Genomic DNA, 288,358 nt, shown 5'->3' on the forward strand with positions numbered 1-288,358 from the left:
AAGAAAATTGCCTAAAATGATAAGCTAATCAGTGAATGTCTCAGACTGCAGAAACCTGAAGTTGGTGAAGAAGACAAGGAGCAAACAACATGGATGGACAAGCCCCTACATGACATGTACCACTGCCAGATAGAGGAAGTGGTTGATATCAAGAAGACCTCCAAAGGCTGGAGAACGCTGGACTGACAGACAGCACAGTGCCACTAATCATGAAGGCACAGGAACAGACCCTAGGAAACATGGGCCATAGAGGTCAGGGTGTATCGCATCAGACAAGACCCAAGGTGTAGACACCCCTGAGACAGTCCAGCATATAACAGAAGGGTATACGATGCAAGAAAAGATTGAGAAGTACCAAGGGTTGAAAGAACAGCTGGAGGAAATGTGGAAGGTTAAGACTAATGTGATCCCTATGGTAATACCCACACACCCTCCTCCAACCACTGAACATTTGAACATCTGCACTACACTGTTAGTTTTTTTACTACTGTATTATCCCGCCTATAGTATATTCATATTTATATATTTTTATATATTTATCTTGCTCATAGTTCTTATATCATACAATACCTGTTAATACTGTACTATTCCATATATGTTGCTTACTGCTTATAGTTCTTATATCATACAATATCTGTTAATACTGTACTATTCCATATATATTTCTTACTGTACATATCTATTTATTAACATTCCACTTTAAATACGCACAATGCTCTGCACTTTTTTTTTTGCACTTCTGGTTAGATGCTAAACTGCATTTCGTTGTATTTGTACTTGTACTGTGCAATGACAATAAAGTTGAATCTAATCTAATCTAATAGGAGCACTGGGGATGGTGACCCCAAAACTGGGAGCGTGGCTCCATCAGATTCCAGGATCAACATCTGAAGCCTCAGTCCAGAAGAGCGAAGTCCTATTAGAAGATCATTAGTGACTTTTGTCAAGGCTGGCTCCATGCTGTGATTAGCTCCAAACCCCGACTGAAAGTCCTAATATATATTACTTACCTGGAGAAACTCAAACAGCTGATTGGCGCCAACCCTTTCAAGGATTTTAGACATGAAGGAAAGGTTGGATATCAGTCTGTAGTTGGCTACAACCTCCAGGTACAGGGTGGATTTTTTGAGAAGCGGTTCAATTACAGCTAGTTTAAAGGACTGTGGTACACATCCTGATGATAATGAGAGATTGATTGTGTTCAACAACGTACTATCAATTAGGGGCAGAATGTCTTTAAGTAATTTTGTAGGAATGGGATCTAAGATACAAGTTGATCAGTGAGAATAATTATTCTCAGCTGTTCCTGAGATTTCTGTTCTTGATGGCGTATTAGTGCCGACTGAGGGCAGCATGGGTTCGGAGACTTCCGGTTTGGCAATGTAGGAGAGAGACGTAGGTGAGGGGGCTCCCGATCAACTCTCTTACTAATTAATTAATCAAAGTTTTACACACACATATTAAGCGCCGTAGCGGCTTGGACCAACTTATACGTAAAGTACTGTACTTATATAGCTGCTGGGCCCTCGCGACGGCGAAATGGAAACGAGACGTGCGGTGGCCAGCGGACTAGCAACAATGGCGGCTACGGAAAAACCTGGTGACGGTAAACAGGGAGATCCTGTCTCCATGTCTGAACTGATTACAGAACTATCTAAGCAACGGGTCAACTTTAAGGAAGATGTGGCCACGTTAATTCAAGAGTCAATTCAGCCTCTGCAAGCTTCAGTGAATGGGCTACGTGACAAAGTTAGCTCTTTTCAGGGCTGACTCGTTGCGGCAGAAATCCTGACAGGTGAAAACTTTCAACGGATCTGTGACGCTGAAGCTACCGTCAAATCCCTCCAGGCCCAGAACGCAACCCTGCTGGATCGCCTTGAAAACCTGGAAAATAGATCTCGCAGAGCCAACCTTCGTATCCTGAATTTGCCTTAGGGAAGTGAAGATGGCCAGGATCCCACTATTTTTATTTCAAAGTTACTGAAAGAAGTCATGGGGGATAACGTGTTCCCGTCCCCCCCAGAGCTGGACCGTGTGCACCGCACAGCTGGACCTAAGCCTGCAGCGGGACGACCCCCACGGCCCATCATCCTCTGTTTCCATCGGCACCAGGAGAAGGATGCCTCTCTGAGATGGTCCAGGCAGCACGAAGTGAAGTATAAGGACATTACCCTGAGAATATACCCAGACCTCAGCACCGCTCTCGCTAAGAAAAGGTCGGCATTTAACAGCGTCAAACAGGCTCTGTATCAGAGAGGAGTGCCGTTCCGCCTGCTTTTTCCAGCCCGTCTCAGAGTTACTTTTGATGAAGAAAGTCACCTTTTTGAGACACCAAAAGAGGCCCAGGTGTTCTACGATCGCTGTTTGCGAAGTAAACATCTGCCTGCAGACTCGCTGCGACCGGAGGAGTAATGACTGTGACTGTGTTTATTTTGTGGCAACCGCGCACGCTGCGTTCAGGGATGGACTGCTGACTTTAATACGGAAGCGAAAAAGATAACAGAACAACGGTGTCTCCATCAACGTGGACTGCTTCTTTTTTTTTTCAGGCTTTGGGATTCAGTGGGTAAGCCAAAAAGATCAGTTTCAAGAATCCATATGTGAACTGTTTACTTTATTTCTCAATATCTACCCACACTATCATATTATTTGAATTACCTATCTTGTTTTATTTTCTAACCACCTTATCTAAGGCCCAGATGATGATAATTTTAGGTTAAAGGACCATATGTTTAGTTGCTCTGCTTTAATGTACTGCAGCCAGACAGCTGTATTGTTAAGTTAACTCCAACCTTAATCTTAATCTTATCACATTAATACGAGGTTGATTATGATGCTCCTATGGTTAAGATGTTGCCTTAAAAACAGCATATTTGCGTATATGCCACAGTTTGTAACCATTGTTACTGGTCTGGTTTATAGATTAATAGTGTAATTCCTGCACACTAAGTTGATTGGGAGCCCTCTCAAGTTAGTTAATGAGAGGATGGTCTATCGGGAGATCTACAAGTCAAAAAGGGAATTGCAGTTTGCTTCAGTTGGGGAAGCGAAGGCAAAGTTCAGTGCTGTCATTTCGGTTTATGTGATTGATTTGTGTTTTTTTTTTTATTTTATGATATTTGATCCTGTGGATAGGATGATATGCTTACAACTGAAGGATCATGACGGACTTATCAAGCAGTAATGTAGGAATGAGGGGTTCAGCAGTATGCTTTACTAGTTGGAATGTAAAGGGCATGAGAGGGCCGGTGAAACGTGCAAAAATCTTTGCCCACCTTAAAAAACTAAAAACAGAAATAGCATTTTTACAAGAAACACATTTGGTAACAGCAGACCATATGAAACTTAAAAAACCATGGGGAAGACAAATTTGCCAGTCACAATTCAATACCAAGGCAAGAGGAACAGCGATATTAATACACAAAAATGTACAGTTTACTCTTAAGGAGTCCATATTAGATCCACAGGGCAGATTTGTCATTGTGACTGGCTCCCTCTTTAATATGCAAGTTACACTTGCTTGTATATATGCTCCTAATTGGGATGATGCCAGCTTTGTGCCTAGGCTCATCTCTGTTTTACCTAACATGAACTCTCACCGTTTGATTTTTGGAGGGGACATAAACTGTGTTATGGATCCGACCTTGGACCAATCTAGTCACAAGTCAGTGTCTCCATCCAAGATGGCTCATGCCCTGTCTACATTTATGAATGAGGCAGGCTGTGTGGACCCTTGGCGCTTTTTTTCCCCACGTAATAAGGAGTTCTCATTCTTTTCGCATGTTCACCAATCATACTCGAGAATTGATTATTTCTTCATTGATAAAACATTGCTACCCTTTGTTAAGAAGAGTGAATATTCGGCCATTGTGGAGTCAGACCATGCACCAGTATTGCTGGATTTAGGCTTTCCCCTTAACCAAGCTCAACGCCCCAGTTGGAGATTGGACTCAACTTTATTAACTGATGAAAACTTTTATAAAAGAGTGTCCACCGCTATTGATAATTTCTTACTGACAAATAAATCTGACTCAATATCACCGTTTATCTTGTGGGAGACACTTAAAGTGGTAATTAGGGGCGAAATAATATCTTACACAGCAGCATGCAACAAAGCCAGGAAATTGGAGCGGCAACAACTCATAGACTCAATGCTTGATTTAGACCGTAGACACTCCACATCACCCTCCCCTGAACTGTATAAAGAAAGGCTGGCCTTACAAATGCAATATAACCTAATATCAACACAGGAAACGGAACAACATCTGCTCAGGTCTCGAGGTTTTATATACGAGCATGAGGAAAAGGCAGGCCGTCTTTTGGCCCACCAACTTAAATGTAGATCGGCAGCCCAGCTCATACCACAGATCCAGAAGTCTTCTGATGAGCTAACAGTTGACCCTGTTGAAATAAATAATATTTTTAAGACATTTTATTCAAACTTATACACATCTGAATTCCCAGAGGATGATTCGGACATGCAAAATTTCTTAGATAACTTAGATGCCCCTTCTATTAACCCCGATAGGAGAACAGATTTGGATAAGCCCATTACACTTAATGAAGTAATCAGCTCTATTTCAGCTATGCAAAGTGGCAAGGCCCCCGGACCAGACGGCTATCCAGTCGAATTTTACAAAAGATTTTCTCCCAAATTAGCCCCTCTGTTATTTGAAATGTTTAATTATTCGCTGGATCAGGGAGCCTTGCCACAGACCCTCACAGAAGCTAATATTACACTTTTGTTAAAACCTGGAAAAAATGCAGCTGTTTGTGGCTCCTATAGGCCCATATCGCTTCTAAATGGTGATGTTAAGATACTAGCCAAGCTTCTTGCTTTTAGGCTGGATACTGTTATGATGGACATAATTTCGCCAGATCAGACGGGCTTTATCAGGGGTCGCCACTCTTTTTCTAATATACGCAAGCTCCTCAGTGTTGTTCTCTCTCCCGCATCCCTGAAGATTCCTGAGGTGGTGGTCTCCCTGGATGCGGAAAAAGCATTTGATCGGGTTGAGTGGCCCTATTTATTTGCAGTGTTGGAAAAATTTGGATTCGGGCCCAAACTTATATCTTGGGTACGGCTGTTGTATGCATCACCTAAAGCAAGTGTAATCACTAACAAATTGTGTTCTAAGTCATTCTCTTTGTCCAGGGGTACCCGGCAAGGCTGTCCCCTTAGTCCACTTCTTTTCGCTTTAGCCATCGAACCTCTCTCCATTATGCTGAACACCTCACAACGCTTTAAGGGAATCTTCAGAAAACAGTTAGAACATAGAGTGTCCCTATATGCGGACGACCTATTGCTTTATATCTCAGACCCAGTGTCATCTGCCTCTGACATTGTGAATATGTTACACCGATTCGGCAGGTTTTCAGGATACAAATTGAACTTTTTAAAAAGTGAGTGTTTTCCAATCAATGACTTAGCCCTCCAAATTGCAGAAACAGATTTGCCCTTCCCTCTCTCTAGATCAGGATTTAAATATTTGGGAATTAATGTAACCCGTTCATTCTCTGGTTTGTATGACAAAAATTTTACTCCCCTGATCAATAAGCTTAAATGCGACCTTCAGAAATGGAGTGTTCTAAATCTAACCCTAGCAGGGAAAATAGCATGTATTAAAATGAACATACTGCCGAAGTTTTTATACCTCTTTCAGAGTATTCCAGTCTTCCTTCCGAAGTCTTTTTTCAGACTTGTTGATAAGCTGTTGTCTTCATTTCTATGGGGTAACAAACATCCCAGAATTCGTAAAGAATTCCTTCAAAGACATAAGTCAGAGGGGGGTATGGCTCTGCCTAATCTGATGTGTTATTACTGGGCAGCAAACCTACAAAAAATAGTTTATTGGATTCAAAGACCGGATGTGGATTGGTGCAAACCAGAAATTAATGCCTGTATATCATCATCACTCCCTGCTTTAGTTACCTCAAAGCTCCCCCTCTCTCCTAAACAGTACTCCTCATGTCCGATTGTAATCTCCTCCTTAAAAATTTGGTCACAATTTCGACAAAATTTCAATCTGACAGACTTCTCTCTTTATAGTCCCATCTGCAATAATCATGTCTTTCTCCCAGCCAAATTAGATCATGTCTTTGTCCAGTGGCAGAGGGCAGGCTTAAGTAAATTCAGTGATCTTTACATAGATGGTACGTTTGCCACATTTGATGCTCTCTCCACCAAGTTTAATTTACAGCGATCTAATCTTTTCCGCTATCTCCAGATTCGCCAGTTTGTTCGTACCGTCAGCCCATGTTTTCCTAATTTACCTCCAAAAAATGGAATAGATATCATTCTGCAAATTCCCACGCACCATAGAGGTCTCATCTCAAAAATCTATAATAGTATCACATCATTTAATAAAGTGACGGTAGATAAGATTAGAGCAGATTGGGTAGAAGAACTTGGAATAAATATCTCAGATGCAACCTGGGATGATGCCTTATATAGAGTAAACGGGTCAACATCATGCGCCCGCCTTGGCTTAATTCAGTGCAAGGTGCTCCATCGGATCCATTATAGTGGAGCCAGACTCTCAAGGATCTATTCCAATGTCAGTGAAACATGTGAACGTTGTCATGTAGCTAAGGCTGATCTGGCCCATATGTTCTGGTCCTGTAATAGACTGTATAATTTCTGGTCTACGATATTTCAAACTTTATCTGAAGCCTTTAGCAGGGATATCCAACCTAGTGCTGAAATGGCTATATTTGGAGTCCCAGGTGAGGGCTCATCAATGACAAATAAAATTAAAAACGTGCTTGCTTTTTCAACTCTCCTTGCCCGGAGAAGAATTCTGTTGGAGTGGAAATCAGCACACCCACCCAAATCCTCCTCCTGGATGAAAGACCTGATCTTATTCCTAAAGTTAGAAAAGATAAAGTTTTGCATTAGAGGGTCAACCCAAAAATTCTATGAAACATGCGCCCCTCTACTATCTTATTTTGAGAAACTTGATGTCCTCCCACAAGACTGAAAATTGAGCAGGCATAATTCCATATCCACTCTCTTCTCTTTTTTAATTTATTTATTTATTTTTTGTATTTTATTATTTATTTGTTTTCATATGTGTATTTTACTATTGTTTTTATTTATGTATCATTATTTTAATTGTTAATCTTGTATATTTTCATATCTGTAACCTTTTCCGTATATCATTTGAGATGTGCCTTTCTTTCACTGAGTTTATTTTCAATATTATAATATTTTATTTAATTCCTGTGTTGTTGGCAGCACGATGGGGATGGGTGGGGGGGAAGAAAATAAGAAAAATTATGTATGTTGAATATCTGATGAATGTTCATTGCTTCAAATAAAAACATGTGTAAAAAAAAAAAAAAACATGCGTTCAAACATGCGTTGTTTGAGCCCCACTTCCTCTCCAGTTTTCTTGACGCTTGTTTTAATCTGATTCAGTGGCGTTTCTACATTAGGGGCATGTGGGGCACTGCCCCACCAGATCCAGATGGCGCTGTTGTGCAGAAAGCCCTCAGTAAACACTGACCGGGGATGTGGAGAGGTTTCACTCACATGTCGGATGAATAATACGGTTTGATCTTCGGTTTGTTCTCCTGACAGAGAAGCTAAAGACGTCTGCGCTCCCGTTTCTGTGGTAAGTCAAGTTTAGCATTGTGTTAGTAGTGATGAACAGGTACCTGTACATGGGTTGTTAGTTTAGCTCCGCTAGCCTGCAGGCGATGCGTACGGAGTTATTGACCCGACATGAACCGACATTATCCGGTCCACCCAGCGGGGCAAAGCCTTAGAGTTGATAAGGTTGAGTGTAAGATATCTAATGGTATGTAAAGTTGTTTCACTCGCCAACCCATTTGACTTGACTACCTTACACAGATTATTATTCTGCAGTAACAGATTTACTGTGATCAACTGAAACATGAGTATTTAAAGTCACATCTGCAAATTTAAGAGCAGCTGTTTAAAGTAGCATTACGTCTTCTAAAGTTCTTTATTCAGAGTATTGATTTTGACGTTGATGTGTCTGTCTAACCTTTTTACTTTGTTACAATAATTTTACTTTAATGCTGTATTGTAGGCAACATCTTTGTGTCGCGCTAAAGCATGTGAAATGTATATGAAATAGGATTTCTGCTCCCTGCTGGCATTCAAAATGCACCCCATAGTATATCTTACTGGTCTATATAGGCCTACTGCTTATAATAATAAGCTACCTCTATTTTTGTGAAGGTGACATGACGTCATACAACATTGCCCCACCAGAAATTTCAGGCTAAAATCGCCACTGATCTGATTTAATCTGTTTTTAGGACTAGGTTAGAAAAAACTCAAGTGCAAGTGTTGTGTGAATGAGAGAGTGGAACTTGTAGCGCCCTAAATGTGGCCCTTAAATCTACAACAATAATCCCTATTATTAAACAAATGATTTGTTACTATTTTCACTTTTCAGATTTTGAACTTGACTTGAACTTGAGGATTGGTCACTGAATTAAACTTCTATGTATAGATATTGCAGTGTTAGAATCAGCAAGCCTCAAATAAAATGTTCTGTATTTTAAAGTCGCAGTGTGTAGAATGGTGGTGAAGTTGCGTGTGGCAGCTGAACACTCCTCACCTCATCCTCTCCTTCCAAACATGAAAGAGAACCTGTGGTAACCTTCATTTGTCATAAAAACTCAAAGGATGTTTAGTTTGTCCAGTCTGGGATACTACAAGAAACATGGCGGCCTCCATAGAGAGGATCCCCACTGATGAAAATTTAAGTATTTCAATATAAAGGGCCCATTCTAGTGAAAATAAAACCACAATTTTTATAATTTAGATGAAACAATCTCTAGGATTACTTTATATTAAATCCCTTTCACCTAAATCTTACACAATGGAGCTTTAAGACAAGAGTTATGTCAGTGTAACCCATATTAATATCTCCCATATTATAAAAGTAATAATATAGAAAAACTTGAAATATATAAATATTACGGTGGCCCTGAGAGCTCAACAAACAGCAACTTAAGAAAACACATGCAAGTTAAGAAAACACATGCAAGTTGACAAAACACAAGCAAAGTAAGAAAACATCTTCATCAAGTTCACAACACAACACAACCCATTACAGAAACGCGCAGCAAATAGACAAATGCGCTGCAGATAGACAAACGCGCTGCAAACGAACACACACACACTCGCCCGCTCCTGCTATTTCATGATGGCCTTATACGATGATGATTTATAAAATGAACATGACGTTCACTCACGTTCATCGTAAAGTTCACGTTAATAATATGAAAACTGATTCGTTAAGTTCAGCGTTCGCGAAAAATATGCACGTATCAGGCCATCATGAAATACCAGGAGCGGGCGAGTGTGTGTGTGTGTGTGTGTGTGTGCGTGTGTCCCGGCGCTCCGACCCCGCCCACTCACTCGGAGAGACCCATCTGATCACGGAAGATGGTCCGATCTAGAGACATGTCGTCTTCTCCTGTTAAACTGAATAAACAGCGCTAACAAGCAAGCCCCTGTTTGTGAGGCAATATATTGTCCAGAGTGTGCAGGGGTACGAAACCTTTACTATCAAAAGAGCGAGTGGGCGGGGTCGGAGCCCCGGGACCCGGGACCTATACAGTCTATGCCCGGGACCGGAGCGCTCGCTACACACACACACACACACACACACGCACACACGCACACACACAGACACACACACACACACACTCGCCCGCTCCTGGTATTTCATGATGGCCTGATACGGTGATGATTTAAAAAATTTACGTGACGTTCACTCACGTTCATCGTTACGTTCACGTTAATAATATGAAAACTGATTCGTTAAGTTCAGCATTCGCGAAACATATGAACACCACTGTACTGTACAGCCACTGCAGAGGGGCTGAAGAGCCGCATTCGGCTCCAGAGCCGCGGGTGGCCGACCCCTGTGTGGAACCGAATTTGTATGGTGTATTGGACGTTTTTGTGGCAGCAGTGTCCATCACTTTAAGCTGTCCTCTGGAAACACTTCCGTTGTCGTTTCTTCTCTATTTGCATCGCGTTTTGTCTATTTGCTGCGCGTTTCTGTAATGGGTTGTGTTGTGTCGTGAACTTGATGAAGATGTTTTCTTACTTTGCTTGTATTTTGTCAACTTGCATGTGTTTTCTTAACTTGCATGTGTTTTCTTAAGTTGCTGTTCGTTGAGCTTTCAGGGCCACCGTAAAATATGCATTAAAAAGGTATACTAAATAAATAAATATTCCACATTAATGTTGCTCTCATTTAATAATAATAATATAGATAAATGTGAAATAAATTAATAAAAATATGTATTGTAAATGTATAAATAGATAAATAGTCCATTACATTTATAAATAAGTGAAACTGGTTAAAATCCATACATGTAATTGACCTAAAGTCAGTTAAAACCCATGTTAACGATAATTTAATGGAGAAATATTCAAAAGTCTTCAGACTAAATAGTGACGCTCTCCCTTTAAGAGAATTGCCTCTGCGGAGGTGAGAGGAAGTGGAGGGAAGTAAAAGAACGTAAAAGGGAAAATAAGGGGGAGTACGCGAGAAAAGGTTAGAGAGGGAGAAGTTTTGCTGCTGAAATCAAGTGTTAAAAAGATATATGAGGACCTTAAAGCAGTACCCAAAGATTGTTTAAAAGTGCATAGCATAATACTGCGAAGAGGTACTGCGATCAGGCGAACCTGCGAGGGGACACCTGTGAGTGTGTTGGAGCGATACAGACAAGATGGCGAGCTAGACCGGCGGAGTCCGTTTTTAAGGGCTGATGCGATCATCCCTTCCACCTGGACCGGACTTCTGCCACTGCACGGATTGGACTTTGGGTACTCACTGCCAGAGTGGTAGGAGTATCGGCATTTTCTTTAACTTTTTTTAATTGAACTGAATAAGGACTTCAGGCGGAACTTTATTTTGAAAAGACAATTACAACAAAACCCTAGGAAGAGACTAAAGGGAAGAAGAGTGGGCTCCACTCATCTAAACACTCCTTTATTGTTTGAATTATGTGTATATATGTTTATTATGTTTATAATATATATTTATTTATTATGTTTTTTGTTTAAGTGTGTTTAGTAAAGTTCCGGCTTTACATTTAAAGTACCTGGTCTCTGGCTTCTTTTTTATGTTTTCACCCCACTCCTCAGAACCTAGAACTAGTCCAGTAGTGTGACTTTTTGGTGTATTAGAGGTAAATGCTACATAAGCCTAACATTACGACGGCAAAATGGATTAGAGGACACAAGTGCTGGTTTAAATAGCATGTTTATTCCAATCACCTAGACAATGCACTGTCATCTTCCCTGTTAAACGTGCTCTCAATACCAGTGTGAATTCTAGGTTCAACTGTCTGAAAACCAATACTTTGCTATTTTATAGGTTTTTCTTGCTGCATAAAATTCAGACAGCTCATCACAGTATCAGAAAACATTTATTATTCATCCAGGGACAACACAAGAGGCTACACATGCAGAGAGCATCCATTCACAGTTTAACCCATTGGATCTACATATCTAACCATGTGTGATTTGTACACTCTTTGATTTCACAGACCTTTGGGACAGACTCGAAATCAGACAAATCATTTAAAAATAATGCCATAGAATATTCATGTTTTTTTTTTGTCTTTATATCCAATATATTTAATATTTTATGTTACTTTTGGTGGGTAAGTGGTTTGGGGAATTCCGTTATCTTTATGTCATACGAAATGAATTATGGGCAATGTTAAGGCTTTTATCGAAAGAATAAAACTAGAATTTTGCACCCTCACAACACATAGTCTAAATTAATCTTTTAGTAGGCTAATGGTTATGAAAAGGTAATGTCATACAGGCTGGTTTCATCATGATTTATCGCATATAAAGGGTAGAAATACAGCCCTCTTGATATGTTTTCTTAAAAAAGGCTGGTAAGAAATGGCATTCTCAAATAATAGTTATGTATGTATACTGGGATTGAAAATTAGCTCTTGTACTTAACTTCAGCTGCGTGTTTCCTGTCATTTCTATTTGGGTGTAAGTTTTTTACATATAATTAGCCTTATAGCTAAAAACTGTCAATATAGTCATCCGCATTAATTTGTGTTAGTTAGGTTGCGGTTTTAGAAAGTACAATACATTTTAATAAAGATTATGGTATTTTTCTTAATGTCTTCAAATCCCAAGTACAGTCAAATGGATGAATGTGTCCTATTAGAAAGGACTTTGTGTCATTCAAAAGCCCACATATTAAACATCTGTGTCATAAAGCTCCATTGTTGTCATTAAGCCAAAATGTAGCTTAGGTAACATGTTTCCTAATAAGCAGGTTCACACACATGAGTTTCTTTTGACAAAATTTCACACTTTGTCCTACAGCTCAAAATAATTACTTTTAGCATCAAATGTAGTATTCAGCCAGTCTTTTGAGGTATCATATTGAATTCTGTTTATTGTTATCCTTTTAGCATTACATTGGATAATATCCTTTGTGAGAGGGTGTTCATTTTAAAGATAATTATCACTTTTTACTGAGCCTAGGTAAACATATGCACGTAGGACTGTGACCTTACTGTGTTTTGCAAGTAAAGATTCAATTACAAATTATTACAGTTTGGAAAATTGTATCTCTTCAAACGCCTCAGTACAACAGTATAGACCTATTATGTGCAAAGCTGTCAAGCGTGTCTGCTGTCAGAACTGCCACAGTCGTAGTTAACTAGTATTGAACTTTCATGAGATCGTCTTCCAAACATTATTTTGACATTCTGAGAGCAGTCAAAGTAGTGTAGCTCTATCTCATCATTGGGATTAAAGTGGGCCCAATAAACTATTCTGTGGTGCAGCTAATACAAATACAACCACTCAAGTGAAACTAAAAACTATATTTAAAATATTCAATCTATCTGGGTTACTTTAAAAATAGATAATTTCTTTTGAGAGCTTTTGAGTAAAACTATTTTTTAGAATATGTACAAAATTTTCACTGAGTATGATGCAGAGTGAGTGAATAAGGAAACCAGCCTGTTGTATCAACTTGGAGGGCAACAGCACTTAGATAGAAAAGATTGTCATCTAACTCTCACTATTAATCACATACTTTAAATAAAGTACATACTGTTAAACACTTATGCAAATTCAAAATAAATGCTCCTTTATGATAAAAACCCTATGATATACGCTATAGAAAAGTGACCATGCAACTGTTAATAAATCTAATGAAGCATGTACAATATTATGCAGGCTTGCAATACAAATACTGAAAATTCCATTGATGATTTATAATATATTTCTTTGAAAATTTCTAGCTTTGGCAAACGTTCTTATATAATAACTCTGGCATAATATTTTCACAAGGGCCAATCCTGGAAATATTTAGCGGGTGCTTATTTAACCACTGAGATACAGATTTATGATATGTGCTATAATGTAAACCACTGTAAATAACCACTTCTGTAATGCCTTAACTCAGAAACAGTCCACCTAAAGCATTTGCTTACTAGTCACCATTCTGTGTACAATGTACATTTGATAAACTGGGTGAGATTTGGTAGAAAATCTGCTGGTTACTTAATCGCACAAAAGGAAACTTCGTCACAGCACAAAACTGGGAAAAGGGCTGTTCTTCCAATGCATATGACAGATGGTGAAAGTAGAGCTAAACATAGCAAAAATCCCCTGCTAAAGATGTGAATAGGTTTTCATTTGATGCTGACCGATCATACTAAGGTATAACAATTTGACAGCAATATTGTATATTCTTGTTGAAAAATGCTACATGTAGTGCGTATAAAGGTAGGCTACGACAAAACAGGTTTCATTGTTACTATGTTGAGCACGTTACTTGACAGAGCATTCTGCTTCTTAATCCTCATCCAAAAACGGGGAGCTAGCAATCATCTGCTGAATTTGATCATCAGTATTCATTTTTTCAACTTTCTTGATTTGATGTGGCATACGGCTCTAAATTTGAGGATACGCATGAGCCTTGGCTGCTATTGCTTTGGAGAATAAGTCAGTAAGAGGAACAAACCATTGCTTTTTGCAAATTTAAAAACAACTAATTGTTTAATTGAGAACAAGGCCAGGCACCATAAAAACTAAATTTAACTAAAATTGATTGATTGTATATATATATATATATATATATATATATATATGCTTCAAGGTCATAACATTTAGCATCCCCTAGTTGTTAGTGCTGAAGTTTGAAGGTCAATCAAAGGATACTTTTAACCAAAATGCAGCCAGTTCTTCCCTCCTACTTTGTTGTACATTGGTTTTCAAATGTGCCTTTATTAAAAAGAGAATATATTTATTATACTAATATATTTAGTTCACAGCAGTCATCTTGAGTAATGTAAATTAGAGAATTGTGTGCCAACCCAGCCTTGGGAGAAGTCCAACTGCCATTCACCTAAGCATGTCTATGCAAAAAGACATTGTATTTTTACTTGTAGCCTGGACATCCTTGAACAAATTTGTAACTGATACTGTTAGCACAAGGCTGCAGATTTGATAGCAGTATGGATATCTGCTAATTGCAAGTGTTCCATTGAAAGCTACAAAGTATCAACATTAATACCTGTCAACCTGTCAAATTTAAAGGCAAGTATTGCATTGGGTTTTAGAAGTATACTAATTATCTTACAGTGTAAAGAATATTTCAGGGATTTGCTGTTTTGGTGCTATAGATATGAGGCTGGCATGGGCATCCACATCTAAGTACAGGATCTAAAGATAAGGTCAGGGTTTACGGTCTACAAGGTATAGTAAACGTGTATTTCAGTGCAAGTCACAGCATATTTGACTTCATAGCTACAGAAGGAATGCTAAGCACACTTTTGGTTCAAAACAGTATTGAGTGTGTGCTATCTGTACAGAAAAGAGACAAAATACAAAACATATCTTTGTCACACATTAATATCATAGTTCTGCAGTCTTTGTAAAATAAATCATTCTTTATCTACTCAAATCATGTATTATGCTGTATAGTAAAAAGTGTTTTCTGGTGTAGCACCGGGGAAGTAAACACTGGTTTTACAGCTATCATACAATTATTTTGCAGTAGTTTGCCACAGTGCAAATGTTACTGTGCAACTCACTTTTTGTCTTTTGTTAGTGATGATTTATATCCAAAACATACAGAACTCTTAAAAAAGGTTATCCTCTCCCCAATGCACTGGCACAGCATCGACACTACAATAGGTTTCCTTGGGAGTGACCACAAAAGTACACAGTGATTATTTCTACAACACCTAAAAGGTTGTGCTTTAGTGTAAACATGTACAAAATCTCATGCTGAATAAAACATTTTTTCTTTTGAAGTCATAATATTATGCACAATGGCAGGTCTACTGTTGTCACAGTTATGGGTTCTCTGAAAATCTGCTGTGTTGCATTATTCGCTACATATTCTTAGAAGTTTTGAGTCAGTTTATGCATTAGTCCTTGAAAACAGGAGTTATTGACGTTCCCTTGTAGAAAATATTCCGGGCATTATCAGGGCTGTTGGATCTTTCTGGAATCAGGATAATATTATTGCCTTTTCTCTGGAGCGTGGACTCTCGACTCGAGGTGACTGAGAGGGTATCTGATGCAGTCTCTCCGCCAGCTCCACCGCCACCACTTCCTCCAGATCCAGAACCACTACCATCCCCTGGAGTGACCCTGATCGTAGACACACCCTGGGGGTGGACCCTCTGCTCTGACTGGCCAGTGTTCTGGGTGTGAACAGTAACTATGGGTGGGGTGCTAACAGTGGCAGTGGTAGTAACAATGTGATTGGCACGCTTCCTGTCAATGGACCCTTCACACATCGAGTCAGAGCTCTCTGAGTCTCTACTTAGATCATTGAGATCATAGGACTGCTTCAAACTCCCACCTCCTCCTGCTGATCCCCCTCCTGTAGCATTACTCCCTGCACATCCACTAGGTCCAGTTCCATGGTCCAGGGACCGCCACCTCCATGATCCACTTCCATCTGTTGCTGGAGCTTGGATCACGGGTCTGTTGCTTTCAGGGTGGGCCTCTACTCTGACAATTGCTCCAGTACTACCTATAATACTGCCTGTGGTACTACAAAGTGAGCTTGGCCCTGTGGTGCTAGTAGGTGCTTGATCATTTAACACCCTGTAGCGACTAGAGCCCTGGCAACTTCCAGTGGTAGGGCAGCCCATGCTACTCTCATCTAAGCTCTTGGAATGGGTCTGTAGTAGGCCCTGCTGCTTGGACATAGCAATAACTTGCATGATTCGGGGCTGCATATTCTGTCCATTATCATTAGTCCTACAGGCTGTTGTCTTCTCTGCTGCCCTTTGCCAGTTAGCCTGAACTGTGCTATTTGCTGTTGACATTCCGTCATTTCCTCCAGCGCCCAGTGTTCTCAGGGAGGAGGTGTTGTAATTCTCATGAGCTTCCTCTGGTATGTGGACCAGCTGTGAAGACCCGGGTCTAGATTGCATGGCTATCCTGGCCCCTCCGGTAATCCCACTACAGTTACTAGGTAATGTGGTACTAGTACCACTGGCCAGTTTGGACAAGTATGCATGACTATCAAAGCCTCCATTCAGCCCCATAGCCAATGGCTCACAGCTGGATCGGAGTTCCATGCTGCCGTGGTGGTGTGGATGCAGGGGTGACTGACCAGATGATGAATCTACAGAGGAGGAGAAGGAGTCCGGCACCTGCAAGGAGCATTTGTAGTTGTTGTTCTTACTTTTCCATTGAGATAGAAGCTGCTTTGAGCGACTAGAGTCCATTGAGGCATGGTGGAGGGTGGATGCATGACGCCTGGCTGCTTCCTCATACGCTGCCATGGCCTGGGGGGTGTGCACTCGTGGAAGGGTGTGGCTAAAGGTTGCCATGCCATCTTTGTTGTGAGAGCTATGGGGGGAGATCACTTCCACATCGGCACTGGAACGCTTATGGTTGTCATCAGGCCGCTGTTGCTGAAGACCTCGGTGGAGGAGACCTTCTGAGTGGGAGGTGGGTATGCCTTGCTCTCCAACCATGCTGGCTTTCATTTGCAAGTGGTGGAGGACCGCCTCCTGGCTTATGTGAGGTAAAGAGCAGGGAGGACGGTGGAGCTGTGGGGGTGGGCTGTTGCTGGTCTCCTCACTAGGCTGAAAATTTCCAACTGCATACAACCCCTGGCGAAACAATAACACATCAATATCACATAACATTTGATCTCACACTATTTTTCCCTGTTACCAAATATAGAGCTTTGGAGATTAAGGTTATAGAGGAAATCAGGATGAAAGGAAGATCTTGATTGATTGAGTGGACTGGCCCCCTACCAAGTAAACAGCAATAGCTCCTCCAAGCAGGAAGCCCAGGTAGACGTCAATAGCGTGGTTCTTATACTGAATAATCCTGGTCAGACCACAGATGATGGCACAGATGATGAAGGAGAAGACCAACAGGGGCTTGAGCAGCTTGGATGAGTCTGTCAAAGTGCTGTTGAAGTACATCTGTGGACACATTACACATTTACTCATTGTCCTGCATGTACTTTCTGTTATAACAGTGTTTTATTCCTTCACATCAATCAGGCAGTGTTATTTGGCATTTAGGTGGAAACAAAACAAAGGTGGTGCTCTCGGTGTTGTCTGTTTATGTGGCTATTTAGTTTGAGTCACCATCTCAATGTCATTAACTTTTCATTTGGAATTATTTAATACATTAGTTGGTCGCTACCGAGGTCATTCCACAGGAACCCTTAAGTCCTTAGTGACAATAGGTATTATTCCATTGACTCATATGTTGATCCCTGTTATACTTTTACACAAATGTAGTATAAAGCCTCTAAAGACATTTTACAGATGAGTCAATGAACACAGTAAAGCGTAAGTAAAGTAGAGGAAAGAAACATGTGAAATAGTCAATTTCATCCCTCAGTTACAAATGTTCGTCTGTGCAGGGCTCAGTGTTTGAGGGGCACAAACCCTTACTCACCGACACATAAACAGCAGCAAAGGATGCAAGGGTAGCGTGCTGCGAAGGGAAGGACTTTCTGCAGGAGGTGAAACAGAAATAGACTCAGCCAATGTTCACATCTGCATGTGTGAGTCAACAGGAGAGGGAGAAAAACACCAGCATATTGAGATATCTCAAACACCAGCCTGTACACACACTTTGATGTTATGGGTTGGATGACTGAACCAAATTATAGATGCCACTTTGCATCCTCTCCAAGCCATTATTAAAATGTTAGAATCCCTCCAAGTAACTAATTTCACTACAACAATATTTTACATTGTAGTGATAGGTTTATCTGATGATACTTGCCAAGTACCAGGTGAACATATACACATATTCTCACACATTGCTGTGTAGCAGCAGGAGCTTGACTGTGTGCTGCATACTGAAAGTGAACATGCGGCCCAGTTTTCACTGAGCTCCATCCCTGTGACCTACTTCTGACAACTCCTTTTCACTCCTCCAACCACCCCTCTCCCTTACTCCTGACTTTGTATATGTGTGGATGTGTACATGCAGTGCGTTCGTGCAGTTGTATATATATATATGTGTGTGAGTGTTTGTTTGTTCTACAGTTGTGTGCTCCTTTAACCAATATTTACAGCATCTGTAGACAACTTTAAATTACATTCAAAATAAAATACAAAAAACATTTTAGGAAACAAATAGTATGAATATTGTGTATATAATTATGCATCTGTCATTATACATATATCACAATAAACAGATATTATTATTATTGGTTTTATTGTCTTAAAATAATAGTCAAATGATTGTAAGTATTACTACTGTTCTTATTGACCGTAAAGAGATACCTGCCAATATACACAGCTCAAAAAAATTAATAAGAGAATACTTCATCTTCACAGAATACACCAAGTCAGTAAAACTTCTGGGATATCAATCTGTCCATTTAGGAAGCACAAGGGCTGCTTTGGTGCAAATGAAAGTGACAGCAGGTGCAATGAAGAGGCAAAAGCAAGACAACCCACAAGATGAGTTTTAGTGTGGTGGACAGGTTGCACAGGTAATCAAGCTCCTCCAGGATTGCACATCCATACGTACAGATCGAGGGCCGGGGCTGCGGCCACATTGTGGATTGTGACTGTTTATTCTAATCAATGCTGTAAATACCCTTATTTTTCTGATGTTCCCCTTTACACTTGACATCTAATGCACTTCTGTACGTCCTGGCAGAGGAACCCCCCACACGTGGCTCTCTCTGAGGTTTCTACGTTATTTTTCCCCTGTTAAAGTTTTTTTTTCTTTTTTTTTCAGTACTCGTTAAGGGTTAAGGGCAGAAGATATAACACCTTGCTAAAGCCCTACGAGACTAATGGTAATTTATCAATATGAGCTATACAAATAACATTTGATTGATTGATTGAGTGATGTTCCCCTGACCTAAATCAAATTTAGCACCTATGGGACGTTATGTTTCGATTTATCCGACGTTGCCAAGTTCCGCCACTTTCTGCCCAGTAGCTTACTGATCCACACCATCCGCCGACTCATCAGAGGCATGCCCAGATGTTGTCTGGAGTGCATACAGACAGTGGGAGCCATACACAATACTGAGTCACATTATCAGTTGCCGTGATGGAATTCAACAAGTTGGATCAGAGTACAAGGTTTTCTCTTTGCATGCCTTGATAAAGCTCAGCTTAGCTCAGCTTGTAAACACTGTGTGAGGAAACCCTCTGAAATTTGCACTAGACAGACTATGATTGAATCAGAAGATGCCTACTTGATATGACTCTGGAAGCCTGATATTAAAATCAGAGATATATTGGAATATTTCTCTGTGAGTGAAGAGTGTGAAATCTGTCAACCATTAGCATGTTGGGAAGGTATGTTTAATGGTTTGTATGAAAAGGAGGGCAAATTATAGCATGCAAGAACCAGTTTAATTGAACACATGGGATGTGAGCTTAGTTTTTTAGATTAACTTAAAATATGTGAACCTATCCTATAAATATGAAATATAACATAATCTACACAATCTACTCAAGCCTATCATACAGTATATACATGCTATTTTTGATAAATGAGCACCATTCCTGTACCTATTTACCTGCTGTTGATGTTATTTATCCCTTTTGACCAACTATTTTCCAACTGTACCGCATCTTAATAACCTTAAAGGTTGGGCTAATTAAACTGATAAGGGATTATAGGAGAATGGCATTATGTAATAGACCAGACCTGTCGTTAACATTTACCTTGCTGATTCAATAATGAGTGAACACACGCTTTCCAGTTTTATCAATTAATCAGTCAATCCTTAAGATGTGCACCGAAAGGTACAATATCCTGATCAAACTAAAAGTTATACTTGTAGTTTAGAAATCTCAGCATCGAGACCACAATTTAAATCTTTTAAACATATTTTGAACATTTGGTTAATTGCTAGTCAGTGCAAATGTTACATTTGGGTTTCAGGAGGACCTCCAAACCAAACATTAATGTTTCATATTGTTTTGCCTTTGTTAAAGGGAGACAAGTAGTATTCAATGCTATTTCTGCTATTAAAATAGGCTAATAGTACCCCTGGTGCAAAATTGCTGCAGCAAAACAGCTTCTCCTGCTCTAGAAGTAAGACTTTAGATAAAGCTGGCACAGAGAGACCAGAATACTGTTTATGCCAGCAGCAGTAGGTTATATTTAGACTCCCATAGTCTGCAGACAAAACTACATGTGTCAAACCAAGCATCATATCCCTATCCCAAATCTACTCAGGCAGTCTCAGAGGAGTAATATCTTGGAAAAAGCTTGACCAATAACTGCTAAATCAGAGGGAATATTTGTTTCTCTATCAGTGAATCAATTTAAGATATTGCTCTATTCCTTTCTTTGACTGAACTTATTCTGCTCTGGCTCACTTGGATAAAAAAAAAATCTATTTGTGTAAGATGAAAACCCCCCCCAAAAAAACTAGCAGACATCAAAGCAAAATGAAGTACATGGGTACAACTTATTACTGATCGTATAATAGTAATTGTTTTATTCTATAAATTGGCTCAGTTACAAATTGAAGCTGTTTGATGTAGTGTGGTGAGTTAGGATACTTCCTTATACTATAAAGAAGTATAAAGTACTTCAAACTCGCTCCACCTCCAGTAGCTACAGCAGTAAAATGCTCTGCTTCAATAATAATCATCTAATGATGTCAGGTATAATATGATGAGCCAGAAGAATCAAATATCAATTTTTTACAATTATGTTTTTATACTGCTAATGAAATACGCCATATTAAGGGGACTGATATCTATGAGTGTGTGTAATTTGGTGCATCTTGATTGATTTAAGGAGATGTTGGTCCTGGGGGGAGGTATGCACTCAACTGACAGCCAATCAAGATTAAATTCAAAAGCTTTCTGAGTTTCAGTTATTCTAGATTCGGTCAATTCCCTTCATACATTACAGGCAATAAAAGAGTTTCAAATTAGCTATTGTAGCGATCTGTGAGCCGGTCGCTCTACCAAGACAATATGTTGCAAGGGCTCATGGGACTGTTATTTGTTTTGGTGATGTTTAGCTGTTTTGACTGATATTTGGTTGATGTTCAGACTTTGTTGATGTGGGTTTTGTGTATTTGTGTTTGTTGGTTGGTAGTGCTTTGTTCATTGAGTTCAATTGTAAAGCCCCCGGGACTATTGGATGTAAAGTTAAGTTTAAGAAGAAAGTTCTCTGTGAAATCTTCATCATTCTCACACGCGCTCGCCACAATATTTATTTGGGGAAAAGTAGAACCAGCTACAACTGGACCTGTGTCCTCATTACCCACCTCCGCATAGAGAGCTAATAGTGTTTCATAACATACTTAGGATTCAAGCACCATTTCCAAAGTGTGTGTATTTGTTTCAATTTAGTCTGAGGACCTCTGTATAACCCATGTTATCCATATCTGGCTGCTATCATAATCCCCCCTTTTTCACACAGAATTTTTGCACTTTGTCCTGACAATACATTGACAATAATATTGTCCTAGTCACATATTTCTGTGCTGTGGTCGAAAACAGAACCCAGTTCAAGCTCTCTCTCTGTGTTGTGCAGATGTGCATTTTACATTTAAAACCTCCGGAAACCACCAATCCATCTGCAAAGTGGTGAGTGTATAATAAGTGAATTTAGATTTTTGGGTGAACTATCACTTTAAAAACCGTGCAATTCTGAGTGGATTTATAATGTTGACAATGGACATGGAGACAATGATATCAGTGACAGATGCAGGTCTCAGTGAAAATGTATGTGTGTTTTCAGTTTGTTGTTTAACACAATTTCATCTAACGCAGCAAATCTCTGGCCCCATAGGGAGGCCATTCTCTTTCTCTTTTGGATTTAACCTGCTTAATGTCCATGTCTATTCCAAACCATATTCCAATTTATTAGTTACAGGATAGATGAATAATAACAACAAACACTTTTCTGTAGTAAAAATCAGTTTCAAATTGGTAGAGGAATTGAACAAACCCCTCTTGTGTTGTTTGAATACATTGTATTAAAACTGGTTTCTTTGATTTTTTCTCTATAAAATGTGTGTAATGCATCACAATGTATATCTACTTAAGTCAGTGGTTCTCAAAGTGTGGGGGGCGCAATGTCACAGACAAAAAAAAACAACACCTGTCACTGGTTAGTGAAAGCTCCCTCAGTGGTGAAATGCTAGGGGCTGGACTGACAAACGAATCAAATACTGTTTCGTTCCTGATCCACCAATCAAAAGAGGAGTGTTATCATTTGAAGGCGAGCTGCTCGTACGCTACCGAGTATAAAAGTAACTGCAGGCATGGTACTTTCTTGATTCTTGTCGTCCTGAGTCTGTTCCCTCGGGGTTGATGCACTTATTGTAAGTCGCTTTGGATAAAAGCGTCAGCTAAATGAAATGTAATGTAATGTAATGGTCAGCGCTCACCCTCACTGAGACGACACCCTGCAGAGATTGTGCGATTGATCTTGTTTCCTCTGTAATTCAGATATTCATTGCTTTATAAACAGTCTTTTTAAAGACTCACTCCTTCCTTAGTAATTTAAATTTTTTTATTTTATTTGCCTTTATTTAACCAGGTCGGTCCCGTTGAGATACAATGACCTCTTTTCCAAGGGAAGCCTGGCCAAGACAGCAGCATACAAAAAATGTCAACAGTCACAAGACACACAAAAATCACATAACACAGATCAAATAAGATAAGTTCCCTGTTCCCTTAAGATAAGGCAACAGGACTAAAGCTCCGGATTCCCACCAAAACAAGAACAAGTGCGGTATGAAGCCGCTCCAATTTCTCTCACACGAGTCTTCAAAGTTTCAAGGTTTATGAGCTCCTTTAACTTAAGAGTTTTTTGCAGTGCATTCCAAGCAGCAGGTGCAGCGAACTTAAAACAGTGCTTACCAAATTCAGTGTTTACTTTGGGCATAACTAATAAATAAAGCTCATTTGAACGTAAGCAGTAATTGCTCTGGGATTTAAAGATGTACTTACATAAGTAGTGGGGGAGCAGACCCAAGATAGCTTTATAAATAAAAATATGCCAATGTATAAGGCGGCGTGCTGCCAGAGATGGCCACTCAACTCGAGCATATAAGATGCAGCGGTGAGTGAGGGCTTTACAACCAGTGACAAACCTTAAGGCACCATGATATACAGTGTCTAGAGAGCGCAGACAGTTAGCTGGGGCATTCATATACAAGAGATCACTGTAATCAAGTACAGGGAGGAAAGTGGTAGCAATCAACTTTTTTCTGGTAAAAAAAGAAAAACGTGATTTGTGACGGAAGAAGAATCCCAGTTTCACTCTTAATATTTTTACCAGATTTTCTACATGTGGTTTAAAAGAAAGTCGATCATCAATTAAAATGCCGAGATACTTGTAACAGTTCACAAGTTCAATTTCATACCCTTGCAATGACAAAATGCTGGGTGGAGACACAGGCACTTTTCTGCCATTGGAAAATATCAACAGTTTGGTTTTGGCGGCATTCAAGACAAGTCTTAGTTCAATGAGCTGATTTTCCACAAGGTTAAAAGCAATTTAGTAATACCTTCCTGCACTTGCAGCAGGCCTTTTCGTAGCCTAATCTAAGGAGTAATTTGCTCCACATTCTGTTTTAGAAAGCTCATAGCCCCAAGAGCTAGACTTCTAGCTAGCTAACTTCTTCCAACTTCAGCTAGCCCTTTTCTCCTTAACACCTACCTTTACATCTTCAATCATCCACCAGGTTGCAACAAATAAAACACCAGCACCAGCCTCCCCCCCGCCCCTCCAGCTTTGGTGGGGGGGTTTGGGGGGGCCCAGCTTGCAAAAGTTTGAGAACCCCTGACTTAAGTGATAATGACAAGACCTTGATTTTGACTATTGATTTTGAATCATTTTAAAATAACATATCAAATATGTTAAATACAAGCTAAACCAAAGTGTTTTTCCTCCCTACCTGCCCTGGTTGATGGCTGTGGGGTCAGCCCCTGAGCAGATATCCTCCATGACATAGGGATTCTGTTCACAGCTGATGTTCAGTGTGGTGTAATTGGGTTTACACACAGTTAGGAAGTACGGTGTTGGGTAGCCTGTCATCAGCTGGAGGATGTCAGTGATGAGGGCCGTGGCACAAAGACCAAATGCATGGACACCTGAGGACAGGGGAGAATGTGATGTTAAAGCAGGGAATCCAGCCAAACATGCAAAGGCATAATAGTCGGTTGCTGCATGTGCTGTACAGGGACAATATATACAGACAGTCTAAAGCACAGCAGTTGCGATAACAGCCATTGAAATTCACACACAGACATTAGTTCTATCAACAGAACATGCTTTAATGGTGACCGTTAAAGACACATGCATGTAAACATATTGATAATTGTCTTCTGTGCTGAGAGATTTTACCATAAAATTAGTTAAAGCTGAATGTGAGTTTTGGAATTCAGGCAAGTGCTAGCCTAAGCATCCACCCGGCCCTCCATCTACTTCCTCATAAATTAATCAACTAATCCAAGAGTCAGGACGTTTCTCGCCTATGAGACACTGAGACTGTCAAGGTCCGTCTCTGAGACAGAGAAAGGCACGATCATTTATTAGTTGACAGTCACATGCTCCCACCCCTGACCTTGGCCTTCACTGATGAGTTATAAGGGTGACATTTACTCAAAAAATAATAAGACTATATCATTGCACTGTTTGTTTGAAGCATAGTTTACCCCAAAATGTTATTGTTCTTCTTTATTTTCTAATATTAGAAAAAAGCTACATACTCTAGTTTTTAGTAAATGAACACATTAGCTGCCAGGACATTAGCTGCTGTAAAAAGAGAAATCCGCGTACCAACAAATCGGACAGCTCTGCGTATGAAAGAGTTGAAGTTGCATCCAGCAGCGTTGATGTTGGCCTCTGTCGCTGCACCACTCTTCCTCCGAGACAGACAGCAGAACAGGATGGCCTCTCCAATCATAATCTGTTAAAACAACAACAACAACACATATGTCAAATGTGCTAACAGTGGGGGACAGTTCTGGGGCCACTGTTTCTTTTCCTCGTTTTTTAAATATGTTATAATATTTGTACTTTTATATTCAATGTAATGTTCTTTTATAACCTATGCTGAGATGTGTTAAGTCAGTCTGAATTTGTTCACATTGTTTCCGGACACAGATTTATGATGGAGAGGTGACTGGGTTATCAACTAATGGAAAAATGTAATTGTTTGATCTCCAGCTGCTCCAGTCGAAACGTGGGTAAGACACTGAACCAGCTTTGATAGGTGGATGTGTGCTTGAGATAGTGAAACCCTCTGCACAAGCGCTGTTTGAATATAGGTTATTTATACTTGTTTCATAAAGTGATCGATAAGATGATTAATACTAATGCTTAAGGCTGGACACACAAACCAATTAGTTCAAACTATTTAAAAAGAGATTGAAAGAGAGTTAATTCAGCTGGTTATCTTTTCAGTCAAACCTTAATTTAAATTACAATATTTTGTATCCTTGACCTGCGTCTGTCCCACAAGTTTTTTTTAATTCCCTCCCTCTTTACCCACGTTCATTTCTACTGACTGTCCATTAAACTGGACTGATGAGATATGTCAACTCTCAATGTATATCTGCACAGCAACTCTCTAGGATCACGGATCACTGAACACAGAAGGGGATTGAGAAAAACGGGCGGTATATAGTGTTGGATAAAGTAGCGCTCGACGACCTAGGGATCAAAGCGAGAGGAAATAGAAATTCAGTATCTGTAACAGACATTGGAAAGGATTAGAAATACTTAGGAGGGATTCTAAGGATCTGCCTAAGAGTCTGACACACAGACAATGCTGTTTTTTCTTTTACACCGTCTTTTGCACCTTATTAGCTTAAACAAGTTGATGGAGCTGCTGCGGCTCTATCAGCCACAGTCTCCATCTTTTCATTAAAACTATAACTGCTGCCAATCGCTGAATATCTTTCCCAGGATAACCCATTTTTTTTATGATTTCACCAGAGTGACATGAATTCAGTAAGAATAATTTTAACTCAAGTCAAACTAATTTTCCCACAAGCTTTGCAGGTGAGCATTAGCTCTTACACAGAGAGTCACTTAAAGCACTTGAACGCTTCTGCAGCTTGTATTCGGAGTCCTGACACGTAGATAGAAGATCCTCAAATCTACTTCTGCTCAAAAAGTTGCTGGCAGATGATGTGTTATATGCTGATATGAGGAGTATTAATCTATTGATTTGTAAGGGTAAAGCGAGAAAAAAGGGGGCTCAAAATCTTAATATACATTTTATTTAACTAGATTTTCTATTTGCAGCTCATATCTCAACATAGAAATAGTAATTGCTAAACAGCAATTATATATATATATATATATATTAGGGCTGTCAGTTAAACGCGTTATTAACGGCGTTAACGCAAACCCATTTTAACGACGTCAATTTTTTTCTCGCAAGATTAACGCAGAGCTGCCGACTCTCACACTTTCGCTATGTGACACGCGCTTTTGGTTGGTGGTTGACTAAGTCACAATAATTTTTAAAACATCATCGTATCAGGCCGTCATGAAGTACCAGGAGTGGGCGAGTCTGTGTGTCTGTGTGTGTGTGTGTGTGTGTGTGCTCTCAGATAGCACACCGGTCCGGGGGCTCCGCCCCCCGCCCCCGCTCACTCGCTCAGAAAGACACAGTGAGATCAGAGCTCGTTCACATGAAGCAGCCGCTCAGTGACTTACTGCTTCTTAACTATGGAAACAGTGAAAACACAGTTTCTCTGGTCTCAGCTGCTCAGAGATCAGCGCCTCAGCTTCTTGATCAGAGAAGAAGCTGCAGTTGGTTTCAACCGAGCTTCAGTATCTGTGTTCGCCTCCAGTCTGACCTGCTCTCGCTTTTTGTTTTAATATTTCACCAACTAAAATATATATTTTTAAGCTATTAGGCTGCAGCTATATGTTTTTATTTATTTCAAAATATTGTACTTCTTATTTCATACATTTGAGGACTCAAATAGCCCAACAAATGGGACATTCAAAGGTGGAAGAAAGTTGTATTCTCTGACGAGAAAAAATTTAACCTTGATGGTCCTGATGGCTTCCAACGTTACTGGCATGACAAGGAGATGCCACCTGAGATGTTTTCTACGTGGCACAGTGGAGGGGGCGCCATCATGATCTGGGGTGCTTTTTCCTTCAATGGAACAATGGAGCTCCAGGTTGTGCAGGGGCGTCCAACAGCAGCTGGCTATGTGGAGATGTTGCAGCAGGCATCCCTCATGACTGAGGGCCCTCGTCTGTGTGGTAACGACTGGGTTTTTCAGCAGGACAACTCTCCAATTCACAATGCCCGTCTGACCAAGACTTTTTTCCAGGAGAATAACATCACTCTTTTGGACCATCCTGCGTGTTCCCCTGATCTTAATCCAATTGAGAACATTTGGGGATGGATGGCAAGGGAAGTTTACAAAAATGGACTTCAGTTCCAGACAGTGGATGCCCTTCGTGAAGCCATCTTCACCACTTGGCGCAACATTCGCACTAGCCTTTTGGAAACACTTGCATCAAGCATGCCAAAACTAATTTTTGAAGTGATCAACAATAATGGTGGAGCTACTCATTACTGAGTCAGTTTTTGACACTTTAATTTCTGTTTTAGGAGGTTTTTTTTTTTTTTTAGCTGTGGTCTTAAACTTTTGATCAGCTGATGAACAGCATACTTCAGTTAAATTGTTGTCTTCAATAAATTGCCTGCTCACAATTTTGGGCTCTTGTTCCCGTTTCTTCTTTTTGCATTTTGAAACTCTACTTAGAACCTTCCTAAGATTCAACAGTGCAAAATGCAGATTCATGCAATTTTTTAACTGGTCTTAAGATTTTGATCAGGAGTGTATAATAGGAAAATATGATTATTTGCAATAAAAATGTAATTCAGCTGGTAAATTAAAGATCTGAGGAAAGTAGGATCTTCTCCTTTATTTCTAAGCTAGGATTGGTATTACTGACATTCTTTCAGTGTGTTGTGGCAGGAACAAACATCCTTATCCCAAGCCCTCCCCACAGGAGTGCCACAAGGATCTATACTAGCCCCCTTCTCTTTGTAATGTATGCCACTTCATTGGGAAACCTGGTTGCCGTGTAGCACAATACACTATCCTTCCCTTCCCATCTTTCATCTGATGGGTGTGTGCATCACGTCTCATGTTGTACTGAGCCGTAAAATGTTGACGACTTATTTTTGAATGTGTGTAAATGCAGCCTTATAAACTCTGGAGCGAAACACACAAACACTCAGTAAACTTCATGTACTGATCAGGTCTTAATAACTTGTGATGAGTGTTGGTGTTTATAAGTTAAAGTTAGTACAGGTCAGCACTGTTCTTCAACAAAGACCCGCTTCACCTTAACTGGCACTGCTCGTCCGTGTGAGTGAGTGGGGGCGGAGCCCCGAGCCTATGTTTGTGTTAACTTGCTCGTAGTCTGAAGAGTCTGGGAGCCAGGCTAAAACACACACACACACTTTCACTCGCTCCTGGTTTCACGTGGTGGCCTATACGCCGAAGATTTTTTTAAAGTGTCCTAAAACTCGACCTGCATTCATTCTCATGCCCATCATTTGTAAACTGATTTGTTCAGTTCATGTAAAACACTGGATATCATGGGGGAATTGTTTGTGGGTATTCTGCCTCAGCCTAAATGGTAAATGCCCTTTTCTAGACTTGATGACTCCACCATTCACTCATTCAAAATGACTTGTAGTCTGTTATTGTAATCATTATAAAAATATTTATGTTCATGTCAGGATAAATACTGACTGCTTTGTGGGCCAACTAACTGCTATATGAAATAAATTCCATGGTTACGAGACAAAACATATTTTTTGTATTTCTTGAAGCACAAAAGGCATTCAACTGAAACAATCTTTCAAACTTGGACAAATACAGCCAAGACAGTGGCTTAACTAGCAAGCCAACTAGATAATGAAAACGCTAACTCAGGGAGGCTCCATTGAGATACAAAAAAAGAAAAAAAGAAACACTAACGTTAACCACCTCTTGCTGGTCTACCTTCACGTTTATATACATGATACTGCCACGTCAAAGAACAAAGCACTGTGTTAAATCATATTAAAAGTTAGTGTAAGTTTGCTGTCACGTCATTAATCCTTACCGTGATGGCGGGTCCAGCAAAGGCCAAGCTGAGCAGCATCAGAAGGGGGATCACCTCATGGTTGGGGTCAATGTAGGGCAGACTCAGACTCCGGTCATGGCAGGTAAAGCCCGACTTCACTGGCTTGAACACATCCGTCCACTCCAGGAAGTAGAGACTGACCACAGATGATACCAGGATTGGCAGCTATCGATGGACATATACAGCAGAGTGAAAGCTATTAGAGGGCTCAGAGTCATAAACAGCTGAGGCAGAAGGAGCTTTAACCGATTGGCAATGAATAAATAAATAGATAAACAGGCAGTTAATGCTGCAATGTGCCTGGTTATGTGCCCATAACCCTATGGTTCAATGAACATGCTAATTTGATTTAATAATAAGGACGGAGGCATGGAAAATAGTTTTCATGACCTCAGGGGGGGAGGATGGTGCTGAGGGGGACGAACAATGGCATGTGGAATTAATTGTTTTTATGAACAAAAGTGCTCCCACTGATCTGAGCTCAGATCCGTGGATGAATCCTCCTCATCCCCCAAAAAAATAATGAGAAACAGCTAGTTGATTTTTGTTATAGCCAGCTTGAGGTATAAAAGTCATAAAACACATAACAGTTCAGTCCCAAATGTGAAATAAAGTTTGAGTAATAAAGCTGGTGTTGATCTCTCAGTTGAACAAATCAATCCATGCTCTTCAATTGCGTCTGTAATATAGCCAGTGATAGAGGGCTCAGCTGTCATGTAAATATCTGCTTTAGATAGCTACAGAGCTATTTGACCACTGACCTGAGGATATCCAGTCTTGTCTAGGGCAGTGAGATAACAGAGATGTGGAGTTCACCAGAGAGACACCACCATAATCTTTGCTCAGTTTTGTGGGGTTTTCCCTTGGACACATAGTGCAGTTTCCCCTAATGGGAAAGTAATCTCAGAGTTTTGGAATGCCACATCATATAGAATGTGACATTTTCTTCAAGGTAGCACCTGTTCATTAAACTGTTTCTTAGTTCAAAGAGTACACAAGATGTTTTTATAACGTTGTGCATGCTAGGCCCGCTATTTTATAATAGCACTTTACTGTATTGCTGTTCTGTACTGAGATGTTATACAACCAGCTACGTATAAAATGTGAAATATTTACCATTTAAATACAGTGCATGAACATGTTTCTATGCATATGTATAAGTAGCTCATTAAGGTCCTTTACGCTAAATCAGTCATCAGTTTGTGCAACTTGCCTGGAACATTGCTGGGAGAATCCTAACCATAGACAGAACATTTGATTGCAATATCCTGATCCTGATCTTCATTCATCCTGACCTATATATAAATTGCCACATGGGCAAGCACCTGACTTCCTCTCGAAGTCCACCTATCTTTTGCTTCTGGGTAGCGATGAAACAGTGTAAACATTTTATATAATGATAATCTGTATTATCGCTATATTGTAGAAATGTGCTGAAAATGAATAAGAGAAGGTCAATAACTCATCATGTGAAGTGCAGATGTTGACCCCAAATGCACACAATGTGGATGACAATGGATAGAAGCAGCTCTCCTGCTATTATATCCCACTGCCAGCCTTCCGCTCCTTTCACCACATTCACACAAATAATGCACGTTGCTTGTGTCTTGGAGAATTGCTAACTCTGGTTGATGCTGGACAGGATCAAATCAACACCGTAATAAAAGACGAAATGGTACAACTATGCATCTTGAATTTAACCACAGTTTAAAGTGAAGCTGCGTACCATTTCATCACTACTTCTGGGTACTCATTCATTTCAATCACAAAAACTTGAATGACAGTATTACCTCCAAGGCCCAACACTCCCCTTAAATTCAATCAAGTTTCACTAAATTGCACACGCTCATAGATGTCAGTCATCTAAGTGTTTTTCTTTTTTTACCAAGATGTCTGTTTTATTTATTGAGAAATAAATATTCAACAATGTCAAAAACCACCCAATCTAGCAATATTTAAAAAAAAAAAAAAAAAAAAAAATAATGATAATAATTAAATCTGCTCCTAAAGTTAATAGATACACCATCCTTCCACCAAGTTTCAATAATATTGAGTAATTCTGCTAACACACACACACAAAGACAAACACCAATGAAAACTTAACAGGGACTCAGCCTGTATCAAAGCATTCTTATATCATAGTCCCTTATCTTACATTGGAATAGATCTCAATCACAACTTTGTTAGTTTTTTTTTTCCTTTATTTATATGGTGATCATATTAAAAACCTTTTTTACTTTCATTGGGATTTTTGTAGTCAATGTCACAACTTAGTTTTGTCTTCCAATCAGTGATTTATGTAATGACACATAATAAAGCTTCAAACTCCTTATTCTCCAAGCCAATAGATATGGAGGAAAGAACCTATAGAGAAAAGCTTTTCCAGGCTCTGAAGCTTGATGCTTTTCTATGTTGTGAGAAGAATTGCGTACATTTAAAAAAAAAAAAATCATTCTTTACAATTTAATGATGTTGTATAAGGTGAAAGTATTTTGTGGCGAGCTGGAGAATTTCACTACAAATGGCGACTTGACATACTGGCAGCATTTATATCTGCATTTCTCTTAATGCATTATTAGACTTAAAACTGTATCTGCGCGAGAAAGGTCTAGACACTATTCACAAAACAATGTTTGTGCATATGTTTGCATGAGAGTGTGTATGACCCTAAACCATCAAATAATATTTAATCCTATTGTAAGCAGGGAGTTTTCTAAGTTTTTGATGTTGAAATGAAATTAATTCCAGAGAGTTTATCAAACTCACATGTTTTTTTGTATCGCAGAACCAAGAGAGTTTTATAACCTCCCATAAAACACCATATACAACATATAACAAGGAGAGAGATGGTCTGAAATGGCACAAATAATTTAAGTGGGACCTACAAGTCAAGACAGACTTGCTGAATGTCACCAGTTTATATACTGTTGTCCGACCAGGTGAGGTGAATCTCCCTGATGACCAACTCCTCCCGTCAGGCTTCTGCAGAGAGATGCCTGCTTTGAGAGGGTCGTCACACCTAAAATAGACTGAAAAGGTCTGCTGCAGTTCTGTTGTGTCAGAATTTTTCCTGAATGTTTTCCGACAACCCCCTGGCTCCGTGGTGCCCAATGGAAGATTGGCACAGAGGAAGTGAGGTGCATCTGAAGGCAGATATCTGATGCGTAATTGAAGGCAGATAAGTAGCCTGCAGTTAGACGTGTCAGTGGGAGTTGAATGTGGCCTGGAGCTTCATAAGTTTTATCATGCAGCTTAATACCCTGACTCACTGGAACACAGTGGCAAGCGCGATGCTCGCTCAGCTAAGTAGAGCAGTGTGATGGAGGAGGGCCCCAGTGGGAGCCAAACAAAGGGAGATCTCTTCAAGTCGAAACACTTCTGCTGGAAGCTGAGCTACTAACACACCATCGTGGATACACGCACACAACCACACAGAGAGTCTCTGTTTGGAGACTTCCTTCCCTTTATGTGTCTCCTATTTTTGCCAAAGGTACCTCACTAACACTAGTTTTCTTGTCCTTTCATCCTGTTTTTTTCTATCATTCCCTCCACTCTCCTCTTCCTTCCTTACAAAAATATGTAAATTTGAACCATTCAGTTTATTTAACATCCATGGATGAATGAAAGAATGAGAACTATAAACCTGCACACATTACTGTCAACCTCACCAACAACATATTCTCATTTTAAGTCAGAGACGACCTTTCTGAAATCTTACATTGTGTTTTTTTTTTGTTCCTTCAAAGATGCATTGTGGTTTATACTGAGTCATGACTCGATGCATATCTGCATGAAGCATCATGCAAAGAGGATCCATCCTTACTGGACCAGTTCCTGCAGCATCCAGTTGAGCTCCACACCACCTCCGCCTTCTCTCTCAGGTCCGTTTTCTTGGCTTACTGTCAGCATCTCTTACCTCTCGCCAAGCATCTCAGCTTGTAGAAATAAGATATGTAGGTCAGTGGTGTCAACATTTGCAGTGCTCATACTCTGCAGATGAAGCTGCTCTATGAGGAATACCGTACTCTACATAATTCAAAGAAGATTTATGTAGGGTATTTTATGTTAAAAGTTTATATTTATTTGTGCAGCATGATTTGCGCAGGCTAATAGAAACTTACTGCATTTGATATGTTTTAGTGTCTAATCTCATGTCTGTTTTACATTCCTTTCTTTTTCTTTTCAGTCATTTATTGCAGAGTTAAGTCAACAGTTTAATGGTAAAACTGCCAATGTAGAGAAAGTTATTAACAAATTCATCAAGACCTATGCACGTGTTGCTCACATCACAGTAAACATTTGACTGTGCATTGGACATCTGGGGTTACATACTACCGGAATGCTTGGATTTATGCTAAGTATATTTTTTAAATAACTTTCTCTCCTTGAATACTAATGTCTCTGCTATCTTAGGTTAGCCTAGATTGCTAGTTTATACTGTTTTGCCTTACCTTGAATTGTTTGTGATAGGATTTGTTTCACTCAAGTCTTTGAGAGTTAAAGAGAACCAGTTAGAATTAAAATGCTTGAATTTATTCCAATTCTGTGAAGGGCTAAGTTCTATTTTACTTTCTTCCGGTTAGGTAAATAGCCTCTTATATACTCATCTACCAGCTGCCACATCTTACCTATTGTCTTTTGAATTTCAGGCTGACAGCAACTATTCGGGTACAATTGACAATTGTTGTTCTTTATCGTCCACCAGGTTCTTTGGGAGATTTTTGGAAAGAATTAGACGTCCTCCTATCAAACTTCCCAGAAAATGGTCCTTCAATTATCCTTCTGGGTGACTTCAACATACAGAGGAGAGGTATTTTGACTTATTACTTTTACTTTCTTCCTTTGCCCTTTCACTCAGTCCTTCCCCTCCTACTCACAAAGCTCTTAACCACCTTGACCATATTTTCACCAGAAACTGCTCTACCTCTAACCTGACTGTAACCCCACTTCATGTCTCTGACCATGTCTGTATCTCTTATTCTCTACCACTTTCATAATCTGACAACCCTATCACATCAACAGACTCTTTACCTGTCCATCGCAACATTTGCTCCCTCTCTTCCTCATCTCTGGCCTCCTGTTTTATCAGCACAAGTCCTCACATGCTCAGTGGTTGTGTGACTAGGCGGACGCCAACATAGCCACTATATGCGAGCATCAGAAATGAAATGGTGAAAATCTAAACACTCTGATGACCTGCTCACGTATCAATATCTTCTCTCCTCTATTTCTGCCTCTATTACTGCGGCCAAAAGCTCTTTTTACCAAACAAAAATTCAATCCTCATTTTCGAAACCCCAAAAACTCTTCTCTATCTTTTCCAACCACAGTGACCCCCCAGTCCCCCTTCTTCTTCAAATATTCTACCAAGCCGCCTTGTCAACTACTTTACATAAAAAAAATCTTCTTCCCTTTCTTTCCAAAGCACTCAATCTTGCTCTCTATAATCACAATCATATATCTGGTTTCAAGGCAGGCCACTCAACTGAGACTGCCCTCCTTGCTGTCTCTGAGCAGCTTCACACCTCTCTCTCCTCTGTCCACATCCTACTAGACCAATGGTCGCCAACCCGTCGATCGCGAACTACAGGTCGATCTCGCAGTCTTCACTGTGGATCTCCTAACTCTCATGAATCACTGTCTCGGTTGCCTGTTGTTCACACGGCAGCTTATCCACTACTGGCGACGAAGCTGCTGGTTTATCTACTGCATTGCCTTCAAAACAACTTGGTTCATGTACTAAACTAAACACCAGGACACTACAGTAGGAAGACGCGCATCTTCTGGTCTGTCGATAACAATCAAAGCCCCGTTAGAACAAATGAATGTATTCAGAAAGTGAAACTTTTAAGCTTTTAAACAGGTTGGGGAAGTGTTTGTGTCATAGACAGATAAACGTTGTGTTTCACAGAAGAATAAACAGAGAAAATAAACTTTCACAAAAGTTTATCTGTTGAAGTAATGTCACAACATGCATGTTAAAATGTTAAAACGAATTTCTGTATGTGTTTCAAAATAAAAGCACTCCAGCGCCTCTGTTAACGGAATCCATTATTTTGTTTAAAAAAAGAGGTTTCTTCACTGTAAAATATTTTTAAGAGCGGAAGACGCACAGCTTCATACTGTTTAGTAGTTGTATTTATTTGATTACAAGGGACTACTTTCATACAAGGAAATAGTCACATTTATGGCCATATTCAATGCGAAGCCTATGTAAAAAACATTGTGCAGCCGAAGCAGCTCCTCTGCAGAAAATATTGTTGAACTGAAGCTAAATATTGTGCACTGAACAGATGCAGTAAATATGAATTGATATTAATGTGAATATTGTGCATTGAATAGATAAAGTTGCACAACTGCTTCTTTGTGTATATGTATGCTTCTACATTCAGCCTTTAACAAAAATTGCAAAAACGAATCAATATGACCCTCCTAAGTGGGTTTATTGGAAGATATTAGTGTGGTAGGCTTACGTTTGGAGGCTTGTGAAGGTAGGTGTTCACTGTTCTAGACTTTTCTGCTGTATTTGACACAGTGAACCAGCAGATCCTTATTTCCACTCTTCAGGGTCTGGGTGTCTCAGGCTGAGCTCTCTCCCTGCTCTCATTCTACCTCAATGACTGCACTTTCCAGGTAACTTGGAGAGGATATGTGTCAGAACCTTGTCCTCTCACTACTGCGAGAAAGTGCTGCACAGAGTAAAACTGTATGAATGTGTGTTTGAATGGTTGAATGGCAAAACCTGTACTGTTAGGCTCTCTGAGTGGTCATTAAGACTAGAAAAGTGCTACTGAAATATAAACCCTTTACATATTTTCTTGTGTGTTTATCTATGTATATGTTTGTTTGTGTGTGGACCAGGTTGCAATGACCTAAATCTGTTTACACGCTCACATTATGGAGACTTGCCTTCATTAATCGTTACAAATTAGAGAAAAGACAAAGTCTGAAAATGATCAGTCATAGGTCATGGTTTATCCATGTGCTTCTTCAGTTTGAACTGGCTGCTGGGAGTCCCAAGTAATTAATTTGTCAGAAACCATCCCTGAACAGTATCCTGATAATCCTGGTAATCATCTCAGTTGTACAAATTGTCGATTTCTTTACCCTAGAATGGCCTCTTTATATTTAACTACTTTATCTATACATCAGGAGCAGGTCCTCTCCATGGAAGCTGCCGTGCTTTTTACAGTAGCCCAGACTGAACAAACTAACCCTTTGAGTTTTTATGAAAACGGAAGGATACCACAGGTTCTCTTTCATGTTTGGAAGGGGAGAGTGAGGGGAGGGGTATTCAGCTGCAACATGCAACTTCACTCAGAGATGTCACTAAATTCGCACTGCAGGGCATTATTCCACAAAAAAAATTGCCAGGTCTGAACTGCTAATCTGCCCTTTACAGTGCCTTAAAAAAATCTGTCCAAAAACAAAATGAGTGCAAAGGCTTGTTCTATTCAAGTTAAAGGAATATATTAATCTACATTAAGCTGTCCAACAGCTAAATAAAAAAACGGTCTCTGACTAAAAACTACCACACTTTAGATCAGGGGTATTAAATTAAATCGAAAAATTCTTTAAAGAAACAACATCATGTCGACATACGTTATGATTCAGTGATATTTATTTTGAGGTAGTCTAGTAGTTGTATCAATGTCTGTATGAAGTTAAAAACGGACAGAACTGTCAAATAAAATAAAGAAAGAACAATTCAATAGTAATTCAACAATGTTTATTATAAATGTTCATATTGAGCTGGAGGGCACTCTAAAAATAAACATAATCTATACATCTATAATCTACATCTATAATCTAAACAAATATTACCACTAAACAGCTTAAACACGGCCTTTCTCTTAGTGCCCCACTTTCTCTTGTTGCCCAGGATGAAATAGAAATGCTCCGCCAAAATCGAATAATAGGTCTGGGTCCATATAGAACGGCGTCTGGACCGCATCAGATCTATCAGTGACATATGCTTTAGATGTTGGGGCAGTTTTTTCTGCTTCAGCTTGCTCTCCCAGTGAAACTAACAGCAGGGTGGGTCCAGCCTCTCAGGTAACCTCACAATCCCTAACAATCCTACAAATTATATACCTGGGATTCCCAGCAGTCAGTTCAAACTGAAGAAGCCTCTTGGATAAGAGGTGAAATGTCTTCAAGAAACTCAACCGAGTCCAGTTCACGGGTTAGGGTTAGGAAAGTAGTAAGTAGCCATGCAAGTACTAACTATGGTTAAGGTTAGAGTAAGTCTAATGTCGCCTTAAGTCATGGAGACACAACTGTATATGTGACGGTTTGTGCACACAAGCCTATTGTCTGCTTCTATGTCAGTGCCAGTAACCCCTAAGCGTAATGTCATTATCATTACGAGTCCTCAATGACTCACAGACAAGACTCCAGTAAGAGTGTCCTGCACTCATGGATGCAGGGAGCAGTGAAAATTTACATAATTATTAGGAAACTGCTGAATCACATCTTATGAGGTTGAACAACAGTGGATAGTTATCTGTTTTTATGCTTCAATTCTTGCCTCTAACAACGTTGTACATAGAATGTTTTTTTTTTGTACTTTACTTAACGGAAATGAATTAACACTTAATTTGAAATGCATCATCGGACCCCTTATAAGAGAGTGTGAGATCCCCTAGCTATGTGCTGCTGAGCACTTTCATGCTCCTTCTTTGCCTGAACAAGGGAAGAAATGTTTACCATGTTTTTCATGCAATATCCGCCTGTATAGACACGGCATCCTCCAGCTCCCTATCTCTAGTCTTGTAGAGGAGTTTATAATCACCAGAACAAGGCTTGAGATGACCCTCCCAGATCCCGAGACACATCTAAAGGGGCTGTTGCACCATCACTCACAACAGGACGGAAATGGACACCGAAAGCAGCGACTCAAATGCCATACAAGCCAGTAGCCAGTCAGATTCACCTTTAGCCTCATCGTACCCTTTGGCCTGTATCATTGATTACAAGGCCAAAACACTTGATGACGCTATGGTGTACAACTAAAGTTACGTCTGAAGAAGAGGTCACAATTGACTACAATTGTATTAGATTTAGCTGCAACACTGTATACCCCTGCCTGCCTTATAAACTACCGTAACTTAGTGTTAGATAAGTATATCTGCTGAAGGCTCATAGAGCAAACAGTGCAATCAGTGTGGTGATATAGGAGCATAATAAAAATCACAGAACAAGATGTCTTCGTATTCCTATTGCTCTCTCTCTCTTTGAATAGCCTTGGCTCCTCTGGGGGAGCTCAGCTCAGAAGAGATGCTCCATTGCCCTACATCTGCTCACACTCAGTGCCAGCCTCATCTCTGTGCCTCATCCTCTTTATTCCACCTCCATTCCTTCTGTTTCTGTCACACGCTAACATTCTCTATCTGTGACACGTATTGTTCCGTTCTATCAGGCTCTTTTCATTTGTGCCGACTGGATCACGGACATTGTCCTACCTCTTTCCCCTTGGCCTGTGTGCCTAGGTTTATATAATATGGGTCTTTAAAGCTTGATATGATGCAGATATGTTGTCTTGAGCCTGTAATAAGAAGCATCACAAAACCTGGACTGCCTCTGAATCTGTATTCAACAGATAACATATTTCTTGATTGGTATCTTTGCCATTTGTAGACTTAGGGGCAGAGTATTAATATATTAAATTTCATTGTTTACAGAAACATAGTCACAAATAAATATCACATCCTTATATGTATGACAACAAACATATGTATCCCATTTAAGGAAGCCATCAAAATGCTCAATGTTAAGCCACAAAAAATGATATAACTGTTATGAATACAAAATAAACCATGGGCCACTATAAAGTACAGTTAGTTAAAGAGTGATAATAGGCATCGATCATGATCAAACAAACGACTGTGGCCAACAAAAGGACAACATTCCATCCCAATGAACATCAAGACTGGGACACTGTTTAAGCCTAACAAACATGAAATTATTAATTTATCACAAAAGACTAAATTAAAAATTCAAACTAATAGTTTTACTGAGCAATGCAAGAATACCGTAGACCCTCCCCCAAGTGACACTGAGACTGAAGTGGGAGCCATTAGATTCAGTCAGTCTGTAATTTACAACCAATGGTCATACTATCCCCTGGGCCTGAAGGTATCTCGGTTTTTCAGTCCTTGAAACCTAGGTAGTGGATATCTCCATGAAGGCTGATGTCCATTTTCAACATTGCTGACTTGCAATTTCATAATACTCACAACAGAAGTCACACAAAAAGATATTTGATTAAAACTTTAAAAAGTGTGTACGGATGTATAACATTTTGTCACTATGAACTGATTGTGTTTGTGAAGTTAATGAATTTTTCTGACATATTTGGGTTATGTGAACTCATAATCTGCTATTACTAAACAAATACATTTACATTTGTGTGTAAAATGATCTGCCTTAATCCATAACATATCCAATCCATTTTAATAAAATTTGTTTAGTTTACTTTTTATTATGTCAGTGTTTATTCTCAAATGTCAGAACCACGGCACAACTATGATCACCTTATACAACAGAGTATCGCACAAGATACAAATGTTGTGTATCAGAAAGGGATGTGAAACACCATCAACACAAGAGCTTGGTGGTGAAAAACCATATCTGCACAAACGCCATCGTCTTTATCCCTCATCTAGGCTGCTGGCCATGTCCCTCTCTAAACACTTCTACATGTGATTCAATCTTTTGTTTACCTCCAGATTTAGATAACAGTTGTTCAGCCCTCCTCATGCTTCCATTTGTTCCACTTTGAAGGAAAAGAAGCCTGGAGCTTCACAGTGGAGCCTTACTGCACATCAGTGTCCACAGTAAAGGGGAGCAGCCAGCCAGTTTGAGGGAACAGACAGATCATATCTGCAGCTGCTCGTCCTCAGACGTAAATCAGGCTTGTAACTGATTAGAAGTAAAGTATTTCAGCGTGTCCAGTCTCTTACATTAGTTACACTTAGGTGATTTATTGAAACCATAAACTGACAAATGCTTACTCTAAGCATCCCACTTATTCACACTAAATATTAAATTGTCCTCTTCCTATTGTGCTCTAAATGGGAGTGATGGGGAGGGGGAATCGACAGTTCCCCTTGTGTGAAAAATTACTTTTCTTGACTTGATCTGAAGCAAACATGAGAATACAGAAATTACTAAAGTTATATCAAGTTTTTGTTCAAGGTACAAACAATCGTTCTTTTTGTTCCCCAATTTTTGTTTCATATCTGTGATGGAGGACAGTGACAAAAAAAAGAAGATTGAACTGAAAACATCCCTATGTTTGAAGATTACTTACTTGATTAACTCAACTGAAGGCTCATTAACTTCCGGTAAAGTGCTGGTTATGTCCCTCCACCACTTAAAACCTGTTGAGGTATTTATATGGACACCCGATTATTGTTTTAAGAAAGATCTGACATTTAAAACTATATCTGTTAAAGCCTTGAAGAAACAAACTATGCCACCTGTTCAATATCCTGAATGCAATAACAACTGCATTAATTAAAAAAAATACTATCACAATTACCACAACTACCACCGCTACTACCACTGCTGCTAATAATTAAAAGTACAATAATACAAAAGTGGCTATATTCCTGTTTGCACACCAATAACCTTTACCTTTTATCTGAAGTGAATTCTAATGCTACTGGATGAATTTAAGTCCAATATTAATAAACCTTGAATATTGTGCAGCATATTGTCCTGTTGTTTATGATGCATATTGTCTAATCTGTTGACGATAATGATGATGATGCCGAATGAGGGCATCAGCTGTTAGACATTTAGACTTTTACTGTTGTGTCTCGCACAGTCCATGGGCAGAGTGAAATTTGGAAACATGGTGTTCATCACACCTGTGTGATCTGCAGTGAAGATTTTACAATCAATGTGTTTCATTAGATGAAACTGAATTTTCTTTGTTCCTGTTCAAATATGTGGCTTTCATGTAAGTTTGAATGATTTATTGAAAGGCTTTGATTTTTTTTTTTACATTGCATGTCATCTATTTCAGAGGTCTGTTATCCTCTGACACCATCTTCAGACCCAAGATTACAGCTTTTCATAATAAGAGCTCTGTAATTCTGCTCAATATAAAGCATTGAACCAACAAAACGAAGTATCTACATAGAGAAAAGTGCTGCACATAGATGCACTGTATGAACAAGTGTGAATGGGTGATTGAAAAAAACTGTACTGTAAAGCGCATTAAGCAGTCATCAAGTCAAGAAAAGCACTCTCTAAATTTACCAATACTTTCAAGGAAGTGCTTCTTTGAATGTTGTTACCATGACAGAGCTGATTAAATTGGCAGCGATTTTGACTGACGGTTTAACACAGTTGCCTGACCCCTGCTGTAGTTTATCAGTTGAAGTAGAAGAAGACATGCTCAACTGGGCGTCACAGATTAACTGTTAGCACAGCACTTCCCTGGGCCATTTACAATACACATGGCATCCCAAATTACACCTATAAATAGCTTACATTTTTTGGTGCCTGGATATTAAATGCTGTCAGGGAGCATTGAAAGGTAAATGCAATATCTCTAAAACAAAACACAACAAAACTGAGGGAATTCCCCGTCCAAGTCACAGCAGAGAGAAGAATCCACTGGAATGATGCAGTTCTTCCAACAGCATCCATCATACAATATAAGAGGCAAATCTATAATGTATGATGCCAGTTTGATTGGAGAGCCACAGGCCACTGGTGAATTAGAGCATGCATAAAGTGCACAGCAGGGGAAAGGAGTGACAGTCACCACAAGCTTCGTGCTATCTTTATTTAAATGCTTTAAATCATCAGTCAATTTGAATAATTTTTCAAAGGAATCTTTCTGCTGGATATTCCTTAAAACGAAATGGCAAAAAAGGAAACAGTGGAGTCCGGCTGAGTGACCTCATACTAAATAACCCTGTTACCACCAAGTCCTCTATTTCACGTCCATCATGGCTGCACTATCCTATCAGTACAAAATCATATTCATAGCTACTTGCTGAAAGGTCCTCATCATGTTTGCATTAGGTATTGTGCACACTGTTGCACAAACTGTTAATCTCTTGAGTCATTTCGTGTGTAAAACCATTTGATGATGATGCTGTCATTTGCAGCTTTTGTTGCACTGCACTCTAAATAAGATGCAAATGATCAAAATATATTTTTAAACTGGGATCTCAAAGAGTACAGAGAAAGCTTCTAGTCTGATCTTATCTTTCCTTTTTTCATAATATGAAATTAATTTGTGTCATTGTGTCATTTGTGGTTGTCTGTTGGAAGTTAATATAAAAAAATTGTGTTTGTGTATGTCATTGCTGTTATTGGTGTGTGTTTGTGCATGTGTAAGATTGTATCCCAATCCATTTCCTTCGCTGTGTCCATGTTCAAGACACAAATTTCTAAAATGAGTATGAATATATATTATCTATCTGTTACATAACAGGTTTTAACAAAGGCTTTTGGGGCAAATGAATACATAGGCCTACTATACAAAAGCAACATACAGGAAATAGGCCCTTTGAAAATTGCATTGGATTTCTTTACTGCAAATTCAGCCATATGAGAAGGTTACAGAATTATACAATTTCATGTACACTCAAGTTTGTATGAGAATAAAATCACATAAATACACGTTATGCAAATGTCTTTTACATAATGAGTGAAATGCGTTTTTATGTTGACCTTATTTTTTAAACAATTCTATATTAACGTTATCTCCATATGAAGAGCCACTTAATAGACATGGTTATCTATAGTAGCATAATGAAATATAGTGATAGTTACACACAACAGCACCTACATCCTCGCGATGCTGAATTGGTCTGCTGATAAATGAGGTTATGAATGAGAAGCATGAACCCACCTCCACGAAATAGAAACAGGGCAGCAGGCTGACACTGTCTTTGGTCAGGATCCCCTTCTCCCTGACAGACATGGTCAGGCCTCGCTCCAAATATCCAAACAGATACGAGATAAGACGAGGGGAGAAAGGCTGAGGTCTTCCAGGCTTCGTGCCGGGATCAGGAGCGCTCCATGCCGCCGTGTGGACGCGGATGCCGACACTGACGCTTGCCCTGTATCCAGTCCGCACTCCCGATACTCGGATCTACACAGCCCCAAAAGCTCTGCTTGGGAGAAAGACTGACCCGGTTCTGTGCACGTTCACCGACGAGCTGTCAGGTACAGACCGGAGCCACACTATGGAGCCCCACCGACGGAGGCAAGAGGAGGAGGAGGAGGAGGAGGAGAAGAGGGAGCGCAGGCGCACTGTGGAGTAGTTGATACTTGGATTGGACTGATGACAGTGACTGCAAGCAAACATGTCGGTGTCACACTGTTTTCTGTGTCTATGTCCTTTTGGCACGTGTTGGTGAATATGCAGGCAACATTTGATAATTTGCTTCCACATTCACAGGCCACGTGTCACGACCAGGTGGACTGACTTGAATATACTCTGACAGCAGCCTTTATTTATGGGATTGCAGAACACCACTGATTAGCACAGGGGCATTTTTGGGGCATTATATTCTCCTTATATTGAACATAACATCCAGACAGCCAAAAAGAAGCCAGTTTACTAAGACAGTTCTGCTCGTGGGTCCATGCATCAAGCAATATTAATCAAAATTGTTTAAAAATAGCAATTGACCAGTTTGATTTTCATGCCTGATACATTTGAACCACTCCTCCGATATGTCTAATGTTTTATTTCTATCCATGAAACCAAGTGGACAACCCCCAGCTGTGGAAATAATGTATATTATCCAGTTCATTTAACAAGCATATTGGATATTATAATTATATAATACAAATATATCATGTTCATGTATTATTTTACGGTTATTCTAATCACATAGACATACACATAGCCTATAACTCAATTTAGCCCATCAAACAACAACATTAATCATGAGCTCTGTAAATGTAAAGTGTTTTTCTGCGTGTAGTCTTTTGATGAGGATTGCAGGATGTGTCTAAAACCAATAAATTGACAGGTTAACATTGAGTAGTAGGGGAGAGCGGGGTAATGTGAGACATTTTTTACATTTGCTCCCCTCTAGGCGAGCTAAAATGATATATCAGTAAAATTCACATTTCCCATTAATTAAGGATATTTTCTAGCAATGGAAATTATCAGAATGTCTTCAGGACAAAGGACAGTGAAAATATGATTGTTTTTTTTTAAAGTGGTCTTGTGACAGACCAGAGAAATCAAGGGGGTACAGTGATCCACTTACTTTTTCCACTTTAAAACTAACACATGTTGTAATAGTTAAAATCCTGACAGCTAGATTGACAACCACACATTCCAAAACTAATATTTGACTAGTAACAGAATCATGGGGATTGGTCAATTAAGCATATTTATGATTGTTATGATTAATGTGATAATTTGCACACCCTAGCTTACCGGCACATTGTTTCTCTGTCCAATTGGAAGGGACAAGGATATTGCTTTTCTCTGCGTGTTCAAATGTCAGTTCACAGCACTTAACTGGAGCAAGGCCATGGAACTGGTCAGCTTGTGTTTCAAGTGTTTGGCAAGCTCCTCCTCCATCTCATCTGTGAATATTCTCTTTGCCTCAGCTACTGCACCCCAGGCTACTGATTTTACTTCCCCTTTCTCTTTTTTCTTTATGAATCTTTTGAGGGTTGTCAATATTTCTATCCCTTCCAGCTTTTCTTAAGGACTTCTTTCCTTGCATGACCTCAGCGGCTGCACTCTCCATCTCTGCGAGGGGTGTTTGGCCCCAGGTTCTCTTCCTGGTGTAGTTTCTTGGCATGATGGCTTTTCTACAATGTTTATGACATTAAAAATAAAACATTTGTAATATAATATTACACTAAAATATGTTTAAAACTAAACTTAACTTGTGTTTCATGTCTCACTTTACCCCACAGCATTTGTTTCACTTTACCCCACAGCCAACATTTTCGAAAAAACATCTGTCAGCAATTCAGGCTAATCTTCAGCTAGCATCGATCACATGGTTTAATATGTTGGAAGTTTATCAACATGTATGATATTGTTTTTCTCCCTGAATCAATTGAATTTGTTTTGATACAACAGTTGATTAAGTTCAAAGCAAGAAAATGTACTTTTACATGCAAAAAAACATTTTTGTGAAAAAACATACTTACCACATCACCAGCAGCAACTTCTCCTTCATGGCAGGGGGGGGGGGGGGGGTGGGAGGGCCACAAATGTGTTCCTTTGCCTAGATACAGAGGGTTACTCACATTACCCGATGTCCCACATTACCCCACTCTCCCCTAAGAAGCTGAAATGACAACAAAATCCACGAGATCAACATGCAAGTTCTACAAATCACACAGAGCAACATGGGGAAGCAATACATTGATGCAAAAAAATCTGACAAAACCACAATGAATGATACTGTTTGATTGCATTGATCATGCAGAGACTCAGAGAGCACATATTGAGTTTGTCAAGTTGAAATTTGATATTTCAATTTATCATATTAAATTGAAAGAACACATACTGCACCGCAAAGACATGAGATAGAATTGTAAAAATTATTAATGTATAGGAGCATATTTACCCAAGCCATACAAAGCAGACCCGGTAAAACAGTGTTGGCCAAAACATATACACTCACATGCCCATGTCAATATTTGGCAGATAAGAGATTTTTCAGTAGACATTGAGAATCATTGACCTTTGGCTTGATACATATGATGTGGTTTTATTGACGTGTCCTGCAATGTAGAATAGATCTGGGATAGTTATATTAACCCCAATTGATAATGCTGTTTATATTTTACACAAGGTCTCATGACTATGTAAAGTAAATAGCTGCATCTGTGTTCATAACACCATACAGCCGAGTGATAATTAATGTGTGTCACTGTCAACATTTCAGTGTGTGTTGCTGTGATGAAGGAAGCTGTCATCACAGAGGAACAGAGGTGTAACCGCTCAGCTCTGACACACTAGCTGCTTGCCAAGGTTTCTTCCCACTGCTCCATGATGGTAAGTGGACACCACGTGCACAGTAAGTCACAGTTTGTGTAATAGGACTCTTATTACTACTAGCAGAACAGATACAGAGTGAAGTCCAAAAACATGACGTTACATATCAAATTGTTTAGGTCAAAAACATGTGCCTGACATACAGCATATCAGAAAGGTATCCTGTGCTCTCTATTTGAAATGTTTAGTAAAATGCTTCAATGTAAAGATTTGCCTTGTTAAGAAAGAAGTAAACAATATATCTTATAAAATATAAAAGTATAGCAATACATGTCTATAGTAAAATATTTGTCAGACACAGATAAATAAAACAATTAGGACTGAGTTGCTTGGTAAGAAAACACACATACACACACACACACACACACACACACACACTCATTTGCTGGCATAAATACAAATGCATGACGCATCTCAACTTTTTTCCGCTGTAAAAAAAATGAAGCCTCTGCTATCTTTTGTTGATGACGTCACTTAGACTCAGAGTCTATGTGGTAGTGATCGTGGAGTAGAACCGTTAAAAGGACTGCCTGCACACGTGACCAATCTCAGGCTTGGCTGTCAATCGGGTGTCTCACCCCATTTCTAAATATGAAATTTAAACTAAATCGCAAAAATAAACACTTGAACATTCATTTATGTAGTAAGAACTAATAAGCCGATTTAAATACAGCAGAGGCCTCTGCTGTGTTGCTGCTGAAAGTGTGTTTGTGCTTGAGACTGGGTTGGTCAAGACTGGGAGAGTAACTATCTGGGTTATTGTCTGTATTGAGTCTGGAGTTGGTTATATGAAGGATCCCTGTCTATAGTCAGGGGGTTTCCTGGACTGGTGTTGAGACTGTGTGTGGCAAGCCATCTTTTGGAAAAATGTATTTTACTTTTTAGTTTGGCCCATGCCCCATCCACTAACATCGAGGGAATGGGTGTTGGGCCAGTGATGCAGCCAGCCACCAGTGCCTATAAAAATGTTTTTGTTTCACTTTGGAGAGTTGTCATGTTTAGGCTTTACAATCTTTGCTTTGCAGTTACCCTGCTAAAACTAAAACAGTCCAATACAACCGTCATGCAAGAAATCCATGGAGGTTATAATCATCTGTTTTGGTTGAAACTCCTGTAGAAAGATGCTATTTAAACCTCATAACAACTGTGTCAGTCGGGGTAGGCTACAAAACAGTTGTCTGTATAATACAATAATAGCAGCAATTATATAATTTGAAAATAATTTTTAATTTCTATGTTTTAACATAATGTCGCTCCTCTCTCAAGCTCACAACTTTGAACACCTACTGATTTGTTCAAAGTTGTGAGTTGTATTTCGTTTTGCACGTGTTAAGTTTGGATGAGTTACCTTATCTCCGACATTATTTGAATGCAGCACTCACCTCTGTCCAGCAGAGACCGACCCGAGCAGGCGCATGCGTGGTAGCAGCGCACGCAGCACCACGGTATCCTGTAGCCTCATTTAAATAACCAATATGCGGAAAAGTCTTGCGGGCTGAAGCTGGAGCTGCCGGATTATCGCGGGCGATTGCACACAGCGGACAGTGTGGCTGTCACTCGGGTGAACTTTGGCTGCTGATGCTGCTGTTTCACCCGCTGACACTCCAGAGAGGCGGCACTAACTCCTGGAGCTGTCCGAGGTAGGAGTCTCTCCCCCGGTGTCCTTCATCTGAGCTGCAGCCCGCTCATCTCCTCCGCCACCGGCAGGAAGTGCAGCAGTGTGTCCCTCACCGAAGTCACACAGATTCCAGTACCCACTATCTGTCGTCAGGTTAGTGATCATTATAGGAACAACTGAACAAACACAGCTTTTCTCTTCTGCCTGCTTGTCTTATTTTTAAACTGAACCTCAACGAGGGAAGAAACTATTTTTCTTCAACTGCAATAACGTGACACATTACATCTGTGGACACCTAAAGTCCAGTCATTGAACTTAGCACCGTCAGGAAGTTTGAATGCTGCATGTTGTAGCCGGACACAGGACTGTAGCCTACAGAGCAGAGGTGCTGAGTTTGCTTCAGTGAAAGCTGCTTCTATGCTTAGACTTGGATTTGGGTTAATATATCCATATTTAAAGAATAGCTCTGTGGGGCATGTGGGCATTAGAAGATATTTAACAAGCACAGAAATCTAATGGAAAGGTGCTTTAAGTTAGATCTAAAGTGTATAAGCCCGTATTAAAAAAAATCTGACTAATGCATGGGGAAAAATGAAAAGAAAATGCAAACAGCTAATGAAGAGAATTTAAGTTGTCATCTTTGTTCATGATCGCATGCTCACAATGACAAAGACGCCCCTCCATCTTGACTGTTTTCTTCAGCCTTGTGGCCCAGTGATGCCAAGTTCTAATGGATATCTAGGTCCACACACCTTTGTTAGTAACAAGGTGTAGGACGGTTTTATTGGTTGGTTCTCAGTCGGATTGAGCAGGTTCTATAACATGTTCCTTACAATACATGCAGTCTGGCTCTTTCTTTATTGTGTAGTTGTCAGAATCAGAATCAGAATCAGAGGTATTTTATTGCCAAGTAGGTTTACACCTACAAGGAATTTGCTCTGGTAATTGGTGCATACAATGAACATAGGACATAAAAACGCAATAACATAAAAACGCAATAAATACAACATACATAGGAAAGGCAATAAATAAAGAATAAATAAAACATCCTTGGGGTGAGTGGGCGTAATAGAAGTCCGAGTCAGGTGGGGGTCCCGGGCCTTGTTGATAAGGCCAACTGCAGACGGGAAAAAGCTGGTCTTGTGGCGGGCGGTTTTGGTCCTGATGGACCGCACCCTCCTGCCCGAGGGAAGAACCTTCAAAGAGTTTGTGACCCGGGTGGGAAGGATCAGCCACAATCTTACCTGCACGCCTCAGGGACCTAGAGGCAAACAGGTCCTGTAGAGATGGCAGATTGCAGCCGATCACCTTCTCAGCAGAACGGATGATCCGCTGCAGCCTCCTTTTGTTGTTTGCGGTGGCAGCAGCGAACCAGATGGTGATGGAGGAGGTAAGGATGGACTCGATGATGCAGGTGTAGAAGTGCACCATCATTGTCTTTGGCAGGTTGAATTTCTTCAGCTGCCGCAGGAAGTACATCCTCTGTTGTCCTCTTTTGGTGATGGAGCTGATATTCAGCTCCCATTTGAGGTCCTGGGAGATGATGGTGCCCAGGAAGCGGAAGGACTCCTCAGTGACGACTGGGGCGTCTCTCAGGGTGAAGGGGGTGGGTGGAGCCCCTTAGAAGATGTTGCAGGGACCTAACCTACATTATCTCAAGGCTCTTTACATAGTAAGGTCGAGACCTTAGAAAATTAAACAGAAACCCCCCATAATCTTCCTTTTTAAAAGGGGACTGGACTCGGTGTGAGCGGCCATCTGCCTCAATAGGTTGTGGCAAGCGGAGAAAAATGGGAAAGTGAGGAGAGGTTGGCGGAGAAGGGAAGGAAGAGAGAGATGGGACAGTGGGGTTGAATTATTCTTATTCTAACTATCATTATAATTGTTGTTGTTGATGATTAGTGTCAGATCTGGATCCTGCAGGACTGGAGTCAGATTAGAAGGGTTGGGTACGCCTGTTCAACAAAAATTGTTTTCCTGCATAGAGAATAACGAGGCATCGTGACAAAAAAGACCCAAATGAACACTGTAAACGAACATAGTGGAGCTGTGCATGGCTCCCTGGGTGTCTGCTTTGGTGGAGTTACGGCTGGGCCGCCCTCTGACAGACTGGGTATGTGCCCAGGCGCCAAGCATGGCTCCCTGGGTGTCTGCATATTGGCTCGCCATCGTTCTGACTGTGTGGAATGATCAGAAATGAGCTTGGCTTGATCCCGTTCAAGGGGTGAGTCACATTAATTTGCTCTCTTGCTCTTTATCTAACGTATACTCTCTCTTTCACTCTCCCTCATGTATACATACCCTCTCACCCGGATGCACTCACAGGTACCAAAATTGTGGACTGATTACAGACGTAATTCGGTCGATACCCTTAAAAGTACAGAGTTCGATAACCAACCCTTGAGATGAGACCACAAAGAAGACTATGGTTCAGGTTAAACATAGACTTTACATACAGTTCTTACACAATAAGTTATAAACAGGGAAGCAGCACAAGGCCTTTGTCCTCACTAATCACTATATAATCCACTACACCCATTTTGTAGTGCTGTCTGAATGTAATGAACTTTTTTGAGTCATTGTTCCCCCCTAATGATCTGGAAAAGTATTTTACAACCCACGCTCAATAACCGAGCAATATATACCATCATGCACTGCGCTCCTGACCAAGAGGAGAGAAGGCAGATTGAAAAGCTGACCTGTCGTACAAATATGACACAGTACAAACTGCAGCAAACAAGTATATTTCTACCTTTAAACATGGTCATTCGACATGTTTTAGACCTAAAAGTATTTATACTAATTGTAAAATAAACTTTTTTTTAAAAACTTTTGCCGATGATCGCACTATATAGTTCTCTACATAGAAGTCACCATGAAGTACGAGTGAGTGAGTGAGAGGGTGATTTCAGACACAGCAGGAGAAGCACTGGACTCCAAACACACACAAGACAATCTGGCAGGGAACGAACAGAAGGACGGACATTTTAAAAAGGTTTCTAGTTGGGAAAAGCAGGGACAGGAGTCTAATCCGGTGCAGGTGTTTGATGGCTGTAGTAACCAGGAAGAAAAAACTCAGAGAACAGGAAATGTTAGTAAACTTCCAAATAAAACAGGAAGTGGACTGGATGACACAGTGCACACGAGGATGGGGAGTGAGGCCTGTGACCCCACTAATATGTCAATGGTTTTGGTAGGTTAACATTCTATTTTCAGCTCACTTTAATGTTAAAGGGTACATATTATGAAAATTCCACCTTTGTAGTGCTCTACACATTCATTTGGGTATCTGGCATGTCTACCGTCCCAAAAACTCGAATGGGATTACGACCGAAATAAACGTCATAGTCACACCATGCCCATGTAGAGAGTCTCGCTACATGGCCTTGGACGAGCGAGCTAACGCAAGCCGGGCTCCACCGGCCTGGTTAGCTCGCTGCTGCTAGCTGTCAGACATTTAAGTGGCCGCATAAACAAGGGACCCCCGGGACACCTCTAAACGTTGACTCAACAGTGTGGAAGGATGCTGCTGCTGCGCCAGCTCAAGCTCCCACTGCTCCCACTGCTGGGGCTCTCGCAGCCAAGCTCACCGGGGATGAGGGGGGCGGGGCACTCAAAATAGGTCAATCTGAGGAGGGCTGTTTTAGACAGGGTAAAAAGGGTGCTGTTTTAAATGATCCTTGTGGTATTTTGACTAAAATATGTTAAAGACATTTCATTAAGACCCCAAGGAACCATATCAACTGTGGTAAAATGGGCATAGTATGTCCCCTTTAACTGATAAACAGTGTTTGCTGTGTCACTGATGTTAGTCTTGTGGGGTCATGTGAATTTTATTCATATTAAATGAACCTTGTCCTTCAAACTTTTAGTATCGTGGTAGCTATGGCTGAGGGGTAGAGCGGTCGTCCTCCAACCAGAAGTTCAGTAGTTTGATCCCAGTCTTCCCCATCTGCATGCCGATGCGTCCTTGGGCAAGATGCCCCTTATAGAAAAGCAAGTGCTGCTAATAGATGCACTGTATGAATGTGTGTGTGAGTGGCAAACTGTACTGTAAAGCGCCTTGAGTGGTCATCAAGACTAGAAAAGCAATTTATATATACAAACCATTTACAATTATTTTATTGTCTTGGTCATATTAAATCATATTAAGTCAAAACAATTTACTTTTAGTGTCATAATAATTATATTATCGACTTATTGTACAATATATTGGCATGACCATGATCATTTTTGACGACGTTTTTGTTGGTTCGCGTCACCGGCCACCTATCAGAGTTCATTCAATCAGTCAATAATCCAATCGCGTTTTGAAACACTATATTGAAGTGGCTGCAGACAAATGTGTTTAGGGATCTGAGAGGATCGTCTGTTTTACCTTTATAAAAGCGTGTTGTAACGTCAGTCTGAAATCGCCGCTCTGGAGCAGACGCCTCGTCTCTAAAGTCAAAGTCAGGAGGAAATCATCTGGTGGACTGTTTATTTCCTGTAGAGTTCTCCCGGAGGTAGCGGTCTAAGCTAAGTTAAAAGACAGTGCCATATGCCTGACTGACTGACCGACTTGACCGTCAATGTTTAAAGTATTTATAAAGAAGAAAATGTCTGAAAGAAATGAAGGGAGCAGCGATGACAATTGAAATGGAGGGCTAGTAATGGTAGAGTATGTGAGTAGGCATGTTGGATATCAAGCAGTCATGTTGTAATTATAGTCCACGGTCAGCCGCCACCAGGATCACAATCCACCACCACGATCCACAATCAGGATCCAGAGTGAGGATCCACCATCACGATCTGCAATACACCATTATGATCCACCATCAGCTGCCACCATGATCACAATCCACCACCACTATCCACGATCAGGTGCAACCACGATTACGATCCACTATCACAGCGGTTCCCAAACGTTTTAGGCCACGCACCCCTTCTACATCCCGACCGGTTTCACGCATTCCCAGTCCCCCACACCTTCAAAAAATGAAAAAGCAACAGAGCCTATTTATAGCTGCATTAAATACATCATCTTTAATCATGAACACATGATCAGTACACACATAACAAAATAATCAAGAGATCGCAACAGTGTCCTCTCACATTCGAATGAAACACTGCAACAAAGTTTCTATACATTTCAACAAAGTTACACAAGCTGTCACTTTTAAAGAGAAAAGAGGACGGCGAGGACACACGCAAGGGCTCAGATTTGCCCATCATGAGAGAACATGGGGAAAAATGCTTTTTCCGCCACATTAAAGAAAATTTCATCAAATTTAATTTACAATTAACCATACATAACAGCGGTTTCAGATATTAGAATACCATTAATCGGAATCAAATTACAATAAAGTTACACACGATCCACCACGTAAACGACAAAGAGTGGCACATGCATCGGCTCAGCAACAGATATGGATAAAAAAGATGATCCATTTGAGGATTTTCAAGAGCAGCGCAGGTAGCTCAGCCTTCAGCGAGAGAGAGAGAGGGAGAGGGAGGGGGAGGGAGCACCATTACATTTTTCCTCTCGCGCACCCCCTAGAGGCAGCTCGCGCACGCCCCAGACTTTGGGAATCCCTGCACTATCAATCAATCATTGATCAAATTTGATTTGTATAGCCCATATTCACAAATCCCAATTTGTCTCATAGGGCTTTAACATGGTGTGACATCCTCTGTCCTATCACAATCAATGTGGACTATGACGGCATCTGATCGTGATGGGAGATCCTGATAATGGTGGCTGATGACCCTGGACTATGATTACAACAAGACTGCTTGATATACAATATTTCTTCTCAGATACTCGACCATTACTGACAATAATCCATCAATTAATTTACATTCCATTATGCTACAAGTATTTATTCTAATCAATGCTGTAAATCCTTTTCTGATGTTCTCCTCTAAACGTGACATCTATTGCACTTCTGTCCGTCCTGGCAGAGGGATCCCTCACATGTGTTTCTCTCTGAGGTTTCTATGTTGTTTTTACCCTGTTAAAAAAAAAATTTGGTCGTTTTTCCTTACTCTTGTTGATGGTTAATGACAGAGGATGCCACACCTTGTTAAAGCCCCAAGAGACAAATTGTGATTTGTGAATATTGGCTATACAAATACAATTTGAGTGATTGATTGATTTCGCATTCCACCGTCATGATCTATGGTCCATGGTCGCAATCTATGAGCCACCATCACGATCCATGTTGTGGCCACAGCAGAAATCCTAGATCTGCAAACAATAAGGCACAATGAATCCAGGGAAAAAGCCAAGTGAGTAACATGTAACTTTGGTGCGCATCTGTGCACACCAAAGTTACATCAAAGTAACAACTCAGGTCTCGATCTCTGATTTGCGATCCACCATCATAATCCTCAATGTGGCCACAGCCGTGGATCTGCGGACGATAAGGCAAAGGGACTCCAAGGAAGAAGTCAAGTCAGTAACATGTATTGATGTGATATTAATTTCTTTGATGTGATAACGATTGAGAAGAGGAAGGAGAAGCTGGGAAGAGAAGCTCTGTGTTGTCATGTGTCCCACGACATTCTAAACATATAGCAGCATAACTAAGAGCAGGTCTAAGACAAGCCTGGACCAGCTCTAACTATAAGCTTTATCAAAAAGGAAGGTTTTAAGCCTACTCTTAAACGTACAGATGGTGTCTGCCTCCCAAACCAAAAGTTGGAGTTGAGTCCACAGGAGAGGAACCTTATAGCTGAAAACTCTGGCTACAGTGAATTCAAACTGATAAAAGAATGCTGTTTATTTTCTTGTTGACTCATAAAGACAGTTAGCTGGCCGGAGAGCTGCTTCTGGGGATAGTGAAACCAAATCAGAGATGAGATTGAATACAGATTGTACAAGTTAGTGCTTCAGTAGCATTTACACAATGCTGATATCTGTGTGAAAGTTGGTGGCTGGCAAAATGTAGTCCATATTAATAAGTTCTGACCACATCTAAAAGTACTATACATGGCACTTTAAAACATTGTTATTAACTTAATTCTCTTTGTAATTATATATGCATATATGTATGTTATGCATACATTTTGCATCATGTTATCTTATAAATGCTTTGTGTATTTTAAGGTTGCTTATTATTATACTGTTTGTTTGAGTGTTGTCCTTTCTGCACTGCGCACTGGGACAGTGCCAAGGCAAGTCCCAGTGAATACTCAACAACCAAGCAACACAGTTCATTCAACTTAACTCAACTCTATGAATGGGGTTGTACAAAGAAGCCAATTCAGATGTAGAAAAGGTGTGTGGGGGAAGTGTCTTTGAAACACACTGATGACTGCAGGCTGTTACATTGCATCTCATCATAATGCTAACAGAGAGGCCATAATTAACTCCAGGGACCATTTTTTTCTGAATTCATATCAGTAAAAATTAGCCCTGGAGTTCATTTTATTAAATTACAGTGACATTTTCTATGAACTACTTCTCACTGTGCTAAGAACAGCAGGTTTTTCAAACATCATGTTGTTGACCTGAAGTTATTATTGAGTGTTTTTGCTGCTGAATGCAGATTTCCTATGAGAAATGAAACCTTGCAGTATCAAGTATTTAAAAGGGTTTGTTGTAGTTCTATTAGCCCTCAGCAAAGCCACCGTGGGATACCACATAATAAATCCATGCAGAAGGGTTGAACTAGAATAACATTCATGCCACTTTCACTAATTTTGCAGTGGTGCTGTGTGTAATGAGGGCAGGCAGATTGCTTCTCAGCTGGATAAAGGTCACTAGAGTTCAAGCTGGGTGTGCATGCTGTGCTGCTCTGTAAATACTGTGTGTGTTTGTGTGTGTGTGTGTGTGTGTGTCTGTTAGTCCATTCAGGGTGGATTGTAGGACTTGTATTGAAAGGTTTATACAAAGGGCACACTTTGTCATTTGTTTGAAGGGCTTGTTTTCCATCCCACATTATTGATGTGATATGAATGAACTGTCCGCTGGGAGAAGGTCAATGGTTAACCCCCAGCTTGTTCAGTCTGCATAGAGAAGCAGCATAATAGCCCTGTTTGATTGTGGATGCGTGACTTGTAGTGAAAGAATAAGAGAAAGACAGACAGGCAGGCAGGCAGGCAGGCAGACAGATGATGATACTACAACACACTATGTAACTTTCATTAATTGAAAATGAAACGTAGGTCAAGCTGATATCACTGAATAATTCAAGAACAACTGTGTGGTACATGATGGCATAGAAGTCACAACACAACTTGGCTGTAGAGAGTCATTTGCACTCCAATCAATCTAAGCAACATTTGGAAACATTATTGGTCAGGAGACCTTCACATAAAGTTGTATGCAGGCTATGTAAGCTACCATACCAGCACTAGAAATATGCATCAAAATGAGCATGGCCTGATGTCCTCAACTCATGCCATGTCTTGACCAATACTTTGCTCCTTAATGTGCAGGCACATTAGATGTAGATCTTTTAAGGGATGCATGTGCTCCGGTATCTTATTTTGGTTGACTCATTGAGAAGTGACTGATTGAACGACAGGCTGAAATACAAGGGAATCATTCTACACTTTTTAACATGGGACAAAGTATCTAATTTCAAGGTTTCTCATATTTTAATGTTCATTGGATTCACGTTTCAACGATAACAATAGTGCTTTGTGATTTGCATCCAATTCAGTGTGATGAAAATTCATAGTTTTAGAATAATTGACACAAATACGTAATTTCCATCCTTCTCTGATCAAGCCAGAATAACACTTGTTGTACATCTACAGGTCTTATTAGAGATGTGCCAAGAACAGACGGACAGACAGACAGACAGACAGACAGACAGACAGACAGATACATAGATACATATATACTTAATTGATTCCAAAGGCAGTTTATAACAGAAAAAGCACTAACTTTTAAGTGACCTCACTAGTCAAAAGTGTCATCAAAGGTGATACATTAAAAATGTGCCCCGCAAATAAGGAAGACTAAGAGTCTACAACTTTGACCTATCTTAGGTACAGCAGTGCTTTAATTTAAATACTGATGTCTGCATATTACTATTCAACACAAAGTACAATGAATGCTGATGGGAATATGATGATATAAGTACAAAGCACATACAAGAGAGAAAGGACAAAAACTTAGTGAAACTCCAATTTTAGAAACACAATAAATACAGAATCATATTTGTTATGGAAGTTTTCTGGAGGCTGGTGAAAGGAGAACTAAGGCAGCAGCTGATGTCTAATGCAAAAGATTTTAATGTAGACTTGATGCATCAAGGAGACCAGACGGTTGAACAATATACAAACACTAACCGAGTAACATGAGCGATTGTCCCCCCCCCCCCCCAAGTCTGAAGATGTCTCCCAGAGCATCCACCTAATACTTGATTTTGAATAGGTTATGAATACTTTATTTATTCTGTTTATTCAGATTGCGTTCCTCGGGAAAATTACCCTCGGTAACGTACTGCTGGCTCTGTTGTCCATGTATAATTTTGATCTATTGTTATATAATTTTGAAGATAAAACCTTTTCTTAGTGTTGTAATTGTATAATTGCTGTTGCTAGTTTGTGTGGGGATAAATCTTCATATACATAATAAACACATTCTTATGGAACAAATAAACAACAGTGGTTCTATGGATTTACATGTAAAGATATACCAAAACATTAACTAAAAATGAACATATATAAATGGAAATTAACAGACTGTGTTCAATATTAAATCCAATTAATATTTTTATATTCATGACAGTTTGGATAATCAATTATATTTTGTAAATATATATATTAACTTTGTACAAAATTAGATCAGTGAAGGTCTATTTTCTGGTTTGTCTCAGCAGAGCAGACTGAACTGTTGTGGGTTGATTTAGTGAATCAAAGTGTAGTTTAGATTAATCTGTATCTCAGTACTGAGATCAGAAGCCCCCTATAGTAGTTAGTTATAGTAAAGCTAGTTTTATTTATATTTAGTAAACCTCATCCAGTTCTGTAATGTCAGTCCTGTGCCTAACTGGTTGTGATTTAGTGCATTAGACTGTGATATACTAATACATTTACTGTAGTTCGTACATTACGAAAATCTATTTGGAAAGAAAGTAATTGTTTTGCAATTGCATACAGCTGGCTACTGCTCAGTGTGTTCTATTCATGCCTAAAATTGATTTAGAATTGAAATGTTATTATTTGATAGCCAATATACTATACTTGGCTACATGGAACAATATCATGTCCAATTGTTATGTGAGATCACTGCCTCAGTTGCCTTGTTAATATAAATTGAAAAGTAATGTAACATTATCAAATATCAAATCATTAGAGCATTCCTTAAAAAACTGTCGTATTCTTCCAGATATTTTGTAGCCACTGGGTTCCTCTTTGCTCTGAGGGGCATTACTTTTTTTGAATTGTGTGTCACCATGTCGCCATGAAGTACTTTTCCCATCTATTTCTCATCGACCTACATCATCTTCGTCTTGTCCACATCACTTCATCGATTATAATCGTTTTCGACAAATTTCATTAAACAAAAAGAACATTAGCATGATGATACATTTCTTTAATCAGCAAGGGCACTAACATGCTCTCTGCATCAGCAGTGCTTCTGTTAATGTGTTTAATAATAATAGATTCATTCAAATACAAAATAGACAAAGTATAGTTTATTGATAATCAAAACATACGATACATATCAGACCAGCTGGTTTCATGGGTTAATATGAGGGATGAGCGAGTACACGATTATCTGTATCTGTTTAACCAACAAAATTATCCATATTCCGTATCCGTACCCGTTTTGAACCGGAAGGGGGGCGGAAGATGATATTTTAAGCCTGACATGGATATGGGTCAGAAGTTGCTGTATTTATTGTTTATTAGAACACTATTTACAGAACAGCCTTAGAATTGATCTGCAGATCAAATTTGACATTTTTTACATTTTTAACAGGAAGATAACTATTCAGAAGTTTTTTATAAACTTCAGTGAATCAATGAACACACCACATGCAGTATTAACAAGTATTAATTCAAATGCAGGTTTTCATACTCAACATTTTCATTTTTATAGATTTTCATTTTTGTTTTACTTTTTACAGAGAGACCATGTGCGTCTAGCCTGGGTTGGTACCCTCTGACTCGGCGTGTGGCTGGCATATCAAGGACTGATGTAGACACAGCTATCCAATGGGGATTTTCATTAATCACGAGTACGGATATTGACACATTTCACTCGGATGGTACTCGTGCTCCGTAAAAGTACATTATCCGTACTGAATACTCGTTTCATCTGAGTATTTGGCTCAATCCTAGTTAATATAATGTCCTGGATTTCTATTAGATCTAGAAAAATTGTTGTTATTGTTGTCAAATTAAATTCCGGTTAATTCAATACTGTCTCCTACAACTTGTGTTTTTCTCTCTGCAGTGGATGCTTATACGAAGAACAAGTCAAAATGCCTTCAAAGCAACTCAGTAGAAAAGAGAGAAGGATGCTCTATACCTCACTGGCTGGAGAGGTAAGTTCTCACTCCTACAGACAGAAAAGTTGGATTGATATCTCCATTCTTTTATGGTTCTAAATTCTCATATATGCTATGTTTTGCCGAACAGTTTACATTTACAGCATATACATTTCCTCCTACTCCAGTTAAAGAAGATATATTATGCACAAGGTCACAGCAACCTCACAAAGCACATTTTTTGCCTTGTGAAAGTGATATCTCTTGAACTCCTTGGGGGATCCTTTCACATTTGGAACAAACATTCACTTGAACCTGGATTTAATTTTGGGAGGGAAGGAAACTATGAACTATGGTTATGTTTTTCCATTATGTTTTTCTTGTATCTTTTTCAAATTTTGTTCAAATGTTCACTTATTTGAATTTGGTGCCGGGAGGTCAAAGGCTAAGGTCACAGTGACCTCACGTCACTTTTAAGGGTATATCAGGACTGGTATGTCAAAGGTCAGAGCTTTGTCAGTAGTTCTACACTATGTGTTGCCCCATAAGTGTCAGCTTGACTAGTGGCTAGTCTGGCATTCACACTATCAAACCGGGTAAAACGCTGTAAGAGTCAGAGTAGACTGGGCTTTATTTAGAGGGGGGGCTGAAATAGATAGGCACTAAAACCAGAATGGGCCCTTTATATTTAAATACTTTATATTAACATCAGAGCGGGTCCTAACTATGTATTTTACAGTAGTAAAACTGGACACACTAAACACTTTTCAAGTATTTATGACAACTGAAGGCTACAGGTTGTCTTTAATGTTTGGAAGGGGATTGTGAGTTGAGGGGCAATCAGCTGCAACATGCAAGTTCACCACTAGATGTCACTAAATTCTACACACTGAACCTTTAAGGGTGAACACAGTTTATTCATTTTACGTAAGTGGTCTCCAGTGCGCTGCTCTGTGCACTCTGTGCGCTCTACTTGCCTGACAGTAGTCATGATCACTGCAGCGATTTCACACACACACAAATCTACTTGCGCGTGCGTAACATCCTTAATGAAAAGTATGAATCACTTGATTCTGTAGAAGAAGGTTTTTATGAAACAATAATGATGCGCGAGCACAAATAACACTACTGGTTTTAATGTGAACAATGAAGTGGATCAATAATCTGGCTTCAATTCACCTCATCAAGTCTGCCTCGCCACCTTCCTGTCTCCAAGATGATTCATGTTTAAATTCTCCCATGAAGTTTGTTATTATATATCCAAATGTATACAAGATACATGTATTGGTCCCACACACATGCACAGACAATATTTTACATGCAAATGGGGGGAAATTTGTCCTCTAATTTTGACCCATCTGGTGAACACAGGAGGACACACAGAGCATTGGGCAGCCATGCACGGCGCCCGGGGTGCAGGTGTTGGGGGAGTAAGGTGCCTTGCTCAGGGGCACTTAGACAGTGGGGTAGGGAGAGTCCTCTTGGACTTCTGAACAGATCCAGGTGTTGTCCATCCAGGTATGTTTTTGTTGTCACTCCGTGGAGTCGAACCAGAGACTTTCTGCCCATAGTCCAATTTTTCTGCCACTAGTCCACCGCCTTTCCCCAATACAATATATTTTTTAAAATATTTTATTGAATTTTCGAGTATATAAAATGTTTACAGCAATGAAAAGAAAAAATTGTTATTCCTCATACAATTAAACGGTCACACACATACACACACACAGACACAAAATAAAGGGCATGATCAATAATTCCATGTTACCCGTAGAACATTTCCTTTTTCAGTCAGTGATATATGTTTTGTTTGCCTGAAAGGACATAAATGAGTCCCAAATACAAACAAATTATTCCTGTTTACAACAAACCAATCAGGGTCCACACAGTATGCCTACGTCATTACTATAATTATCTCCAAATGTTAGAGCTGAAGCCTCTCGCCCTGTTCGCACTGTATATATTGTAGCTACTAAATGTTCATGTGGTTGCATTGCTGTATAACTGATTAGGGCCGTTTACCAACTCTCCATTGACTGAATGCTAATAAATCTCAGAATATGTTGAAAAACAAGAATGATTTTTTTCTCTATATATTTTTTTTCTATACACATTTTTGACATTGGTTCATAGTGACGACGGTGGTAGGAGTAGTTCATTGTTGAAAAAAATATGTACTTTATCCCTCATTTGAATAACTAGTGCAGTGCACGTTCTAAACCTGCCTGTTCGCTTGGTCTGTGTTAATACTCTGGAGCTTCTTTCCAACAGTTCTACAATATACTGTCACTGTTATTGTATCAGTCATTCACATAATGTTTTTTGCCTAAATGACCTCGGATGTCCTCCTCTGGAGCTGCGTTCCTGCATGGATCACAGCGGACATTTATTCTAAAACATGGTGTAAATGCCACTGTTTCGAGTACAATTTGAATGTCGGGGCTTAAAGACACTTGGATCACACCACAGGAGCAGTATTGGAGGCATGTAGTGTCCCACACTACTTATATATGGTGTGTCTGACTCTGTAACATAGACTGTAGCCTATGCAAAACGGTTTGTAATGGAAAATCCAACCTTTGGTCTTTCTGCCTCATTTTCCTCTCTTCTTCTATGATAGATACATTTATAGGTAGAAAGTTGATGCAGCAGTAGGACTGATTATGAAGCCATTAGCATTGGGGCTAATTGTCATTCAGCTCATGTAATTTATAAACTGAATCAAGGCTTTAGTTTGAGTTATGTATGGCAGCAGTGAAGGTGGGGGTTAATAATTGTGTTGTCCATTGTCTGTCATTAATTATCTGAGACAGCTCTGGCCATGTCTTGCAAAAGAGCATTTAGAATGCAAATACAATTTTGGATGATTATCATTTTATTTCCCAAAACACTTTCATAAACAGTTTCTATGTCGTATTTTTATTTTGTTATTTAAAGGAATGCGGTTGAGGCGTGTTGTTCAGGGATTTGCCACTGGAGGGCACAGCCTGTACACTCAGAAAAGGCAGGGATAAAAGAGAGTATGTTTTTCCTTTTCTGTCACACATCTCTTCTGGTATAGACCTGCACTACTGTGACTACTGTGTAGTACTATGTTAAGTATATTTGGTTGACTGTGTGCACATTACTCTTCCTGCAGACTAAAAGCTTTCTGGTGATACTGCACACCAGCAGCACAATCATATAAGCACTGTCAGTAGCACTACACTACACCCAGCTATATGCACTTATCTATAAGTATGTAAAAAAAAAACAAGACGCTGCTGCCTTGCCTGCTTATGTAGTCTTACTGAAAGTTAGTTGTCCAGTTAGCTAGATTGCTCAAGACAAGGTTAGTTGTTTTTGTGTATTAAAAATGCTATCTACGCTACTGGACACTCAACTTAATGTCAATACACATTTCAGGAATGGAGCTAACAACTATTTGTTTTTAAAATATAAAGAACTTAATGTATGTTACTGTTCTTTAACTAAGTCAATTGAGAAGCAGCCATCTTCCTTTGTGTGCAGAGTTTAGAAATATTTTCTTTACAAATAAATGTTAATGGCAATGCACAACTTATATAAACACACAGTGTAGTACAAAATCAACATCTTTCTTGCACTTTCCCGGCAAAACTATGCATAATTTTTGCAGCTTTTTTGCACAAGATCTTTTTTCTGGTTACTTTGTGATTTAACCGTCTCTTTTTCCTCAAGAGACATCTGGCCTCTGATTTACTAACGTTGTTGTTGTTCAGATTTAATAGTTCAAATCAGTTGGATGAAATCTATGTGAAAACAGTTTGTTGAATATGAGATTGGCTGAATATGACAAAATATAACAAGGACTAAGGCTAAGACTTGGTCTAACTCTAAAAGTAGCAGACAAAAGTAAAAAAGAACATTGCCCGCAGTTGTGTTTTTTCCCAAATATCATGTTACTTTTGTTTTCTACTTTGTTGATTTGTTAACTAATACATGTGTTGCTCTTGGTACTTTTCCCATTTATTAACACTGAATTGCAAATAAAATTAACTCCATAAAGATGCTGGCATGTTTCTTTGTTTGTTGCCTAGCAAAATTGTTTGCATTATTAAAGTAACTAATCCGGTTGGATAGCAACCGACCGTATGGGATGATGTAACAAGAAAAGCAAAGAGTATGAGGCAATTACACTTTCCTTCGATAATACCATACCTGGCATTCTATTGGTTGAGATTATTTTAAAGGTGGGTGATTGGGGGTTGGTTCAAATCCAGATCAGGTCTACAGTGAAGGTCCTTAGGCTTCGGCATGTCACCAAAACTTGCCTCAATGGTACACAGTATGAGTAAGAGATATATATTTATATCAGACCAGATCAACAAGGTCCAAGTCAGATGTTGATGGACCAGGACATGTTGATACGATTGAGCTAGTGCTAGATGGACAAGAAATTAAAATATTGAATTGATGGAAAGCCATGATAAAAGGTTGGATGCGACATGGAACTATGGACGAGCAGAAGACCAACATCCACAATTACCGAGTACCTTGGACTACAAGGCTAACAGTGCAACACTGGAGACCAACTCTGTTGCACATATGCCTGAACCCCCTAAGCCAGTTCATTGCAAAGACTGAAAATAAATACAGATTCAGAAATGGAGTGACTATCAGCCACCTCTTATACATGCCATCAAGCTGTGAACGAGATTATGAGTCAAGACACAAAAACTCGAAACGAAGGACTGAAGGATCCAACCAACGCCCAGCTAACTGAGACTCTACAAGCGAGAGTGAATGATGAGGAGGAAGAGAACACATTGTGGAAGACCAAGTCCCTCTGTTGATGTATTATTGGCTAAATTAATGAATGGAACAGTTGTAGAAGGTCCAGAGTGGTCCCTGTGTATCCCTATAGGAGCATCAGGGGCTGTGACTTTAAGCTGATGGTGCCAACGGATTTCTGGTCCATCATCTGTCCAGAACTAGGATAAGGTATGACACTGTACAGAACCCTTAAACACCTTGACCTTTCTAAAGGACCCCAATGTCGGGGTTAGAGTGAGATTTATTTAATATTAGGGTGAATCTGAGAGCAGACAGTCTTGAGCAGGAACAGAGCAAGTTTGTCCTATAGAAGGGATCATTTTAGAAAGAGCTAAATCTGAAATGAAATGAAGAAATAATGCTCTCAAACTAAAGACAAGGCTCTTGAATAAAGATATAAAACAGTTTTTGCTGATGTCCTCATACAGACTGGAATATAAAGCAGGACTGCACACCCCTCCCTCCTCTCACTGCCAATTTCCAGCAGGACATATGTTGAATGTATACAGATTTACTTATTAACAAATGGTTTCGTTTTTTCCTGAGAGGACAATGATTCAATTAAATTGGATTAGAACGCTAATGCTTTGAGTAATCTGATAGAGGACGGAGCTTGTGCTAGCTTGCTGCCTCCTCGTTTCTAGGAAAAGAATAGAAGACAGCCAACAGATGTGTGTTGGCTCATCAGTTATAAAGTTAAGAGCTAAGCAACTTCACGGCAAAGAAAGAGTAGGATGTTTGAGTCTGTACTCATATGTTACATTCAGTGGTTTTACTATCCAAATACACTGCTTTGTCATTCAGACATAATAAGGCCATGTATGACAAAGAGCTTGAAAGGGAGTAGTTTCTGTAAGTCTAAAATGTCTTGACCAGAGGTTATCATAGATCAAAAATGTGAATCTGTGCAAAGGAAAACATGTGTGAATCTGACCATCATATTGGTTTTCTAAAACCGAGATTTGGGACTGGAGGGCTGTCAGATATGATTCAAATATACCTAGGGATAAATTAATCCAGTCATAAATGTGGTCAAATTGGACCTGAAAAGAAAGAGAAACCTAATCTACTCAAAGGTCTTTAATATTTTGACCATACCTAATTTCTCTTTCTTCAGATTTTTGACAATCAGGAAAACTCTGGATTACCTTCAATGATGACATCAACATGTGAAAAATCTAAAACTTCTAACAGTTATTCAATGATTATTAGGGCCCGAGCACTGACAGGCACTGAAAGACAGTGAGGCCCTATTGGAATTGTAAGGATTATTATTATTCAGGCAAATGAATTGGCTTTTTGAGGGCTTTAACATGCTCAAATTCTTACCAAAAAAGTCTTTAGGTGCAATAACAGGAAGCCTGCTATTTTGCATTTAGTTGCCATTTTGAACATTTTTACTTTGAGGTACTTGTACCAGGGCTTACATCAGACCAACTTCAAATTGAGATGAGTGTCATCACAACAAGATGGAGATACAAACTAACTCAAAGCTCATCATAAAGAAATACCATTGTATATTTGACTGTACAATTGTACATTGATCTACATTAATGTTTGTCTTCATTCAAGTTCTATACATGTTATTGTATTGTACTGCTTTTCTTTTTCTTTTAATTTATTTATTTTAAGATGTATGATTATAATGTATCTGGCCCTCTGCATGGCAACCGGAGGGTGGTTAGGATATAGTTAAAGTTGTGGAAAGCTGCAGAAATTTTCGTACTTTAAGCAGAAAATAAAATGTGTGCTCAAAATCGGCGCCAGAATAATGCCACGTTCACACCAGCTGATTTTGTTCTTATCAGCATGTGTATGAATCATTCTAAATCGACAGGTGCGTGTCCACTCTCTGTAATGGTGGGGGGGTTCTTGTCGAGGGCAACACCAAGTTAATTACAAACGCGTGTTTTGATTAGCAGCATATGCTTCCATTACAGCATGGTTAAACCTAACCTGTAGTCCCGGTTAACCTTAAAGTTACTCTCGAAATCACCAAGTCAACCCCAAAGTTACCTTGATTAGCCAGTAGCCTTGCTTCGTAATTCAGGCCCCAGGACTATGATCCAAAGCAGAGCTCAAAATCCACATCAACAATCACAAGCTTTAGCTCTTGGATTTGCTGTAACTGTCCCCTGAAATCATTGAAATGTTGTCCATTTTGTTTTTAATTTGATCTCAGGGCCACCTGAAACAATATAATAACCCAAAGTGATCTGCAAAGAAGAGTAGGTGAAAATCCCAACATCAGGAATATAATGATGCAGTCAGCTACGAAAGTAATCAAGTGAATATCAGCAGTGAGTGAATGGAAGCCTCTGCCATGGAAAGGGCATGATCTGGTTGAAGTCTGCCACTTGGCTCAAGGCCCAAACAGCTATGAGTGTGATCAAAAGTTTTGTAGATGGATGGATGGATGAGAATAATGGAATTATAAAAAAGAGAGCTGTGGTTGCCCTCAGCTTCTGAAGTGCTGCATTAAAAAGACGGCCTAATTTTGAATGGAATATTTAGAGAGATTACAAAGACACTCTATTAGTGTCTTTGTAATAAATTGATGTGATGAGCAGATCATCTTCAATAAGTGAGACACCTACTTTCCTTTGTCACCCGTTTGGATGCAAGTCATTAGCAACGTGTTAGATGGTTCTCCCACAAATCTGTCCCTCCTTGGCTTGGTCGAAGACAGAAGGCTGAGGTAATATCCAGGGCAGAGACGAGGCAGGCAGGTCGGCAACAGGTGATCAGTCCGGGGAAAGAATGCTGGAAAGTCAGGCATGACACAAGAACAATCTGGCACTGAAGCAGAGACAGGAGCAGGCTTAAATGCAGCCAGGGCTGACACAGGTGTGGAGAGTTGGCCTGATGAGGAGGTGTGGCTGACTGGCAGAGTGGAGCAGAGACAGGTGAGTGGAAAAATACTGGCAGACAGGAGATGAGCAGACTGTGACAGTTGTATTCTTAAATAAAAGCAGGTTTGCCCTTGGTTCTTAGAATTGACCAGAAATCAGTTGCATAGAATCTAATTCTGTTTAGAATTTTACATTGTGCTATTCTACTAAAAGAAGCACCGTTATAAAAAAAAGACAATGTTAATAAGCCATAGGAAAATCTGTTGCAGACATAGTCAAAAGGTCTCACCAAACCGACATTAATATGATAGTTATCTTATTCTTATTGTATCATGATATTTTTTACCCTGTTGATTGATTAGGGGGATCAAGAATTGCCATTAGGGATTGTCACCTGATGACAAGAGTTTTATTTGAAACATGTTTCAATTTCTTTTTTAACATATCCATAGTTATGAAAAATGTAGAATGGAAACAATACCTTACTTAAAATCCCCAACAGTGAACGATGCCATTATAAGGATTTTGTAAATGAGTGATGGTGAAATAAAATAATTTTAATCTAATTTGAACAGAATCAGCAAAACATTAATGGAGTGACTGATGAAAACATACATTAAAACGCTAACACTTGCCGTGTGCTGCTGCATTTGCATAGACCATCTGGTCCCATCTCTCCTCCCACTTGTGTTTGATGTGCTCTGTGCTTTTCCCAAAAATATCACACTAGCAGGTAGAACTATTTCAGGTCAGGAAAAACAGCTGCATATCATAGTATTATAGCATGTGATATAGGGCTGCAACTAACGACTTTTCTGATAGTCGATTAGTCATAGATTATTTAAACGATTAATCGACTAATCGGATTCTGAATGACAAATTCGCAATTGCTCTTATTAAGCCAACAACTTTTAAATTTAGCTTGAGGTTGTCGAGGCATGTGATGACTGAAAATATAGACAATAAAGATCGATACCTCATTAAAAAATATGTGTTTTAATAAACTTTGCTGCATATAAGGGTACTGTTGACACAAAAGCAAAGAAAAATCTAGTTTTGTCCATTTATAACCAAGAACAGGCCAAGTGCTGATACTAAAAATAAATTAAAAATCAAGTATCCATTTTTCCTGTTAACAAAGGGACAGGGAAAGTAACAGCAATAAAAACATCAAAAAACGAAAACTACAGTCTTCTTCGGACTGCATAACTGTGATTAAAAAATAAGTTTGTCAGGCAATAGGATAACATTACGCTTTTAAATTCGTTTGAACCATATTTTTGTAATGGATGCTAGAATCCTGCGCACAGACGTTTATATAGCAAGCTAGCTAACAGGCTATTTCACTGAGGCGAGTCCGCATCCTTTACGTTACGATGTCAAACCTCCTCCTAAAATGCACGTGTCCTGCTTCCATGGAGAGCAGGTCCGCCATACAGATATTGCACGTATTTTTTTCGGGCTATGTTGAGGGTGAAGTTCTCCCCGCGATGCTGTTGCAGCGGACGCCGCCATTGGTCCATGTTTTGTCACTATTGCACATGCGTGACTTTCAGAGATAGGAAGGAAGCGAGATGGCTCACTCCTCAGCTACTTCCATCAGCACCTCTGGTAAATCAACGCTTAGTTCAGCTGCATGGCACAAAAAGCATGCGCTATGACGTAATCAACAACTCGTCGACGACTATTTTTCTCATCGATTTTTGTCGACGACGTCAACTAATCGTTGCACCCCTAATGTGATAGTTGTTTTTATAAACACAGAGCTAAATCCTGTTGGCTTTACCTTCTATAAAATCCCTTCCTGAGAATTTTTGTTCGACACCTTTAATTATTGTAACTGACAGATATTGTAAAATTCAGCTTTCTCCTTAAAACTGTTGTAAAGCAAAATGTCAGTAACAAGGCATCAGAACTAGACTCTATATTTTATTTGGTGTGAGGAGGTAAACAGGCTTTATAAGCCTCAGAAGCATGAGGGCTGTTTTGGGATACGTCATTAATTGAAACACTTAACAACCCTAGAGAGTTTTGATCTACTTCGTAATGAGAGAGAGAGAGAGAGAGAGATGTGAGAGAATTTTGGACCATCTTCACACATTACATCTGTTCACCATGAGGAGAATAGAGCTCACACCACATATGTACTCCCTTCTCTCCAAGAAATTTCTAATGTCAGGTTATTACGGTGGCCCTGAGAGCTCAACGAACAGCAACTTAAGAAAACACATGCAAGTTGACAAAACACAAGCAAAGTAAGAAAACATCTTCATCAATTTCACAACACAACACAACACATTACAGAAACGCGCAGCAAATAGACAAACGCCCTGCAAATAGACAAACGCGCTGCAAATAGACAAACGCGCAGCAAATAGACAAACGCGCAGCAAGTAGAGGAGAAAACACAATGGAAGTGTTTCCAGAGGACAGCTAAACGTGATGGACACTGCTGCCACAAAACGTCCAATACACCACACAAATTCGGTTCCACACAGGGTTCGGCCACCCGCGGCTCTGGAGCTGAATGCGGATCTTCAGCCCCTCTGCAGTGGCTGTACAGTTCAGTGGTGTTCATATGTTTCGCAAACGCTGAACTTAACGATCAGTTTTCATATTATTAACGTGAACGTCACGTTAATTTTTTTAATCATCATCGTATCAGGCCATCATGAAATACCAGGAGCGGGCGAGTGTGTGTGTGTGTGTGTGTGTGTGTGTGTGTGTGTGTGTGTGTGTGTGTGTGTGTGTGTGTGTGTGTGTGTGTGTGTGTGTTTGTGTGTGTGTGTGTGTGTATGTGTGTGTGTGTGTGTGTGTTTGTGTGTGTGTGTGTGTGTGTGTGTGTGTGGCGAGCGCTCCGGTCCTGGGCATAGACTGTATATAGGTCCCGGGTCCCGGGGCTCCGACCCCGCCCACTCGCTCTTTTGATAGTAAAGGTTTCCTACCCCTGCACACTATGGACAAAATATTGCCTCACAAACAGGGGCTTGCTTGTTAGCGCTGTTTATTCAGTTTAACAGGAGAAGACGACATGTCTCTAGATCGGACCATCTTCCGTGATCAGATGGGTCTCTCCGAGTGAGTGGGCGGGGTCGGAGCGCCGGGACACACACACACACACACACACACACACACACTCGCCCACTCCTGGTATTTCATGATGGCCTGATACGGTGAGGATTTAAAAAATGTACGTGACGTCTACTTGCGTTCATCGTTACGTTCACGTTAATAATATGAAAACCGATTCATTAAGTTCAGCGTTCGCGAAACATATGCACAACACTGTACTGTACAGCCATTGCAGAGGGGCTGAAGAGCCGCGTTCGGCTCCAGAGCCGCGGGTGGCCGAACCCTGTGTGGAACCGAATTTGTATGGTGTATTGGACGTTTTTGTGGCAGCAGTGTCCATCACTTTTAGCTGTCCTCTGGAAACACATTGCCGTTGTGTTTTCTCCTCTACTTGCTGCGCGTTTGTCTATTTGCTGCGCGTTTGTCTATTTGCTGCGCGTTTGTCTATTTGCAGCGCGTTTGTCTATTTGCAGAGCGTTTGTCTATTTGCTGCGCGTTTCTGTAATGTGTTGTGTTGTGTTGTGAAATTGCTGAAGATGTTTTCTTACTTTGCTTGTGTTTTGTCAACTTGCATGTGTTTTCTTAAGTTGCTGTTCGTTTAGCTCTCAGGGCCACCGTAGGTTATAGATAAAGTGCCAAGCAGCAGTACATTGTAGTGGCTACGTTAAAGGACTTTCTTACCCAATTCAGATGCCCCAGACACAGAGGCACCAACTCCAACTCTTTTGCATATTTCACCAGTGGCAAGATGTAAGGACACAATGTGATTTAGGAATTCATACTTTAGGCTTAACTATCAAAATTACAGTTTTTCTCAGTTGTTAACACACAAAAAGCAAAAATTCGGCACAATTTGCACAACCTTCAATTCATGTACCAATCGCTCGACCCAATTTGGCACTACTTCACACTCCCTTATCTGCATTAGACTCTGACTTTCCTTGTTTACACTCTGATGTCAATTACACATCACCTTGTTGTCAAAACACTACACACAATGTTCAGTTGTTGCACACACTTCTCAAGTAAAATCTCAAAGCATCAACCTACAACACACAAATACTCAAATCTCTAAACATTCAGGTCTGTTGAGCAATTTCACCTCATTTACACAGCTGAACAGGAGACTGACATTGTAAATATGGTTCGTGAGAACAACTCTATCACACTCAGACAAATAAAAACTAGGATCCTGGCTGACCATGCTACATTTACAAAACGTCCAGACCGTCATTGGACTGTATTCTTCATAGGAATGCCATGTGGATGAAACAAGTGTTCAGGGTCCCATTCGAACGGAACACAGACAGCATCAAGGAGTTATGGTGAGAGTTTGTGCTTGTAAGTACCGTACATTCAGCACTGACACATGCATGTATTGTACCTGTAATCCAATATTGTTCCTTTTCTACAGTGTCTCACTGTAGCCCACTGTGTTGACCTCTCTGTGTCCATACTGTAACTTGCATTCTCATGCTGATCCAGGAGCATGACACAGCTCATGTGTTGTACCAGTACATCTTTATTGATGAGGTGGGATTCAACCTGGTGAAGAGGAGGTGACGGGGCAGAAACGTCATTGGCCAGCGGGCCATTGTTGAGGTCCCCGGCCAGCGTGGTGGGAACATCACAATGTGTGCTGCAATGAATCACCATGGGATGTTGCACCGTCATGCCCACCTAGGGGCCTATAACGCTGCCCGTCTCCTCGTCTTCCTGGATGGCCTGCATGACCTGCTGGTACCACCTGACCAGACAGATGACCCACAGTGGATCAATCACGTTGTCATCTGGGACAATGTGAGCTTTCAAGTGCGGGAGTGGTTCCAGGACCACCCACATTTTCCCATTCTATACCTTTCACCTTATTCTCCTTTCCTGAATCCCATTGAGGAATTATTTTCAGCTTGGAGGTGGAAGGTGTATGAACGGAACCCACAGGACCGGGTCCCACTGCTCCAGGCCATGGAGGAGTGTTGAGGCCTGTCACCATTGTGTGTGTGAGGTTCTTAGTTGTCTGTGTGCAGTTTTGAGAAAGCCGTTATTGTTTTGAAAAACGTGTGTTAACGATTGTGAAAAACTGTAATTTTTGTGAAGGGGGGGGGGGGGGGGGATTGAGTAGGCCGGTTTACAGTTCTGTACTGTTCTCTGTGTGTGCCGAAATAAACCTTTTTATGCTGCATATTTGTGTGCTGTTTTATGTTTGACTATGAAAAAAGTAGGCCTAAACTGAGACATTTTACAAAAGGAGAAATGGCTCATTCATTCATATGGTGTGTTCCATTTTGATGATTGTGTTTTTAATTTTGCACTTCAGTGTGCTGTAAATGCTTGGTAGTGTGCAAGCAAATGCTAAGTTGTGTGTTCCCAATGAATGGTATGTGTGTGTCATTTGAAAATATGGCTGTGTGTACCAAATGAAAACACGAGTTCCATTTTGTGAACAGGTAAGAGATTTGATGGCAAAGAGTCATCTTGCAAAGGGAGTGTCAGGTTTAGCATTTTGTGTGTGAGGTTTTCAGTTGTCTGTGTGCAGTTTTGAGAAAGCCGTTATTGTTTTGAAAAACGTGTGTTAACAATTGTGAAAAACTGTAAATGTGAACACCTACATGTAACATAGAGAGTGAAAGCAAATCTAGCAATTCATGGATGTGCGGTTGGAATGGGTGAAACAAGTAGAGGGAGATATATGGGGATGCTGTGGGAGACATCTTCAATGGCTCAAGCTACTCTTTTGGCGTTTGTATATTGTTCCACCTTCTGGTCTCCTTGATGGTAGAGGCCGAGGTGGAGGAAGAGGAAGAGGAAGACCTGAAGCAGGAGTAGAACGTGCTCAAAGAAGAAGAGGACCAAATTTATCAAATTAAATTCACGCCACACTAGTTGACCATGTCGTGAACCACTGATTGGCGCTGAGGGAGGCTGGACTAAGAGTTCAACCAAACCTTAGCAGATATACAGTGAAATCTGTAATTCTAACCTGTACTGGATACAGAATGTTCTGTTTGTCTGATATTTGCTGAGCTTATGGTTTTATGCACACTACTCTAGTAGCATGAAAACTGGGACATGTTTTGTTATGATTCTCCATGTTGACATGTTGACTGATTTGGGAATATGGAGAGATATAAATAAAATTTTCATCTGTCTGCAGCATTGGTCTTGTGTAGTGTTTGGTATATTTATTGTATATTTGCACTTTCTCTGTTTACTTCACTTACACTACTCTAATCACTGAGAAGTAGAATTGCTAAAAGTGTTTTAGGTTAGCAACAGCAGTGTGTAACTGGTTCAAACAGAATTAAGTCATATGAAACGTGTGTTTCATATGGTAACAAAATATGGTTTTGATAAATTACTGTATAGTTTTTACAAGAGTGTTTCATTTTGCAAAGGATCTGAGGTGTTCTGCTGATTGGGTGTATGTTTGTGCTAATTGTGTGTAGTGTTTTGAAACACCGGGCCCTGTTGCTTAAGCAAAAGAGAAAAACTGTAATAGGCTCATTTCATCATCAACTGTTATTCTTAGTCTATTGAAATAGTATAGTATTAAAATCAAATAATGTTTGGTACTGAAGCCGACCCGTTTTCTAATCTGCTCCTGTTTTAATTTGCCATTGACACTATTTGTTGTTTATGTTAATGCAACATCACATCCAATTCAATATGGAGATCCATCTTTACCTTCTGTCTTGATTAATTTAGCTCCAAGTAATAAAGCTCTCTCTATGGTTGCCTTTTAAATTGTCTGTATTTTGAATAGACCTTTTGTAGTCTTGATGACCGTTCAAAACGCTTAACATTTATTCACTTGTTCACACACATATCCATTCAGTGGGTCTATGTACAGCATTTTCTCTATTTTAATACGTCCAATATAAAAGTAACCAGTGTAATTTGCAACAAGTGATTGTGGATGATGTACTCAACTGTGGAAAAATAACCTTCACTTATTTTGGACAATTTCAAAATCACGATTATTCAAAGGATTATGTGCCCTTATTCTGAAGTCAATGCTTTATTCTTTAAATGACTGGAGCGTGCGCAATACAGTGAATCACTTCCGGTCTTATTCCTCCGTGAAACCGGAATATCGGTGCCCGGTTATTCGCACCCTTAATGATGGCAACCCTAACACTCTCTGACCGGCTGACCGGCACGGAGAAATGCGGGTCCGGTCTGAACAGCTAGGCGGCAGCGCGTTTGAGAATAGCGGTGCACATGGTGTGCTGCTGCTCGAACTTGTTCAACACTTTTTGTCGATCAGACCGGGGGGCCTCCCTGGTTTTCCACTCGCGCTGTTTTTTTCACCGCCGGTCACCAGACACACAACTCGCCTCCTTCACGTTACGGCTGCTTGAGAGTGAGTGCCAGTCAGCTGAGCCATGAATGCTTTGGGGGAAGGACTGAATGGCGTATCCGCGTCTCTTTCGAAAAAAATGCCAAATAATCGTTTCAACTCGATTATATTAGTTTGGAGATCGTTGGACCCCATAATCGAAATCACGATTAAAGTTCGATTAATCGAGCAGCCCTACTTAAACCTGCAATCACTGATTTAAGTTATGTTGAATTTGTCCTAAAACAGTTGCTCACTTCCACCTCATGCAGTTATAGAGAAACAATAGCATGGAGTTGTGTTGGAGTTTTCTACCACTAACAGATCTGCAATTGCTCTCTTAACTCTCAGAGGATGAAGACTTTACGTTTCATTTTTGTAATTTCTGGGTCTGACTTAATGTTAAACTCAGCCGTTTTCTGTTTGGGTGACAGGTTTGATTGGCACTATTGTTTGTGCACTAGTTATTATGTCTGGCAGCATGTTGATGAATGTGAGATATTTTTGGTGTGAGGTCCCTCTATTAAGAATCACACAGTCGGTCAATCATACTCAGTCCACCAGTATGGTCAAGACTGGATTATCTTTACAACTTAGATCCATTCTAGTTCAGATGTTGTAATGATGAACTATCTCAACATTTACCTGATGGACTAAGAAAAAAAATTGTTCACACATTTGTGTTTCCCAGAGGATAAATATGAATGAATTTAGTATTAATTCTGAGTAAATAAAGTTATATAGGTATTTAGTAGGTAAATTAATAGCAATCAAATAAAAACTGCTGAAATTAAGACATTGGCTTCAGCTGAAATTTCTTCAGAGGCCAAATTCCTTGCACAATTACATTTCCTAAGAGTTTTAAATGCAGACCACTGTAAAATCATGTACAGGATTAGCACACAAATAGTGTATATAGTACATTGTGTGTCCTCTTTAATGTGACCCAGTGTATGTGTAGAACACGGCGCTGCACTGGCTGCCCCAGCATTCAGTCTCCACTTCCACCCATGCCTGCCACAATTGTTTTCATTCATGAACAGGGGCCTGCAGGAACTGCCTTTACATCAGTGGGTCGCAAGAAAGACACTGCATGAATTTCTTATGAAGTGTGACATGCCAGATAAGCCTGGGCTGCTTGAAGCATGTTTCTTTGAAGTTTTCTCCTCTGCTGCTTTGCCTTTTTAATGCGAGCTGTTTATTCACACGCGATGATGAAATCAAATCTGGTGTGCTACACTTGACTCGAACCCTGTTAGCTAAGGTATTTTTGCACGCTTACTTCTGTGATATATTGACTATATCTAGGTCACAGTGCTGCCTTTGGCATAATGGTGTAATAAAACACAATGTAAGCATTTCTCATATTTCAACAACAACATACCTATTTATAGATTATCTGTTGGTCATAGAATAATGGTTAATTAATCGTAATTGGGGTAAAAGTTTGAACCACCTCAAAGGAATTATCTCCTTTTGTTCTCAGGCGAGCGCGAGGTAAAACCAGTAGGCCCTGATCCGAAGATCTAAGTGACCTACATAATATAAAGGGCTAGTTATCATCCAAGTCAGGTTGTGATACAATGGACTTGAGTTTGGAAAAATACAATTATTCAGTGTGTGGTTGGTTAAGGATGTAGAACTCTCTGTACCTACTGTTGTAGTAAGGGTAGTAATAACAATATTTACGTGTGTTGCGCTCACTTTGAACTCCAAATAAACTGTTGCCTTTTGTCTGACTGTTTCTTGCTCTGTCAGACTTTTTTTGAACAGTTTAGCGAACCAAGTGATTACAAGATTTTCTTAGAAAAAACTACAAATGTATGACAAAAACTATCTTTGAGTCATCTCTGAATCATTTTCTGTGCTCATTTTCTTCTTTGTAACCGTGTTAGTGTCAGGAGTGAGGAGGTGACATTTTAACTTGTTAAATCTCATTTACATTCAGGGAGAAGTGGCATGATATCAACACCCTAAAAACCTGATATATCAGCTTGTCCTGGCGGCTGTGATATCACACTGTTGTCACACAATATCAAGGTACCATGATAAAGTTTGTCATGGGTGATGCTGAAAAATAGCACATTGAGCACATTGTTAAGAAGAGTTTTAAAAAGAGTATCTTTTCATATACAAATGAAACTGCATTCACAGTTTATGTTCAACTGAAAATGACTGTAGTCAAAGTTTAAAACAAATCATTAGGGTTTTGTTGTATGACTGATCTGAATTGTACTTTGATCTCATTTTAACAACATATTGCGTTAAATCACAGATGTGATTATGCTTTCATGATCAAGTGTGTGTGTGTTTGTGTGTGTCAGGTTCTTGTCATGCTTTAGTGCAGCTGCGGTGCAGTGGGACACCTGTATTCACCAGGCAACATAGCTCATTAGTTGCTCCTCTGGGAGGAGATGGAAAAGTGTTCTGCTCCTGATGAGAGTGAGACAACTAAAATATGCCTGTCATCATTGGTTCTGATGTCATATTTACTCTGGCGGCCCACGTAGTGCTACTGTGTGTGAGGATTGGCAGCTGGTTACATTATATATTTTTTGTGTGTTAATTTTGAAAACTAATCCTTTTATAACCATATATATATATATATTTTGGGCATTTTGCAAAGTCTAGTTCACACTTCCTGACCTCCCTTGGTCGTATCTTTCCATGCACAAAGTTTTGGTTTTATCATTTGGTTCTGTGGTGTATTTTCTATCTGAGTTTTAAAGCTTCCAACAAATACAAGTTCTAGTTGTAGTTAGTGCTCAGAAGTTCCTGAAGTTTTGCCAATGAGATTCTAAGATGATCTGTCCTCTACTCTGCTTCCCTATAGTTGTCATGGAATGTTAGTTTCCCCCCTTTCATTCCTGCTTAGCAATGACAGTAATTTATTTCAGCTTTTAAACGTATTACTCAACCAGGAAGGTTAAAACGTCGGACTTGTGTTGCTCAAATGACGGAGTACAATCATTTTGATTACAAGTGCAAATAATAGACCAAGAATGGAGCAAGCATGCGAGCTGGTTATGGCAGCCATCTCAAGCTGCGCTGCTCCAATCATGTGATATGCCTCATTCTCCACATCCTCTACAAGACACATTGTCCCAAATTGGTAATCTATTTAAACAGCAAAACATTTCTATCTTTCAAAAACCCTCAATGAATATCGATACAAGAGGAGATGGGACCCAGCCCGGAGGAAGCCCGGGGCCCCCGTCTGGAGCTAGGCCCAGACGGAGGGCTCGATGGCGAGCGCCTGGTGGCCGGGTTTGCCACGGAGCCCGGTCGGGCACAGCCCGAACAAACTACGTGGCACCCCCCCTCTCTTCATCTCATGGGCCCACCACCTGTGGGAAGACCCGTTGGGGTCGGGTGCGCAGCCACATGGGTGGCAGCGAAGGTCAGGGGTCTCGACGGACCAGACCCGGGCGGCAGAAGCTGGCTCTGGGGACGTGGAACGTCACCTCGCTGTGGGGAAAGGAACCGGAGCTTGTGAGGGAGGTGGAGCGCTACCAGTTAGATCTGGTGGGGCTTACCTCCACGCACAGTCTCGGCTCTGGTACCGTACTCCTGGATAAGGGTTGGACTCTATTCTTCTCCGGAGTTGCCAAGGGCGTGAGGCGCCGGGCGGGTGTGGGGATACTCATAAATCCCCGGCTGAGCGCCGCGGTGTTGGAGTTTACCCCGGTAGACGAGAGGGTCGCCTCCCTCCGCCTAAGGGTTGTAGGGGGGAAAACTCTGACTGTTGTTTGTGCGTATGCACCAAACAGCAGCTCAGAGTACTCGGCCTTCTTGGAGACCCTGAATGGAGTCCTGCATGGAGCTCCAGTAGGGGACTCCGTAGTTCTGCTGGGTGACTTCAACGCCCACGTGGGCAACGATGGAGATACCTGGAGAGGCGTGGTGGGGAGGAACGGCCTCCCTGATCTGAACCCGAGCGGTCGTTTGTTATTGGACTTCTGTGCTAGTCATGGATTATCCATAACAAACACCATGTTCGAACATAAGGGTGCTCATAAGTGTACCTGGTACCAGAGTACCCTAGGCCGAAGATCAATGATCGATTTTGTGATCGTGTCATCTGATCTGAGGCCGCATGTTTTGGACACTCGGGTAAAGAGAGGGGCGGAACTGTCAACCGACCACCATCTGGTTGTGAGTTGGATCAGGGAATGGGGGAAATTTCCGGATAGACCTGGTAAGCCCAAACGAGTAGTGCGGGTGAACTGGGAACGTCTGGAGGAGGCCCCCGTCCTAGGTATCTTCAACTCACACCTCCGGCGGAGTTTTTCTGGCATTCCTGTGGAGGTTGGGGACATTGAGCCGGAGTGGGCGGTGTTCAAAGCCTCCATTGCTGAAGCTGCGGCGGCTAGCTGTGGCCTCAGGGTCTTAGGTTCCTCAAGGGGCGGTAACCCTCGGACACCGTGGTGGACACCGGTGGTCAGGGAAGCCGTCCGATTGAAGAAGGAGGCCTTCCGGGATATGATATCCTGGAGGACTCCTGACTCGGTTGCAGGGTACCGACAGGCCCGAAGGGCTGCAGCTGCTGCCGTGTCGGAGGCTAAGCAGCGGGTGTGGGAGAAGTTCGGAGAGGTCATGGAGAAGGACTTTCGGTCGGCACCAAAGTGTTTCTGGAAGACTATCCGGCACCTCAGGAGGGGGAAACGGGGAACCATCCAAGCTGTGTACAGTAAGGATGGGACTCTGTTGACCTCAACTGAGGAGGTCGTCGGACGTTGGAAGGAACACTTTGAGGAACTCCTGAATCCGAATAACACGCCCTCTATGTTGGAGGCAGAGCTCGAGGTTGATGGTGTTTCGTCGTCAATTTCCCTGGTGGAGGTCACTGAGGTAGTCAAACATCTCCGCAGTGGCAAAGCCCCAGGGATTGATGAGATCCAGCCAGAAATGCTAAAGGCTCTGGGTGTTGAGGGGCTGTCATGGTTGACACGCCTATTCAACATCGTGTGGGAGTCGGGTACAGTGCCAAAGGAGTGGCAAACCGGGGTGGTGGTTCCCCTGTTCAAAAAGGGGGACCAGAGAGTGTGTACCAATTATCGGGGTATCACACTTCTCAGCCTCCCTGGTAAAGTGTACTCCAAGGTGCTGGAAAGGAGGGTTCGGCCGATCGTCGAACCTCAGATTGAAGAGGAACAATGCGGTTTTCGCCCCGGACGTGGAACTACGGACCAGCTCTTCACTCTCGCAAGGATCCTGGAGGGGGCCTGGGAGTATGCCCATCCGGTCCACTTGTGTTTTGTGGATCTGGAGAAGGCGTATGACCGGGTCCCCCGGGAGAAACTGTGGGAGGTGCTGCGGGAGTATGGGGTAAGGGGGTCTCTCCTCAGGGCCATCCAATCCCTGTACTCCCAAAGCGAGAGCTGTGTTCGGGTCCTCGGCAGCCAGTCAGTTTCGTTCTCAGTGGGTGCTGGTCTCCGCCAGGGCTGCGCCTTGTCACCAATCCTGTTTGTGATATACATGGACAGGATATCGAGGCGTAGTCGTGGTGGGGAGGGGTTGCAGTTCGGTGGTCTGAGGATCTCGTCACTGCTTTTTGCGGATGATGTGGTCCTCATTGGATCATCGGCTTGTGACCTTCAGCACTCACTGGATCGGCTGGCGGCCGAGTGTGAAGCGGCTGGGATGAGGATCAGCACCGCTAAATCTGAGGCCATGACTCTTAGCAGGAAACCGATGGATTGCTTACTCCGGGTAGGAAATGAGTCCTTAGCCCAAGTGAAGGAGTTCAAGTACCTCGGGGTCTTGTTCGCGAGTGAGGGTACTATGGAGCGTGAGATTGGCCGGAGAATCGGAGCAGCGGGGGCGGTATTGCATTCGCTTTACCGCACCGTTGTAACGAAAAGAGAGCTGAGCCGCAAGGCAAAGCTCTCGATCTACCGGTCGATCTTCGTTCCTATCCTCACCTATGGTCATGAGGGCTGGGTGATGACCGAAAGGACGAGATCGCGGGTACAAGCGGCCGAGATGAGTTTTCTCAGAAGGGTGGCTGGCGTCTCCCTTAGAGATAGGGTGAGAAGCTCAGTCATCCGTGAGGGACTCGGATTAGAGCCGCTGCTCCTTTACTTAGAAAGGAGTCAGCTGAGGTGGTTCGGGCATCTGGTAAGGATGCCCACTGGGCGCCTCCCTTGGGAGGTGTTTCAGGCACGTCCAGTGGGGAGGAGACCTCGGGGAAGACCCAGGACTAGGTGGAGAGATTATATCTCAACACTGGCCTGGGAACGCCTCGGGATCCCCCCGTCAGAGCTGGTCAATGTGGCCCGGGAAAGGGAAGTCTGGGGCCCCCTGCTTGAGCTGCTCCCCCCGCGACCCGACCCCGGATAAGCGGATGACGATGAGATGAGAACATTTCTATCATTCCCTTTTTGCTTGCCCCCCGCTGCTGTTGCGTCAGTATTGCTGCCGGTAGATTCAGCCCCTCAACCGTCCCAGCATCCACCTAGGCTTCGTCAGGGGGATTATAAATATTCGCTCTTATTTCATAAAACAACCGAACACAGTCGGAATAAAGCCAATACAGTGTCACTAAGATCATTACTGTTTGATTTTCTCCACAGTCAAGTGCTCAGTCAGGTGGATTTACAAACAGACAATAGGTGCTAACAGACATGCTGGTTTTGTTTTGTTGAATAGAAATCTGAAAACCATTCTGACACAGTACATTTATTCTTATTGTGAGGTGAGATACATCCTTTATGCGTATATGAATGTGTGTGAAGGGGTGTGGAGGATTTCTTCTGCTTGATTGGGGTGTGTGTTTGTATGTGTTTGTGTGTGTGGGTGTGTGTGACCTATTCAGCACCTTAGCAGTAGATCAGAGATTGTGGGACTCCTCATAGGATGAGAAGGACCGTGACAGATGGACATACAGGTCTGGAGTGGGCTCCCACCTGTTTACATGAACTTTGCTCTGATTGGCTGTATCTGAAGCCTATTTTTAGCTTGATTTGTGTTTGGAATACATTTTTTCCACTTTTATTTTATAAAACCAACGTTTCAATCAGGATATAGTAATGTATAGAAATGATGACCCTCGTTTTTACATAATTTACTTGCAGGCTTACAGACAAATCTTATTTTCTTTCACATCTGGTATAGAATATAATTTAGACTCACCAATAACTTTATTACATTTAATATACCTGCTTATTAATGCAACTATCCTATAAGTAGGGAACATCATGTGCAATCATGCAGATACAGATAAACCCAGACCAGTTCTTATTCTTATTATATTGAGGAAAATGTGAATGCCGTGATATGATGGTTGGTGTCAAACAAGCTGGATTGAGAAATTCTGAAACTGAATTCTTTCACTTAGAAAAGTCTCTACAGTTTTAGATCAGAATGGAGCCACGGCATACAAAGACATCTTACATGTAGTGAGCAGCAGTTCTACAGATGGAGACACTTTGTTGATGAGAGGGGTGTGAGTGTGGTGAGACTGGTTCGACTTGACAGAAAACTGTGACTTAGATAACCAGTCTTTTGAACTCTGGTGAGCAGAAAATCATCTCAGAATGGAAAATACATCCAACCCTGGAGGCAGATGGGCTAGAACAGCAGGGTTCCGCTCCTGTCAGCCAAGAACAGTCATCTGAGGCTGCAACACTGGACAGATGAAGACTGAAAAATGAAGCCTGTCTGATAAATCTGGGTTTCTGCTGAGAGGATGGTAGGATCAGAATTTGAAGACGACAGCATAACCTGTCTTAGGTCAACAGTCCAGGATGGTAGTGTGTGTTATTCTTTGCAAACTTTGGCCCACTTCATATTAATATATCACCTTTTGATACCCTGTCTAAGTATTTTCTGAGCATGTTCATCCCTCATTGGCTCTATAAAGGTAATCTTAAACTGGTTTCATGAACATGACAGTGAGTTCACTGAACTTCAGTTACCTCCCAAGATTATGTGAATCCAGTAGAACTTATTTTAGATGTGGTAGAACAGGAGATTGGCAACTTGAATGTGCAACTTAAGAGTGCAGCTGACTAATCTGCAGAAAATATTTGGCTATCGTCTGACAATGAATTAGCCTCTTGGGGCAACGGACAATATTTTGGGGCCTCCGATGTAGACAGCAGAAATCTGGGCCAGGTCGTCTGTTGTTTGTAAACTGTTTACAGTCAGAATAGTTCCTTTATCCCACAAGTTTAAAGTTTCTCCACACAAAATATACTGTACTACTTTTTGTAGATATTTATGAGGCGGTGGACTAGTGGCAGAAACTTGGACTATGGGCAGAAAAGGTCTCTGGTTCGACTCCACGGAGAAACAACAAAAAGACGAACCTGGATTGATCTGTCCAAAAATCCAAGAGGATTGTCCCTACCCTGTCTATTGCCCCTGGGCAAGGCACCTTACTCCCCCAACATCTGCTCCCCGGGCGCCGTACATGGTTGCTCACTGCTCTGTGTGTCCTGCACCAGATGGGTCAAAAGCAGAGGTTAAATTTCCCTACCTGCATGAGTGTGCCTGTGCATGTCTGTGCATGTGTTTGGGACTAATAAATGCATCTTAACATAGCATTTTTGCCTAATCTCTAATTACAGCAATTTGTATATGAATGCAGATAAATTAAAAGACTGATCGCCAATGCATTTCATTCCATGAGTTCCAGCCCTTTTGCTCTCCACACAAACTGTTTACCTGCAGGCAACCAAATCCTACTCAAATGTGATTGGTCAAACTTGAAACGAGCCCGGAATGCCTCTGGCCCCCAAAATCTTGCCACTCGCCTACAGTTTCTATATATTCACATGAATAATCGTTTTTTAGGGATACACTTGGGAGAGAATTTCAAAGGAAATTTTCCAATATCTTGTGGAATTAAATCCAAGGAGAACTGAGGTTGTTCTGAGAGAACAAGGAGTAAACTATCAGAATTAATATGATGTTCTTAAGTACAGGGTTCCTGTGTACTGTGGGCTATGTGAAAACATAAATGTCAGCACTCTCCTACATCCAGGAAATCCTGCAGGTGTTCTGAGATTGCTGGGTTGAAACCACAAATTTAACCTGAATGTCTTGGAAAGCAATGAACTGTCCTGGAGCTGTGTTGAATGTGCAGGATGATTACCATCAGGCGGATGTGTGAAGTGTCACAGGTGTCACTGGCTGTAAATGTCTGTAGCCAACATTCCTCAAACTGCTGCAACTGAATAGAAAGCTCTGTTCAGCTGAATTTATTTGATTATATCAACTTTACCCATAGTGTTTAGTTCCTGATCAACTGCAGCTCCTCAGCCAGTATTAAAATACAATACTTACAATTTTCTTCCCGCTCCACACATCTCCTCCATGATAATAATGAGTTCCCACTTCCCATGCGTAATTCACTCTATGTGGTAGTTTAATGCATGCATTATTTTTTCTCGGGACACATTCAAATGTCTCTGTTCTGGAGGTTCTCAGCCCTAGTGGTGTTTGAAATTGTGTCAACACCTATTAAATGGACTACAATCAAATGTATTTCAGACTTAAATGTTCCCCTCAGGATGAATTATAGCCCCTGTGATGATCCCCTGACATTTCATCTGGCACCATCACCACGTTCAAATGTTAGTTTGGTTTATGCTTTAGAAACGAATCAATCCTTCCAGCCTTAGCTGTAATATGTATTTAGTACTAAGGAGCAAATACAAGCATCCAAATCCTGGTCTCAGACTACACAATAGTTTATCTATTGAAATGGTAACTGTGTTTTTCCTTGCTATGTCATGGCTATGAGCCATGACAGACTACATGCTCCTCACCCAATCATCTTTTGCATACTTTTACCATGAGCATGAAGTAAACCATAAAATAAGTGTATGTCACTGACTTCAGGGGACAAGACTGCAAACAAACATGATGTCCAAAGGGGGTTGCATGATATTGGCTTTTTGTTTTTTGATCATCAAAGCCTAAATTTTTTTTCCCTTTTTCACAATTCCACCTTGCGACACCAATAACATTCTGCTTTCACTTGGTCATTAAATTTCTGGACAAATGGGAATAAGTAAATTAGATTCAAATTGGATTCATTGTGAACAGAACGATTAGACTTTAAGGCTTAGATCCGAGCAGGAGGTAGAACTATGAATTTGGTCATTTCAAAAGAGTGTTCAGGCTCCCCATGGCCTAGATGAAGAATGAGGCATCAAGTTTGGAGGTCTCATAAAGGGCTTCTGGTTGGAGGGTTTGATGGGAGATTACCGGGCACCATGAGTAGATGTGGTAAAGTAGTGGAGGCGGTTAATGCAGTGTTCACCGTACTGAGATGAAAACTCAATGAGAAGAGAGAGAGACCATGTTAAATTTTGACGTCTTAATTTTGACGTGAGAGTGTCGGGTTGTGATTGGATGAAAACAGAATAACTGACTTAGGACACATGAACAAGCAGATAAGTCTTAGCTTCATTTAAACAATTTTCCTGTAGATCCTCTCAATTAAACAATCTGTCTATGTTTCCTCTTAAAGTCATGATGACCGGGATTTATAATTTATTAGACAGTTGTTAGTTTAATAACAGCAAATTCTTGATGTATGCATGATGTACTTAACCATGTTTGATGATACTATAATGTAGGGGAAAATGCATCATTACATCTCTCTGGCATCTTCGAGCATGAAGCTAGGAGTATATAGATTTGGCCTAGTTAGTCATAAAATGGGGAGTAATGATGGAATGACACGTTAATGGCAGCCATTAGTCAGTGCTGTCAGTGAGTACCCACCTGATGCCCGGCATCTCTGCATCCTCACCTCTGTCTGTCCGTGTCCATCTGTCCCTCTGTCTCCTCCACCTTCATTTATGGATTTTAACGTGCCAGTAGAGCAGAATAACGTGTTTCCGGTGGCAGAAAGAGAGTGCGTAGAGTATAAATTAAGATGAGGCTTCAATGATCCATTTAAGAAAATGGGGTCACTGCAGCAACACAAGACAAATATATAAATAAATAAATAAAATAAAAATAACTAGACCGAGTGGTGGGTAATGAACACAACACAACCATTCTAGCTTGGCAAGAAGGAACTGTGAAGTTCTTTGACAGAATTATTGAGTGGAAACAGCAGGTCTGCAACACTGCTGGTAAACAAGATAAGCACCTTTAAAAGCATGACAATAATAAACATTCATTTGAGTGTATGTTACAGTGGATGATGGGAGAAATGTCAATGAGATGGTTCCTTAGTTACTCTACAATCCTATCCTGGTGTGTATGTATAAAATGCAGCCCCTGAAATGAGTGCGGAATAAACCAACCCTGTGATTTGGTCTCCAGGTCTGGATGACTGTAGACATGGACTGAGCCATATACACACTGATAGAGTAGATTGTGTAGACCCAGTTTAACTAATGCACATGACCACATGCACTGATTAGTGTACAGAGAGGCTTCAGTCCAGTAGTAGTACTTGCATGTACTCTTATCTTTGTGTGCAAGTATGCAGTTTCATTTCGGTGCAGGAAGGAAAACTTACACATAAAGACAATTACTGGATGTAAACACATTTAAAAGTTAATGGAGAAAAAAAACTGACTTGTATTTATGGTTAGTGGGGTCCACCACATGCACTTATTAGTGCACATGGAGGCTTCAGTCCATGAGATGAAATTACAAGCAGTAACGGTGTAGTACTTGCATACATTCTCATCTGTGAATTCTTTGTGTGCAAGTATGCAGTTTAAATCCTGTGCAGGAATGAAAACGTACACATAAAGGCAATTACTGGATTACATTTAAAAGTAATGGTAACAAATTCTAACTACATTTATGGTTACAAGGGTTACATTGTATAATGTATTTTGTATATTGTGGTTGATCCTGTTTGCTCTTATAAACACTTCTTTCATCGTTGCTTAAAAGCAATAACATTCAACAATATACAGCGTGATCCTATACTCCAATTAGCTTTTTTTTACCTCAATCTCATCGGTTCATGCAGCTTCCGCTCATCTCATTCATTTTATTTTATCCAATGATTAAATGTGGGCTAAATTTAGAGTTGGGAGTATCTCTCTCTCATACACACACCAATCTACCCTCCCCCCCCCCTCTCTCTCATACACACACCCACACAGACCACTCATCCCCCCCCCCATACATCCACACACACCACTCACTCCCCCCACTCTCTCTCTCTCATACACACAAACACACCCCTCTCTTTCTCATGCACACACACATACACGCTCACTCCCCCCTCTCTCCCACTCCCCCTCCCTCCCTCTCTCTCTACCCTCCCTTCTCTCTCTGTCTTACACACGCACCCTCTCTCTCTTTTTCTCTCTCCCCTCCCTTCTCTCACTTACACTCACACACACACACACACACGCACATACACACACCCACAGTCCTGAGTCTCAGCAGCAGTGGAGCAGGGGGATCCAGAGCGAGCAAGCCTCCGCCGTGATCACAGAGCGGCTCCTCGCGTGCAGCCGAGCCGACATGAGGCGGTCAGCGGGAGTCGGTACCGGGGGGGAGGACGAGGAGGCTGGGTAGGAAGAAAAAAGGATTGGTTCTAATTAAATGTCTCTCGCTCTTCGTCTGCATCATGCTGTACTTCCAGCTGGTGATCATGGCCGGGACCGTCATGCTGGCTTACTACTTCGAGTACACCGACACCTTCAGCGTTCACGTGCAGGGCTTCTTCTGCTACGACACCACCTACACCAAACCGTACCTGGGACCGGAGGACAGCAGCGCCGTCCCGCCCGTGCTCCTCTACGCTGTGGTGGCCGGACTGCCCACGCTGCTGGTGAGTGAACTGGGACCAGTGGATCTGAAATGGCATGTGTAGATGAGCCGTGAGATCAGCCCGCTTTTACTTACATTCTATTATTACTGTAACTCTGACACGTTAGTTAATTCATCTGTTAGCCGATAGATGTCCAGTTGTGTGAATGATTGGTGAATGATTTAGGTCATTTATCAGCATCCCCTGCTGCTGCCTCTCCAACGGGAGCTCTGCTGATGTAGATGTAAGATGAAAATCACCTTGGGCTCCACAAGCTTGTGATGGGATTTTGTTTTGGTCTGTTTGATCTTATGATATTGTTTAGAACAATTCCTCACTCATTAAAAAGCAGATCAATAAATTGCACGACAGATAATCTGATAGTGAAGATATCCATATTTGGCGTTTAACACCCTACATTTTCCTATTGCTAAAAAAAACACAAAATGTCATTTGGGTCGGATTGATTTAACTGTTAATATTGAGGTGATGTTGGTCCATACTGGATAGGTTTTTCTACAGAGCACATTTCCCACACTGATTACTGCTGACCTATGCTTGGTCTTCGGTCTCCAGTGTAATAAGAATTTACAATGCCATGTGATAAAGACTGATGTCCCATAGCCCAGCTACCTTCCTGTTTATCTGTATTGATTTGATCTCTTCAAAATAGACCTAAGATGACTCATGAGCAGGTGACTTCATTTTAAAGGGGATATATTATGAAAATTCCACTTGTGTAGTGCTTCTACACGTTAATTTGGGTATCTGGCATGTCTATCGTCCCAAAAACTCTGGAAAATAACTACTCCCACGATTTGTTGTTGTTTCTCTATGTCAGAAACGATAAGCTAGAGTGTGTCGAATGGGATTACGACCGAAATAAACGTCATAGTCACACCATGCCCATGTAGGGAGCAGTGTTGGTCAAGTTACTTCTAAAAAGTAATTAGTTACAGTTACAAATTACTTCTCCCAAAAAGTAATTGAGTTAGTAACTCAGTTACCACATTGTTAGAGTAATTAGTTACTCAGCAAAGTAACTGTGGCGTTATTTTTCATGTTTTATAACGCTGTTACGTTCTGTAACATCTTTAACGTCAAAGATGTTTATATTAACTGATTGAAGAATAAAAACACTATATACAGTATTTTAGAACATTTGGTATTTATTTGAACTCAATAGATTGCAGCCTGCCATATGATGCATAGAATTAAAACATATAAAAATAAATATTGAAAATAAAATTCAAGTGCAAATGTAAACTTGGGTAAAAAGAAACAAAGGAAAATCTGGCCATTAAGTAGTGCCATTATCTGTACTTGTATACCATTGCACAATAAACATAACACTATCCAACTCTTAAATATTCAGTAGAGTAACAAAATTAAATATTGAAAATAAAATAATATTCACACACTTTGCATTCAAGTACAAAACCAAATACCCAAAAAAGTAAACTTGGGTAAAAAAGAAACAATCGAAAATTTGACCTTTAAGTAGTGCAATTCTCTGAACCTGTATACCATTGCACAATAAACAGAACACTATCCAACTCTTAAATATTCAGAACAGTAACAAAATGAAATGTTAAAAATAAATAATATTCAGCTATTCACACTTTGCAATCAAGTGCAAAACACGCAAATGTAAACTTGGGTAAAAAGTAACAAAGGAAGATCTGGCCATTAAGTATAGTGCAAATCTCTGTAAAAGAAACAATCGAAAATTTGACCTTTAAGTAGTGCAATTCTCTGAACCTGTATATTATTGCACAATAAACAGAGCACTATCCAACTCTCAATGTAGCTTAACATGTTGTTCATTCTCAGTGAAAATGATCAATGCATTAATCTATCTATACTGAAATACTCCTCTCATCTAACAATTAAACCAGTGGTTGTAACGTAGGAGGAGAAGCTTTTCAAATCTTTTGTCCGACAGCCTGTTCCTCTTCGGAGAGAAAACAAGTTTGCCCAGGCTGAACAGTCTCTCAACAGGTGCACTAGATGGAGTAGCAGCATTGTAACGTAGTGACATTTTCTTGATGAGAGAAAATCCACACAGAGAGTTTAAGTTTTGTTCTGAAGATCTAATATAGTCTGCCACCTGGTTTTCTGCTGAAGAGGTGTCCTCATCCTCCTCAAAAGCAAAGAAATCGCTCTCTTTGGCTGAATCTGTGTGATGTGAAGATGTGCTGCTGGTACCTGGCTGTGGTTCTTCATGGACAATTTTACGGCACTCTGCCAGCAAACTTGCCTTAGCCTTATCCTTTAACTCCTGTGACCGCAGCCAGCGAAGTTTGAATTTTGGAAGAGTTACGGCAGCAAGTATCGCCCCTTCATTTCCCAGGACATCAGCAAATCTGGTTTTGATAGCCTGAAATTATAAAAAATAATCACATTAAATGTATGGATCAACACAAATCAGTGTTATTATTATTATTATAATTAGTAGTATTTATTATTATGAGTACTACAGCAATGTTCACTTAATAAATAAAAAGTATTCAATTCATGGGTTCTTACTTTGACTATGGCGTCAGGAAGGTCCCTCAGTATTTGCAGGCCACTTTTAAGGGCTTCTGTCTTCAGCATTAATGTCTCCATCGTTGGTAGGAGTGTACCATGAAAACAGTTGTCTTCTCCCTGAAGTATATCTAAAGCAACTGTAAGGGGCTTCATCGCAGTACAGTACTCCTTTAAAAACTGGCGTTCCCTTTCTGTTATCGCTGTCAGTCCTAATTTGGAGGAGATGGTGTTAAGGTCTGCCATGGATATTCCACAGATTCGAGCCAGGGCATCATAGAAGGAATTCCATCGTGTTGTACAAGGTACAAGCAGCTTTTTTGACACCAACTCATCAACTGTTTCAGCAGCCAAAGATGATCGACTAGTCTTGTTCCATAGGGCAGTACATTTGGCAGTAGCACTTCTATAAACAGCCTTTGTTGCAGGTTGCGACAGCAGCCATTTGTCAACATCTGTGCATGAAATCAAGTTTAGTGTGTGTGATGCACATCTCTTGTGGGGGGGCAAAGTGATCACAACATCAGGATCATCAGCAGTTGCATGTAGAGCATCATTAATGTCTGTAAATGTCACCTCATCTTCATCTTCTTCAGAATCACTCTCAAGTGGCTGGTACCTCTTAAATGCTTTAACGAAATTAGAGCCATTATCAGTCACTGTTGCTGTGATTTTGTGTGTTATCCCATATGTTGAGTGTATATTGTCAAGCTCAACTGCAATGGCGTCATGAGTATGATGCCCCTTAAACCGTCTGCAGGCAAGAGCTGCTTTCTCTCTTTCCATGTTATTTGGATTGATCCAATGTGCTGTCACACCCATGTAACTTTTATTGTGGGCAGTCCAGATGTCTGCTGTAGTTGAAATGTACTCTAATTCATCCAATGACTTTTTGAGCTCAATATTCATTTTTTCGTATTCACTGTCGATGAATTTAGCAAAAGTGTTTCGGCATGGGGCAACCCCCTGTCCTCCTCCTCGTATTGGTATTTTTGCAAGGATAGCTCTGAATGACTTTGACTCCACAGTGGATAGGGGTAGCATGTTTCCAACAACATACCCTGCAATCAGTGTGTTCAGCTCGGCCTTGGTCACCTGTTGCTGATGCTGACCCGAAAAATCGAGGGTTGTTTGAGTGTCTCCGTTTCCTTCTCTGGAGCTCACGCTAGCTGCATTTGGGCTTGGGTTAGCAGCTGCAGCAGCAACAAGTGTCATGTTCGCATGGGTTGATGTAAGGTGCTTTATTAGATTTGAATTACTTGTTAGATTGAATGGCAGACGTGGATAAAGTTTTTTTCCCTGGGCATATCGTGCATGATACATAGACATTTTTGCCTTTAATTTCCAAGAGTGAGAAGTAGTGCCGGTACTTACAGTTATTGAACGCTACTTTTGAATTTCCCTGGCTCGTCGCCATTGTCGCTGTCTTGAGCTGTAGTCAGAGCGTGCAGTGAGACAGCGTGAGCAGGGCATCCGCGCGCCCACCCAGCCAATCATCATCGCGTTTGCAACGGTGTCGTCATCCCCACGCCCTGCTCTCTCCACGCAGCTGGGGTGTAATATGACACCGTGTAAAGGTCACCTGAGTGCACTTTATGTATCGGAAAAGGTATATATATTATTAGTCAGACACCTTAAAATTATAAGAATGAGGATATGGATCTGTGTATGTATTTGTTTATGATTTGTGTGATGATGGTCATATTGTTTTATGTAACCCAAAATGTGATAAATATGAGGAAGTGACGTCCCAGCAAGGGCTGTCTATCTGAAGGTGTGTGGTTTTTTTGGAGCTGCGGGCTGGCGGTGCGGCCAGAGGTTCGAGTGCCAGAAGATCTTATACGACTTGCATGGATTTTTTTCAGCGAACGGGATTATTGCCTGGGAGTCGCGTATCGGATTACTTCAAGGACTGAACATTTTCTGGGCACTGGAAGGGGGTGAGAAAGCGTGGACTTGGTTTGATTTGTTTGCGACACTCACCTTGCTCACCTGCAGGCATTTTTGTTTGGGACGTTTTGTTTGGGGATTATATTATGGACCTGGGGGGGAAATATTGATGTGTTGAATGTGTGTAAATAGCGTGTTTATGTTTACGGGGCCGCCATGGTTTGCGGGCTCGAGCACGGGGATATGTGGGATTGATGTGGGTTTTGTTTAAATACACTTATAATACGCAACCTTTTTGTGTCGAATTCGTTTATATTTATATTTATTTAATTAGGGGTTAGACCGATAACAAGGTCATCGGTCCAACCAGGGATCTTTCGTTTATAATAACTTGGTCGGGCAGCGCGCAAGGTACACAGCGGGTTGAGTCCGCCCGTGTCCTTAAAATTAAAAGCGTAGAGCATTTCCCCTGGGGTTTGAACAGGGTGATTTGTTACAACCGCACGCTTCATTCAACCAAATTGTAGTAACGCGCCACTTTACATTATCAATAACGATAACGGCGTTGTAACGATGACAAAAGTAATTAATTAGATTACTCCGTTACTGAAAAAGAACTCCGTTAGTAACGCCGTTATACTTAAACGACGTTACTCCCAACACTGGTAGGGAGTCTCGCTACATGGCCTTGGACGAGCTAACGCTAGCCGGGCTCGCTAGCCCGGCTTCCCTAGCTCCCTAGGGGCTACCCCCGGCTAGGGGAGCTCGCGAGCCGCTGGAGCCCGGCTAGCGTTAGCTCGTTACTGCTACCCGTCAGACATTTAAGTGGCCGCATTAACAAGGGACCCCGGGACACCTCTAAACGTTGACTCAACAGTGTGGAAGGATGCTGCTGCTGCGCCAGCTCCCACTGCGGGGTTGCGCTGGGGAGCTGGGGCTCTCGCAGCCAGGCTCACCGGGGGTGAGGGGGACGGGGCACTCAAAATTTGTAGAATGAGCTTTGAGTGCACAGCATCACCACCTGCTGCTGAACATATGATCATGATTGTGTCCACCTGATGAACTGATTCGTCAAATATTCACTTTCTTCCTGCTCAGTTTTTGGTCTCTAACAACTCCTGGAATTTTTTTTTCTCTTCTTAGCCTCTAAACATCCCACTATGTCTACCACACACTGTCTACCTCTAACACAGGGGTGTCCAAACTTTTTATCCCGAGGGCCACATACAGAAAAAAATACGAAGGTCTGGGCCACTCGCGGCGCCACGCCCCCCTGCCCTGGAGCGGACTGTTGACAGTGCGCCTCAATCGCATCGCTCAGGGCGGGGGGCATGGCGGCGTTCTGAGAGACAGGTCAGGGGTGAGTTGGGTGCCATTTAGTGTCTAAACTGAGAAGTACAAACCCAGAACAACAAGAATCAAGAAAGTACAGTTTCTTCAAAAATAGAGCAAAACTACAAAGTGCTTTAAGTAAGTGCCATTTAAGTGCTACTAAATTGTTAGTTTCAATACTAAAAAAAAAATGTTAATTGTTTTTTAAATTTTTTTGAGGCGGGCCAATTTACAATGGATGGCGGGCCGCAGATAGCCGTTTGGAAACCCCTGCTCTAACACATTGTGTGCTGTATGGTGCTGGCTGGGCATGTAAACAGCTGCTTGCTGCTGGAAGAAGAGAGTTTGGAGGAGATGCTAGAGGCTCAGCCTTATGAGTGACATATTTCACAGTCCAAATGCATTGATTACTGCAGCTGTAATACACTTTTCTCTCCTACATCTTTCTCTGAGCTTTGATATAATGTCCAAAATGGCAACATCACCTTTAGAATGATGTTGTGTCAGAGCTCAGTCAGAAACCTACCTGTTGATCCATAATCTGATTTGATCTCCAAAGAGTGGAGCAGTGACAGATGTATTTAATTGGATTATTCTGAGGAGTTATTAGTCTGCCAAGCTGTCATCTCTGATGATACACTAAAGGTATTGAATGCTAATGTGATTGTCTTTGTTAAGATTCCTGCTGATTTCTGCCTGATCTTTGCCTTCCATTATACATTGTACATGTCCCTATACAGATACAATTTAATTAAAAATAACGGTGTTAGTTGTACAGTAGACTGCACTGACTTCCTGTCCTCATCATATTAACTGCATAGCCTCTAAATTTATGATGCTTGAGCGATGTTGCCTTGCTCTTTCATTAGCTCTGCCAATTACAAGCTGATTGTGCAATGAACTTATAAAATGCAGCCGACAGGGGTGTCTGACTCTGCAGCTACTTGCCTGCCTGCCTCTGTATACACAAACACACACACACATACGCACACGCACACGCACAGAGCCGAATAAGTGACTACAGCCCAAGCATCCTGCAGCACACTCTCAGTCTCCGTCTTTTAGCAGCAATATTGCATCGAACCAGATTTAGAAAAGTAGGTTTGCTTCTGTCTCCTCTGCTGCCCCAGGATTGTTCTCTTGGATGGCAGAAGTATTTACACTAAATATTAAATTTTGATGTAATTAAGTTGAGATCAGACTGAGCAACATGCAATATAGTTGTGTGCAGCTTCAGTGTACCAGTGGCACACCTGTAGACTAAGTATAAATGATTGCAATCGGTACAGAGAGGACAGTTTCTTCACTCTTGTCTCCTTGCTGAAAATTTGAATTCATCAGCAAGACACAACAGAAGGCATCTTGTAAGAAAAAGTGTCCTGTTCTTAGAAAGCACTTTTTTCTTGACTGACTGGCTTGTCAGGTCAGGGAAAGGCCTTTTTCAAAAACTGAATGAGTGAAGTTCGAACAATATCGTATTGCCATTTACCAAACAAGGAGGGTCTGATGAAAAAACAGTATGGAGTGGCATTGTTGGAAGTGTAGGATTCTGTGGTTTTTTGGAGTTTGATCCATACAGCAGACAAAACAAATCATGTTTACTCTTTCTCCAATCAGTTTTTCAGTTTCTTGCAAACCTCAATATAGGGCCATACTACATAACTGGAAGTATAAGACTGGGGCTATTTGGTTTTGTCTTAAAGTTGAAAAATCCTATGAAAAGATTAAAGTATGTTTTGACAAACAACATAAACAGCCAATGAGAATAGCTGCGCGCCGAAACCAATCATGTGGCTGGAATAGAGTCACAGCCACATCAGGTTAGGATGACGCACACAGCACAGAGTGTAGGACCAGCAGCGGCACACATGCTAATGTTTGGGCTCCTGCAGAGAGGTGGACGGCACTGCATCGATGAAATGACTGAACACAATCATGTTTTCAGCTAAGTTCCTAGTCTCAGCAGGTTTTCACTGCTGAATAATTATAACACTGCTGCTCCAGGATCAAACGCTCATTAAAGGTCCGGTCGTCCTGTGTCAAAGTCTCTGTCAGAGTCTGTAACCTCCTCGATTCCCCTCTGACCTGCATTTTACACTTTAACAATAAACACCATCACTGATCACAAGTTATTAAGACACATACAGGACAGGATACATTATATACACCTTTTCACTGTAGTTGTTTGTATGAAATGTTATGAGTAAAGGGCACTGGCACAGGCTGTTTGTACGAGCAAGTAAAATCAGTTTTGTGCCTAAGAAATAACGTTTGTACATAACAAGAACATTGATATAAAAAGCGTTATTTTCTGTAATTTGATTTATATCTCAATTTATCGATAATAAAAATAATATCGTGAATTTTTTTTCCCCATATCGCCCAGCTAAACTTTCATGCATATCTCATGAGCTGCCATAGCCAGAAGCAGGGGCAGTGCAACAGATTAGGCAAAGTAAGCAATTTTCAGGGGCCCTGAGCTGAGAGGGGGCCCCTGTGAATGGCTAATTATGTTAGTCCACAGTAATGACAATTTTGTGTAAAGTTCATTGAAATATGTGATCAGTTATGTACAGGAGACTGCATCGATTCCATGTTTAGAAATCCCAAACAAGGCCTCATGCAACTAACTTTGGGCCAAAAGCTTCACAATTTTTGAGATTTGTATGATGATCCTGGTGATGAGGGTTTGCAATTTTTTCACTTTTTTCACTACTTTTTGAAAATAAAAGATTTATTTGAAGATTGGAATGGTTGGGTTTGGTACTATGGGTTTTCTTGGGTCTGGTTTGACAGATGTAGGGCCCCCCTGATCCCTTTTGCTTTGGGACCCCAAAGTCCCTTGTAACACTCCTGGCCAGGAGCAGGGAATTGCCATTAAAGCATGGATAGGTCAGTGCCTCTCTCAACATGAGAGGATTTAACAATCTAGTGTTGTTAATGGGAGAATTTGTCTCCCATGCTGAACATGCAGAGATATTGTGGAAAACAGGACATTTTAAGATGCTGTAACTGAATGTAATCCAGGATTGGCAATGTCCAATATGAATGGTTTTGTCTGTCCTTTTATATAGCTCTCCATCTACTGTTCAAGCACTGGCCGTTTTCAGCTTTTTCACTATAGTTGGACTTTGAAATGATGTTGATATCAACTTCATTCTGATTTGAGTGCCTTACTGCTGTGTTTTCAAAAGTGAAAGTGTGCGCCATCCATCAGACAAAACTGAGAATACAATTTGTCTCATAGGGCTTTAACAAGGTTTGACCTCCTCTGCCCTTAACCCTCTAGCCTGACGTTGTCATACTCACAATTCTAGTCAGAATGACTCTGATACCGCTCCATTGGGCTGTGATTATGGGGCGTGTTTCAACCGAACCAGGAAATAAAATTCCTCTTCGCTCAATTGGATAGACCTACAACCAATCAAAGCAACGTAGTATGTGACGTATGTAAAGCAACGCATAGTTGTTGTCAACAGAACTAAACTGCACGCACGCTGGAAAAAGTAGAAGAAGGAGATCAGTAAAAACGATTTTTGCCGGGGTTGTAAAAATAATTTAAGGATACACGGAGAGCTTACCAACACGATCAGCATTTTTGAGAGAAACAGTTAATGTAACAGCCCCCCCCCCCCCCCGAACATGACACAGAGTTTCTCTACTGATGGCACACGGCTCTTTATTGTTCACTTCATCGTAGCCGCAAATACACCGTAAAACTGGAATGACATTAAGTATACGATATTTTAATCCATAAAACCAAACACAAACGTTAAAATACAAATAAACAAATCACCACGAGACAAGTCTGATGCGTTAACGTGACAGCGACTCCCGTTCCGCGCTACTTGCAGCAAAGTAAATGGGACCAGCTTCCTTACCTCGTTACGCTGGCGAGGGGTGTTAAACTATAGTTTTTGAGAAATGCCGCACAGCCCGCGTCCGGTCGTTGTTCCTGCTCCTATCCTTGTGCCGGCGCTGTACGGCAGGTGTCTAATTGCATTGCTCCGCAAGCGAGGGATCTGGTGCGTCTATTAACAAGGTCCGCTCCTTAAACTGCAGGTATTTATGCGAGGGGAGTCGCTACGTGTAAAACAATAATAACACGGTTGGAACGCAACATTCCCGTGTCCCATCTTCTTCGCGACCATCGGGGCCAGCTGATAGATTAAACTTTTTCCGAATCCCGTAGGAAGGACGGCAAAAACATCTTTTCGATCTACCAATGCCTTGATCGCGTTTCTCTGTTCCTCTTTCAAAATGAATGCGCTGTCGATGTCTCCTAAAACAGACTCAATGGCAGCATCTACACATCTCAGCTCTCCAGCGGCAGGCATGTTTGTGGAAAACAAAGTCAACCCAAGCGTTCTTTGATGACGTAGTTGATTACGTTACCGTTGATCATCTGTCGATCATCGTATAAAGCCCGCCCTGACAATCTGATTGGTCCGGTCGATTTCGAGCCGGGCATAAATTCTCCCCAACGGAGCGACTCCAGACTGAACTTCCCGACCTCAAATGTTGTGGGCGGGGCTAAGTTCGTCTGGCAACCAGGCTATTAACCCTCTACAAGAGTAAGGAAAAACTACACACAAAAAAAACTTTTAGCAGGGTTAATAGAACAACATATTAGATCAAGCAGTCTTGTTGTAATCATAGTTCACCATCAGCTGCCACCTCGACCGTGGTCCACCACCACGATCGGATGCCAACACTATACAGGATCTGCCATTACTATTACAATCTGTGATTCTAGAGAAATGTGCTCTCTTTTCTTGGTTCGTGTCAGGACACGTACTTCAGCATTTTGAACAAGCTTCAGAGTCTTTAACGTCTTACTGCTTAAACCTGATAATAAGGAATTACAATATTCAAGTCTGGATTTAACAAAGGTGTGGACAAATTTTTCTTCGACAGGACATGTGTGACTTTTGATGTTACGTCACAATTGGTTCAAAGATGACTCCCAAATTCCTGCCTGTTTCATTATCAATGTAAGATGTTAATACATATCATTTTCAAGAACTTATTCTTAAAAATTGCTCGATTCATTTCCTTTAAGTCATAGTCATCAGCAGCTTCCAGGATAGACTGAATGATGTAGAAACAAACAAACAGATCCCCAACTATAGCAAAATAAATCTTGCATTTGAGTTGTGTAGAGGACCACAGGTTGTTAATTTTTCCAGCTCCATTATGTGAAGACAAAAAAGGCAAACAAGTGTGCAACAGTTCATTGGCTCCCACTTTTCAGTAGATTGTTTTCTTTTCAAGAATAAAAGTGTCATAAAGATGGATGTGCGTCTGTGTAGCACAGAATTTGACAGAGCCTCAGCCTGCAGCATGCAGCCAGTGAGAGGGAAAGACATCTGAAACACTTTGTTTTGGCAGCAAACTCTAACAAACCTGACAGAAGAACAGAAAACAAAGATGTTTCTTTCTTGAGGCTCGATGTCATTGTTTCTGTTTAATGATTTCGCCTTGATCTTTGTCTGTCTAAGTTACCCCATATTTAACAAGGCTCCAGCTTTACGTTACTTAGGAACAAGTAGAAGACAAAAATACTACTTACAAAAATATCAGAAAGCAATGTAAGTGTGGTAGGGGAGAGCGGGGTAATGTGGGAAATTTTTTACATTTGCTCCCCTCTAGGCGAGCTAAAATGATATATCAGTAAAATTTACACATTTCCCATTAATTCAGGATGTTTTCTAGCAATGGAAATGATCACAATGTCTTCAGGACAAAGGGCAGTGAAAATATGATGATATGAAGATATGATGTTTTTAAAAAAGTGGTCTTGTGTCCCACTTTACCCCGGCTACGGGGTAAATTGGTCCACTTACTTTTTCCACTTTAAAACTACCATAACAACACATATTGTAATAGTTAAAATCCCGACAGCTAGATTGACAACCACTAATATCGGACTAGTAACAGAATCATGGGGATTGGTCAATTAAGCACATTTATGATTATTATGATCTATGTGATCCCTTGCACACCCTAGCTTACCTGCACATTGTTTCTCTGTCCATTTGGCAGGGACAGGGATATTGTTTTTCTCTGCATTTTCAAATGCCAGTTCACGGCACTTAACTGGAGCAAGGCCATGGAACTGGTCAGCTAGTTGTTTCAAGTGTTTGGCAAGCTCCTCCATCTCATCTTTGAATATTCTCTTTGCCTCAGCTCCTGCACCCCAGGCTACTGATTTTACTTCCCCTTTCTCTTTTTTCTTTATGAATCTTTTGAGGGTTGTCTTATCAATATTTCTATCCCTTCCAGCTTTTCTTAAGGACTTCTTTCTTTGCTTGACCTCAGCGGCTGCACTCTCCATCTCTGCGAGGGGTGTTTGGCCCCAGGTTGTCTTCCTGGTGTATAGTTTCTTGGCATGATGGCTTTTCTGCAATGTTAACATATTTAATTTTAATCATTAAAATATGTTTAAGACTAAACTTAACTTGTGCTTCATGGTGAGGTAAAGTGAGACCGTGTCTCACTTTACCCTGCTGAGACCGTGTCTCACTTTACCCCACAGCATTTGTCCCACTTTGCCACCATTTAAAAAAAAAAAACATCTCTTAGCAATTCAGGCTAATCTTCAGCTAGCATCAATCACATGGTTTTATAAGTTGGAAGTTCACCAACATGTATGATATAAGTTTTTGTTACCTGATTCAATTTGTTTTGACACAACAGTTGATTAAGTTCCAAGCAAGAAAATTTACTTTTACATGCCCAAAAATGTTTGGGGTGAAAACTTTACACAGCACCAGCACCAACTTCTCCTTCATGGCAAGGGGGTAATGGGAGGGGCTTGAAAACATAATGGTCAAATGACCACAAATGTATACCGTTGCCTAGATACAGGGGTATCTCACATTACCCGATGTCCCACATTACCCCGCTCTCCCCTACAGACTTCACATTCATATGCATTTATTGAGAACTATGTGCTGGAATTAATGACAGTTTGTGAGATGAGTCAGTGACCCACTGTAACTGAATCCAACAGATCGTTAAAATCCTGACCTGAAAAGGTGAATCTGTGAGGAACCTTGGCCTTTCATTGCTGGTTTCCTCTTATCCTGGTGTGTATGCTGCTGATCATGGCATACTTTGTTTTTCTTTTGACATTCTGTTTGGTTATTCATAAAGTCTATTAAGTACATCTGTTGTACACCGCCTTGAGATATCTCATTCAAGGGGCCAAAATAGTTTTGCAAGGTCACAGTGACCTTGACTAATGTATAATCAGCTCATACGTTTCTTCCATGTGAAAGTCTGAAACAAATCTGATGGAATTTCATCTTCGTTTTACTGAGATAACTCTTTTATGAGAATTGGAAGGACAGCCCCTGAAACATAGCTTTCGCTGTTGCTGAGGCAGAAAAACCTCAGATTTTAGGTTTATTTCAAAATAAAAGAGGCCAACATAAAACAACCAAACATGAAAAAAAATCTTTAGTACAAGAGGCAGAGAACTCACTCACTTCTCCGCCCACAGATACTGCCGGAGACAAGAACTGAATTCAGATGAGAAACCGCAGTGCTGTCATTACAGGTTATGTTGTGACTAAGTGTTTAAGGTCAGTGAGGACCATGCAGAAAATCACCTTAGTGCTGTAAAAATAGACAGTTATTGTGAGACACTGTAAACCAGAGTAAACATGAGAGTGATTCACAATGTATTGGAATTCAGTAACTTTCTAATAAAATCTCACAAATATCATTGCAATTCATCCATCTGGAAATATAACTTTCCAACTAATGGATTGACCATATGCTCCAAAGTGCTATTAATAAAATAGACTTAATTGAATATGAACTATGCTCTCCGTTGTGAGTTTGCTGGATTTATTTGAAAGTATTAAAAGAGAATTTCCTCAATAAACTGTTCTAACGGCAGTTCATATCCCCTGTCCTGAAAAAACAAGGTGAGGTGTGATTATAATATCACTCAGTTGTTTTTAGGGAAATTGCTCTGAAATTTATGTTTACCCGTTACACATCTGTGACACAGGCCTCAGTTTTTACAATCATGTCACCGATCACTACATTTTGTTATTTTAAAGAGTAATATGTGGAGTTGCATGAACAAGAGTGTACAAGTGAAAAGTAAATAAGTGAATCTGTGTCACGATGTGAAAATACTTTGATTAATTTACTAGCCATACACAACAACCTGGTTAGGTTTGAATAAGTTAGGATGGTCAACATTGAAATAGATTGTGGGTGAGTTTAAACTTGCCCGTCGGAATGTAAAATGTTTTAGAAACTAAATGGTGATAAAAAATATAATACATCTGCCACATCCCGTTTTGTGACAAATTGTGGTGTCTGTGTCCTCTGACATTGTTCTTTTGAATTAGGGAAATCATAATATTAGTTATATTAGGCTGGTACTCGTCTCTCATCAGCCCAGCGGTGAAGCTTGTGGTCAAGTCCCCTGACCCTTCCATTTATGCCAACTTCATTAATGTATGACCTCATATAAATGCCCCCCATCTCTGATCGCGACTTTAATTACCATTTCAGTCCTGTCAATAGGTATAGGGGAATCTAAATTATTGCTGCATGTTGCATTGCTTAAAAAGTGATGATAGGACAGTCAATAGAGACATGCTCCATGGTAACCTCTGCATTGTAATCACACAGTGATTATCCTCTTTATTTGTAATAGCCCAGCGTACCTCTCTAAAGAAGTTAGTCATAGATCTCACCTAGGGGATAGCAGAAAATACCTCACTGGACAGAGCTGCTTTCTTTCAACATTTTAGTTTTTGTTGATTCTGGTGCAGCTGCAGTGATTTTGGAAGATAGATATATCAGTTTTATTGTTCAGTTACATTGTTATTTTTGTGTTTTCCAAAATGATAGTAGTCTAATCAATTGCATGTGCATTATGGTACTATAAATATCAGCTGAGACTTATATTTTAAACTTCGGTTTTATGAGTGCTTATGCACAATAAAAAAACCAAAAATGTGTTAATGAAATGAGAAATGAGGATATTCAAAATGGCAGACTTCCTGTCCAGCTAAAAAAATAACTTTTCTTTGTTGAGAACAGTATGATGTGAACTTTGGTGAATTTTTGACCAGCATAAGCCCAAGAATGATCCCACAAAAAACAATAAGTTCCACAATCTGATATATGCGATATCTTTGAAGTTGTAAAATGTACTGTTGGGAATATAGACTTAGACTTGCCTATTTGGATCATTACAAACACAATTTTGCATTGAACACATCATTAGATCATATTGTACATCTTAAGTGTGCATCAGTGTTTAGTATCAGTCTAGATCAGTGGAGTTGTATTGACATCCAGTCCTTGGCACCAGCTCCTCATCTGTCATGCTACTTGATCAGGTTGACATGCATGAAAGGATCCCCATAAAAAAAAAAAAACACGTCTTCAAGTTCAATCACTATTCAAAAGTATCTTCTTGCCCACTCTTAGTAGACATTGAATCACTGAACAAATGGCTTACAACACACCGAACTTCACCCAAGATATTATGCTGACACAGATAGTCAACTTTGTTTCTGAACTATGACCATTCCAAAACTTTAACTGTGAATTTATTATCATAACCATCAGGCATGTGCACAGACATTTTGGGGGGCAGGTGCTCAAACCGCCAAAAAAGTGCACCCATCACCAAAATTATTTATGAAATTAAAAATAATAATAATAAATAAATAAAAAACACAGTAGGATGTTTTCAACTCATATATTTATTGTTGTTAACAAACTAACTCAAATTATCAATTTCAATAAATAAATGAATAACAGAGAGGTGAAAGCTATGACAACGTGTTTCAACAGTAAAGCCAAAAATGGCACATAATGGGTTTGGAGGGATGACCACACCAAAAATTGTTGAGTAAGCCTGAATGATATCTGCCCAAAATTTTCTGAGGAGAGGGCAAGAGCAGAACATATGCAAGCAATCAGCTGGTTGACTTTTATAGAGGGGGCAAGAGGGGTTAACATCAGGGAAAATCTTGGCAAGTTTAGCCCTGGTCCAGTGAACTTTCAGGATGATTTTGAGTTGAATTAAGCTGTGTCTAGCACAGGGGGATGATGTGTGAATTAAGTTTAGCGCAGACTGCCACTGATCTTCTCTCAGTACCACCCCTAGGTCTTCTTCCCAAAGTGTTCTAGTTTCTTGCAGTGACTGGGGGGAGATGTTGCCAACTTGGTTGTAAAGGACTGAAATTAAGCCTTTACGGTGTGGAGAAAATGTGAGAAGATTGTCAGTTGTGTTATCTGCTGGTAAATTTGGAAATTAAGCAATGTTTTTCTGCACAAAATGTCTTACCTGGAGATATCGAAAAAAATGTGATTTTGGAAGGTCGAACTTCTCAGAGAGTTGTGTGAATGATCCAAATTTGCCTTGGATAAAGAGGCTACGTGTGGAAGTAATGCCTTTTGCCATCCAGATTTTAAAAGCTGAGTCCAAGGTAGAGGGTGGGAAATTGTAATTATTTACAACTGGGGAGTGAATTGACATTGCAGACAGGTTGAAATGTCTTTTAAACTGCGACCAGATTTTAACCGAATTAAGGACAATTGGGTTGGAGAAGAATCGGGTATGTGGGATCGGAGGGGACGGAGCGCATAAGACAGAGCGCAAATGGATATTATTTGTGGTAGTAACTTCTCCAGTCTAGCGGCTAGGATTTTAGACAGAATTTTATAATCGCCATTCAGTAAAGAGATAGGGCGATAAGAAGCGCACTGTAGTGGGTCTTTACCTTTTTTAGGGATAAGTGTAATAGCAGCTTGTCGTAGGGTTGGTGGAAACGCTTCAGACGACAAGGATTCATTAAACATGGCTTGGAGCAGTGGGGATAGTTCAGGTGCAAATTTTGTATAGAAGTCTGAGGTAAAGCCATCTGGCCCAGGTGTTTTATTGCATTTTAAAGACTTAATAGCGTCTACGAATTCTGTGTTTGAGATCTCTCCCCCAAGTGGTGAATTGTGCACCGGAGGGATGGAGGGAAATGTGAGTTTGTCAAAGAAGCTCTAAATTTTTGGGGAGTTTTCATCCTGTTCGGACCTATATAGGTCATTGTAGTAATGTTTAAAGACCTTGTTAATCCCCGAATGGCTGGTCACAGTCTCACCATTTTCACCATGAACCTTAGGTATGAGGCGGATGGGAGGCGGAATGGCGGGCTTGTTGGGCTAACAGTTTGCCAGCCTTTTCACCAGATTCCAAAAAATTATAACGTGACTTGGTGAGAAGATAAGTGGCTTTGTCTGTGGTCAGTGTATCATATTCTGTCTGCATGTCTGCAGCCTTTCTTTATAAAGATTTGGAGAGGGGGATGAGGCATATTGTTTATCAATATCAATTAAGGATTGGGAGATGGTCTCAAGTTTGGCCATTGCTTTTTTTATTCTGGAGGAGTACTCAATTATCTGCCCTCTAAGGAATGCTTTAAGTGCCTCCCATATGGTTGAGTGGGATACATCTGGGGTAGAGTTAGTTTCTGTAAAGAAATTAATCTGGGAGGAGATGTGATTTACAAATTCTTCATCAGCCAATAGAAGCGGGTTAAGCCTCCAATTGCAGGAGGGTCTGGAGCAATTGGGTAGAGTGGAAAGTAAAAATAGAAGTAAAAATAAAAAAAAGTACATATACATTTTTTTTTATAAAAAGGTTGAACTGAAAAACTTGCTTTAGCAAATAGCACAAAGAACACGTGCTACCTATGCTTAAACTCTACACTCTGTTATTACAGAAAATATGTTTTCAAATAAAAGGATATGTGCACAACGCAAAGTCACTAGGAATAACACCCCTTAAGAGTAGCGGGAACAATAAGAGGAACAGATTGCGGGTGACATGTGCCACCCTTTTTAGATTTGAAATATACTATGGCCTTACTATGAAAATATAGTATAAAATAGTCTATTTAGCCTTTAAAAAATGTAGTACAATATAGGAAGAAAGAAAAATTGTTTTTCAGGCATCTGTACATAAAACAAAGTTAAACGACCAAAATGAAGTCACAATAACATAGTAGGCAACCAAACGTGGCATATAACTAGAAAATTTTCTTAACTCTTTTTAAAAAAAAATGTTTTAAATCCAACCGGGCCTCTTAAGCATCACGTAGCAGTCAATGCAAAATGAAAAATGTCCATTTATAACGAAAGTTGACTAAAATGAGGTCCTATGGAGTGGGCTACGGTTAGAGTTCGTATAATAGGATGTATCTGGAGTTAGATTACTCACCAGCGTGAAGTAGATAGCCTACCCACGCTATGTTTCAGCCTGCGTGGAAGTATCCGACCCCTTATTGCCCGCACGTCTTCCCAGAAATAAGACAGCTTCGGCGGGTGAGAGAAAGATATGCTTCTCCTGTCTGTCCTTGTCGATAACCTGGAGCTTGGCGGGGAACAGCATCCTGTAGTTGAATCCAGCGTTTTTAAGCTGCGACTTCACCGGGATAAATGCAGCTCTCTTCCTGGAGATTTCCGCGCTGAAGTCCGGGAAAAAGTGAATTTGTGATCCGCTAAAAAAAAACGGAGGTGGCCTCTCTTGCTAGCTTCAGGATGCGCTCCTTGGTCTGGAAGTGGTGAATTCGCACGATGAGGGGACGTGGTCTGGAGTCCGCTGGGTTCTTCCTGACCATGGTGATCCGATGAGCCCTGTCAGCGATCGTTGAGGTAGGAAAAGCCTCCGCGCCAAAAGTTTCTTTCAGCAATGTGTCAATGAATGAAGTGGGATGCAGTCCTTCAACTTTTCCAGGCAGTCCTATTATGTGAATATTGTTTCGCCTGGATCGGTTTTCTAGATCATCCAGTTTAACCTTCAGCTCTTCGTTATCTTTTGATAGCGCTGCACAAGAGGATTCAAGTCTCTCAATTTGTGTGTGCATGTCGTTATGCGAGGTTTCCAGCTGTTGAATGGTTTCGTGGTGTTGGTCGATAATAGCTCTCTCAGCCGACAGCTGGGCAGAAAGTTTTGCTATGATGCGCTCCTCCATGGACGTCAGCAGTCTCTCCATATCTGTCAGGGTTAGCAGGTTGCTAGCCTCCGAGTCCGGTCGTTCCACTGCTAGCTTGTCTGTGTCGGCTTGTTTTGTCTCCTTAACTTGTTGTTCTGCCGTTTGGCCTGCTTTTCTATTCGTCTTCTTCATCTTCAGGGTTAAGATCAGCGTTAGAACCGGTAATTTAATGTGATTAGACGGATTTAAGAAGGATTTTGACCAAATGTGAACAGAGTATTCCCGGTTTGCGACCAACTCTGCCATGCGTCAAACCGGAAGTCCCAAATAATATTTTAGGGTTAGGGTTAGGTAAATTCTCACAAGAACTCAAATAAATGCCCCGTCAGATATCAAAACACATTTGGGGGGAATTGATGACAGAGAGAGTAATTTGTATTCTTAAATATTGATGAATGAAGAAAAAATTGGGCTCCAGCAGAGGGGCACTTTTCTCATCCAGGGCAAAAGGGCCAGTGCTTGAGCACCACTAGGGGTCTATCTGTGCACGGGCCTGATAAGCATGATGATGACGGTCCGATATACCCTCAGGGGTCATATCCAAGGTAGAGACAGAAAACATCTATTTAGATTGGTGGAATTGTTTATTTAGAGTGTTTTGTGGTGTGGCAAAGCCTCAGGTCTGTCTGAGATAACTTAAAAAGGCTACTTCCTGCTGTGGTCAGCTACAACTCAGCAATCTTGTCCGAGAACCCCTAACTCTGCTACGTGAAGGGGTAACAAAAATGTTGCGTGATGGTAGCTATGTGGTTCTGGCACAAATTCATAGGCTAAGGCACCTTTAAATTAATCTACTGTTCATTACATGTCCGTAGTGCACGTGGTCTTTCAAACCTGGTAGCACCCCAAAAAGTTGAAGACAAAAGTTCTGCACTGCATGTTTAGAGTTGGAAATGGTTATCATCAGTGGACATTTTAAAATATTTGTTTGGGAGCTGGTCATTGGTTGTCCAAAACAAGCTACATGTACTACAGAGGTTTTAAGGATGTGTCAGTGGCTGGATTACAATGCTCTGCTCCCCTTCTGTCTCCAGAGTCGTTCTGTATCAGTGTGCTCAGAGGCCTCTTTTATCACGTCCGGCTCAATGCAGGCGCAATTAACTTGTGAATGGAGAGATATTGAGACATCAAGTTTTATGGTCAAACTGTATATGGAAGCAGGCACACTGACCAGGAGAGCCTTGCCCAAATATTGGTTCAATGTCAGTATCTCTTCCTGTTTGCTACGCTCTGCCTCCGCGCACTGACGAAGACAGATTAGTGTTGTCACACAGATAAGTGCGAAATTAAATAAATGAGGGCCTAGGGGAGACGGGTGGAGATGGAGAGTGACAGGAATTAACAGTTTTTCAGAAAAAGTAGAGTAAATAAGCGACACGGGTCGCTCTGGCTCTGTCATCTTGACTTGGTGTGGGAGTAGCTCCACAGTGAGAGAAAGAGAGCCAGGAGAGGGGGTGGGGTGGGGGGGTGGAGAAGGAGAGCGATGCTGTGATCTAATTAGCATATGAGTCGCAGTGAAACCCCTGGCGTGAACTTATCTCACTTCACCATTGGATGAAACCACAGACCTTTGAAAAGAAAAGTCATATGTTATTGGCTGGTAGATCTGTTGCTATTGGTCAACCTGTGTCATTATAATACACACGTGGGTAAACCCCTCCCACACGATAATAATAATAATAATGATAACCAAAAATATAATTAAGACATTTATTACTAATACATTATTTGTAAGCCTATACCAAAAGCACTGCAGTTACTGAAGACTATACATATATTCATGTGATGCTTGATGGTATATGTTGTATATATTGTAGGAGAAAAAAACATTTATAAGGTACATGTTGAGTCAAAGCTTTATGTACATACAGCACAAATAGTGTAACAACACAACTGGCCTAGCCAGTGAAAAACTAATCAGGTGAAGCTTGAAATGTCTCTTTGCCGACATTCTGTACGAATTTGCCGCAGTGTGTAGACGTCTGTGGTGTGTAGCTGTGAGATCCAGTGTAGCTTCCAGTCTTATTTGAAGTGTGGCACACAGGTCGGTGAGCTCCTGGCTGTGGAAGGATGGATCCATGTTATCTGCCATCTGTCATCAGCTGTATACACAATCTGTACAATTAGCAGATGTAACTGAAAAATGCTCTTTCCGTAATTTTGAGATTTTGCGCCCGTCTTTTCTGCTTCGACTCGTCCACACTGTAGCTTATCTTACCAACGCAGTCAGCTTTTCCTCCAGGGTAACAGTGTGGTGCTGACTAGGCACTAGTTGACACGTTTTTTTATACCAAAGCTAGGGGTAATTCATTGACCCCCTCTAAATAGCAACCAGGAGTCTCTTGTTTGCGGTAGACAGATGCTTGATTCATGAGGCTGTGATTGGACAAAGCCTCTAACGTGATGATGTTGACGACTGACGTTGCATCTTCAAGTTAATGTACTAACATGATTCTTGCTGTTCTGGGTTTGTATCCTCACAGTTGAATGCACTTATTGTAAGTCGCTTTGGAAGAAAAGCATCAGCTAAATGAAAGTGATGTAAAATGGTGTTTTTCATTTGAACGTTTTTAATGGAATACGCCAAAAGCTTAATAACAACAATAGGACAATTGAAGTCCAAATTATGAGGCAATTTCAGCAGAGCAAACAACACAGTATGCCAGGGATATGTGAATATGGGGCTGAGTTTGCCAGTAATTTGGGAGGACAAATGTTTTTCTGATATGCTATATGTGAAGCATAGTGTTTTGGTGTCAGCAGAAAGACTTCTCTTCGAATTGTACAGTGGTGCCACTCTCTCCATTCTAAACGATTATCTTGGATGAGTTGACAGACATGCAATGTTAACAATGGATTATCAGATGTAGCCTGAACTTTGTTTGATTGCACTCATTATAGCATACTTACTAATATAAGTAATAATAATAATATATAGTTATACTAAGCCAGATGTTTTTCATATGAGAGACTTTCTTAAAAGGGAGTTAGTACCTTTTACAAGAAGGGTTAGGGTTAGTTTTTCAATCCTTATTTGCATTTTTAAAGATCACAGTTTTTCTATTTACATGTGACAGCCCCCAGGTCATGGTGGCCTTATATAATTCTGGGAAAAAAATATGTAAAAAATATGCACACAGAAACTGCACTGCACCACAGGGCCATAATTCTAGTTCATTAAAAATCAGTGTTGCACTAGTTCCTTTAAACCTGAAATCGATGACTCATTACATAACACTACTAAATTTCTCATTCACTTTCATTATTCAGCTGTCAGTGCAGTTAATGGTGCCTTAAAGTCCAGATCATGCCACTTTTTGAATTTAAGACATCAAGAAGTAGAAAATCCATTGTAGAGCTTGATCATATGACTGTTTAGATGTTAAAGAAACATTGAGGATGGATTTTGATCTGCTCTACCAAACTAACTCTGTAGCTGGACAGTCTTGGTCTTGGTTCTGTCAAAAGCTTTTGGATTGTATGTAATAAGACAGTGTGGACATGACCCCAAATAAGAAGTCAAAGTAAGTAAACCATCAGCAATATGAATAATCTTACTCACTAACTCAGTGCTCTTGCGTAGCAGTTGTACTCCATATCATACACCAGGTGCCAAAATGTGAGTATTTGCATATTGTAGGAAATAATTTAATATCAGTGTTTCAATACTAAAAAAAAATTATTTTAACAATCACAGTAGATGATGCCAGCAGTGTTACAGATTTCACATCTCTTATTTAAGCCTTCTACCATTAGCCATAATAAGCTATTGATCATGTCAGACCAAGTAACAATTGATTCCATGTTGTAAGAGGTAAATTGTGTTGTTAGCTTTTCTCAAAACTATGTGACTGTGGCAGACAATCATATTCACACAGTGCAGAGAGGTGCTAGGTTACTGAAAACGGCAGCTGCTAGCAGGCCGACATTGTTGCTTGGTGATGGGTGTTAAAAGCACCTCACCATGGCAACATCACTTCATCACACAGATGAGACACTAGAGAGACTCAGAGACCCTTGTGTAGCTTCGAGCTACAGCCGTGTTGATACTCCACATGCATCTCATGTGCAGAATGTAACGGCTCAGCTAAATCAGTTTGTGTATGCATTCAAATGTAACTGCTGTCTTTTATAATGCTCATCACTTATACCAAGGAGGTTTACCACTTTCAGAAAGATACACATAGTGGTGGAAATCCTTAAAATGTTAGCTCTCACTTGTCAAAACACACAATTGATGAGGCAGTTTATTACAGCTGATCTCAGTACTGACAGACTTTTCATTTAATCACAATTTGGATCACCAAGAACTTGAGCTCAACCTCTTTTATCCGACATGGTGTAACCTCTGTTGCACCTTTTAAATACCAAATCTCATGAACCAGGATTCCCAGTCAATCCATTTACTCAGGGGGCAGGTGTGGTTCACACTGTGTGTCTCCTCTGTGGTTCGCCAGTCAATCAGTTGATTAATTCATTCTGACCCCTTTTTCACCAAGCTACCTGCTTAACACTTGAATGTTAAACCCTGATCTCCGAGTTGGTTGCCTGTATGAGAACTCAAAAGAAATGCCAGCCATTGAAAGAGATCCTGGAAATATGGTTTCAATGGTTGTTTGTCCATAAGGGACAAACGGTCATATTCAGACATAATGTTTAAATAAAGCTTTTGAAGTGACAAACATAATGTAGACAACCACTGTGCTGATGAGGACAATTATCTCTAGTCTGTTGTGGCACCTTAGTGCAAGCTGACCATAGGGCTGGTGAACCTGTCAGCCACCTATTAAATTGATATCAGGCTGGTGTTAAGTGATGATATCATTTTTTGTTTTAAGGTTTGTTATACTGTAATAGTGGAAACAAGTCCATGTTTGAATCATCATATCCCTAAATGAAAAACCATTGGCATTGTCATGCAATTTGGCACAGCAGCTGTGCTAGTATGGACTATGGTAAATGCAGTGCTATGTCATCCTGTTCAGTCATGGTCTGGTGGATCTTTGTCTTAAAAGCCCAATGTTCTGAAAACTAAAAAGGAAGATATACAAACATGGATACAATACAACATGAAACATGCATTAGAAGTACATTAAAAACAAAACACAAGATGCTTACAGAGAAAACAAAGTGTGTTTCATCAAATTAAGCACTGCAGCTAATCTAAGCCCACTGTGCACAATATATTAATTACGTTATGACACAAGATCCTATGTATGCTATTATGGTGATCTCTCGATGTGGGCAGGTATCATACCTCAAAAAGCTTTATTTTCCATCGTCTCCCTTCTCTGACTTATGGATGTGTTGCCAGATAACCTAAAAGTGGACAGAGTATACTAAATGCTGTATCCACTAATTTCTCATTGGCAAATGGGAGAAATTAAAAAGAAGTAGAGAGGCATCAATATAATGTAACAATGTGAGAGAGCAGTTTGATATTAAATGGCAGTTTTGGTTGTTATCTAAGCGGAAAGCTGTTTCAAAGAATGAAGACAAGAAAACCATAATTGACTTGTCCAAAAAGTGGCATTTGACATTTTCCCTTTTCCTCATGTTATGTCTTCTACTGCCCACAGACATATATAAATAGAACGACAGAAAGGGAAATTCACTTATGCTGTTTGCTCAAAGGAACTGAAAACTATACAGATAAGTGTATTAATTTGTCCAGATAAATGTCTTTATTTATCCTGGACAATATTAAAAAATGTTTACCCTTCAATTGCAAAGGTGATCTTAGTCCATAATCTGCTGTGCTACTTGGTTTGTTACACATCAGACTTTCCAGTCACATCACTGTGGCCCCTCACGTTTGTGTCTGTAATTAACATATTTGAAAATGCTAATCAGATTGACTATTAATGTAAAACTTAGTGGTTGCAGATAGAGATGCTTTGGATGCGACAATACATCATGTTGTTATGCTTCTACTATTTCAGGGAAGCAAAAAAGATATCAGCAGCGACTCCAATTTTAATGAAATCAGCCACTCTAGCTGTCAGACACTCCATCTTTGAGATGTATGAGATAGCTCCTTTTAAAGGATGTTTAACACCGTTGGGTTGGGTGTTTACTGGAGAGTAGGATGTTGGGGAGACAAGATGTCCTGTTCCCTTCTGGCTCAGAATATTATATGCTGGATATCAGCACTGGGATTTTTTTCAAATAAATATAGTAGTTTGTCTTTAAACAGTGTACCTCGGTAGGAAGTCCAGATATGAAATGGACTGTATTTATTTTGTACTTTTCTTGTCTTTGTTATGGAAATTTACTTAATGACCACCCAAAGTACTTTCCACTCAGTCACGTTCACCCATCCATACAGCTTTCTACTTTTTTATCACTCATACACTGTATGGGCTATCAGCACAGTCACACACTGTGTCTTGACTAATGACATTTTAATGTGCAAACTCGGACCAACGACCTTCCAGTGAAGCAGCTGCCCTTTAGTGTCCTATTCACAGCCATGCTGGATTGTCAGACCACAGGGTAGTTTTTTATTGCAAAATACTCTTTAAAGATGTAAACTATTGTAAAGTGTTTACAAACTGTCTGAGGTACTGCTAATGTTGTCCCACCTAACATCATTGTAACAAAAAAAGTCACAGTGTCCCCATGTGTTTGAATATACTTTGTTTAGTTTAATGTTGCAAAGCTGTATGCTGGTGATGCTGCAGTTCATCTCATAAAGTGCAAAATCTTTTTCTTATTGGACCTGAATGAGAGACAAATAAACAAAAGCATACAAAAGCAAAATCCTAACAAATTGACATGCATTGTTAGTGAGAGTTAGGAAAAATACATATACCATAATTATTTAGAATGCATAATACGAGTAATGAAGTGTATTTAGTTACATTTACAGTTAAGACAAGTGCAAAAAAGGTTTGTGATATTTTTCAAATGAATAGCCTCTTTTCTCAATGGATAATGGGATATGAATGTTATTGTTTATATATCTTTTTGTATCTTAAAAAATGTAATGCTGTAATGCTATAACATTACCTTAGGAACAATTTAAGGTTATTCTGTAATCTACAGTAAAATGATTTTAACCCTTCCAACACTGCATACATAGCATTGGAGATGATCACAGAAAATTATAAAAAATATATAATAATTTTAAAAGAAAAAGATTTGAATTTAAAAGGTTAAGACGACTGGTGGAATTAGATATTCAAGTATAATTTGTACCTAATGGTCTGTGTATATATTATTCACAGACCATTTACCATTAGGTACAAACTGAACAGTCAAAACCACCCCTTTAAAAACTTTGGAAAAGTCTAGCAGATATCAGCTTATTTTGTCTGAACCATTATGATTTAATCAATAGGACAATGCACACTGCCATTCCGCTAAATATGATCTGTAAGTTAAATTTGATTATTTTCCATGCTAAATCTCCTCTTTTAACATGAAAGAATTTATGTATGTATGGTAAACAAAATGCATTTATATAGCACTTCCCTGTTATGGAAATTCATCTTGAGATTTGAAATAATGAAATTCTCAGACCGGAGTTGCTTTTGAGTCTTTATAATAATAAGCTCTGCAGAGTTTACAAGCCCGGGTGCTCAAAGTGGAATAACAATAACAACTGGCTGCAAGTTCCGATAAGCCAGAACTTATACAAAGAGGCATTACATGAGAGATGATATGAAAAAAAGAAGACATCAAAGACATGAAAGACATGAGATCATCATCTATGTATTATCTACTCTGTCCGTCCGTCCCCGGTACCAGTTAGAAGAAAAACATCACCAAATAAGGGTTCCATCCTGTCAGGTAGACAGTATCACAGCAGTGAGACACCTAGTCAGGGGATTTCCAATACCTTAGACACTGGTCAGTGGAATTTTCCATTACATCCCTTTTCTGTTGAGTACTCAAAGCTCTTAACCACGTACTTCTCATTTACCCATTCACACACTGACGATATGGCATCTGGAGCTGTTAAGTGTATTGCTCAAGGACACTTCGGCTCGCTCTCTGGAGGTCCAGTGTTCAAACAGGACCCTTCTGATTACTAGACTAGATTCTGCGTCCTGGGGCAGGCCATCCCTCATCTGTGATCTCTGACACGCTTAAATGTTTATCTTTAAACAGTCACATTATAAGCTCATAGCAATTGCCATCATTCTGTATGAATTGTTTCCCCTTAAAAACCCTGTAAGACCCAAATATAGAAAAACCAACAAAAAAAATTATTTGACCTTTCAGATCATGTTGTATGAGGCCTTTGATGCAGAAATGAAAGATTTTTAAAAAAAATAAAGTTTATTTACGTTTTTAGAGAAATGTTGTAATATTGCAACATTGGGCTTAGTTGGGAGCAGGATTTCTGTATTTGTACTCACGTTCTGTGAACAATTCAGAACAACTAAGGGTTCATTTGCAGGGTTGATTGCTTACTTAGCCCCATAACGGTATATAACATTAATAATAATCACACATTAGTCATATTTTTATGAAGTCATTTATTAAAATTATTAAAAATATTAAACAAGATAAAACTCTTAAATAGCGCGTTTTTTCCCTCTTTTTTTCTTTTTATGACATTGGTCATGAAGACTTTCATTGGTGGTGAAAGTCCCAAAAACAGTCCCTGTTGTCTAAAAAGCAAAGGCGAACATCACACTTTCTGCATTGCGTGTTGGTGTATCCTTTATTGCACTGTCTGCAGCGTCCTCTCCCTGTCTTCCTTGGGAAATGACCAACTAGGTCCTTGCGTACATCCAATGGGAAGTTTGCACATCTCTTGGATGGCCTCTTCTGAGCATTCAGAGGGCTTCCTGATGTCACTGACTGTGTTGCTGGGCTCCCTTTGCCTGAAGATGGCCGTCCTCTCTTTGGAGTTTGAAGTGTTGCGTTTACCAGGATAAAAGAGGATGCTAGCTGTGCCTGAAACTGTCTCCTGTTCATTGTCTCTTTGCTAGACACCTTGAGCGCTTTACAGTCCCGCTTGTAGAGCAGCCAGGCATTGATCACAGCGAGGATGATGGTGTGCCAGAAGATGTACATGTACCAGCGACGGGATTTGATGGGGAACTTATATTTGGCTGTAAATGAGTCCAACAAATCCACACCTCCCATGTACTTGTTGTAGGCACCAACAATGTAAGGCCTCTCAACTTCAATGAAGGTTTTGTTGGCTTTGTCCCAGCGTTGAATCTTCTGCACAGGTTCAGGTCCAGCAAAGGATGACACAAGTGTGACGGCCCTGCTGTCATACCATTTGACAGCACAGATGTTGTGATTCCCCTCCACTCTGACGTCATAGCTTCCTCTCCCCTTTTTCTTCAAGCTCTTCTCGTCTTCAAGGTTACAGTTGGGTAGGCGCACCTGCCTGGCTGTTCCCACGTAATGAATTCCCCGATCAAGGAGCTTCACTAATAATGGAACACAGGTGAAGTAGTTGTCTGCATACAGTTTGTAGTTCTGACCCTCTGGAAGTGTGGAAGCAAGTTTCATCACAACCTCACCTGACAATCCAAGTTCAGATTTGGCTCGTATTACGTTGACACTGCCTTGGTAGACATCGAAGTCACACATCATGCCAGAGATTCCAGTTCTCACCCACACTTTGAATCCCCATGGGTTTGGCTTGCCTCGCATATATTGCTTGATGCTGCTGAATTTCCCCTTGAAAGGAATCATCATCTCATCCACAGAGTTGTGCTCTTCTGGTACCACCTGCAGGCATTTCTCCATTTTGGACCAGGTCAATAACATCCTGCACCGTGTATCGCGGCTCTCTCCTTGCTGGTGGCATTCTGAAAATAAAATATCAATTAATTAACATGAATATATGTTTTATATATTGTAGTACATAACCTGAAGGAATAGATAGGGTGGTGGACCAAGTGCTCAGGGTAGAAATGTTTTCCATGCAGACAATACTGTCTGCCTGGTAAGTCGCTTTGGACAAAAGCGTCTGTTAAATTCCCTAAATGTAAATGTAAATGTAAATGGTTTAATGGCTCTAATTATCATACTAAAAGGAAAACATGCATCCCCCCACTTACATCCACACCCCACATTCAGGAACATTCCTGTCCCCAGAACTGAATTGTTCCATGGACAAAGTCATGGAATTTTAGGTCAGGCTGATCAAATTAACTACATTTTTTACAGATAAAACTTTTAAATCAGTCAAATTTGACCAGAACACAACACAAGGGTAGAATGTATACTATCCATGTATGAAGAAAATACTCTGTTTCAGGCAGTGGTGTAGTGGAGGGAACACAACCTGTTTGAGCCCACTGCAACAAGCCAGCTATTTTGACTACCACATTCACCCAGTGTTGTATAATTGCAACATTTATATAATAAGCTCTAAAAGAAATTTGATGCATCTATTCCACACTAACTACATATGTACATGCTCTAGACATTATAATAACAACCAAAAAAAATATAAAAGACATTTTACTTACATGCATCTGATGAATCCAGTCCAATGAAACCAATAGATGTTGTTCGAAGGAAACCTTGAGAGGTTGTGTGAGTTCATGGCCAGAAGGCGTGACTTATAAACAAATGTACGATCCAATAACATTGTGAGACTGAACAATAGGACCCAATGACTATGTAAATGTGGTAAAAAAACAAGAAAAAAAAAGCCAGATTGTTTTTTAGGATGGTTAAAGGTAACGTTGTAATTTTACAACAAGGGGTGCTACAGGAAGGAAAATTCCATACTTTAAACTCTGTGTAAATTTTTACCTCGGCACAATTCTAAAAGTAACCTTTATTTCCAGCAGCTTCATAGACAACAAGGGTCATATTAGATAGATCTCAAATGTATTGTTTTCAAGTACATTTTACTATATATATATATATGTCTCTTCATCTGGTACTGCTTTAATAAATCTTTAATAATATTTTAGATAGATGTTTTAGATTAAAAGCTCCCCAGTGGCTCCAAAGGCTTAATTTTGAGAGATTTAGGTATCATTGTAACTAACAATCATGCAATAATGAACACAAGGCTATTATTTGAAAGTCAGTCTATTTCTATTTATGCAGGATAAACTCGAACACACTCAGTTTTATCTTTATCTTTGTCTCTGTTTCTATAAAAGCTTATATGCTCAGTAGTCTATCTAGAGTAACCTAGATTCTGAGGGCTGCTTTTCCTTTGAAGGCATGCTAGATGAGACTATGCTGTTATGGCCTCAATAGACTGGAATACCAGTCAAGAGGAATATTTAAATGTCATAGACAAGCAGATAATGCAAAGTAATACCCAACTTTTTCATAAGATGTATTTTTTTCTTTCAGAGGGTTCAGCAACATTTCCCAGTCTTCCCTAGTAGTCCAGGTAGAGTAGCGTTTTATGACCGACTAATTCAAAAATATTTTTTTTCAGCATAGATCATTTCTATGAGGTGTTCAGAACAACATACTAAAAGTCCTAAGAAATCCTAGTTGAGGATATATGTTTAATTCTAATCAGTCCGAGATATGTGCCAATAAGGCCAGGCAACAATACGCCCCAATGGGGCAATTTTTTTCCTTTACTTCTATCAAAATCAAACTTTACACGATGAAAGTACCCATGAAAAGTAAAAAAAAAATTGTATGACAAGTTTCTTTGAAAATTAATTTTAATTTGCAAACGAGCTATAGGCTTAATTTTTTCCTTTACGCCTACCACAATAAAACTTTACATGGTAAAAGTATACATGAAAAGTAACTTTTTTTGTACTACAAGTTTCTTTTGAAATGATTAGAATATGCACATGAGCTCTACACTTATTGAATATGTCCTAATTTGCATAGGCAGAAACACCATTCATATGTATGACTAATACATCGGCCCAAACTTCATCCAATCATCCCACTGCCTATGGGTTATGGCAAAGCTGCTTTTAGACTGGCCTCTAACATGAAAACTGCCTTGCTTGGTAGTACATGCCAGGGGTATAAACCCTGCCAGTATAGTCTTCAGGGTTCAAAAGAAACTTGTAATACAAAAAAGGTTACTTTTCATGTATACTTTTATCATGCCTATTTGGGTTAATTTTTCGGACATATTAGCTCATACATAGCTCATTTGCATATTCAAATTCATTTTTCAAAGAAACTTGTCATACTCTTCATGGGTACTTTCATTGTGTAAAGTTTCATTTTGATAGGAGTAAAGGAAAAAAAATTGCCCCATTGGGGTGTAGGCCTACTGTTGCCTGGCCTTATTGGCACACATTGATGAGAATTAAACATATTTCCTCAACTAGGATTTCTTAGGAGTCTTAGTATTTAGTTAATGGAATTCTCGAATCTTATCTCATATACAACTGACTTCTACTGCAGTGATTGTAACTGTTAGTTGACTTAACCATAGTATTTTATTGAATCATCAAAAATGATGACCTTTTCCCTTGTATTACTGTATATACATACACTCCTGATCAAAATCTTAAGACCAGTTAAAAAATTGCATGAATTTGCATTTTGCACTGTTGGATCTTAGGAAGGTTCTAAGTAGAGCTTCAAAATGCAAAAAGAAGAAATGGGAACAAGAGACCAAAAGTTGTGAGCAGGCAATTTATTGAAAACAACAATTTAACTCAAATAGGCTGTTCATCAGCTGATCAGCTTTACCAGTTGACCCACATGAATCAATGCTGCACTGCCTAAATATGTGGCAGCTCTGTAGGTTGCAACTCCAGGCCTCAGTACCCATTGTACATCGCCATGCGCGCTTGCACAATCACATGCATTCTTGGGTACGCTAAGCGGCACTCTGTGACAAGTCTTGGTGCATCTCGGTGTTCTGCCAAGTGGAAACATTTACACTACACAAGGTCAGGAGTTCAACTGTTTTGTACATATATCACAATCTCAGCAAGGGAGCAGGGACACCATCACATCTCATTTAAAATATTGTTAGTGATGCAAATGTTATTGTGCAGGGAAAAATGACTCATTTTTCATGTCATGTCGGAAATAAATAATCAATTTTGAACATGCCAGATAGACAGACGGACAGATATTTCTGGAGTTATTAGATGGATTAAATGCTCTTTAACGATCTCCCGTTTTAATCTTTAAAATACAGCAACCAATCAAATGTTATCAATAAAGAAGATTTGGGAAGGTTAACTCTAGAGCAGGGGTCTCAAACTTGCGGCCCGCGGGCCAATTGCGGCCCTCGGGACGATGTTTTGTGGCCCCCACCTTAATATGAAAGTTTAACGTTAGTGCAGCCCGCAAGTTTTATATTGTAGCAACCCCGCTGGTATCTTCTGTGTGGGACAATGTTATGATGTTCTGGTTTCCTACTCTGTGCCTGTCCAGTGAGTGCAGCATGCATGTGAGTGACATGGGTGGCGGGGTCGTGTGTGTGAGAGTGAGTGCGAGAGAGAGCCGGAAGGTTGTGGCGCTGTGAGGTTTTGGGAGCTTCTTTACGCAGACGGATTATTCTAAACCGCAGCAGTTTATAACACACCATTGAGCTAATATCTACATTTTACAGTCTGGGCTGTTTTACATTATTATTTTGTGGATGAATTTTAATGATTTAAATTCCCTCATCCTCTGGTGGTGACATTTACGCACCGAGCCACAGACTGTACATGACGATGTGCATAATTATTTTGGTTCATCTTAGAAGTCTACATTTGTTATTATTTTATGAAATTGTGATGCTGTTGAAAGCTTTATATATAATTTATTAGATTATCTTGTTATTGCGTGGCCACAAATTAGTAATTTATCCACCGATGTCAACAGGGGCTCTGTAATTTTCTATTGATTAAATTATATTGTTATATTTTATTTTAATTATTTCTTTAAAAACTTTTTTTAATATTCATATTAATATAATACTTTTTTTTTTATACGAGAGGTACCGGATCTGGCAGCAAGAAGTAGGCAAGAGAAAGGATGTTCAGAAGAACCGTTCATGTTCTTCAATATTCTATTCATGTTCAGATGAAGCTATTGAAGTTAAATAACTGTTAATAAGGACATTTGAGAAGTTTGGATTTTTTTAGTAAAGTTTTTTTTGTGGAATACGTGATGCGGCCCAGCCTCACCCAGATACTGCCTCCAGTGGCCCCCAGGTAATTTGAGTTTGAGACCCCTGCTCTAGAGTAAGATGTTGCACATTCGGTTGCTTACTTATTTCTCTGAGGGCCTTCATGTACAGGAGAAAGCAGGGCTCTCACTTCAACTGACATTTGTGCAACTGCAGCTATCTGTCACTCTTCTTACATGTCAATGGCTTTAATCTCCGACTAAACGGACACTTCATTGGCTGTCAGTTGTCAGGTCAAAGAACTTTTCAACTGCTTTCATCTGTCACTCCTCAACATTGCAACCTCTTTTTTCCCATACTTACATAAAAGTTAGTCTGTTATCAATGAATACACCTCAGTACAGTTGTTCTTAGCTCTTCCACCTGAACTGAAAGTTAGGTGAACTTTGTACAGGATTAATATAAGTTATAAGCAGTGTTGTGCACGTTCACACCTCTCATGAACTAGTTCAAAGTTCAGTTCATACAAGTAAACATGAATAGTTCACATTCATAGTTTTAAGGTGGAAAGTGAGGCGCCCGGCTGTTAACACCGGACGCGCATTTCTGCTTAGTGGATGGGCAGGGGGACATTTAATTATGTGATTGTGAAAATTGAGGAAATTAAAACTCCAGGACAACAGAAGTGGAATACAAAGTATGTGATTCATATTTGATCATTTATATCATATCAAAAATGTCATCAATATCGTTAAAAATCTATTTTTGGTTTGTTTCCTGGCGCGATACGTTCGCTGCGAGCCCAAACCATCGGCTGCGATGCGTCGCGCTGAGCCAAGGGCACCTTGCGCCCTGCACTGATGGTTTCTGGTTTCTGCACTGCAAAAAGGTTTAACAGGGGGGTGGGTAGGAGGCGCTTAGCTTTCCTTGGCGCTGCCCAGCACGGTGCAGCACGTGGCTTCGGCGTCCGGTGAAAACCCGGCGTTAGACAGCATCTCTCCTCAGGAGAAAGAAAACATTCCCTGACGTTTTAGCTAGACCTCAGATAATATGAACGTGTTCACCGTTCAAATTCATTATTTTTCATTGAGTTGCGTTTAGTTCATCATTCTCATAAAAACGAACATGTTCAATGATCCCGTTCTTTTGAACTCGTTCATGCACAACACTGGTTATCAGTTACACACGACATCTATTGTCCGTCCTGGGAGAGAGGTATCACAGTTGGCTCTCTCTGAGATTTCTACGTGTTTTTCCCCTGTTTATAGTTATTTTTGTTGTTTGTCTTTAACGACAAAAAAAAGGGCAATGGATGTCGCACCTTGTTAAGCCCTATCAGACAAACTGTGATTTGTCGATATGTGTTATATTCTTATCCGGAATTTCTCTTACTTTGTTCGTATTGTTCACCTAAACATGAAATATCAGATCCAGTAATTGATCTTTTGAAAGGCGTGCAAGTGATGTGGATAAACAATAATAAATGGTATAGGATAGAAAATTTGCACAATTAACACCCCATAAATACAAAATAATGCTGAACTTGCTGCCCCATGTCAGAGTGTTCATTTGTAACAAATCACCTTATTTAAAAAAACTAGGGGGAATGTACATACGCTAAATTTATAGGTGCGGGTGGATCTGACTCCTGTTGAGTCAATGTCTGATACCTGGTAACAAAAAATTGTTAGAAAATCATAAAGTATGGAAGAAACCTCTGGGTTTGCCTCACAGTGACTAAGGTAAAATTAGCCAAACGAAAAAACACAGTTTCATAGGTTAACACTCTATAATAAGGCCCAAGCACATTAAATCAAACCCTATCCGGTCAGCACTTTAACACTAAGGTCGGGCAGCAATACTTTTATTGAAAACAAAACAGGTCTCAAAAAAAGCACAATAGTTCCACGGGTTAACAGAAAGTACACAAACAACATTTATAAACAAAGTAGTGCAGTGAATGATTTACCAAACTAAGGTGAAATAATATTTACAGGGGAAAAAGTCTCACCGCAGTCCAGTCGGCATTAGTGACCCACGATCTGGTAATCCTGTGGAAGTAATCCAATTTGTTATAATCCGCACCCAAATGCAAGATTCCTTGGTTGTAGTCCCACATATTGAAACTTGCAGTATCCCCCCTGAACAGAAGACCGACTTCTTCCCTGTTCAGTTCTTCCCTGTTCACCTTGTTACACATCTTTTCATATGGCAAGATTTCCCAAAAAAATTCTTTCAGTACATTCTTCAATTTGGTAAATTAGGGAAGGCAGATGATCATTACACATTCATGAAAATGGCATGAAAGGGTAAAAAGAAGAATTTTCTGAGTTTGGAGATTGATGTCCTGATTTCAGATATCCAGAAAGTTTACACTATTTTGCAGTTTCAGCATTGGAATTAAGAGACTAGCCAAATTAATTGGCTATTTCTTTGCTCAGAAACTAAAAGAAGTTGAACTCCACCTGGTGACTATAAGTGCTCTCTGATAGGAGCCCAGTTTAGTACACATAGGCTATTCCAGCTAATTCAGGGTTAAGAACCCAACACCTGCACTAGTCTAGATGAGTTAGTCAACTCCAGTCAGTACATTTATAGAACAACAGCTGGTGCACAGCCATGGACAATGTTTACAAACACTGATGCCCCGACCTAGAGCTCCTCACAGTAAGAGCAGACCGTTCTTCCTGTCAAGGAAATTCACCATAACAACAATTATGGCACTATGGAGTCCCACAAGCTAAGGCTCAGGTAGCTCTTGAAAAGCTGCATGACGTCATCAACAAACAGCTGACGACTCACCCAGTGACTATCGTAGCAGTGGACTGCAATCAAGCAGATCTCAAACTGCTCAGGCTCAAAAGTCAAAACAATTTGAATTTCCTAGAAAAATTAACAATAACAATCATATAGTAACAAAAAGATACATGACCTCATTGTTATGCATCCTGCATCCTTTCACTTCTTCCAAAACAAGTGCACATGCTGGCTAGACCAAGGTTTTTACGACGGGAGACAGTAGAAACACTACAGCTTTTGTCCTCAGAGGCACCAAAATAAAAATAAAAGTTCCTTGTAGGGTTATTAAATCCAATCACACTGCACAATATAATACAATATCATGTTTGTTTTTTTTCCATCAAGATCAACGCATTGCTGGTAAAAACCTCAAAGAATCTCATAATGTAAAAGTGGGGGGAAAAAATCCTATTAAATGGATTACTTGTTCCCTTTTCCATTCTTCCTGCAATGGACAGGGATAAAGACATAACCTGGAGGTAATGAAAAAAAATGACAATAACAGAATCATTCTAAATGAAAAGCAAGGATAAAAAGGTAGAACCTTAAATTAGATTTTTAATTGTCGATAGTGTGACAATAATTAATGTGGAATGGGTGACTTTTCCAAAGATCGTGGGCAGAAAAGGATAAAACAGGATCTCGTTTAAGATTTAAGAGATGTTGGATAGAGGCTGTCATGAAATCCAAGAATGGATTCAGTCCTAAGATGCTGATACATTTTTGATTTTGCAAAGGCGTCCTAACCCAATAACCTGTTCTTAAGAATCATACGAAAGTTTCAGAGCAACAGAGACACAGAGCATCCATGTAACCATAGTATCTGACTCACACATCATACCCGGATCATGTGTGTGTGCACAATGTAAGTGGAGAAGAAGGGAACCTGCTGCAAAGGAACCTCTGATTCTCTGGTCATTAGTGATAATATTACAGAGTATAAGAGAATTAGGGATGGGCATAATTAATCGACGATCGATTAATTGATCATTAAGAATTTCGTCGATGAAATAATTTTTTCATCGAGAAATTCGCTAATTACACATTTGACCACGGGGGGCAGTGTTTGAAAAAAACGCCACAGTCCTACTCAGTTACCTGCGACTGGCTGCAAGTTACCGTGTAGTTCCATTTCCAAAGTAAACATGAAGAGGTCACGGCGAAGTGTTGCATGGGACCATTTTGAGTTAAAGAATGAATTGGTTCACTGCCAACACTGCGAAGCTATCCCAGAGGCTGGGGGAGACAAGGAGCCTGCGTTGTCTGACACGGACGAGGGGAGCGCAAACACCGGAGCCGCGGCCAGGCTAGCCAAGTTAGCACAGAGCTACCTGTGTATCACGGCGACGTCAGTCCCCTCAGAGCGGGTTTTTCTGCGGCTGGACTGACGGTCACCAGGCTGCGTTCGTGTCTGACCCCAGAGAATGTTAACATGCTCATCTTTCTCAACACAAATCCGTAGGCTGGTGCTGAAGTTGTATGTGAGTTACTGGTTATTTTTATGAAGCTTTCTCGACTCGGTACCTTGTTTGATAGTTTTGAGTTACATTTGGCAAAACCTGTCAGACCTGAGTATTATATATTTGCAGTTGTTGTTAACATTATGTTTTTTTTAATTATTATTATTTTATTTTGGAGGGAAAAAAAACAAGGGTCAGTTGTGTTTAGTAGCACCGGCTTCTAGCTGTCGGCTCCGCTGCTTAAGATTACGGCAGCGCATATTTTTTTTCATCTTGTAATAAAGATCTCAATGAGGAAACATGCTTTTTTTTCCACTGCATTTTAATGTAGCTTATAAATAGTGAATTTTGAACTTGAAAATATTAATGATTAATCGAAAATTCGTCATTAACTCTCCCGACGATCGACGAAGACAATTTAATCGAACGCCCATCCCTAACGAGAATGTATCTCACCCCAGACTGAATATCTGTTGTCTGCTGTGTGCTGTCAATGTCCTCTTTTCATGCAGCAACATTATCAGTTATGGTTTCGTATTTCACAGTGTTAGAAAATGCACATGTGGCATCAGAGAGTGTGAAATGTGTGCGAGGCGGTCTCAATTTTAACAGCTTAAAGGATCCCACTCTGATTTGGATCCTTTGTGAACGCCCTATCTCCATAGCCGACTCCAGTCAGTTCAGCATGTTAGCTTTGTGCCAGAAGGCTGATAAAGTTAGGAAAAGTTGTCTCACTTTACGTTAGCAGTAGAAGTTTGGCAGTAGTCGGTGGTCCAAAACGGGTTAATTTAACATACTCAAGATTATCTTCTGCTATGTTCTGTTTTGAGTCCATAATCACAGTTAAGCTAGATGGATGTTGTTTGAACAAATTTGAACAAATGGAGTGAATTTAAAACAGTGTTACAAATGTACAACATCCATGAGCTTTCATGGGTCTTGCTCTCTGAAGCAAAGCTTCTTGAGTGCTTCACCTTAGGCTGTAATTCCACGAAAGAAAAAAAAAATATAATCATTTGTAGGCCTGTTGATTTGTTAAAGGGAAATTATACAGATACTTATGTGTAGAATTTGTTATTTGTTTCCTCACAAGTTGTGATCAGGGCATCCCAGGGCTGTTGGATATAAGTAGACCGCCCGTCTAGGTAACTTCCGGTTTAACCCTTAGTTTTTGTGGAACACTTCGTAGCTCTGTATATCACCATGCTAATTTATGCTGCACACCTAACTTGATGTAGATACAATTATAATGTATAAAAGCACCAACTTCTGACAATTTGGTCTTCTTAGACAATTGTATCACTGTTGCAGGAATTCAGAGTTTGGATCATAAGAGAGCAAGAGGGGTCAGAAAATGGAGAATCCCTTTGGCCTTCCCTGAGGATCTGTTATCATCAGTGACCTTCATTATTGGACAGTTGCAGCTCCTCAGCTCTTGTGACCTCTCTTGTCTTCTTCATATAATTGTTTTCCTTGGTGGCTAAGAGCGATGTCAAAGCCATTCCATTGTGCTCAACAAGGTATTATTGAAGTGCTAAACCGTGTACTTTTTTAATTGAGATGTTAAGTAAGACCACTTATCAATTTGTATTATGCTTTTATGTCATTTAAAATTATTTCTACCTGTGCTACCAGCAGTGTTGCAGCTAAAAGAAAATTAGGTTAAAATTGTCATGAATGACACAAGAATAAATCTTACTCACATATTAATTTAATAAAGCACACAAATTTAATTATCGTCAGTTCTGTTACAGTCTGCTGACAAAACAAGTCACTCAAGCTCTAAGCTGTGTTACAGAGTGTGAGAAACAAAGCCCATCTGAATTCTTCCCCTGTGTCTCTGGCCCTTGTTCCTACCAGATCACAATAACAGAGACAGTGCTGTTCCTGGTCCAGTACACATCCAAAGAGTTTGATCGCTCAGAGAAGACGGTAGCCACAGGGGACTGCTGTTACCTCAACCCACTAGTGCGCAGGACCTTCCGCTTTCTCGGTAAGTCTCAGGATGCTGTATTGTTTATGATTACTGCAAACTGCATCTGTTTTGTTTTCACTGTTTTTGGACACATAGTTGAGTTTAACTGAAGCATTTTTGTGAATGTCTACACACACAGAAGAAACACTCAACCACCTACGTGGGATGAGAACAATTTCCAATGTTTCTCAGACTGGTTTTCCTCCCCGGTCTTGCAGGTTATTCATGACCTTACTTGCTTAGTTATCATGGAGGCTGACCGTGTTGCTGATCAGACCAGTAAGCAGATATGCATCATTTCCTGAAAGGCAGCAGATAATTGTGTTCTATTGTGAAGGGGGGTTATTTCTAAGGCCTTAAATCCTTTTTGGATAATTTATTCACTTTGCTACCATATATTACCTTAACTTCTCATTATTTCACACTTTATTTACTGTGTTCCGGATTTTTTGCATTACTGCAACTGAACTGCTCTTAGTTTTAATAAAAAACGTGTTCTTTATTTGCTTGCACATCTTGTCTCTTATTTAGAATTATTTTCCTCACATTTTCCTGACCACCTCCCATATAAGTCACAGACCAGTTTGCTTTCACAACACATTTTGTCTTATTTTTTCTCTATCACTGTCATAGTTCAGTTATATAGTGGCACAGCTTATGTCACTGACATTGTTAAAATGTGATGAGGTTATCCGCTGTTTTCCAAAATGCTGACTTTTAGCATTGCTTTTTAATTGGGTTGACATTTTTGTGAATTAAATCTGCTCACTAATTGGGAAACACGGGAATCCTTATAATGCAATTTAGTGTAATCCGTTATGTTAATCATTCAGTCTCTTGAACCCACACCTTTTCAAGTGAACTGCTATTCATCAAATTCAGATAAGCAATATTAAGGTGTTCCGCTGAATAATACTTTAAACAAAAAATGAATATGATGGTGATGTTCATGTTGCTGCTATTTTATTTTCTATGGCAATAGTTTAAAAAGTCCATAAATGTCCATTATTTTACTTAGCAAGCATATTCTTCCTAAGATCTAGAATTAAGCTAAATTATTCCAGATACATACACTGCCATCTTGTGCCGAAGACATCTTTTGAAGCCAGATTCTGCTCAGTAGTCATCAGGGATGGAGCTTTGCTAGCAATGGGCGTCTGATACGTGCACTAAGTTGTGTCAGTCTCAGGTGTCAATCATGACACTTCACACCGTTTTAGAGCATCAAATTACAAATAAAACCCAAATCTGCCTGATAAATGTAACATTTGAACATACATTAGTATAATCAAATCTAACGAAAATGACATAAAACATCTTTGGGGAAAATTCATCTGACGTGTATGTTTACTTCTTCGTTTGGTCCATTAACCATCCAAAGACACGGAAGGGGCAGGGTTTATGTCCGATACCACAGGTAGCCACCAGGGGCGAGTGAGACCCCTTGACTTCACTTCCTAGTGTACATCTTTATATACAGTATATGATCTACACCCAGGCACGTGCACAGATATACCCCTAGTGGTGCTCAAGCACTTGCCCTTTTGCCCTGGATGAGTAAGTGCCCTTCTGCAGGAGCCCAATTTTTTCTTCATTCATCAATATTTAAGAATAAAAATTACTCTCTGTCATCAATTCCCCCCTAATGTGTTTTGATATCTGACGGGGCATTTATTTGAGTTCTTGTAAGAATTTCGACCCAACAGGCTCCGCGTCGCTCACAAGCGCACAATTTGAGTTAGTTTGTTAACAAAAATAAATATATAAGTTGAAAATATCCTACTTTATTTATTTATTATTATTTTAAATTCATAAATAATTTTGGCGATGGGTGCCCTTTTTTGGGGGGTTTGAACACCTGCCCCCCAAAATGTCTGTGCACGTGCCTGTCTACACCTGTCAATATAAGAGAAACCATAGCGGTTTTTACACAAACATTTACGTATGCACAATGCAGGCACATTTGTGTGCTTGGTGATTGTCCAGCAGGTACAACAGCATAATAAACACACACAGCCTCTCAGTGTGTCAGACCCTATACGACAATATCAGCTTCTCCTCTTCCTCTCTTATCCTGAAGTGAGCGCAGCAGATAAAGCTGTGGAAGAGGATTATTACCTAGATCCCTAAGGGGTAATCCACTTGGTGGCCTTGCCTTACCCTCACATTTACACATCCAGCATGTCATTCCCACTACTCGTTAACGTTCGCAGGCCTCTCATTCCAGACTAAAGCTCCTTACATCCCTAAGAGACTGGAATTGGCTATCATGTATTAAACACTGGCACACTGTTACATCTGAATAAGGCTTACGTCTCAGCGGTAATTGATGTCAGTTTTAAAGAGTCTTCCAGTTTTTCCTGCAAAGCAGAAGGAAGGAAGATAGACACCTTAACCTGTTTTATTTGTATCTTTATTTCTTCAACAGTGATAGATAACCACAGTAAATTACCTTTATTGACCATCCTTAAAGGAAATTCATAATCCCACCTTTCCTGCTGCTGGAAAACAATAATTAAAGAAAAGGATAGTCAGAGTCACATAGAGTAGAGTGAGACATTTTATTTGTTGTGGAATTGCCATCCTTATTATTTCACTTTACATTTCAGTTCATCCATGTGGTCGATGTAAGTGTATAGTTAGTGAAAGAATGAGATTGATGAGGCCAAAGTGAGTTTCTTCCTGAAGGTGGCTGGGCTCCAATGATTGTTTTAACTTAATCCCGGGTTATTCAGGACACATACTGTATGTATGTATGCGGCTTCTGTCTCTTACCTGCTTCTTTCTCTTTGGACCTGTTTATGCTCAAGCAAAGGGAAGTTATGTAAAAGAGGAAAGGTGCAACCTGACTAATAACAGGTTACATGGTTTGTATCTTAAACCCTCAGGTTACCGTCACAGCAAGACACATGCAATCTTACTGTGCAATGGGGAATCATTAGCTTCATTATTGGTGCCAAAGGTTCAATGGTTTGTATATAACCTGTCTGCTCATGTTTCATGAAATATTGAATGTTGTCGTTGTGATGGTGCTAAACTGAGCAATTATGTTGGTGAGTAAAATGTCAAGAATGATGGAGTGAACCATACTCATAAAATTTCCTATAAAAGTATTTTTGCACTAGGCGCTGATGTCATACCGCATCCGAGGCACCAGGAATTTGTTCTGCAAATCTCTATTTTAGACATGCAGCCAGTTGTCTTTTTAATGTTTGGGGAGGTGATGCAGAGAAGTGCTCCTGTCTCAAATCAAAGCTCCCAGCTCACTGAAGCAAACTGCATAAGAGATGCAGGATTTGCCTCTCTTTACGAACTTCAGCTAATGGGTCTGTGGTGAGCTGTCAGTGCCTCTCTACAGCAGCATTAGCAACAGTGGTTATGCCAAATTACATAGCGCTATTTAACATAAACAATCCGGAAATCCAATTACATACAGTATGTCTGCCTGTGTGTTTTATGGTGTGTTTGATCCATGGCTATTGATAACTACTTCTGGCAGGCTTGTTGGCACAGTAAGCAGATGAATTAATACAGCAGCTACTCTGCTGCGCTATGTTGAGCAATCGGTTCTCCTTGTGTTGCCAAGCTCCTTTCTGAGGCTGATACTTGCATGCTTCTCTCAGAGCCTTGGGGCCAGGCTTCCTGAGTTAATTTGACTTATGTGCGGAGGGATTTGTGTGTGTGTGGGATCAGAGAGCATTATTGCAAAGGTCTTGGAGCCAGAGGATCGTACAGCATTACAGTAACAGGACTACAGGACTCTGCAGGGCTTGAACTGCGGGCAAATATATATTGAACCTGCCTGCTCCCCCTGTACAGCAGAAGACTGATGGAATGAGGCAACCTAAGGGATTCATTGTAAACCTAATGTTTGTTTATTCAGGGCTGATCCCTTAAACCTGAAAAAGTGTAAGATGCAGAAAATGAGGATTTTAAAAACTTGAAGTAGGCCTGCACTTACATCTTTCTAAAATGTCCGATAGGCTCAGAATTTGGTTGAGATGTGATGAAGAGACAGAAAACATGGTTTTTACATTCATTTAAATGTCTTTGAAACCCTTTGAATAAATTTAAAAGCCTTTGAGCCAAGTATGGATGCATCTATGTAGACGCTCAACTTTCTAGCAGGGATATATAATTAAAAGTCAGAGACAATCCAGGGAGTGAGGTAGAGAATATTTCCGCAAAGATTTCTTCCAAAAGGCTTGAGCCTCTTTTAGTCTAACTAGCGTTATGAATCAGTGCAGTATATGTTTAATTACGACTCCTGTGTCTAGTCCCTAACCTCTCTCACTGACCTCGCACAACATTTATGCATAAAATGCTGTATCAGTTTAATTAGTTTCAATGTTGAAAACAGCAAAAATCTAAAAACTCAAATTAGCCCCCTTATATATAGAAAACAATCTTTTAGGAAAAAAGAATAAACTAAATGACCATTACCAAAATTAGCAAAGCAAGTAATAACCTTAATTCTCACTCCCTTAACATTTCTTTCTACAATAGCAAACTCAAAACAAATGTTTAGTTTAGTATCAACACAAACGTGGGCTAACACCGAAACAAAAATAATGCAGATCTGTGTGTTGCTTTGGCATGTTTGAATCTTATTCTGCAATAGTCCTGGTCCTGGAGAAGAAGTATGAATCAACGATGACGATAAACCAGTCACCAACTATGAAGTCCCCGGCAAAATTTGCCAGAACAGGGTCCTCTCCAGTCAGCAAAGGCGTCCTCTCGTCTAGTGACACCATCTTTGGCTCTTTGTTTCTCTCTTCTCTGCATTAATCGTTGTCTCCACTCTTATTGTTGTTGACCCCACACACTATTGTTTTCTTTCTTAACTTGGGGCAATTACCACAGTTGGCTCAGACTGACAGATAGATAAACCAACCAAACAGTCCAGCAATAGAGATGAAACTAGCACACACCAAGCAATTTTTCTTAAAATTGTATTTATTTACCTTACTGTTTGTTTTTAACATTCTGAGTAAAAGTGTATGTTAACAATATCTTCACAATTTAATCACTTACTTTGATGAGTCCACCATTTTGGTTTGAAATTAATTTGGCAACAAAGAGCATCCCTCTGCCTCTGTGTGTATGGTGAATTTCAATGTCAGCTTTGTCGCAGTCAGTGTAATGCTACCGCTGCTTAAACAAGATTAAAAAAAGAGTAAAAACTTCAAGGTCAGGCTTTACTGAGCTCAAGATTAAAGGCTCAGTTCATTACAAAATAGCACATGGGAGGCCTGATTGAAACTGTTTTTCACCATATAAATCACTATCGCCAGTGTTTCCACTATGACGAGTACATAATCATAACAGATGTCTTTATTCGAGAAGTGGACCACAACATGGCATCACCACTCTCAACCAACGATTCCAGAGTGTTTCCATTCCACAACTTTGCTCTGGCCCGGAATGTTAAATTGCAGTGTGAGTGTGAGTGGGACTATACTAGCAGGGCTCTTGTGAATATGCTCTAATCTAGTGTAAATTGTGATATCCTCACGACCACACGATGGTTTGCTTAAACGTTTGTTTATTATTCACTGCACACCGACATAGCATAGCCACGGGCCTCACTTCTTCTCTGGTATTGTCTCTCTAACCCTGTGTCTTATACCTTCACCCCAGCGTTACCTCCCCCTAGGGGATTAGTGCAGGTAGGCTTTTCTCTGAACTTACAACATTCCCTCCCCTCAGAGAAAAACTAGTAGAAGCTAACACCCATTTTCAGGGTTAGGGTTAGTTTTTTTTTTTTTTTAACTATATATAACTATATCTCTATTCCCATATATACAACCTGCAAGAACATCTTTAAGCTAGGGATTCGGGTGGACTACCTCATCCCAGTGAGATTCCAGGACGCATTCTTGTACTGTGGATGTGGAACTCACTACTAAACTAACTATAGCCATTCCAATCATTCAGAGTCTTTTTTTTTTCAGCTTGCCGAGAAGTAATCAGGAGCCTTTCTAGCTCGCTGAGACCTTCTCACTGCTGGTTGTTCCTCTGCCGGAAATGGCTCTGTCAGTTCAACGGCTGTTTCTGCTGCCGTGCCGTCATCATCAGCGCAGAAAGATGTCTCAGGTCCGATTGGTGGTTCCACTAGTGAAGCCTCAGGTAAGGCCTCAGGTTTCCTTGGCGATGGGGAACTTCTGCCACGGACTTGGTCAATGTGTCGTCTCACCACTTGTCCGTTCCCGAGTGTGACATTGCAGGATACGGGACCAGTCTTTTCTGTTACGGCCCCAGGTATCCATGTTGGTCCTGAGCTGTAGTTACGGGTGAAGATTAAGTCTCCTTCCTCAAGCATCCTTGCTCTGGCATGCCTGTCGTGGTAATACTTTTGTCTCTCCTGCTTCCCGCGCACTCTGCCTTGGAAATCTGGGTGTATTAAGTCTAGTGTTGACCTCAACTTCCTACCGCCCAATAACTCAGCTGGGGATTTCCCCGTGGTGGATTGAGGAGTTATACGGTAGCTGAACAGTGCTCGTGCGATTTTGGTTTCAATTGAATCTCCTGTGATCTTCTCAACAAGTGACTTAAAGGTTTGCATTGCCCTCTCCGCTAAGCCATTAGAAGAGGGGTGATATGGTGCCGTAGTGATGTGACGTATCCCATTCTTTTCTATGAATTCTTGGAACTCTTCACTGGTGAAACAACTACCATTATCCGACACCATCACCTCAGGTATGCCGTGTTGACAAAAACTCTGTCTCAGGCACTCAATCGTGAAAGCAGATGTGGACCTACTCACCGCATGCGCTTCAATCCACTTTGAGTATGCGTCCACCTGAATCAGAAACATTTTCTGATTCACCACATTTAGCTGCGTGCCAACCCCTTCATCCTAGTGATGCCTGGGTGGTCTTGGTGAAGCTGTCTCAACAAAGCATTTCGTCCCGGTGGAGGGACAACCACTCGTCCTCCCCACAGTAAACATCCTTCTTGTGTGCTGAGCTCATCCTGACGCCGGGTGTATGGTGTGAATGCCTTATTTTCCACTTCCCTTGGCCACCCTCGCAGGATGTATTCTCGCACTTTAGCCAACACCGGAGCTTTGCCAGTCCATTGCTTTATCTGCTGTGCCTTAACTGGAGGTGTTTTGACATCTTCATACAGCATTACTCTCTCTTCTCCCTCAGAAATGTTCTCCTCTTTCCCTTCCAGTGGCAGTCTGCTCAGAGCGTCCGCGTTTGTGTGGTCTCGGCCTACCTTGTAGACAATGGTGTACTCATACGCTGCCAGTGTGACTGCCCATCTCTGTATCCGGGGCGATGCCATCTGCGGTATTGCTCTCATTTCACTGAATAGTGAGATTCGTGGCTTATGATCTGTCACAATAGTGAATTGTCTCCCGTACAGATATTTATGAAATTTCTTTACCCCAAAAACCACTGCCAGCCCCTCCTTGTCTAGGTGGGAGTAGTTTTTTTTTATTGAGGGTCCTTGACACAAATCCTATCGGTCTGTCCGAGCCATCCACCATTAGATGGGAAAGTACTGCCCCCACCCCATAGGGCGAGGCATCACATGCCAAGATGAGAGGTTTGTTTCCATCATAATGCACTAACACCCTACAGGATTGCAGCAGCTCTTTTGACTCCTCAAATGCCTTCTGCTGCCTTGAACCCCATGACCATTTTTCCTCTTTCTTTAACAGTGTGTGTAGCGGGGCCAGCAGCGTGGAGAGTTTTGGTAGGAATCTGTGGTAATAATTTAAGAACCCCAGGTAAGCTTTCAACTCACTGACATTTTGTGGTTGAGGGGCTCCAGCGACAGCCTTCATCTTGTCTGTCAGCGGACGCAACCCGCTGGCATTTATTTTATGTCCAAGAAACGCCACCTCTTTCTCCATGAACTCACACTTGCTTCTTTTTAGCCTAAGGCCGCTGTTCTCCAGTCTACGGAGTACTTCCTCTAGGTGTTCCAGGTGTTTTTGGTCATTGGGTCCTGAGATCAGAATGTCATCTAAGTAGATGGCCACCCAGGATGCCCTCCATGGTTCTTTGGAAAATCCCAGGACTTGACGCTACCCCAAATGGTAAGCGGGTGTAGGTAAACAGGCCTTTGTGTGTGTTGACAGTGACATACTTCCTAGATTCTTCCTCCAGGACCACCTGCTGATAGGCATGACTCATGTCTAATTTGGTGAAGTGTTGTCCCCCATTCAGCTGTGCAAACAGGTCCTCCACCCTAGGAATTGGATACTGATCCAGCCACGATGCTCGATTTACTGTGAGTTTATAATCCCCACATATTCGAATTGACCCGTCCGGCTTCCTGACTGGGACAATGGGCGCTGCCCACTCTGCATACTGCACTGGCTCTATGATCTTGTCATCTTGCAGCCTCTGTAGCTCTCTCTCTACTAGTGGCTTTACAGCATATGGCACCGGCCGTGGTTTGCAGAATCTTGGCTGAGCCTCCCTGTCTACATTAATCTTTGCTTTAACATTTTTAAGTTGTCCCAGCCCTTCCTTAAACTCTTCAGTATGTCTCCTGAGTATCTCTTCCAGATGAAATGGAGGTGCTGAATCCACCTTGTTTACCAACTGATCTGCCAGGCCCAGCTCCCTTAGCCAACTTCGCTATATATGTTAAACGTATAGAAACACTGACTATTATCATAAATAACTACACATAGTGCTGACTTGCAGTTTCCAGGTTAGCAGTCCTGCACAGATACTGGATCCGACTAAGGGAAAGCTAGGGTTTTTCTGTAATGAAAACTATTCTCTTCTCCCAAAGTCATATGACATCTGAACCCACACTCAAAGTTATTGGACGATTGACGTTAAATGAGGCACTGGATTAAGAATAAACTGAAGCCGCTTTCAGACATGCACTGAATTCATCCAGAAATTTGTCAGATCTGAATGTCAGATCTGAATGTCAGAAAGCAAATGTTTGAATCAGTTTCTGACTTTCTACCAGCCACCAAGCAAAATTATCCCAGAAACGTTCAACTGACCCCATGTGAGTATACAGCATGAACATGACTGTAAACATAAAACAAACACAGTGTATTGAAGTGAATGTTTGAGTTAATGTGACTTTGAGTGGTTCATAAGAAATTGTATCAAACCATTTACCGATTAATTGTAATATGTATAAATTGTAGGGTGTGTACCTGAAAACCTTCCTCTAAGTGTGTATTGTTTAGATGAGAACTGACTTTAAGGCAGCTTCATATCATAGCCTCTGTAGATCCAGTGTGTGACTTTGCATGCATCTTTTTAAGCAATGATTTCTGAATGTAGTTATTGCACATCATTCCTCTTAATTAATTATTAATTATTAATAATCAGTGCCTTAGGCTGTGTGAAGTTTGCTGTGTTCCTGGACAGTATTTGAACATAGATAATATATTACATCTTGTACTTCTCCATTACAAACACAACGATGAAGAATGGATAAATACTTGAAACGGATGCGTTGCAGAGTGACATAATTTACAAATACGAGGATGAAACATCACATCCAAACAGATGGGGAAGCAGATGGGAGAAAGAACAGATGTGTGTAACACATGACATCACTGACCATCTCAAGGCGAAAGATTGCGTTTCTGAGTTTACTGTCATGACATACAGGGCCTTGCATAAGTATTCACCCCCCTTGGACTTTTTCCCATTATGTACTGTTACTAACTGGAATTCAAATAGACTTAAATAAACTTTTTCCCGTTTGATCAACAAAACATGCATACTACTTTGGAGGTGCAAAATAAATTTTATTGTGACAAACAATAATGAGAACAAAAAAGTTGACATCTGTTGGGTGCATAAGTATTCACCCCCCTGTGTCAATACTTTGTAGAACCCCCTTTCGCTGCAATTACAGCTGCAAGTCTTTTGGGGTATGTCTCTACCAGCTTTGCACATCTAGAGATGCAAAGGTTTGTCCATTCTTCTTGGCAAAAAAGATGAAGCTCAGTCAGATTGGATGGAGACCGTCTGTGAACCGCAATCTTCAAGTCTTGCCATAGATTCTCTATTGGATTGAGGTCTGGGCTTTGACTGGGCCATTTTAAGACATTAACATTCTTTAATCCAAACTGCTCTGGCTGTATGTTTAGGGTCATTGTCCTGCTGGAAGATGAACCTCTGCCCCAGTCTCAAGTCTTTTGCAGACTGCATCAGATTTTTTTCAAGGATTTCCCTGTATTTGGCTCCATCCATCTTTCCCTCTATTCTGACCAGTTTCCCTGTACCTGCTGAAGAGAAGCATCCCCACAGCATGATGCTACCACCACCATGTTTCACTGTTGGGATGGTGTGCTCAGGGTGATGGGCAGTGTTGGGTTTTCGCCACACATAGCGTTTTGCATTGAGGCCAAAAAGTTCAATTTTGGTCTCATCTGACCAGAGCACCTTCTTCCACATGTTTGCTGTGTCTCCCACATGGCTTCTGGCAAACTCCAAACGGGATTTTTTATGGATCCCTTTCAACAATGGCTTTCTTCTTGCCACTCTTCCATAAAGGCCAGATTTGTGGAGTAGACGACTAATAGTTGTCATGTGGACAGATTCTCCCACCTCAGCTGTGGATCTCTGCAACTCCTCCAGAGTAACCATGGGCCTCCTGGTTGCTTTTCTGATTAATTTTCTCCTTGTCCGACTCTTCAGTTTGGGTGGACGGCCTCCTCTTGGTAGGTTTGCGGTTGTGCCATATTCTTTCCATTTTCTTATGATGGATTTTATGGTGCTCAGAGAGATGTTCAAAGCTCTGGATATTTTTTAATAACCTAACCCTGCTTCATATTTCTCCACAACTTTATCCCTGACCTGTTTGGTGAGCTCCTTGGTCTTCATGATGCTGTTTGTCCAGTAATGATCTCCAACAAACTCTGAGTCTGTCACGGAACAGGTGTATTTATACTGAGATTAAATTGCAGACAGGTGGACCCTATTTACTAATTATGTGACTTGCAAATGTGACTTGTGAATGCAATTGGTCGCACCAGATCTTTGTTAGGGGTTTCACAGTAAAGGGGGTGAATACATATGCACTCAACACTTTTCAGATTTTTATTTGTAAATAATTGTGAAATCCATGTAATATTTCCCCCCACTTCCAAATGATGCACTATTTTGTGTTGGTCCATTACATAAACTCACGATGAAATAAATTTTAATCTGTGGTTATACCATGACAAAATGTAGAAAAGTCCAAAGGGGGTGAATACTTATGCAAGGCACTGTATGTGTGCAGTGAATATATGGGTCACATATTCTAGAAGATTTGATTAAAGGTTAATCAAGAATAATAAGACAAAATATGTGTGTGGTCCAAAATTGCCTAGTGGGCCAGTATTCACACGTGCCACGTCTCATCTGCATGCTTGACCTTTGTGTGTTTCTGTGTTTGTGTGTCCGAATGTGTGCATTCATGCAAATCACTATGTACTCTTGCGCACGCTTGTTGCCAGATTTTACTTCTGCTGGAGAGCAGCGCAGATCATGTGAGCCCGGCCATGTCGCATCTCTACTCCCCTCTCACTCAGGCCTGACGTTGTTTTGCATAATGACTCACAGGGCTGCGCTATTTCAGAAAGATTTAAATTTAGAACACAGCCGAGGGTCGTGGTGCACTCACACACTCAACATCAGCTGTGTGCTATTTACCTTTATGCATTTTAAGGCTTTGCTTATTGAACTTTAGATTTGGGATGTTCATGCACAGCCCCATCTGTCAGTGACATTATGTAAAAGAGTTAACGTAACACGAACATTCACAGAGACGTGAGGCCAGCCCCTCGGGAAAACACATCAGTTAGTTTCAAGTTAAAAAGTGCACCAGTTCTATTAGTAAAGACTTTTTCTCTTCAAAAGCACTGCCTCCATGTTAATCGTCACACAAATCGTTCTCAAGTTTTCATAAGTGAGCCGTTTATTGTGGACAGAATTTGTGAAAACTAATATTCAGACCACACATACTACTTAACTATATTGTCTGTTGAGATGGATCGATTAGGTGATCATTGATTTGCCAAGAGATAGCTAGACATTAGTTGGACACCAAAGAATCACAAATGACTGTTTGACACCCTTTCATGAACTAGGTGTCATGTGATTCCTTCCCAGTCAGTAGAAAGAGGGTAAGTCTGCATGTATGCCACAAACATATGTGTGTAGACTGTGATGTCACACTCCAGTGCAGTATTCCTAAAAATGAAGTCTGTCATTAAAATGTGCACCAGTGCCAATGCCGACAGAAGTAGTGAGCAAGAGTCCATGTTTTGTAAGTGGACTTTTAAATGGGAAACGGTCTGACTACTCAAAACACATATTAAACATTTAAAATATTTTAAATAACAATTTGGATATAATTCAATTGAGGCCCATGTTGTTCATAATCAAACTCCTCATGTAAAGTTTGTAGCATCATAGGCTAAGGTTAGCAGTTGGTAAAGGCTGGAAAGAATTTGCCAATCAAAGGAAGTGTAGATGTGCTTCTTCTCTCTTTCTGATTTGACAGTTTGTCTTCATCTGTCTGGATTGTCATGGACTGATTTGCTAGTCAGCTCAGGTGACAAGGTCAAATTTGTGCTTGTAACTTGTACATTAACTTCATTGTCACATATTTAGATAAGAAATTTCACCATTGAAAATTCCTTGAAAATATATTCTAAAATAAAACCTTAGATATGTCCTTATGATATTTCTATCTATTCATCTGTGCACAATCAGCCTCTTCAATGTTTTCCTCCATCTTCCTTTGTTATCATTTATACCCCATTATAAATTAATCGATACCATGCCTCACATTATTCCAAAAAAACAAACATATAACTCCAACCTCTCGTGCTAGAACTTTAGGTGGAATCAATCAGTTAAATCAATCATTGACATAGAGCATTGATATTTGGGACCTGGGACCTTTTCTTTTCAAGTGCACTGCCTGATCTAATGCTCTGGACCTACTTGAGTGAGTCCTCCTCAAACAGGCCTGTGATTTACGGTAACTTTATATTGTATGCCTGCTGGATGTTTCGTGCCGAGCTTTGAATATAGTTTATGGTGCTGAGGGCTGAAATGTTAGAACATTTTGCATTCATCCAACCTGGTTTATCTGCACGAACCTGTCGATTGTCGATGATTAACCGCATTCTCTTTTATTGCAATGCTATATTTTTCAAAACCATAAATTGAATTTGCGATATTTCTTTTCGTTCATTAATAAGTTTTAATGATCTACTGAACTGGTATTTTTTGATACATCGCTTCTTGCTTATTTCATAGGTCTGTCTTCAGACCCAAATTCACAACTTTTCAAAATAGAAGCTGTGTATATCAGCAGTGAAAAAAAACAAAGGTATTGCTTTTATTTTGTCTACAAATAGCTAGAGAGTAAGGTTCTATGAACATTGCCATGACAGAGATCAGCACTCACGACACTCATGAATATCTGTGTCTCAGTGTCTATTGCAATATATAAAAATACTAAAAGGATGTGGTAGGACTTTCGGCCTATAAGCTACCAACTGTTGTCCTGTGCTGATTATTTGAGGACCAAGAAGAAGACATTTTCAACTCAGTCTGCAGACTTCATGTCAGCCTGTTAGCACGCTGCTGCCCCACCCCCACTGACTGAAGGTGCTGTTCATCTGTTCATTCAACGTTTAATAATACAGTGGAAATGTACACACACACGCACATACACACACACACACTCTCCGCTGCTCACTTTTCTCTCTCTTTTTTTTGCTAACTCGCGTACACACCAACGTAATGATCAATATCTTTCTTCATGGCTGTGCGCATTCAGCTCGACTCTCACACAAACAGTGTGATTTGTAAATACACATACAACTTGACATACACATGTTAAGTGTGAAGCCGATAAAATGACGGAATGTCAAGGTATACAAGTCCCAGACAGACAGAGATTGCTGGAATTAGTAGAAATATATCAAGAATTTATCACTGAGCAGCTCGTGAGTGACAGGCATTTTTTGGCTGCTTGATGTTTAAGTCACTGCTCTACCTCTCCACTTTCTTTTTTGTTGCAACTGCAAAAATAATTGGGCTCATATCAGTACTCAAAGACTAAGTTCTGTAATGATTCCCACTGGCAAAGCTTTTCGGCAGTTTTAACTGTGAACAGGAAAATGGCTGTTCTCATGATGGTGCTGTTGTGAACCACATATGCTGGCACACTACAAAAGAGCTGTAAAGACTCTACAATGATTCTAAAATATCATAAAGATCTTAGACCCTGGTTTCATTTGCAGTTGAAAAAAGTATTTGTAGGATGTTACATATTGATCAAATGTACCTTCTGAAAAAATTTAAAAACTATGGGTTTTATTTAGGAACATTATGGGACATCTTCTTACCCATTGTACATTGTTTATTTATTACTGTGGGTTTGTTGTGCTTATTGCATCAACACAATTTAAGGTAGGAATATCATATCTAAGCACAAAGCAAACAAACAAACAAAAAAAAGGCATTGCAAGTGTAGATCTTAGAACTCTTTCATGTCTGCAGTTTGCTTCAGTTGGACCAAGTGCAGCATGAAACAGAAAAGTAGTGAAACTGTCTCTTAAAACACTAAATGACATATTTACTCGGTAACCATATTTTCAAAATATAATAGAAGTTTAATCAACCAGAATTGTCTGAGCAATTTCTTGTTGAAGTGTAGAGTGAAACCGTTTTAGTATTTTGAGTCAAATGCCAGTAATAATCAGTAATTTATAATGAAAAAATTGTATGGGAAAATTTTTGTCCATCTTTCTTTTAGAATTCATATAAGATCTTTTAAATTGTGTGAGGCTGATTCACATATTTATTGAGTGATTCAGAGAGGTACACAGAAAGTGTTGCTGTTGTTTGAACATTACAATTAACATGTATTTTGTTAATCCTACCTTCCTGCTTCCTTCCTGTGTGTGTGTGTGTGCGTGTGCGTGTGCGTGTGTGTGTGTGTGTGTGTGCGTGTGTGTGTGTGTGTTTGTGCTCCCAGATAGCGCACCCGTCCGGGGGCTCCGCCCCCCGCTCACTCACTCAGAGAGACTCAGTGATATCAGAGCTCGTTTACGTGAAGCAGCCCCTCAGTGACTGACTGCTTCTTAACTATGGAAACAGTGAAAAGACAGAGTTTCTCTGGTCCCAGCTGCTCAGAGATCAGCCCCATCAGCTTCTTGATCAGAGCAGAAGCTGCAGTTGGTTTCAACCGAGCTTCAGTATCTGTGTTCGCCTCCAGTCTGACCTGCTCTCGCTTTTTGTTTTAATATTACACCAACTAAAATATATATTTTTAAGCTATTAGACTGCAGCTATATGTTTTTTTATTTATTTCAAAATAGGGTACTAAATAGCCCTACAAAGTTCTGTGTTTAATTTATTTCAAGGTAGGCCGACACTTACGGCCTACCTTAAGTGTCGGCTTGCTTGTTATTTTGTTGCTTGTCTGTTTGAGTAGCTGGCTGACTGCTATGTTCACAGCAAACTTGAAGAAAAGACAATATTAAGCCATGGTTTAACTGCACTATAGGCTGGGTCCTTGTTTACGTGAAATGTGCACTTTATAATTTTATTTTGTACCGCCCTGTTTGGCAATGTTGTTTTTCAATAAAATAAAAGATTTGCATAAAGCAAGCGAATCCACTTTTCCATGTTGATAAGAGCATTAAAATGAAAAAAAAATTATGGAAAAAAAAGGACATTTTGAATAGATAAAAATTTGCGATTAATTGTGATTAATTTTGAGTTAACTATGACATAAATGCAATTAATCATGATTAAATATTTTAATCGTTTGACAGTACTAATATATTATTATATATATATATATGTAGGAAAAGAATAAAGAAAAAGAAAACACGACAAGCCTCAGTCCTCCTGGGTGTGGGCGATGTTACAGAATCCTTAGCACCAGCCTCCACTCTGGGTAAGAGCGACGTGTTGGTGTGGAATCCTCTCCACTCAGTGCTCCATCTGTCAGGATGGGGTGAATGATCGTACGAAAACAGTATAACAGTGTTTCAGCCTGACTTCAGATTAAATGACTAACGTATACAAACAGCTCTTCTGACCAGTTCTGTCCGTGTTGAAATTCCAACTCAATCTTTTTCATGATTGACTGTGATCTGAGTCCTAAACATCCTGTCTTTTCCTGTCACATGTTGTCTTCAACCCTCTGATTCGTGCTGTGAGGTGTCTGCCTTTGTCATGTTTGAGCCTGGAAAACTGTGATAACTTTGAGGCGGACTGGGGTGTGTATCACGCTGCAGTGTTGTGGCAATGCTGGCAACAGATCAAAGTAGAGGTGCATTGCTTCAGCCCTGCTCACTCTCAAACAAACACACACACACAAACACATACCTACAAACACACACACACACACACACACACACACACAGAGCACAAGAGTAAAGCTACAGTGGCTCTGCAGCCGATAGTGACTCTGTTTGAAGCAAGCAAACTGAGTTAGATTCATGCCCTAATAAGCAATTTTCGTTTTTCCCTATCTGTGTTCCCAAAATCACTTGGGATGAGAGAGTTAGCTAGCAAGTTTAAGCAGTCCATAACATGAGAAATGCCCAAACTTCAACATTTGTGACATTTGTGTAGAACTTGGACAGCCTTGGAACCATGCGTGGCGACTGAATCACACGATGCTTGACAAAATCAATTTGATTCTTGTTAGGAAACTGACCTGTCAGAATCTGGAGGCTCACACCGCTCCTCTGTGGCTGATTAGGCCTGGGAAGCGAATGACTGAAACAGTGTCATTTACATTTTTTTTCGATTGCATAAACACTAAAATCAAAAGTATTACACAATTATCAAAACCAGACACTCAAGGAGCAAAACATGGACCCAGTTCTGCACCAAAATAAGCACAATGTCAGCTTCACACTTTTTGCAAAACAATACACACAGTGATCTGCAAAACATTAAACACACTTGTATACATTACATACAGAAGTATATCAAGATGTCACTTCCTTGCAATTCCTAAGCACTGACTGTCAAATGACGACCCCTATGGGCCAATTGGTTCAACACAGCCATCAGGTCTATAAACACATGATTGCTTAATTTTAGACGCACCAATCAGGTTTAAGCACTATACAAATGCAGCAGCATTCAACTGTTTTCAACCAAAATGGAACTTGTGCTAAAAAAAAGAAGAAGAGTGAGGGTGAGAGGGGGAATCCACGGAGGAGGAGAAGGCTGCGGCATTAGTAATGATGTTGTGTGTGATGTTGCATACTGCACATGTAACCTTTATAAGGTAAATTTACTGTATTCCAGACCTATGCTGAACTTCACAATCTTTTCTTTCACTGTGTTTCTGAGAGTTTTACAGATGGATGCTGAGGAAATCCTGTATAAATTCATATACATAGATGAGGCAGGGTTCAAGGAGAGGCAGAAATATCATTGGCCACGGGGCTATAATCAATGTTCCAGGGCAACGAGGGGGTAACATCATCCTTTGCGCTGCCACTACACAGAATGGGGTCCTCCTCTGTCACGCCAATATGGGCCCTTACAACACACCTCACATTGTCACATTTTTGTGCCGATTGCACATTATCGTCACAGCAGTGAACTTCATGCACCAGATGCAATACGTTGTCATCTGTGACAATGTGTCATTCCACCACTCTGCTCTGGTCCAGAACTGGTTTCAACAACATCCACAGTTTACAGTACTATACCTTCCACCATACTCTCCATTTCTAAACCCAATCAAAGAGTTTTTCTTGGCATGGCAGTGGAGGCTTTATGATCTCTGGCCCCAGGCTCAGGTACCCCTCATTGAAACCTGTACTGGATACAGAATGTTGTGATTGTCTGATATTTGTTGATATTTAGCAAAGTTAGTGTATCGTTTTTACAAGAGTGTTTCATTTTGCAAATGATCTGAGGTGTTCTGCTGATTGGGTGTTTGGTTGTGCTGATTGGGTGTAGTGTTTTGAAACACCGGGCCCTGTTTTGAAAATCGTGCTTAAGCAATCGAGAAAAACTGTAAAACAAGAACTTCTGTGAAAGAAGAGACGCACCTCCCTCAGTAGTGAGAGTGCCTCGCTGCCTGTTTCCATGAATCTCTTTCAGCTTCAAAGCCTGGGCTGAATTAGTTTGCAGCAGCACAAACACTTGACAGTGACGAGAAAAGCTGCTGTTGTTGCCCCAGCAAATAATGCATCCTGGAAGAGTGTGTCTTTGTGGCAACGTGAACACCTCTCAGAGTGTGCGAGAGAGTTGTGTGACTAAGCATGGGATTGGTAATTTAGTGTGACAGAGGGCTGGGCTCTTGTAGGAGGCAAGTCATTTTTCCTATTAAAGGCTTTCAATCACTGAGACGTAAAGCCTGACCGGTTTAGTTAAGAACAGAATGACAGGATGTTGGCAACTAGGTGACATGTGTGTTTGGTTTGGGAGAGCAGCATATATTTATATTTTTCTCTCTATAGACAGTGTCACATATTGTGAGGAGCAGCAAGTCTCTCCTGTGGGCTAGACAGACTGTGTGCGGTGTTAGAGGGAAAAATTTACACAGAAAATACAAGTAGGTTAAATGATTTAAAGGCCGAATTATAGTCCTGCGACTGCAACCGTGGAAGGCCACGCAGTTGCATCGACGGACTCGTTTTGGTTTATGCTTCTCTAACGTGTTGCGCGCGTTGCAACGCAATTCACCGCCAGAACACTAGGCGGAGTAACGTTGTTTGTCGAAGACAAAACACACAATGAAGAGACGTCTTCTTCTTCGTTGACTGTTTATTTAGATCGCCACTCCGGCTCCTCATAGCCTATTTCTGGCGGACAAATCGGCCAGTCAGTGACGGGTTATACAAGTGGTCATACTTTTTGATCCAAGTGCTCTTCTATTTGGTCAATATTCGTTCTTCTAAATCTTCCGTGATTTCTGCGTGCGTGCGTACAACCCGACTATAAAGGCCAATTTATGCTTCTCGTTTTGACTGACACGGACAGATAGGACCGACTTCTTTGCCGTGGAACGCCCTCTCCGGGGCTCTCCGGGGCTCCACGGAGAGCTTTTCGGACAGCTCTGATTTTTCTCAAGGCCAATTTATGCTTCTCCGTTTTGACGGACAGATAGGACCGCCTTCATTGCCGTAGAACACCCTCTCCGGGCCTCTCCGGGGCTCCACGGAGAGCTTTTCGGACAGCTCTGATTTATCTAACTACACGTCGGCATGGCGGAGAGCCCACGGATAGCCCTTGGCTGTGATTGGTCCGCTAACGCCAGCATTTCGGGACCTCAATCTTCCTGTTCCATTCCCTAAACCACAATAAACAAAAATCACAACTACGACTATGATTAATGTGACAAGTTAGTTAAGCGGCGTTGTCCGGCTGACAGTGGCTTGTTAGAGCACTTACGGCATGTGTGTACGGTCAAATACGGTTATAACGAATTTCATTACGGGGCTAGCGGGCTAGCCACCATGCTAATTGCGGTGGGAACAGCGCAAAAACCCACTGACTTTAATCCCACGGCTGTCATGACACTGTTTTTCAAACACTGTCAGGTTAGAAGCAAACACTTGGTAGTAGTTAGTATCGGGTGTCCGTGCTGACTGTGTGTGGAAGCTGGGGGGGGGAAGCTAGCTGCCTCTGTGTAGCTTCAAGCTGTTGCAGCTGTTGAATTAGCAACGCAGTTTGGAAACAAGACCGGGGTACCGCTGCGCTAAGACATGATAACATAAGCATTTTGACCCGCTGGGTGTCACTTTATTTCAGCAAAAACTGTCGCGTCATCAACATCCTTTTTCTGTTAGTTGCCATCGTTCACTGTGTGTGAGGAGCCGGGGGGACGTAAATAAACCAGCGTGGACTTCTTCTATATACCTCATGAGGTAGGCTTCTCTCAGCTCGACTTCCGTTGCTTCAACTACTGTTCTGGCGGTGAATTGTTTTCACAACAAAAAGACTCGTAGAACTATAAATCAAAAAGTGTCCGTCCGCTCCGTCCGTCCGTCAGTCTGTAACGGACTCGGAGAAGCATATATCGGCCTTAACTACACGTCGGCATGGCGGAGAGCCCACGGATAGCCCTTGGCTCTGATTGGTCCGCTAACGCCAGCATTTCGGGACCTCAAACTTCCTGTTCCATTCTCTGAATCACAATAAACCTAAATCACAACTACGACTCTATGATTAATGTGACAAGTGTGTTAAGCCAGCGGCGTTGGCCGGCTGACGGTGGCTGGTTAGAGCACTTACGGCATGTGTGTACGGTCACATACGGTTATAACGAACTTTCATAACGGGGCTAGCGGGCTAGCCACCATGCTAACTGCGATAGGAACAGCGCAAAAACCCGCTGACTTTAATCCCACGGCTGTCATGACACTGTTTCTCAAACACCGTCAGGTTAGAAGCAAACACTTGGTAGTAGTTAGTATCGGGTGTCCGTGCTGACTGTGTGTGGAAGCTGGGGGGAAGCTAGCTGCCTCCGTGTAGCTTCAAGCTGTTGCAGCTGTTGAATTAGCAACACAGTTTGGAAACAAGACCGGGTACAGCTGCGCTAAGACACGATAACATAAGCATTATGACCCGCTGGGTGTCACTTTATTTCAGCAAAAACTGTTGCGTCATAAACAGCCTTTTTCTGTTAGTTGCCATCGCTCACTGTGTGTGAGGAGCCGGGAGGACGTAAATAAACCAGCGTGGACTTCTTCTATATACCTCATGAGGTAGGCTTCTCTAAGCTCGACTTCCATTGCGCCAACTACTGTTCTGGCGGTGAATTGTTTTCACAACAAAAAGGCTCGTAGAACTATAAATCAAAAGGCATATATCGGCCTTAATTCGGCCTCAAACCAAAACGAGTCCGTCGATGCAACTGCGTGGCCTTCCGCGGTTGCAGTCGCAGGACTATAATTCGATCCTAAGTCCTAGCCATTTGGAAAGTTGTCCAAGTTCAGCTGGAATCGGCTCCTGCCCCCCTGCGACCCTAAACAGATAAGTGGTATACAAAATGGTTGGGTGGATGGTAATAGAGGGAACCTCCACATGATTAACTCATTGTTTAAATATCAAGAACAAATATATGGCCCGAAAAACACACTCCCCCTCATATTTTCTCAAGTAATAAAGCGAATTATATTGATACAAAATTATTTTCCATCATATGATCTGATAAGTGACATCATAAAGAATGAAGTCAAAAAATGACGACATTGCATAGTTCCTGATATTCTTTTTAAATTGACAGAGAAATTGATTAAAGGAGACACAGTCTAGCTGACACACAAACACACAACATATTTTTAGCATTGAGATTGTGAGAAAGAGCTTTTTTGTCATAAAAGGGAAGGACTTCAACAGAGGTTGTAGCTTGTGGAAGTTCCTTGTAGACAAGCAGGCAAACTTTTGATGTCTTATAATTATGAATTGTTCAAAAAGCTCCATTTCAAGTCCTGGTTCATATTTTTGGGGTAATTGTGCTTATAAGTGTTAAGTTTCATTTGCAACTTGTTTTCAATAGATGCTGCATGGGTAAAATTATTGTAGCTGTCATATACTCTTGAAAGTGTATAAAATTATTTGATGGGCATTTTCAAACTGTCTTTTTGTGTTTTTTTTGTGGTATGTGGCAGCAGTCTGTTGTTGACAGATAATTTCGGCCCTTGCTCACTTTCCACAGTAGTGTTGTCAGTAAATGCTTTGGACTGAGGACTTATTTCCATAATGGCAGCACAACACAAGCGCTAAGGAAACACTTTTAGTTCTAACAGACATTATAAATAGACTCAAAGTTTCTCAGTTGACCATCAATATTAAGGGCTGTTGAGGCAAATGAAAAAAGAACCCTTTCATTGAGAGAATGTGAAATATATGTGGGATTATAGACAGTGGAAGATTCTAGTGTTGGGACAGCTAACACAGCTCCTTTTTTTTTAATTCATAATAAAACAATAATTCACCTTTTGATGGGAACACATGAGTCGATCCTCTTAGCATCTTCTTTTTTTCTCAGGAGTCTACACCTTTGGCCTCTTCACCGTTGACATCTTTGTCAATGCAGGCCAGGTAGTGACAGGCAACCTCGCCCCCTACTTCCTGACGATCTGTAAGCCAAACTACACAGCACTGGGCTGCCAGCAGGCTATGCGCTACATCAGCCACCAGGAGGCCTGCACAGGAAACCAGGACGACATCCTACGAGCCCGTAAAACCTTCCCATCCAAGGAGGCCGCGCTCAGTGTGTACGCTGCACTCTACCTGGCTGTAAGTGACTCTGCTCTTCTTCTACATATATACTGTAGGTTCGAATAAAGGAAATCTTACTCACAGTGATTTGTTGAAAACCAAAACATTATGGGTTCATCGTTTCTCCCATACCTTTGGACCACACATATATACTGTACTTGTAGGTACAAGGTAACTAGAAGGTAGGGAATATGAGAGTAACAATCTCGGAACTATACCTTAAAAGATGAGCATTTTTTACTACTAAAGAATAACTGTTCCCATTTTAGGTACCTGCTGGTTAAAATATCAATTCCTTCCAAATACAAGTTTGTTGCTTTGTAGAAGTACGTGCCACTTAATTGAAAAATACCCATATTCTCAGTTTTCTTCTCTTTTTTTTCCCAAATATCCCCCCTTATTGTGAGATGGACCTCTATGCCTGTATTTAAAGCCCTAACATTCACGCTGCATTGACAAAAACTAAGCCATGAACTCCAAGGTGCTGCCTGTAAGCCTCAGGTGTAAACGTGTGGTGCAGATCATGGGTATGACTCTGTTTCTAGAGTTTGAGTGTTCCGAGGATTGGGGTTGCCACGGGAGCCAGTGTTAGCAGTGTTACACAGTGTTCAGACACACACTAGTTACATAACATGCCCACCAGCCCCACTGTCTGCTTGATGTTTTTGTAGGCATAAACCTATTTGGTTCATTTTCATGTACCCGCGTTAACGGCAACACATAAAATAAAAAGTCAAATTTGTGAAACACGTCAAAGATAATCACAGAAACTTCTATTTGCCCCAAAAAAACCCTGCTATCCTTAATCAGTCAATCTTCAAATTCTGTCAAATGAAGTTGGAGGTAACATTCTAATTCACACACACACAAACAAACCTTCAATTGAGGTTGCCTGCATCCAAATCTTACGTTACAGATCAAAGTGAGTCAAAACTTTTCTTGTCTGGTGTGATAATTAATACCAGCGTTGTCATGACTTTATTATCCAGTGGGACAATTTTCACAACATGGCATCCCCACCCAGGAGCCCAGTGGCCTCAATAATTTGGAAATGGAAGAACTTCTGAACCAGAAGGAGTGGACTTGTAGATCCATCCAGATCTTCAGATGTTCTCTGCAGAGACTCGAGAGTCCTTTGTGGAATTTTAACTAACTGTTCACATCACACTTTGACCAAAAATCCATCATGCTTGTAAGTTTGATCACGCAGAGAGCAGAGCAGCAGCAGATATCTTCTGAAAGCACACAAATCAAACATTTCCAGAAAGGCTCTTTATTCTTGCCTATGGTCTTATTGCTTTGAATTTGAATCAGTGACTCCCTGCATGATGGGGGGAGCAGATTGCTTCCGTTATCTAGGTCATTTAGCAAAGGCCATTGTGTGTGTAAGCTCTGCATTGAGGGCATACATGCAGTTTGCACACATAGAATCGCATACACACAGAGCAATGACACACACACACACACACTCAGAGAGAGGCACATATGGACAAAGAAGATGAAGATTACCCCTCTTCGAACTCGGAGAGGGGTAATCGGTCCTAACAGCAATTCCAGGAACGTACATTTGCTGAACCCGAGGATTTATCGAAATGAGGTTGTAATTACTCCATTCAAATGGGAATGTAGCAGTAATGTGGAGACTCAAAATTAGAAGATTGCTTATTAGAAGATTTTGGCCTGAATGGAGGCTGTAAGGTTGTGTCATGTTCTAACTTCACCAAGAGCAGGTATAAATCATCGGGGCCAAAACAATGACCCTGCATGACAGTTAAGTTTTGCAGCACATTTCGCAGCACATTTAAGACAGACAGACTGACATCAGCGTTTTTACCCCATTCCTAAAATGACAATAAATAGATCTAATAATTTCAGAAATATTTGTTTGTCTTTCTGGTTATGTGTTTATCTCTGGCCTGCATATCTCAAGAACTGTTAACCTTAATGGCTTCACACAGGAAGTTGAGTGTCGACTTAAGTGCGATTTGGACAGGTGAGTGTGTTCAATGTTAGTAAACTTTGAATAAACAGGTGAACAGCACTCTGTTGCAGCAGTGACTGGGACTCATCAACGTATGTGATGACAACAGCATGACAACGGATTTTCCAGTTGGAGTATCTGTCGAGCTTCACCAATTAACAGATGAACTGCAGCAGCAGTTTCATGGTTATGTGCACTTTACTTGCTGCGGCTCAATTACTGCAGGTCACCTTTACAGTTACAGAAAGAAGGCTGCAACCAGCATCAGCACAGGCCAAGCAAACAGCCTAGTCCAAGCAGCCATATTTAGATAGATATATAGATACTTTATTTTAATATTGATCTTAAAAGACAAACATGTCAGCATTCCCCAAAACGTGTGTGTACGTGTGTGTACGCGTGTGTGTGTGTGTGTGTGTGTGTGTGTGTGTGTGTGTGTGTGTGTGTGAGAGGAACATGTTTCACATTAGGCGTTCAATCCAGCTGTGATGGTCTAAGCTTGTTTTGTTGTCCCCGGCTCTAGTTAGTTTGTTACCATGGTATTTCTACTCAGAGCTAGCACTGCTGCTCTATGACATCATCTCTTAACATAATCTTTTTTTGAAGGCCTCTCAGATTTTGTCTGTATGCTGCTATCACTATTCAGCTTTTCCTTTTATTATTAAAAATGAGCCAGAAACATATCATCATGTGCACACCAGGCAAGATGAGACAGTCGTGAATGCATTTTCAAGCATCTGCAAGAAAGTTTATATTCACAGCGTTACATAAACAAACTCCGTGCTGGTGAAATATCATGAGCAAAGTTCCAAAATGTGTGCTCCAGCATCACAAGCTAAACAGCAGCCCTGGCTCACGCAGTGTTTTTGCTTATTATAAAATTCTACATAAAGATATTGAATAGCAATAACAAAGTGCACATGTATCCCTACATCCACTTTAAACCTCACAAAGTAAAGCACATGCAGTTGTAAAATAAAGTTAAATTCTTGCTAAAGCAAAAAACATTTTCTTTAAGATGTACAATATCTACAATATTCTCAATGCCTTGTTCATCATTTAGAACAAAAAACACAATAACATACATGTATCAGTCTATCTCTGGCTGAACTCCGCTTATTTTTTGTTGACTCCCTGCTAACATGAATGCTATAAATTTATGTTATTGATAGTTATGGGTGCGGTATAAGGCTACAATAAATGCGTACATCCAACATGTCAGAGTTTTACCTCTCTGAATGGCTTCTTTTTAAAAAACAACGTTATATCTTGCTAAGAGATCTGTGTCAAAATTAACTGTAAAAAGCTCTGCGTGAAATCTCTCTTTATATCAGCCTAAGTATATTAACACAGCAGCCCCAACTGGTTCCACAGCTCAGCTGCCCACCCCCCCAGGACGCCATTTGAACTTGGCAAGATGCAAAGATTGATTGATGGCTGAGCGGAGAACGAGCTGCTCCATTTAGCTGACAAGCCTCTGATATAGGGACCATGCCAACAGCTGCTAATGTCTGACATTAAATAGGAAATATAGGTTCGAGCACGCTTCCTGCGACGCGGCAAAGGCTGATAAGACAAATTAGGTTGACCAGAGTAGTCTCAGGTGAAATGAGGTCCAATCGAGAAACATATACTATTAGTGTGTGTGTGTGTGTGTGTGTGTGTGTGTAACAGAGGTCAACTAGTTGTGGTATTTCTGTGCATCAAAGTATTACATTGATAGTGGGTGAGAGCAAATACAAGCCACAAGCTTCACAGGGAGATCACCTTGACCTGTGGAAGGAAGGGTGAACACACATACACACACACACACACACACACACTGACACCCCACACACCACACACACAAATACACACACAGTATGACCAGCTCACAACTGTCAGCTCTGACAGTTGTGAGAATAATGTGAATCATGACCGCAGAGCAGAGACATGCACAGAATATATTCTGAAAGGCAAAGGCCACAGACACACACTGACCACTATAAAACAGATCTAACATCTCATAGGGTGCTGCCAGTACCTGTAGAGTACAGTGTATCCACACAGGTAAACCATAGACTACTGAGAAGATCAACATACAACATGCACACACACTAAAGTACACACACATGCACAAAATTATATTCTTCAACTGATGAAAATCGCTAGGCAGATTTTGTCATTATGATATTATAAAGAATATCACTTTAATATGACAGATGTGACTACATCTATGGACCCTTGACCAACTAAATGTACTGCTAACAGATCAACACCTACACACTTTGTGCAACCCCTACACGCTTTGTGCACCGTCAAACTGGACCAGCCATCCCTTCCAAGCCTGTACTGCCTGGAAATCTGTACTTTACCTTCCTTTACAGACACATGTTTGGCAATCCCCGAAGCTTATCCCACAAATTTCTTATGGCTGGAAAAATACCTGGCAACATATTTACCACACCATTGCTCCAAGAAGGCATAGCCAACTCATAATATAACAGCATAAACAAAATAAAACACTCCGTGGGTTCACTTCCGGCTAACTCGGAAGTCGATCGCCTATTTACTTCCGCATCGCCTGTTGCTCGCTTTCCACACAAACAAACAGAGACGCGACGCGAAACCACGGTAAAACCAACGCTGTGTAATATGGAATAATGTGAGATTTTAAACTAAATAAACGGAACATTTATAACACAAGACATTGTATGGCGTGGTGATTTTAACAGAAAACCGACGGGTACAAAGGTATTTAAACTGTAGCAGTGTAATGGTTGAAGGAAGCTTTTGCACTATGCACGGAGGTTTGGATGAAAAATGGACACATTACAAACATAAACACAGTATACGGACCCGGACAACAGACATGCAACACATACAGTTAAAATTTGTAATGATTACACGTGTAAATGGGGCAGTGTATTACTGCCGTGACGGTCGCCGTGCGGACCGTCACAAACACATACATTTAACATTTATAATAATTACACGTGTAAACGGGGCAGTATATTACTGCCGTGACGGTCGCCGTGCGCACCGTCACACCTAACAAGCTCCAAATACTCCGGGGTTCAGATCTCAATCCTACAACAAGGCTAGATGTGATATTAGGATGCATGTATCACATAGTTATTGTTCAAAAAATTGCTCACCAGTGGAGGTTAAGGCTGTGTGATATGTGTCTGCTCATGTTTGAGTCCACTTCTATGAGACCTTTATTCAGATTTGTTGGGAACTATTGTAAAAAGAAGGATTATCCACATGGTGTTTCAATGAATATATCTGGCAGCGGGACTGTGTATATGTGTGTGTGTGTGTGTGTGTGTGTGTGTTCTGTACTTAGATCTTTGTGAGGACCATTTTAAGCATAGACCTTACAGCAGTGGTCCCCCACCACCGGGCCATGAGGCATTTGTTACCAGGCCGCACAGAAAGAATAAATAATTTATATAATTTCCGTTGTATTGATTATTAGAGTCTGAAAGGTCTGTTGTGCAATAGTGCTTAAAAAGTGTTACCATAAAATGGTGTACCTTTATGCACTCAATAAATTTGGTTATCAAAATAAAATATAAAACATTAATATTTAAAATATTAATATTAAATCATAACTTTAATTGGTTAAAGTTCTCGCGGGGCACCACCCTTCATAGAAGGGAAAAGATAGCCAATTTATTGATTAAGATCAGTCTCATTTAGATCTAGTTCAATTAGAAATCTCAATATTTTACCATTAAAGATTATATAATGAACAATGAAGGTTATGGAGTTCTTAACAGTGTTACGGTTGGCAAAATTCACTTATGCAATATTAATGACAGAACATTTGTGAAAGAAGAACATTTATTATTAACATAACAAAGTATAAAAGCCCTAATTACTAAACAATCAAACTAACTAACAAGGAGGTGTGTGAGTGTGTGTGTGAATGTAAATTAGCATGCTTTAAAAAAAATCCCTAAAATAAGAGCCCCCCCCTTCTTCTGTGGTTGCTTTATGGCCGTTGCTTTATGGCTGAGGGGGAAGGTTTAACTAGGTGAGATGCTAGGCGTGTCTGTGTGGATGTTAATCAGATATTGATAGAGTCAGGGACAAAGCCTGTGGCGAGCCTAACTAGCATTAACCTTCATTTAACTTATACCTACAACATCACAGCATATATCAAACTTGTAAACACACAGAATTGAGTAAACAGTCTTGCTTAGCATGTATAATTATTAAGCCAAGATTATGTTACCAGTCCGAGGAAAAGAGGAAAAGAAGTTGCTGTTCAGTTTGCAATTCTGTGATGTCTCCTGGCTTTGTGGTGGTAGAGTTCTGCATTCGCGATTCTGTCGAGCCGTGTGCTCAGATGCTGGTTGAAGTTCTCCTGCAGGACATCGCGTCGCTACGAGGAGTTTTGTAGAGCTTGAAGGGCGAGGAGATTTCCTTGAGAAGATGAGCTGGGAGCTGCACCTTTGACCTCCGGTAGTTGGTGGGAAGAGAAGATTAGGCTGGGGCAGCCAGGCCCTCTCCTCAGCAATGCAGGAGAAACGGCTGGAAAGCCCTGCTGTCCTCGGTGGGTGGATGGAAAAGAGGAACATTTTGGGGAGACCTCTCCTTATATTGGCCCCGGTGACCTCACAGGTCTTGGACCAGAGTGACCAATAGGAGTTGACCCTGGTGGTTCTTGACACCTTTGTGTGACATTGCCCAGACCCCAGGACATGCAGCATCCTGTTACATCCTCTGGGAGACTGAGTTCCTTGACTTTCTAACATCAATGGAACCTGTGGCATCTTGGGGGATTGAGTCCACTCCAGCACATGCAGCCTTTTTGTTTCAAGTTTGACTGAAAGGAGGCCTGTGGTTTGCATAAAATCCATGTCCCAACAGGTGTTTTATTTTGAAAAACTACCGGATTTTCTCCGACGTAGCAACATCTTTGGCGAGCTTCTTTGCAAAGGGGAAAAGGCCAATTGAGGAGCCAGAAGAAGAGCCTACGACCTCCAAGACAAAAAAAAGGTCCTTTTAACAGACAATACCAGAAGTCATACTTAAAATACGGGTTTATCGCAACAGGTGACTCTCACGCACCAAGTCTGCTCGGTTATTTAATTTTTGCTGTTGTAAGCTATTTTATTTAGTGACTCTTATTAACCCACTGCCGGTGGGTTCTGCGTGTAGTCCCCCGGCTTCTCCTCTTCATGCTCCTTCGCTACAGGACGAGGGGTCACCCCGAAGGAGGCTGCAGGGCTGAAGAGCCGCTGGCGGGTAGTGACACCGGCACAAGGGAGCCTCGCCAAAATGTGTCCTGTTCTTGGAGAGCTGTGAGACAGCCGGTTCATTTCAAGCAGTGGCAATTTTAGCCTGAAATTTCTGATGGGGCAATTTTGTATGACGTCATGTCACCGTAAAAAAAATAGAGGTAGCTGATTATTATAAGCAGTAGGCCTATAAATACCAGTAAGATATACTATGGGCTGCATTTTGAGTGCCAGCAGGGAGCAGAAGTCCTATTTCAAATACAATTCACATCCTTTAGCGCTCAGCGTGACACAAAGATGTTCCCTATAATACAGCATTAAAGTTAAATGATTACAACTAATTAAAAAGATTAGACAGACACATGCTTTTCCCCGCTGGCTGAACCGGATCATGTTGGTTCATGTCGGGTCAATAACTCCGTACAGTCCCGTTAGCATCGCCTGCAGGCTAGCGGAGCTAAACTAACAAGAGACTGTTAGCCTGTTAGCTCATGTGAAGCTGAGCAGGCAACAGCCTAGGAGCTGGAGTCGCGTTTCGCATTATTCGAGTCGAGATGCTAGACAGATTTCGGGGGGCACATCTGAAAGTGCCCAATCTCCCAATGTTAACTTTGGCCTGTGTGGTTCACGCTCATTGGTGTTTCCATGGCAACAGTCCTGGGGTGTGGCCCCCAGAGCAGAGACGGACAGCAAGAGAGAAGCATTTCACAGAGCAAGCACACAGACAGAAACACACACAAATCAAATTACTCTAAAACAAGACTATAATGCTTGTGAGTCAAGTTTATTCACACACATTCACGCTACTTTGCATATAAAATAAAATAAAATATATTTTGCCACAAAGTACAGATGTATCGAGCTTTCTGCACAACGCAGTGCCCCACGTGCCCCTAATGTAGAAACGACACTGATTTCAAAGTGTCCGAAGTGTTCCCATACATGAGAACTTTGCTACGCCATTTTCCACTCGCGCTGTTTTTTAAATACCGCCGGTCACCACTTTACAGCTGCTTGAGAGTGAGTGCCAGACAGCTGGGCTGCGCTGAATGCTTGGGGGAAGGACTGAATTGCGCATTCGCTTCTCTTTCGAAAAAATTGCCAAATAATCGTTTCAACTCAATTATAGTAGTTTGGAGATCGTTTGACCCAATAATCGTTATCACGATTAAATTTCGATTACCGGTAATCGAGCAGCCCTAGTTAGTGATGGGAAGTTCGGTCCATTTTACCGACACAGTTCTTTGAATCTCGTTCAGTAAAATGAAAGAATCTTTTTTGGAGTAAAGGCTGAATTATAGTCCTGCGACTGCAACCGCGGAAGGCCACGCAGCTGCATCGACGGACTCATTTTGGTTTATACAATGATAATGATAAATAATTAAGCGATTTCAGGCATGCTTTCTGGTTGTGTTTATGATGAGGATATATTATTTACAGCAGCTCAACTGAGGCCCAGATGGTCAGAGGAGGAGAAGGAAATAGCAGGAGCAGGAGGATGATGCTTGCAGGCTCTCTCTCTCTCTCTCTCTCTCTCTCTCTCTTTATTAGGGATGAGATAAAACCAGATGTGGACTCCCCCCTCCTCCTCCTATTTTGTCCTCTCTTTACCCTACAATCATCGCCCTATCCTCTCTGTCCCCTTCATTTTCTTTCCTCTTCTCTATCCTGTGAGTTTTCAGTGCAGAGTCCCTACAAATCACATCCATGTTGTGTGATTCTGTTAATTATTAAAGTCCCTTGCCAGTCTTTAGTGTATTTTTTTATAGTGAGGTAGAGGTACATAACTGTGAGTATTTGTCCTGACAACAATGGTTCTCAAATCTTAAACATATTATTACTGGCATGTAAATATATTTTAAAAATGCAATTGCAAGAAGGGATGTCAGGATTAACCGATTTTACCGCGGTCTCCTAACGTCACAGTTTCTTAACCGTCAGATTTGAAAAAACTACGATACCTAACTATGGTGTCCTGCATCTCACATTTTGTGGTTTGTGTGTGCGAGCCACTTAACTGAAACATTAGTTGAAAAGAGGGAACTGATGTAACAGCCTTATTTCCACCTGGCCAGAAAACTCCATCGGTGGAGATCATAGAGAGAGGAGCAATTATTGTTTACTTTCTGTTCCTGACCAGCGCCGAAGCAGCGAATATGAGTGTGATTATGGGACGTGTTTCAACCGAACCAGGAAAAAAAATGCCTCTTCGCTCAAATGGATAGACCTAAAACCAATCAGAGCAACATAGTATGTGACGTATGTAAAGCGACGCATAGTTGTTGTCAACAGAACTCAACTACACGCACGTTGGAAGAAGTACAAGAAGAAGATCAGTAAAACGATTTTTGCCGGTGTTGTAAAAATAATTTAAGGACACCAGGGATAGACTGAGTTAGACAGACAATATAGAAAAGTCACATAGAGACTCTAAATTTACACTTTTTATGATTATGAAAGGATGTCCTTTCATAATGGGTGGAACCTCCTACTTCGGACTAATTTTTCACTAGTAGAGAGGTTGTGATATAATTTTCCCTTCCAGATACCAATTTCTGGAAAAAAAAAATCTGGACATTGAAGTTATCTAGAACAGAAGACCCCTCAGTGTGTCGGATCCACAGAAAATCTTAGTTCACTATGGCTGGACAGTGGTGATACAGAGTGGAGCTTCTTCCCTCACAAATGGTCTTTTGCCATGAATGTTTATTAGTCACCCACAGCCGGTATGACCTGTTAAACAGTCAGGATGAGATAAAAAAAAATGCTTTGCTAAAAGAGAAAGAACAGATAGTTCGGTCACAGTGTCAGTGACCAGTGTATCTTTGTCCAAAATACAAAATCAATATTTGCCCTCACACTACTTAGTTACGATTAGGGGAAGTTGACTTATCTTTCCTTTTTTCCCTTTTGCCCTGCTCTCTGCTCTCTCTTACAATTACTCTAATTCTCTCTCTCCAGTTATCCTGCCCTTCTCTTAGCTGCTTTGTACTTTCACCTCCTCCTTCTCACCTTTTTTCTGCTTTTCTTAACCTCACTTAACTTATTTATTGTCTCTGTCTCCCTTTAGGCAACGTCTTCTTTCCTTCTTTCTTTCTTTCTCCTCTACTCATCTGTATTCAGTCTGTCTATTACTCTCCATCTGTTTCGTTCTTGTTATTTAGTTTTTGTCACCCTCAGAGGTTTTTTCATTCTGTACTTCCAGTGGCAGATCTGCCAGCACTTCTGTAAATATAGGGAAGAAACTAGAAAGATGCCCTGAGGAGAGACTTAACATATCGGCTCATATTTACAAACAGACGCAGCTGTCTGGTGGCATTTCACTAGAGTTTTTAATAAAACATTAGATGCTAAGGAAGTAAATTCAGGATAATTTTGAAAGTCAAAGTAAAAAAAAAGTTGATTTTCCGCATTCTGCTTTCAGAGGAACACTATGAGTGTAGGGAAGCTTTTATTTTCATAAATATGTCTCAGTCTGTACACTGACATATATTTATCACAAGAAAACCTTATACATGTTGTGCAATAGTGCTTAAAAAGTGTTACTATCGAATGGTGCTCAATAAATTTGGTTATCAAAATAAAATATAAAACATTAATATTTAAAATATGAATATTAGATCATAACTTTAGTTGGTTAAAGTTCTCGCTGGGCACCACCTTTCAAAGAAGGGAAAAGATAGCTAATTTATTGATTAAGATCAGTCTCATTCAGATCTAGTTTGATTAGAAATCTCAATATTTACAATTAAAGATTATATAATGAACGGTGAAGGTTATGGAGTTCTTAACAGTGTAACGGTTGGCAAAATTCACTTATGCAACATTAATGACAGAACATTTGTGAAAGAAAACTTTTATTATGAACATAATAAAGTATTACATATGGGCGGTGTGGCCTAGGTGGTAGAGTGGTGGTTCTTCAACAAGAAGGTTGCTGGTTCAAATCCCACTCTTCCCCATCTGCATGCCGAAGTGTCCTTGGCAAGATACTGAACCCCTAAATGGCCCCTCATAAATGTTGAGTGTAATAATTGTAAGTCGCTTTGGACAAAAGCGTCAGCCAAATGACATGTAATGTAATAACACAAATTACTAAACAAAATGGTGGTTGACCAAAAGAGTAACGCCTTACGATAGCAACCCCCCCCTTCTCCAAAACCATTTCCCAACATACATTATCTCCTCAGAAAGCATTAAACTGTTACTTTTTGTGGGATCTTAACTACTTTATTAAACATCTGCTCCTAAAATAGCTGTTTATTTGAATAATTTAGGTTCAAAAACTAGTTAAGGTTTATAAATAATAGATGTCATGGTTTAAAGAAAATACCTATGTCAAAGTTTCATGGTTTGTTAGCGCATCCATCCGCCTCCTTCGGAGATGTTCTGAAAGAGCACTATGCTGACTCCACCTTTGCTCCTGACACACTGGTGAATGTTAAAACCATTAAGGTGATGTAATCCCTGCTTCTCTCTTTCCTTGCAGATGTACGTGACCTGTACGGTGCAGGCGAAGGGCACTCGCCTAGCCAAACCGGTGCTGTCTCTCGGGCTCATGTGTCTGGCTTTCCTCACCGGGCTGAACCGCGTGGCTGAATACCGCAACCACTGGTCGGACGTCATCGCTGGCTTTATCATCGGCACAGCCATTGCTGCATTCCTGGTGAGCCTCACATCCACAAACATTGAGCAGTGATGGTGTGATATAGACATATGAGACATCATCAGTTGCTGGGTTGATGGTATCTTAATTATAACACTGTTTCAATACAAATTCTGACATGGTAGCTGGCAAATGATTTAACCTAATAATCATAGAGCAAGTGGAGCAAATTACCATTATTCAATTAGGGGTAGCAAAGTCATGGTTTTGCTAACCTTTCTTTGTCAAATTGAATGTATATCATCCTACAGTCCCCCCAATTAGAGGATTGCATTTGTGTAGAATAAATAAATGATTCCTATGTTCAGCAACTGACAAAAACAAGTAACAAATCAGAGGGAGAATCTATTAGGGTTGGCTATCTTTTACATTTTATTGATTTCGATTCTGATTGTGTTTATCGATTCCGGTTGTTATCGGTTCCCCGTTTCGATTCCAAAATCAAAGATAAAATGTTTGAATAACAAAAATATTTTCATTGGACTGGACCAATGTACTTCTTCATGTTCCACTGGGGCAGCAGCAGTAACGCCTAGTGGTAGACATTACAAAACAAAACCTTCACAACTCTTCTCAGAGCCTTATCAGACATGTTCAATGTCTTTAACCCAACTCTGTATTACTAGTAACTGATAAAGAGGCAATGTTAAAAGAGTTTTCCCTTAAAAATACTGGTGCTTAAATTAACAAAACAACACCAAGTCGTATTTGTGGATAATAATTAGAAAAAAAAATTCGAATTGTCCCTGTAATCTAATGTAACATCAGTAATTGGCAACTTTAAGATCTGTGATGAATATGAATCTCTCATATATTCCATAACAACACAGGAAATCAGTAGCAGTTGAGCCATATGTAGATAATAATGTTTTGAGCTGCTTGTTGTACGGCGTCTTTATAGGAAGCCTACTCACAATTCATACAAGTCATTACAGACAGCTTTCCTTTGAATGTCAGCGAGAACGGTGTGTTGCTGCCATCGCAGCTCGCTCTCCCAAGCTCTACTGGAGGTGCTAGCAAGGTGCTACTAGCGCTAGCTGAAGATAACACACTCTGGCTCGGAGACAGCATGACACAGGGTTCGTACGGTCATGGAAAACCTGGAAAAGTCATGGAATTTTAAAATGTGTTTTTCCAGGCCTGGAAAAGTTATGGAAAAAAATAATCCCCCAAAAGTTTTGGAAAAGTCATGGAAATTTGTTATATTCATATTTTCATGTCGTTTATTTTAGGGATGGGCATAATTAATCGACGATCGATGAATTGATCATTAAGAATTTCGTCGATGACATTATTTTTTCATGAATGAAAACTATTACATGTTCGCTATGTGGAAGGAGGTCGGAATATACGAGTTGTCCTGAACGCAGCACAGCGAGGATGTTAGCAGCTGGAGGAAGCAGCCCGAAGCTAGCCTCCACTGCTCACTCGACTTCATGTCTGCACACAGACCGTCAGTCCACGCAGAGGGAAACCCGGACAGACCCGGGTCTGGGTGAGGGTTTCCGGGAGTGAGGGCGTGACAACAACCGGACTGAGAGGTCGAGAACCGTCAAATCGAGCTAGCTCTCAGGGGCTAGCTGCTGCTCTCTCATCGGGGCTTAAGAGTACAGCAGCGCATATTTTCAAGTGTAACCATTGAACTGATCCCGTTTAACTACAAGAGTTGTTCATCTTGTAATAAAGACCTCAATGAGGAAACACGCGGTGTTTTTCCTATTTTCACTGCATTTTAATATAGCCTATAAATAGTGAATTTTAACATTAAAATATTAATGATTAATCGAAAATCTATCGTTAATTCTCCCGACGATCGATTAAGACAATTTAATCGCATGCCCATCCCTAGTTCATTTACGCTGAGTTTTAAATAATTCATCTGCTTTTAAAGAAATACGCTCAAAATATAAGCAGGCTACTTTGGTTTGTGTCATTTAAGGTATACTGTATGCCTTGGAATTCTCATTGTTAGTTTGAATGCTACATTGTCACTTTTTCGAGTATACACCGAGATTTCAGAAAATGTTCGGTCATGGAAATTTCGTTTAAAGTTATTGAAAAGTCATGGAAAAGTCATGGAAATTCATTGGTCAAAATGTGAATGAACCCTGATGACATTAAACGTTGTTTGGTGAGTTTCAATGCGCAACCTGAAGTTTGAGCGGGTAAAAGTCAGCCGCAGGTTTGATATTCGCTGGATATTCGGTTTTCATTTACCCCGCAATCAGCTTAATCAACCCAATTGCATTTCATTACGGCTGTAGTTTGTTGAGGACAGCATAGGACACCGTATCAACAAAAATCACAGTGACATGTTGCTCCTATCGATATCTGTGCGAGAAAAGCTCTTAAATCAACGTCCTGGCTGCTGTCTGTTTTAGGGACCGTCTACAAATTACACCCCACAGACTGGTGGCATAAACGTTTCCATGGAATTGTTTCAGGAAAGAAATCACCAGAAATCACTTGAAACATATTTTCTCATTCTGATTGCTGTAGTACTTGCCAATGGTGGGCTTTTACTTACTACGGGTCATTATTTGTTGATATTTTGCATAATGGTGGAACAGGATGAAATTAATAGCTAAAATATTCACCAAAAATCAATAAAAGTAAATTTTTTCATTCTGATTGCTGTATAACTTGCCAATGGTTGGCTTTTACTTACAACGGGTCATTATTTGTTGATATTTTGCATAATGGTGGAACAGGATGTAATTAATCGTTTCAAATATTCACCAAAAATCAATAAAACTAATTTTTTTCAATCTGATTGCTGTAGTACTTGCCAATGGTTGGCTTGTACTTACTACGGGTCATTATTTGTTGAAATTCTGCATTATAGCGAATGAGGATGCAGTTAATAGTTTCAAATATTCACCAAAAATCAATGGAAATACATTTTCGCATTCTGATTGCTGTAGTACTTGCAAATGCTGGGCTTTTACTTACTACGGGTCATTATTTGTTGAAATTGTGCATTATAGCGAATGAGGATGTAATTAATAGTTTCAAATATTCACCAAAAATCAATAAAACTACATTTTTTCATTCTGATTGATGTAGTACTTGCCAATGGTTGGCTTTTACTTACTACGGGTCATTATTTGTTGAAATTTTGCATTATAGCGAATGAGGATGCAATTAATGGTTTCAAATATTCACCAAAAATCAATAAAACTTCATTTTTTCAATCTTTATGCTCTAGTACTTGCCAATGGTTGGCTTTTACTTACTACGGGTCATTATTTGTTGAAATTTTGCATTATAGCGAATGAGGATGCAATTAATAGTTTCAAATATTCACCAAAAATCAATGGAAATACATTTTCGCATTCTGATTGCTGTAGTATTTGCCAATGGTGGGCTTTTACTTACTACGGGTCATTATTTGTTGAGATTTTGTATTATAGCGAATGAGGATGCAATTAATAGTTTCAAATATTCACCAAAAATCAATAAAACTACATTTTTTCATTATGATCGCTGTAGTACTTGCCAATGGTGGGCTTTTACCTACTACGGGTCATTATTTGTTGACATTTTGCATTATAGCAAATGAGGATGAAATTAATAGTTTTGAATATTCACCAAATTTAATGATTCAAAAAAATTAGTCAAGGGAATTTCAATAGAAAGATTAAAATACATCTGTCTTTGGAACGCATCATGATAGAGACATGCCGTTTTTTTGCGTTTCAAACCTCTAAAGAAAACTAGGGATAGGTTCAATCATAACCTTTGAAACCTACACCACAAACCTGCATTTTGGAGCCCTATCAAGACTTCACCTTGAACAGCAACTCCAATTTGAGGGGAAAGAAGGTCATAGCTAAGGTAAGAACTTATATTGGATACTGTCATATCAGTGCCTTTGTTAATCTTTCAATGTGACTATTGTGTCTGTGTTTTTGAATTTTTGAACTCACTTGAGTCCAAGCTTGGTCAGGGATAACACAGATATTCATAAGTTGAATTTAATACCTTTTTAGGGAAGCTTATTGCATTCACTTGAGTGAAAAAAATATTAATTTGATCTCATAATTATGCGATACTTATCTTGTAATTACGAGAAAAGTATTGCATAATTACGTGATAGTATGTCATTATCATGAGATAGTACCTCATAATTACGAGAAAGTCACTCATAAATATCACTGCAAGATAATTACGAGATAATAGAAATGACAAAATAGTATCTCGTTATTGTGAAATAATTACAAGATAATATTAATTATGACATGTTACCTCATTAGTATTTACGAGATAATAGTAATTATTAGGGATGAGCGGGTACAGCATTATCTGTATCTGTTAACCATATCAATTATCTGTATCCGTATCCGTACTCGGAGTGGGCGTGGCCTAACCCGGACGTGGGTGTGATTTAACCCGGAAGTGGGCCGGGTTGTCTTGAAATGGGCGGGGCTTTAACCAGTATGTTATTTTAAGCATGCAATTGATATGGGTTGATCAGAAATTGTTATATTTATTGCTGATTAGAAAACTATTACAGGACAGCATCAGCATTGAGCTTCAGATCAATAGCAAACAAACTATTTACAGAACAAGTTTTGTAACAATGAATACAACACATGCTGTTGCAATTATGAAGTGAAATGTAATAACAAGTGTTTTCATACTCAACATAACTTTCTTTTTTAACTTTGAATTTTTTTTAATTTATTTCCACACTGTGTGTGTGTGTGTGTGTGTGTGTGTGTGTGTGTGTAAGAGAGAGACAGAGAGGGGGAGTGTGTGTGTAGCTTAATTTGTAATATTTTTTATACCACTACTACCTAGAACTTGTCAGACACTCAGTGCGTGAAGTAAAATAAAACTGGTTAGAGCCAACTGACGGTTTAAAAAAAGTTTAAACCGTTAAAGTAAAAAAAAAAAAAAAAAAAATCTCCGACAGGCAGAGCGAGTCGCTTTCTACCAGCACCACGTCTGAACGAACCCACGTTTAACAGAACTCTACTGGTTAATAAGTAAGTACAAACTGAAATAAAAACAAACTTCAAGCTGAAGAAACCCTAAACGTTAACGGAAAAGACCCGCGAACCTGAGTGACTGAGAGACAGAGAGCTGTTCTTTGAGTGAGTGAGCAGAGCGGTGTGTGAAGGGGAGGAGCGCTGTGACGCTGTGTGAGGATTTTCATTCAGTCCGAGCACAGATATTGACTCGTATTACTCGTATAATACTCGTGCTCGGCAAAAGTGCTTTATCCGTACCGGATACTCGTTTCAGCCGAGTATCCGGCTCATCTCTAGTAATTATGAGATATTGTCTCATACTTGAGAATGCAATGAGCTTCCGTACCTTTTAATACCTTCACACCCCCCTCACCGCCCATCAGGACCACTTGTTTAGAGGATCCAGAATTTGGTGTTACGGCCCTGCCCACGCATTGGTTAATTGACGGTTTTGGCGCGGCAACCCCAGGGCACATCGTTGGTTGTTGGTCTTCTTGTGGTTCTAGTCGTCGCTGATTCATTACTCTAGCAACATTCCGAGCAAAGAACATTACCTCCTCACTGCTAATCAATCAACCCAATCATAGCAAGTAAGTTTTCAACCAAGTTTGTTGTAGGGTGATTTTCAAACAGTGACGGACTGGGATTAAAAACGGCCCTGGCTTTTTCCCACACCAGCGTGTGCCGTGTGGGCCCACATGACACGCACGGAAATAACACTCACTTTTGTAGCCCCATTGGTGATGAACCCTCTAACTTTAATATGCATGAAGACTGACTGTCCTCACTGTCCTCCTGTCTTACTCCCTGCACTTGGCAGCTTAAAAAACAAATCGGTCAGTTTCGCGCATTTTTCACAGTCAGCAAACAGTAATTTCCTGGATTTCGCTCTCTTTTCTCCGATCCTCCCTTCTGTCGCTTAATTCCTCGATTCATAGTTCATACTCATAGTAACCTCAGCAGACTGGTGGTATCTTCCAACTTTCAACAACCCCCTATACGCAGACGCGGTCTGATTCGGTTTTGAAATTCCTAGAAGTCATTGCTTCATATAACTTTTGTAAACCAATAATACATTTAAAAATACAGGCAGATTTGTTGTATTTCAATTTCAAACCATGCACTTTTTAAACATCTGATTGAATAAGGCTACAAAATAATGTAGACCGATGTAAATATTAAGGGCAACCATGACTGTAGTATATAGACACTCATATCTGGTATAAATACTGATTCGTTTCCTATTATATAGCATGGATAGGGATTTAGTGACAAAGGGCTAATTTGAAGCTTTGATAGTGGGCCAAGATAATGTGGGGCCGCGTTGCGACGAAGCGGACGCGCGAACATGACAAGCATGCCGCCCCGTGATTGGCCGGCCCGGCCCAAACGGCCAACGAGAGTCCGCGGCCCCTCTGGCATCTGCCCGAATGCCAGACCGTCCAGTCCGTCACTGGTGTCAAATGAGTGTTCTTAGGAAATTTGAATTTGAAATAATTGATCATTGTTTTGCTTTAGGTAAAGGCATCATGCAAATGAATAATCTTTAATAATACAGTATTCTTTCAATTTAGAAAATGACGAAACAAAAAAAGAGAAAGATAGCATCCCAAAGAGACTTATGGGAGGTAGCAGGCGGCTTGGAGGCCGTGGTGAGTGAATTTTCCCTGGTTAACCTGCACGGGGCCACCTACAGTTCAGATGTTTGGTCAGAGTTATGCCTAACACTCTTTGGAAATGAAGATAAATCCCCAAAACACTGGTTGTGGGTGATATGGAACAACAATAGAAGGGGACTCAGAGATAGAGTCCGTGATCATACCAATATGAAAGGCCTAGATTCAACTGCCAAAGATCAAAAGACGGAAAACAAAGAGGTAGCGTCACATGGGTCGCTTGGGTTTGAGGCAGTGATTCAAACATCCAGGGCAATATCGGAATTGGACAATCTGGATGAGGCAATAGATCTGCCTGAGCCCAACCACAATATTTCCTCTCCGTCTGCCTCCCCATCCTCCAATCCGACGTCCCGATTTGACCATCCTGGGAGAGAAAGGGAAATCCAGTTTGTGGCCGAGATTTTTTCTGGTCATTCAGATACAGAAATGCACGGACACCTAGAAGACAGGATTGAAGGCAGTAATCATAGTTCAGAAGATTCTTCTGTGGTTAAAACATCCAAGGCAATGACTGACTTCAACAATCTGGAAGAGGAGCCCAAATACAATGCTGCCTCTCCATCGTCTTCTGAAAGACAGAGGAAAATCCGAAGGGTCGGCACTGTCCCGAGAAGATTTCGAATCTGTTTGGATAACAAATCCTGGAAAAAAATTAGACCACAGAAAGGGTATCACAAATTGAAACAGTCTTGGACACATGTTTTGTATGATAAATTCCACAAACAAAATCATTGCTGTGTACCTGCTTTTAAATACCAACACATTAGACCGGCAAATAGCAGAAAAAGAAATTGTCCATACTTTCATGCAAAAGCGGTGTGCACATTTCCTTCCTGCAAAGCAGTTTATACTTTCACAATGGCTAAAAAAACCCTCAATAAAAGAAAATAAAGTGTTTTTGACAGTGTGCCGCCATGGAAATGTGTGTCACCTGAAACAACACACCAGGAAAAGACAGGCGTCAAACGTTATGAGAGGGAAAATTGCTCAAAAAAAATCAAAGGTGGGCTCAGTAACACCTACTACAAACTCCTTAGCCAAACCCCTCACGAGGATATAAGGGCTGGGAACATGACTAGATGTGTTAATAGAGGCATCTTAAATGCAATTTCTTGCGAAGTCAGGAAAAGTCTGACCTTACATGATAATGTTGTGATGGAGGTGCTTCTCACTCAGAACATTATGAGAGAATGTGACACAGACTTTGTTAATTTCCCTGGATACATCCAGAACTTTCAAGCCGACCCATTTGCCACTCATATGTACAGTGAGACAGGGTTAGGGATTTTGGTTGCACATATGAGGAGGAAGGAACCAGTAAAACTGTACCTGGACGCCACAGGGAGTGTGGTATCCAAGATCCCAGACCAGAAGAAGCGTGTTTTATACTATGCACTTGTTTTACCTGGACATGGTCGTGGTGCACCCCCCTTGCCTGTGGCAGAGATGCTAACCAACGACCACACTACCCTCGATTGCCTACTGGCTCTTGCAGTTTCTCCACACTGTTCGTAAATTCACTGTGCTGACAGTTCGCCAAGTGGAGACAGACTTCAGCTGGGCGCTGATGCAGGCTGTTCTCCCATCCTTTAACAAGGAAAATATTTGCACCTATTTGAGGAGATGCTTCGCCATCAGCCAGGGCAAACGGCAGATGAAGGCCATCCAGAAGTATACTGTGCTCCACCTTTGCTCGGCGCATGTGCTCAAGGCCATTAGTGGAATCATTGCTAAGCACGTGACTGATAGAGGTCACAGAGAATTTTTGACTTTTGTGTTTGCCAGGCTGCAGAACACACAAAGTCTGAATGAGGCCATCCAGGTGTTCAGGGCCCTGTGCATCATTTTGTTTGCAAAAAGGAATTTACCTGTTGTAATAAACAGTGTGGAGGAGCTGAAAGAGATGATACAGTCAGTTAACTTTGATGTATTGTCAGAGGACCAGGTCGATGCAAAGACCTTCATGACCTTTGAAGACCTTGAAGCTGTCGATTCCAGGACGATTGTCGGCACGTCTCCGTTTTCGTCTGTCTTCCGACGCATCTCTGATGATGCTGCCGAAGCAGTGGATTCAGAGCCAAATGAAGAGGAGGACAATCTCTACTACTGCCCTGCCATAGTCCAAACACTCCTGGACAAATACATGTCCATATATCCACTCTGGAGTGGGCTGATGTTGGGGGATCTGTCACGCCATGCTCCACGCCCAAACAATCCAGGGACAAAGGAGAAGGAGACGAGGGACACAAATTGCCACGTGGAGGCATGGTTCGGGATTGTGAAGAACCACATCCTTTTAAAAAAGAAACGAATGCGTCCTGGAGCGTTCCTCAGAAAAATGCACACATCCCTTCATGGCAGGTATGTGGAGCACAGGCTAGGAAATGAACTGCCAGATCAGCTGATTTCCATAAAGGGCAAAATAAACGACATCAGCCTTTCAGAAGAGGCATGGGCCAAAAAAAATCACATAGAAGCAAGTACCAGCTCTAAATCCAGGTCAAAATATTATGCTGCCCCTACCTCAATGCCTACACCAAGAAAAACTAAAAAAAGAGGTTGCAGAATAGGTCCAGTTCCAGGACCTGGTGAAAACTCGGACAAGGAACTCTCTGGCAATGCTGAGGAGCCATCAGAAGAGGCCAGTGAAGATGGTGAAGGCAGTCATGAAGCCACATCAAGCGGAAAAGCACAAGAGTCAGAGGTATGTTTTTAAAATATATGTATCTTTTTAAATCATCTTAATTTATATCTATTTTGATGTATTTCTCCACACTGTGTGTGTAATTTCCACTCATGAAGTAATTTGCTTCGTTGATTTTATGGGAGTAATTTGTGATTAGTGCTTGCAAAATAGTTTGATTGTATTTAATGAATAAGTGGTTTGTTGACATTGTCCTATTACCTGACCTAGACACAGACTCTTTGGAAAAGGAAGGGGACTGAGGTTGTCATTGCAACTGTTAGGACAAAACATGGTAACTCAATAATTTGCCTGAGGCATAATGACCTCATCTCACTAAGGCCACACAATCTGCTTAATGGTGAGGTAGGTGAACATGCTTTTTTCACACACATTAATATGCAAAAAAAATATTCCTACTGTCCATAAAAGGGAATTTATTTCTCAAATGCATTTCTAGGCAATGGAGTTTTTCATTCAAGCCACTCTTTCAAGGATGGGGGGTGTGCGCCGACTGTATGTGTTGCATCACTTCGTCATTGGTGTAATTTTGTTCGGAGAAACCTCACAAATCTCAAGGCAAAGTTTAAAGACCGTAAGTACAGAATGACTATGAATATGTGAACTCAGAACAATGATAACATTGTTCTGAAGAATTTCAAAATTTGAAACTAATTTGTTATCAAATAATGTCATAGGTGGACTTTGATCAGTACGATGGTGTGATTGGATTTGTTAATGTAAACAACAACCACTGGAAGTTTGTGGTGAGTAAAATAAGTTGACAAACCAAAGTTAAATGTAATAGGCGGGTCATTCTTTCATCATGTATGTATTGTGAATGATTTTTTATGTGTATCCCTTGGCAGTACCTTCATGCTCCAACAAGCCAAATATTCATCATTGATCCTGCTGACCCTGAGATTGATCTGGAAGAGACCAGGAAAGCAGCAAAACGCTTCCGGTAAAATATTTGTATTTACATCTTCCTCTCTCCGTTGACAGTACCCATAGTATTATTTTCAGATAATTACGGCACCCATTTTATCAGTCACTATGGCCCACACAATGGTCACACTTCTGTTTTTTAACAGCAAATACTTAAGGACAAGGTTTAATCTAAACGGACAAAAGGATTGGTTGACCTTGGCATGGAAACCTGCCACCATTTCCCACACAACACAGAGAGATGGAACTAGCTGTGGAGTCTTTGTCATGGAGGTGAAGTAAACCATCTCAAACCACCACCTTTTGTTTTATCCCCATGAACCTTCATGTGTCAGATTCTTCCATTTCAATAATCATGACTGTCTTTAAAGGCTGTTAATATATTCACAAATATTGTTATTTTCTGTTAAGATGGCAAGACAAATAATCCAAAGCTTTCCAGCAATTCCAGAGGAACTCAACATTGATTCTCAATGCAAAAACATCGCACGTTTAAGAGAAGATATGGCAGAGGAGATGCTTCTTGCCGCAGGTAATGTAACTATAGTTGTTACTATACAATGTCTAATTGATGATACATTTAAAATGTATCAATGTGTAAATTACACACGCTATCTGTTCACATAGGTTAATTTCTGCTCTTTTATAATGTGAAAAAAATTTCAGAGTCCAAAATGGATTTCTGCTGTCAATGCGGAACGAAAGTTCCTTCAGCCTTCGAAATCCAAACAAAAGACATTCTTTGGGTAAGTATCACAAGTTCAGTGATAAAATATCAATTGCATGAAAAAACCGTGGAGTTAATGTGCCTGGGTTTGTGGTTTCTACAGATCGAATGCGGAAAATGCAACAGATGGTTCCATGCATCTTGCCTTGGAATGACAGCTGCCAGTGTTCCAGAGAAAGACACTGCATGGTATTGTGAAATTTGCCTCTAAGATAATAGGGGTATACATATTGGAATAGTCATGAATGTTTGAAGATTCAATCAAAAAATGTCTAAGTCTATTGGTCATATGCTATTCATGACAGTTCTTGTTCTATATTGTTCATGTTTATCCTACAAAGTTGGATCATTTTGGGGCCATACTACCCTCTAGGGTTTGAAAAAACGAAAGAAAGCGAATAAGAAAATTAAGCTCAACAAAATTAAAGGGGAAAAAATACAAAGTAAGGGGACATTATTTAACCACGGACATGGGGTTACCAAAACAGGGGAATGTCTATTTTGACAACGAATTTTTGAGAAATTATACCATAATGTTATAAGAAATACGGTCACTGGCAGCTACATCAAAGCATAAGAAAATGTATTTTTATTCATCACTGGGCTTTGTTTTTGTTTAAGAGATAGCCTACAGCCATATTTACTAATCTGTTATTAAAAAATGTCTTGTTAACAATGCCTTTTGTGTGTTTTTCATAATTACTCCCATCCTATTTCACAAAAAAGGTCACCCATAATAAATGTGAAAATTTCCTTTTGGTGAATATTTCAAACCATTAATTGCATCCCCATTCGCTATAATGCAAAATGTCAAAAAATAATGACCCGTAGTAAGTAAAAGCCAACCATTGGCAAGTACTACAGCAATCAGAATGAAAAAAATTAGTTTTATTGATTTTTGGTGAATATTTAAAACTATTAATTGCATCCTGTTTCACTATTATGTAAAATATGAACAAATACTGACCCGTAGTAAGTAAAAGCCCACCATTGGCAAGTACTACAGAAATCAGAATGCGTAAATGTATTTCCATTGATTTTTGGTGAATATTTGAAACTATTAATTGCATCCTCATTCGCTATAATGCAAAATTTCAACAAATAATGACCCGTAGTAAGTAAAAGCCAACCATCGGCAAGTACTACAGCAATCAGAATGCGAAAACGTATTTCCATTGATTTTTGGTGAATATTTGAAACTTTTAATTGCATCCTCATTCGCTATAATGCAAAATGTCAACAAATAATGACCTGTAGTAAATAAAAGCCCCCCACTGGCAAGTACTACAGCAATCAGAATGAGAATATGTGTTTTTATTGATTATTGGTGATTTCTTTCCTGAAACAATTCCATGGTGACGTCTATGTCACCAGTCCGTGGGGTGTAATTTGTGGACGGTCCCTAAAACAGATTGCAGCCAGACCGTAGATTACAGCGCTGTTCTTGCACAGATATCGATAGCAACAACTAATTTCAGTGTGATTTTTTGTCAATACGCTGTCCTATACTGTCCTCAACATACTACACCCGTAATATAGTGCAATTGTGTTGATTAAGCCGATTGCTGGATTAATCCGATTGCAAAACTGAATATCCGGCGAATATCCAACCTGCTGCTAACTTTTACCCGCCTGAAGTTTGACCGTTTATCGTGGCCCCTCTCAGCCACGTTAGCCATGTACGTAATCACATAAACAGGTCCTGGCAGATACATACAGCGTCCTTGCAGTTTAGGAACTGATAAGAACTGAAATAATTTTTTTTTAGTTTCGGTCAACACCCTACAATGTATACCCTGGATGCTGTATATTAGGGCTGCCGCGATTAGTCGACGTCGACGCTGAAAATGAGTCGACATCGATATTTTAAACAGACGCGTCGGACCCACACAAATTATGCATTTATGTTCTTCTTCAATATCACTACGTAACGCTGGGTTTACACCGGACGCCGTAGCGCTGCGCCGCTCCGCTCCGCACAGCACAGCCCTAATCTCAAGAGCGCTGGGGCCCGGCTGTTCATATGGGGCACACATTTCTCAGCGCCGGTCAGACCGCGACTCTGCTTTCTCCGCTTGCTGCTGTATGTAACCCGTTCAATGTACTGGTTTGGGGGTAAATCATGACGGTCTTCATAGCCCCCCCCCCCCCCCCTCCTTTTCTCTTTCTCTCTGTCTATCTGCTTGTGTGCTTGTAGTGGATGGGCAGAGGGGGTCATTTAATTTTGTGATTGGGAAAATTGGGGAAATTAAAACTCCAGGACAACATAAGGGGAATACAAAGTATGGGATGCATATTTAATAATTTATATCATATAAAATATGTCATTAATATTGTTTTCTGGCGCAATACGCTTGCGGCGAGCGAAAAAAATAGACCGTGGTATCGTTCAATTTGATTCACAACAGTTGATTGACATGTAGGATTAAGATTAAGGTTAAGATTAAGATACATTTATTTATCCCAAACACATGCACACTCATGCAGGTAGGGAAATTTAACCTCTGCTTTTAACCCATCTGGTGCAGGACACACAGAGCAGTGAGCAACCATGTACAGCGCCCGCGGAGCAGATGTTGGGGGAGTAAAGTGCCTTGCTCAGGGGCACTAGACAGGGCAGGGCGAATCCTCTTGGATTTTTGGACAGATCAATCCAGGTTCGTCTTTTTGTTTTTTCTCCATGGAGTCGAACCAGAGACCTTTTCTGCCCATAGTCACTCAAGAGAGGCGGTTAGCTAATAGGAAGCCCCTATGTTGGTATGTTGTGGACCAATAGGATGAGGCAATGAATGTGGGGGGCGGGGTCAGACACGGAAGTGAGGACCCGAATAAAGATGTCAACATAAGTACACAGTCTGTCTCACGCACATTATTAAGCGAACTCGACGCCGAAACCATCGGTGCATGGCGCGAGGCGCATCGCAGCCCATGTGAACTGCACAAAGGTTTAACAGGGGGTGGTTAGGAGGCTCCTGGCTTTCCTTGGCACTTCAGAAATGGTCAATTAGATTTTTTTGGAGGAAAATGAATCGTTTAGATTAATCGACTGATCGGTAAAATAGTCGACAGTGGCAGCCCTACTGTATATGATCCAATCAGGCATTATTATATAATAAGTTATTATTCATCTGTATTAATGCAATTTAATAATGATCATGTGATGATTTTTCCATAGGATGACCAGGATGACTGTGGATCATGTCTCCAATCTTACTGGTTGCAAAACAAATGATTACTATACTTTGATATTACAAATTATGTAAATCTCATGGTTTTAGACTTCTTTTTGAGTTGGTTCCGTCTAACCCATTATTGATTGAGCAGACTGAACTAAGCACATAAATAAATGATGTAATAAAGGTAACATGATCAGTTTAGTCATATCAAGTTATGATGATCTAAGTTATGATGATTCATTCCTGTGTAACTGTACAACGAGAGCAGTTATTGCTGTAGTTGTCTTTTCATTCATCATTTCATTCATCCAAACACTTTGTATTTTGTTGCATTTGAGGATGTCTTGTGAGAATAGAGAAAAGCAGCCCTCGGGTCTAACATAGTTAAACCAGGTTTGATTATCCAAATCATATTGTGATGTGTTCTGAGGCTATTTTATTTATGCGACTTCTTTATTTCTATCCTAGCAGCATATAGTTTACCATTTTATTCAACAACTTGTTTATGGATATAATTTCAGATGCGAATAATAATAATCATCTTTCGTGATTATCTCCCCTTTCCTGGTTATAATAATTTGTTTATGCATTCTTGGTTTTCATATTAGCCCAATTCTAAGTCATCTAGACTATTGCAGGTTGCTGTTAAATAAAATTGTCTTTCCAGAAGAGGACCCCAGGCACCCCCAATAAGTTTCCTTCATTTTTATATTGCTCTTTTCTCTCCCCAAGCTGTAAATGGGTGTCAGGGGAAAATTAGATTTTCATAAGAATTGTATTTGTTTCTTTAAATCACACAATATAAAATGTGCTTAAGATACTTTAAACCATTTTAAAAATGACACATTATCCTGTGGCTCGGGTAAATATTCTGGTGATGTGATGTTATTTACAGAGAGGTATGTGTCCATACTGGCTTATATGCCCAGTCAACATTTTAAATTAAATTTTTAATAGACTCAATGCCAATTCATTGCTTTTTAATCTTAAAACTCCTTATAGAAGAAAATGAAGATTTTTACTTTGCCTAAATATAGCCTGGGCTGGTCCCCAATGTGTTTGCAGCTTGCAGGTCTTATTTCGTTCAATGGACACATGTGAAGCAAACACATGTTCACATAAATATATTTTCCAAGCTGCACTTTATAAGCACAAGTAATGAATTCTTATAAAAGAAAATTCCCGGGCAGGTCTAGAAGTGGCTGCCAAGCAAGAAACCCGACCATGTACAACACAGCATGCCCATAACAGAGTAGGCTCCAGACAAATCAATATGACATTAGAGAAAACCAACATTTCAGCCCAGACACTCTGCGAGACATTGCTACCCTGACAGTTATGCTGTTAGCCTGGGTAAATAACGATTTAAATCATTTCAGTGTTTTCAGAATAATCATGAAGTAATAAAGAGTAAGCATGTAATTCATAGACATGTGCATAAGGAGAGACAGCAAAGCAAATTTGTTTAAGTTAACCATTGTTCAAGGCATCATTTTGAGAAAATTTCTTCCATGTGGTAAATGTGAGCTGTTAATCTGCATGGCCTTTATTAGCCATTATTCTTCATGCTGACCACCACCAGGCTATTATTCTTATTATTTAGGGTTAAAAATAATGATGAAAGATCATTGACAGAAAGATATATGATATTTCATTCATGTTCTGAAAACAAAACAAAAGTCAGATTATTCTTGGCCTGACAATAAAGTTAGATGCTAGCCAGAGATGAAGAAAAGATCTAGTGGTATCAGAGAACAACCTCCAGCAGGGTCAGGGTTCAGCTGTACTCTGCACTGCAGTGTGATTGTTACATTCACACCTAATTGCCTTTCTTGGTTTCGTGGCTGTTAATACTTTTTATAGCTTATGTTCTTTCATCAAGGCTTGTCTCTTCCTCACAGCTGTGCTGCACACCATCATGAATTAGTCACAGTGATGATTATTGGGCCCCAGATACAGCATGTGTCCTCACAGCAGCTGAACGAATGCAGCAACACAAGATAATCTCCCCCCTCTTTTTTTGTATTATCCACGCTCTCGCTCTTGCATTTGACAGAGAAAGGTCAGTACTTTCTTTGTGACTAGAGGGCTTCTGGAGAGAGAGTGGGTCTGTGACAACCCCTCGCTCAGCCTCTTCCCACAGACTTCCATTAATGTTTGGCTCTGCTGAACAACCTACACTGCCATTAGTAGTAAATACTGTATAATCCTCTGCTTTCATTGCATGCAGGGAGTTTTTAGAAGATAAATACACTCAGCTAGACATAGTATGCAGATGACATCACTGTTTTTATAACCAAACAGGGTAATGTTCAAATTCTTGAATGGAAATCACCACGACATGAACAGGCGTCTTCTCTAAAGTGTGATGGTCTTATACCATCCTCTGTTATTATTATTAGCAAGGCAGCAGTTGAGCAAAAAAGGGTTTAAAATATTTAGGTGTCTTTCTGGGGAGCAATGACTTCCAAAGAAATGGTTTAAGATGATTGATGGATGTAGGTCCAGCTCCAGTTACCTTACAGGGGAAGGACCTTAATAATTAACAACCTGACTGCGTCAATGCTCTGGGACCAGTTCATTGTTGTAGAACTTCACGATAACTATTGCAAAAGAAATACTGGTTAAGATTTTCTTTAGAGGATATCACTGGACTCAGGCTGCTGTGCTGTTTTAACCTGTGTCAGAGGGGGGTAAGGGACTGATTGACCTTGGCAGCAGATTTTTCCATCGTTTTTATATCATAAGCAGCAGCTCTGGACTGCATCTGTGCTGCTTTACAGAGAATCTGGCCAGGGAGGAGCACCTGTTTCTCAAGGATCTAGATGTGATGGACATTTCACAAAGCCCCTGTTGTCGTCATTCAAGCCTGGAGAACTGTTTAAAAGGCCGAGAGATAGACTATAATGAGATATATGGCAACATTGTTGAGGACCTTTTCTTAAAGATGTCTGTTTAGTAATATTAATTTTAACAAGTGTGGGCTAAAAGGTTCGGTTGGAGCCCTTAGTGTGAATACCAAGACACATAGACAAAAGGTTGCTTTTAAATATAAGTTGTATTATGCACATTAATTCACTCCATGCATTCATTCAGTTATATGATTGCAGTTAATTTAAGTCTGTTGGTCCAAAAATGTTGTTCCAAGGAGGGGAAAAAGAAAAAAGGTTACGTTGAGTTCTCTCCCATCGCTCGCAGGGCAAGGAGGCTCGTAGGGAAAGGTTGGTTCTTAAGAGTCCATACAGGGATAGCTTGCCATCAATTGTCAGCGAAAAAATAAAAAAGATGGGGGGTAAAAACCTGACTTGAGCTGATCAGTTTACCGGTTGCTCCAAACGCTGATTTACCAGTAGCTTCACACTGCGCACGCCGATTTACCGGTAGCTTCAGACTTCGCACTGCTCAGCCAGCAAAGAGCCATTGAGGGAAATAAAAGAATAAGTCCAAAAGGTCAGGATTACATTTAAAATCATACAAACCTTTGACTAAGGTTAACTGTTCATTATAAAATAATTGACTTAACAGAACAAAACATTCAATCAAAGTACAACACAAATGCAAGTAAATACACACAAACATTACTAATTGATCACTGATTCCCCAAAGGGGGCTCGTTAGCATTGTTAGCATTAAGCTAACGGACACAGTCAGTCAACACACACAGGCTAACTAGCATCATGCTATACTACTCCTATACAACACAGAGAACACAACTCACCTTCGCACTGCTCAGCCAGCAAAGAGGAAGTGCGCCTCTCGACCCGGATATTTATAGTGCCGGAACCGGAAGTATTTGCACTTCCGGTTCGGAAAATATATATTTTTTAAATAATTTTAAAGTCATGAGACCTGGGTTACATAATATTAGTGTGGATTTCAAGTGGAGGGTGGTGCATGGGGCCGTGGCTACTGAGGAAACCTTAGACCCTTTGTGACTAGGATATCCCAGACTGGCTCTTCTTCTTTTGCTGAGACAGTGTCCTGCTGGTTTAGGCTTATGTCTTAGAGGATAAAGTGTTTATTTCTGGTCCAAGACACTCTGCAGCGAGGGGTAGGAATATCTGTCTGGTTAACCTTTTGAATAGTAAAGCTAAGATGAGCATATCGCTCATTAGGAAAAACAGAAGGTAGGAGGCAGGATCTGTAGATGTTGAATGCAAATTCAAAAGTCTGGTGGCTGCAGAAGATCAAAACTATAAAAATGAAGACAGACTACTAGGAATTTGTTTCTAATTGGGGTCTTCCTATGCAATGTGGTTCAAGCATCACTTATCCTCAACTTTTGAGGGAAAAAAGCTCACATTATCACACCAATCTGCAGATTTATATGCTTTTATATTTGAACAAACTCCAGAAACAGCTGATACATTGTGAACAATAATATATGTACATAAATATTTATTGACTGTGGTGTGTAAGCAGTTTAATGATCCTGTGATCGCCAAAATGTTGCTATATTAATCTTACTGAAAATCCGTTTAATTTTATTTTTAGTATTAGACGCCCAATTATAATTAAATTCCCAAGAACTAAAACCAGAGTGTTACGCACCATAACCGCCCCTTCAAAGGTTTTATTTTATGGAAAATGTATGATGTATTTATTGAGAATATTATATACACTAAGTTCACGCCTTCAAAACTGTGCAGACTCTATGAACATGGAGCTTATCACAAGTGTATCTAACATTTGACACAGGTCTCAGGATCAAGTCTTTCAGCAGAACTCTGAGAGCACTTTTCTCCCAACAGTAACTTAGTAACAGTAATAAAAGAATGACAAGGCAATTATAGAGAGAAAGGTCTCGGCTGCAGTCAGGATCCTAAATTCTTAGTGTGGCGTGACAGTGCCACTTCCTGTTAAACAGTTTAGTACATAAGATATACACCAATCTGCCACTAATTAAAACAGGAAACTGGTTTTATTTGTTTTCAACAGATGTGCTGTTACAGCTGTTGGAGCCCACACAGGAGCATCTATTTCATCAACATCTTCTCCCCCTGTCTCTCTATTAGTGTTCAGCCAAAACAAACTTATCGTTCGGTTTCTTGTTGATGTGAATGTAGCAGAAATATTTTTGGTGTGCTTGTGAGGAGCTGTTCCATAAAACGGATGTGCTTTTTAAATTAGCTTAAAAACTGTTGCAGGTCCACAGTGCTGCAACAGCACTTCTCAAGGTATTTATCAAGTAGTTTTAGTCATACTGACCTTACACCTAACAACATGGGGGACACAGGGCATAAGACCACCTCACAGCCCCCCGACCTCTTCCCTATATGTTCTGTCCTGTCCCACTTCCTAGATTCCTCTTGGTGTCATATGGGGCGAGAGTTTAAATTTGTGTTCACGTCCTGCTTGTTGCATATTTGTGTTATTCAAATGATAATTCAAAATTAAGTAAATGAAAGATAAAATAAAAAGAATACAAGTAGAACTGCCTCCCTTGAGCTGCTGTGATTCACTTTAGGCGAGTTCTATAACCCCCAAACAACTTCCCAGGACACCATGCTCTGTCGGAATGCAGAGGACTCGATTGTACCAGCCCTCACAGTTTATATGTATCTCATCTGTGCTCATCCAACTTGAAATGCTTATTTCATTTTGAACCTCAAAGGCAAGTTTTGGTCCCTATTAGAGGAGCTGATGCAACACCCCCATCCATCATAGCTACAGCAGTACCCTCAGGAAAAATCCAATACACAAATATGTGACCTACATACTTGGGTTACTCTGTTAAACCAACTGAACCACTCTTCTCTGTCAGTGCTATAAATTCAGTTACACTCACATCTTCCTTATCTGTTATGTCGGCGTCATGTGTCTTCCACGTGTAACTGTGTGCGTGTGTACCATATTTGCTGTGTGTGTGTTGCAGGTGGTGTGTGTGGTCCATAACTTCAAAGGCAAGCTACTGCTGAGCGAGGAGTCCCCCAGGGAGCAGCGGCCCAACACAGCCATGCTGAGCATGGGCCGGATGGAGAGTCCTCTGGAGAAGTACATCGCCTCGCAGGTCGGTACAACACAATACACACCTTGTGTCAGGTTTGTGGATGTTTCAAAGTTGATCAGTTCTCCATGTTGGAATAACTTCAATCTGTGTGAGGTACTCTCATACTGTGCGTTATGGTTAGACTAATATTCATTTGAAAATGATGTTGCTGTAAAAAATAGCTATTGGCCGATTTCTTCTGACAGTGATTGGTCTCAAGAATTAACAGTTTACATCATGTCACATTGGTGTGCTCTTTCCCCTCTTCAAAAAACACAATTAGAGCCTGGAATTAGAAATGAGTGAATAGTCTTCCTGTTTTTTTACCTCTTAAGAGGCGGGTGAGATTCGCCTAAAATGCCTGTTATTGAACCATTTGGATTTCTTGAACCATTTGGAGTACATGCATGATCTTGGTCTCTTTTGAAAGGTAACATTCTGAACTCTCCCCCCCAACAGAATCACTGTAAGTGCTACTGGCATTGAGTAATAGCAGTTGGCACACAGTGAAGTAGAAGGTTTTATTTCCGCCTGAATATTTTTTAATAAACAGATGCCTGCAGATGACTCTAGCTGGGACTTATAAGCTGGAAAACACAATGGGACCCTAGCATGAAGCCTTGACTAGCCCAAGTTAAAATTTGATAAAAATGCATGTCTAGGCGTTTTTCACAAAGGCCATTTGGAGACTCCAACGGACCCTTTGTAACCATGGTAACCAACCAGGCTAAAAAGGCTAATTTTACACTCAAAATCATACTTTTATATAAAGGAGACAAAACCGGTCATATGGTTTAAAATGAATACAAATAAACATCTTTCATATATTTTAGCAACATGTAGCAGTCACGACGGGGACGAAACACTGAAGCACGAAGCTCTGGCACCAGCTGGACACTGTTGACTTGCTCAGAGTCTCCTTTTTTTACCCCCGTCAAACAGCATATCATAATTTGGGAAATTTCATTGGCTAAACGATACACCAGTCCTCAGAACAATCGGTTGCAATTGGCTCAGCCTTTACACGTCAGAAGAGGGGCAGGCTCTTTCCAACAACAAGGTGACTCGTTGGCTATTGCAGGCTGTGGACAGCCCATGCCAGCCCATGCCAGCTCCGATTGGGTCAAGTTTAGATTGACAGCTCACTTGAACCAATAGGATATGGCTAGCCACCATTTTGAGATCTTTTCGCTGACATTATGCAACAGCTGACAGTGGCGATTCTTTGATGTAATAGTATGTTTTGGACTGATTATGTTACTAGATTGGATCGTCTGGACCTTTAGCAATGTTCCAACACCGATTTTGTTGGAATTTTATCGATCTGTGGATTATTATGATGATTCTTAGGTGAATCGCGTCAACTTTCTGATCGTATTTTTTTCTACTTCCGGTCTGAGGTTGCAGCAATGCTAAATAATTTACATTCAGTACTTTTTAATGATAAAGTGAAAGCGCAAAATTACAATCTTTTGGGAAATGTATTAATAAGGAAAAACTCAGATATCACATTCAGTGTTTGTGTGTTTGCATCGACTGGTCATAGAGACAGGGCTGGTGTCAAGACTTAATTTAATTTAATTTACAACAAATGCATTCTTAAAGGTACATAGCATAACTTAATCAACCGAAAAATGTAAAAGAATTATACCAACATATATAGTGTAATAAAATAAAAAATCATCCTTTCCATCATTCGGTTATATGTTAGCAAAGTTGCCAACATTTCAAGTTATAGCTAAGACCATCAAAATTGTCATTCTGTTTTTCCCTCATTTGAGATTCAGAAACACTGTCTGACAAAAAAAACAGCCACTACTCATAACTGGATGTACAGGTAGCAGTGCCAAAATATGAATTTTGGGTGTGACCAATTGTTTGATTACACACATGTGCTGCTACAGGAGACAGATGATGAAGATGAGGATTCTTCCTTCATCAAGGAGCGTCTCTCAGCCTTCTTGCGCTGGCTGCGGGGTCTGGATTGGATCCAGCGTCTCAGAAACAAAAGGCAACAGACTATGAGTTTGTGTAACACCTGAGTTCTGCCAAATATCTCTGGACACAACTGTGCTGTGCTGTTCTGAGTGGATCAAGTGGCTGCTTGTGCTGTAGGTCTGGTCTCGCCTCTGTCCTGTGTTTTTCATGTACCAGATACTGGGAATGCTGCCATGAGTTAGCAGAGCGTTTATCAGGCGTGCACTCTGCTCTTCCTCTGCCAAGACTGATGTATGAAATCCAAGCAGCTCGGCTATTCTCAGATCCATTCCATAGTGTACAGTGGACACTGTATCTGTTTTTTTCCCCGAAGACATCCTTCTCTTACACATGCTGTCATTTAGAGGGACGTATGGTGATGTTGTCTTACATTGTACAACCAAGTGGGAACAAAAACAGGGAAGATTCAATACCACATGGCAAAGATAATACATGTAAAGACCCTTTATTCTAAGAGAAAATACACAAGTGCTCATTCCATCCCGGAGCGGACTGAAAACCAAATCTTAATCCTGCAAAAACAGTTTAAAATTTAAAAAATGACAGCATACATGAATTAATAAACACTGTTTTCAGCAGTTAGAACAACAGTAATTCTACCATTTGATCTGTTAGGTCCTCTGAGGTGATATTATTCAAAAACAGCCTGGTTTATTACAGCCTGGTTTATTACAGCACGGCGAGTTGTTTTCATTGCTTTATCTGGCAACAGAAACAGATGATCAGACACGTTGAAGACAAATGGCAGTTTAAAGACCCACTTTAAAGTGCTTTGAGTGGTCTTTAAGACTAGAAAAGTGCTATATAAATACAAATCCATTTACCATTTACTTTCTGTTTCTATCTGTGTTGTTTTGCTCACACAGTCTTTCAAACTTAACAGGGTCAATGTAGAAATGAATACTCACTTTACTCCTCGGTTATTTAACGAAATGTTCCAGTCAGCATTTTAACCATCAGGAAACTACAGGATATGTAAAACATTCAAAAGAACTGTTGAAAGTGGATAAGTGTATGAATGCATGGAACTGTATTTGTTCAGGAGGAGGCGCTGTTGCGCCACATATGGTATGGAGTCACGTGTGACTGATGACACCACTACCTTATAAGGGGATGTTACCACCCTCTCACTCTCTGTACCTGTCTCTCACGGAGAGCACCCTGTTCTTACCAGTTCTTCAATAAATACGCCACTAGATAGATGGCTAAAGAAACACGGCTGTGTTCATCAGTTAGAATTATTATTCCACTGTGCAGGTAGGCAGAAGGAAGAAGCATACCTGTTAACAGGTTATGGGCCCAGCTAATCGAGAATGATTCTAAAGTTTGACGGATATGTGAGTCGATAGCTAGCAAGGATGTGCTAGCATACAGAATTACGATTACCCAAAAGAGCTAGTTTAGCATTGGGAGTGCCGGAAAGCTAAAGCTAGGCTAAAAAGGAGCCAAACTGAGCCACGAACACAAAAAGCCATGGCGAACAGAAGCAAGAGCAAGTGGCCCACATTTGACGGAAGAGCAGAGGAGTACGAACTCTGGGAAGAGAGGATGCTGTGCTTCATGCACGGAGTGGGGCTGAAGCAGACGATCTTCACAGAGCCCCCTGGACCACTATCGGTGGAAGAAAAGGCTAACGATGACAAGCTGAATGCGGACGCCTATTGTGCATTGGCGACTCTACTTGACAATACGAGCTTGGGACTGATATTCAGAGACACGAAGGACAAGGGCCAAGAGAGTCTCAAAGTGTTAAAAGAACATTACATCTGAAAAGGTAGACCCCGGATTTTCTCTCTGTACATAACAATGACGGCGCTGAAGAAAGTTTACAACGAGACTGTAACCGAATACGTTATCCGAGCTGAGCAGATCATTACGGCACTCAGGGGTGCAGGTGAAGCACCGAGTGAGGGACTGATGATGGCGATGGTCATGAAAGGGTTACCAGAGAAGTACAAGCCGTTCACACTGATGGTGACGCATGGTTCAGTGGACATGAAGCTCGGAGAGTTCAAGGCAAAGTTGAGGAATTTCTAGGCTTCAGAAGACTCAGACCCAGTCGCAGAAGAGGCGGGAGAAAGGGTGCTGAGGGCCCAAGCGGCGCAAATGAAAAAGACAGGGCCAGTGGAGATGGTGTGTTGGCGGTGCGGAGAAAAGGGCCACACAAGGGATGACTGCGCAGAGAAAGTTTGGTGTAGTTTTTGAAAAAGCAGGGGGCACGCAGACAAGGCATGCACAAAGAGGGAGCGTGAACTGAGCGCCCGGTGTGCGTGTGTCCACGATGGCGACACCGGTGGCCGTAGAGCAGGTAGTGAACCAGATGGCGCCCGGAGAGCAGCGGGAGAAGAAGACTACACCTTCAGGGCAACGGCTGCAGATCCAGAGAAAGGGACTGATCGTGGGCACGGGCGCCTCGTCCCACATCATCAACGACAGGAGGAAGTTCAAGAGCTTCGACAGCACCTTCAAGCCGTAGAGACACAGCATGGAGCTGGCAGACGGGAAGCGAACCGTCGGGGTGGCACAAGGCAGGGGAGACGCACAGGTATACCTCATAAACAGCCAGGGGCGCCGGTGTGCACTGACTTTAAAGAACGCTCTCTACATCCCCTCCTACCCCAAGAACTCTTCTCATTGAAGTCTGCTACAGCACACTGTGCCAAAGTGTTCTTCGACGAAGGTAAAGATGTCATAGTGTTGCCGGATGACACAAGGTTTGATATTTATGTATGTAAGAGAACGTAATACTTGCAAACAGAGTGTGATGTAGATGATGTGTGTCATGTCAGCTATGATGTCCAGACATGGCATGAGATGATGGGTCACTGCAATTACGGGGATATTCTGAAGCTGCAGGATGTAACAGAAGGTATGCATATAAAATGTGCAAAGCGTAGGCCTGATAAAGAATGTGCAGTGTGCATTGAGGGAAAGTTCACTCAAACGAGAAACAGAGATCCGACTGAAAAAGTAAAGACACCACTTGAGCTGGTGAACACAGACCTAGCTGGTCCAGTAAACAATGAGTCCATAGATGGTTTCAAATACATGCAGTCTTTCACAGATGTGTGTACGGGGGCAGTGTTTGTTTACTTCCTGAAAGCAAAAAGAAATGTAGTGCAGGCCACTGAGAAGTACCTGGCAGATGTAGCGCCTTATGGCACTGTAAAATGCATTAGATCAGATAACTGGACAGAGTTCACTAACAGAGAGTTTAAGACACTACTGAGAAAGAACAAAATCAGACACGAGACTTCCTGTCCTTACTCCCCGCACCAGAACAGGACAGCTGAAAGGGAAGGGCGCACTCTTTTCGAGATTGCCAGATGTAAACTTATCGACAGTGACCTACCTAAGAGTCTTTGGCACTATGCCATCCAGGAGGCTGTCTATGTCAGGAACCGGTGCTTTAACAAGCACACAAGCACTACACCATATACAGCACTGACAGGTAAAAGGTGCAATCTAGCCAGGATGCATAAATTCGGGTTAGTGTGCTATGCCTACCAGCAAGACAGAGGAAAACTAGATTCTAGGTGTCAGACATTGAAAAATCTAGTACAGAGAAAAATGAGGATTTGTAGTTTCTTAACAGTTTATTTTTATTTTATTAGCCTTTTTTTTTTATACAGATGCTTTGGGTTAACATTTTCTTTTCTTGTGATATTTCAATTTAATAGTGACCTCCAAATGAGGTGGCTTAGATACTGGGGATTGAAGGGTTTGTTTTCAACATGTCTGATCATGCTCTGCCGGACCTATTTTTAATGACGTCACCATGTTCCCAGATGTCAGCAAATACAGTTTTTTCAAACAATTATGGGAGAGCATGGCCTAGGGGATAGAGCGGGTGTTCTGCAACAAGAAGGTTGCCGGTTAAAATCCCACTCTTTCCCATCTGCATGCCTAAGTGTCCTTGGCAAGATACTAAACCCCTAAAATGGCCCCTCATAAATGTTGAGTGTAAAAAAAAAATGTAAGTCGCTTTGGACAAAAGCGTCAGCTAAATGACATGTAATGATGACCTCAACTACCAAAATCAGAGCAAAACTGTAATAAGGGGGAAATTTTCCTTCATCATTTGTATGTCGATTGGTCCGACGTTGGTCTACTGAGTTCCCCTCTTTTGGTTTGGCCATCTTTTCCACAGGCGCACTGGCCAGTGAAGCTAAAAAAAGGATGAGATAGATTCCGCCGAGCAGTGTCCAGAGTATTTGGCATGTTTGGTTGAAGTGCCTCTTTCTGCTTTCTCTTTTGTATCTGAGTGAAATCTGTTATACAACTTTCATTTTACTAGAGTGGTGTGTTTCTCTTTCTGTTTCTATTGCTGTGTTGTCATTTCTCATCCTCTCGCACAATACATATTTAGCAGTGAGATGCAAAAAATACACAACTTCTATCTGATGCTGAAAGAGCCTGCTCAGTTTTTTGACAAAGAGCAGAAAAGCTCACACTCTCACCTCAGTTACGACAGGCTTGCTGGGAAATTACCCACTCTTAAAATAGCTCAGCCTAAAGACGCCTGGAAGCTAAACCAACCACAGTGAACAAAATGTCGTGGCATGAAGGAACCTCGGAGCAGCAAAAAAATGAATCTTTTGTAAAGTGAACGCATATGGTTTTATGTCCCGACCACATGCTGGGAGATGTCACAGTCATATAGCTATCACGCAAGCTATCACGCAAGTATAATTCTCCTGAAGGATAAATGCTTACGACGATTGTACACAATCGTCGTATCTGCTTTGTGGAAAATTTTACAAATTACTCGTTGGCCTTAATTCAACGTCTTGATTTGAAGGGTGTATAATTTCTGTTATTTTTACAAAAACTACCACGTACAGTAGATATGAACTCCAATATAAATGTAAACGATGAGAAAATCCACATCAATGGAGATATATAGACATATTTCAAGCAGTTGTACCAAAGAAGCACTGCAGATGTAAATGTTGACAATAAGTACAGAGGTAGTTAAGTCATTGATAATCAAATGCACAAATTACTTAAACTACCTACACTTCAAAAATGTACACATATGCTGTTTTTGTATTATCAGACACATTTTATTATCATATTAGAAACCATGTTCTGATGGGATCAAACCTGACAACATGTTGATGTTCAAATCCATGTGTACTTAGTAGATTTTGCTACATCCATACAGAGTGCTCGTGGGTTGGAGCAAAATAATCTTCAAACATCTCCTTCATTTTGATCTCACCTACACACTGGTTTTGTGACTGCAGCTTGAACAGTTTTATACATCCACAGACAGTTGGGAGTCTTAGAACACTTTCCCATTCACTGTAATTGGAATGGAGGGGGAATCATTAGCATGATAAACAAGAATGGACTGGTGCATTTGTGATATTGTTTTAGCATTCGAATGAACGGCAGTGCTTTTTCTAAACAGGATATCCTCTGCTCTACTACACCCTCTCCTCCCCTTCTCCTCTTCTCTTGCTCCACACCCAAACACAATCTGAGGTTGGGATTAGAGAATCAAAGCTTCTTCTCTCCATGAACAAGCATCCCCCTGCGTACGATTCTCACTGGCTTTGTTTTAAATGCTGTGGTGATTACTTATCAGGCATGAGTCTTTTTCTATTATAAATGCTTTGATATATGTTCTAGATTTCGCAGAACAGCTAGGATGACCCAGAGTCACAAAGACTTCTTTCTACATGGCAGCCAATTAGAAGTGCTTTCATAGACCAAAAATAACTGCGTGCTTACTAACTTTCTTTTTTCTGTTGTTCTGGTTTTGCTTTCCTGCACCCCCCCTACAGAATCACATCACCTTCGCTGAGGTCACATGACGTGGAGTCCGCCGTGTGGCAGACCCATTGGACATCCACTCTCTGCACCGTCCAATCCAATTAAATGGAGTGCAACGCTAAACCCATTCTCTGTTTGTGTCTGGTCTGCGGCATGTTGTTCTATGTTGTCTTTACCAGGTCCCTGTTGTCATTTGCAGCTTCTCGTATTTAAGTCAGTAACTCAGCAGGACACGTCGCTCCGTGTTCTTCATCTATGCACTTACTCTGAATCCTTGACAGAATCCAGCTTGCAGTGAGGCAAAGCCTGGAGTTTGTTGCACATTGTGGGACACTAGAAGAACAAGTGAGGAGCTAAAGTCACTATCTCATCTCTGCCTAGGTCAAATATGTTCCCTAAGTTTGCTTATTTGTGTTAAAAAACATTTTTACAAAAAGATTGCTATAAGGAAAACTGTCTTGGTAGTAAATTCAATGACAGAGAGAAAAACCCTTGATTATGATCTGTTGAGTTCATCTCCGTGAGATTTTTTTATTGTTGTTATCACATCACTTTTATAGACTGATATCAGAAATTGGCATTAAATGCTGGGTCCATATTAATCAAATTAGTTAAGGTTAAATTAAAGATAAAAGAAAAGATCCCTTACGTACATGCTTAATTTCGTGTTACTTATAATGCTCCTAAATGTAAGTGAGCTCCAAAGGTCTTAGGTCATTCACCTTGTGGAGGCTAAACAAACCTGAGCAGGGTTTTCAAGCAAAGAAAACAACAAAATCACATTGTTGACCTATGTGAATATTTGTTCTTTCTTTCTGTCATTAGCCAATGAGATAATTGGCCTGCCACCTGCAGCTTAGCAGGTAATTGTTAGCATTTTCTCGGCTAGCAAGCAGTCATCATGTAGTAAGCTTCCTGCAGCACGTGTTTCTTTGTAAAAAAAAAAAGGTTGTCCCTTGAAGAATAACTTTTCAAGCAATTTTTCGAAGTGCAGGATTTGGTAAATATGGGCTCAGAACAAAGAAGCAAATTTGGAAATCACTGTCTATGTTTGTATTCATCTGTCATTTTTTTTCCTGAACATTTCTATGAGGGTTTTGGAGTGTGCTTACAGTGTATACTTTATGCAGGCAAGTCCAACCAATGAAAACACTAACTGCATTCAAACAAAACTCTCAAAGGTTTCTTAGATAAACCAGACAATCACAACGTCGCCCTCGCTTTCTTTTTCTCTGTTTCTCTTTCAACTTTAACTTCCTTTGAAAATCTACAATTGATTTCTCCCTATTTTGTCAGAAATAGTATTAATTCATGACCTGCTTCCTGAAACCACAAAATAAAGACATGCTGAGCTGCCTTCACACTGAGCGTTGTGTTAGAATACTTTTTTATCCCAGTTTTTTTTATATGAAAATGGCCACAATTATTGGTTTCATCCCACCATTTTACAAACTCTTTGCTGCTTATCTCCAGAGTCAGATGCGAATGATTAATCTCAGAGCACACAATACAAAAAGAGGACATAGTTTAGAACATAGACTGGATGCCAGAAAACAGAATATATAGTTATATTTAATGTGTCAAATATAAGATAAAAAGATTAATGAGAAATTTCAGATTGGAGTCGAAAGCTGTATTCTCTCTAGACTATAGTGCTAGACTTTGTGGACACAAATGATATCAACATTATCATGTTACTCTGAGCAACACATTTGCAACAAAATATATCAGAAGTATTTCCAGGGAGAATGGTAAATGGTCTGTATATTGGGGCGGTCTGGCCTAGGGGGTAGAGTGGGTGTTCTCCAACATAAATGTTGCCGGTTCATTCCCCACTCTTCTCCATCTGCAGTTCGAAGTGCCCGTGGCAAGATACTGAATCCCTAAATGGCCCCTCATAAATATTGAGTGTACTCAAAATGTAAGTCGCTTTGGACAAAATCCTCAGCTAAATGACATGTAATGTAATGTAATGTATTCATGTAGTCTTGATGACCAGTTAAAGCGCTTCACAGTGAAGTGTTTGCCATTCACCATCTTGGCCAAGGACGTCCTGGATGGAGAAAGACTGGGATCAACCTTCTGTCTAGAGGACGACCGCTCTAACCCCTCAGCCACAGCCACCCCAGGGTTAGGGTTAGAGAACAATATAATAATGTGAGGGACAGTAAACCAACGAGAAAATTCACACTTTAAACATGGAAACAGTTCATGTTTAGCTTTTGGATTTGACTTGAGCCTGAACATGATCAGAGTTTATGTTATCAACATTACTAGAGCCACTAAGGAATTACAGAGAATTATCACCCAACTAATAGGCTTTTTCAGCCTTTTGGCCTCTTTGAACTCATTTGTTTAATTTCACTGTAGTTTAAGTGACTGAATGTCTGTCATCCACAACCACAGAATGCTACACTTTGGGATACTACCTGGCTGCTTACATGAGTTTGTGACTAGTATTTACTACCATTTCTGTATCATCACAGAGCTAACCATCTGTCTTTGAAAATCATCAAAGACCCGACCATCTGGTTTATCTATTATTAAGATTGTACAGGACACTACATACAAACCAATGTGTATTTTTGCTTGCATCAATGCTTATTGAACTTTTCCAGCTGTGTCACTGTGTCAAAACTTGGAAAAACGGGTCAAACATATTTTTAGTCATATCATTTTTTAGCTTTCCTCTTGTTTTTGAAAACCTTCTAGAGAGAGAGAGAGAGAGAGAGAGAGAGAGAGAGAGAGAGAGAGAGAGAGAGAGAGAGAGAGAGAGAGAGAGAGAGAGAGAGAGAGAGAGAGAGAGAGAGAGAGAGAGAGAGAGAGAGAGAGAGACTCTTTTAGATTGTTTTGATGAATCTTTCTGCCCCTAGTGGCCAAAAGTGAATAAATGCAGCTTTAACTGGTTTATTTATTGTCTATTAACATGTTCAATTTGATATTAAGTAGTAACTAATATTAATGTTGCTTAAAATGGTACGCACATTGTATATATGCAGTGAAGCTAATCATTTTTCCTTGTAGCAATAACTTGTCAGACTTGCTTTCCCATCGGCAGAGAGGAGAGGAACAAAGTCAAGGTCTAATTCTGGTACCCCTTCAAATCTCTATTTTTGTAATAATCACTAAAGCACTTATGAATAAACACTTCGGGGAGCAACATGCAGCACTTTAAATCATGCTGTAAATCCTCTCATTGCTAATGAAATGCCACCATTGTCTCTGCTGCTTTAAAACAAACAGACTGAAAATTCAGGACTGTCAGCTCAAATGTGCATTGTAACAGCCATCCTGGCTTAATTAAAGGAGAAGAGAACTGTAAAAATATATATGTTCAAATTATAAATATATATAGTATAACTATCTCTATAACCTGACAAACACACAACACAAACATACACACTCGTCCGATACACACAGGTGTGTGTTTATGTGTGTCATATTCTACAATAATGCTGTCTATTTTCGTATGACTGTGCACTGTGTGAGTGATCACAATATCTTTAAGCTGTTATTACTTCATGTTATTTTACTGAAATGAGATTTCATGTTGCTGTTCAAAGTTACAATGACATTTTGATTCTGTGTTTTGTGAGTAGTGACATTCATGTTTGTTATGTTCATATTTTGTTCCTTAGTCTACCAAACATTTCACATTTGTCCTGAAATGACTTTGTTCTGAGACATAAGCCACAGATATTTCTTAACTGGTGGTTTTTACCTTTGTTCCCTTACGCTGTCATGTGATTTGTCATGTGATTTATATATATATTTATAATTTTTTTTTCTTCTAGTGGATCATTTTGTATGGATGTTGTTTCTCTCATTCTATCCCTGTTCTTTTTATATAATGCATATTTCTTTAAAAAACAAATGTTCTTTTCAACTTAAGTTCAAACTGTGACCTTTTACACTGTAAAATACAGAATTTACAGCCTTTTAATAAAAAACATTGAAACGACTTGAGCATTTGTCATTCTATGAAATAAACGAGCGAATGCCACAGCTCTATAGACAAAGTTAAGTTCAACGACAGGAATGCCTTAGTTGGGAAATGCTGGGGTCCATGTTAAAATTATTATTTTGGTATAATTAAGTGATGTTTATGGGGTAGGAAATAGTTTGAAATGGGAATGATGCAGCAGTATCCCATGTTAATCTTGTTTCAGTGTTTTCTTGACTTTAAACAGACTGATGCAGAGCTTGTTCTAAACTAACAGTTTCCTTGGCCTGTGCTAGTGCTCTGGAACTACTTTACAATTCTTCCTTGTCATTTATGAGTCCTCATACAAACCGTTGTACATTTTACCGTCACTGTTTTATTGTTTGTGTGCAGAGCTTTTTACACAGTTTATAGTGTCGAGTTAGAATTTAGAAAACGTTGTCGTCATCCTACCTGGTTTATTTGCAATGAAGATTTTATAGTCAATTTCATAACTTTTCGATATAGGATTTCTGTAATTCAGCTCAATATAAAGCAATACAGCATCTAAACAAATGGGCTTTCACTTTAAAGAGGAAGGGATTCTGTTAATGTTGTTACTAAGACGGAGATCAGCATATGTGATCTGTGTCAGTTTATCTCCCTTTTGTTTAGCACAGTTAAACCATCAGTTTTGCATATTTGTATGACATCTGTATTGATTGTTTTGAAAGGTGTAAAAATGTGTAAACCCAATGAAAAAAATAATATATTTTAGAAAGGACTTCTGCTGTGCTGAGAAGATGATGAAGAAGATCATAAGGATTGTGGTTTAATTAACTGTGTTTAAGCAATGCTTGAGCCATAAATTAGTGGGAATACCCATATTATCCTTACGCCTAAATTAATTCCAAGCCTTGGATCATTACAAATATCTTACATGTGTTCAGCATTTCAATACGGGTGGTGTTGTGCTCATTGACAACAGTTTTTCTGGTTGGAAGGACAGGGCCATCAACAGTATGTGGCAGGAAAATGAACTGGATGCCTTGAACCCTGAACAAACTCAGAATTAAGATTCTTTGGCTGACATAATAAAAAAGAGATACTGGCAGCTTCAATGTCAAATAGAAATACATCAGCATAACAGATATATCAGTCACTGACTGGTTAGTATGGTCTATCATTTAACTATTAGTCACACAACTCCATGGAAGGTTAGGGAAATGTCAGCAGTGTTCACAGCCTCTGAAAGAGATGTCACCAGACAAGAAAATGAAGAAAACACCTTCATGGGTATTTTGCATGAATGTAGGGTCCTCATCTCATAAGTGTGTGCAGGAGTCAATGACGAGAGCTTAGACGAAGACTCATTTGTAAGTGACCTTTACTAATGAGTCAGCGGAAGTGAAGTGAGGCAGGCCGTAATGGCTAAAAGACTCCGGATGACCTGTGTCCTCTGGGACTTTTTAAAGAGCTCCCGCTCAAAACTCCTAGCAGGGTCAACAGGATTATAGGATCTTTACAGATCACTGACCAAACCTATCAATCTTTAATATAAAGTCAGGGAGATTGAAAAAAATTTTGTCCATCAAGATGAGACAACATATAGATAAATACAGACCACACCGTCAGTGGGGGAAGTAATAAAAATGGACAAAGAATAGAGGGAGAACAAATGTAAACGAAATAAGGACTTTATTTGCAATAGGAGTAAATGATGAGCAATGTACCACAAGGCTCCTAGAGGAAGCCGATCTGCCGATAAAAAGCCTACAAACAGAAGTTAACTTAAAGATGACCCAACACCAGAGTCTATCACTGATCTCTAGACCCCTAGTGGTGCTCAAGCACTGGCCCTTTTGCCCTGGATGAGAAAAGTGCCCCTTCTGCTGGAGCCCAATTTTTTTTTCATTCATCAATATTTAAGAATAAAAATGTATCTCTCTGTCATCAATTCCCCCTAAATGTGTTTTGATATCTGACAGGGCATTTATTTGAGGTCTTGTGAGAATTTCGCCCCGACAAGCTCCGCGGCGCTCACAAGCCCCCGCCGCACCCTTCCCTCCTCCTCCTCCACTTGTTGATGCAGTGATGAGCGCCAAACAGCTGCAGCCTACTTCTTCTCTGACCCGCAGCATTAGACAAACAGGGAATGACGGTGTTTGTCCAATCCTCCGACGTTGTTTGGTGAAAAATCAACCACAACATTAGCGCCGCTGAAAACATTACGTTGCAATTGGTCCGACGTTTCCTAAAAAAATAAACCAACAAAAGATTCACGAAATCCGGGATTTCAAAGCCTTGTCCAGAAGTTTACTGACGTTTGTCATGTTTAATGAAGAGAGAGAGGGAGCGAGATACAGGCAGGCAGAAAGGCAGACAGACAGACAGGCAGGCAGAGAATTTAAAGGCAGTTTTATTGTTCTACAAATTAGACAAGTTCACTAGTTTTGTATGATGTAAAATTGAAACAAATCACAGTGAAGTAATAATATCTTCCAAGAGGATGCTCCTGTGAAGATCCTTTAATTTAATCAGAGCAGAGTTTTGATAAGTTTTAAGTTAGAATATTTTTCGATTATTTAACATATTATTTGGTTATACAATATGGCCTTGTTTTGTCTGTTTTTACCTGTTATTCATTTATTTATTCAATTTGATTATTTGAGTAAGTTTGTTAACAAATATAAATATATAAGTTGAAAATATCCTACTGTGTTTTTTATTTATTTATTATTATTATTTTAAATTTTTATAAATAATTTGGCGATGGGTGCCCTTTTTTTTTTTTTTTTAGCATCTACCCCCAAAAATGTCTGTGCATGTGCCTGCCAAGCACCATACAGCTGTTAAATGCTACATTATGTTCAAGTTTTTTGAGCAACAGTTAAATGACATTGTCCCCCAAAAAGCATTTGAGGCAACATTTGTATACCAGAAAGAAAATACTAGATTTTGCCTTTAGTTTAGAAAAAACAAATGTATAAACTCGTCCAATGATAAGACACCTTTTAATTATGTTTTTGAAAGAGCAATTTATGATCAAATTTAAACCACCAGATCCAATACCAAATCGGGTTAATTAAAAGTAATTCAAACTTCTTTTAATTGGGGGGAAATTACTTCAAATCACAGTTCAGCTATTGGTATTTTCCAGACTTTTCAGACATTTTCCAAGATTTTCAACTGCAGGTAGAGGTAGCTTATACTTCTCATAGAGTTAGCTCGATTGTCATTATGTGACCTATGTCAACCTAAAGCCAATATGATTCAAGATTCAAGATTCAAGATTTTTATTAGCAAATGCACAACAATAACATCAACCAGTCGCTGGCAGTGAAATGCTTGAGTCACAGGCTCTCTTCTAGCAATGCTCAAGTAATTACAACCTATAAAATAAAATAGAAATAGTATAAAATAGAATAAAATAGAATATCAAAATTTAAAATATAAATAAAGTATATATATATAAATATATATATAAACAGCTGAAGAGAAAATAAAACAACAGTAGTGCATTTATGTGCAATATGCAAATATGTCACGGTGCTGGTTTGGTGGAGTTATTGCAGTTCAGAGGAGTTTAAAAGTCTTATGGCCTGGGGGATGAAACTGTCTCTGAGCCTGGTGGTGCGGGCCCGGATGCTGCGGTACCGTCGGCCAGACGGCAGCAGGCAAAAATGTTTATGGCTGGGGTGAAAGGGGTCTTTAATAATCCGGCTGCTCTTCTTCCTGCACCGCTGGGTATAGAGGTCCTCTATTGATGATAGTGCCGTCCTGGTGATGTGCTGGACAGACTTCACCACCCTCTGTAAAGCCTTACGGTTCAGGGCGGTGATGCTCTCTATGGTGCACCTGTAGAAGTTGCAGAGAATCCTGGAGTCCATGTGGAGCTTCCGCAGCCTGCGGAGGAAGAAGAGCCGCTGTCTGGCCGTCTTCCTGATGGAGTCTGTGTGATGGGTCCAGGACAGGTCATCAGTGATGTGGACCCCGAGGAACTTGAAGCTGCTGACTCGCTCCACCGTGGTCCCGTTGATGGAGAGGGGGGCGTGTTCCACTCCTTGTCTCTTCCTGTAGTCCACGATCAGCTCCTTCGTTTTGCTGACGTTGAGATGGAGGTTGTTGTCGGGGCACCAAGATGTCAGGGCTCTGACCTCCTCTCTGTAGGCCTTCTCAGCGTCGCCGGTGATCAGGCCTATGACAGTGGTGTCATCAGCAAACTTAACGATGGTGTTGGAGCTGTGGGTGGCCACGCAGTCATGCGTGAACAGGGAGTACAGGAGAGGACTGAGCACAGAGCCCTGGGGGGCACCGGTGTTGAGAGTCAGGGTGGAGGATGTGGTGCTGCCAATCCGCACCGCCTGTGGTCTGCCCGTCAGGAAGTTCAGGATCCACTCACGGAGGGCGATGTTGAGCCCAAGGTCTCTGAGCTTGGTGACGAGCTTCAGGGGCACGATGGTGTTGAATGCTGAACTGTAGTCGATGAACAGCATTCTCACATATGTGTCCCTCTGGTTTCAGGTGGGAGAGGGCAGTGTGGAGGGTGAGGGAGATGGCATCTGCAGTCGACCTCTTTGACCTGTAGGTGAACTGAAGAGGGTCCAGAGAGTCATGGAGGGAGGAGGTGATGAATGGTTGGACCAGCCGCTCAAAGCACTTCATGATGATGGAAGTGAGTGCTACTGGGCGGTAGTCGTTCAGGCAGAGAATTTTTGTTTTTTGGGGAATATGCTTCATAAAAACAATAATAGTTATTAGATAGTCTTTGGACTGATCACACTTGTAGATTAGCTATAAGTAGAGCTGGCCTCAAAAGAGAGGAAATTGGTTTGTGTGCTCATATTTTTCTGATCAGAAAAGTGAAGGTGCTACATGATGAGATGAAACAAGAACACAGTATTCACTGGGTATTTCAAATTTGTCCCAGTGACACTTCAAAGTGTCACTGGGACAAATTTCACTGATCATCTTTGTTCATTATCATTGTAATGTTCTTGCAGTTTGAATGTCAAATAGGTGTCACGAGACATATTTTCTATTTTCTGTTCAAACAAAGTAACATGTTAATGGACCTAAACATTTAGCTTAAGAAAAGTACAAAGCGGTATTGCCCCGACAACAAGCCTTGAATGTTGCAATGCTTCAAGCTTTCTTTTTGCCTTTCATGTATGTTTGACAGCAAAGTTTACTGGAGCCTTTTTAGTCACTGAACTCCATCATTTCCAAGGGAGGGTCTGACTTCAGTATTTTCTTCCAAATCTCTAAGGATAAACAGAGACAGTCACATTAAAAATAGCACATAAAACAGCCACATTCTCTGCATGAACTTAGAGGTTGTCTTCCCACACACACGCTCATCAACAGAGCACAAACCTGAGCAGAGCTCCAGCTTGTTGCAGTGATAATCAAATTGAAGCAAAGCTTTAGTTATAATGGAACAGAGAACTAAATGATCATTAAACATAATCAAAATAGAGAAAAAATACAATACAAATACAATTTTCGGACTGAATTACATAATAAAGAGTTGAATTTATAGATATGCATGCAGCTTCTGTTTCCACTGTCACATGAGAGCACACTAATCAAAAATAAATAAATAATTTCCTTCACTGTAAAAGTGTACTTACCCATATTTTACTGTCCACAGCTTTGTAGCATAGCTTCATTAAATATATTAGGATAAAATGCAAAGATGGATTGTGTGTCTCACCCAGAGTACAATTTTGTAGCCAAAATATTTACAGGTATGATGATCTTATGTTGCTGGTATTGAGGGCCAGGGTCTGTGCAGAGTTGATTGTTGGGTGGAGCTCCAGTGTCCTGCCGAAATATGCACTCAACTGTTCGTGACTCAGTCTTAGCTATCACGCTTCACATTTTGGTGGTGTCATGTCGCCTATCTTTATATACTGTAACGACAATGTGAGGACATTTATAAAGGATAGTCTTCAGATTGGTTAACATTACACAACTTTATCATCAAGAAACTTCTGATTTGCAAATTCTACTTCCAGCAGCTCACAAAAATGTCCATGACAACCTATAGATCTCAGTGGGACTCCACGTCTACTTGCTCTCTGAGAACCAGTTTCCATCTCCACCCTTTTATAACCACCAGTTATCATGTGAGGGAACTGTGAGGTTCTTGAATCTCTCTCAAAAAGGAGGTGGACCATGTTCCTGGCCCACCTGAGGACCATAAGCAGGTATATGTTGCCAACATTTGTAGAATTGTGTGAAAGAATGTGAAAAAGGCAGCTTACGGTTCTACAGTATTGTGGTCTAGTGATGAACGTTTTTTTCCTGCTGCTTAGAGCCATGTTTGCAGAGCTGATACTTGGAGTGGAGTGCCACAGGGCCACCTCTTGATCATCATCATCATCCTCATCTGCATGCACACTGTTATCAGGGGAATACACAGAGGGAATGACTGGCTGAGGATGATGCTAGATTCTGCTTGCTGGCAGAGACTGTGGACCTCAGCTCTGTAAAGCCTCTGAAGCTTTACGGAGGGGGGTGCAGTTGGGGTTGTGCATCGCCTCAGCTGGGGATGGACACATTCAATTGCTCCTAGCACAGGGTTGATGGAGGCCTAGCAGGCTCTCTTTTCAGGAATGGATTGACAGGCAATGCCGATGACACTGGAACCCGGCTCGGCCCCAACACCTACCCAGTGTAGCTCTTTGACGGCCACCACTCTGCCATATTTGTTAATTTCAAACATCCACATTTGAGATCCATTAAGCCAATGGCGCCTATGAAATGTGCGAGGAGATCAGAGAGGGGGGGAGTAATGCAAGAATGCAGTGTAAAATGAATGACTTGGCCCTGCTTCGTATCTGTGTGTGTGAATGCTGGAATCCCTTTATTACATAGCCAACAGCACAGGAGATAAAATGGATAATCTACTCAGAGAAAACGTTCTCATTATGAAGTTAATTATTTGAAGAGCACCCTATAATGCTTATCCTAAATCTCATAGTGTAGGGACTCACTAGGCCCTGCACAGTCAGTCATATTGGAAGCTCTGCTACTGTATTTGTACACAGTAATGTGTAAATCAGTCTGGCCTTTGTTTCATCTAGAGAATGTAAAAGCAAATGAGCCCAGATATTTCCAGGCGATGTGCCTCTATGCTCCAGACCCAGTAACTCAATTTAAACCTGCTTTTGAAAAGTGTTTTTGATAAGATTACAATCAGATCTTGACCAACTGTATTCATGAAGCCATCTCTGGTTTGGGACACAATATGAAAACATTGAACATAAATGTAAATGCAATTGCTTTGTCAATTCAATGCAGAAATACGTAAAAGACTAATCTGTTCCAAAAAGGCAAGGTAGCAGGCAACTAGCAGCAATTATCTTGTAGACACAAACGAGGAACCCTCTCCTTAGGTCCTCAACAATGAATGTCTGTGAAGACATGTGGATGAATGGAAGATGAGATCAAGGGACTGCACCAAGTTTGTGGAAAATATACAAGCAAAACTTCATAATTCTATTGGTTGAGATGGTTAAACCAGAAGATACCGCTTGAAAATGTATTTTTCTTGACCATCTTGACCAATCATTTCCAAAAGTTAATTAGAGAAAAAGCTCCCAAGCTTTTTTCAGTTATTTGGTAGGGGAGAGCGGGGTAATGTGATACATCGGGTAATGTGAGATACCCCCTGTATCTAGGCTACGATACACATTTGTGGTCATGTGACCATTATGTTTTCAAGCCCCTCCCATTCCCCCCTTGCCATGAAGGGGAAGTTGGTGCTGGTGCTGTGGTAATTATGTTTTTTCACAAAAATTTGTTTTTTGCATGTAAAAGTAAATTTTCTTGCTTTGAACTTAATCAACTGTTGTGTCAAAACAAATTGAAAAGGTAGGAAAACTTATATCATACATGTTGATGAACTTCCAACATATAAAACCATGTGATTGATGCTAGCTGAAGATTAGCCTGAATTGCTAAGAGATGTTGTCTTTTCTAAAATGTTTGCTGTGGGGTAAAGTGAGACAAATGCTGTGGGGTAATGTGAGACATGAAGCACAAGTTAAGTTTAGTCTTAAACATATTTTAGTGTGATATTACATTACATATGTTTTATTTTTAAATGTCATAAACATTGTAGAAAAGCCATCATGCCAAGAAACTACACCAGGAAGACAACCTGGGGCCAAACACCCCTCGCAGAGATGGAGAGTGCAGCCGCTGAGGTCATGCAAGGAAAGAAGTCCTTAAGAAAAGCTGGAAGGGATAGAAATATTGATAAGACAACCCTCAAAATATCCATAAAGAAAAAAGAGAAAGGGAAAGTAAAATCAGTAGCCTGGGGTGCAGTAGCTGAGGCAAAGAGAATATTCACAGATGAGATGGAGGAGTAGCTTGCCAAACACTTGAAACAACTAACTGACCAGTTCCATGGCCTTGCTCCAGTTAAGTGCCGTGAACTGGCATTTGAATAACAATGTCCCTGTCCCTGCCCATTGGACAGAGAAACAATGTGCCGGTTAGCTAGGGTGTGCAAGAGATCACGTGAATCATAATAATCATGTGCTTAATTGACCAATCCCCATGATTCTGTTACTAGTCCGATATTAGTTTTGGAACGTGTGGTTGTCAATCTAGCTGTCAGGATTTTAACTAATACAACATGTGTTGTTATGGTAATTCTAAAGTGGAAAAAGTAAGTGGATCACTTTTGCCCCCTTGATTTCTCTGGTCTGTCTCACTTTACCCAGGGGTAACCGAACACGACCAATTTTTTTAAAACAATCATATTTTCACGTCCCTTTGTCCTTAAGATATTCTGATAATTTTCATTGCTCGAAAAACATCCTGATTTAATGGGAAATGTGTACATTTTTATTGATATATCATTTATCTCGCCTACAGGGGAGCAAATGTAAAAAAAGTCTCACATTACCCCGCTCTCCCCTACAAACACACACACGCACACACACAAACACACGCACACACACACACACACACACACACACACACACACACACACACACACACACACACACACACACACACACACACACACATACACACACACACACACACACGTACAAACACAACTTCAAAGAGAGGGAGGTTTAAGGAATTTGATTGGAAGACATTTTGCCTATTTAAGTGACTGTGGTATTTGAAATGTTTAGTAAATTAAGTCCTATTACTCTTTTCAAACTAAATATTAATTTTTCAGTAAGTATGTTTTCATTTTCTGAACACCTCAGAGATATCTCATGATATAGCTTCCCTGAAAGGCATTGCAAGGGCAATCCACAGTAGCAAGTTGTCCAGTTAAAACCGTATCACCTCCTGTCTCAAAAAGATGCAGAAAATAAATCCATGCCTTCGTTGCCACTAGACAACTGTTATTCCCTATTAGCAGGCTCCAACACTAGAGTCTGTAAAGAGTACAGGTGCTCTTACGAACCAGAAAAAGAGACCACATGTCTGTCGCTAAAAGTAGAGTAGGAGCCAGAGCTTTCAGCTATCAAGCTCCTCTCCTGTGGAATTATCTGCAGACACCCTATCTATGTTTAAGAGTAGTATTTGCATCGCTACACTGGCTTCCAGTTAAATCTAGAATAGAATTAAAAATTCTCCTCCTCACCTTCAAGGCCCTTAATAATATAGCGCCTTTTTACCTTAAAGAGCTGTTAGTACCTTATAAACCCACTAGAGCACTCCGCTCCCAGAATTCAAGCCTACTTGTCGTCCCTAAAGTCTCTAAAAGTAGAGTAGGAGCCAGAGCTTTTAGCCATCAAGCCCCTCGGCTGTGGAATAATCTACCACTTTCAGTTCGGGAGGCAGACACCATCTTTTCGTTTAAGAGTAGGCTCAAAACCTTCCTTTTTGATAACGCTTATAGTTATAGCTAATTAGTGCGCCAGAACGTTACTTGTTCTATTTTATTACACATGACACACGGACCTTCTCTTTCCAGCTTCTCCTTCCTCTTCTCCATCCCTATCCCCCTTCCCCAGAATCCCTTTGCTTTATCATCCGCAGATCCAGGGCCTCTGTGGCCGCACCATGGATTGCGGTTTGTGGATCACGATGTTGGATCCAGTGTGGCGGATTCTGAGTCATGTGGGCTGATCGTGGTGCTGGTGGGGGACCCTGTGTCGTGTTGGCATTGGGCACGGGCGGTGGACCAGGACCGCGGTGGTGGCTCGTGGTGGCTCGTGATGGGTCCTGGTGGGCGGCGGTGGACGGTGACTGAGGACTGGAGTGGCGTCTGGTCTGGATGGTGGATCGTGGTCTGGATGGTTGCTGACCATGGACTGTGATTGCAGCGGGACTGCTTGGCATGTCATGTTGGGGTTGTCCTTCGGGATGTCTACCCTCCTCAAATGCTGCTAGAGACTTTAATCTATAATCTTGAAGACTTTAATCTTGATGATGTTTTCCTGCACGTGGCATCTATTGCACTTCTGTCCGTCCTGGGAGAGGGATCCCTCACATGTGGCTCTCTCTGAGGTTTCTACGTATTTTTACCTTGTTAAAAGGGTTTTTAGTAGTTTTTCCTTACTCTTGCTGAGGGTTAAGGACAGAGGATGTCACACCCTGTTAAAGCCCTATGAGATGAATTGTAATTTGTGAATACGGGCTATACAAATTTTTATTTATTGATTGATTGATTGATGTGCTCTGTTACACCAATCCCTATGAGACAACTTGTTATTTGTGATAATGGGCTATACCAATCAAATTTGATTGATTTATCCATTCAACAAAGCCCTCATGAGAAAAATGTTTATTTCCTTGAAATACTTAAAACATTCGTAACACAAAGCAACAAATAGAAACAAACATCTGTATTTCACTTTGTGTGCTGCTACAGTAAATCCAAGTCAGTAAAGGCCCTTTCTCTCCTCCTGTCCTCCCACGTCACATAATGGAAAGTCTCTGGATACATTACCATTATATAGCCATGTGCCAGGGCTATATAATTACACCCAGTCCAGCTGGGCTAGACATGGACCAACACACGTGAATATAAATGGAAACACATACATTAGCCACATAGTCAGTGCAATGAGAATGAGGCTGTGACTATAGGGTGATCTCAACCCATGCACATCTGTAAATGGTTATACTTTTGAGACAGCCTCCTAGACTTTACCAATTAAATCTGAAGAAGGTAAATGGACCTTAAAATAAAGCACTATCCATGCTGGCCAGTGATCGGCTGCACCTGGTTAATAAGTTACTGCCTTTGGGATATTCAGTAAGAACTTGATCTAACATAGCTTTAGCCCCTTACTGCCTGAATTGATTTCCAATTATATAAACAAATTATTATTTGAGTTTTTGGCCTCTGGTATGTAGATTATTATATTGATAATGCTTTTGCTTGAAATTGAATAACAACATATGTTTCTGTACAATCATTACTGTTCCATCATCACAGTATTTCAAATACAGCTTAATACCTCAAAATAACTTTGCTTTACAGTCCCAAGGGGCTAGTATGTATTTTCCACACGGCCACTAGATTGCGGCAGAGTGCTTCCAATACCTTCCTTGGTATGTGTAGTATTTGCACTACACAGGTGACAATCAGGCACAATTGTCACCTCAGCGGCATTAAGACCGGAATGGGGTTTGAGGCGAATTCGCGACATTCGTCTACAAGGGGTTAGCAGCAAGACAGTAACATTTTCTATTGTTTAGAGACGTTTCAGTTTAATTTCACAGAAATCCAAAAGTGAGAGACAGAAATCTGAAAGCCGCGGTGAACATAAGAAGTGTTTGAGGAGTAATAGTCAAACTAAAGGTAAGGACAATTCTGCTGAGGGATGTGTGAGTGTGAAATCGTATTGCATGTCTGGAGTTATAGGCCGCAGACATATCATTTAGTAGTGTTGTGTAGATATAAACTAATCAAAAAAATATGATTGTTTCCAGAAGCACAGTGGCCTTAGTAAATGCGCAAATATAGATTTGAAGTGAAAACTTGCTATGAACTATAAATGTAATATTTTTCTGCTGACATATCCTGTATGATTAAAGGACTGTATTTGTGTTGTGCTTTGCTAGTCTTTTAAAGCACAAGTTATATTCACTCATTCAGGCAAGCAGATCTTCTGACTGAATGCAGACTGGACGAGCCCGGGATCGAACCACTGACCTTCTTGTTAGTGGTTAACCCACACCACCTGTCTTGTGTATGTATGTTACACAAGACTATATAAATACAGACTATTCAATTTCAAACAAATCTTTGTCTATTTGCTTGATATCCTTAGATATTAGGGAGAGCGGGGTAATGTGAGACATTTTTTACATTTGATCCCCTCTAGGTGAGCTATTATATCTAAGTAAAATGTACACATTTCCCATTAATTCAGGATGTTTCCTAGCAATCGAAATGATCAGAATGTCTTCAGGACAAAGGGCAGTGAAAATATGAGTGTTTTTTAAAAAGTGGTCTTGTGTCTCACTTTACCCCAGCTAAGGGGTAAAGTGAGACAGACCAGAGAAATCAAGGGGGTAAAGTGATCCACTTACTTTTTCCCCTTTAAAACTACCATAACAACACATGTTGTAATAGTTAAAATCCTGACAGCTAGATTGACAACCACACGTTCCAAAACTAATATCGGACTAGTAACAGAATCATGGAGATTGGTCAATTAAGCACATTTATGATTATTATGATTCATGTGATCTCTTGCAAACCCTAGCTTACCTGCACATTATTTATCTGTCCATTTGGCAGGGACAGGGATATTGTTTTTCTCTGCGTATTCAAATGCCAGTTCACGGCACTTAACTGGAGCAAGGCCATGGAACTGGTCAGCTAGTTGTTTCAAGTGTTTGGCAAGCTCCTCCTCCATCTCATCTGTGAATATTCTCTTTGCCTCAGCTACTGCACCCCAGGCTACTGATTTTACTTCCCCTTTCTCTTTTTTCTTTATGAATCTTTTGAGGGTTGTCTTGTCAATATTTCTATCCCTTCCTGATTTTTTTAAGGACTTCTTTCGTTGCATGACCTCCGCGGCTGCACTCTCCATCTCTGCGAGGGGTGTTTGACCCCAGTTTGTCTTCCTGGTGTAGTTTCTTGGCATGATGACTTTTCTACAATGTTTATGACATTAAAAAATAAAACATATGTAATGTAATATTACACTAAAATATGTTTAAGACTAAACTTAACTTGTGCTTCATGTCTCACTTTACCCCACAGCATTTGTCTCACTTTACCCCATTAGCCAGCAATTCAGGCTAATCTTCAGCTAGCATCAATCACATGGTTTTATATGTTGGAAGTTCATTAACATGTATGATATAAGTTTTCTACCTGAATCAATTTGTTTTGACACAACTGTTGACTAAGTTTTTGTGAAAAAACATAATTACCACAGCACCAGCACCAACTTCTCCTTCATGTCAAGGGGGGAATGGGAGGGGCTTGAAAACATAATGGTCACATGACCACAAATGTGTACCGTTGCCATGATTTGCCATTGTAATCAATCAATCAATCAAATTTTATTTGTATAGCCCATATTCACAAATTACAATTCATCTCATAGGGCTTTAACAGGGTGTGGCATCCTCTGTCCTTAACCCTCAGCAAGAGTAAGGAAAAACTACTAAAAACCCTTTTAACAGGGTAAAAATATGTAGAAACCTCAGAGAGAGCCACATGTGAGGGATCCCTCTCCCAGGAGAACATCATCAATAATCAAAGTCTCTAGCAGCATTTGATGAGGGTAGACATCCCGAAGGACAACCCCAACATGACATGCCAAGCAGTCCCGCTGCAAGCACAGTCCATGCTCAGCAACCATCTAGACCACGATCCACCATCCAGACCAGACGCCACTCCAGTCCTCAGTCACCGTCCACCGCCGACGACCAGGACCCATCACAAGCCACCACCGCGGTCCTGGTCCACCGCCCGTGCCCAATGCCAACGCGACACAGGGTCCGCCACCAGCACCACGATCAGCCCACATGACTCAGAATCCGCCACACTGGATCCACCACCGCGACCCCCAGTGCACGATCCACAAACCGCAATCCATGGTGCAGCCACAGAGGCCCTGGATCTGCGGGTGATAAAGCAAAGGGATTCCGGGGAAGGGGGATAGGGATGGAGAAGAGCAAGGAGAAGCTGGAAAGAGAAGCTCCGTGTGTCATGTGTCATAAAATAGAACAAGTAACGTTCTGGCGCATTAATTAGCTCTAACTATAAGCTTTATCAAAAAGGAAGGTTTTGAGTCTACTCTTAAATGAAAAGATGGTATCTGCCTCCCGAACTGAAAGTGGTAGATTATTCCACAGCCGAGGGGCTTGATGGCTAAAAGCTCTGGCTCCTACTCTACTTTTAGAGACTTTAGGGACGACAAGTAGGCTTGAATTCTGGGAGCGGAGTGCTCTAGCGGGTTTATAAGGTACTAACAGCTCTTTAAGGTAAAAAGGCGCCATAATTAGATAAATAGATGTATGGATAATTATCCATACATCTATCCATAATAGATGTATGGATAATTTTTTTATAGTTTGTTGATCCTAAATATTTCTTATTTTGCTTCATTACCATGTGTGAGTGTGCAGGTAAAAATAAATCAACAATTCAGGCACGGATTTACACCAAACTTGTTATCTCCAGATGATTGACTTTTTCAGCTGATGTGTCGGAAGTGTGGAGGTGTAAGGGACGACACCCCTGCAGTTGAGTATGAAGTATCAAAAGACATATCTACTGAAGTTATGTATACAAAAGATGGTAAAATCCTCATGGATGTTTTAACAGTCAACGATATGGGTATGATTTCTCCCAGTGTTGCTGGTGGTCAATCTGACTGTAACAGATGGTCATAGTGATTGTGTGCGAGAGTGAGCTCTGTTCTCCAGTTCTTAAACTGCGTATCCCAAATTTTAATTAGCAGCACTAACTTAAGATGTTCACCCAAAACTCTTCTATCTGCACACACAAGCCCCTCTCTCATACAGGATGGGGGATTACTGCGAGAGGATAGCAGAATTGACAGGACATCAAGAGGGATGAATTCCTTCATTTCAAGCACTTAAAAGCACCTGCAGAGGGAAAAGACATGTCTGTCAGTGAGTCTCACATTACTTTCATTGTCATTTGCATCGGAGTCTCAAATCAAGGTCAATGGTTTAATCATATTCTGTATGATTTCATTCACCATCCTTCCATCCATTCCTTCAGCAGAGTCGAGGGAGCTTTTTCAGCTTCCATTCAGCTCCCAAGCTGAATGGAAGCTTGATTACTGAATGCCGTGTCAGTAATCTACCTCCTGAAACCTTCCGGCTCTGACCAGGTTTGCCACTTTCATCCCTTTCTCTTCCCCGAGAATGAATAGAGACTTATAGCGATGTGGATGGATTGGTGGGTAGGTATGAAGATTGGGAGTTAGGCTTTAGAAATGTGCATTCCCATTTCTGTGGGTTAAATCCCCTACCCTGTCAATTATGGTGAAAGCGGCATCTGCAGGGGGTTAGACTGAATGCAACAGGTGGAGATGACTGACAAGCAGCCCAGTGGAGAGACTTTTAATGAGGCAAATGTTTTGTCGCTCTTGTCAGATGATGACAGCAGTTGTGGTGTGATACATAGAGAATCAAGTATTATTATCAAAAGCCCCTCTTCTCAGAGGACAAAGACATGTTTTGACAATACACTCAGTGGCATTATCTGAGGACACTTACACAGCTCGGTAAATCCTTTTCAAATCTTTGGTTGAAATCATTCTAGTAAACTTAAGTTGCATTCAAGTAGAATTTTGTAAAAACAATTCTTATATGATGAGTGAGGGACATTGGCTCCCTGTAAAATTCTGAATAGAATTTAAGTTCCTGCTCAACACATACAAAGCCCTTATTGTTTTAATTATAACGAGTCAAAGCTGATACCTGATGGTACACACGTTTTCCTGGTCTCATTCTCCTCTCGTGGCGAGGCCCTGATTTCACCACTTCCTGGGATGTGATAAAAAAAATATCAGGGAGTGATGAGCAAATATCATTTATCTCCCTGTCGGAGCCTATGGGTGGATGCTGGGCAGGTGGAGGTGCTATCAACAGGCAGCAACAGTGATGCAGGGCAGCACCGAAATTGACAAACCAAGAATAGCCTAAAGCTTGAATAGGCTGCCAGGATTGGGAAAAGTGAATATGATAGAGGATTCCTTATTCCTTACTGTATTTGTTTTATTACCTCAGGGGGAGGGGAATAGGCATCATGCCTTCTTCACACTTCTCGGACTAGAACAGCTATCAGCAACTGGGTCACACAGCAGATCAATAATCGCAGTCAGTTCTTTTTGATAATTCGATTATTTTGATGTCACCATGGACTGACCTGCGATGGGTATTGGTCTCTGCCACGTTCAAGTTTTAATTTCCAAAGGTTGTAAAGTTGTGTCTAAACATTGTGTTTAACAGACCTCTGATAAGCCGACAAGCAATGTATGAAAAAAATTACACCCGCTCAGTAAATCATCCATGCGTATTTATAAACCACACACATGAACAACTAATAGTTTCCTTTATGAGAAACGTTGACTATAAATTAATTTTATTACAGATGTATGATGAACACAATGTTTTCTAAATTGAATCTAAACCATAGACTGCACATAAAAATCTCTTCACACCACGTCCAGCAAACAAACAATAAAAAGTGATGGACTACTATAGAACTGAGGAGGACAAGGAATAACTTAACACAGACATACAGGCAAGTGCAGAATGGGCACTGCGCTGGTTGGATTAATATTCTAAAGCCTTGAAAGGACATAGCTAACTCTGTTTTAACATCACTTTCCTAACAGGGCTGTATCATTGTGAAGAAGATTGATGTAATCCTTTTTTTCTGTCTGCTAATCCAAATTGTCGGTGAGCTCCTTTGGCATCCAGAGTTCTGTGGCTGATGAGTGACTGGCTGTGCATCGATTTCAATGAGCAGCAGCTGCCCTCATCCTCGTCCAATCTACACACACTCACTTGTCTTGTTTAATGGCAACTCTCCCGACTGTGGATCCATGCATTGAACAGAGAGACACACAAATCTACAAGGACGAGGCAGGAGTTCCTCTGAAACAGTTCCAGTCAAGGACAAAGGATTCACCTCAGCTACTGCAGCAGGGCCAGAGTCCACATAGCAAATCACAGAGACACATTAACAGTGTTCATCTCAAACTGGGTCAGGGCAGGCTGATGAAACAGGAGAACATTGCAAAGCAGTGCTGCCTGCGTAGCATCAGGCGTGGGCTGTGGTCATTAAGTCGTATTATGTCACACTGCGAGTCTGGATCTCTGCTGGCCTTGGGGCTCACTGACCGGGACTCAGTCTTCACATGATGTCAGAGGTAGAAAGAGCAGGCTCGGCTGAAAGAGATACTGCAGAAGATAACAAATTTGATGATTAATTTCAAACGCATTCTGTTTTTCTGAAAATGACAGGACGGCACAGAGGCTACAATGTTCCTTTCATTAATTCAACTGGCCTGGGAGAGGCTGTATTGTTTAAAATATCCGCACAGAGAATCACTACTAGTCATATTTAATTTGATTCATAATCAGAGAGTTTACACAAGAATTAATTATGTATTACCTCAGATTTACTGAGACTACACTTGATTTGGTTGGACTGTTTGGGTGATGTCATTGTGTATCATCAGCACCACATAGTTGGGGCCATGAGAAGACGTCACTGCTGCTTATGTGTTTATTTTGATTGACAGCTTTTATTAACCGATACAAACATGACCGAATCAAACACAATAAATATATTTTCTTCTTTCAAAATGTCTTGTCGTTTACTATACTTTCACAGCCAACAAGGTCCAAGGAAAACACAGGGGACTTTATAGGCTGATGTGTCCTTAGCATAGCTTCAGATTATTGACTAGATTTTGCTGTTAAAGTCAGACGCTGACATATTTGAAAATAAAATCCATATGTACGAAACAAAATGTAATTAAAGACGCACTAGGACCTCATCTGTCTGCAGCCTACTCACACATTGACAAAGAATAGGGAAACTTTAGGTTCTATAACAATACAAGCTCATGATCTAAATCAGTGGTTTTAAAACTTTTTCTGCCAAAGGCACAATGAAGGGCAAGCCAAAATCACAAGGCACTGTAAAACTGTACTGTCAAGTGCTTTGAGACCAGAAAAGCACTATATAAATACAAAACCATTTACCATATAAATATATATCTCTATCTTTGTCTGCCCTCTAGCTGTTTTATTGGTGCAAATTGACCCACTGTGCCACGTATATCTTATCTTATGTCTCATTGAAATATTGTCATAAACAATATTGCCTGCCTATATTGGCAGCGCAAACGGAAGAAGTAGGACATGCATGGTTAAATAAATTAATTGTGTGTGTGTGTTTGATGGACACATACAGACTTTTGCACATGTACATTTATTGAACATGCACACACACAGCCACGACTGCAGGGCCTCAAGAGGTCTTTCAGTGCTGCCATACTTGGATTGATTCCATCACACTGAGCATGTCATACACTAGAATACTTGGCTTTTGTTCGTCTGTGCTGATGGAACATTCATTCGTTGCCAGGCCAATGCTGTAGAGTAGTCTCTCCTGGTGAATTATGAATCCTCTCGGTACCTGAGGGATGCTATAGTAGACCGTATGTGCCAAAGTCTCCAAGAAATGAGGTTAGCAAGGGAGATACCATGCTCCGCATAGAAGAGGAAGGTTCTGTGTAATTTAAGTCCTGCTTTTTTAACTGGTGTGAAATGTAAAAATGTTTGTACCAGTTAAATAATAAAGAAAAGTGTTAGATATGTATTAATGCATCTTCTATCAGAGTCCTTTATTTTGATTCCAACACTCTGCAATCTCTTAGATGTGTGACTTATTCTTAACAATCATATGCCACCATGATGACAATCAACGATCCGCAACGAGAAAGCACAAGGACTCTGGGAGAGAAGTCAATTGGGTAACATGTATTGATGTGACGTTAATGTGATGAGGAGGGAGAAGAAGTAAGAGGAGCTGTCACATGTCATGTTTTCCCCAACAATCGAGACCTATAGCAGCATAATTAAGAGCTGGTCCAAGACAACCTGAAGCTTTGACGGCTGTGGCTGAGGGGTATAGTGGTCGTCCTCCAACCTGAATGTCGGCAGTTCAATCCCCAGTCTGACCCATCTGCATGCCGAAGTGTCCTTGGGCAAGATGCTGAACCCCGAATGCCCCCCCCCACAGAATAACAAAGTGCTGCTAGTAGATGCACTGTATGAAAGTGTGTGTGAATGTGTGAATGTAAAACTGTACTGTAAAGCGCTTTGAGTGGTCATAAAGACTAGAAAAGCTCTATATAAATACAAAACCATTTAATTTCAAGTGCTTTAGTTGGTCAACAAGACTAGAAAGCTCGATAAAGATACAAACTATTTTTTTCATTTTTTTATATAATAATGTAAGGTCTTGACCAAAAAATGCCTCGATATAATGTGTATTGTGACTGGATTGAACTGAAGCACTGGAGCACAGAAGCTATATTGCTTATAATCTCTGGGTGTATTTCGAATCAATAAATCATTTTTTTTAATAATTCGGTGGATGCCGTTGATTGCAGTTATATGTCTAATGCCCAATTTTCACTTAAGGTAATAAGTCATCGAGCATGGTTTCAACTAACAATTCACACTGGTGTCTTTAAACCATTACTCTGTGTAGAATTCTGACCTCAACCAAATGCTTCCATTGCAGAAACGTAAAAATAGCAGCTGCAGGTAAGGAATACTCTATTATTAAATGTTTGTTACTATGCAATGTTTTTTATTGTCAAATGCACCTAGCGACAAACTGGTAAAAAATTTAATTTTGCTGACACTGTAAGGCCAACAGTTGCTATCGTATGTGGACAGTTTGAGGACAAAGTTAGCACTATAGAGGTTGGACCATATATATAGTACTTTTAGTGATTTGATACTTTGTTAACAATTAAGGGTAGAGAAAATAAATGCAGTAAAATTGAACTGGTCAATTTATCAGTGTGATAACATAATGGTGCTTATCCCTTAAAAAAGTATTTGAAAAGCCATATCTGTCCAAACTTATAGTTAGAGTTATTAACTAAACAGCTTTGGTAACAGAAGGGGTATGCAGTACAAACTGTACAATATATGTGCAAGGAATTTACAGCTTCGCTTTTAGCAAGATCAAAATGTCTATTCCTGTCTTTCTGCATGCATGGTGAGGACCGTGCAGCTGCACAAGCTACTACTAAGTAGGTTATCCTACACACTTAATCACATTAAATATTAAAGAGGGTTCTTTAAATAAACTGGTGCCTTGAAAATTAGACCCTCCACATGCGCTTTTTCCAAATGCAGAAGGGAATAAAAACAAGCGAGTAGAAAAGGGAAAGAGGGGGAAGGAGAGAGCTTGATTACATCTAAAAGAGCTCTACACTGGTGTTAAGTTTGCTGACGACTGCTGTGTATACTCCTCCCTGTTCCCTGCAGAGAGAGGAACATTTACATTTCTTGATTTAGAGCTGAATTATTTGCACCCAGTGTTTTAATGTTTATTTGGTATTAACTGCACTGCTGAAATCTATTACTGTAATGTACCCAGAAACACATAAAGGCAAACAAATCTGGTGAAATTTCTTCCAATCCTTCAACACAATGAACAGATTCAAACCAACAAGGAACGTATGTCTCCAAAGACTGATCAATTCTTCACACAGAGCCACATCTTTGCACGCCAACATCCACCTGCTTCTTGCACGACACAATACAACAAGAAGGTAGTGAGGAGGAGAATTCTAAATTCTACTCTATATTTAACGGGAAGCCAGTGTAGTGAAGCTAATACTGGAGAAATGTGGTCTCTTTTCTTGGTTCTTGTCAGGACATGTGCTAGCGGCATTTTGGACAAGCTGCAGAGTCTTTACATGTAACAAAGATGTAGCCTACTTTTTCTGCATCAGGATGGACATGTCTAATTTTTTAGATGTTACGCAAGTGAAAGAAGGTCGTCCTAGAAATTAGTTTTAAGTGAGAATTAAAGGACAAATCAGGATCATAGATCACTCTCAAGTTCCTGACTGTTTCATTGGAAGCAAGGGCAATGTCATCTAGCGCAGCTATATCATTAGATAATGTATCTCTAAGGTGTTTAGGGCCAAGTATTAGAACCTCTGCTTTATCTGAGTTTAATAAGAGTAATTGCGGGTCATCAAAGTTTTTATGTCCTTTAATATGCTTGGAATTGAGTTAATTGATTCTGTTCTGATTTTATTGACAAGTACAACTGGGTGTCGTCCACATAGCAGTGTGTCCTGATACATTTTCCTAGTGGAAGCCTATATAATCAGAATAAAATTGAGCCAAGAACAGAGCATTGTGAAACACCATGGTTAACTTTGGATGAGTCATCATTAATTTGCACAAATTGGAATCAACTTGAAAAATATGATTTATACCAGTTTGGGGCTCTGATATTGATTAATATGTATCTCCCAGTTACAGTGCCTTGCATAAGTATTCACCCCCTTTGGACTTTTCTACATTTTGTCATGGTATAACCACAGATTAAAATTTATTTCATCTTGAGTTTATGTAATGGACCAACACAAAATAGTGCATCATTTGGAAGTGGGGGGAAATATTACATGGATTTCACAATTATTTACAAATAAAAATCTGAAAAGTGTTGAGTGCATATGTATTCACCCCCTTTACTGTGAAACCCCTAACAAAGATCTGGTGCGACCAATTGCATTCACAAGTCACATTTGCAAGTCACATAATTAGTAAATAGGGTCCACCTGTCTGCAATTTAATCTCAGTATAAATACACCTGTTCTGTGACGGACTCAGAGTTTGTTGGAGATCATTACTGAACAAACAGCATCATGAAGACCAAGGAGCTCACCAAACAGGTCAGGGATAAAGTTGTGGAGAAATATGAAGCAGGGTTAGGTTATAAAAAAATATCCAGAGCTTTGAACATCTCTCTGAGCACCATAAAATCCATCATAAGAAAATGGAAAGAATATGGCACAACCGCAAACCTACCAAGAGGAGGCCGTCCACCCAAACTGAAGAGTCGGACAAGGAGAAAATTAATCAGAGAAGCAACCAGGAGGCCCATGGTTACTCTGGAGGAGTTGCAGAGATCCACAGCTGAGGTGGGAGAATCTGTCCACAGGACAACTATTAGTCGTCTACTCCACAAATCTGGCCTTTATGGAAGTGTGGCAAGAAGAAAGCCATTGTTGAAAGGGATCCATAAAAAATCCCGTTTGGAGTTTGCCAGAAGCCATGTGGGAGACACAGCAAACATGTGGAAGAAGGTGCTCTGGTCAGATGAGACCAAAATTGAACTTTTTGGCCTCAATGCAAAACGCTATGTGTGGCGAAAACCCAACACTGCCCATCACCCTGAGCACACCATCCCAACAGTGAAACATGGTGGTGGTAGCATCATGCTGTGGGGATGCTTCTCTTCAGCAGGTACAGGGAAACTGGTCAGAATAGAGGGAAAGATGGATGGAGCCAAATACAGGGAAATCCTTGAAGAAAATCTGATGCAGTCTGCAAAAGACTTGAGACTGGGGCGGAGGTTCATCTTCCAGCAGGACAATGACCCTAAACATACAGCCAGAGCTACAAAGGAATGGTTTGGATTAAAGAATGTTAATGTCTTAAAATGGCCCAGTCAAAGCCCAGACCTCAATCCAATAGAGAATCTATGGCAAGACTTGAAGATTGCGGTTCACAGACGGTCTCCATCCAATCTGACTGAGCTTCATCTTTTTCGCCAAGAAGAATGGACAAACCTTTCCATCTCTAGATGTGCAAAGCTGGTAGAGACATACCCCAAAAGACTTGCAGCTGTAATTGCAGCGAAAGGGGGTTCTACCAAGTATTGACACAGGGGGGTGAATACTTAGATAACAGATGTCAATTTTTTTGTTCTCATTATTGTTTGTGTCACAATAAAATTTATTTTGCAGTTCCAAAGCACTATGCATGTTTTGTTGATCAAACGGGAAAAAGTTTATTTAAGTCTATTTGAATTCCAGTTAGTAACAGTACATAATGGGAAAAAGTCCAAGGGGGGTGAATACTTATGCAAGGCACTGTATCTGTACAACTTAGCTGAGAGAGGGTTATATATTTTCACAAAATTCGAGGAGCTAATTTATTAAGAGTGTTGTTTCTTGTCTCTTTGTCATCTATAGCTACAATATGATTTTGATATGGTAGTGATTTTCTCACTTTACAATTGTTTTCCATATAGTCAGTCTGGGTCACTGTGGTAAGCTGCACATCATTGCAGCATTAAGGAAGCACCTGCACCACCTCAACCTGCTGTAGCCAGTCTGAGAGCCTGACACAAGATCATTGTCTCTGGCATCACTTATAGTCCGGGCAAAGTAACCCATTTTGGAGACAAAAATCGAACTAATTGTAAAATAATTAGTTTCATTTTGATAGGAGTAAAGGAAAAAAATAGCCCCATGGGGTGTATTGTTGCCTGGCCTTATTGGCACACATTGATGAGAATTAAACATATTTCCTCAACTAGGATTTCTTAGGACTTTTAGTATGTTGTTCTGGACACCTCATAAAATGATCCCATACTTTGTATTCACCTTCTGTTGTCTTGGAGTTTTAATTTTACCACTTTTACCAACCACATTATTAAATGTCCCCGTCTGCCCATCCACTACAGCAACAGAAGCAGTCATAAAGATAAAAAGAGAGCGGGGGGCTACTTATTCTCCACATAGGCTTGAGTGGAGAATACGTAATTTACCCCCGACACCCGACATTTAACGGAGCAAACAGCGGAGAAGTTCTTCAACATGGATGACATTCAATTAATAATGAAGTGGAGTTATTGTCCGGTAATAAATCACCCTCACATTAGGTTCAGTACTCCTGGTGCTTTACAGTTTGCAGATCCATGTGTTGTTTTAAACTAATGGGCCCATGTGTAGTGACAGAGTGCCTTGCATAAGTATTCACCCCCCTTGGACTTTTTCCCATTATGTACTGTTACTAACTGGAATTCAAATAGACTTAAATAAACTTTTTCCCATTTGATCAACAAAACATGCATAGTACTTTGGAGGTGCAAAATAAATTTTATTGTGACACAAACAATAATGAGAACAAAAAAGTTGACATCTGTTGGGTGCATAAGTATTCACCCCCCTGCGTCAATACTTGGTAGAACCCCCTTTCGCTGCAATTACAGCTGCAAGTCTTTTGGGGTATGTCTCTACCAGCTTTGCACATCTAGAGATGCAAAGGTTTGTCCATTCTTCTTGCCAAAAAAGATGAAGCTCAGTCAGATTGGATGGAGACCGTCTGTGAACCGCAATCTTCAAGTCTTGCCATAGATTCTCTATTGGATTGAGGTCTGGGCTTTGACTGGGCCATTTTAAGACATTAACATTCTTTAATCCAAACCATTCCTTTGTAGCTCTGGCTGTATGTTTAGGGTCATTGTCCTGCTGGAAGATGAACCTCCGCCCCAGTCTCAAGTCTTTTGCAGACTGCATCAGATTTTCTTCAAGGATTTCCCTGTATTTGGCTCCATCCATCTTTCCCTCTATTCTGACCAGTTTCCCTGTACCTGCTGAAGAGAAGCATCCCCACAGCATGATGCTACCACCACCATGTTTCACTGTTGGGATGGTGTGCTCAGGGTGATGGGCAGTGTTGGGTTTTCGCCACACATAGCGTTTTGCATTGAGGCCAAAAAGTTCAATTTTGGTCTCATCTGACCAGAGCACCTTCTTCCACATGTTTGCTGTGTCTCCCACATGGCTTCTGGCAAACTCCAAACGGGATTTTTTATGGATCCCTTTCAACAATGGCTTTCTTCTTGCCACTCTTCCATAAAGGCCAGATTTGTGGAGTAGACGACTAATAGTTGTCCTGTGGACAGATTCTCCCACCTCAGCTGTGGATCTCTGCAACTCCTCCACAGTAACCATGGGCCTCCTGGTTGCCTCTCTGATTAATTTTCTCCTTGTCCGACTCTTCAGTTTGGGTGGACGGCCTCCTCTTGGTAGGTTTGCGGTTGTGCCATATTCTTTCCATTTTCTTATGATGGATTTTATGGTGCTCAGAGAGATGTTCAAAGCTCTGGGTATTTTTTTATAACCTAACCCTGCTTCATATTTCTCCACAACTTTAGCCCTGACCTGTTTGGTGAGCTCCTTGGTCTTCATGATGCTGTTTGTTCAGTAATGATCTCCAACAAACTCTGAGTCCGTCACAGAACAGGTGTATTTATACTGAGATTAAATTGCAGACAGGTGGACCCTATTTACTAATTATGTGACTTGCAAATGTGACTTGTGAATGCAATTGGTCGCACCAGATCTTTGTTAGGGGTTTCACAGTAAAGGGGGTGAATACATATGCACTCAACACTTTTCAGATTTTTATTTGTAAATAATTGTGAAATCCATGTAATATTTCCCCCCACTTCCAAATGATGCACTATTTTGTGTTGGTCCATTACATAAACTCACGATGAAATACATTTTAATCTGTGGTTATACCATGACAAAATGTAGAAAAGTCCAAAGGGGGTGAATACTTATGCAAGGCACTGTATGATGAAAAGGCCAAACGATGAGCCAACATCAGGTAAAGCTGCTTATTTATGAGTATTTCATTTGAGTGACATCATTGTGCAATAATAAGATCTGAAGAATCTTGACAAATCACACATTGTTTTATCAGCCCACTCATCAACTCACCCATTTTCATGACCAAACCATATTTATGGTTTGCTCAATCATCAATAATTATGTCTGTGCCTTTAGAGATTTGTTGACATTTAGAGATTAAACATTAAATACATGAATAGAAACATGGAGACAAGGTTCTTTGCATACCATGTCTTACTGAAGCGTTGCATTCATACTTCTATCCCCTATGAGCAAAACGACAACATTGTTAAACTGAAACAATTGCAGCTGTGGAAATAGGTTGAGCACAATGTTCCTTGGTACCTGAGTAATGATAAATCCCCACTTCGTCAGTGCTGCAGAAGTCAAAGCAGAGTGATTTATTTCAACAGCTTAAACCTGTTCTAGTAGATAAGCAGTCTTTCCGTTCAGCCCTGAAGCGATAATCATGACACGTTCCCAAAAACATTTTCTGTCAATCAATATTCTGTGATCACTGAGGTATAATGAGAAGCTGCTTCATTTGGGATTATTCACCGTCATCTAAAAGACTAAATACCTGGGAAAGACATTATTCATCTTTGTTTTTCACATCAAATCCATGCTGATACAGTCTACAAACACAGGGTGTGATCAGTCTTTATTATTATGTCATCATCTCATAAAACACAATTTCAAGGATTCGATGATAGAAGCAAAAGAAAAGTGAGAAAAAGTAGATACGACTATTTAAAAGTATAAAACAGATCATTCTATTACAAAGACATTGCAAAAAGGCACAGTCTTCATCAGACATGTAAACGTGAAATCTCAATCGGCACAAACAAGCAAACATTCATGTAAGAATTTCATTAGGCACTTACAGCTTCTGTTAGAATGGAGCAGATCAGTAGTACTGTGTGTTATTTATACCATTCTGATCTCACATGTTAACCTAAATGCAAGAGTAAGTGATGTCAACTGCAGTACAAGTGGTGCATTTTATCTTTTTGTGCATTAATCTGCACTGGCTGGATCCGCTATAGAGGCCATGGTAATTGAAAAACCCACATGACATTCCAAGACCATTCAGTCACAGCACAGCGTGTTAAATGAAGGTTTGATTTTACTTGGTCACTGTGTCAGATTATGGGATCCATAATAGTTGCTGTGGTTGAAAGACATGGCAGACTTCACGTAGAACACTAACCAAACACAAATCTCCTGCCTCTGCATGGCAATGAGGGTCTGTGTGATGTAGATACTGTCATCTGCACATGTCGGCAAGACTGTTTGGGCCAACACACAGTATTGTGAACCCATGCTGTGCAGTATAGACATAAACACTTGCACACCCAAACTATATTCCTGTGCAGTTTTTCCTTCTCTAGTAGGTTCCATTAGTGGTTTTCCAGCGCAAACACATGGGGATACGTGTAAGGCTGCCACATTATTCCACCTGTTGGTTGATGTCATAGAACATGTCATAGGGTTTGTCAAAATAATTTGAAAAGGTAGGAAATTCTGACATGCTAGTTTATTGTTAGGTTGTGGTGCTTTGTCTCTCATGCTATATTGCCTGTTTTCCACTGTGACACTGCACTGGAAAAAAAGACAAACTGTCATGTCTGACGCTCTTTTTCATTCTTAACAGTCTGTCAGGTCGGACCGAGATAATGCTTTCTGATCTTGACATGTGATGCGTCTATAAGGCGTGATTCTTGCTAGAATCAAGTTTCAAGACCTGAATTCAAGACACACAGAAAACAGGTATAATGAAGCTACTGTCTGAAGAACAGTTTACAGACAATAACTAATCGATTTCAATGGTGAAAATTCATTGAATGAAGTTGTTGTTCCCAAGATCGAGAACACAGACAAGTCCCCTGGAACTATGCCACTAACTCCATGAGAGTAACCTGTTTAAGACTTTCAGAAAAAACAGTGGTTGTGTCGATAAATGCTATAAATATCGTTAGAAAGATCATGATGAGTGACGTGGTTCGGTTTCATTGGTATTATTGATGCAGTACAATTGTATCAATAGCTGTGTCACAATTATTGCGGTTGTCTTTTGAAGCCTGGATTTTGGAATGAGTACATTAGTGCTGTCAATTCGTCATTAAAACCAAGTTTGAACAAATGAGCACAAACTTAAAATTTCAACCCAACCAATGTAAAATAATCCCTAAATTATATTTTTGAACTCACATTCTGTTTATTCATTCTTCAAACAGCCTCACTTCTATCTCTGGTTTTCAAAGCGATACATTTCACAATACTTTGGAACTTTTAGACTCTTCTGTGTTGGACCTTGAACTACAGTTTACTTAACGCATGCTCTTTGACGAGTTGAGAGCAGGACTTCTTAATTTCACGTTCAGATCTTTTGGCTTGTGCCCAAAAAAGAAGCAGAAGAAAGGAGACATCAATGAGACCCAGGTCTTCATCATCCACATTGGAGGGAAATGTTTCAAATTGTTGTTTGTAGTTTGTATCAAAGATGCATCCCCACAAACACAGCAAAGTAGAGTCAGAAGAGTCTCCTTTAAATTTTTGGCCATGCACATCGAAGTTTGTAAACATGAATAGGTTTAGTACTTTAGATCACAGTGTGTATTTTCTTGTTTTTTTGTGATGCCCAATTAACACTGGAATGGTTAAACTAGGATTTAACCCTTTGGCCAGAGAGAAAGAGAGAGACAAAGAGAGAGAGAGAGAGAGAGAGAGAGAGAGAGTGCTTGATTCGTATTTGATGCATGTTTGCATAAGTGGACATTGGTTAAAAGTCTGTACTTTGGAGGTTCTGGTGGATAAACAGGACAGGAATTAGATTTTCTTCAACGCTTTAGGAAACATCTTCCCCATCTCGCTGCTCAATAGGTTCCACTCTCTGAGACAGGAGGAATGACTCCCACACAGCCAGGCACTAAAGAGAAGAGAAGACACATCCTCATCAGCTTCATTAGCATAATATACTGTACATTTTAAAGAGTTCCTGAATATGATTGAGATTAAATATTTTTTACAGCAGAGAGTGATTGTTGGGGCTGCTGCTGGAAAATGTCATCGATTTCTAAAAAAGAAAATATGAATCTGCATAAACTTTGGCCTTAAACTTGTTGTGATGACATGTCCTTTCGACATATTTAGTTTAAATCATTCTGAGACTTTTACACATATCGATGAAAAGCTTTTCAGAGGCTTAGCTAACCCCTAACCCTAACTCAACTCAAGACATGTCAATCATGACATTTGGATTTTCCTTTAACAAAATGACTGAAGATTACAGTAGGGAATAAATCCAAATGACTTTACAAGTGATATTTCATACACATTAGTAAGTTGTCTAGCATTCCATGCACATTATGATGTGCTGAAATAGAAAATAACATTATCCCGACTTCAATGCTTTTTTTTTTGCAATCTTAAAATAAGCGTTCAGTATTATGTTTTAGGATATCTGGTTTTTCTCATCTGTGAAACACTTTAATTGAATTTAACTGTATGAAAGGTGAATGCTATGAAAATGTACAAATTATAAAAACAGACAAATAACGCTTGAGTGATACAAATCATTTGGTAATCATGGTGGTGCCCCTAGTGTGCAGGGCTTTCCTCTGATCAGTTAGACAGTCTGAAGTTGTAAAACTGCAGTGTGGGCTTGTATCTTATTTCATGTACAGTATATTGGCTGTTCATTTAATCAATTAAAAGTGTGGCAGAAATAAATTCAATGGTACAAGTATATATTGCTGTACAATATCTCTTTTTTGTCCATTCTATTAAGGCATGATCTTACATCTTAAAAATATAATTAGAGTCACAGGTGGGGTATCGTAGTCGAGTATTTGCCCCTTGAGACAGCTTGAACCTACTCCCAAGGCAAGTCATAAATGGAAAAAGCAACTCAGACATAAAAAAAGAAATCTCATGACAGCCATTCATTTCAAAGATAAACATGTCCTATGAAGTGGTCCTTTACAGCTCTACGCCTGTCAGATCATCGTCGACACAATGATTCGAGAGGGAATACAACATGAAAATAGCAGATACAGCATGTGACACTGCTGACAAGCATCGTGGGAACTCTCAATAAAAAAAAAAAATAGATCAAGTATGTCGTGCTTTACAAGAGAAACATTTTTTTGGGCTTTCTTTAGGTAAAATAAAAACCAGTGTACCTCGTCTGCAATGAGACAAAAGGCCATTCTGGAGCAACATTAGAGCTGGAATCACGCAGCTTAACTGGATGAATTAAAAGGACAACAGCTCCTCAATAAAGTTAACAGTGGTGTCCAACAAGCAGTTTTCACAAGACCACATTCTGACTTGGACAATATTAAACAGAAGCGTTTTGCAGTCAGCAAACTAATAGCTAAGAAACAGATAAATTGTTTAAAAGGAGAATTTGTGAAGTAGCCTGTTGATGCTGGGGAGCCGCTGGGACCAGGCAAAGTATCATCAGGGTTCTGTCAAAGTATGAGGAAGGTTCTCACATGACTACCCTACTTCTTCTCTCTTTTCTTCTCTCTTTCTCTTTTAATCAGTCTCCCCTTAGTTTCTCACTCCATTGCCAGAACAGCAGTGAAAGCACATTATTGCACTGACAGAGGCATTGAGTGCCATTACGTGCGTTTGCATGTGTGTATTTGTGCATGTGTGGTAGACAACTTGACAAAGCAAATCACGTTTTATTGCAAAGGAGCAGTTATCTAGATAACAGGAGAGGCAGGAAGCCATGCAACCAGAAAGTTAAAATGACAAGCACTCACCTACAGCACAGACACACTGAAAAGCCAATCTATGAACTTGGGTTCCACTCTGTCAGCACCCATCAATAGTGCAGTCAGTTTTTCCAAGGTAATAGCAGTTCGTTTAGAGGCTGCAATAAGTCAGATCCTTGGCCCGTCAACTCTCTATTTAACAGCCAATTTCTCTGAATAGCATCCACAGAACCTTGGTGGCACTGTGGAAGTGCAGGCTGGAGCTTTGGTCATAGAAATGAAGAGGAGGCAGAAATGCCATTGGTGACATTTGGCTTTATTAAAAGTAAACACTTCCGGGGAAATGGAGGGAGAGGTAAGACAGTGTCAGGCCTAGAATGAAAATGTACACACTATATATAAATATATATATATATGCTGTAAATAGATACACATACACACTATATACTACATTTGTTCCACCACAAATTTATATTGATAAAAAAATTTTTTTAACAAAATAAAGCCTCTCTATTTTGGTGTTTAATGGTTTTCCATGCTGTTTCTCTCACCGTTTCTCACATTGACCATCTTGCAGAGCAAGACTGACTGCAGCACCTGGAAAACTCTTTGGTGGTCCATTGCAAACATCTGTTAAGTTTTTACCATCCTTGGCAGCAATGTAAAATACTGCATGAACTCTAGAGATGCTGCTTTCACTGTGCTCATTCAAGCAGCGATGATGTCGTTTAGAGCAGGTAATGATGAAGTAAGTATGAAGAACAAACTCTTTTAACATTTAACCTAGAATTTAAGTTAGCGTATGATAAATGTATACATGACAATGGAGCATTCCCTCACATCTCTAATGTGATATACACAGAATCAGTCATGTTTTTATGGTTCTCATGATCTCCCCAGGTTCCACTTTGCTACAAACAATCACTACTGCAGCAGCAGGATTTGATCTTAAAGGGGACATATTATGAAAAAATCCACTTTTGTAGTGCTTCTACACGTGGGTATCTGGCATGTCTACCGTCCCAAAAACTCTGGAAAAAAACAAATCCCGCGATTTGTTGTGGTTCCTCTATGTAAGAAACTATACGATAGAGTGCGTCGAATGGGAATACGACCAGAATTGATGTCACAGTCGGTCTACATGGCATAGTCCCCCCCCTGGAAGCGGAGATCTGGTGGAGGAGGAGACCAGGTTACGTTACGAGCCACAGCACCCTCCTCAGCTCGAGGCGGGTTTTTTCAGCTCAGCTTGTTAGCTGGGAAGCTAGTCGAGGGGGGACGCTAACCAGCCGGTGAGAGGCGGAGATCTGGACGAGAAGCAGAGCCTGCGGTCGGGGTAAGACACGAGCTCAAGCCCCCTCCTCAGCTCGGGCTCGCTGGGTGATGTCATCGGGATGCTGGCTCCATGTCAGCCGCTCGCTTCTGGTGGACCTGTCGGTGTTTGTTTACGGTTAGCAGCAGGGAGCTAACGCTAGCTTGCTGTTAGTTAGTGTTTAAAGTGGCAGCACTTTCTGGAATGGCTGCTTGTGAACGTATTTACAGCAGTATTGCATGTGGAACCCCGGCCGGGAAGCATCGGACTGGGAGGTGGGGGGAGAGATCCCATTTCGGGTCCGGAGTGGAGGAACAATGCTCTCGGAGTCGTAGCTTGTGTGTGTGTGTTTCGCCACGGTAGACGCAGCACCTATTAATAGAAAACAATGCACTCGGAGGCTAACCCGAGTCGTTGCTTCTTTGTGTGTCGCCCGGTTGAAACAGCAGGTATAACTTAAAGCAGCTGTTTGTGGAGCTTTGTTAGAAAATAGCACCGGAACGTGTTACTGGCAACAGCAATTGAGATGACAAAACAGACTAACAATACCTATGTTACCGAGTGTAGCACTACACTTGGAAGTTCGCATAAGAAGCCTTTCATGGCACATTTCAATTTCTAGCAGTGCAGATAATATTCAAAATAATTGTTAGAAACTGCTTATCTACAAAATAATGTGATTAAAAGTTAGTAACAATTCTTTCCTTTGCAGCATAACTTTAGATTCTAAGAACTGGTGCTTTTGGCAGCACAGACAGAGGGTGTTTCTAACAAAGCAGATTTAGATTTTCCAGCGGAGAACTAAATCTGTCCACGGAGCCATGGATTTAACAGGCTGTTGACTCAGCACCATCTTCTTTATGGAAAAATACAGAGAAAGCCAAGACACAAGGAAATTGTAGCACATTAATCTGACAACAACAAAAAGAGTGTGACACGGAAATAGGATTGATTCACTTCCAATTAACACAGTAGAATAATTAATGGTCTAGTACTGAAGCTTCTGAGTGGTTGGAGTCTTTTTTACACACAGTCCAATACTAACTGTTGAATCCCTTACTGTATGCCCAAAATAAAGTTTGTTTCATATTTTTCAGTACTTGGCAAATTCACTGTGATGCTCTTTCTGGTGAGAATTCTCCTAATTCAGTTAAATTATTGTTCATTTGTATAGCGCCAAATCACAATATGCATTATCTCAAGACCCTTTATAAAGTAAGGTCACAAACCTTACAGTATTACAGAGACACCCAACAGTTCCCACAATGAGCTAACATTTGGCGACTGTGAAGAGACAATAACTCCCTCTACAGGGACAAGCCGCTCTAGAACATCAAGACTCAGTGTGACTCTGTCATTTTGTACTCCGGCCCATATACTGTATATTTCTATTCAAGTGAATGGGAAAGTGGTCTCAGACTCTAAAACTCTGTTCTGTGTATTCAATCAAATGTTGCGACACATTCTGAACTCAGGTCCATGTATAGGAAAGTATCTAATCGGTTGAACATTATATGATGTCAAAATAAAATTGGCACAAAGCATGCTAGAATCGCAGGCAATTTAATCCAAGGCAGTAACATCACTTGGAAACAGCAGGGCATCGACCCTCTCACAGCAGGTGAAAATGACTCACGGTCAACTTATGCTCTCTGAAGGTACATCTGAGTGGTTCTATGCAGAGAAGGATGTCATGGCTCAGCGCTCTGGGAGAGAAAATGTGCACACCTTCCAAAAATGTAATTGTTGTCAGAGCCTCTGCTTCAACAAATCTGATTATTAGATTTAAATTTGGTAAGAAGTTGTACCCATAACCATAAAACAAACTGCCTCTTTCATGCAGCTAAACAATCCCTGTGCCTGTTTGTCTTAGTGCAGTCTGGACAGGCATCATTTCAGTTAAGGTGTTCCAGTTAGCCTCTTCAGCACCTGCACTAATCAGTCACGTTAGCTAGTGTGTGTCTTACAACTCAGCAAAAAAAAAACCACACAGACTAAACTAATAACAATTTACATTTCAGTCAAGCCGTCAGTGGTTTGTTGAATCTAGGAATTTTCCATCTTATAAGCCTCCAAATTCTGAGATACTTTATTTGGGATCAAATGCTTTATTATACTGTAAGAGCTGTCCAGTACAGGGCTTCAAAAGATATTCCATATTTATGAAGATAGTAAAATAATTTTGAAATATAACGAACATCCTCACATTTCTATCAATCCCATAGTCCAGCAGAGGTCACAATGGTATTACTGCCAAGACTACCTTTGCCAGTCATGGTGATTTTAGAAAGCTTATTTGGTTGCTCTAATATTAAATATAAAAACAATTTCATCAGTGCAGCGGCTTACATCAAATTGTGCTGTCTCTCAAATTATTACATCCTTTTCAAATTCAGATCTATAATGTTCTTGGGCTCTCAGATGTATTAACTGAGTGGGTTGAATATCTGCTGGTTATTTTAGTCTTCAAAAGCACTTGTGCAATGCATGTCAAGCAGGGGCTTGGCCTTATCTAATGTCATCAGCGACATCGGTTGTGTTGTGATGGACGACATCCCCGCCACTTCCAAGTTAGCAGATGGACCATGAGCTAAACTAAAATATCAAACAAAAATATCAAACAAAAGTACACTTTGTAGACTGCACAAGGAAAATTACGAACCATTATGACTTATTTTTGTAAAGTGGGCGGAAGTTGTGAAGTCATTCATGATTCATATTTATATAAAGTCATTGGTCTTAATTCTAAATAAAATATGGTTACCATGGAAACAGAAAGTGCCGTTTTCAGTTTAAAATAAACTGGTGCAGTGCCACTTAGAAATCATCTTATACATCATTTAATAAAGTAAATGAAATTGTCTCAAGGGCAACAAAACCGCGGAATCACATAGCAAGCCTGAGCATTAACACACGCAAATTGATGCACTGTATAATTTGAAGGTCCTGACTTTCTATTTGAAGTGCCTGGAGATACTGTATATTATGATTTTGTGCAATACCAATAAAATATAATTGAAGTGAGAGCTGGTGACAAGTCACTCAGAGACACATGAGGAGATACAGTCTGATGTCTGTGAGAAATGATAGACTCAAAAGGAGTCCACTTGTAATCTGATCCCCCACATATAAAGAGAACACTGCTGAGTGCCCTAAGGATCTTTTGCATCTCCCTCACTTTATCCCCTTAACAAAAGGAAAACAAGATCTATGTACAACACTTCTCACTACTGACTGGTGTAAGTCGAGGTAAGAAATAACACTGAGATATTGGTCTGTGTGAGTTTGCTTTACTGATGTTACTGTAAACTTTACATGAACACAGGTGTCTGGGAACAGCAGCTTACCATCCTCTTCCTGTTCACAAGTGAACTCAATGAGAGATTTTTTGTTTTGTATCTTTTGAATGACAAGATACAAAAGCAGTGCAGTTTGGTTAAAGGGTTTGAAGCCTTTGTCAGGGTGATCTGAGCAAATGATTCATGTACAAGCTACAGTCAAGGAAATGGATGAACCCATTGCTTCAATTCATATCTAATGTGATGTGACAAAGAGCCCGAGCAACAACAGAACGAAAGTGATTATCTAAGGTACGGGTAAGTTTGTCCTGCTATCCACTTCATACCAACTGTCCCCTTCCTGCTCCTCTGTCACTCAGTGTTAATGCTACAAGCATGTCATATGAGAATACCTGTCAGGAGGACTTGACAGTTAAAGGGATGATTTGGTGGTGTTCAAATGTTCAAATCACTTAAGATGTCAAGTTTTTAGCTGACAAAAGGCCTGCAGATAACCATTTTCATAATACACTAATGTTGTCACGAATTCGCCTTCTTATTCATATTTTTAGTTTGTCTTATAAGTTTTGTTTCCTAATTCTTTTCTCTTTTCAGAACTCTGCCACTCCCCTCCTGCACCTTCCTCATTCCTCTGATCCCTTCACCGGCTCCACCCACAGACACACCTGTCTTCCATTCCCTCATTAGTCTCCCCTCTATATCTGCATGCCTGTTCCCCTTGTCCTCTGCCAGATCGTTTAGTGTGTTCGTGCCTAATCTTTCCAGCGTTACTTTCCTGATTCCTTGCCTGCCTGATCTCCACCGTAAACCGTCTGCTTTTCCCCTGGATTCCTCTTCTGCTTGCACCTTGTCGGTTTGTTTGCTTCGGACTGACTACCTGGCTCCTGACCCCTGCTCTGTCTACCCTGGACTATCTCTGGCCTGCTCCCTCTTGGTTTTGTTTGCATCGGACTGACTGCCTGGTATCTGACCCCTGCTTTGTTCAATAAACCAAGAACTCTGCTAATTCCCACTCTGCCTCATTGTCGTTGCTTTTGGGTTCACGCCTGCCATTCTGCCAGCCCTGACAAATGTGTACGATTATTTCATAGGTTAATCTTAATCGATATTCAAATTCTCTTATTTCCTCCATCTTGCTTTTTAAAAGTCTTTCATTCTCCCCCACCCTCCACAACACTCCTCACCCAATCTTGTTTCTTTGTGCGCTCATTCATCCTCCGTCTCTATTTCCCTTCCACCCAACCTAGGTGGTATAAAACCCTTCTAGGTGCAGGTTACTTATTAGATTCTCATAGGCCGTCTCTCTGTGCTCCACTCCAATAAATCATTCACAGGCCCAATGGCAACAATAGCCCACACCTGTATCTGAATAACAATATCAGCAAATGGGAATGAGTTATCTTATTCTTTTGGATCATTCTCATGAGGGCACCAGGAGTTATTGTTTGATCTCAATGCATCTATGGAATGTATGGAAAACATTTGTGTCAAATACATTTTTAAATCACATCAGTTAGTTTGGTGAGTAGGTTTGAATCTAAGAGCTCTGCGAAAATAGTCACAAAGATAAAATGTAGTTGATGTGGTTATCACTTGTATTGTATATACCAGGTATTGTATAATTTAGTCTTAGGGTTTTCAAAGTCAGAAATGTGTAAAACAAATAAATAATAACAACAATACAGACGTGATGTGAAAGTAGGAGGCAAGAAAGCAGGGATGTTAGTAATGATGTTTAAACATTATCTTTCTGTTTTATGAAGTGATAAATGCCTTCAACAAGTTAGTTAAACTTCGATAATATTCATAAAATCAAAACCAATGCCCAAAACTTAAAGACTAAGGGTATAACATTAAAAATGAAAAAGCTGTGAGCTTTTTTGAAATAATTTAATTAATATATAACATCTTTCTAGAGAAGCATATCAAATTCAGAAGTGCTGAATTTATCATAGCTCTTAGCCAGTGTCATCATAGTCCATTATAAAATTCAGGGAATGTTAGCTCAAATCATAAATCAAATGACTGCTGAAGACAAAAACTATGCAAGCTGCAATAAAAAGAAAACACAAATAAACAGGGTTGGCTTACAAGGGCAATGCCAAAACAAAGAAAGTACATGTTTTGCTTGTTGATATTTACTGTTGAGTTTGTTTAATCACCTCATGTATTCTAACAGTGTCCCTGTCTTCTGTCAAAGCAATTATCTAGGAGAGGCCACTGCCGCTTAATAAATAATAAAGAACACAGTGCTAACAAGATAAATGAGTGGCTGGATGTACTGTTAAGGGATATTCATTGTGTACAATTGATCCTGCTAACTCTTCAAGATGTTTTCAAGACAAGATGGTCTTTCAGCTCTGCTTCATCAAAGATGCACACATTACGAGTAAGAGCTGAGGCTGGAAAAAGTGTGGTTTCCAAGTAGCTAATAATAGCCCATACACAAACAAGACAGGACCAGGCCCCACTATACTAAAGATGGAAATGATAAATTCAACCAACCTTCATCTGACATTCACACACGAATGTGCACAAATTGAATTATTAAACTTCTGTTTAGCTTTTGTTCTCACTTCTTCTTCTTCTGTCTTTGTGCGCTTAATAACCTTGTTTCCAGCAGCAGCAGCAGCACCAAACATCAGACCAGCTGATGAACATAGTGGAGCATTTTGCAACTTCTCATAATATGCAAGAGGCTAAAGCAAAGCTAAAAGTAGAGTCAATAAGGGACTTAGAAGTATTAAGACACAAATACCACTCAAATTATATAGAATATGGTCAGCTGTTTGCTAGCACCATCATAACTTTCAATCCCTCCATCTCTGCCTTTGCAGTTTTTGGCTTGAGTGTGTGTGTGTGTGTGTGTGTGTGTGTGTGTGTGTGTGTGTGTGAGCTGCACCTCATTCTGCAATGAAGACATCAACAAATACCATGGTCTGCCACAACCAGCACAAGTGTCACAGTGCTTAAAGTCTTGGTATACTGTGAGGATCCTGCCTTCCTCAGCCCCATGCATCCAGCTTCAATATGTGGACAAATCCAAAGCTTGACAGACCTGCCTCACCCAGTTATTGTACTGCCTAACACTTATGTTAAGCCTTCTCTGGACAGTCAACGGATTAGCTTACAGTCAATTCAAACAACCACTGTTCAGATAAACGAGCAGTTGAGGATTTTGATTTCCATTTTCATTTTAACGACCTTTGCATACAGCTTATTGTTATATTTTACTCATACATGCCTCAAAAGCAGAGCTTAAAGAGCAGCTATGTGTGCTAGCGCAGGGCAATTAACCAAAAATGTATCGAAACAGACTTTAACATTCTCTAACCGACGTAATTTTGCTCATGTCGCTTAATGCCGTTAATACTTTCCCCAATTCATACATTCAAATCTGGTTTCTGCTACGTTCCATGCTGTATTACCCTGCCGCATGTCCTCCCTGTGCTCACTTTACATGTACCTAAGAGAAAGGAGAAATGTGCATCCTGTTCGCACCTTGCAGCGTCTGTCCTGCCGGGCTGTGACGGGCTCTAACCTAGGAGTCATACACATCTGACCGCAGTAGACAGACCACGTAGTGATAGAATCCCCCGCTATATGCAAATAAACACATTCATCACCCCGCGAAGATTCAATGTGTTAATAAAAAGAAGAAAAAAATGCATTGCATTTTAACCGACTACTGAGCTAACACACTGGGACAAATTCACATAAATACTTTTTACATTAAGAAAGAAGTATCTTCATGTATAACGTTTGCCGAATATACAAGAAGGCTCAAATAATACACAAACATCTGTTGCTTAAACAAGAGCACAAACACGTATTTTGCATCACAGAGAAGCAAAGAGTGATCAGACACCTGGTAAAACCCAGACCGGCGAAGAAAACGATTCAGCCGCTATCATCAAATAATCACTAATTAATCATAATCAAGGCAAGTCTTAAATAATCGGGATACTGATTTGAAGAGATATCACCCAGCCGGAATTGTGGGCCTTCCTGCCTTTTAACCAAAAACTTTTAAAAAGTGATGTGGAGGAGAAGAAACTTTGAGGCTTCATTTTTTGTAAATTCAAACGTAGGAATTAATATGTGGTATAACTCAAGTACAAAGCAGGCAGTCTCATTTCTCATTATTATTATTATATCCGTGGCTGTATGTATTATTCTGGCAAAATCACGGTTTTAAGGCTCCCTTTTTAACAAATAGTTTTCCTGACTAATGCCTTCATATTCAGTGGCAGTGTGCCCTTGGGCGGCTTCTATACACTTTCCACATTCCCACACACACAGTCCTACACTTCCATCTTAGTGAGGACAGTCATTGGCATAATGCATTCCCTCGTGCATTAACCATCACAACTGAATACATAACCCTAAATAAACCCTAACTTGAATCTAATTATAAACTTAACCCTAAAACCAAATCTTAAACCGCTAACGGCCCCTGAGAAAAGTGGCCAAAATGTCCTCAATTTCCCAATATGTCCTCACTCCGTAAGGGCTTTACTCAAAATGGTCTTCACAAAGATATGAATTCAAGTACACACACACCAGTACTCATTTGATGTATTGCACTTGGTTGCTGCGGGGCACTGTGCTGGATGATGGGTGTTTTTGTCATTCCTGCTGCAGGGAGAGGCCAGCAGAGTTGGCCTTCCCTTTCAGACAGAGACACTGGAGAGAAAGCCCAAGTATGAAAGGACAATCACAGACACACATGCACACACACACGCACGCACACACACACACTAACACTATTGTCAAATCAAATAACATCTTCTTCAGAAATAACAATAGCAGGAAGAAATCAGATTTTTAGCAACACCCTGTTTAGTTACCCTTTCTTGAAAATTAATGTTTTCTGCAGCTTTGATAAAACATTTAACTTTTATAAGACAAAATAGTCTAAAGTACAAAGTTACTCAAACTAAATATATGCCGGGCATTCCAGCATTAGTCTGCAGCTACAGCAGGCTCCACTCTTCAGACGCTCACCTTCGAAGCAAAGTTTTCCCACAGCAAAGTGAGAAGCCATTCCTCAATGCAGCCTGCTTTGTGCATGAATACATTGTCATGTTGAAGGAAGAACGAACAAAACACAATCTTTGGCACGAAGTAAAGCACTCTAGTTTTTCATTTCTATTATTTTTCAATGTTAAGTATCTATTATTTAATCTTTAAATGTGTAATCCCCTAGCTACCAACCATTATCCAACATCAACCAATATCTTTACAATATGTGATTTATAGGAACAATTTAAAAGAACAGCCGTGAATCAAACCTTCAAATCCTGCCACCCTCTGCTGACTGAGCTCCAGTCTCCATGACCAAATTACATCAAAAGTGGAAGCATATTTCTGTGCGCACTGCTTTCTTAGACATCATGACTAACAAAAGCTATAATAGACTAAACAACTGTTGCCATAACAACTTCATTGTCTCGTTCTCCTTCTCCTGTAATGCTTTCTTGTTCTAGCTCACTCCATTGTTCTTTTCTCAACATTTAGCCCCCTGCCGTCTCTGCTGAGCTGCCTGGTCCTTAATCTGGATGGTCTCTTCTACATGGCAACTTGCATATTCTCTCTCTCTGTTTTACTCTCCTCCATCCTCTTTTGATATCTCAATGCTCTTCTTTCAGGTTACATCCTCTCCCTCCAAATAGTTATATCATACAAGAATTGTGCGCCGATTTTCTCAATTATGAGTGGCCGAACAAATTTATAAGGAGATTCATTGCTCGGTGAAAAAGATACAATAAGTTTGATTAGACCCTGTGACCAACCCAAACGAGTGTAAACATCACAGGATATGAATAAAAAAATTAGATGGAGCTGAAAGACTTTAAAGCAGTTGCCACAAAAAAGTTATGAGACCTTTATGGCAGAAAGCATGTAGGAACTGCCAATGGCATTAACATTTGAAGAAGCTCATTTCATGGTCTATTAGTTGCACAGAGGTGCTCAAACCTGACTATATAATGTAAACAGATTTTTTTCAACTATCCCAGAATCCAATGCTCTGCTGTTGCAAAAAAAAAATTGGGGAAAAATGTATATTCAATGCTCAATGAGTAAAGTGTTCTCATAGTAAAAGAGTGAACAAGAAAGCCACTAACCTGGAACCAGGCAGGGTGGATTGTAATTAATGTATGGATTCTACATTGTTCTACATTGATTGTGACGAATAAGGATCTTAAACTGGTTGGATCTTCATATTCTTGCTGTTCTTGAAAAGATTTTCTGATAAAATAAAATCTTCTCGGCTCAGATTTCTTAAGTTAAATGGTGATTTTTATCAGGCAGCTGAGGGAACTCATGGTTGAACTGTAATAGTACATGTAAGCTTCTGTGTACTTCTGAGCATACTCTACTTTCAATCTTATTAACCACAAACTTTCCTCTTTGACAATGGTCAGACTGGTCCAGAGGGGCCAGCAGGTAACAGACAGTGAGAGCTGTCAGGTCAGGACGTGAGGCTAAGGCCACTTATTGTGTGACCACAAAAATCGGGAGATTTGGCTTTTCATTGCAGACCATTTATTTAACAAGAACAATTCTAAAATGGAACAGTGTATATCCAGCTCTAAAAAGAGAACCATAACACACTGCTAAAACTAGACTTCTCTACAGGTAGCAGAATATTAGAGTTCTAAGTAAGTTATTAAGTGAATATTTAGAAATGTTACTATTAAACTTTAAATGTAGTCAATGTTATTTCCATCATCATTCCTCATGTCTGATGAACTGTGAGGACCTCTTGATTTATCCACTCAGCTGGATCAGAGTCTCCTTGCTGAGTTTGTATGCCCTCACCTTCTATGTACAGTGCCTTGCATAAGTATTCACCCCTCTTGGACTTTTTCCCATTATGTACTGTTACTAACTGGAATTCAAATAGACTTAAATAAACTTTTTCCCGTTTGATCAACAAAACATGCATAGTACTTTGGAGGTGCAAAATAAATTTTATTGTGACACAAACAATAATGAGAACAAAAAAGTTGACATCTGTTGGGTGCATAAGTATTCACCCCCCTGTGTCAATACTTGGTAGAACCCCCTTTCGCTGCAATTACAGCTGCAAGTCTTTTGGGGTATGTCTCTACCAGCTTTGCACATCTAGAGATGGAAAGGTTTGTCCATTCTTCTTGGCAAAAAAGATGAAGCTCAGTCAGATTGGATGGAGACCATCTATGAACCGCAATCTTCAAGTCTTGCCATAGATTCTCTATTGGATTGAGGTCTGGGCTTTGACTGGGCCATTTTAAGACATTAACATTCTTTAATCCAAACCATTCCTTTGTAGCTCTGGCTGTATGTTTAGGGTCATTGTCCTGCTGGAATATGAACCTCCGCCCCAGTCTCAAGTCTTTTGCAGACTGCATCAGATTTTCTTCAAGGATTTCCCTGTATTTGGCTCCATCCATCTTTCCCTCTATTCTGACCAGTTTCCCTGTACCTGATGAAGAGAAGCATCCTCACAGCATGATGCTACCACCACCATGTTTCACTGTTGGGATGGTGTGCTCAGGGTGATGGGCAGTGTTGGGTTTTCGCCACACATAGCGTTTTGCATTGAGGCCAAAAAGTTCAATTTTGGTCTCATCTGACCAGAGCACCTTCTTCCACATGTTTGCTGTGTCTCCCACATGGCTTCTGGCAAACTCCAAACGGGATTTTTTATGGATCTCTTTCAACAATGGCTTTCTTCTTGCCACTCTTCCATAAAGGCCAGATTTGTGGAGTAGACGACTAATAGTTGTCCTGTGGACAGATTCTCCCACCTCAGCTGTGGATCTCTGCAACTCCTCCAGAGTAACCATGGACCTCCTGGTTGCTTCTCTGATTAATTTTCTCCTTGTCCGACTCTTCAGTTTGGGTGGACGGCCTCCTCTTGGTAGGTTTGCGGTTGTGCCATATTCTTTCCATTTTCTTATGATGGATTTTATGGTGCTCAGAGAGATGTTCAAAGCTCTGGATATTTTTTTATAACCTAACCCTGCTTCATATTTCTCCACAACTTTATCCCTGACCTGTTTGGTGAGCTCCTTGGTCTTCATGATGCTGTTTGTTCAGTAATGATCTCCAACAAACTCTGAGTCCGTCACAGAACAGGTGTATTTATACTGAGATTAAATTGCAGACAGGTGGACCCTATTTACTAATTATGTGACTTGCAAATGTGACTTGTGAATGCAATTGGTCGCACCAGATCTTTGTTAGGGGTTTCACAGTAAAGGGGATGAATACATATGCACTCAATACTTTTCAGATTTTTATTTGTAAATAATTGTGAAATCCATGTAATATTTCCCCCCACTTCCAAATGATGCACTATTTTGTGTTGGTCCATTACATAAACTCACGATGAAATAAATTTTAATCTGTGGTTATACCATGACAAAATGTAGAAAAGTCCAAAGGGGGTGAATACTTATGCAAGGCACTGTATGTACATAAACTGTTGCCTAGATTAATGATGGTCCTCTTTAATTAGTAATTAGCTCCATATGCACTTAATTCTAAACCTTTTGATGATCAATAGAACCCATCTCACCTTCTCATAGTAGTCCACATTCTTCTCTGCGGTGGAAATAAAGGCTGATCTGAGGTCACTTCTCATGCTCTTCTTCCAGTGGGACCAGTCTCCCTTCAAGGCATCATTAGCCATCTCCATCCGGTCTGACAGACCATCCACCTCCTCCTGCAGCTGCCGGTCAAAAACACAGAGCAATGACTGAAGGTTCAGAGAACAAGCATCACAGGATCAGCCAAATAGAAATCAAAAAAGATGAAGATAAAGAGGTAAAAGGATGATAATGCTCATTATGGCAAACTAAATTTTTTTTAATAGTTTGTTTTGCATCATATTTAAAAGACCAATGTATGCATATAAGGTTTTATGGAATAAGCTCAAAACAAATCAGTGATTTTTCTCCTATACAGAAAGACACTGACTGTTTCATGCTTGGATTGTTCTTGTACTGACTTGTGAGAGCTAACGCAAATCAGTTCAAATGAGGTTCGTGCATAAGTATCACTGTGTGTCATTTCCCAAATATAGTTTTGCTTGTCAATTTGTGTAATACTTTTGTCAGTCGGCGGCTGTGGCTGAGGGGTAGAGTGGTCGCCCTCCAACCAGAAGGTCGGCAGTTCGATCCCCAGTCTGACCCATCTGCATGCCGAAGTGTCCTTGGGCAAGATGCTGAACCCCGAATGGCCCCCCATAGAATAACTAAGTGCTGCTAATAGATGCACTGTATGAATGTGTGTGTGAATGGGTGAATGTAGAACTGTACTGTAAAGCGCTTTGAGGGGTCAAGACTAGAAAAGCGCTATATAAATACAAAGCCATTTACCATTTAGTTTCCAGCCAAATCCACACTGACGAGTGTCTGCCTGTATAAACATGTGTCTGTCCAGCTCTCCAACCTGCCTGTTTTCAGACCCCCCCATGTCTTCTCAGTCTCCAGCCCAGAACCTCAGTGAAACCAGCTTAAGAACTGTTGATGGATTTTACAATAATGTGTGTGTAAATTTTAGATATTACTCAAAACAGTGCAAGATTAAGTATTAAATATTAAATGTGTTTGTGGACCAGTGCAGCTACTTTCACAGACGTCTCTCTGTCTGTCTGTGGAATGCATATCTTGCAAACCGTTTATCTAAGCAGCATCACACTTTGCATGTCTATTGTCAGAGAAAGTGAAGGGCGGAGTATGGTGCAATTGGACATGTGATATATTCAATGTTAAGAAAAAAAGATTAAACAGGCAATCAACACTCTGTAGCAGTTGCAGTGTGTTGGAGTGGAGAGGATCAGCATGCTACCAATCGGTTTGTGGACCGAGTTAACCTGTTTTTTTTTATTTCCTTAAACGAATGATAAACGACAGCAGTGGTCAGTAACTGGGTCAACCACGAGTCAAAACCACCACCAGATCATTTTGATATTTGGATTATTTACATTGCAACATGACTGATACCACACAGACACACAGCACAGGCGTGGATCTCTGTCAAGTCAACAACATTCACACAATCCTTTCCTGTTTGGCTATTTGTCTTCAAAGTAGAATCATAATGTTCGTTTTGTTGCTGCAATGCTTTATACTGACGGGAATTACAAAGCTTTTATTTTGAAAAGTTGCCAACTTGTTTCTCAAGATTGTGTCGGTTGCGTAACAGACCTCTGAAATAACTGACAAGCAATGTATGAACAAATATCACCAGTTCAGTATATCATTCAAACTTATACATAAACAATAATAAAGCAATTACAGTTTTATTTCATATCACTTTGTACCACAGACTGTCTATAAAAAGCTCTGCACACAACATCCAGCACTTTAACAATAAAAGCTTGACGATATAGTGTAGAACTCACTAATGACCAGGAATAATTCTGAAGTAGCTCCAGTGCATTAACACAGGCCAAGAAATCAAGCCATACCAAACAGGCAGGTTTAGATCGGGCACTGCACTAGTTAATACATATTCAACAAAACCACAAATGGAAAAGTAAATTGCTAATCAAAAAATATCAATGGAATAAAATGTATCATCCATGACGACATTACCAATCCCAGTTCACAGTTTGAACTCACAGAAAATTGTCACTAACTCTGCAGTTCCTCTCAGCTAAAAAAAGTGTTTCACCCTGTAATAACTAGTTGCCTTTGAACGTGGCCAAGTGTTATATAATTTATTTTGTTCTGCTTCCCCAGAGTGGCTATAAAAAGCAATGGATACTGCTTTGAAAAACAAGTTTTAACCTGAATATAAAAATGATGATGAAGAGATACTGAACCAAAGACCCACAGTGGTTTCACCAGATCACAAAGAACAGGAGGAGCCAATGCGCTCTCTCATTTACTTCATTTAATTAATATAATTATATGCATTACTAAACACCATTTAACTTCATTAATCTAATAATTAAATTATAAAACAGTAAACTATTTAGTTATTTTACAACATTAGAGTGGTTTTGAATCCATCCCCATACACACTCTGTCTCTCTCTTAAGTATTCATACACATTAAAAATTTGATTGTCCCAATTGGGGACACAGCTTTTGTGCCAAGTGGACAAGCTGTCCCCAGTTAACTGGTCTTTCTTCTGAAATGTGTCCCCAAAGACAGATTATGACAGATAAGCTGGGGGCTTCTCATCGGCGTCCTTGTTACTGCAGTGATATTGATCCAAAAACCGGCTATATGGCCAGATACCACAGTGCATCTGTGTGTGTGTGTTCCATTATTTTTCCTCTGTACAAATTCTTTAGCAGGAACATATGGGCCAATTGCAGCATCACCAATAGTGTAGGTCAACACCAAAGTGTGAGGGTTCAGCAACTGTATAATCCGAAAGAGGCTTCATCCTTATGCGCACAGTAAATCATTGCATTAATATGAAGGAAAAATGTTATTTTCAGAGTTAACAGACCGGTGCTGAGTCCATTTACCTGCACAGAAGTATCACAGTTTGGGTTTCGAAATATCCTAGTTATGTTTTTGTAATATTTCTCTACAAGACTTCCATATAAATTGCTGTAATCATGTAAATTGACAAACTTGTTTCATTAACCCGAGAACACTAACGTCGGGTGTTTTTAACCCAAGCGAGTGTCATGGTATTTTCATTGTGTTGCTGCTGTCTGAGTAGAGTGGGTCCTTGGGTAGCTTTGGTCTGCTCACTGACGTCATAGAAGGTAGGGTAGATTCCCTGCTCCCATCCCTGTTTTTTTCAATAGGCACGTGTTCGGGTAATTTTCACCCGACGTTAGTGTTGAAGGGTAAATTTTTTTTAATATGATATAAGTTGTAAATGATGCAGGGAGACTGTGCCTTCACCGGAAATGTCCCAGGAATGGCTGGACCGAAGAACAAGTTCCCAGCGCTATTCCTTTTTTGGGGGGGAATTTTTCTTCTACGACCCCCTAATTTTTCACAAATTTAAGAGCCTTTTTATAGGGTCCCCCCATGATACCTTTTTTTTTTCATTTTATGAGATGTTGTATCAGGGAAAATAATAGAAGAGTACTTCAAATTGCCATGTATTGTTGTGCATTAAAATATTTTGATGAAAAATATTTTTTATCGGGTACATTGTATCGGGTAAAATTCACCCGACGTTAATGATACTAATTGTACGTTAGTGTTCTAGGGTTAACAACATTAATTCACATTACAGTTCATCATGATTCTCCATTCCATCAAAAATCAATCAATTTACATTTTTAAATCTGTGGTTTTTTAATTTTGTCAGCCTACTTGGATTTCAGACAAAAGCATGGAATATGGTTTGATGAAACAGGGAGCTGCTAAAATAGAGCACCATTGCCTCCTCCTGGCTGTAATGGGTCATTGACACATTCATTCTGTCTCTGGAAAGGTTGACTCATATAAAAGCTTAGTATTTCCTCTCCAATAAAAGGCTGAATAAACTTTGAAGAAGAGAGCGATTTTATACTGTGCTGTTTGAATTTCACATTCTCATTATACCGGTCAGTACAGTTCTGCTTTACCGCTCATACACAACTTAAATATTTTGTGTTTCAGACTGCTCAGTCATGGTATGTGCCATCCAGTTATGACTGAACAGACTTCACAAACTTATCTGATCGATTTCCCACTACTGTGTCTCACTATTTTCTACGAGGACACTCCTTAAATCAGCAAAAAAACATGTTAGGCCCACCCATACTTAACATCCCAATGCAGAGAATAAAAATACAGCACATCAGTTTGAAAAAACATTTAAGGAGTTAAAGACAACTTTTAAGGTGTTTTTGAAAAAGTTTAAATGATAGTTGTACATTTTGAGTGGCAGTTGGAATAGAATCTGCACAACACTTAAGTAGTATGTCATCTCGTTAAGTTAGTTAAAGGCCTAATCCCATTTCAGCCTTTGGCTGTAGCTCCCAACCCTCCCCCTTCACTTTGCGTGTTCACCTGTGTAGGGTGTAGGGTAGGGATGTTTTTGTATATTATAGGTTTGTTTAGTTACTGCAAACAATAGCAGTGGTAGGGGTAGGGCCAGGGGGGAATGGGATTGGGCCTTATTTGTACAATGAGGAGGTTATGTTGTTTTTATGAACAGTAAATAAGAACTGTGTCAAAGGTTTTTGTAATATTAATGAAAAGGGCAGCTGTGTATTCTGTTATCTAGTATTGAGACTATATTGTTTGTATAGCGCTATTCCTCGGCCTGAAGCTTGACTGAAAAAGAGAATACATGGAAAGAACAAGACAAGTATTCAAATATTTCGAGAAGACACAATAGTTTTGAGATTGTGGAAAATTGTTTAGTTCAAATTCGTGATCACCTTCATGGAGCGGAGGCCCATATATGCTGGATTTCAAACTTAAATGATGCCAGAGTTATTGCTACTATTACAAATATTAGTGATTACCTCCAGTTGATGTTATCGGGTGTTAGTGACCAACAGCAGATGTTAGTGACATATCTTCAGATATGTACCATCAGGAGTTTCTGCCTTTTAATCACAAGACACCCACTCCTAAGACAGGCCCACCACAGGTTGATCAGATCTGGGTGCATGTTCCTAGCAATTTGGGGCCCAGTTGGGATCTTACCTCCTGATCCAGAGCCATTGGCTGCAGCGTTCTTCAGTGTGTGATGTTTCTTTTATGTTCTGGTGCAGGGCTTGTCCGTGGATCCCCTAGATCTTTGAGCAACCTGAAACTCCTGATCAGTGGAGAAAGCCTTTGTGGAGGTGCTCTCCCAGCCCCCTCACCTGCACCACAGAGGATCACTCAGCACAGAAGAGAGCTGTTTGCTGATTGGTCCTCGTGCTTAAGAGGCAGCGTATGAGCTGCCTCAGGAGAGACTCAGACACTCGAGAGATGCCCGGACTGAGCGAGAGACTGAGCTGCAAAGCTAGTCTGCTTTAGGTTGAAGTTTATTTATGTTTGTTAAATGTGTCTGATTTAATAAATATGTTAAAAAGCGAATGTTTCATCTCTGGTTGTTGTGGTGAGGACACCGTGGCAAGGTCTACTGCCACAGCCTTCTCTGCCCCTGTTCCCCCTCACAAACAAATGTTTTTCTTTGAACTGCGTCTGACGTTTTGGATGGCTATGCATTGGTAGCAGTTCTCTTTGTTTTAGTTGTTGCTGCAAGGCATTTGAGTACCTGGTTGTGTCTCAACGTATTCAAGGCCTGTCTCAGAAAATTAGAATATTGTGATAAAGTTCTTTATTTTCTGTAATGCAATTAAAAAAACAAAAATGTCATGCATTCTGGATTCATTACAAATCAACTGAAATATTGCAAGCCTTTTATTCTTTTAATATTGCTGATTATGGCTTACAGCTTAAGAAAACTCAAAAATCCTATCTCAAAAAATTAGAATATTTCCTCAGACCAAGTAAAAAAAAGATTTATAACAGCAAAACAAAATCAAACATTTGAAAATGTCCATTAATGCACTCAGTACTTGGTTGGGAATCCTTTTGCACGGATTACTGCATCAATGCGGCGTGGCATGGAGGCAATCAGCCTGTGGCATTGCTTAGGGTTTATGGATGCCCAGGATGCTTCAACAGCGGCCTTTAGCTCATTTGCATTGTTGGGTCTGGTGTCTTTCAGCTTCTTCTTCATAATACCCCACAAATTCTCTATGGGGTTCAGGTCAGGGGAATTGGCAGGCCAATCGAGGACAGTAATGCCATGGTCAGTACACCAGTTACTGGTGGTTTTGGCACTGTGGGCAGGTGCCAGATCATGCTGGAAAATGAAATCCTCATCTCCATAGAGCTTTTCAGTAGACGGAAGCATGTAGTGCTCTAAAATCTCTTGGTACACAGCTGCATTTACTCTGGACTTGATGAAACACAGTGGACCAACACCAGCAGCTGACATGGCTCCCCAAACCATCACTGACTGTGGGAACTTCACACTGGATTTCAAGCAACTTGGATTTTGCTCCTCTCCAGCCTTTCTCCAGACTGTGGCGCCTTGACTTCCAAATGAAATACAACACTTGCTTTCGTCTGAAAAGAGGACTTTGGACCACTCTGCAACTGTCCAGTGCTTCTTTTCCATAGCCCAAGTCAGACGCTTCTTCCGTTGTCTTGAGTTCAGAAGTGGCTTGACCATGGGAATACGGCTATTGTAGCCCATTTCCCGGACACGTCTGTGAACAGTGGCTGGACTCCAGCTTCAGTCCACTGTCTTTGAAGCTCCCCCAAATTCTGGAAGCGACCCTTCTTCACAATGCTGTTAAGGCTGCGGTCATCTCTCTTGGTTGTGCAGCGTTTCCTGCCACATTTCCCCCTTCCAACAGACTTTTTTGTGGATGTGCTTTGAAACTGCACTCTGTGAACAGCTTGCTCTTTGAGAAATTTCTTTTTGTGTCTTACCCTCCTGATGGAGGGTGTCAATGATGGTCCTCTGGACAGCAGTCAGATCAGCAGTCTTCCCCATACTTGTGATTTAGTTTACTGAACCAAGCTGAGTGTTTTTCAAGGCTCAGGAAACCCTTGCAGGTGTTTCGAGTTAATTAGACGATTCAAGTGATTAGTTGAATACCCTACTAGTATACTTTTTCATGATATTCTAATATTTAGAGATAGGATATTTGAGTTTTCTTAAGCTGTAAGCCATAATCAGCAATATTAAAAGAATAAAAGGCTTGCAATATTTCAGTTGATTTGTAATGAATCCAGAATGCATGACATTTTTGTTTTTTTAATTGCATTACAGAAAATAAAGAACTTTATCACAATATTCTAATTTTCTGAGACAGTCCTGTACATACCTACAACAGGTAAGAATGTGCCTGAGGGTAGCTAGAGTTGAGCACAGTGGGAAGGATGGATTTTCGTTCAGCCAATGCTGTAGGTTTTTGGGTGAGGGAAGAACGTCATCGGTTGCCCTAAGCAGGAAGCTTATCCTGCTTGCTTCCATTCCTCACAGTTCCAGCTGATCTTCCTTTTCTCTGTGCTCTTCCATTTCATCCATTGCCCGTGTCTAGCTTGAATAACAGCCTTTGCACATCTTGCTGCCTCATCCTGACCCCATGAATTTCCAAGACAACCAATTTTCGTCGCTCGGTAGGAGTTGCCTTTTTCCACAGGGGTCTACTCTGACCTATGCCCGTACCTCCTCTTCCCTGCAAAACTAGGCCCACAAGGTCAGCATTGTGGAGTGCAGCTTTAGCCTGTTTAGTTGCCTCATTTGTTGACCATTTCTGTTGTCAGTGATGGTCCAACAAACGATATGGATGTGTCACCGTAATCGGAGAGGGTCATCTCCGGTCTTGTCTTGGTGCATTTAAACTCCTCTACAATACTTGAGATCCTGTAGGCAGGTTGAGGATACCGTGTCTATACAGGTAGAGGTTGCTTAGACATCTTAAGATTCCTAACCATTTCCTCGCATTGGAAATGATTATTCTCTCTATTTTCTCAATTCGTGAGGGGAACATCAACTATTATAAGTGGCCACATCAGTCAGGGTACAGGGCAAATTGTGATATGCAAGTATCATCAATGTCATTGAAATTTCTGTGAATGTAAAACTTGTATTTCTACCTCATAAATGGCATTGAACATCAGCTGTAGTGGCATGTAATCTGCTGATATGGAAATGAGTGAAGGTTTAAAAGTATTTTCTGACCCAACGACCTGTCAATAAAAATGATATAGGTGTATTTTCATACACGCTGCTTCAGCGCTGCTTTTGGCTGCCACATGGTTTCTTTGACAAAAAGCTCTCTTGGAAACAGTACCAAAGGCATCTTTTCCACCAACCCCACCCACCTCATTAGCACTGATGTGTTCAAGGCACAAGATGACTGATATGCATTAGAAGCTAAGGGACTATATTATCCCCCCCCCCACACACACACACACACACGCACGCACGCACGCACGCACGCACGCACACACGCATGCAGAGACACAAACACACAGTTAATTAAAGTATGAATAGAATACAAGTCTCTGGGAGAATATCTTAGTCCTCCTTAATTAAAATTTCACAGAAGGATTTAGATATCAGCTGGGTGAGGGGACACACACCTGCACCGTACACAACAATGCATCAACATCTACACCAGAGACAAAGACTGGTTCACAGCTAGATGCAGTGGCAAAGAAAGCATCTGCAGCAGCACGATTAGGAAGGCTAGGTCAAATTATTAACAGTCAGCTCTTTCTGCCCAGGATGATTCTGCTGAACTTTTAAAGAACTGTAACATCTTGTCACAAAAACCCTGTCCCACCTCAAATTAAAGAAATATATGATATCATTATTGATAGATCATCAGTGATGGAAGCGTTGAATCCCCATTTCCTCTCCTCCAGTCTTTTATTTATCCTGCCTGGGGTAAATTGTAGACAATTTGTCCAGTAGAGAGAGACGAAAAACTCGGATTGATCTGACTGTAAATGTTCTTTTAGTTTGAACATTAATGCAGATGTTTACATTATCTGCTAGTATTTAAATTAGGTATTTTACCAGATATTATATGTTTCTCCTGTGCTCACGCTGCAGACCCGTCGAGACCTGGTACAAAGATATATCCTGAAAGATCAAACCTCAAGTAGTGAGCTCAAAGTTTAGCTGTTCACACCTTGAATGACTGAGTCTATCTCCTGTGAGACCTTGTGATCATATCTCACTTCACCCACTCTATATGTAAATGAGATCCATGAAGTATGTAATTTGTATTTGTGAATACCAAATGATTGTGTTTTAACCCAATCCGAGTAGAAAAATGTGTCCTATGACAATATTTTGGTGTGTCTTTGGGTCAGCTTGAAACAATGCAAAATCTACTATGAAGAAAGATCTTACCAATTTGAAATAAAGATTAAAAAAATAGTTTCACAATGTGGTGGTCAGTATTGATATTGTTCTCGCGCAACATAACTGTTCCATATGAACCTTCAACTGAAAAATATGTAAAACAAATAACGTTCAGATACCATTAAACAGCCGTGTCATTAATAGTTTTTAAAGTCTTCTAACAATGTGTATGTATCATGAAGTACGCTTGAGTGTAAAATCGCTGAAGTGAACGTGACTGTGCCATCAGGCGTACAGAGTGCACTGGAGATCACTCACAATACACAAGAAAAACTATTCACATTCAAACTTATATTTCCACTTATATTTATATATGACCATTTATGGTTGAATGTGGGCATTTAGAGGGCGGGATTTGAGCCAGATCCACGTACAAATGTTTCCAGGTGGACTGTGATTCATAAAGTGAACATTGTGTTCAGGTGTGCGTGCGCAACGATTTTTTTTGGCGTCGGCTTTTGTGCACTTGTACACTTTTAATATGAATCCTATGCTCTGATTTATAAATGAGGCCCCACCCCTTACAATGGAACAATTGTGGCCACATGAGTTTCTGAATTTGTCTGTGTGATCAGATCTCAGGACGGATTTTGATGCCCGATCTGAATCTATGTTAAGATCTGATCTTAACATAGAGATCTGATCTCAAGAAGATGGTAGACTGTGCTTTCTTGCTCTTTAAATGCTCTCCTCTTCATTCCATCCACAGCTGTCTTGAATGACTGTGGACTGAGGAGGGGACTCCTTCCTGTGTTAACTAATAGATGCTAGCTGCTGCTACCTCGCTGGTTTAAAAACTCTTGCCTGTAATTATTATTTCCACCATCAATGTGACTTTGATGCATTTACACCTTTACTGTCATGTGGTGAATGTCTATCAAACTGCAATCCAATCACCAAAAACACATTTTAATACAGATGTTAATGATGCATTTACATCTAATTTAGCTCACATCCTTAACTTAACCTTTGGTGCTAACTTTTTGCATTGTAGTGGATCCTTTAAACTAATATCAAAACATAAAAATCCTAGAATCATTGCTTTATATACACCAATACATCCTCTGTTGTGTGTGTGTGTGTGTGTGTGTGTGTGTGTGTGTGTGTGTGTGTGTGTGTGTGTGTGTGTGTGTGTGTGTGTGTGTGTGTGTGTGTGTGTGTGTGTGTGTGTGTGTGTGTGTGTGTGTGTGTGTGTGTGTGTGTGTGTGTGTGTGTGTGTGTCTCAATTTCCATATGTCCATGAAATAATGATTGTAAATAAAATACAAACTCACACATTCATAGACAAACCCCTCTAGTAGAGTGTTTAAAAAAAGCTCAGTCCTTTGCTTGGTAAACTTTCTATCTTCTTTCTATGTCTCCTGACATTTTGAAGTGCGTCATCTTCTAAAAGGGATATGGGATTTTTCATTACTCCATGATTAGCTGCTGGGCTTACAGTGTAAAATAATATTGACAGCTCGTATTCCCACTGAGCTGAGGACTGACTTCCAGTCGACAAGCCTGGATATTTAGATAATCCTCCCAGGAAGCCTCCCCACCTCCAAATATGAGCTGAGTCTGGCCCTGTGGGAGAGACCACACTCCATGCTTCACTTTATTACACCTAATCTCTGGGAAAATGACTGGGGGACACAAAAACACCTCGGCTTGCTCGGGGGGGGGGGGGAGAGAGGAGTGTGTGCTTCAGATTGTCTATGAGTGAGGATGTGAAATCATACTTACTTCCTCTTGTTCACCTTTTCTTGAAGCCAGAGCCTCATTCTTGGCTTCAAACTCAGCCTGGACGTTGTCTCTGCGTCTCATCACAGTCTAGAAAATACCAGTAAACAGCACTGATAAATCTTGCTAAAATCTATTTTTTTATCCATCTTGGTGAGTCTGAATATTGCTTATATTTACATAAACATCCTTTAAACCAGTGGTTCTCAACCTTTTTTCAATGATGTACCCCTTGTGAAATATTTTTACAGCTAAGTAAAAAACCCCCACCCCTCCTATCTCCTCCTACTTCTCTCCCTAATCCCCACAGCTAAGTACCCCCTAGGTATTTTTGGTTGAAAAAAAGATGTAATACACAGCGCTGTGCCATCAGTGTCTGATTTATTAAGCATTTAATATTTATTAAATAACAATTTTTAAAGGATTTTTCAATGGATGCTAATTTTAAATACATTTAAAAAAAATCTCACCTACCCCCTGGAATACCTTCACATACCCCCAGGGGTACTAGTACCCCCATTTGAGAACCACTCCTTAAACGCTCTCTAACATCACTTTCAATGGTGTTAAAAGGAACTGTACAATGACAATGTAAGTGAACGGCCTGGCAGTGTTGTTCTCATCCAAATTATTACGATATTTTCAGGACATTTTCAATGACATCATAGTGTATGACTCTACATCTGCTTTTAGACATGCACCAACCTCCAGTAATTCTCTGGATGGGGTTGTATGTATGCACATGAATGTCCAAGTGAGAGCATCCAGATGCCCTGCTGTGTTTTGTAGCCAGTCCCCTAGTAAAAACTAAAACCTCTAGTAAAAGGGTGCCCGTTTGAGATCCTTTGCAAGAGTCACTCATCGAGTCGGTGTGCTGTTGACGCTTTTAATAGGCTGCAGACAACAAAACAGAAAAGAAGATTGCAAATATCTCAAGATAAAAACGTGCATCAAATTAGAAAACACTAAGGAAGATGTCAAGAAAGCTTTTAGTGAGATGAGCAGATGCTGGTGACGAACTGAGAACAATGATTTCTGGGGAATTAATATGTTATGACCACCTTCAGCACCTTCGTTTGCCCAAACCCTCCCAGGAAGGAAATGAAAGTGACATTTAAATCAGATCTGAAAGATTCAGCAAATTACAACAATAAAAGAACTAAGAAGCAAATGGATAGACGCTACACACATAAATACTAATCATCGGGTAATTCATTATAACAACCAGTCTGACAAAGCTGCCTTGAGATAATGTATGTTGTGATTCCGCGCTATACAAATAAAATGTAAAACTTGTAACTTTTTGAAGCCACTGTGACCTTGAACTTCAGCTTACAAAGTGTTTTAATCTTCGAGTCCGAGTAAATCATTGTGCCACATATAAAAGGCTGAGGGGTGGAGCGGTCGTCCTCCAACCAGAAGGTCATTCGGCAGCCCCACCTTCATGCCAAAGTTACCTTGGGTAGGATGCAGAGCCCTGAATGGCCCCTCATAGATGTTGAATGCACAAATTAGCAGTCGCTTTGGATAAAAGTGTCAGCTCAATGATATATAATAATAATGGAATGAATCGTCTCCTTAATGGTGTTCCAGAGTTATCACCTTCACAAGGCAAAAACTGTGCTGTGTGAATACTTGCACCAAATTTGAAAAAATTCCCTCAAGGCATTCATGAGATATCGTGCTCATGAGAATGGGACTCACTAACAGACTTCCAGATGGACAGACAGACTATCCCAAAACATAATGCATTCGGCCACTGGTTATGGCCGGCAAAGAAGCACAACAAAGCCAAACAAGTGTTGTTAATTGTGTAATGTGTCTGTGGAGAGGTTTCACTCACATATTGGATGAATAATACGGTTTGATCTTCGGTTTGTTCTCTTGACAGAGAAGCTAAAGACGTCTGCGCTCCCGTTTCTGTGGTAAGTCAAGTTTAGTATTGTATTTATCTGTTAGTTGTGATGATCAGGTGCTTGTTAGTTTAGCTCCGCTAGCCTGCAGGCGACTGTACAGTGTTATTGACCCAACATGAACCGACATGAACCAACATGATCCGGTCCAGCCAGCGGGGAAAAGCGTTAGAGTTGATGAGGATGGGTGTGTTTCACTCGCCAACCCATTTGACTTGACTACGTTACACAGATTGTTATTCTGCAGAAACATATTTACTGTGATCAACTGAAACGTGAGTATTTAAAGTCACATCTGCATTTTAAGAGCAGCTGTTTAAAGTAGCATTATGTCTCCTAAAGCTCTTTATTCAGAGTATTGATGTTGACGTTGATGTGAAGCTATGTGTCTGTCTCATCTTTTTACTTTGATGCAATCATTTTACTTTAATGCTGTATTATAGGCAACATCTTTGTGTCGCGCTGAGCGCTAAGGCATGTGAATTGTATTTGAAATAGGATTTCTGCTCCCTGCTGGCACTCAAAACACAGCCCATAGTATATCTTACTGGTCTTTATAGGCCTACTGCTTATAATAATCAGCTACCTCTATTTTAGTGACGGTGACATGACGTCATACAAAATTGCCCTACCTGAAATTTCAGGCTAAAATCGCCACTGCTACATCCAATAAGTGGATTAGAACTTAATTCATGTTCCTTTCAGGATGAGCTCTTTTCGATAGCTCTCTTCTGGTTTTTGTTTAGTTCTAATTTGCAAATGATCATGGTAATAAGAGTAATTACTAAACATTAGCACGTTTACATAGTCGGTGTGAGAATGACCGAATGCTGATGACTTGTTTGACTAGCGGGAAAGTTGACGACTGAACTAAACATGACAGGTGTTGATTTATCATCCTTATATGGAAATTAGCCTTACATGCACAGGTAGATGGATGTAGAATAGGTGAGATTTACCGTACTTCACTGCATTAAGCTTTTTATTCCCACCTCTGATGAACATGACAAATCTTATTCGCACGGACAATTCCCACTCACACATGAAGAACTTCTGATGTGAGCAGTGTGGTCTTAGCTCACCTTCAGTGTCTCAGCACACAGGATGTACTCGTGCAGGGCAGGGGCAAGGACCTCAGACAGATGCTGGTTGTTCTCTTCTGTTTCCTTACTGCAGCGTTCCACACAGCCGGCCACGGCCTTCAAGGGTTCCCCCAAGTCCCCCTCTGACCCTGCCCACTGGGCATACACTGGGCCATACTGCTTCAGCTCATCTAGATACTCTGGAAGCACAGAGGACTCCAGCGCCTCTTAAATCATTGTGGTTTCTTTCTATTGTGATGTACTACCTGGATCTCACTCCAACATAGCAGTTATTAGATATTAGTATTATTTCCACCCTATGTGCTGAGCAGAACTCTTTTACTGCGAGTATTTGCAATCACAAGAAAACAAAAGGCTGTCTTTGATCTCAATGTTGGTGTTTGTACAGTGTTTTTGAGTTTGTACAGTGTTTGTGGTTTGGGTTGAAATTCAAAACACACTGGTTTGAACATTATCATTAACGTGGATGGAATGATGGACATATGGAATTAAAAGTTACTGAGAGACAAATGTGTCCAGTCATAGCTTTTTTTCTTCACTTCTTTACCTTGTAAAATATATATAGTGTACATTTTTGGTAATAAGCATGCTGCAGTACCTCTCTGTTCTTTGATAATCCTTTGGGTGACTTTGTCCACAGAGCAGATCTTGCTGCTGAAGTCCTCCACATACTCCTGCATAAAAGTGAACTCCTCTGGGCGGCTCTTCAGGCCTCGTACTGAGTTGGCCACTGACCTCACCGTTTCTCCCATCCTGCTCAGGAACCCTGGACCCTGTTTCTTGTGAGACGTCAGCTCCTGTAGGAGGTCATAGCACAGGGCTTAAATAATATTGGGTACCAGTGTCGAACCAGTTTCAAAATGTTCCTACTGGTTATATCTCCTGTCTGATCGTCAGTCTGTTTAAGCATAAGCGTTGAAGCAGGGGAATAAGGCATAACCTGGGTCACCCAACAATACACCAACAAACACCTTTAAATTGCTTAGTGGACAATGTCACAATGTCAATTTGCACTTTGCATAAGAAGCTTTCTTGGTCATTGCGCCTCTGTGACAAACTGGTAAGTAGAATTTATTTTAACTGTTAAAAAAAAACATCCTTTAAAAAAAATGTATCAACCCAAGAGCTTTATTGTCAATGCAAGCTAGTGACGCTATAAATCACCAGACCGACTCATTTCTGTTTCTGCGATGACTGGGTCCTTGCAATTGGGGCTGCACGATATTAGGAAAGCATGCAATACTTGATAACGTTGTTGAATGATGATATGACTTTTAATTAACAAATGCTTAAGTATATGGTGTTAAAGTCTTTCTGTTTTGGTTTGCGGCTAACATAGACCCCATACAGTGAGTAGTCTATGCAGAGACTGAAAACTATAAAATGCATTATTTCCATTCCAACAACATGGTTTTATTGAAAACCACTGACAGCTCCGCAGCCCGAAGAAGGCGCCACGCCACATCGCCACAGAGACCGTGGACACCCAGGGAGCCAATGCACAGGTCCACTAAGTCCACTTACAGTGAACATTGGGGTCTTTTCATTCATGTAACTGTTCTACAGTTTTCACAGGCTCTGTCAGTAATTTACTGCTCTTCTCTGTGTCTGTATCATTTGGCTGCACTCGGCCTACAGCATCGAGCCAAACTGTTTTTTTACAGAGTTTACACTTTTCACTTTATGTGTTGTAATTGCTTGATTAATATGGTGTCACTGTTGTTGTACAGTCTTGTGCATAACTACCACCTTGAGGACTGGAGTGGAACCGTTTTTTGGTGCTATCGCTAGTTAATACTTCAGCATAATGATTTACCTAATTTCCCCTGATCTTTAGACAACAATAGAATAACAGGTGAACAGCAGTCTGCTGGAACCTTAGAGTTACTTGAAAAAGTTCCTGAGACTAAAACTACAAGGTACCTTAATTCAAAACTGGGCTCTAGTAAGGACCGTTTTGAGTTAATGGCAGGGTTAGGGAAAATTCTTCTTATCAAGGCTTATTTAGTTTTTTATAAAATCCCTCAAAGGCCATAATAAATTACTGAAGAAATACCAATAACCTTACTTATTAATAGCCTCTCCATTGTGACAGCTGACACTGCTGCCCTTCGACAATCACAAGCACATTAAGATGTCACAGCGGATGTTTTTTTCCCGAAGAGTGGAAAAACAACAGGGTAACCCCTTTTGGTTTCACTTAACAAAGCTTTAATTTAGCATGATAATTTGAATTCAACAGCCACTTGCCATCACTGAAGCTTTAACTAAATTTTGGGACCTCAACCTCCGGAGGCTGCATTTGAAGACAGATTGGGTCACAGCGGTTTGACTAGATCAAATTCCAAAGCTTCTCCAAATGCAGCTAAAAGATGTGTCCTTTCACCCCCTTGTAACGAAGTCTCCAACATGTGGATCCTTCCTGGCCCAACTTATCCCAGGATTCATTGCACTTCTGTTTCTTGAGGGGGTGATGGCGGTAAAGAGAGAGTCGAAAACATTAGAAGATTCTATAAGAACTCAACCGAACAACTAATGGTACACGTTTAAAAAAAAAGTTTTTATTGAAACGAAGAACTTTTCTGGTTGTTCTCTTGCTAGGCAACGGCTGTAAATGGTTTTGTATTTATATAGCACTTTTCTAGTCTGGATGACCACTCAAAGCGCTTTACAGTACAGATTTACATTCACACACAAATTCATACAGTGCATCTAGTCGCAGCACTTAGTTATTCTATGGGGGGCCATTCGGGGTTCAGCATCTATTCGCAGCACTTAGTTATTCTATGGGGGGCCATTCGGGGTTCAGCATCTTGCCCAAGTACACCTCGGCATGCAGATGGGTCAGACTGGGGATAGAACTGCCAACCTTCAGGTTGGAGGACGACCACTCTACCCCTCAGCCACCTGTAGGGTGATAATCTGGTGCTGCATTAAGCAGACCAGACGGAGACTACACGGCCAATAAAGGATGCAGCAGCTGCATAGACCAGGTCCTCCGAAAGATGCAGCCCCTGAATTGAGACACAGCTTAGGTTCCCCAAAAGGTATGTTTTTCATCGCCATTAATTTTTTTACTTCTTCATTGTAGTCTGTTTGTAAAACCACCACTCGTCATCCACCAGATCTCTGCAGTGAGACTAAAGTTAACTCAGTAGATTTTTGAACTGGCAGCTTTTAGCCCTCTGCTTTTGATTGACTTAATGATAGAAACAATTGTTGAATGTGCACAGAGACTCTCTTAGTGCTGTGTGCGTGTGTGACCTGTGCAGTGAGGAAGACGTTGAAGTGCTGGCTGAAGGACAGGATGGGATGCTCAGAGATCTTGTTGAGGAAACGGTGCAGAGCTTTTCTTCTGGTCTCGATGAAGTCTTCGTTGAATCGTTCCACCATGCCTTTCATCACAAACTTCTCCGGCAGCGGCTGTGGAAAGACCAAAAGTGTGTCCTAAGTCAAAGAGCCAAATGATGGTAATGATGGTTAAATAGTTCCACATGGCCAGCACATTATGTGCTCCCCTGCACATAGGGAGTTAAACATGGATGGTGTGTTGAGTTCACATTTTTTTTACTGTGAACTCAATCAATATGCGTTTTCCATTATAAAACGATCGCCATAAATAATGATATCTTTACTCCTTTCATCTTTTACACTAGTTGTTAAACATGACTCTAGTAAACAGCCCTTTATATATATTGTATGTCAGACAAAAAATCTATCACCCATATTCACATGTGTGATTTACATATTTTTAAATGTAAAAAAAAGTGTATACAAATTAAAGAGCAATATCAGAAAAAAACATGCTTAGAAGGATAAAGCAATCTGAAGCCAAAGAATAATCTATTTTTTCCGCATTAGAGAATCTTGGACTAAATAAATTGTTACTTCGGTCCAAATGTTTGTGGTGTAGTTTCTTGGCATGATGGCTTTTCTACAATGTTTATGACATTAAAAATAAAACATATCTAATGTAATATAACACTAGAATATGTTTAAGATTAAACTTAACTTGTGCTTCATGTCTCACTTTACCCCACAGCATTTGTCTCACTTTACCCCACAGCCACCATTTAAGAAAAAACAACATCTCTTAGCAATTCAGGCTAATCTTCAGCTAGCATCAATCACATGGTTTTGTATGTTGGAAGTTCATCAACATGAATGATATAAGTTTTTTCTACCTGAATCAATTTGTTTTGACACAACAGTTGATTAAGTTCAAAGCAAGGAAATTTACTTTTACATGCAAAAAACTAATTTTGTGTAAAAACATCCTTTCCACAGCACCAGCTCCAACTTCTCCTTCTTGGCAAGGAGGGAATGGGAGGGGCTTGAAAACATAATGGTCACATGACCACAAATGTGTTCCGTTGCCTAGATACGGAACACATTTGTGGTCATCGGGTAATGTCTCACATTACCCCACTCTCCCCTACCTTTAAAGACATACAATGAGCATGGTCCTGTTTCAGACCCATAAAAAATACAGCCTACCACACTACCCAAGATATCATATAATCTACAACTTAATGGGAATGGGGATAGAAATGTTTTTTTCTGTAACACATGTAATTTCATTGTGTAGAAACATCATATCTTACCTCAACTAAGTTACTCCTCCATTGTTCTAATTTAACCAAAACAGAAGTAATGATTCAGTAAATAATTACAAAAGTAAGACAAAGAACAACTCTAAAAACCCTTTGGAATATGTATGACAATAATATCAAGTATGTATGACTTGTGGTAAATGAGCTGTGGTCTCTACCCACTGGACTTGTGACGTAGCCCACAGATGTGTTCAGCAGATGGGCTAATACATACGTGGACAATGAGTGTCGGGTGGTTTTCCTCCAGTCTGCTCCTGAGCCACAAGAAGTCCTGGTAGCGTCGGTGTACCTCATACTCACTGGAGTCAAACTCACTCCGCGTAGTCTGCAGAAAGAAGCAGCAAATCACTACCCAATCCCCAAACTGCATGGCCTACAAGACTGATGTCAATCTTCGGATTTTCACAAAATCAAAGAAATATGATGTTTTTCCTGTTTCTAGGGAAGTAATAACATGTTATGGTGCTGGTGTGGTGATTAAACAGGGATGGAAACAGAGGGAGTAGTGTCTCAGTCTTTTAACCTACACCTTAAATAATTTTTTATCAACAGGTTGGCACACCCCTGTGTCTGTCCTCAACATCAGCAGAGATACTGTCATTGTCTCAAGTAAGAAAGTTGATAGAAATGTTGCTTTTACTCTGAGTTATAATAGTAAGAGCAATGACTGTATGTCACTAGATGGATGCAGTCTTTTTACTATGCTGCATGTACACAGCCATTTACGACATTCTCACCTTGGTCAGGACCCTGTACATGATGAAGGTCTCGATGGCAGTGACCTGGCTCTCCGGGTTGTCGACAGTGATGAAGAGGTCTTTGGTGTTAGTGTCCTGCTGCTCTTCTTCATCCTCCTCCAGTCTGTACTGGTTGACCATGGAGCTGGGAGAGTTGGGCATGGAGCTTCCATCTGCCAGGGATGTGTTCTGAACCAGTGAGGCAATGACACTGTAAATGCTCAGCAGATTTCCATGTGAACAGCAAAAAGCAACATCATGACTGTTTTCAAAGAGATACTCAACATATATGGCATTATCCATATGGGTAAGTCACAGTGTATTTGTGACCGCTCGCTGTTTAACTTACCTCTGACTGTTTAACACGTTTGCTTTTGGTCTAACAACACATGTATGATACCAGCAATCCCCAGTATACAGCACATGTATCACTTCCTGCATGAGCTCCACCTTCACTGTGCCATTCATGGTTCTTGACTGTTAAAAATGTACTTGACATCACTTTTCTAAAACTAAATGTAGAAATGCTTTACATTCTTTTGCCAGGAAAATGCCACAGAAGCTCTGATGTCACATCTTATTATCAACCAACGTTCATAATGTTGAGCATGTGAGAAAAAAAGACTGAGCTGACCAAGTTGTTTGATGCCAAATTGCAAAATCAGGAAATGTATCCAAGACAAGCTTTTCCTTCCTTCACTTCTGACTGGACAGAGAGGAAAGGAAGTTCTGCAGCTGATCACCACATCAGTAACCCCACAACATGATTTGGGTGTCTTTTATCATGACTATTACGCATTGTTATGACCGTTTCACATAATATTGGTGGGCTGTTGTAAGTATTTATGGTCACTAGCATCTCTGCTGGAGGTGAATAGATCATCTGGTAATAACAATATGACATTAACACAGGCAACAAAATAACCTATTCTTTCCATCTGCTTTAACAAATAGAATTTGGCTTCATCTGATCTGTACTGCCAGAACACCATCAATGCAAGCTTTATTGGACTTAAAAAAAAAGGTTTGGTTGCAGTGTCACTGTTTTCAAAATACAAAAGGTATACTATTATTTGGCGCTATACAAATACAAATGAATAACAAATTATCTACCGTATATTACATGTATATGATTTGACTATATATTGACATGAAGGGAAATAATTCACACTAAGCAGGTCACTATGCTTATTTATTTCCTTTTCTTCCATCTACCCAGCCAAAAACAACCGTTTTGATTAGAGTAGTCAAAAGAGCAGTTACCACCAAACTACAGGCACAAGCTAAATACATCCATCCATAACAGTGAATTCAATGAAGGTGTCAAGGGGGAAAACTGCACATGTTTATTCAATTTGATTTTTATAGCGCCAAATCATAATATATATTATCTCAAGGCACTTTACATAGAAGGTTTACAGATGCTTTGAGCGTACAAACCATTTTTAGAACTCGTCATTCCAACCACTGGCTTAAAGTAAAAGGTAAGCAACCTTTTAGGGTATAAACTTATTCACTTACCAATGGAATGATAGAATATCCATGCTACCACCCTGTATAAAGCATCTCTCTGCTTGCAAACCTCATTCACAATTTAATCATTATAAGTGTTCAAACAACAAGTCATAATTTGAAAGATGTTGTGTCAAAAATAATTTCTTGGCTTGTGTAATAACTTCCTAAAGTCTCCAGTGATTGGCTATTGGTCCTGGCTTCATTGACATGGTTGAATGTAGATAGTAAAGCCTCTTTATCAAAACCAAATACAATTTTCACTTTTTCCTCACAGCACAACTATTGTTTTCTCTTCTGAAACGCACACATATTTAGACGCAATTAGAAGTCGTCCAGGCAAATATAATTGATAGATAGATATTGTTGTGTATAGTTGTGCTGTTATTGGTATATTCTTAATGAGCATTTCAGGTTTAACCCACGGCCAAAGCACATCTTGAAAACTCAATCAGGCTAAGTGTTGGTCTACCCCAGATGTGTGTATTTCGTAAATTGGATAATTTCTACTCAGATTAACACGGAGGCCACAATTGTAACTAGTAAGGTACTTGTCAAAGTAAGTGGCTGATTACAGTATATTTTAGATTACTGTGACTATCCTGAATCTAGAACTGAGGATTGTGCACCTAGTTAATTTTTGACTACTAACTCCGCGAGCCATCTGGACCTTTTTTCAATTTGTAAACCTATGTAGATGTTGTGCGGAGCAAGAATTTGAATTATGCAAAAAAAAAATCTGTAACAAATGTACTGTATAACTTTGTTAATCTACAGGTGCTGAACCTATTACCTGTCACACTGACTATATTAACTTCAGAAAGAAACTGTTGCTATCCTCTGTACCCACTGTAACAGAAACATCAACAGGAGAATAAGCATTGATTCAAGAATAGAATGTTCCAAGCAAGAAATAGCAACAAGGTCAAAGCTGAGAGCAGCGACAGCACTCATTTTACATGATGAAAGCTGCATGCATGCATCAACCTCCAGTACCTTAACCCTTGTGCTTTGTGTGATGAATGGGTCAATTGAGACGTGTCAAATTTGGACTAAAGCAAACACAATTTTTAAATGTTTGTAGAGCCTGAAATCAGCTTGTTTTCTGTGAAAGACACAATAAATTATGAAGTACAGATACTCCCACACATTCATGGCCTTCAAACAATGTTAAGGTCAATGTGACACAGAAATATGCACACAAAGAAAGAAACTCCCTCAGTCAATGTTTAGTACTACCTACTATTAACAATAAACTCAAAATCTTACTTTTTGCAATAGCATAAATGTATTTTTTAACTCAGGAAGAATTTTAGATGAAAGAAATTGAAAGATTGACTAATGTTAAAAGATAATTGCTAGATTAATCAATGAAATCATAATTGTTATTCAGTTTTCCTTGTAGGAAGAAGCCTTTTTCCACAATGGACTTTATGTTATCACACTCAAATGATACAGTTTATGCTAACAGTGGTGAGTTAAGAGTGAGCTGCCTGCAGGCCTGTTTCCTGTAACAACAGCCAAGAAGCTGCTGAGGTCAGCAGTCATGCCTCTCTCCACAACGACAAACACGTAATGACTTTTCTCTCCCTGATAACTTGGTTATCATGTGATCATACATATGCAACAGGGATCTCTCACTCTATCTCTTGCTGAAAAACCCACAGTCTCCCATCAGTGTTGTTGGAAATGCAGAAATATCTTGTATAGTTGACCTCTACTGAAAACAGCTAAATTTTTCCAAATTATATTCAAGAGGAACCATGACCAACATCTGTGTCTTTGGGATTAAGTGGTTGTTATGGTAGCAGTCTGAGGTGAGGGGGATAAAGTGATTTCTATCTGTTTTCAGATACCAAAGATGTGTTTGCTATGTGTGGCAGATGTGACCAGAGCAAGTGGAAAAATGATGGTAGCTACAGCTTCCGTCTGCACACATTATATTGAAAAACGTTTGACTACCCTAGTATAAGGTGACTACCGTAGGCTACCGTTAAGTGTTGCCAGAGCCATGTAGAGAGTGTGTTTCCACCACAGTTAAATGTATAGTCAACTACTGTGAAAACCATTGCCCATGTAAATCTCTCAAACATCTGCATTTTGTCCAAAGTTTCAGCAAAAGTGATGCATGTTTAAGCCAACAAATATGGTAAATGGTTTTGTATTTATATAGCGCTTTTCTAGTCTTGATGACGACTCAAAGCACTTCACAGTACAGTTTTTACATTCACCCATATTCATACAGTGCATCTATTCGCAGCATTTTGTTATTCTATGGAGGGGCCATTCAGGGTTCAGCATCTTGCCCAAGGACACTTCGGCATGCAGATGGGTCAGACTGGGGATCGAACCGCCGACCTTCAGGTTGGAGGACGACCACTCTACCCCTCAGCCACAGCGGCCCCATATATGCGATTCATTGGGAGGAGACATAAATAACAATTTCTCGAGTTTGAATAGGTTCGTCGCAGAGGTTACTGCTAATTAGCACTTTTGACTTGTTATGGTGAAAACAGTAATTCCATCAATTTGGATGGGTGTTTCACACCACTCGATGAATCTAAGTCCAATAGATAAGCAAGGTAAGCTCTTCTATGCTTCCACAAACTTCTTAGAAAAATATCTGACACTTCAGCTACTACATGTTCACCAGTTGCTCCCTTACTAATTGTTGTTTACTGCTGAGCAGGTGTGTGCACAAAGTATCATAAAAGCTTTTCTTTTAAAACCGCTGTCTGACAAAATGAGACTGGGGTGTTAACACTGGGTCTTTTTTATATTTTATGAAGACTGTAGCATTTTTACTATTTTGTAATTGATTCACTACAGAAAGATGAACAAATTGATAATGAATTTGCATATGAATTATTTTACCACTTTTTTGCCAGTTGCAAAGAGGAAGGTACTGTTTGACAGACTTGGCCGTGGGAGATGTGGCTGGATATGTCCTTCGAGGATCACATTAGACCCATGTCATTAACCTATCTAATGTGATGGCTAAAACTGCTGCTGTTTCTCTGTCAGGTGTCTGATTTCAGATGGCAATGATGATGCTACTTGCATCTGGTACATACACTTTACATAAATACAGTTTATAGAACCTGAGATGTTGCATAATTACTTTGCTTATAGCTTCATGATTTCATGTGGTCACATCTGATAGCTGAACAAATATTGTCCTTGTCTAACGTTTACCTGCCATGTTCTGACACCTATTGCCAAATACCTGAAGGGGTTTTGCACTTTTACCTGAATATTCAAATGTCAAAGCAGGTGTCTGTTCTTGAAGAGTAAGTAAAATGCATAGTGTTTGCATATAATGTACACTTTTAATTTTAACCAGCAAAAGTAGCTCCACAGCAGCAACTTAGCTCCTTCAAATTCTCCCCCTGAATGAGGTTTCGGCATCTGAGCTCAGAATCAGAATTCAGAATGTGGTCTTGTGAAAGCTGCTTGCAGGACACCCAAATTCAGTTGAAGAGGGTTAATTAAAACCCAAAGCATTTATGCTTCAACCTCATCTAATTTACATGACACTGGGGGAAAGGCTGCATTATTCCAGCTGTGCTCACACTCTGGATGCTCTTTTTTATAATTACCAGACACACTGACTTGTCTTTTACCATGAAAAAAATAATTTGTCAGTTCTTTGGAAAGACCAATATTGCGCAGCTATTTTTCTTTACTGGCCAGTCCCTAAGTGTGAAATGTTAGGTATTCATCTGTGACCTGATAGGTGCACAGCCAGAAGTGACTGACCTGAAAGATGCTAGTCTAGGGTGGGCAATAAATAATATCCATAATTATCACAGTATAATTTTCATCAATAGCAAATAAAAAGTTTCATGATATATCAATATATTGTTTATGCATTGTGCAAATGAAGTGAGGAGTTATAATACATAAATGATCTATCTCAGATTAGTCATTTTTTTTTGCTGTTTAACAAGTAATTCTCTGCCCCAAAAACAAGAGTTTAAAATCACTCATAAGAAATAATAATGACATTTTACAGATATATTATTGCTAACAACTGATGTCAATTATAAAGTATCTTGATAACGGGTTTTTTAACGGTACAGATAGTTCTTACTTGAGAGAGAGAACTGCACTGATGACAAAACTGCAGATGAAGCCATAAGGTCTGACTGTCTGCTTGGAAGGTAAAAACATTATGGATCATAGTGCAAGCATGTGGCAAATAGTGCTGCAAATAGCACTAAATACACCAAGTTAGAGATGTCTTATGTTATTATGATGAATGTAAAAAAAAAATGTCTACTATATTCATCATGACTTTGCACTTCTGTGATAAATGCGGTGAGGTAAACAGATGAGAATCTGTTGACAACATTAACTGCTTTTTGAATTATTACATAGAAGTGGCTACAAGTTTGAGCGTTGCATATTAGGTGGTCAACCGCACAGTAGCACATTTCCTGCCAACCATCACTTTTGCCACTGACAACACTAACTAACCTTTTCTCACAGTGGTGACATTTAACACTTGTTTTGAGTTTTGATTTGTGACCAAATTTTGATCAAGATTTGTTTGAGACCTCCTTTGGTTCACATTGTGACCTCACGTAAAGCGAGCTCAGGAGAAACACACACACAAAGAAATAAACTGAATTCACCCTTATCCTGCAGCTTTGCTAAACCCCTTAGATTATTTTCATTCATCAGCGATTATCACATCAAATACACTATGGGAATTTATTGATTCATAGTAGATATCCAAATCATAGACATAGGCATTAGTTCTTAGGATAACATTTCAAACTTCTTAACAACTTTTTGATCCATGTCTCTGACATACTGACCTAAAATACATAAATATGAAGCCAGTGGTGGAAAAATGGCTTATTACTTATTACTTTATGTGAAGTACTAGCGACTTTCAAATTCCATATAGAAATGGCATATACCTGTATTCAGTATAATACAGTAACGACGTCAACAATTACATCCATTATATTTGACATATAAAACATTAATCATGGCCTTTCAAAGATGTATTACATCATTTAAATTCTGCAGCAACATCATCTACCAACAACCACCGATTCAACCAACCATGGGGATTCAGGTTCAAATCCATTTGCCTAACAGGTAAAGCTGGGCGAAGAGTTAAAAACACTAAAGCCGGAATGAAAAGGAGAACCTAAAGATTGGTCAAGGTACTTTCAAGTGCGTTTCTACATGTGCAAAGTTTTGTTACATGTCAAATATACTTAAAACTGCTGAAAAACTGAATGGAGTTTGGTGTTGGTCGCTCAATAAAGGCGATTCACAGTAATAAGCAGACAGGACAGTCGGGTCCTAAGGTCAGCTCATCAGCTGATCCAGGACCTGTGGTTTCCGTCTTTCTCTAAGTGACGACACACGGAAACTATCTACACACAAATGAGTTACTTACAATCTTCTACAAGCTGACGTTAAAGCGGTGAGTCAATGAGGTCAGTCGAATCCACGTAGCAACGAAGCCAGTGGAACAATCTGAGCGTCTGAAGCTCTCCGGTTCTGTTGAGCTTGTGTGTTTACCTTGCTGAAAACTTCCAGGTCTTCGTCCTCGTCCAGGTCCAACATGTGTCCGGAGAAGTCCGCGGGGACTGTCTGTCCGCTCATCGCACTCTCAAACTTTCTAGATGAAGTGAACTCATCGGACAGACCTGAGCGTAAACTACCACAACTTCACAGCAGCGGAAATACCCGGGGAGTGACTGAGGGCTGCACTTCCTCTGATACACTTCAAAATAAAAGCCACGCAGCTACAACCAATTCGAGTGTAACGATTCATTAGTCACCTCAATTATTTGTCTTGTTTGTTTGTTTTCGTCGTTCAGGTTCTTGTAATTGGATACTACTAGTGTATACACACGTTCTTATAATAGAACAATCGAAGTATCAGATTTTATTTTTATACAAAATAGCAGGACCAAATTGTTTAAAATCTGTTTAAAAGTTTATGTTGTACTACAACAGTTGACAGAGCTACCTCTTGAAAATATTTTCGTTATACCTTAAGAACCATTGCAGGACATCGGATGGTTTTCCACAGCATTTTATTTCCAATAAAAAAAACTGCATCAGGGAATTCTGGGTTCAAATTTGAATATTCAGTAGTTCATTTCAGATTTTCAGTAGAGGAGGAAATATATATTTTTCTTTTAGAATGTTTTATTGTATTTTTGATAGGCTAATGTGAATTCAGAGTGAAACAATGGTTCATATGAAGTGATGAAATGATAAAAAGTGAATTTGGTGTGTTGAGGGATTGACCGGCCCAGTCTCAGTGTGTAGGATTTAAGAGGATCTGCTCTAAGAAAGGATACTCAATCATAACTATTGAGTAGCTTTGGTTCAACATGGGGTATGTTCTTTATTTAGTATTTTAAAGTAATGCTTTTATTTTCACCAAAAATAAAAGTACTTCTGGGATACTTTTGATGATCTTATCCCTCTTGATACATGTGCAGGACTGAGCGCGCAGATGCGGAAGGATCAGTGCAGAATTCACTCCCTGTATGATTCATGTGGGAGAGACTGACCAGGGCCGGCGGCAGGCTGCAGTACTGTTGTTGTCCACAGGAGTCAACGCAATTTAAGGAATCCATGGTGGAGATGATCGGCACTGTGACAATGTCCTGGGTGAAAAAGTAAAGTAACTATGGAAAAGGAATGATTAACATGAAAGTGAGATGTCATTAAATGAACTGTCGCTATTGTGTCAAAGACAGACTGACAAACAACATGTCTCTGCTCAGAGGGGATAATAAGTCCTCATTTTCCCAGTGTGGTGTACAAACTGCAGAAGTGAATTTACCGGGCAGATGGAAAAAAAACAAAACAGAGGACTGACTGAAATTCAAAACCAACTGAATTACACTTAAAATAAAACATATTTATAGTTATTTAATTATTGTTTTTGTTATGTACACTAGTAAATTATGTTAGATATATCCTGTACAGTTAGCCTGCTTTGCCAAGTTTTTGGATGCAAAAGTTTTAAAATTCAAAGTTAGATTCCCATGTTAGGAAACTGTCCATTACGATAAAAAAATATATGATTTGTTTTTATAATGTAATGTAGGATATATGAAGTGAAACCAATGACAAAGGGTAAAAAAGTAATTATAATAAAAAAATAATAATTTAGTTCTCTTGCATAACAAAATATTTTTAAAACTGTATAACTACACCATCCCATTTCCCCTTAGGAACACTAACTAAGCAGCATGGACATACTGAGCCAACCCCAGTAGAGGAGAGCAGTGTTAAAGAATAAGGTGGTACTCCACTTCTGGCCATGACAGCTTCATATCCTCAGTTGAAGATGAAATGAGGTCACTGAGTGTCTGGCCAAGGCCTAGAATATAGAGGCAAGTCTGCACCAGGAGCCACCTCAGCCTGAGATAAGCTGTAGCAGTGAGGTGGAGAAGGAGAAGGAGAAGAATGAGACCACGAAACGGTGTGCTTGCTTGAGGGACTACATTGACTGCATGGCCGAGGTCACTGAGTGTCAGGCCGGAGCCAAGAATATGGAGGCAAGTCTGCACGTGAGGGGGAGAAGGAGAAGGAGGAGGAGATCCAGGCTCTGAACGAGCAGGTGGAGCAGCTGCAACATCAGTTGAATGACAAAGATGGTCTCATAAAGAATGAGACCATGAAACGGCGTGCTTGCTTCAGGGCCTACATTGATTATTAAGATTAAGATGCATTTATTAGTCCCAAACACATGCACAGACATGCAAAGGCACATTCATGCAGGTAGGGAAATTTTACTTCTGCTTTTGACCCATCTGGTGCAGCACACACAGAGCAGTGAGCGACCATGTACGGCGCTCGGGGAGCAGATGTTGGGGGAGTAAGGTGCCTTGCTCAGGGGCACTAGACAGGGTAGGGAGACTTTTGGATTTTTGGACAGATCAATTCAGGTTCGTCTTTTGTTGTCTCTCCGTGGAGACGAACCAGAGACCTTCTCTGCCCATAGTCCAAGTTTCTGCCACTAGACCACCGCCTCTCCCTGAATGGCCAAGTCCAAGAGTATGGAGGCACATCTGCACCAGCATCCACCTCAGCCTATGACAAGCTGGAGCAGAATGGTGGAGTTGGAGAAGGAGAAGGAGATCCAGGCTCTGTAGAGGCAGGTGGAGCAGCTGCATCATCAGTTAAATGACAAAGATGGTGTCATAAAGAATGAGACCACGAAACGGCATGCTTGCGCACTACAAAAGAAAAGGAGCATAGGGAGAATCGGGTGCTGGAGAAGTAACTCCAACTATGGGACTGAGCTGCAGAAAGGTGGAGGCCGAGATGAGCTGGAGCAGAGAGAAGAGGTGGAGAAGCACTTACCTCACCCACTCCTTCCCTCCTTTCCCCGGCCTCCCTCATCCTTTTCCTATTCATACATTTTATTTATAATTTAATGATGTGAATGTTGCAAATATGTTAAATTTTGTGAATAAATATAACTAGTACAGTAAAATCTACCTCTGTCTTTCTGAATATAGATACAGGATTGATGGCCCTGATCAATTAACACAGTGTTGGAGTCAAACAAATCAGTGTGATTCATTTAGTTTGCTACTATTCATAGCAACACAGCACAGCAACAAAGACAAACAAGGTTTCTTTACTTTTTTACATTTGGTCTAATCTATATATTAATAATGACAACAATCCAATAATAATAATAAAAAAATATGTATATATATATGTAGGGCTTTACACTGTTTAGTAGTGAATATTGTAGTTAGCAGATTCATGTGAAAATTAAATAAAATACAATTTCTAAAATTTCTAGGACTGCAAAGCAGCACTGGGCTGGCCCGGGCACATGCATTTTGAAGCGTTGCATTCGTTTTGCCTACATTTTTTTTTATAATAACTGAGGAAATATTGACACAAAGAGCTGTTCAGGCTTGGATTCTGATCATGAGACAGAAGATTGCTGGTGATACGACAAAGCACAGTGGAGTTATGACAACATCATCTCCTTTGGCGAAGGATGAACCTTCGCCGTACGTCAATGTTTACACGGTTTGAGGAAATGTCCCAATTCTTTGAGAGAGAGAGAGAGAGAGACGTAACCTTTGCAAGATATATAGATTCCTTGGATCTTTGACCACTGACACTGCAGGAGTGGAGTTGTTTGTTTACGGCTCAGCATCAAAGGATTCATGGTCCATGTATGTCCGTGATACAGAAAATCGTGTTTTAATGGCATGTAATCAAACTGTGAAGCCACGCCACGGTCAGCCCGTGCGACTTAAAATCGATCTTTTAATAAGTTTGTATCTCCGTCTTGTTGTGATGACACTCATCTCAATTTGAAGTTGATCTGATGTAAGCCCTGGTACAAGTACCTCAAACAAAAAATGTGGAATATGGCAAAAATGGCCACTAAATGCAAAATAGCAGGCTCCCTGTAGCGTTTTTCCAATTGCTCCCAAGACTTTTTTGTTTATCTGGTCATGATACACCTATGTATCGATTTTTGTGAAAATCGGTCAATGTGAACACGTTCCGGGGGTCTCAGGGGGCACCGTTGAGCCATTTTGCAACAGCCATTGAAAATTCCTCCAGTATACGTAAATTCTCAACACTTTCTAACTTTCTGCAAATTTTGGTAAGAATTTGAGCATGTTTAAACCCTTAAAAAGCCAATTAATTTGCCTGAATAAATATCCTTACAATTTCAATGGGGCCTCACCCTGTCAGTGCGTGTCACTGCTCGGGCCCTAATAATCCTTACAATTTCAATAGGGCCTCACCCTGTCAGTGCTCGGGCCCTAATTATCTCTTGCTGAATTTAATATTGACAATGATCATGGTGAGCTTTGTGTTCATTATCATTAAAAGAAAAACGTATTTTCTTCACATGCATTTAAGACACACAGTAAGCTTGCATCATGTTGGTTCTCTTTAACTTTGGAGTTTGAACTCACAAGCAATGCATTCATTTGATTGCAACAGATTGGTTTCTTTCAAGACTACATTTACTGAAATGACATAAAAGTTTTTTTATAAAGAGTTTATTTATTTATTATTTCATTAACTCATTATGTAGCTCAGGAGCTAGAGCGTGTTGTACACTTACCAGAAGGTCTGTAGTTCGATCCTGGGCTCCTCCATTCCATATGCCAATGTGTCCATGGGCATGATAGCGAACTTTAAATTTCCCTTGATGGCTGTACTGGCAGAGTGTCAATGGTATTTGACAGAAAAAAAGTTGCATACACAGCTCTGTATGACTGGTTGTGATTGTGTGTCAATGAGTGAATGATTCTTCTAGCAACCTCAATTTAAAACAACTTGCATCTAAAGTCTGAAAATTCACAGTACAATTGACTAAACTAACATTAAATGAAAATGTATAAGACTACCATGAATTTTAAGAGTGGTCACAGGTGATCCTCATCTGTATAGACAGTATTGTGGCTTGCCTGCAGGCTGCTCTGACTCACCACGCCTGCTCCACCAGCACAGGACAAACCTACAGATGTCACTGTTGCACAAGCCATGCTGTGTGTCGTGCCTCAGCTGGTCCCTGATAGACTGCATCCTGGCCAATGATTACAAGCTGCACTTCACCACAACTGCCTGCTATCCCACATATTCACCATTCCTTCAATCCGCAGCAAACACACATCCTGACAAGAAAGACAATCTTGCACAAGAAAACAAGTGCTTTTAACCATTGTAAAATATTTTTAGAGAGACTGTTTCAAGGTTAAGGTAGCCAGACATTCTTTGCTTGTATTTTATTCCCTCCAAGAAAATAGGTCTCTTGGAAAGCAATTTTTTGTTTGTTTTGTTGATCCTATATTTATTACTATTTCTGAAGCATGGCATTATGATATGTACTTGTAATTGCTGACAGTGCTGGTAATATTGATTTCTTTCCTTTGTTTGTCATACATGTTGTCTTATCTTAAACAGTCTTTACTCGTCTGGCTGGGTGGGGGAAATGGTTTGATAAGTTAGAGATAGATATAAGGAGATGGGGGGATATTGCAGCCCATCGTTTTTTCTGTTAAATCTTAGTTTTAGGAATTATTGCTTTTGCAGTAGTTTGTAAGGAAATAATAGAGTCAAGACATCGAGAAGGCTTCTTGTGCATATCTGGCAATCAATCCAGTAAACAATGCTGTTTTGTTTCAATGAAAAATGGAATGGTTTTGTTAGCAATGTATAAATAGCTATGCAATAGCTTTCTAATTCATATACATAATATCATATTGATTGAATTTGTTTTGGATTCAAATGTAGTTATTTGAAAAAATTATGTAGTGACTTATCCCAAGAAACCAAAGCTGTGGATGATCAAGTTGTGATACATAAACTAAACTTTCAAACGTTGTATTATGTTTGAAATCGATTGTTTTATTCCCAGCTCACTTGTGTCGATGTGTTTTCACATCGCTCACTGAAACATCACCAATTATTCCTAATGGACAGAAGATAATCTATATTTATTGATTCATTCTCTCCTCTACAGTAACAATTACTGCTTGTCTTCCACTTGCCTGAGTCAGATTGTTCAGTTTGCAGTCAGCACATGCACACACTAACAAACGCACACACACAGCGCCACACATAATTATCTATTCAAACACTCCACAGGATATTTTTCTTGTATTTTTTCTAAATGCACAGTGCCAATAGCATTACAAACACTGCGTCGCTCCACTTTTGGCACTTTGCAATTCAAAATTATGTGAGCGCTGCCTGAACAGAATACTGAGAAGCATGAGGAGGCGCTACGGCCAGTGGCATTAACATACAGGAAGCCATTATCACATATGACCTTTGCAGCCAACAGGAAGGCTGCTGAGTGAATGTTTGCGTCAGTGTGTTTGCATGCATGTTTCAGTCTTATTGCATGTTGCTAACCCTGGGTGTGTGTATTAATCGTTTTTATGCACAAATGCAATCGTGCGCACGTTTAAAAATATTATCTACATGGTTTCATGTGATGTGTATGCATGTGTGTGTGTGTGTGTATATTTTCCCCGTCCCCCACCTTTCAGATTAGAGGCTTCTGTAATGGTTCTACAAAGGTCAGGGTTTTTCAGTGGTTGGAATGTAGCAGTAGGCCGTGTTTAAAAGGTCACAACGCCAAACCATCGCATTATCTCTGTGCCATTTCATACCAGTTCAGTCTGTCTGATTGATTTTTTTAAATAAAGCCTCACCTCCTCCAAGCCTCATTTTGGCTGCTGTTTCTCTCACAGTGAAAGTAGTGACAACGGAGGAGGATGGTGGCTGTGTGGGAGAGGCTGGGAGGGTGTGTTGTCATAGCATTTCGGAGTCTTCGACCTGAAGAGAGACATCTAGTTGTCGTGCCTCTGATGATGATGGCGATTGTTTGGTGCTGTGTGGGTGGCGGGGTTTTGTCGTGATTAACTCTGATGATTAACACTTACATTTAAGAATGTGTGGAGATCAAACATCACCTTGGCCAGTGCCCTGGTTTAAACATAGGGGTTTAAAGCGTTGTTGTGCGTGTGGTGCAAGATGCTGCCTTCTATCTGCTGCCCTCCAACCCAGCAGACGAGACAAGATCTGTTCATTAGACATTTTTCATATATGAATTTGACTATAATATTACTTGATCATTTTCACACTAATCTTAAAACGCAGTTCTCCTATTTTGCTTAATGTTTTATTGTTACATTTTATGAGAAGAACCCATCACCTAATTTTATTTGGTCTTTGTATGGTAGTGTGGTGTAGTGATATCCATTTGTCATTCACAATATGCTTACCACATCTTTTTTAAATGATAGTGGCCAGATGTTCATACAATTTACTGGGTATATTCCTGTCCCCCAAGGGATATTCCTTTAACCATATACTAATTATGAAATTATCAAGCAGAATTATGTTCCTAATATGGTAAATGGTCTTTTTTATATAGTTTTTTTTTTCTAGTCTTGATGACCACTAAAAGCCCAATACAGTACAGTTTTTGCCCTTGACCCTTTCACAGACAGTGTCTTGCCCAAGGACACTTCGGCATACAGAATGGGGAAGACTGGGATCATACCGCTCCACCTTTCGTCCCCTCACTGCTTAAGCCTTGTTCAGTCGTAAGTCATAAGGCTGGAATCCAAAAAAGAAAAATGTCTTTATGTATTGTGAAACAGGTTTCTGTGGCTTAATCATCACACAGAACAATGATGAAATGGTTTGATTTGACATAGCAATACTAGCATCCTGTTGTCTACCTGTCGATGTGCAGAGCCTCATCATCTAAATGGAGGATTGTTGGAGTAACACTACTAAAACAGACTCTCCATGATCTCCACTCACAAGATAACTGGCAGAGTATCAGGATCTCTGCACAGCCATCAGCAGCCTAGTAATCATATCAGCCAATCCCCAAGCCTCCTTCAACGATGGCTTTAGTAGATCACCGTTGTCAAACTGCTTTTACCCACTGTCACAGCCAGTAGCCTGAACAAGTCTGAGTGGCTTCTCTGTAAGACAGGGAGGGAAAGAAATCTAAGCAAATGGAAAACATGCACTGACACCCTTTTCCCTGTACCACGTCCAAAATGACTAAAGTAGAAAAGCATTACTGACAATTATGGCACAACTCTTGTGATTGTCGGTTTCCGTTAAATTTTTCTCTCCCCCTCATCTCCAACCATCCTATCCGTCTAATGTTTAATGAATTGCTCTTGTTCAGGAAACCGCTGCTAACAGTGGCAGGCAGCTCCAAACATGTTCCACTTAAAGAGAGGGAGAGAGAGAGGCAGACACAGAGAGAACTTGGCCACCTGGATGAATGCAGGGACTGAACAATTAAAAATCAATTTACCGTCAAAAAGCTTTGCCTTCTAATTAGGACTGCCTGCAGGCCAGAGGGGCTTTTCTGTTGAAGGGTACTGTTTTTTTCCAACACAGTATTTCATATTTGTGTTAATGTTTCCCTCCCCCTTAACTATCTCATTGTTTTTCATCCTCTGCCTACAGGCCCACATAATGATAATGCAGCAGTAAATAGTGTATTATTTCGACACGGACGAGCACAATAGTCCTAAATGTATCTGCCAAAATGGAGCGACGTGCGTTTTGATTCTCAGCAGGTGTGCAGTGTTTGGACCACTCTTCATTCTGATGGAGAGGACAGTGTCCCAATGCGTCGCATGGAATAAAACTAATACATGAATGTTGTAGGGGGAAAAAAGCATTTTAAGTTGGATCTAAAAGGCTGCTCAAGCACTTTGTCTGACAGTTTGTGAGGTTGTATGGCAGCCATGTTATTGATTCTGTCACATTGACAGACTGCTGTGTTGCCACTGTCTTAACCACTGTGTTCATATTAGAAGGAAAGAACAGCAACATTATATTTAATACAGTCAATTTGCAAACATTTATGAAGTTTATTCCCACATGTTGGAAATAGGTGAACAATAATAATAAAGGAATTATTGGTAAACCATTAATATACATGTTTATTCTTCCCAATTACACCTTATGCATCTATATAATTTAGCTAATTACAGACCACTATCTAATCTCCCCTTCCTCTCTAAAGTCTTAGAAAAAGTTGTAGCCAATCAGCTGTGGGAGTTTCGCCAGGAAAATCATATAAATGAAAACTTTCAGTCTGGGTTTAGAGCTAATCCTATCACAGAGACAGCCTTGGCAAAAGTCACTAATGACCCTCTAATATCTTCAGATCAGGGATTTGTGTCTGTCGTTGTTCTGTTAGATCTCAGTGCAGCATTTGACACAATTGACCACCCCTTTTTATTACAGAGACTAGAACACTTAATTTGCATTAAAGGAACCGCCCTAAACTGGTTTAAATCTTATTTTTCTGATCACTTCCAATTTGTGCAAATTAATGGCGAGTCATCTGTGAGCACCAAAGTTAACCATGGTGTTCTACAGGGCTCTGTACTCGGCCCAATTTTATGTATCATGATCTTTGTGCCTGCTGACCATAGACTATGATTGCAGCAAGACTGCTTGATATATAGTACACTTGACATATATTGCACTTCTGTCCGACACATGTGAGGGATCCCTCACATGTGTCTCTCTCTGAGGTTTCTACGTTCTTTTTACCCTGTTTAAAGGGTTTTTAGTAGTTTTTCCTGACTCTTGATGAGGGTTAAGGACAGAGGATGTCAAAGTTCCTTGTAGGAGCTTTAAACTCTTTTGCACATGTAGCAGTATCCTGATTAAAATGGCAACATTGGCTGCTGTTTATTCAAAATGTATATAATCTCACTAAAGTCAGACATTAATTATTACTTTTCAAAAAATCATTAATATGTTATATCCTGGTTAGGCTATAGCACACCATTATGTCAGGTCTTCCTCTGGTAAGTAAGTGGTAGTTTGTAGTAATTTTATTGGAAACAAATGGACTCAATTGTAAATGATTTAATTAGTAATACGTTTTAAAACTTGATATTCTGTGTAGGCCCATGAATAAATAAGGTCTCAACATTAGGTTAAAATGCAGAGCTGCTTTTAAGGCCCTTACAGATTCAGTTAGTAGTGTTTTTTACCCTGAGGTCAGTGAGCAGAGGATCTGTCATTTCTGTCAGAGTAGGTGATCTGTCTGTAGCAGTAATATAACAGTAAACATAGTTAGTAAACAGTTGCATGAGCATGAGCATGTGCATCCTGTATCCTTCAGAGGAGGGGTCTTCAACGTTTTTCAGGCCAAGGCCCCCAAAATTGGTCTATATATATATATAAAATTGTGTTTTATATTAATCTGGGCCTAGTGCCATATATAAACAAAGCTACCCTGTTATTGTGCATTCAATACCAAGCTATTCAAATACAACACAGGTTTATATATTCATGTTTGTAATTTAAACATGTGCACGATACAGGGTGGCCATGCCACTGCCATTTATAAACATACATCTTGCATACAACACTGAGCTATTAGAATAATTCACAGATTCGTGTTTTTATTTTAAACATACATGTAAAAGAGACAGTGAATCCTCAAGCCATCTATGGATGCCACACATACTCCCACATTAGTGAGATGTCGGACCCTGATGGGTAGCACACAACTTATCTAACCTTGGACGGATGGAGGTTGTCAGGCAGAGGGTCATATCAGCCTCTCAATATGTTCGATGCATGTTAATGTGTATTTAAACACATTTAAATTTGTGGAAAAAAAATTGGTTAGAAAATAATCAAAAATTGTCAAATCAACCAAACATTTTGTGACCCCCCCTGCAGTACCTCCACGGACGCCCTAGGGGTCGCGGACCCCCTGTTGAAGACCTCTGCTTCAGAGGATAGTTTATACTTGTCCTCAAAAAATGGTTATATTATAGGATTCAGATGAGGATTGCAGGACAGGCAAAGGCGATGTTACATTAATTCCGCTGTGGAGATCACTAGGTTTTGGTTACAGTACATCGACACTGGCATTAGCTCTCATCACCACAAACTCTATTGACATCTTTGTCTGTCTTCTACATGTGTGCCACTGCTTTTCACACGTTTGTTTTCTTTTTTCTTTTTTCAATTTTGCATCTGTAGTGGGGCGGCTGTGGCTGAGGGGTAGTGTGGTCGTCCTCCAACCTGAAAGTCGGCGGTTCGATCCCCAGTCTGACCCATCTGCATGCCGAAGTGCCCTTGGGCAAGATGCTGAACCCTGAATGGCCCCCATAGAATGACAAAGTGCCAGGATTAGATGCAGTGTATTAATGTGTGTGTGAATGGGTGAATTAAAAACTGTACTGTAAAGAGCTTTGAATGGTCATCAAGACTAGAAAAGCGCTATATAAATACAAAACCATTTACACATATTCTCAGAGTAAAAATTGTTAACACCTATGTGTTTTTTTCCAGCAGAGGGAGAGGTTGGATTTTGAAGAGCAGAAATAATAATATAATAATAATATAATAATATACAGTATAACAATATGCAATAATGTATAATTATCACAGTCTTAGAATATGATGTGGTCGGAGCCAGATTTGATACGTACGCACACATCATATTTACAGTATCTGCCTGAAATATTTATATACAGGTACAGTTTCCCCTGGTCCAATTCATGCGTAACATTTAGCATTTTATTTATCTATGCATTCTCCCCTTGTTTTGGTTCCATTTCAATAGTGAAAGAATAAATCTGACCCCAAGTACTTTCAATGTGTGAAAGTTTGCTGATTATTCCAATTGTGTGGGTTTAAGGAAACAATAATATAGTATGGTGTATTGTGTGAAAATTTGTTTTGATCAAATATTTAGATTAAATCTATGGATTCATTTTTCTGTAAGGTGATCTGTAGCCATGGGTGATGTTTTGAATGTATAAAATGTCCACAATTAATGTCCAGTGTATGAGTGTAAAATGTTGTTTTATAGGTTTGCAGATATTCTTCTATTTGACTTCTGATCCTGAAACAACAGTCTGACATTATCATTTCAATATCCAATCAGTCAGATGATCAGATGATGTGAGGGGTACAAGACCAGAGCTCCGGAGAATTGGGTAAAGAGAACTGGGTCCGGACTTTCTCTGCAGTTTTCCTCTCACATGCATGATCCGACATGAGGTTCGCTGATCAGACGCTTCCCCAACAGCAACAAACTCGTGATGAATCCAAGAGTGAATCTCCAACTGTGTTCTCACAGGGACTCATCCAGAGTTTCTGCGGAGTCTATTCTAGGCGGACTGGTAAAGAAAGTCCACAGAAACTCTGGAGGCTCTCCCTCCAACATTTGCGTTAACACACATATAACCCCTCCTGAGAAAGTGAGGACTCATGTCGGACAGAAACTTTAAATAGATAGTATATACAGTTGCATTAAACTAGTGGCCCATGAATGTGCAAATATGATAGAAAAGAAGATAATTCAAAGCCAAGTAAATGGTTTTGTATTTATATAACGCTTTTCTAGTCTTGATGACCACTGATTGTAAAACTGCCTTACAGTACAGTTTTACAATCACCCATTCACACACATTCATACAGTGCATCTATTCACAGCACTTTGTTATTCTATAGGGGGCCATTCGGGGTTCAGCATCTTGCCCAAGGAAACTTCGGCATGCAGATGGGTCAGACTGGGGATCGAACTGCCGACCTTCAGGTTGGAGGACGGCCACTCTACCAAATACAGTAGAGAGATTTTTTTTTATAAAAACATAACAATAACATCAGGATCACTTGATTTTGGCAAAAAAATAACTGAAGAAGATAGTGTAAAAACAAACTTGAATTTCAACGACACTTCTTATTCCTCAGTAGCCTGACGTTGTCAGACTCACAATTCTAGTCAGAATGTGAGTCTGAGACCGCTCCATTGGGCTGTGATTATGGGGCGTGTTTCAACTGACCAGGAAGCAAAATTCTTCTTCGCTCAATTGGATAGACCTACAACCAATCAGAGCAACGTAGTATGTGACGTATGCTAAGCAACGCATTGTGAGTTATTTACTAACGCCAGGTTCACACCGGACGCTTCAGCGCAGCGCCAAGCCTTAAATAACAGCTGGCTCCCATCCACTCCCATGTTAAAACTTTGTGCCGGTCACACCGGAGGCTGAAGCACCGCGAGGCAGCCTTGGCGCAGCGCGGTGCTTCAGCCTCCGGTGTGACTGGCACAAAGCCGTGCAGCGATCTACTGGATCAACGGGTGATATTATTAGCGCTGCCCGGCGGTTCAGCGTCGCTTCAGGGTCCGTTGTGAACAGCCAAGCGCCGGGGCGATAGGGATTAGCGCGGTGCTTTGGCGTCGCCTCCACGTTCTGTGTTCCTCTTTCAAAATGAATGCGCTGTCGATGTCTTCTAAAACAGACTCAATGGCAGCATCTACACATCTCAGCTCGCCAGCGGCAGGCATGTTTGTTGAAAACGAATTCAACCCAAGGGCACTTTGATGACGTAGTTGATTACGTTACCGTTGATCATCTGTCAATCATCGTATAAAGCCCGCCCTAACAATCTGATTGGCCCGGTCGGGCATAATTTTTTCCCAACGGAGCGACTCCAGACCGAACTGCCCGACCAAAAATGTTGATTGATTGAATATTTTGATTGAATATTTTATTTAGACCTCGGAAAACACATTGAGGGATAAGACCCTCATTTTCAATGGTGCCGAGGGTACAATAAAGAGTTGATACATAGAAGAGTTAATACATTGAATAAATAAGAATGAAATAAATATGCATATATATATACAGTAATACAAGGTATAAAACAATTCGTCAGTATAAAATAATATGGCCAAGTCAACTAGTAGTTACAATCAATGCAGGAGAAGTCAGCTGTACATGAGACCAGACTTGAGAACTCCGTCAATTAGACAAATGAGGACAACTTTAAAGATTTTTGGACCTCATTCCAAATCTATGGTGCTTTAAAACAGAAGGCTGTCTTCCCCAAGTTAGACTTAACACGCGGCAGATATAGTGAAAGCCAGCTCTGGGAGCGGGTATTGTGGGTACTACAGTTCCATGTTGTGGGCGGGGCTAAGTTCGTCTGGCATCCAGGCTAATTCCTCAGTTGACATATATGCATATCTGTCCGAGGATAACATCTGCTGGCCCAGCCACCAGTTGGTTGGACCGGGACAAAGTAGACAACTAACAACTCATCCAACTTGAATGTCAATGAGATTTTATTTTGACACACTCTCTTTTCTTGGTCACATCCCTTGATACAGGTACATCTATATTGACTGTTACGTTAGGAACCGTGGAAGATGATTTAATGGTTCACATCTTGAAAAGGTCATGGTCACTTGACAATATAGGCTGAATACTTTCCATGTGTTCAATGTACATGCAAGGAAACAAACAAGTCAACATCGCGTCATGAGCTATACTCATTTGGAATACATACCATTATAGTTTTTGTTTCAAACAACAACTGAACGGTCACCACAATGCATCTATGTCATTGTATTTGGGGGAATAGTGTGTGTAATAGAGCAGCATCTGTCCAACCATAGAGGTCATCTACTGGAGATGGGCTTTTCTACTTGCGTCTCTCTCCGTAATCGTTTCTCATATTCCCTCTGCTTCAACAAACAAAGCCATTCTGAGTTGTCTGGTTCCTCCAACCTCCAAATATAACAGGAACAACAATAGTTTAACAATGGTAAAGAAGCTATTGTTATATTCGGTTCCACTCTGTATCATGTGATGAAAAGGAGCAATAAAGTTTAAACACTCACTCTGACTGGAACCCCACACTGTTCACACTATACATAATAGCACCAGTTATGACACTTATTGCCACTCCGGCCATTGTAGTCAACGCCTAGTGGTAATGTTTTTTGAGTCCCTTTAGTAAAATACCTCAGTTCGTATAATAGGCTATAAGGTCTTGTAAACGGTTTGGGATTTGGTCGTAAATTGCCAAAAGCTCTTGAGATCATTGTCTTTCCATGTGGACAACTCTGTTGGTGTCTTGTATATAGCTCATCTTTTTCATACTGAGATATTTTTATTCTTCTGTCTCGGCCATTGCATATTACAAACTTTATCAACATGCTATTCACTGTGAATATATTTCGGAGAATCTCTCGCTGTATTCTCACATGGGGTCACTGACATTATTCAGAGTTTTATATGTTGTTTGGCAGGAGAAACTGTGGAGACTATCCACAGGCTCAGACATAAGCTATGCTACTAGACATTGCATGTCTGGAAGCATCTTATGCGTCATGTGTAGATTCTGTCACCACCAGTTCCTGCCTTGCTCCTGTCATTATTTTTGATGGGCATGGAGACATTTTCTTTAAGGAATTTGAATAAGTCAAGTCAAGTAAATTTGCATGAAATATGGTTCATGTGTGCCCCCCAGTATGCCGGAAGAAGGTATGCAACACAATGGTGCCAAGACCTCACTAGCTGAATGTGTTGTACCCGCCTGCCTCAAAACATCCACCATCATTCCCGTTCCCAAGAAGCAGAGGATCACAGGCCTTAATGACTACAGATCAGTCGCCCTGACCTCTGTAGTAATGAAGACCTTTGAGCGCCTCGGGCTCACCCACATCAAGGCCACAACCAACCACCTCCTCGACCCACTGCAGTTTGCCTACAGAGCCAACAGGTCCGTAGACGACGCAGTCAACATGGGACTCCACTTCATCCTCCAGCACCTCGACTCCCCCGGCACATATGCCAGGATCCTGTTTGTGGACTTCAGCTCCGCATTCAACACCATCTCCCCAGCTCTTCTCCGGGACAAGCTGATACAGTTGAGCGTGCCTGAGCCCACCTGCAGGTGGATCACTGACTTCCTGACTGACAGGAAGCAGCGTCTGAGGCTGGGCAAGCTTGTCTCTGAGCCCCAGACCATCAGCACTGGAGCCCCACAAGGTTGCGTGCTCTCCCCTCTACTCTTCTCCCTCTACACCAGCAAATGCACCTCCAGCCACCCCTCTGTCAAACTCCTGAAGTTAACAGCCTGGCTTCTTGGTGGAGCCAGAACCACCTGGAGCTGAACGCTTTGAAAACTGTCGAGATGGTAGCAGAATTCAGGAGGAGCCCACCCCAAACAGCCCCCCTCACCATGTGCGACTCCCCAGTTAAAACAGTGGAGTCTTTCAGATTCCTGGAGACTATAATTGCACAGGACCTGAGGTGGACGGAGAACATCACCTCCACCATCAAGAAGGCCCAGCAGAAGATGTTCTTCCTGCGGCAACTGAAGAAATTCAACATGCCACGGAAAGTGATGGTTTAGTTCTTTACAGCCATCATTGAGTCCATCCTCACCTAATCAATCACCGTCTGGTTTGCTGCCTCCACTGCCAAGGACAAGGGCAGACTGCAGCGGATCATTTGGTCAGCCGAGAAGGTCATCGGCTGTGACCTGCCGGCTCTCATAGACCTGTTCCTCTCCAGGACCAGTAAGAGAGCACGCAAGATCATTGCTGATCCTTCCCATCCCGGTACCAACCTATTCCAGAGACTTCCATCCGGGAAAAGGTTCCGGGACATCAGATGAACCGCGCTCCATCTGAACAGTTTTTTCCCCATGGCAGTGGGGCTCACAAACAAGCCCCCTGCATCACACTGACTCTGCATCACACTGACTCTGCTCTCCCCTGCTCCCTCCCCCCTTGCACATAATTTATATATTATCGGCACTATCACCAATCTCTGCACCTTAGCACCACACGTGCCCTTAACTCTGTTACTGTATATATTTTGTTCTATATTGTTGTTTTTATATTGTTGTTTTATGTTCAGTGCACCAAAGAACGACACCAAGGCAATTTCCTGTACTTGGAAAATAAAAGAATTCTGATTCTGATATAGAATAATTCCTGAGATTATTCCTCCTGCCAGTTGGTTTCTTGCTGAGTTGCCAGTAGGGACACTGAGCGGGGTTTAGTGATGCCAATCCCTTTGGCAAAATCTAACCCATATAAACTGCACACGTAAACAAACAAGAATATAGTTGGACTAATCTGTAATTTAATATCCCTATCAGAAATCTGTATCATGAATATACATCATGGGAGTGTGAAAAGTCTGAATGATGTGCAATAGGAAAAGTGCTTTGTATGGAAGCGTTGTAGTGTGTGTGAAAGTGAATGTACTGTAAAGCACTTTGAGTGGCTGTTAAGACTTGAAAAGACATGAAACTACTTTATTCTTTGGACCATTTACCATAAATATAAAAGTAATTATCTGTTTTGACTTGTAATTTTCTCTCCGCTAGAGGTGTAGAGATATGAGGGAAAAATATGTGTCACTGATATGAATATGTATGGTGTGCTTAATGAAATTGTGTGTGAGCATGGGCATGACAATGTTTGAGTATCAGCTGTGGCCTAAATGCACTCAGCAGGGAAAAAACTGTGGGATGATGCAGATGACTTCACCAGGTTGAGAGGTCAGCTTGTTGATTATTTACCGAACCTGTGAGCCTCTTGTTCTGAATCTCCTCTGGAAATAATTAACAGCAAGGAGAATTATTCATCCCCGCGATCAGCGTCACTTCTTACCATCACACATCCTAATAACAAAATTCTGCATGAACGCATCGGTTGTCAGCTGATAAGACTTGGCACAGTTGTGGCTCAGTGCGCCAAGACAAAGAAGTTATGTTCCCTCTGCCAAATGAATTGATTGCATTAATAAAGATGATGAGTTCAAATAACTTTAATGAGTGACTGTAATAAAGATATCTCCATTCTATAACATGGCCAAGTGGGGCTGATATTTGACACATGGCAACCCTCTATTGTCTACCTCTTTATTCACTTTTCCTTTTCTCTGTCCCCCCTCTGTCCTCCTCTTCTTCTGATCGTCTTCTTTTTCTTTTCTTCCTTCGTCAGCAAGAATGCCGTGGGACCACGAAACTCCTTTGATCCAGAAGATAGCAAAGCAAGCCTGCATCACCTACAGGGTCCTAAAGTCTTCGGCCGACGGGGCGGACAAACAGAGCGAGCTCATCTCGCCGGTGACTGCGTTGCAGGCGGCGGACCTGAAAATCGCTCCCCGGAAAAGCAAGCCGAGCTCCGGGGCGGCGGGGCTCCAGAGCCCCCCGGTCACCTACATGCACATCTGCGAGACGGAGGTGTTCAGCATGGGGGTGTTCCTGCTGAGGTCCTGTTTAGGATTTTTTTTGGAATTTTGCTGTGGATCTTCCAACGGTGATGCAGCGAGGCTATTTCCGTTTATTAATAATAAACTCATGTTACTCGTGTTGTTTTCCAGCTGCCTGTACTATGACGTCCTAAGACCCACTATGAGCCAGTATGAAGGAGCTTCCAGTTCATCCATACGGACCTTTTATCAGCATTGAGGAGTTCAGGAGTCGGCAGAGAAGAAAGAGGGTTAGGTTGGATTCATTAAATAATTTTTCAGATACATGTGTAGGTGTATGTTGTCATTGAACTGTGCTAATTGTACTGATTGTGTTTACAGCTGATTGAAGCGGGACAGATGACATGGATCCATCCTTCCAAAGCCAGGAGCTCAACAACCTGTGTGCCACACTTCAAATAAGACTAGAAGCTACACTGGATCTCACAACTACACACCACAGATGTCTACACACTTGGGCAGATTTGGACAGAGTCCCACAAAGAACGTATGACCCAGAGGCTGCAATGAGACATTTCAAGCTTCACCTGATTAGCTTTTCACTGGCTAGGCTAGTTGTGTTTGTACAATATTTGTGCTGTATGTAAATAAAGCTTTGACTCAACATATACCTCGTTCATGTTTTTTCTTCCCTGTACAATATGTTTACTTATAACATCAAGCATAACATGAATGAATGTATAGTCTTAATTAACTGCAATGATTTTGGTAAAGGCTTACTAATAAATAACGATTTATTATATATATATTACTAGTAACAACTATATATTAATTTTTATTATTAATATTGTGTGGGAGGGGTTTACCCCACATGTGTGCTGCAATGACCCAGGGTGACCAATGGCAACACTTCTACCAGCCAATCATGAGTGACTTTCCGGGTTGGTTTCCTCCAATGGGGAATCGAGAGCGGCTCAGCAGCGGCTTCGCCCTGAGTCATATGCTAATTAGATAACGCCTTCGCTCCGTGTCTCCGCGATCCCCCCGCTGCTCTCCCCCTTTGTTCTCCAGACCCCCTCTCCGCGGTACGTTTACTCCGCTTCCCTTAGGTTAATGTCGCGGAAGAACGCGGTGCTGACGTGCTGTAAATAGGCACTAACTTCAGGGGATCAGGTAACTTCCATAAGATTTCCCATGACACTAATTCTGCTTTTCGCCTAGTGTTGGGAGCAGTAAGACACCTATAATTTTTAAAAAAAACATCTCAAACTGGTAAATTTAGCACACAGGTTTTAAAAAGTGCATGGCTTGTGTTTATGATTCCAATGACTTTGATTAAATAACTTATGTGCACACTGATTTGTTGTTCTTGTTTCTGTAATGAGCAGTTAAATACAAATGTGGGAAAGAATATTGTACAGTAAATGTATCTAATATTGTGTTGGTCATATTTAAATCAGTCATTATTTTTTTTTTGGGCAGAAAAAGAGAATAAAAAAAAAAATCGCATATTAAATCGCAATATTTTGTGAGGATTGTGTGTACGGTTGTTGTTTTGTGTTGTCTTCTCTTTCCCTTCTTCTCCCTGTGCAGGTTGGTTGTGGCAGGGGGCGTGGCTGGCTCTGGGTGCTACAGACGAGACACACCTGCAATCAATCGCTACTCATCATCCACCCCATAAAGGCCTGGTCTTTCCACCACTTCAGTGCCGGATTATTCACTGCTCAACGAACCTCCTGGTGACTCTCCGCTCAACAACACTTCTTGGTTTCATCCCGGATCATCCAGCCAGCCAGCACCCGGCCGATCCAACCTGCTCCTGCGTTCACATTAATAAACTTTGTTCTTCATTCAACTATTTCCCCGTCTGTGTCTGCTTCGGGGTCCGAACCTGACTTCCACCCTAACATATTTGGGGAAAAAAATTCGCAATTCGATTATTTTCCCAAATCGTTCAGCCCTACCCTACACACACCAATACAGTTTTCTGAAGATAGTCCCTCTTCTTTTAGTTTTGTAAAAATGTCCTCACCTGTGCACGACCACTCCGGAGCAAAACAGCATTAAGTTTTCTGTAAAAACTTTATCTATTGAAACAAGCAGCTGGGCAGAGTTTAATATATCTGTGGATTCATCTAACTGTAAAGCATATTTCCCTTTCTTAACTCTATCCACCAGCTGTGACGTTATGTCCTCGGCCATGTCGGTGATGCTCCGGGCAATAGTCCCGTTAGACAGCGGCACTTCTTCCAGATCACAGGCTTATAATTTATCCCCATGCATGGCCAGATATACGGTGCCTTGCATAAGTATTCACCCCCCTTGGACTTTTTCCCATTATGTACTGTTACTAACTGGAATTCAAAGAGACTTAAATAAACGTTTTCCCGTTTGATCAACAAAACATGCATAGTACTTTGGAGGTGCAAAATAAATTTTATTGTGACACAAACAATAATGAGAACAAAAAAGTTGACATCTGTTGGGTGCATAAGTATTCACCCCCCTGTGTCAATACTTGGTAGAACCCCCTTTCGCTGCAATTACAGCTGCAAGTCTTTTGGGGTATGTCTCTACCAGCTTTGCACATCTAGAGATGGAAAGGTTTGTCCATTCTTCTTGGCAAAAAAGATGAAGCTCAGTCAGATTGGATGGAGACCGTCTGTGAACCGCAATTTTCAAGTCTTGCCATAGATTCTCTATTGGATTGAGGTCTGGGCTTTGACTGGGCCATTTTAAGACATTAACATTCTTTAATCCAAACCATTCCTTTGTAGCTCTGGCTGTATGTTTAGGGTCATTGTCCTGCTGGAAGATGAACCTCCGCCCCAGTCTCAAGTCTTTTGCAGACTGCATCAGATTTTCTTCAAGGATTTCCCTGTATTTGGCTCCATCCATCTTTCCCTCTATTCTGACCAGTTTCCCTGTAACTGCTGAAGAGAAGCATCCCCACAGCATGATGCTACCACCACCATGTTTCACTGTTGGGATGGTGTGCTCAGGGTGATGGGCAGTGTTGGGTTTTCGCCACACATAGCGTTTTGCATTGAGGCCAAAAAGTTAAATTTTTGGTCTCATCTGACCAGAGCACCTTCTTCCACATGTTTGCTGTGTCTCCCACATGGCTTCTGGCAAACTCCAAACGGGATTTTTTATGGATCCCTTTCAGCAATGGCTTTCTTCTTGCCACTCTTCCATAAAGGCCAGATTTGTGGAGTAGACGACTAATAGTTGTCCTGTGGACAGATTCTCCCACCTCAGCTGTGGATCTCTGCAACTCCTCCAGAGTAACCATGGGCCTCCTGGTTGCTTCTCTGATTAATTTTCTCCTTGTCCGACTCTTCAGTTTGGGTGGACGGCCTCCTCTTGGTAGGTTTGCGGTTGTGCCATATTCTTTCCATTTTCTTATGATGGATTTTATGGTGCTCAGAGAGATGTTCAAAGCTCTGGATATTTTTTTATAACCTAACCCTGCTTCATATTTCTCCACAACTTTATCCCTGACCTGTTTGGTGAGCTCCTTGGTCTTCATGATGCTGTTTGTTCAGTAATGATCTCCAACAAACTATGAGTCCGTCACAGAACAGGTGTATTTATACTGAGATTAAATTGCAGACAGGTGGACCCTATTTACTAATTATGTGACTTGCAAATGTGACTTGTGAATGCAATTGGTCGCACCAGATCTTTGTTAGGGGTTTCACAGTAAAGGGGGTGAATACATATGCACTCAACACTTTTCAGATTTTTATTTGTAAATAATTGTGAAATCCATGTAATATTTCCCCCCACTTCCAAATGATGCACTATTTTGTGTTGGTCCATTACATAAACTCACGATGAAATAAATTTTAATCTGTGGTTATACCATGACAAAATGTAGAAAAGTCCAAAGGGGGTGAATACTTATGCAAGGCACTGTATAGCTATAGTAGCGGGTTTAATTAACGTTTCGCCGATTGTGTCTGGCTTTTTTGCCTGTGCAATAAATTATGCCAACTCATATGAACCCCTTCGAGCTGCGGCTGGGCTTGTCTGTTTTATTGAGGACTTTCTTTTGGCCTTGCAAATTTCCCTCGTTCCGATAATCCGTGTCGTAATAACCTCATGGGTCAACAAAGAAAAAGGAAAAAACTGATGGAAATGTTTTATTGCATGGTTTTATTCTAATTTCAGCTGTAAGCTATTTTATTTAGTGACTTTATTGTTGAAGGTTAATGTGTAGCTCTTGTTGTAAGCGGGTTGTTTGTGGAGACTCTTATTTTGAAAGTTTTTTTTTTGTGGAAGGGGGTTCTGTGAGAAGAGTTGGATAATAAACGGGTGTGATGTCCAAAGTTAATGACCCTCTCTTTTGTCCCTCTTTCTTGCTGGGGCCTGATATAATACGAAAACAAAACGCTCGGCTACACAACTCATATTTATGTATATATTTATACAATAAAAAAAAAAAACTTAAATTATTTTAATATTTATTTTAATACGGCATGTCACGACTTCCCTCTGTGTCTTGGGGTCGCGACCCCCACTTTGGGAACCCCTGGTCTAGGCTAGAGATGACCAGAGCCAGGACCAGAACCTGCACCGCCTTCTGAGTGAGAAGGCGGCGTATTCTCCTGATGTTGGGCAGCATGTATCTACAGGAACGTGTTGTTATAGTAATATTGGCAGTAAGGGAGAGTTGGCTGTCGAGTGTCACACCCAGGTTCCTAGCAGTCTGGGTGGGGGTTAAACACAGAGTTTTCAAAGTTAATAGTGTTGCTGTACAAATAAACTTGAATTGAACTTGTTTCAGTGGAACATTTCCACATGAGGAGGCAAGCTCTGTCAGAAAAATGGCAAATTCCCCATCCAGAAAACACTATACTAAAAATCATAAAATATGTTAGAGACAGTATCACTGCAAGATCTAAATCTTCATTAAAAGGCCACTTGGCAGAGGAGCATCTGAAATAGGAGCCCAATGGCTGGCTTGTGCCCACTGTGTCAGGGCTAGCAGTATGGCAGGCGTGAACCCAAAAGCAATGACAATGAGGCAGAGTGGGAATAAGCAATGTTCATGGTTTATTTGAACGTAGCAGGGGTCAGATACTAGGCAGTCAGTCTGATGCAAACAAATCCAATAAGGAACAGGCAGAAGAGGAATCCAGGGGAAAAGCAGACAGGTCACGGTGGAGATCGGAAAGGAATCAGGAGGAGGAACGCTGGAAGGATTAGGCACGAACACACTAAACGATCTGGCAGAGGACAAGGGGAACAGGCATGCAGATATAGAGGGGAGACTAATGAGAAGATAGAAGACAGGTGCGTCTGTGGGTGGAGCCGGTGAAGGGATCAGAGGAATGAGGAAGGTGCAGAGCAGGAGGGGAGTGGCCGAGTTCTGAAATGAAAAGGGAATTAGTAAACAAAACTTATAAGACAAACTAAAAATTTTAATAAGACGGAGAATTTGTGACACACTGTCTACTGAGTCTGCTGATTTAGTCTACTAATCCACTAAACTTGCATGACACCTGCAAGCATGGTAACTTTGTATCTGTACGGAATGAAGATGGTACGGTTACTTGACTGCTACAATGCTTTACTCAAAATCCATGACAAAAATGTAAAAATGCATGACCAATCTGATAGCAAATGGACAGAACCTGGTAAATCAAAATGAAGTGCCTCAATTAGCACTGGAGAAGTACGACTAAATCATATAATGTCAGTAGTAATGATTAACATGTTGCACAATGCTCATGATTCGGGATGCAGCAGTCCCTCACTACATGTAAATTAAAATTCCTCAAAAACAGGAGAAGACTGCAGACAACCAGACTGTTTCCTTTCCTCCATTTCTTTTCATCCTTCCTGCCAATAAATATTTGTATACACTTTTCCTGCTATAATTGCTGTCTTTTTCTACATTCATTCGTACTTTTTCATACTATCTGTTTACATCCCCCCTACTTCCTGCTCTCTCTGTTACCCGTACCTCTACCTCTCCTCCAGCGTCTTCTGTCACATCCCTTCTTACTTAATTCCTTCATTGTGTTGGCTTGCTTTTGCTATTCCCATTTTTCCTCCTCGTCCCTCCCTTTTGGTTTTTCTTTCAGTCAAACTCTTTTCCTCCTCATCCAAGAACTCATTATATGGTAGGCTCTTTTATTGTCCTGTATTGCAGGAGCGCATATGTGCACTCACAAAAACACACACATACACACACACACTGACACACAGAGAGTCTGGCAGGACCACACTGTAGTGTTGTGCAATAGTAGTAGTAGATTTGACGTTGGCTAATTATTAATAATCATGAGAAATGATTATTAAAGTAGAAATTATTTATTAAAAATAATTAAAAATTATAAAGCTAGTAATTAAGAATAGTAAAATAATTAATTAGAAATGATACGGTTATCAATTAATAATGGTTAAATAATTAATGAAAACAATAAAATTATCAATTAAGAATGAAACAATCTGTAATTAATGCTTATCGTAGCGGGGCACCATCCTGGTTACAGGGACCAACTAGTCAAACTATAGTTATCAGTCTCAAGTGATAAATGTTATATTAATAATCTCAATATTTAATATTAATGATTATATAATAAACAATGAAGGGTTTTAAGTTCGAGCACAGGCTATAGTAATCCAGCTGTATTCACATACACATGTACAAATAATCACAGAAATACAAATACTTTAATTACAAAAGTATTTATTCAAAAGGGGAAATAAGGTTAATGTTATTTCAATGATTCTTCATTTAACAAACTCCAATATTTCAAAGAAGGCAACAGCAGCAGCAGCACTTATCACAATGGTCACACATGTAATACTGAGTATCTACTGGTGTGTGTGTGTGGTCGTGTGTGTCTGCCTGTCTGTGTCTCTATGTGTGTGTGTGTGTGTGTGTGTGTGTGTCTAAAGAGAAAAGGGAGTGGCTATGGCGTAATGACGAGATCACGTGGTGACGAAGTCTGGCCAGGATCAAGATGTTACGTTCACGTACTTTCAAGATGGAGGTTTATGAATGAAGCCACGTTGCGAAAAGCAAAATGGCTGCCGGTCACTGAACTTAACAAAGGGGATCTTTAGACAAAGAGATTTCTTATCTCCTGGTTCTGGCGCCGAATGGCGTCGAGATGTATTAATCTAGAATTTTCTATGCCACATGAAATATGTAAGTGTAGGTCGGGACGTGTGTAAAAACAGGTTTAGGAGAAAAGAGAGAGAGAGGGAGAGATAGAGAGAGATCAGGAAAGCTCTCAAAACATCAAAAACATCGTCTGAGACCAGCTACAGTGACTTCACCACTCAGTACACAAATTAGAGTTGTGCACCGATCTTTTAACAGGTTAGGTCTCTGCAAACTTAGTCGGACGATAACAGTGCTGCCGGAGGCTCTCTGTCACGGCGCGAGGCACTTTAAAACATTCGCCAATGTAAACAAGGAGCCGGAAGTGACGCATCGTTTCCTCGTGTTACACGGCTTAAAAACAGATCAGCGATCTACAAACAAACACACTCAAACAAACATGACACGCTAAGTATTTAAACTAGTCTCTGCCCAGACAATAAAGCCTCTTACTGTGACCTACGCGGTGTTGCTTGCGCGTGGCGCGGATTTTCCAGAAGTCCAGTGAATCTCGTGTTGTGTTCCTCGGGGTACATGCGGTCAGCGAATCCCCGGAATTAGGTGAAGAAGTCATGGCTCGAGCTGGATAATGCTGGTTCATCTGTTGCAGCGGCTTCGTGCTGGGACCGGATATGGAGCGAATTCGTCTTGCTCGTGGAACGGAATTCGGCCTCGTCTCTTCTGCGACAGAATGATGCTTTGTCCTGCAGGGATTAACAGCTGTGTCGCAGCTGTGGGGATCGTGAAAAGAAAAGTCTG

The 288,358-nt window shown here is 40.4% G+C and overlaps 3 protein-coding genes and 1 long non-coding RNA gene across 7 annotated transcripts; 2 read left to right on the top strand and 2 right to left on the bottom strand.

Moving 5' to 3' along the window:
• Positions 1-15,420: 15,420 nt before the first annotated feature.
• On the bottom strand, positions 15,421-43,562 carry LOC128425811 (phospholipid phosphatase-related protein type 4). Its single transcript, XM_053412638.1, has 7 exons — positions 43,491-43,562; positions 29,591-29,776; positions 25,274-25,403; positions 24,390-24,585; positions 17,936-17,993; positions 17,278-17,451; positions 15,421-17,127 (listed from the first exon to the last, which is right to left on the bottom strand). The coding sequence occupies exons 1-7, from the start codon at positions 43,560-43,562 to the stop codon at positions 15,421-15,423; spliced, it is 2,523 nt and encodes an 840-aa protein (XP_053268613.1).
• A 16,107-nt stretch (positions 43,563-59,669) lies between these two features.
• On the top strand, positions 59,670-192,469 carry LOC128425959 (phospholipid phosphatase-related protein type 5). Of its 3 annotated transcripts, XM_053412794.1 has the most exons (7): positions 59,670-59,732; positions 87,310-87,498; positions 126,375-126,507; positions 148,474-148,724; positions 160,408-160,584; positions 180,649-180,783; positions 188,553-192,469. In XM_053412794.1, exons 1-7 carry the CDS (start codon positions 59,670-59,672, stop codon positions 188,580-188,582), a joined length of 978 nt encoding a protein of 325 aa, XP_053268769.1. In that variant the 3' UTR covers positions 188,583-192,469. The 3 variants fall into 3 exon arrangements, 1 of the variants encoding a protein (XP_053268769.1); XR_008333206.1 differs by lacking the exons at positions 59,670-59,732; positions 87,310-87,498; positions 148,474-148,724; ... (1 more) ...; positions 180,649-180,783; positions 188,553-192,469 and adding exons at positions 91,323-91,946; positions 125,826-126,034; positions 134,162-134,404; XR_008333205.1 differs by lacking the exons at positions 59,670-59,732; positions 87,310-87,498; positions 148,474-148,724; ... (1 more) ...; positions 180,649-180,783; positions 188,553-192,469 and adding exons at positions 91,323-91,946; positions 134,162-134,404.
• LOC128425961 (uncharacterized) lies at positions 170,419-171,252 on the top strand. The gene is made up of 4 exons (XR_008333207.1): positions 170,419-170,517; positions 170,621-170,689; positions 170,792-170,886; positions 171,017-171,252. It is a non-coding gene; the product is annotated as an uncharacterized LOC128425961 (long non-coding RNA).
• A 26,332-nt stretch (positions 192,470-218,801) lies between the features above and the next one.
• snx7 (sorting nexin 7) lies at positions 218,802-262,679 on the bottom strand. Of its 2 annotated transcripts, XM_053412127.1 has the most exons (9): positions 262,493-262,679; positions 255,437-255,625; positions 254,914-255,024; positions 253,351-253,509; positions 250,685-250,883; positions 250,066-250,265; positions 247,074-247,160; positions 236,065-236,217; positions 218,802-221,086 (listed from the first exon to the last, which is right to left on the bottom strand). In XM_053412127.1, exons 1-9 carry the CDS (start codon positions 262,574-262,576, stop codon positions 221,006-221,008), a joined length of 1,263 nt encoding a protein of 420 aa, XP_053268102.1. In that variant the 5' UTR covers positions 262,577-262,679; the 3' UTR covers positions 218,802-221,005. The 2 variants fall into 2 exon arrangements, with proteins under 2 accessions (XP_053268102.1, XP_053268103.1); XM_053412128.1 differs by lacking the exon at positions 247,074-247,160.
• Between the last annotated feature and the right edge of the window lie 25,679 nt (positions 262,680-288,358).

Source organism: Pleuronectes platessa, chromosome 20 (assembly GCF_947347685.1).
Source record: "Pleuronectes platessa chromosome 20, fPlePla1.1, whole genome shotgun sequence".
NCBI lineage: Eukaryota > Metazoa > Chordata > Actinopteri > Pleuronectiformes > Pleuronectidae > Pleuronectes > Pleuronectes platessa.

Excerpts from the sequence above, each read along its gene's own strand:
- LOC128425811 (XM_053412638.1), bottom strand. The coding sequence starts at position 43,562 with ATGTCTGTCAGGGAGAAGGGGATCCTGACCAAAGACAGTGTCAGCCTG. Across the intron at positions 29,777-43,490 it reads CCTGTTTCTATTTCGTGGAG|CTGCCAATCCTGGTATCATC; the intron begins GTGGGTTCATGC and ends GTCCATCGATAG. Across the intron at positions 17,994-24,389 it reads ACAGCCATCAACCAGGGCAG|AAAGTCCTTCCCTTCGCAGC; the intron begins GTAGGGAGGAAA and ends CACCTCCTGCAG.
- snx7 (XM_053412127.1), bottom strand. The coding sequence starts at position 262,576 with ATGAGCGGACAGACAGTCCCCGCGGACTTCTCCGGACACATGTTGGAC. Across the intron at positions 255,626-262,492 it reads ACCTGGAAGTTTTCAGCAAG|AACACATCCCTGGCAGATGG; the intron begins GTAAACACACAA and ends TCACTGGTTCAG. Across the intron at positions 247,161-250,065 it reads TGTGTGCTGAGACACTGAAG|ACTGTGATGAGACGCAGAGA; the intron begins GTGAGCTAAGAC and ends GGTATTTTCTAG.
- LOC128425959 (XM_053412794.1), top strand. The coding sequence starts at position 59,670 with ATGCCTTCAAAGCAACTCAGTAGAAAAGAGAGAAGGATGCTCTATACC. Across the intron at positions 148,725-160,407 it reads ACGCTGCACTCTACCTGGCT|ATGTACGTGACCTGTACGGT; the intron begins GTAAGTGACTCT and ends CTTTCCTTGCAG. Across the intron at positions 180,784-188,552 it reads AGAAGTACATCGCCTCGCAG|AATCACATCACCTTCGCTGA; the intron begins GTCGGTACAACA and ends CCCCCCCTACAG.